The 243793-nt window shown below is 45.6% G+C and overlaps 1 protein-coding gene and 1 pseudogene across 1 annotated transcript; both read right to left on the reverse strand.

The window, feature by feature from the left end:
• Window positions 1–3054: 3054 nt before the first annotated feature.
• Window positions 3055–10835, reverse strand: SOX4 (SRY-box transcription factor 4). Its single transcript, XM_075533348.1, has one exon. It carries the CDS (start codon window positions 10028–10030, stop codon window positions 8660–8662), a length of 1371 nt encoding a protein of 456 aa, XP_075389463.1. The 5' UTR covers window positions 10031–10835; the 3' UTR covers window positions 3055–8659.
• An 80437-nt stretch (window positions 10836–91272) lies between these two features.
• On the reverse strand, window positions 91273–228362 carry LOC142442361 (protein SET-like; annotated as a pseudogene).
• Between the last annotated feature and the right edge of the window lie 15431 nt (window positions 228363–243793).

The raw sequence follows: 243793 nt of genomic DNA on the forward strand, positions 1-243793 counted from the left end.
ATAGATCCTGATTCAAGGGGTTTAGGAATTTTCATGTCATCTTTGCTCCTGGGCTTGTACATGCATGGCCTTTTTATAATAACCCATGAGGGGAGGAACTAGTATTTAATGAGCCTATGCAACAGACCAGGCATTCTGCTAGGTGTTCTGTATCTGCTGCTTCTTCACTCGGCTCTCACAATAGTCCTATACGTCAGAGAATATTCGGTTCCACGGTTTAGAACACAGGGGCTCAAAGAGCCAAGAAAGAGCTGACCTGTATCCTTCAGCTCGTCTGAGAGCCAGTGTTCCAAGCCAGAATTCCCTCCAATTCAGAGCTCCTGTCTGTCCTGGGTGCTCATAGTATCAGCAAAGGACTATGCACATGCACCTGAGAGGGACCTAAGGCCCTCTCGGAAACAATATAAAGTCAACCAATTGGAAACGTGCCTTGTGCAATGAACCATGGAAGGCAAATTCGGGGGTGCCAATAATATTTAAGGCCTAGTTCCTGTCCTCCAAGAATTCCAGTCTAATTGCAGAGCCTGTCTGGGGTATACCACTGGAGTTCTGGGGAACTGGAAAAGACAAGAGTTTTTCACCCCCATGAGGCAGGGCCTTCGTTGAGTGCTAGCGTGTGGATTTGCACTTCAGCCTGGGCCAGGGGAAAAAAGCATGGTGAATTTTTAGCAGAATCTCAAGCACCATGCAGATGCCTGGATGCTTTTCTCTCTCTCTCTCACTTCGGCTCCCTGGTGATAACCAGAAAGAAGCTCTTCAGAAGAGCATAGAATAAATGTTCCTAGCTCAAGCAGGGGGGTGGGGCTACGGTGTCAGAGTTGTGGGACAGATCTCAAAGGGGGGAGTTGGGGGGCAGGGGGCGGAGGAGGGGGCAGCCGGAATGAAGCCAAGGCCATCAGAAAGGAAGACCAGCACACCAACCTTTCACTCGAGAAATCCAAATGGGGATGAAACTGTGGATTTAGCAGAAACCTTAGTTCAAATAGTTCCCTGTCATCCCTGCCATGCGTGCTTTTAAGGTCAAACATTCTGACCATGGCATGCCTCAGACCGTGTCTTCCAATTCATATGCAGCCCTATCAACATGGGAATGTTTGGTGCCCAAATCCCAGTCCTTGGTTTTCTGGCTTTCTTCAGAATCCTTTAGTGCCTGCACCACCCCTGACCCTGACGACATACCCAGGAAGTTCTTTCCATTCACCCAGCCAATCCTATCTGCTTTCTGCACTTACAGAGGTTCAAGCAAGAACTGAGCAGATTTGCTGGAGCACTGACTAAATACTGGGCCGGCAGCCCTACCAAGCCCATGCTGACCTGCGTAACACCACCTAAAGCAGTACCCCTTATGAAGAAGAGTCAGAGGAAAGCTAGAACACAAAAACCGTGTCTGATGGTTTAAGTCTACCCACCTGCTAGAAATGAGACAAGTCCTCTGGGCTCTCATTTTTAAAGCAATGTTGTAAAACCCTTAAAAGAAATTACTGAAAGTGGAGGCAAAATAAGCAGTTCTAGTAGAATCCTACAAAGTAAAAACTTCGAGATACGCACACGTACACATACATATAAATCCCCAAAGCACAAGATATATAGCACTATAATACCAAATAATAATAACAAAATATCTCACATGGGCCTGATATGTCAGTGTGTTGCTTCTTTGGATGTTGAAAAAAAATTGTACTATCATTACAATGAACAAAGATAAATGTGAGCATTCTCGACAGACCATTCTCCTAGACCATTCTGCAAAGGTCTTTTAACAAGAGGACCCCATGCTGTTCTGAAGTCTATTTTTTAAAATAGGCTATTACAATTGTAGGACACAAGTGCAATTATCAGCAGAATGCATGGAAGAAAAAATTGGACACTAGTAGCTATGATGAGTTCAAATCAACAGCAGTGGCTTTTTCTATTTAGGCAGCTATGATGTCTTGGAGAGGAAATTATACCGGACCATTAGCAGTTACATTTTGGGGGTGGGGGGTCGGTTTTGCTGATCACTGTACAAAAATAAATGGCTTGAACTCTAGGCTCCAACAATCTCTCATTTCGGCTGGACATTCCAGGATGAATATTCCCTTACCTACTAGAAATCTGCGGATAAAGGGATTACTTATATTCTGTTTATTAACCCCTCCTGTGCAGTGCTGGTGAAACGAAAAGACATCAACACACATTTTTAATTGGCATACATTTTGTAGGGCAGATGGGTTTCTTAAAGGGAGTTGTTGATCCCCCCCAAGAAACAGGACACCCCTGTCCTTTAGCAAGCTATGTATGTTTCAAACCAAGCATGAATGGACCTCAGGCGATCCAAGGGGTTTTCTCTTGGCCTCCAAATCTCAATATTCCTACTGGGTCAGGTGCTTCAAAAAAGTGCCAGTCACTGGGGTAGCTGAAGGAAGTTGTCTTTCACAGCGTGAGGGGAGGAAGCTGCTTCTGAGCCAGGGGGAACCCACTCCTACAAGATTAGCACTACGGTTGCATTTCTCATCCAGGACCCAAACTGGGCTTGGCAGAAAATGGGGGTTTTCAAGCACCATAGTAGCTTTTTGCTTTGGGGATGGGGGTGGGGTAACGTTCACTCTCCACTTGGTAAAAGCTACACACAGACTGGCAGTTGAACAAGCTTACTTCTTTATCTGTAGAAAACAGTTCTAGTCATTGCTAGGTTAACACTGGACCAGCCAAGGGGAACACAGCTTTAGGGGCATAAACAACCAGAACAACAAAAGAACCCTCAGTTTCATCTGTGAGGGAGTCTGGTCATATGGCTCCTCCCTCCTTAAAAAAAAAAAAATCTCAAGACAAAGGGCATTTATTTAAACGTGGTCAATGTAGCAAATTCCTAGAAAGCACACAGGGTCGCCAGTCAGCTGACTCCAGGGCCAGGACATGCTAAATCTGGGGAGAAGAAATTTAGTAATCCTCAAGAAGATGGTATTGAATAGGCCCATCTCTCAGAGACCTGATAAAGACAGATGGTTGTAGCCTTTATACTGCAGAGTTCTCCCAGTCTTAATCACTGGGCAGAATGATGACAAAAAGTCAAGATTTAGGGTTCAGTTCCAGCTGATTTTATTTCCTTCTCAAAAAAAGTTATTTACAGAAGGTATATATCAACAATCTGACAGGCAGTGAACTTGACGTGACTAGCTGGCATGATTTTTTTTCCTTTTTTATTTTCCCCCCAAAAAACATTTTTTTTGTGGCCTTGAATTTTAAGACAAATATTCTACACGGCATATTGCACAGGATGGATGGCAAAAAAAAAAAAAAAAGAGAGTTTAAGAACAAAAACCCTTAACGGAACTGCCTTAATAAGGCAGACGTCCTAGTGCCTGTCATGTTATATTAAACATACATACACACAATCTTTTTGCTTATTATAATACAGACTTAAATGTACAAAGATGTTTTCCACTTTTTTCAATCTTTAAACACAACAGCTATAAACCTGAACACATATGCTATCTATCGTCATGCCATAAGACTAAAACAATTATACTTAGCGACAAGTAGAAAGGATTAAATAGTCAAATACAAGAATGAAAAACGCAGTACATAGTGTCGCAAACTCAAATCGGCATTTAGATAGATCCAGTGGTTTAAACGGCACGTTTTTGCTTATAAAAAAAGTGCAAAAAAGATGTGGTTTACAAATTAAAGCTACAGGATCCCTTTTTTTGCTGGAAATGCACCAGTTTAAAAAAGCCTCTGGCTAGAACAATATTTCCTGTAAAAACTCGTTTTCTTAAAAGCATAACGTGTGGCTAATTCTCCTCCCTCCTTTGTAAGACATGGGCTGAAGGGTGGACACTGGTGGCAGGTTAAAGGGATACTGTCACTTTAAGAAGCCTGCAGATTGAAGTGTAAACATGGAGAAATTAGGGGCTGATTTTTCAAACTGTGAGATATTAACCAGCCGCCCTATTATAAAATCAGGAAATCCAAACAGCAATTTACACCGATTAACACCCCCTTTATATATTTTTTACAAAAATACACTGAGAAAATAATCAAACGTTTTCATCTCTCTTGTCTTTTTTTGTTTTTTAAAAGTGTCAAAAGTCTACATTTAAATATAAAAAATTAAAAGTTAAAACTCTAGCCCTTCAGTGAAGGAGACGTAAAATGGTGTGGTAACAACAACTACCAAAAAAAAAAAAAAACAAAGGAAATAAAGAGAACAAAGAAGGGAGTAAGAAAGAAATCAAGGAGAAAAGAAACCTTTTTTAAAAAAAGCAACTAAGAATAGAAAAAAGGGACAAAATATAAATACATATAAATCCCCAAAGCACAAGATATATAGCACTATAATACCAAATAATAATAACAAAATATCTCACATGGGCCTGATATGTCAGTGTGTTGCTTCTTTGGATGTTGAAAAAAAATTGTACTATCATTACAATGAACAAAGATAAATGTGAGCATTCTCGACAGACCATTCTCCTAGACCATTCTGCAAAGGTCTTTTAACAAGAGGACCCCATGCTGTTCTGAAGTCTATTTTTTAAAATAGGCTATTACAATTGTAGGACACAAGTGCAATTATCAGCAGAATGCATGGAAGAAAAAATTGGACACTAGTAGCTATGATGAGTTCAAATCAACAGCAGTGGCTTTTTCTATTTAGGCAGCTATGATGTCTTGGAGAGGAAATTATACCGGACCATTAGCAGTTACATTTTGGGGGTGGGGGGTCGGTTTTGCTGATCACTGTACAAAAATAAATGGCTTGAACTCTAGGCTCCAACAATCTCTCATTTCGGCTGGACATTCCAGGATGAATATTCCCTTACCTACTAGAAATCTGCGGATAAAGGGATTACTTATATTCTGTTTATTAACCCCTCCTGTGCAGTGCTGGTGAAACGAAAAGACATCAACACACATTTTTAATTGGCATACATTTTGTAGGGCAGATGGGTTTCTTAAAGGGAGTTGTTGATCCCCCCCAAGAAACAGGACACCCCTGTCCTTTAGCAAGCTATGTATGTTTCAAACCAAGCATGAATGGACCTCAGGCGATCCAAGGGGTTTTCTCTTGGCCTCCAAATCTCAATATTCCTACTGGGTCAGGTGCTTCAAAAAAGTGCCAGTCACTGGGGTAGCTGAAGGAAGTTGTCTTTCACAGCGTGAGGGGAGGAAGCTGCTTCTGAGCCAGGGGGAACCCACTCCTACAAGATTAGCACTACGGTTGCATTTCTCATCCAGGACCCAAACTGGGCTTGGCAGAAAATGGGGGTTTTCAAGCACCATAGTAGCTTTTTGCTTTGGGGATGGGGGTGGGGTAACGTTCACTCTCCACTTGGTAAAAGCTACACACAGACTGGCAGTTGAACAAGCTTACTTCTTTATCTGTAGAAAACAGTTCTAGTCATTGCTAGGTTAACACTGGACCAGCCAAGGGGAACACAGCTTTAGGGGCATAAACAACCAGAACAACAAAAGAACCCTCAGTTTCATCTGTGAGGGAGTCTGGTCATATGGCTCCTCCCTCCTTAAAAAAAAAAAAATCTCAAGACAAAGGGCATTTATTTAAACGTGGTCAATGTAGCAAATTCCTAGAAAGCACACAGGGTCGCCAGTCAGCTGACTCCAGGGCCAGGACATGCTAAATCTGGGGAGAAGAAATTTAGTAATCCTCAAGAAGATGGTATTGAATAGGCCCATCTCTCAGAGACCTGATAAAGACAGATGGTTGTAGCCTTTATACTGCAGAGTTCTCCCAGTCTTAATCACTGGGCAGAATGATGACAAAAAGTCAAGATTTAGGGTTCAGTTCCAGCTGATTTTATTTCCTTCTCAAAAAAAGTTATTTACAGAAGGTATATATCAACAATCTGACAGGCAGTGAACTTGACGTGACTAGCTGGCATGATTTTTTTTCCTTTTTTATTTTCCCCCCAAAAAACATTTTTTTTGTGGCCTTGAATTTTAAGACAAATATTCTACACGGCATATTGCACAGGATGGATGGCAAAAAAAAAAAAAAAAGAGAGTTTAAGAACAAAAACCCTTAACGGAACTGCCTTAATAAGGCAGACGTCCTAGTGCCTGTCATGTTATATTAAACATACATACACACAATCTTTTTGCTTATTATAATACAGACTTAAATGTACAAAGATGTTTTCCACTTTTTTCAATCTTTAAACACAACAGCTATAAACCTGAACACATATGCTATCTATCGTCATGCCATAAGACTAAAACAATTATACTTAGCGACAAGTAGAAAGGATTAAATAGTCAAATACAAGAATGAAAAACGCAGTACATAGTGTCGCAAACTCAAATCGGCATTTAGATAGATCCAGTGGTTTAAACGGCACGTTTTTGCTTATAAAAAAAGTGCAAAAAAGATGTGGTTTACAAATTAAAGCTACAGGATCCCTTTTTTTGCTGGAAATGCACCAGTTTAAAAAAGCCTCTGGCTAGAACAATATTTCCTGTAAAAACTCGTTTTCTTAAAAGCATAACGTGTGGCTAATTCTCCTCCCTCCTTTGTAAGACATGGGCTGAAGGGTGGACACTGGTGGCAGGTTAAAGGGATACTGTCACTTTAAGAAGCCTGCAGATTGAAGTGTAAACATGGAGAAATTAGGGGCTGATTTTTCAAACTGTGAGATATTAACCAGCCGCCCTATTATAAAATCAGGAAATCCAAACAGCAATTTACACCGATTAACACCCCCTTTATATATTTTTTACAAAAATACACTGAGAAAATAATCAAACGTTTTCATCTCTCTTGTCTTTTTTTGTTTTTTAAAAGTGTCAAAAGTCTACATTTAAATATAAAAAATTAAAAGTTAAAACTCTAGCCCTTCAGTGAAGGAGACGTAAAATGGTGTGGTAACAACAACTACCAAAAAAAAAAAAAAACAAAGGAAATAAAGAGAACAAAGAAGGGAGTAAGAAAGAAATCAAGGAGAAAAGAAACCTTTTTTAAAAAAAGCAACTAAGAATAGAAAAAAGGGACAAAATAAGAAAAAAAATGTTTGGCCAGTATAAATATGTCCACATATAAAATGGCATCTGATTACATTTACCAGGCAAAGAAACACACACACACACGAAAAAACGAGGATGGAGCATCGGTGAGGGAAAAAAACACGTCTTCTCATTTACACCTATAAGGAATACACATACATACTGAGAAAAAATTTGGTCCTGAATTGTTTTTTTTCAAAAGTCCAGCACAGATTTGAGTTGCGTTTGAATCCTTTAAAGAGTTAGAATGAAAAAAAGCTGGTGATAATTCTGTTGTAGGAATCAAACATAGCGCCATCTATCTGCTTTTTATATTATCCCTACACTATTTTTAAAAACTGCTCAACAGTCTTATACAGAAATCTTTAAAAGATAGACAGGATAACATGCTATATTAAACCCCACCAGTGAAATAATCCAACACCATCACGATTCCGATGAAGAAAAAACCTTTTTTTTTTTTCCGTTTTTTATTCCTCCCCCCCACCCCCAGTCCAAACCGCTGGCCCCCGCTGCCCGGTACCCCATCAAACAGTCTCGTCGGGGGTCTCCCCTCCCTGATTCCGCATATCGATGGCGGGGAGGGGGGGAGCCCGTTCTCCCGGACGGACAGACGACCGTGCAAATCCATTTCAGTTTGATTTCTCCTCCTGCCAGCTCGGTCCTTCCCAGCCCCCGCCCTGCAGGCGCGGCCTCCAGCGAGATTCTCTGTCCATTTCCTGGCGCGGGTCCCTCTGCTCCTCCAACGTCTCCCCCTCAGGCTGCGGTGGCAAGGGAAAGGGGGGAGGGGGACGAAGGAAAGAAAAGAGGGGTGGGTGGAAAAATGGAGGGGGGGGTGGGGGGCGCCAACCAGGAATTCGACAGCTTGGAATCCCTCAGTCCCAGCGCCACAGCTCAGGCGACCCCCCAAAACATCTGCCAAAGAATGCGCCTCCCCAAGCCCACACTCCCTACTTCAGGAACCAAAAAAAAAGGGGGGGGGAAGGTGGAGGGGGCGGGGTGGATTTCTCTTCTCTCTCTCTCCTCCGTAGACCAAGAAAAATAAAAACAAAAGCAAAACACCCCTACCGAGGGGGCGGGGGTGGGTGAGAGAGGGGCGAGATGCCTTCAGTCCTTTCCAAACAGCTCGGCTACGTCCTGGGGGTGCAGACCGGTCCGGAAGCGCCCAGGAGGGAGGCGTGTGGGTGAAAGGCGGGGGTTGGGGGGGTGGGGTGGGGGGGGGGTTCTCTCCAAGCAAAGGGGGAGGAATCTCGCAGTCGCTCCTTTTTTTTTTTTTTGCCATCAACAACATCAAGAACAACAATAAAAGGTCGCCCCTGTCTACCCTCCGCCGCCTCCGCATCCCCCCAGCTGGGCCAAGGCTGGCATCCTGAGCCCCAGGGGTGGGGGATGGGAGCGCGCGGGTCCAACATTTTTTAAACAGGAAAAAAGCAAAACGTGAAAAAAAAAACCGCCTCCACGCTCCCCTTCGACGGGGTGAGGGGGGGGGTGTCGAACTCAGCTGCAGCCAGCCTCTACCCCCTTCTCCGCGCTCTTAAAAAAAATTATTTTTTCTTTCTTTTTTTTTCCTTTTTCTTTTTCTTGCCCCCTTTCAGCTCCCTCTTCATCTCTTCCTTGGGCGTCTTCCTCGCCGGCCCCCGGGCCCCGCTTCCAGGCGTCAGTAGGTGAAGACCAGGTTGGAGATGCTGGACTCCAGCCAGTCCCCCGAGATCATCTCGCTCACCTCGGGCGTGCAGTAGTCCGGGAACTCGAAGTGCGAGCCGGAGCCCGGCTCCAAGTTGAAGTCCAGGTCCCGGTCCAGCGCCGACGACGAGCTGAAGCTGCCCAGGGACATGCTCTCAAAGTTTGAGCTGGGGTTCAGGTCGAGCAGGTCGTCTTCGAACTCGTCATCGGAGGACGAGGAGCCCGAGGAGGAGGACGAGGACGAGGACGACGACGAGCCCGAGGACGACGCGTGCGAGGGCGCGCTGGACGGGGCGGGCGAGGCGGCGCGCAGGCTGGCGTAGCTGCGGTGGTCGGCGGGCGAGCGGCCGGCGGCCGGCGAGGACGCGGCGCTACTGTGGCCGCTCGGGCCCGGCCCGTCGGGCGAGCAGCCCGCGCCCCCGTCCTCGTACAGCCCCAGGGGGTCGCTGGGGTCGCCGCCCGGGGGCGAGGACGACGCGCCCAGGCCGCCGAACAGGTAGACGCGCTTCACCTTCTTCTCGGCCAGGTGCTTGCCGGGGGCGCCCAGGGCGGCGGCCGCGGCCTGGGGGCCGGGAGTCCGCGCCTTGTACAGCGAGTGGTGGTCAGCGGCGGCGCCCAGGGGCAGCAGGGCCGGGGTGCCCGTCTGGTCGGCCGCGAAGGCGGCGGAGGCTGCGGCCGCCGCTTTGCCGCCGCCGGCGGTGAGGATCAGCTTCGCGTGGGGTTTGCTCGCGCCGCCGCCGCCCGCGCCGCCCGCCGCCTTGGAGCCGCAGCTCTTTTTCAGCGCCGGTTTGGAGTTGGCGCCGCCGCCGCCCGCGCCGCCTCCCCCCGCGTTGCTGCCGCCGCCGCCACCGCCCCCGGCGCTGCCCCCGACCTTGTCTCCCTTGTCCCCGGGCTTGGCGGCGGCGGCGGCGGCCGAGGAGCCGGCGTTGGCGTTGCCCGATTTCACCTTCTTCCTGGGCCGGTACTTGTAGTCGGGATAGTCGGCCATGTGCTTGAGGCGCAGCCGCTCCGCCTCCCGGATGAAAGGGATCTTGTCGCTGTCCTTGAGCAGCTTCCAGCGCTTGCCCAGCCGCTTGGAGATCTCGGCGTTGTGCATGTCCGGCGACTGCTCCATGATCTTGCGCCGCTCGATCTGCGACCACACCATGAAGGCGTTCATGGGCCGCTTGATGTGCCCGCTCGGCGTCTTGCACCAGCTCGGGTCGTCCGCCTTGCCGCCCGTGGAGGCGGTGGAGCCGGGCGTGGGGGACGAGGCGATGCCCAGCTCGAGGCCGGCGCCCGAGTCGGAGCTCTCGCCGGCCAGCAGCGCCTCCGTGTTCTCGGCGTTGTTGGTCTGCTGCACCATGGTCCCCGCTCGCCGGGCGCCCACGCGCGCTCACAGCCTCGCGGCGGCCGCGGCGCGATCGCCGGGCCCTGCCGGCTCCCCGGGCCCAGCGAGAGCCGAGCGGGAGGACGCGCGGGGCAGGCGGGCGGGCCGCTCAGCTCCTGGCCGGCTCAAGCGTCCCAAAGCTGCGGGGCAGGAGTCCGCCTCTTGCCGCGGAGTTGTAGTTCCCAGGCGGGAGCGTCTCGCCCTCCTCGGCTCGTGCTCGCTCGCTCGCTCGCTCTCTGGCCGCGGGGCGGTGGGCTCGGTCTCTCGCCCGAGTCTGGAGAGCGTGCTAAAGTGGAAAGGAGTTTCTGGAACGCTGGCTGCTGAAGCTTCCAGGGTAAGTTTCTCGCCGCCTCCCAGGTAAGTCTTTTTTTTTCCTTCTTCTTCTTCTTCCCTTTCTCTCTCCTATCCCTTTCCCGAAGCAGTTGATTCCAGTTCAGGAGAGCTCTCCGGAGCTCAGGAAAGCGACATCGTCTCTATCACTTAATCCCTTTCCTACAATGCAAAGCAGAAATGGCTCCAGGACTCTCTGTGGGCGGAATCGGCACTAAGGAGTTTGTGCAATTATTTTGTTGCAAGGTATAAAGCCAAAAAGCCTTCATGCAACAGACTGGCATGAATAAATGTATGTTTCCCTCTTCCCTTCCTGCTGAAGGGAGCCAGTAATGGCAGAGCTCCTCCTATGCAGACTCCTAAAGAGCGTGCAAGAACTAGAGACCTGGGAGAGAAACGGGCCTTGGCCCCTCACACAGTTTCTCTTGCTGCAGCTTAGAGCAGACCCCAATTCCGCCTCGCGCCTCTTTATCCTTTCACAGTCTTGGCCGCAGCCAATCAGCCGCTGTAACCAACGCTTCCTCGTGCCAAGCCCCTCCCCCAGGCTTCCCATTGGCTTGGAACCCGATGCAATAATAATCTCCGCGTGCAATGAGAAGCTCCAAATCTGACCTCATTCCAATTTACAGAGCAAACTTTTTAAAAGGGCTAGAAGTACAGCTGAGATTTCTGCTGCCTCTTTTTTCCTTTTGCTGTGTGTGTGTGTGTGAGTGTGTGTGTGTGCGTGTGCGTGTGACTGGTGTGTGAAGAGGATGTTAATGCATGAAATTATTAAGGGGGAAAGACGGAAATGTATTCTAACCATTATGTTAGATAACAAGGGGCTTGGAGGGGGGAGGGTGAAATACTGTAAATGGAGGCTTTCTGCGTAAAAGCCAAGTGATTATTTTTATTAGTTCTTTTCAGCCTTGGCATAAAGAACAGCCTTTAGTGCAAAATCTGTGCCTCAGCTCCTTCAAAAAGCCAAGGATGTGAGGGGTTGTGTGCGTGTGTGTATGTGTAAAGCCACAACAATAAATCAACGGACATTGCAAACCATTAAGAAAGTGGTACCTAGACACCTGCCATCATAATTAATTTTAACAGCTCTAGCTACAGCGCGGATGTTGATGTATTGTCCAAATCTCCTCAGAGAAATTTTTTGGTGTGCTTTTTGTGAAAAGGAAGAAAAAAATGATTTTAAAAAATAACCGCTTGCTCTCTTAACTAAACAAGGGTTAAGTGTGGCTATTTAATGGTTTAAACTCCTCCATAAATCCTGAATAGCCAAACACGGGAGCGCGCTATTGGAACACATTAGGCACTGTTCCATAATAACTCCATGGGAGAATTTCCATAGAGTTCTGTATAGAATTTGAATTGGAGAGTAAAGGATGGATCTCGGTTTTGCTTTCTAAATGTTTGTTTTCTGCCCATTTTCAAAATGAAAGCTTGCTTTCCTCTTGACTATTATTTCCAGCCCCTCACCCACCCAGCCCCTCCTTTCTTTCAGATGAATTCATCACTAGATTCAAATGGGAAAGGCCAAGGCCAAGATAAGCTGTAGAAAGAAGCAGGAGAGAGGAGCTCTCTGCGTTGTTCACAGACCTGGCTACCTAATCCCTCTGATTGGCTTTGTAACTAGTGAGGAGGGGGTGTGTGTGTGACCTGGTCAGGTCTCAGTGTTCCTCATGTGTGAAATGGGAATACTAGAAGAGCTACTTTGAATAGGATCCTTATGAGCCCCCAATGAATGCTAGGATTTCTTCCCTGGTAACATAAATGCCACAGACATCCCTCCGGTTGTTCAAGACACTAAAACCGAGAGTGGTCACTAAGGTGAAGAAGTCATCCCAGATCATACATAAGAAGCCATCCAAGGACAATGGTGACAGGTGGAGTGGTCACACAGTGGGCTCCAAACAGAAAAGCCAGCAGTTCCCAAGCACCACAGGCTCTGCTGGTGTGTGGAGTTACAGATCCCCCCCCCAGTGCCCCCCAGGGGTACTTCTGCCTGGCCCTGTAGGGTCACTATGAGTTAGAATCAACTTGATGGCAGTAAGAAATTACTTCTATCCCATGGCCCGATAACTAGAATTGCAGTAAATACGGACTTTCTTTAAAACTCAAGTAGTAAAGTGTTTTTTTACTATGTTCAAGCCCATGACAAGTACGAAATTAGAGCGAAGCCGATGTAATTCAGATTAAACTAGTGTTTGGTAACCACTTTCTATTTATTTTGTCAAATTTTGAAAGTGGCAAAAGGGCCCAGATTTAGAATTTTCCGGGGAAGAACACCTTTTGTGGACACCTGACTAGATCTCTGAGGATCACCTACAAGCAAGCCTTTTTTTGGGGGGTGGGGTGGGGGATACATGCAAGTAATTTTCTACTGTTACCTACCTAATTTATATTTGTTAGAAGGAAAAAATAAATTTCAAAAACACCAAACCACAAAATATTTCTGGCACCTCTACAAAACAAAGCGGGGACGATTTTACACATTTAATTTTCACCAGTACACACAGACGCACCCACTGAAATACTACCAGTCTAACCTCAAAAGACTTCTGAGAAGCCTATAAAATAACAATTTTCACTAGAACAAAAGGCGAATAAATGTTATATTTGTTTTGTGGATTTTTACCGACTAATGATTTGAAGGTGTAGCTATGATGAGATAATTCAGAGTATCAATATAATTGATTATAATGCTAACATCATTTATGCTTCCACTTTTGAACATGATGGGGACAAAGTGAAAGTTAATCAAAGCAGTCATAGTAATTTACGTTTATGCTTAAAAGTATACAGAACTTAAAAATCTATGCTAAACAAATAGGCATTGTGGCAACCCTAAAGCACCCTGATAGTGCGGGGATTATGTGCTTGACTTGGGGGGTCACACCCACTACTGCTCCTCAATAGATAGACATGGAGGTGGGCTTTCATCCAAACAATAGCTCCTTGGAAAAGTTAGGGGGTCTTCTGCTCTGTCCTGGGTGATCACTATGAGTCAGAACTGATGTGATGGCAATGAGGTTTATGGTGTGATTCTATTATTTTACTATTTTCTGTATTTGATTTATTATTTGTATTTGATTTGTTTTGATTCTATTACTTACTATATTTCTGTATATTAAAAGGCTACAGGTTTTAAGGCGCATCATTAAATGCCCCTAAAGAAAGAAAAATGGGGGGGGGGGATGCCAATGACACTGTGATTTGCCACTGATTATAAGATAGTCCCCAGTTTTTTAAAAGGAAAAAATAATCCTGCCTAAAATTGATTAAATAAGATTCTTGTGCATCCCATCGACTTTATGGGATGGTTGTGATACATATGCATGCATAGACTCATAGGGAGTACTCTGTCCTACCTCTTAAAACGTAAGAAAGCCTATGAAAAATGCCCTTTGAGAAGTGTGTGCATGCAGGAATGCATTGGGCCTCTCCATACCAAACTATGAGAAAGGATTTCTGTGTTCTCATCACCGAACGTCGTGTGCTTTGTAACCAATTTTCCATTACTGACATTTTCCCTCCAAATATAAGTCTTTTGGTGGCCCCTAGTAAACCAGTACTCAGCGTTCCCTCTGCTGGCTCTGCAGTACATGAAGTATTTCTTAATGCTATATTCTTAAGCCATATTAACAGGCGACCAAGATAAATTTTTTTTGCTGCACATACACAGTCCTGTTTTAGAATAACAAATACATTGTCTTTAATTGAGTGATGTAAACATTTCAAATGTCAAACGCAGGTAAATACTCTCATCTCATTTATTTTCTCCCATGAAATACCAGGACTCCCTTTTGAGATGCAAGCATACTATCCCTGAATGCATTTCTTTCTCCTGCTTTCCCACACCTGCACGACACAAAAGCTCATGCCCATAAAATGGGATGAGGTGCAAATGGGAACAGAATTCCATCCTGCTGCTTAATACAGCCCTATAGCATATAAAGTGAGGGAAACCTTGATGGGAATTAGTTTAACAAATATTCTGGATTTGCACGGATTTTAAAGCTTTTTAAAGCCAGATTCTAGCTGCTGGTCTTCTCTGACCAAATAGTCATTTCAAATAATATTACCAGAGCTCTGTGCCACTTGAACTTCAAGGTAATGCATATTTGATTGTATTGGCCTTTTCAAAGGAAGTGGGTCCCAGTCTTTTCCCTCTGTACTCTCTTGGACAGACTTTCTCTCCCAGGGCTGAGTTTGCTTCCGGGTTCAGTAAACAACGTGCGGGGCATCCTTTGGGGTTGGTGAGTTACACTGGAATGGGACTTCCTATTCAGCTGAATTTGAAAAAGAATCTATGGAAGTAATGATTATTTGAAGGTTTTTAGAGCAATTCTGGGTGAAATGAAACATGATTTCCTTTTGCTCATAGGGAAACAACAGAAACAAAAGACAAGCGATGGTTAGAAACTCACATACCACACATTGTCACCCCTATTCCCCCACCCACTCACAACGGGGGCAAGTCCTAGGAGGCTGTGCATGCCAGCGGATTGGGCTCTTCCTCTCAGTTTTCTCAAGGGAACAAGCAGGGGGGTGGGGGGCCTGTTTGCTTGGGCCGCTGGAGATCTGAAGCGTGAACAAGGGCTTCTATTCCGTTTCTCAAGGCAGAATCAAGGCGCACCCAAGGTGGAGCCCGAGTTGGCTCTGCAGCCCGCTGGCTGTCGAGCTGGGACGCAGCCGCCGCCAGGTGGCAGCGCTGAGCCTCCCTGAGCCCTGAAGAAGAAGTGGGGAAACGTGGGATGGTCAGAATTCTTTCTTCTCTCTCACCTGGCTCAAGTCTCTATCACCCACCATCCCTAACCCTCCTCTACTTGGCCGTTTAAACGGTCGCCAGGTGTTAAGGTGAGTTCTGGTTATTTTTTCATAAATCCAAGTTCATGGTTTATAACCAGAAAGGACTTCTCAGATGTTCCCAGAGGCGGCGGAGGCCAGGGCTATTTCCCTGGTTGGATTCGATAACTCAACTCGGGAGACCAACAGTGACTGTGCCCAGAATCGTGTTGCCGGAGCGAGGACAAGTCCGAGTGCATTTTCTCCACCAGCTGCGGAGTAACGGCGCTCACTTCTTCAAAGACTAGGAAAGGCCACCCCTCCTAAAATTAATAATAGTAATAATAATAATTAAAGGTGGTTTCCCTGGGCCCGCAGCTCCGGCCCGAAACTCCTGGAGGAGGAAGGGCGCGCCCGCACGGTCCGCCGCGGCGGCTCGGCCTCGCTTTTCGATCCCGGTTACGGGGAAGGAATAAATTGGAATCGACTCCGGCTGTGCTTTCTGGAGAAAAGGCTTTCCTACTGTAAACATGTTTCAGGCGATGCTGTCAGCAGCATTTTAACACCCGTCTCCCGTGTAGGTTTTACGACCGGGAAAGAGCAGGAGACACACGCGCGCGCTCGCACGCGCTCGCACGCACGCACGCGCGCGCCCTGCGCGGCCGCCCTCGCCCCCGGCGAGCTTACAGCCGTCCTTTGAAGTCGCCACAGGCCGCTGCAAGCTGGGGGGAGGGGGGCAGAGGTGGGAGGGGCAGCTCCCTTTCCCGGACTCCTTCAGGCCCCACCCCCACCCGCGCCCGGGGAGGCAGCGCAGCGCTCGGTGCCCAGCTCCATCACTGACCGGCACCGATGGCCCCCCTTTCTCACTCGGGGCGCCGGAATGCTCCCTGGGAGCCTGGCCTGTGCCTCCCTGCCGGGACTGAGCCTTAGCGCCCCGCGTCCCGGGATGGCTCACGACAATTATTCGTCCACGGGCAGGGCGCCCCCTCCTCGGTCCCCTGCGGGCCGAGCCCCCGTCCTCGGCTGAGAGCTAGCAGCTGCCCGCGCCCCCCTCCCCCCGCGCCCCAGAGCGCGGGCTGCGCGCGCACGCGGCGGACAAAGGCTGGAGCGCCCCAGCGGGGGAGGGGGGAGACGGGCGGCCCCTCGGGGGAGGGGCGACCCGCAGCGCCCTCCTTCGCCCCTTGCTGGTGGGGGAAGGGAGATTCGCGGAGCCCACGAGGGCTGCGGGGGGCGGGGAGCCCCAGGGTGCCGGGCGCCCTTGCCTAGAGGTGCTCAGGGCACGCCCAGTAATTCGGCCTAGCGCACCTGTAGGAGAGAGTTTCTGGTCCGCGGGGAGGGAGCAGAAGGCAAGTAGGGAGCAGCGGGAGGCTGCACCCCGGGGCGCAGTTACTCAGAAGCCAAGCCCTGCAGGAGCTCTTGGCTCTCTTCGACCCCCGCGGACCCTCTGGTCTCCGCCTTCCCACCAAGGCAGCCAGGCCCCAGCGCAGTCGCCCTCCTGGGGCTGTCTTCTTCGTCCCGAGTCCCCCGCGTGACTCCAGCACGCGGTGCGGATGGCAGCACGCCCCGAAGATCCCCCACCCCCTAACCCGACTGCCAAGTAGGAGCAGTGACAGTGGGAGCGTCCTTCTTAAGGAAAGCGGCTGAGTTTTCACTTTGGGCATAGCTCTCCAACCAGGGCAACCCCAAGCCCAGGTTAACAAGCCAGTAGCCCGGGCATCGGAGGGGGTGCGCGGGGGAGCGAGGGCCAGCGAGCCCGACAAAGAGCGACCCCCGATGCGCTGAGAAGCGAAAGCTACGGTGGCAGAAGAGGAAGAAACGCGACGGGTGGAAGAAACGGGTGGTGGGAAGGCGCAGAGACAGCACTGTCCGAGTGACGCCGCAGGGAGGAGGGGAGAGGGGGCGCGTGGCGGGCAGCGCACTGGACGCGCGGGCTGGGCCAAGCACGTGATCCGCCTTTTCCGAGCCCTCGGGTCCCTGGCTCCTGCCGCAGCCCTACCTCGCAGGGCGCCGGAGACCGCGGAGGAGGCCCCTAGCTCCAGGGATGGGAGGGGTAGGGTGGGGCAGGGACCAAAGAACCCAGTGCACCCGGGCTGCGCCTGCCACGCTGCACACCTGGCACCCGGGACTCGCCATCTGCTCGGAGCTCACTGTCTCTTGGGCCAGGGTGGGGGCCAGGAGGGAGATAAGGGGGGTGGCGGGAGCGGAGGGCGGGGCGCATGGCTTCCCACCAACTGCCACAACGACGCAGGCAGACAACATTTAGGGTGCCCCTACTGTGTGCCCAGCGAGGTCTTGGTCTCTCCAGCTGCCGAGCTCAGGAACGACACCATCTGTTCTGTTATCCCACAAGCTAGAAAAGAATCCTGTGTCTGGTGTTGTAAATTTACATTGAAATTTGAACAGTGATGTATAAGCTGCTGGTGAATGAGACAGTTGGTGGGAGCGGCGGGGGGGGGGGGGGGAATGGGAGGAGGGGGGCTTGGAGGAGGAGTATTTGGTCTGGCAGTGTCACATGTAGGCTTTGAGAGTTTTCCAGAGCTTCCAATCAATCAAACCCATAGCCAAGGAAAAGAAAAATTTTTAAATGTGTGTGACCTGAAACAATAACTGGAAAAAATTAAGGAGCGGAAACAAAGGCAGTGTGCACTTCGAATAGCAACCTGAGCGTCTTTTCCCACCCGCCCCAGAGATGGCTAATGATCACTGCCAATTTGAATGTGTCTGTCTACCACCCCCAAACCAACCAACCTTGTCGTCATCAAATCAATTCCAACTCTTAGCGACGGCATGGGACACAGTGGCACTGCCCCCTTTGGGTTTCTGAGGCTGTCACAATTTACTGGAACAGATCCGAAGGAGAGAATGGGATCCCACCTTACACTGTGAACACCTGGTTTGCAGGAGGTGATGGTAACAGTGGAAGCCCCAAATCAATTTGCAGGGTCCACGCCTGGATTAGGCTATCTCCTCTGACCATAGCCAAGGGCTGTGAATAGACTTGTTATCAGAGAGAGCATTGTAAAGTCGATTATAACAGATATAGGTTAATATGTACTACCTTATCCTTTGATCTCCCTTGAGACCCATTTTAAAGCTGTTTCAGAATTTTGAAACGTGAAGGGGAAATATTCATGTATTGAGCCTCTGGAGCATCCGCTTGGACCATAGACCAGGGATGTGCATAATCTTGCTATCATGCAAAATGCATTGTGGAGTAGATTACTGCCTCTTCTTTTTCCTAAGGACACCCTGGTGGATTCAAACTGCTGACCTTGTGGTTAACAGCCCAAAGTGTAACCTACTTATGTATCTAGGGCTTAGCTCACAGTCCTGGCACTACCCCACTCTCATGTATCAGGCTCCTGAAAGGGCTCATTACACTTTTTTTGCTGTCTCCCATTTCATTTTTCTATCTGGACCACTCAAATTTTAACAGTTTGGGTCTGTACCAGTTTCACGCCCTGGGCCTTGTCTGGATCTATCTGAACAGATTCAAAGGCCCGAGTCTCTCAGTTTCCTGAAGGGTTGCACTCCCGAGAGAACTGGGAATGCAGTACTCCCAGTTGTGGGAGGGAGGGAGGGACTTCCGGGATGGAAGAGATGTAAAAGTAGAGTTCGAGTCATTGCAAAAAGCAAAGGCAATTGTTAAACCAAATCTCATGCAGAGCCCATCATTACTCACCGGGCGCCACCTCACACTCTCATGACACACGAACCAAATCGAAGAAACAAACCAAAAAAATAAGTTTCAAAAATTCAGTGACATTTCTTCTAGTTAGCACAACCTTGCCCGCTACAAGCTGGCCCTTCAAATACACGGATTGATGTAGTTCTAGAAATCTCAGATCCAAACCACTGCCTTGTTGTAACAAGTATTTTATTATGTAATATTACTAGCCACCCCTCCCCAAAGTATATTATATAACCGGCTTGCTCCCTCCCCCCCACTCCCCACATTGAGTCCATTTCGACCCTGTAGGGCAGAGTAGAACTGCCTTGTGGGTTTCTGAAACTGTAACTTTATGGGAATAGAAAGCCTCATCTTTCTCCTCTGGAGCGACTGGAGGTTTTGAATTATTGACCTTATGGTAGTATCCCAACTCAACACCCGTGGTATCATGAGATCTCCTAGATCATCTGCTATATGCAACATTAAAAAATATAAATATCATGCCCAAACAGCAACCTAAGTACAAAATACATAACAATATGCATTTCAAGTTTGCACATATTTCGCTGGGAGACCCCAAATGCTGTCCAACATTCATGAAATTCTCCCTGGGAAGTACTGCCCAGTTGTGAATGATGTCCTATGGATGTAAGAAAAGTACCAGGTCATGGGGATGCACAAAAGATTGATAATCTTCGCTAGTGCAGTCATAGGGGATCAGAGTCATAGTGGAGGTAAGAGTCTCTGGCTGGGGCAAATGGTTGAGACCTTGGTTCTCTGAAAGGTTGGGGTCGAAATCCTAGGGTGCACAGTTGTACTTTCAAATGCACTTGGTAGATTCTTAAAGCAGCCTCCTGGTATATAGAGCCTCTTCCCCGTTAGCTGCAGACTGGGCCACATGACTTCCGTTAGTCAACGCGACATAAGCAGAAGGACACTAGCAGAAGCATTGCTAAGGACCTGCACTTTGGGAGTTGTCCACTTAGAACTGTGAGACCACCCTATTGCAGAGAAGCCTAAACTTCACCTGCTGGAGGTGAGAGGATCATTTGAGAGGATGGAGGTGCTTCTGCCACCAGCAGTACCGTGGGATCTCTCATATCATTTAACTGTCAGAGGAGAGTGACTTCATGAGTGATCCCATACAAGACCAGCAGCAGAATAATTTAGATGGACAATCCATCGAATTATGACAACGAATAAATTGCTTTTTAAAATCACTACACCCTGAGTACTTTGTTTAGTGGTTGAAGGGAGATGTCGGACAGTGTAAAACATGACACAATAATTTATAAATTATTAAGGGTTCGTGAGGGAGCGGGATGTGGAGGGAGGGTGGAAAATGGGGAGCTGATATCAAGGGCACACGTGGAAAGAAAATGTTTTCAGAGTGATGGTGGGAGCAAATGTACAAATGGCCTTGACACAATGGATGCATGTATGGATTGTGATAAGAGTTGGACGAACCCCCAATAGAATGATTTAAAAAAAGAATAAGTATTGGGTACTTCTTAGGGTATTAATGGCCAACTTACAGACAACTATTACTTGCCCTTTGATGTTATATAATGTTGCCCTCACTTTGGACTGTTGGAACCAAACCCTACTCGAAACAAATGTCTTCCTCACCTTGCCTTCATTTGCCACACGTTCCGCTTTTAAATGGTTGAAAAGACATTCAGGTAGATAGTTTATTGTGCCAAAGTGGCCGATAAACACATGTGGGGTTAATTGAAAGGCAGAGGGATAAATGGCTCAGTGAGCCTCGCCTTTCAAGTTCTCAGGTCTCTTGCTTTCTGATGTTCAGCCCAGGGCGCAGCTGCCTTAGCCAGTTCTCTGCTTTAGGTGGCAGGCTCACTTCCTGCAAGACATTCCTGAGGAGAAGCCACATGGACCTACCCCGATGTAGTCCTGGGTGCTGGAGCACTCCTGTGGAGACCCCTGCCAGCACTGAGATGCTTACACGTTCACTGACTCTGCTTTCCTCCAGCAGTTGGCATCATTGCGCGTGTTTTGTGAGATGGAGGAGGACTTTGTGGATCGGTGTTGGACAGATGGCTGAATGAGTTAATGTTGGACTTGTGGACCTGGGCAGCACTGGCTTGAAGTGTTTTCTTGATGCACATTTAACCTTTATATAAAACTCTCTCTCTCTTTTTTTTTTTTTGCATGATGCCTTATACCTGGTCCCTTGGGCACCTCGTGATCGCACTGGCCGGTGTGCTTCTTCCATGTGGGCTTATTTGCTTCTGAGCTAGATGGCCGCTTGTTCACCTTCAAGCCTTTAAGACCCCAGACACTATCTCTTTTGATAGCCGGGCACCATCAGCTTTCTTCACCACATTTGCTTATGCACCCATTTGTCTTCAGCGATCCTATCATGGAGGTGTGCAGTCAATGATATGATTTTTTGTTCTTTGATGCCTGGTAACTGATCCCTTTGGGACCACTCGATCACACAGTCTGGTGTGTTCTTCCATGTGGACTTTGTTGCTTCTGAGCTACATGGCCGCTTGTTTATCTTCAAGCCTTTAAGACCCCAGTCACTATCTCTTTTGATAGCCGGGCACCATCAGCTTTCTTCACCACATTTACTTGTTCACCCACTTTGACTCAGCCGTTGTGTCGGGAGAGTGAGCATCATAGAGTTCCAATTTAATAAAAGAAGGTATTCATGCATTGAGGGAGTGTTTGGCATCATGCAAAAAAAAAGATATGTGTGTGTATGTATGTGTATACATGTGTATATGTATATATGTATGTGTATATATGTATATATATATCCTATTAAATGAAGGGGGAAGTGCAGCGTGGAGACCCAAGGCCCAAGTGTCGACCAATGGAGATCCCCTCATAGAGGGGTTTAGGAGAGGAGATGGGTTAATTAGGGTGTGAGGTAGTATCGATGAAGAACACAGCTTTCCCCCAGATCCTGGATGCTTCCTCCCCCCAACTACCATGATCCGAATGCTACCTTGCAGGGCTAGATAGGACAGAGGCTGTACACTGGTGCATATGAGGGTTGGAGGTACAGGGAATCCAGGGTGGATGATACCTTCAGGACCAAGGGTGTGAGGGACGATGCTGGGAGAGTGGAGGGTGAGTGGGTTGGAAAGGGGGAACTGATTACAAGGATCCACATGTGACCTCTTCCTTGGGAGAGGGACAGCAGAGAAGGGGGGAAGGGAGACTCCGGATAGGGCAAGATATGACAAAATAACGATGTATAAATTACCAAGGGCATATGAGGGAGGGGGGAATGGGGAGGGAGTGGGGGGGAAAGAGGACCTGATGCAAGGGGCTTAAGTGGAGAGCAAATGCCTTGAGAATGATTGGGGCAGGGAATGTATGGATGTGCTTTATACAATTGATGTATGTATATGTATGGATTGTGGTAAGAGTTGTATAAGTCCCTAATAAAATGTAAAAGAAGAAAAGAGAAAAAAATGATTAGGGCAAAGACTGTACAGATGTGCTTTATACAATTGATGTATGTATATGTATGAACTGTGAAAAGAATTGTATGAGCCCCAATAAATTGTTAAAATAAAAAAAAAACTCTCTTATGCATGAGTTTCTGTGGATTTGTTTCTCTAATATACCCAGACTAACACAGATGTCTAGCCTTTTTTCTTGCACTACAAATCAACTCCTCTGCTATTGAATCAATTCTGATTCATAGAACCCTTTCTGTAGCCTTTCTTTGCTCTTTTTCTCTCCCCCTCCTCCTTTCCTTGTCTCTTTCCTCTCCAGTTTCTATTATTCCTTCAACATCTGTTTACTTATTGTCGGTTAATGCACCATGTTTTTTCATTGGATTTGCTTCTTTAATACATCTTGGCTTTTTTTTTTTTTGGTTCAGTGCTTCTGCTTATGAATTTCCTGCAGCAAACTGTGGGAGATGGTACAGCAACTCTGAAGACGTGGTAGCACACAGGCTTGTCTAAAATCAGGGCACAGTTACTGCCAGCCCCACTTAGACACATGTCTTTATTTGAGGACGGCCTGTAGGCAAAGACTCAATAAGTAGTTACCTAGAGATGATATTGTGATGGGAAGTGAAGGAGATCATCAACCCTCCTTTCGGATTTCGGATATCTTACGCTTTTACATGCCATTTGCATCGTGGACTACAGCTCATCTCATTTGCATAGCAGCATCACATCAGCAGTACTCATGTAATTAGAATTCACCCCTGTAGAATGGTATCCACACACTCCCACGTTATCAAGGAGATCTAGTTTGTATGAAATGAGTTCCTTTCTGGAGCCTTTGCCTTGTTTCTTTGGAAAACCAGCGTAAGGAGCTTTCTCCTCTAAGCTCTGAGGAATTACCTTTGCCCTAATTTTCTATCCCAGAGGGTTTGTTTCATTTCCTTGGTAAACAAGTTGGTTTAATATTTTCTGGGCTGCAGCCTGCCCTGTGATTGGTATGCATCTTGTTGGGACTGATTAATATAATATGCAAATGAAGTGACTGCAGACCATGCAACTTAGGTGAGTTGTAGCCTTCTATGCAAATGAAGGCTCTGTAGCTTATCAACAGGATATTGATCAGTTTGTGCCCTGCTCACCAGGAAGGGCCCGGTCTGAAGTGTTTTGATTTTATTTTTGCTATGTTTTATGACAATTCCATAGATAATATGTAATAGATACATAGCATGAATCCATCTCTCGCTCTCTTTATTGGAGCACAGTAGCCTCTGTGTCAAGAAGAAATCATTCAAAGTTTTTTTAATTTGTTCTAAAGATCATTTTATTGGGGGCTAGCACCTTTGTACATATGTTGCCATCATTTTCTGAACATTTTCTTTCTACTTGAGCCCTTGGAATCAGCGCCTCTTTTATCCCTTCCTTCCCCCACATCCTCTCCTCCTCATAAACCCTTGATAAATTATAGATTATTATTATTTTCAGATCTTACACCGACTACTGTCTCCCTTCACCCAAGTTTCTGTTGTCTGACCCCCTGGTAGTGGGGAAGGGTGTGTGTGTGTTATACATCGATCATTGTGATTGGTTCCCTCCTCCTCCATCCAACCCCTCATTTTAAGTTCTTGAGCCATCACATTTTCCAGAGTGGTCTACATCTCAGCGGAACCTCCTATTTACAAACAAACAAACACACAGTAAGGGATCGCTGAACTAATAGAGGCACTGCATTTCTCTCTTTTCAGTTTTGTTTTGTTTAGCATTCCAGATTCTAATCTAGAAACTGTTGTTCATACTACTAGATGTTGCATGCAGTAATTATCATACTGAAACAGCTTCTAAAAATAAGGTAGTTAACTTATATGGTCTGGAGATTTCTTTGTTTGGTTTCCTCTCTTGATTTCAACCCTGAGAAATCTGCCTGAAAAGGACAATTCTATCTACTCTGAGTTGAGATATATTCTACTTTATGCATTAGGGAGCAGAACTGCCCCATAGGGTTTCCACGGCTAGGCTTTGCCAGCAGTATCCAAATCAAAGGTGTGTTGTCCCATGAGGAGTTTTAAAAACCAGGCCTAATCTGAATACTTCCCTTACTTTGGAAAAAGATCACTATTTTCAAAACTATTAAAAGTGAAGATGTGAGCATGTCCTCTTTGAGGATGATGTGGTACTAGCGCTTGAGCTACACCAACTAGAAAAAAATACATTTGCCAAAAGTCAAAATTTTAAAGAAACTAGAGAGCTGCAAACATAGCAAAAACAAAACACCCCTTGCTGCTACAAGTCTGTTCCAGCTCATAACCCCCACCCCCCCGTGGGCTTCTGAGATGTAACTCTTTACGGGAGTAGACAGCCCAGACTCTTGTAGAAAGCATAGCAGACCATGAGAAAAGTTCTTTTGAGGGGACAGCTATTTTATATAAACAAACGGAGTTTGCACTCCCTTTTCTTGCCTGAGAACATTTGCTGGGTCTAGACACAGACGTTTGTAGACAGCCGAAACAACTATAGGAGGGTAAGAAAAGACTAGAAGATATTATGGCCATCCGTCTGTGTTGGCCTGAACCAATCAGACCTTTCCTAGGATACTCAAGTGGATGTCCAAGAGCCCTTGTGGCATAAGCGTTACACACTAAGTTGTGAACTGCATGGTGAATAGTTTAAAACCAGTAGCCACTATGTGAGAGAAAGACCGGGATTCCTACTCCTGTGAAGAGTTACGGTCTTGGAAACCCATAGGGCAGTCGACCCTCTCTTATAGGGTTGCTAACGGCCAATATCGACTCAATGGTCGTGAGTTGGGTTTTTTTCCTTTTTCCCAAATGGATATAGATAGATAATCTCTTTTTCCAGAATATTTGCTCCATGGTGAACCTGGGTGAGGTGGTAGACTAGAGAGCTAAGCCTCAACCTCTTTGGGAAAGAACTCTAAAGGTGAAGGAGATAGACAGTCACTGTCCAATGTCCCAGTCAAAGTCATGCCCAAGAAAGGGGTTAGGATAGAAAGACAGAATGAAATGTGTTGAGGTCTTCTGGTGCTTAGGAGATAAAGGGACAGCGGAGCTTGGAGTTTGCAACAAAGACATGTTGGCGAACACATTTGAACCCACAACTGGACCGAATAACTGAAGGCACAGCAGAGCCCCAAATGAGCACTACCTGTGATGAGGTGGGAATGACCAGCACTTCATCATTTCTGATTACCTGACACAAGCACCAACTCTACCTGTGAAAAAGCATAGCCATTCTGATCCCTCCAGTCTTTTATGTACAATGGTTATCACACAAAGCAAATTGATGAGATCTGCAACGGAAACAGGAAAATAGAATTGATGGCCCCGAGTGAAGGGAGACAACAAAAGTAGACATAACGATCATCCAAATGTCGGATTAACAGATTTAGACTTTATCAGAAATTCTTTTTTTAAATAAAAAGAAAGCACAAGCAGAATAGATAGTAAGATAGTGAGTTTCAGCAGAGAAACACAATCTCGAAACAATAATGGGCAGTCTAAGTCTAGAACACACCCAATCTTAAACACTCATCAAACCAGTGCTATATAAAACTGGAGAAAGCAAAGATGGGATTAGCCCACTGCCTTTCAGTTGATTCCGACTCCCAGCAAGCCTATAGGACAGAGAAGAACTGCCTGCCTGTGGGCTCTCAAGGCTGTGAATCTTCATGGAAGTAGGTGGCCACACAGTTCCTCTATGGAGCAGATGGTGAGTGCAAACCACTTACCACTTGGTCTGCAGCCAAGAGCTTTAGGCACTGTACCAGCAGGGCAAACTCTAAGTAAATATAAATAGCCAATCATAAGATACAGGGAGGCGGAGGAAGAACACTAAAGGCTTGAAGGCAAACAAGCGGCCATATAGCTCAAAAGCAACAAATCCCACAGAGAAGAAGCACACCAGCCTGTGCGATCACGAGGTGTCAAAGGGATCAGGTATAAGGCATCATCAGAACAAAAAAATCTTACCATAGTGAATGAGGGGGAGAGTGCAGAGTGGAGACCCAAAGCCCATTTGTCGGCCACTGGAGATCCCCTTGCAGAGGGGTCTAGAGGAGGAGATGAGTCAGTTAGGGTGCAATGTAGCACCAATGAAGAATACAGCTTTCCCCCAGATCCTGGAGGCTTCCTCCCCCACCCCCATCCCCACTATCATGATTCGAATTCTACCTTGCAAGTCTGGCTAGACAAGAGGTTGGACACTGGTACAGATAGGAGCTGGAGGCACAGGGAATCCAGGGTGGATGATACCTTCAGGACCAGGGGTGTGAGTGGTGATGCTGGGAGAGTGGAGGGAGAGTGGGTTGGAAAGAGGGAACCAATTACAAGGATCTACATGTGACCTCCTCCCTGGGGGATGGACAACAGAGAGGGGGGTGAAGGGAGACTTTGGACAGGGCAAGATATGACAACATAATAATTTATAAATTATCAAGGGCTCATAAGGGAGGGGGGTATGGGGGGGGAGGATAAAAAAAGAGGACCTGATGCCAAGGGCTTAAGTGGAGAGCAAATGCTTTGAAAATGATGAAGGCAATGAATGTACAGATGTGCTTTACACAATTTATGTATGTATGGATTGTGATAAGAGTTGCATGAGCCCCTAATAAAACGTTTTTTTTTTAAAGAAAAGAATTAAAAAAAACTACAAGAGATGTGTGTGTGATATCGACAAATGCTTTTAACCTTCCTGTTTAAAGACTGACGAGTTTTGGTTATGATTTTCCATGGATTTTTTGCAGCCTCCTCATAGACATAAAATATCTGGAAAAAATAACACAAAGGGTAGGAAGGATGTACAATCGAGTTAAGCTGCTACAACGTTCTTGCATTGTTTGCAAAGTGGGTTGTAATAAGTCAAGGATATATATATTCAGATATTTATGGTAACCACTATGAAGTTAAAACAAAATGCTAACTAAGGAGATTAACTAGTGTATATATTTTTTATTAATTTCAAGGGGAATCAGAGAAGAAATAATAACACAGTCATTTTTAAGTAAATAGATAAAAAATTTATGGTACAAATACCAAAAAGGAGCTGGGGTGACTATGTTACTATCATAGAGACGTTAAAGCAAGAAATATGACTATAGCTAAAGAGACTCAGAATCATAAATAAGTGGCATCGGGAGGAAGGTGAATGCACCCTAAATTTGCATAATCTAATAACCCAGCACTAAAAATATGTATTTTTTAAATTACAGAACTGAAAAGAGAAGTAAACTAATTCAAAATCGAAGTTGGAAATTTTAACATCACCAAGTAACTAATAGATCAAAATAATAATAAGGATATAGACGATTTTTAATAATACTCAACCACTTTGCCCTAAGTAACAGCAAAGAACAATATACCCAGCAACGGAAGATACACACTACTTATTAAAGGAGATTATAATATATGTCATAAATCAAATCTCAGTAGATTTCAAAAGGAATTATGTTGCTCTTTAAAAGTCCTGCTATTGTCCTTCCTGAAAGTTTCAGGAGTCTGATGTGGACAACTGGATTCTTGGCAAGACTCTGGGGGTGGGGGGGCAACACATATTCACTTGACAGCCATCTTTGATCAGATGCAGCTATTCATTTCCAAACCCCAAAACCAAACCAAACTCACTGCGGTTGTGTCGTCGATTCGCATCAGGGTCCAAATATCAAAGGCAACTGAACTGGTTGTTATGCAATGGCTGTAGGGCCCTTAGCTTAGGAGCCCTGCTGGAGGCGTGGTTACTTTTGGACTGCTAACTGCAAGGCCAGCAGTTTGAAACTGCCGACCACTCCATGGGAGAAAGAATGGGCTATCTACCCCCATGAAGAGCAGCAGTCTTTGACACGCTCAGGGCAGTTCTACCCTGTCCTATAGGGCCACGAAGTGTTGGCATTGGCTTGATGGTAGTGAGGGTGAGCGGGGGCCCTTGTTCAAGACGGTAGTTACTAAACCATTTAGAAAGGCTTTGAACCCAGACTTTTAAATAATCAACACTTCAGGGGAGAACTAACAATAGAAATCAGAATTGATTAAAAATAAAAATATGACATTAGCTTTTATGTACTTCTGGGAAATTTTAAACTTTAATGCATAGGCAAGAAAAGAAAAATCCTTTGGATTTCAACAAAAAGCTTAGAATATAAATTAAATCAGAAGAAAATAAAAGGATGATTATAACTCAATATTTTAAAGATACTGGTACTTAAAAAAATCGATCTATTGATTAACTATAAACCCAAAGAAAATGGAAACTTTTTTAAAACGTTGAAAAGACCCATGCTGAGTCTTAAATTTAAATGAAAATGCAAAGAAGCTAAAATAATCAAAAATAATTCTGAATAATAATGATAAAAATGTTGGAAATGTTACCGTTATTGGATTTTAAGAGTTACAATAATTAAGACAAGGATACACATATGTCTATAGAACGATAGGGAGTAACAGGTAGTCCTTGATTTACAATGAATTTAGAGCTGGAAACTTAATAAGAAGTTGGTTCTGACATAAATCAACTACCTCTTCTTTCTTGTTTGTGTGTTCATTATGATTGCCATTTACTTTATTTGCCCTGGAGGGTTGGAAGCATTACATATAAATTTACAGATATATTTTAATACCTACATACCAAAAAATAAAATGTTCACCTATCATAACAATGCACTCCAAGGATGGAGAAGAGTTGAAAGACATTGTCATTTTGTCAGTTGCAGTCATACCTCCACTTTTGAGAGATTCTGATTTATCTGGATCATTTCTAGTCATCATATAAGTGAAATTTGTCTCTGTGGAATTTTTTTCCTTCTTCATATATGAGGGGTATTCCCCCCCTAAAAAAATTGGAAAGTGGAGCTTTCGTAGTATGAATTTTCCCCACAAGGCGAGCTTCGAGCATCCAGCAACTTGCTCTGAGCTAGTGTACCCAGCAGCAACTCCTCAGAAGGTTCTCTCTGGTCACAGTAAATTTTTTCGTAAAACCACTCTCGCTCTGACCTTGATTTTTGGGGTGGCCCATCTAAGATAACAGTGTGGGGCTGTGAAATTTTGTTTCCTGATTAGGGAAAAATGCCGCAGACACTGTTGTGATGTTGAACACAGCTTACAAGGGCAGCGCTATGGGAAAAACTCAAGTGCATGTGTGGTTGTCTCATTTCATAAAAGGTGAACTGTCGATTGATGACAAACCTCATTCTGGATGTTCTTCAACTTCCCCAATGGACAAAAATGTCAACCTGTAGTGCATTTGGAGTTTCTTTCACCGGGTCAGACTGTTAATCAAGCTTTCTGTCTGGAGATACTGAAAATAATTGCATAAGATTGTGGTACAGAAGAAGGCCTGACTTGTGGCAGATGGGGACTGGTTTTGACACCATGACAATGCACCTGCTCACACAGTCATCTTGGTGCGTCGGTTTTTGACAAACAACAGCTTGCTTCTCTTGTCCACGCACGTTACTCACCTGACCTTGCTCTCTGCAACTTCGTTTCGTTCCCACGAATGCAGAGGGACATGAAAGGACAGCGATTTGAAGATGTAGGGAGGTGAGGAAAAAAATGAGGGAGGTGCTGTCAGCCATCTAAACAAATGAGCTTTAAAAATGTTTCCAAGAGTGAAATCACAGATTTGGCAAAGGTATTCAGTGTGATGGCGAGTATTGTGAAGGTGATAAAGTTATTTGTAAATAAAAAAATTAAGGCATGGTTTTGAAAATAAAATTTGGGGTTTTTTTTGGGGGGGGGATAGCCCCTCATACCACAAGATAAAATCTCACTGCTCCCTGAATGTTTATCAAGTAGCATGTGACTGACATTTGTGTCCATGTTTTCATGCAACAAAGATCCTGATTTAGTTTTAGAAAATAATTCTAGCTAACCCATTCATGGTAAAGTTTTTGGACAAATCTTCTCTTTCCTCTCCCTCATTATTTTATTGGCAAAATTTATTTCTTCTTCAAAACCCAGTAAGTCATGATCATTCAATCCCCCTGCTTTGTGATCTGTGATCTATTCCATATCAGCTGCCATATCGAGTTCTAAGTTCTACATACTTGCTAGATGGATGCTTTTCCAACTGATATCTTTCATCGTATTATCCCGATCAAATGCTCGGAGGAGTTCACATAAATCAGCCATGTTTTTCCATAACCCCTGCTAGTATTTCTCCCACAAGTTCCTGCCAGATCAGGATGGTTGTAAACGTGGTTGGTTTTGTTTGAACACATTGGCTGTGGCGGACTACTGACTTAGGACAGAGTATGCCTGCCCCGAGCACTTCCTAGCTGTACTCTGTACACGGAAGCTATCAGTTGGCTTCAACTCCATGGCCGTGACTCTGGGGTTTTGCTGTTGTTGTTTGTTTTGAATCTTTATAGGAGCTAATTAGCATGAGTAGGAAAAATACTGGCAGGAATGGAAAGGAGTGGTGGGCAGGGGCCAGAGCTTGAGAAGATACCTGATCATAATAAATTTAGAGTTGGTTCTAAATAAGCCAATGAATCATAAGACCTGATTACTGTCTTAAAACCATCATTCTAGACACTGAGGAGAATTTGTAGAACGGTTAGTGAGAATCCTTAGAGGACTATTATGGCAGCCCAGCCAGATATGATAGTATAATGGAAGTGGACAAAAGTGAATGGCGTTATGAAGATAAAAGTGATAGAATTTAGTAGTGAATAATTTGGGGGTGATGGATTAGCTTGCAGCAGCTACTGTAACAAATTATCAGAAATTTAGTAGGTTAAATCAACAAAAATTTATTCTCTCACTGTTCGGCAGACTGGAAGTACAAATCAATTTCACCAGATTAAAATCAAGCTGTCACCAAGGTCACCTGCTCTTTGCAAATTCTAGAGAATCTCATACTTCCCTTTTTCAATTTCTGCTAACTGCCAACATTCCTTGGTTCGTGGCCACATCTTACAAGTCTCAGACTTCGAAGTCCCATGCCACTTCTTTTATGAGGATGCTTGTAATTGATGTTGGCTCCCCTGTTCCCCAGTAAGGATCTATGGTGGTATAGTGGTTATGAGTTGTGCTGCTAACTGCAAAGTCAACAGAACAAAACCACCAGCCGCTCCTTGGGAGAAAGACAGAGTTTTCGATGCCCACAAAGGGGTATAGTCTCAGAAACCCACAGGGGTCACACTAAGGTCACCATGAATCGGCGTCCACTGGATGGCAGTGAGTTTGGAGTGTCTGGGATCCCCCCAAAAATCCAAAATAATCTATCCTATCTCAAAATCCTTGACGTAGTCATATTTGCCAAGACCCTTTTGCCATATAAAGGAAGATCTGCGGACTCCAAGGGCAAGGATTCTCGATGCCCCTGTGGATGATTATTCAATGGGTGAGCATTACCCTCCTGTGGAAGTAAAGGAGATAACAATTTGAGATGGGTACAATGGCAAGGTAAAAAGTATTGCTACCAAATGATAGAAATCGTTATTAAATAAAAATAGAAATTTGTGATTTTTTTCTCAACATAACCGCCATTTAGGTCTAGACCCTTCTGAAGATGGTATTTCCACCTCTCTGATCCTCCCCCAAGTAATTCTGTATTCTTCCGTTTATACCATGCCAGCATGGCAGTTTTGGCATTTCCAGGGATTCTAATTGTGTTTCTTTCAATGAGCTTTGTGTTTGGAGAGAAAAGGAAGTCTGGAGGATACGATGAGGACTTCAGGGTTGATGGAATACAGTTTCCCAATGAAATTCTTACAGGACAGTCCTTGCACCCTTTGAAGAAGTAGCAGGTGCATTATGGGAGAAAACTCCTCGGTATAAATACCTTGGTCTTTTTTTTTTTTCCCCCACCAAAGTAGGTTTCAATTTTCTCAAAGTCTCTTTTTAATAAGCCCCCATCACGGTCTTGTGAAATTTGAGAGACTCTACCAAAATTATTCTTTTGGCGCCTCAAAAGCCAGTGTCCACACCTTCGGAGCTCATCTCTTTACCTTGACATTAATGGGTCCAGTAGAACCCCTCAGAAGTCATTATTTCAAATGGGTCCTTTTTGAAGACACACCACTAACAAGACAAGTAACTATGAAGGTGTCCAAACATTCTTGGAAAAGTTCCATCATATGTTAATTTTATACTTTCACAAACTTTGTGAGGACTCTATATATGTAGGTAAGGGTATGTGTTTGGATATGTATTACTGGGAGAGCTTGTCTGCAGCCATCCACAAAGCACATGTTGAAACACGTTTTTGTCTGAAATAAGTCCACAAGTGTATGAATTAGAAGCCTAGTAGCAATGCTTTTGAACTTACCCTTGAACAGGGAAGGACAAAATAAGTCACAGAGTGAGCCTACTAGAGATACATAATTAGGTTGACAAGCAGTGTTTAGACTGGAGATGGGGACTTTTCAATGATGTCAGTCAGTTCACTTGACCAGCTGCCTGGGTGCAAGAATGGTGAAGACAGGTGGTGGAGTTCATCTAGGGTTGGAGATGTGCTTGACCGAGGGGAAGGAGCATGGGCATTATCTTAGTCATTTCAAAAGGATTTTCTACCCAGAGGGGCTATAAGTACTAAAAACAAGCAATGAAGTCAAGGCAAAGCAACCCGTGGCCAGAGAAAAAGCCACAGGGACGTGCATTGGAAGTCTTGATGTGATGGAAAAAATGAAGGAAGAAGGGGATGCTTGAGTGATTAAGTAAAATACCAGTGCTCAAGAATGGGCCATTTGATTTTGTGATTTTATGGATTCCTGAGGTGGAGAGTTCAAGGAACTAACAGCTCAGAATTTGGAATGAGTCAGTTAGCACATGTCAATATTGCCTAAATAGACAACAAGCAGACTGGGCGATTTTAAGTCAATCAGTTGAATCCTTCCATGAATGAAGAGTGGCAAGAATAGATGACAGCGGTAAGGAGGAGGGACATGCGACTCCACTGAATGGGAGGAGTGTGTGAGTCTGGGTCCTTTAGAGAAACAAATCCACAGACACTCATGTATAAGAGAGAGTTTCATATAAAGGTTAAGTGTGCATCAAGGAAACATCCCAACCTAGTGCTGCCCAAGCCCACAAGTCCAACATTAGCCCTTTAACCCATATGTCCAACACCAATCCACAAAGTCCTCCTCCACCTCACAAAACAGATGCAATGATGCTGACTGCAGGAGAAAAGCAGAGTCAGTGAATGTGTAAACATCTCAGCCCTGGCAGGGGTCTCTACATGGGTGCTCCAGCACCCAGGGCTGCATTGGGGTAGGTCCATGTGGTTTCTCCTCAGGGATGTCTTGCAGGAAGTGAGCCTTGCCGGTTGAAGCGGGACACTGTCTAAGGCAGCTCCATCCTGGTCGGACCACCAGAAAGCAAGAGCCTTGAGAACTAGAAAGGCAAGGCTCACCGAGGCATTTATCTCTCCACCCTTCAATTAAGCCCCACACGTGTTTATTGGCCAAGTTGGCACAATAAACTAACTACCTCAAGGATTCTCAAAGGAGAGGGAATTTTGACAGAAATCGTTTTAATGCTTGGCAACAGTTGAACATGCACCCAACCCACAAATCCCAGGCCATACAAGCAGCCTCTGCTGAGCAGATCTGCAGGGGAAGTAACGTTTTCAGATAATCTGGTGGAAGGAACCTTTCGAGCAGAGGTGGAGTGCACAGGAAACGTCGTGCACAGACAGAGCAGACATGTTGAAAAGCCTGGATAGTTCTTCCCCAAGGCTTTTAGAAAATGATGGGCCCTTAATATTTTTTTGAAACAAAAAATTAGCATAATTTGGAAGGTATTTTGATTTAAAAGCTGTGATTTCATTTTAAAGGTGATAGTCGAAGTACAATATTTAGCCAAGGTTCTAAAATGGCAGCAGCCCAGTGGCTCAGTCTGTGTATAGGCCTATTTTGTTTGGCCTTAAACCAGTTTGGCTATCTCTGTGCTTAAATCAAATTGACTTTCAAACTTGCAAAAAATCTGGAGATTTTTTTAAATCCTTAAATCAAACAAACAAAACTGTAGGTCATTGTGGACCTACAGCTCTACTTGGTGATGGATTTGCCTGAATCCAAATGTGGCCTGCTCCCCCACCCCTCACCTTGCCCCTTCCCCCAATGGAGCTGCATGCATTCTTCACCATCTTCCATTGTATTGGGGCTAGCACCAAGGCCTCGTGTCTCCTGCCAGTTCTCAGGGTGTTTCTCCAGTACTTCTATTTTAAGAGTCAACAAAAATAAACTAACCGTATAGCCAAGCCTCTTAAAAGGCAATAAAATGAAACGCGGCCATGTTTCAAGAAAAAAAACAACAGGTGAAAACACATTTCTGGGTAGAAGTGCCATTGCCTGATTAATGTGCAAATAAAGTATGTCCCAAGAATACAGTTGTGTCCAGTTTTGGTTATTTTTATTACCTGTGTGGCTCAAGAGAGTGGTTGAATTTGCTCCCTGATTTATATAAACTGTTTATTACATTTAGTTTTAAGTACTTTATGTAAATTTGAAAATATCACAAAAGTTGGGGGCCATTGACAGTGTCTGCCTTTCATCAATTCTTTGTCTGATTAAAGTACCTGGACTCGAGCCCCTCAAGAAGATGTAGAATTATTGATGAATTGATAGATAAATTGGCTAATATATTGTTTTCAAAATCCGCTTCTATAAAAAGACACGATGTGTTTGGTCTCCCCGGGCAGGTGCGTTTGTGTGCAAAAGGAATCACGTAGATGTGTCCCGCTCATTGCCACCGAAACACCTTGTTTGTGCCAAACCAATCAGCAGAGATGGGAACATGAAATGATCGTGTGCTGACATGGCTCAGACAGAAAGGTTCTGGTACCCAGAAGGGGCACAGCCTGTCAGCAGAAAAAGTGCACTGACAGTTTTTGAAAATAAAAATAGAATAACCATCAGTTTTCTGACAGTCTAGTTGACTAAACCACCCCACACTTCTGAATTTACATGCAAGACATTTTGCCTTCTTGGGTTCTCCTTCCGTTGAATGAATTTACCTGTGGACAACGCGGATCACTAAGGATGGGAATTGGCATATCCCTGGAAGTATGTGAGAAACACCACCCGAGAAGATGAGAATGTCTAATCTCCACTCAGAAATGGAGGATGGCCTCTGTCTGCTGACCATAGTCTGAATCCACTAGCACCCTGTGGTCTTAGCACTATACCCATGACCCAGGTCAAGCCATATGTACACAGAGCAGATGGAGCAAAGTCACAGTGGATAGACCTTGATCCCTGAACTAGCTCTAGCCAGACGCTGCCCCAAGTACACTTCATCGTAGTTATATTGACCCTAGGCCCTTTCCTCACTTTGGTTTCTTATTGTCTGACGCCTTGTTCTTTTGACATGACAAACACACCTTCCATCAGTCTGTAATGTCCTGTGACTGGAGCTGGCCTACCTTCAGAATGCTTTCTTCCCACTCCAAACTCTGGAAGCAAGACTCCCTTGACTGGAACCTAGAATGCCATGTCTGTGGATCCTTCTTATTGGTCTCTATCTCCTTTGGCCTTTATTTCTTCCGTGTTCATCTCAGGCTTTCTGTTATCCATCACTTCAGTCACATCCTTACAACCCTCTTGCCCGATCAACCCTCTCCTTTAGCTCCGTGTTGTAATCCAAGTAATCATTAAAGACTGGCTTGTTGCTGAATTAGATCAATATTTTCTTGTCTCTTATTTTTCTTGCCATCTAAGAAGCATGTGACCCTTTAACTTTCTGCTTAACGAAACCCTCTCTTCTTATCTTCTTGACATACAGAATTCCTAATTTCCCCTTGAACTTCTGATGTGCCTTTCCATTTTCATCTGCAAACGTCTCTGTCCCTTAACTATCAATGTTCCTTGGATTCTCTCCTTGGCCATCTTCTTTCCTCATTCTATAAAACCTACCATGGGATTTCGTACATTCCCACGAATTAAACACACAAACAAACAAAACACGTCATTCTTAAGTTGATTCCAACCCATAGTGACCCGATAGGCCAAAGTAGAACTGCTCCATCAGGGTTCCAGACTGCCCTATCTTTCTCTCTGGAGCAGATGGGGGCCAGTAGTTAGTTGGCAGTTTCGCACTTAGCCACGGTGTCACCAGGCCTCCTCCCATGAAAGAGGAGGCGCTCCTCCTCCCAGCTCCTTAGGTGGGATAACTCTCAGGCATGTGCTTTAGACTCTTCTGGGGACTATGGTCCAGCTATCCACAGCATGCGTGGTCGGTTTGATTATATACTCTTTATTGGGTAGTAAAGGGATTATATACCTTTTATTATATGCCCTTTATAGGATACCTCAAATTATCCTCTCAAGCAGACGGGATGATAAAACAAGCACTATAGAAGAGAGAGTTTGAGAAACAAAAACAAAATTCAGGAATGACTAATGGATAAATTCTGTCTACTTTCTAGTACTCCCCAGAGCCAAACAAAACAAGAAAGAGTTCAACAATCCACTTTCTTTTGGGGCTCTCTGCAATAACACTTTAGATGTTCTAGCACAAATTACCATGGCTATCTAAGCTTCTTTAAAGAACAAAAAAATGCCAGTCTCAGGGATGACTATAGATTTTACATAGTTTTGTCCAAACACAGCAAAACCTTTGCTCCTCGGAAATATACCTGGAACGCCCCTGGAAAATGTTACCCTTCTCTTTGCTCTATAATATTGATATACCTGTCACATTCCAGCAGGGCCCATGATTAATCTTAATGTGCAGGTGTTCCTAACTGAGGCTGGATGTTTGAATTTGCTTCATTCTATGCAGTCTGCTTTAATTTTGATTAATTGCCATCAGGAATAATAACTCCTCCAGCAGATCATTAGGAAGCTACAGAATCGATTCTGCTTAGCCACAGAATATGTAAAACTACTCATGGCTGCTGAAATGATCACCGGTGCCTTTTGTATTGTGTGTGTGCACGCGCACACACACGCGTGTGTACACATACACACACAATACTGCCGCCATTCCAAGTGGATTTTAGAAATACATTAAAATGGAATTGGAAATTACTTTTCATAAACAAGCAAGCTATTGGCTTTGCTCTTTGTTTTCTTCAATAATTTTTTTTTTCAAATTCTGCCATGAAAACCCTTGGTCAAAGTCAGTAGCCCTGGATTTGGCAACAACATGCGTTAAATGTGTCCTGGGGTATGTATGTCAGATCATACAGTAATCAACTGAGCATAAGAATGGACGCAGGCTTACGTACCGTCCCCTCATCCCTAGTCATTGTCTTAGCTGAGGTAAGGTGTACTTCACTTTGGACCTAGTGTCCCAAATCATCCTTCTAACTACTTCCTGTGAGTAGCTCCGGAGGTAGAGTGGTTATGCCATGGACTTCAATCCCCAAGGTCAGCAGTTTGAAACCACCAGTCGCTCTGACAGAGAAAGACAGGGTTTTCTACTTCCATAAAGAGTTATAGTCTTGGAAACTCACAGGGGCAGTTCTACCCTGTCCTATAGAGTCACTGTGAGCCGGCATGGACTCGATGAAAGTGAGGGTTTTCTTTTTAGAGTAACTGCTTCCTGCTTCAAAGGCAGCAAGCGAAGAGGGAAGAAATACACAGAGTCAACGTACCAAAAAGAGCCAGACACCATTCAGCTCTTTCAGGAGGTAGCTAGCATCTGAGCAAGAAGCAATGGCGCTGAAGGACAACATCCAAGCTGCGCCAAGAGCATTGGCCAAAAGCAAGCCTCCGGGAATGGATGGAACACCAATTGAAACGTCTCAACAAGTTGATGTGGCACTGGAAGCACCCACTCCTCTATGTCAATACATTTAAAGACACCTACCTGGCCAACAGACTGGAAGAGAACGCTGTTTGTGCTCATTTCTGAGAAAGAGGACTCAATATAATGTGCACATTGTCGAACAATATCATTAACATCACACGCAAATAACACTTTGCTGAAGACAATTAAACAATGATTGCAGCAGCGCATCCACAGGAGCTGCCAGAAATTCAAACTGAATGCAGAAGAGGACATGGAACCAGGTACATCATTGCTTACGTCACACAGATCTCAACTGAAAGCAGAGAATGATAGCAAGGTGGTTTCTTGTATGTCATTGATTATGCAAAGGCTATGTGGATCATAACAGACCGCAGCTAACATTGAGAAAAATAAGAAGTCTAGATCATGTTATTGTGCTCTTGTGGAACCTGTCCTTGCACCAAGAAGCAGTGATTTGAACAGAACAAGGGACTACTGTACCGTTTAAGTTCAGGAAAGATGAGTGTCGTAGTCACGTCATTTCAACGTGCTTAGTCGATCCATTTTCTGAGCAAATACTCCAAGAGGCTGCAGTGGATGGAAAGGGACAGAGCAGTAGGATTGGAGGAATGCTCAGTAGCAACTTCCAAAATGCAGATAACGCACATGACCTTGCTGGCAGAATCCAAGAAGAACTTGAGGCATTTGAAGATAAAAATTAAAGACTGCAGCCTTCCATATGGATTACAACTCAATGCAATGAAAACAAAACATCCTTCCAACTGGACCAATAGATAACGCCATCACATGGAGACCAGATCTGAGAATCGCTCCATGTGCATTGCTGTCAGTGAAGAGTGGAGGGAGCACAGCCAGAAGGTTTCTTGCGAGTGAGGGTGGCGAGACGTCTGCGCGTGTTCTTTGGACATGTCAGCAGGAGAGATCACTCCCTGGAGAAGGAGACCTTTTTTGTTTGTTTGTTTTAATCATTTTATTAGGGGCTCATACACCTCGTATCACAATCCATCCATACATCAATTGTGTAAAGCATATCTGTACATTCATTGCCCTCATCATTCTCAAATCATTTGCTCTCCACTTAAGCCCTTGGCATCAGGTCCTCATTTTTCCCTTCCCCGCTCTCCCTCCCTCATGAGCCCTTGGTAATTTATAAATTATTACTTTGCCATCTAAGGTAGAAGGTCAGTGGAAAAGAAGACCGCAATGAGATGGAGTAGCCCAGTAACGACAACAGTGGGCTCAAGTCTAGTGGTCATTGTAAGGATGGTGCCGGACGGCAGGTCCCAGCAGTGATTTGTGTGGTTGTTCATAGAAAGGGGAGCCATGAGTCAGAACTGACTCTCTGGCACACCATAGAAACAGCAGGAACATGATTATCCCCATTTTGCAGATGCGAAAACTGAGGAACATCATTTAGGTAACTTGCTATCCTGCCTCCTCATCTCAGTATGTATGCTACTGTTCAGAGTACTCCACCTGAAAGTCACTTATACAGCAAGCCCTTCAGAAATGTCTGCCGTAGAAGCGATGGAATGAGTGCAAGCAGCAATGTTATATGCCAAGAACTGCCAAAAAATGTTAAGATCCTGCTTGGAATAAAGACGCTTAATGATCAAATGGTGCGTTACTGCTATGAGGTTTCGTGATGGATGAGGTAGCTTAGAATCTAAGCTACATCTCACTTCCCACTAACTTTAAGGATAAGGCATGAAAAGGGAAGTAACTTTTTATTGAATACTTAGGACGCATCCAACACTTAGTCCAGTACTTCCTAAACAAATCACATCGTACAGTAGGGTGATGGATCTGGGGATAAAAGTGAATTTTGAGTCTCATCTTGACTCTTGGAAGGGATGGATTGGAAAATGGGATGTTCCGTGAGGCGGGCATGGCTAAGTCATTCTTTTTGTGAGCTTACCTGTTGCCTCACAGTGAATGAAGGAAAGAGAGTTAAGGAGGTAGGGGTGGGGTAAGTTCTCTCTTTTATAAAAGTAAACCTTCTAAGTATTTTGTGATAAAAACTTTCACAGCCATTGTTAGGTGCGATTAGGACTTCCAAAGAAGCTAACACACATACACATTTCTGGTTTGGTATTAGACAAGTTGAACAGAAAAATAGGAAAGGGAGAGGAAGGGAGACCAATAAATGCTCCCTCACTTATTGACAAGGTTAGGTTTCAAAAACCAAGCCATTCTGTGAAAATTAGCTCTATGCCAAACTGGAGGATGGCTACATCAAATCACAACATGAAGAATGACTACATCATTACAGAACGTCCAAACCGCTGAGACTGATGGTCCACTCAAGTGTACACGTAACCTTAACCTTCACAGCCCCCATCACCCTGGCCTAACACCTCCGCATTCGTTACTGCCAGATGTACATTGTCAATGTGAAGAATAGCCGGCTAGTAGAATTTTGGCTATTGTCATAAAAGCGAAATGTCAAATAATGGGTTGGTCAACAAGTGAAGGAGGGTTATATGATTATCACATACCAATAATGACATTGAATGTTTTCAAACAGCTCTTTTGGCTAATCTGGTCTATAGTCAATGGTTCCAAAGTCAACTACCAGGCATCAGATTAGGCGAGGTGCCTTGGAGGCATAAAGAAGCAGGAGAGAGTGTTCCTGTGCTAAAAGCTATAAAGTCTACTTGAAGAAACAACACAGAATCACAAGGAAATAAGCAATTCTAGTCACTGAAATGAGAAAACACAGTCACTTTCTTTTATCTCCTAGGGTTTCCAAGGCCAACCTCCCTGTGTCCAACAAATCTGATGCCTCTCCAGATAAACTTTAAACCATGCCCAGAATGTGCACGGAGGTGGCTCAGGTGGGTGCAGGGCCGGTGCAGGACCAGAAAGAACTTGAGCCCGTACGCCTACATGCCTGCGTTACTCCAGATGAATCTCAGAGATCAAAGGGATGTGTCATTGGTCAGTGTCCAAGTTGTGTCCCCACTGTAGACGTCCTGAATAGTCCAAGTACTTGGAACCCCACCTCCCAAATTGCTGGTGATACTTCTTCTTGCAGTATTGTTAATTACACCCATCCCTAGCCACGTGCCTGATTCTCAACACCTTGGTTCTCAGTGTCAATATATTGGGATATGCTCTTAGGTGCTGTTGGGCCTCTCCAACCCACAGTGACCCTTACAGACGGCAGAAGATAACACTGCCAGGTCCTGTGCCCTCTTTACAGTCACGGCTGTGACCATTCATCTTGTTGAGGGCCTTTCCCCTTTGCCCAGACCCTCCGCTTTACCAAGCAGGTTGTCCTAGTCGGATTAAGGAGAATGATGTAAAGAAAAGAGCAACAGGAATATTTCAAAGGAATATATTCGGAACTAAATTTGGGAACAATCTCAGGTTTCATTTCAGAACTTAAAAATCAGCTGAAAATCTACCATCACGTTATTTTGACAATATTGAATTGGAACATACTCTCTAAGTTTCCTTTCCAATATTGCTTTAAATATTCTTTATTGTGAGATATCTTAAATTACCAGTCTATGAAACTTGTAACTTTGAAATGTGATTATTTCCTCTAAGACATCATCCAAGGGGCTTATATCTAGCCAGCTACCCACTGAGTTACAGTAATGGAGACAATAATTACCCAGTCTGCATCTCAAGTTGTCTTGTAATTCGTTGCAATTCTGCTTCTCCCCCACCCCCAGTCCATTTGGATGCATTTTAGCATTCTAAATACTGGTCTCTTCCTGTTTCAAAAATGTAGAGAGTTAATAGAGTGTGGTTGTGTCTCATTTGTTGATTAATTTTATTTTGTAATGGTCTCTCTGTCCCATTTCTCTAATCAATGGCCATGCCTATAACACCAGTCAACACACATATTTTCTTAGGGGCTGGCTCCTGTCGTCCCACCGCCAAAGAGCTTTCATATCAAAAGATGGTTTGTATTTTCATGAAGTATTTCCACCACACTTACAGACTGGCACCTCGATGCGAGTTCTGGGAGAGGGAGCTCCGGTGGCAATGTTGGACGATCGTTGGACTGCTGTCCTCAAGGTCGGTGGTTCCAATCCACTGGTCTGTCCAAGAGAGGAAGATGGGGCTCTCTACTCCCATACAGATTTGGAAACCCTGCATAGAGCCACCGTCAGTCAGAACAGACTCAATGTCAGTGAGTTTGTGTTTGGGAGGCTTGAAGGTGGACTCTGGGGAGAGAGAAGTGGAATCTTTGGGGTGGAGAAAGAGGTTAAAGTATGTGCAGAATGACACCTATTGCTACAGAACAGAACTGAGAGAAGCCTTTGATTTCTGCCTTTTTAGAAAGTCCGTGTAGGTGTGTGGCCATTACATGTTGGCTGACCCACTGCATTGTAGTAGGGTAGTTAGATTTATGTCAGCAAGCAGCCCTTTGGCTCTGCAGGCGTTTTCTGGAAGTTATCAGGTTATCAGACTGGGAGAGGTTATCGGGTCCCTGGACTCTTTGGTGGTGGTGGGGGGGGGGGGAGGGTCACTATTTGATTTGTATGAACTCTTCATGGGAATGGGTGATGTTCCTCCCCACAGACCATGTCACTTTTGTAACTAGGCACCCAGAGAAGCCAGAAAGCTTTCCTCCAAGGGATGGCAGCCTCGGAACTGCCCATGTGGTCATCTCTGCTTGTTCTGATGTGTGCTTTCTGGAGAGGAACATCCAGGAACTAGCTCAGCTTAGGGGTGGGGCGGACCCTTCGCCTTTCTTCTCACGCAGTGAAAACATTGGTCTTCGGATTACCAATCAAATGTAATTCCAACACAAAGCGCAGGCTCCAAGGAGAAACTGCGAACAGTTTGGGGATTACTGAAAAATCAAATGCAATGTGTTTTTCCCCTTAAAGCTTTTAGAGAGGAAAGGATTTTCCTTTGTGTTTTACGATGTGAGTTGGAGAATGTTTTAGGAGTCAAAACCTCCCCTAAATCTAAAGGTAAATTGGTCCAGGAATGATTTTAATATGTATTCAATTTATTGTGTATTAACCTTATTTATAAAATAGTTTTTAATACAAAATATTTTTAAGTATATATTATGAATGAAGGGTACCCTGGTGACATGGTGGGTTGGGTGTTGCCCTGCAAACTACAAGGTCAGCATTCGAAACCACCAGCCACTTTGTGGGAGAAAGATGACATTTTCTATTCCCATAAACAACTATAATCTTAGAAACCCACAGAGGCAATTCTAGTCTGTCTTATAGGATCACTATGAGTCAGAATTGACCTGATGTGAGTGAGTTTGATTTATTATGTATTAGATTATTTCTAGAGTAGTTAGATGACATTATTAAAAACTAAAATACTGAATTGTCATAACTCAGTCTTGCTTAATAATCTCAGACAATAATTAAATCACATTGCTCAGCTTTCACACAGATTATAATAAATTTTAAAAAATCAGGTCGTTCATTGGTACTCTATATTCTGCTTAATGTGGTTTTACTCTGTAAGGATTTTCAAGAACAATTTGGTATTGCTAATCCAGTGACTAGCCTATTTAGGGTTGGGAAAGAAGATAAGAAAATATGAGCTGATTAGTACTGTTAGGAACTTAGCACCTACTCCAAACTTATTGACTATTTTGTTTTCTTATATTTTGCATTGATGACAAGAGCAGAAAATCTACTGCCTTTTTCTTTTTGCGTGAACGATGCATGTCTGGCAGGAACCAACAGCAAGGCCCTAGGCAAGAGTAGCAGCGGCTGTCACGGTCAATGCTATGTCTACTCGTTTGGGCCATGGTTCTCAGAAGTTTGGCAGTTATTTAATTGTGTCATTGGCAGACCGTTATGGAATGATGCAGTACATTTCATAATGTGATGTGGTCACCCTTCATTTTCGTATAACACCTAAAAAGATCTGGTCTTTGGAACCTAATCATGATGGTGATCAAGGAGTCGGCAAGTACACATTGGTCCATTCCAAAGCTGCATAGGCAGAGGTCTGTCAAAGAGCAGAGGGGTAACACCTAGGTTAATGGCTGGAAATGCAAAACCCATCTTCCTAGATGCCTCTTTCTTCGTTCCACAGGTTATGTGCACCAAACAAATTCAGTAATGCTCTCTGAGATGATTGCACCCACCCTCCCGTTAAGTCCCTTCTGCAGGAATCTTGGAAAAGGTGATTATATTGCTACTTTGTCCTCTTTGGGAGTTTTGAAGTTCAAGGTTACAAAATTTTCATTTTCAAAGACAGAATACGTAATGCCATACACAATACACCCTATTGTTTTCTACTATTATTTGGTGGTGGTCATTACCAGTTAGTGTAAAACCATGCTGCTTTCTCAGTCCTCCTTTGTATTCCTAATCAACAGATAGGAAAAGAGAATTACTATTATGAGGCTAACAAAGTAAAAAAAGCTCCCCTACTTGAGAAGTCAGAGCCTCTCGGGAAGTAGGGATGGAAATCGTCACTAAAACGTTGAGGTTCCACTTGACCCAAAGTCCCGCGTGTGCTTCTGAACTTCACGTGCTCAAAGTAGTCTTAGTCAAGTCACTGAATGAGGCTGGGGCATTCCTCCTGGGTTATGGGGGAAATGAGTACCTGCCAACAGGACGTATTTATGGGTTTTTTTGGCGGGGAGGGTCATTGTTGGTGTTTGGTGCTCTCAAATTACATCACTGCTTTCAAGCAGCTGGCAGCTGGCTGCCGTGGTCCAGGAATCATGACTAAGAAGAGGAATCAATGCAGCGCCCCTGACTCGGCAGTTTCCTGGACAGGGCTACGCTTCTTTCACCTCATCATCCATGCAGGGCCAGACAAACTAGTAGCGCACAAAGAAGCCAGTCATCTGGAGGGACAAGTGCCATAGAGTACCTGGGAAAAGTTACCCAGAGGGAGAGGGGGAGAGACAACAACAACAACAAGCCAGTTGCTGTTAAATCCACACTGGCTCATGGTGACCCATGTGTGTCGGGTTAGACACACATGCGCTACATGTGCTTTACAACGTCTGATGTTTTGGAGACTAGATTGCCAGACTTTTCTTCCAAGGAAATGCCCGGTTGGCCTTGAAGCTCCAACTTGGTTCACATCTGGGCATGTTAACCATCTGCACCTTCAGGAACTCAGGAAGGGGCTTGGTTTTTCAAGGTCACAAGTCCTAGCATTGTGATGGAGTACAGACAACAAGACAAGGCCACGCGCATCACTGTGATTCAAGCGAAGCCTCGGGTCTCCCCTTGCAAGAGGAAGAACGAGGAGGAAGAGAAGGTATTTCTAACCACTGCCCCAACTTTGTCAGCAACTAAGAAAGCGTCTTCCGGTCTGAGAAGGCAAATAAATCCCTTCCCTCTACAGCCTTTTTATTGTTTAGAAACAATCACGCTCCTGTTTTATGTTTGAACATTCTGGGTTTAGGAAGAGAAGGGAATTGAGCCTGTTAACCTTCGTGCTCAGCTAAGAAGCACTTTATGGCCGGCCAGGTGCAAATGCCGTATCTAATCTTTTCTCGGTGCCTGTCGCGTAGCAGCTGCAGCGGTTGGAGGGAGTTGGGGACTTATTAAATATCAAGGAAGTGCTTGTGTCAATGGAGCCTCATTTCAGGGTGCTAGGAGAGAATGACAATGTTTCTCATTGAGAAAGAATGACAGTCCTTAATGGGCCAACCATGGGGAAAAGGCAGAGTGACCTCCTTGAAGTCCAAAGGCAAATGTGGGAGCCGATAATAGTCTATGAAGAGCCTGGGGGTGCATTGAGATGCTAACCACAGAGTCGGTGGCTCAAACCCACCAATTGCTCCAGGGAAGAAAGAAGAGGTTATCTATTCTGATCATTGTTTACAGTCTTGGAGATCCTATGTGTGGGAACTGACTCGATTTTCTTTCGGGTACAATGGCCTCTACTTTGCACATATGTTGACATGTCTTTTGTTCTGACCCTGGTGCTCTGTGACTATGGACAGGACACTCAGGTACTCAGAGCTAAACAACAAACCAACCTATAAACAGCTGGCTTTCTTGAATCCATGGCATTGAACAAGTTCATTCTAATTCAAGCTCTTATTGAGGATGTATCTTTCCACCCCGATACATTGAATCAGAACTCATACCTTAGCAAGATAGCCAAGTGATTCCTACTCTTCTTATGAAAATGTATATTCTGATTCTGTATGGAGGGTGGAAGGCAAATTCTCTGCAGGGGCGTCAAAGAACTTATTCTTGCCCAATGAGATCATAAAGCCTAGCCTTCTGATGCCGGATAAAGTGGAGAAGCCTAAATCAAAAGGGAAGTCTTTATTTGTTTTTCAAATGGGGTGGTGCAGTGCAGTGAGCCCTTGCTTGGGACATCAGAGGATTCGGGTGTGACTGACACCAGAGTGGTTATGATTTACTGGATTTCTGAGTTGGGACAAGGCACCTGGGCCCCAGTTTCCTTTCTCTGGGAAATGAAAAGTTGATTACACGACTGCTTTCAGTTCTACACACCTATGAAGTATATCTTGAATGTGCTTCATGTACCCACAACAGAGTACCTTGAATGCAACCCATGTGCCCAATCTGGGTACATCAAATAGAAGGGAAGTAAGATACAAGCTAGCGGATCTAGTAATATGGATAAGATGGGTAAGAGCAAATACACATTGTTGTGACACTGTATACCAAGAATGTGATAGAAAAGCAATTGACCTGTAAGATGGTCTTTAATGATGTAGCACAGGGTCCCATCCTTAGCTCCTTTCTACTCAAGGTTGTGGTTTGTTTGTTTTAACAATTCAGCTCTGTAGGTATCTGTAGCACGTAGGGATTTCATTTACTCAACGTGGAGGCTTAACCGATTGGCTTGATTTGCCATATAAGAAGAAGTCTGGATATGCAAAATTAAGGGGCACCACGGTCGGGCCACATTGACATCATTCCCACGTTAGCTTTCTTTCCTCACCACCATTTCTAGAGCATGACTTTTATTCTCATGGCTTGGACCCCGTGAAAAACTTGCCGGTAAGCTCACACTGTGACTTCTGCTTTCATCTCATTGATCAGAACTGTGCCCATGCCCATCCTAGCTGCAAGGGACATTGAGAGATACAGTGCTCTCATGGACCCATTGCTACAGCGGAACCCATCAAGGACTTGTCCGTAAGAAAGTAGTAACAATGGATAATACCAGTGGCTCTCCAGGACTCCCAGGAGGTTAGAAGGTTACACAAGCTAGAGAGGACAGCGAATATATCGAGTGGTACTGTCAGAATTCAAAAGGATTTCAGGAGGACAGAATTACAAAATGAAACTAACACGCAGAATTCAATAGGGTTACGTAAAAGGTTTGCCCCCCAGCCTACGAAATCGATTGCAGGCAGCTAGAACAAGGGCAAAGATTTCATCCCAGTGCCCTGTACACATATTTAATACTTTTAATTTACCACGAGAGTAAAACCAGCAGACTAAATACTACCTTACGAGTCTTGGATATTTACTGTAAGCTATTGAATTCTCACATCATTTCCCTGTGGTAGATCTATCTGATAGTTATATCATCCCCTTCATTTCCATTTCTGAGAGAACTGAGAATCACAAGGAACTTGACCAAGTCCCATAGATAGTGTTTCAGTTGCTTCAGGTTTGAACCTAATGCCAAAGCCCTGACTGTTTACCTTGTGCTCTTGAGGGGCATTAGCGTGCTGTCTCAAAACAAAACAACAACAACAACCCAATTCAACTTTGGGATTCATTAACAGGAAGATTATTTAAAGACACCCCTTCCCTTCAAAACAGAAAGGATGTTGGAGTAATACTACGCTCCTTGGGGTTTTTAATTGCTGGTGTTTTAGAACTAGAGCACCAGGCCTTTCTTCCAAAGCACTTCTGGGTGTGGTGAAGCAGCCAATCTTTTGGTTACTAGTTGAAGACTTTCCATTGTAGCCATCCAAGTGCTCCTGGGAAAGGGAGTCTTGGTCTTTTCTGAAGAGAACGCATGTCCAACAAGGTTTTAATTCAAAGACCCACACTGGACAGGCAGGAAATATTAATCCTGTCCTCTTTTGCTTCATTCTCATGATGAGACCGATATTCAAGGTCAAATCTTCCACTCACTCTCACCATCCGCCCATGACTTTTTTGAGCGCATCCTTCAACCATTGACTCTCTCTTATTTCTTTAACTTAAATTTCTACTGTTTTCCCCCTCAGCCAACCTATTTATTAAAAACTCCCCCCAATACACAAATAAATACAGAAACAAACAAACATCCTCCCCAACCAAACGTGTAGAAATGTAAACCTTTCTGACTACTGCTTAGAACCAGTCTTCTTGCTAACTCCATGTCCTACAGGATTATTCAGCACATGCTGTCTCTGCTTTTTTCCTCCCATCTTCACCTGCTCCAATCTCCAAGAGTGGGATCCCGTCACAAAAGAAAAGTCCCTCCCCAGTGCAGCCATTGTCATAAGTCAAGGAAGATTGCCAACTGGAAGTGCATCATGTGAGCTTCTCATGTGCTTCAAGAGAACATTCATACATCAGTGAAGAAGTCTCGTTTTCACAAATATTTTCTCCCACTACATCAGTCTGACTCTCAATTCACTGTGAAATTCAGTGAACATCAACTCTGCTGTTTTTCTTGACTCTTGTGTGTTAGCCTGGGTTGACTAGAGAAACAAATCCATAGACACTCAGAAGTGTACAAGAAAAACCTTTGTATAAAAGAGCAATTGAATATTGAGAAAACATCCCAACCCAGGCCAGATCAGGTACATAAGTCCGATATTAACCCATATGTCCAATACCAATCTGTAAAGCCCTCTTCAGACTCACAAAACCCATGCAATGATGCTCAATGCAGGAAGATCACAGGCCAGTGGGTGGGAAATCTTGTGGATCCAGTGGTGTTGTAAGTATCACAGCACTGGCAGGGGTCTCCATGTGGCTTCTCTGGCTCCAGAAGTCTGGATCCATCAGCCTTTCTCCATCCGTCTTCTCCCCAGGGATGTATTGCAGGGCGTGAACCTAGAGAGAGGGTGTGTCTCCCATCTCCAAGGAGGAAATACAGGAGTTCCCAGAATCCTCAGGAGAAGACCATGTCCACACAAAGGCCTCATTGGCTATTGCCTGATTGACAGGCTAGACTCCACCCCTACACTCTTAAGCCTCAACGTGGCACCAGATTATGTAACTATCAAACTCTACTGGTTTTCTCATGAAACCATTCTTTTTACCAGCAGTTCTCAACCTGTCATTCGAGACCCCATTGGGGGTTGAATGACCCTTTCACAGGGACTGGCTGGTTTATAACAGTAGCAGAATTACAGATATGAAGTAGCAACGAAAATAATTTTATGGTTTAGGGGTCACGACAACATGAGGAGCTGTATTAAAAGGTCAGGGTCGTGGGAAGGTTGAAAAGTAGCCTGACTACATCGGCTCTTTTACAGTTAGAAAATAAGTTTGCAATACAGCATCAGGATGACTAGATGAAGATTCATTAGCAACCTGCAATGTGCAGATGACACCACCTTGCTTGCTGAAAATGAAGAGGATTTGAAGCACCTACTGATAGAGAGCAAAGACTACAGTGTGGGCTATACCACAGTGTGAAAAAACGAAAAATTCTCACTGTGATAGTTAGGAGTTTTTTGTGTGTGTGCCAACATGGAACATGCAAGAAGATACGTGGGAAGTTTAGCCTGTCAATCGTGTCACAGCTTGATGACCTCATTTGAAGGTGTCACCAAGAAAGATGGCTCTTTGGAGGCGGACCACTCTCCCTCTCTGACTTCCTCCTCCTGTTGACAAGCCACGCTGAGACCTGCAAGAGCCCTGGAGATGTGTCCATCGCCTTTATATCTACAAGACTCTGCACCCACCAACTGGCAATATTCCTGTACTTGATATCATTGCTTGTGACTCTACTGGGATGGGATGTTTTCCTGATATACAATTACTTCTTGATATAAAGCTTCCTCTGATACATAAATGAGTGTCTCTGGATATTTTTCTCTCTAGTCAACCCGGCCAAACACACTCACGTATGGACCAATAAACAACATTATGATGAACAGAGAAAAGATAGAAGTTGGCAGTTTTTCAAGGGACCGATGAACACCCACTCCTCACTTATCAACGCAGTTAGGTTCCAAAGACCAAGTCATTGTATGAAAATTGGCATTACATGAAAATGGAGGGTGACAGCATCCACAACCAACGGAGCAGCAAGCAGCCCAAATCTGCTGCAAAGGATCTCCTTAATGTGTTCACAAACACAGCTAGCACTCTGAGGACTAAGGTGAGTCTGACCCAAGCCTGGTATTTTCCATCGCTTCACATGCATGTGAGAGCTGGTCGGTGCGTACGGGTGACTGCAGAAGATATCACTGATGCTCATGCATTATGGTGCGGGTGAGGAACACGGAATATAAAATACATTGCCAGAAGAATGAACAAACCTGTCTTGGAAGATCTACAGCCAGAACACTCTTTAGAAGTGCGGTGGTTACACAACTTGGTGTCAACTTGATAAATAAGAATGAAGGGGCGGAATCTAGCCTGTCAATCAGGTCACAGCCTGGAGATCCCTCCTTGGGGGCACGGCCTTTTCATGAGGATTCTGGGACTTCCTCTCTTCCTCCCTGGAGGCAGGACACACTCTCTCACTGGAAACCATTCTTGTTTGACAAGAAAAATGGAGTCACACTGATGTTAGCCAGAGGTCTGGATAGGCTTCTCCTGTCACTGGACTCACAGGACTTACCACCCACAGGCCTGTAATCTTCCTGCCTTCGGCATCATTGCATGGGTTTTGTGAGTCCAGAGAAATACATGGGTTAATATCAGACTTATGGGCTAATATTGAACTTATGGACTTGATCTGGACTGGGCTGGGCTGTTTTCTCAATATACAATTGCTCTTTGATATAAAGTTCTCTCTTACACACATATGAGTGTTCTCTGGATCTGTTTCTCTAGCCAACCCAGACTAACACAAGGAGAAAGAATGGTTAGAAATCATCTCACACATACTATCAGAAGGGATATGTCCCTGGAGAAAGACATCATGCTTGGTAAAGTAGCGTGTCCGTGAAAAAGAGAAAGACCCACAACGAGATGGATAGACACAGTGACTAGAGCAATGGGCTCAAACATGGGAATGCTCATGAGCCTTGCGTAGGACTGGGCAGGGTTTCATTCTGTTGTGCGTGGGGCCGCTATGAGTCAGGGCTGACTCAGTGGCACCAAACAACCGAGCAGTAGCAAAGACAGTATTTAGCTTATCATGGAAACAGTGTTCGACTGAGAGAGAAAGTAAATGAAAAAAGCTGGCTTTATTTGGGGTTATGAGTAGACAAGCAATCGTGACATGAAGGATTTGAGGAAAGAGAATCTGTCGTCAGTCTGTCCTGGGCTGTCACCGCATGCCCTAAGAATGGAAGAGACCTGAATCCCTTTGGCAAAACACTTGGAGAGTCAGCTGACTTCACAAAGCCATGGAAAAACCATAAATTCCAGCAGCAAGTGTAGCCATATTTCTAAGCTTCACCATAGAAAGTATGTTCAGAACCCTGTGGTGTCTGAAAGCTCTAATTGTTCCCAATTTTAACACACAAACCACTTCCACATGCAGTGGATTGTAGGAAGCAGGATTTTCCACAAAGCCCTGAAAGTTTCTGAAGGTGGACGTGAGACAATCACCAATTTGGCCTCCTGTTAGCATACAGAGAGTAACTTTCTACTGGAGCTCAGCTCGCTGTCTTTTAGTGTCTGGTTCTTGACCATTTGGAGAGTGCATTGACAGCAAATATTTGCCAAAGCGAGGGTAGAACCAGGAGCAAGTCCTGGGTGTGGGAGAAGTGGAGTACCCATCCATCCACTCCCAGTAAGTAGATTTAGATCCACAGCGACTCTACAGGGCAGACTAGAACTATGTCCTTGCATCTCTGAGACTGTAAATCTCTGTGGGAGCAGGCGGCATTGTCTCCTTCCTGCCGAACCACTGGGGAGTTGAACAAGCAACCTGAAGGCTGGCAGTCCGATGTTTACCTCTTGATGCCACCAGAGCTCCTTGGAAAGGGAGTACTGGCAGAGAATTCGATTGTTTTCAATGAGTAGAATTACTCCAAATGTCTAACTACTGCTATTACATTACTGCCATCAAGTCCACCCCGGAGGGTTTCTGAGGCTGTAAACTTTCAAGGCAAATCTGTACATGAGATAACCTCATTCTCTGCCGAGCAGCTGGTGGGTTTGAACTCACAACTTTGCAGTTATTGTTGTTCAGTGCTGTCGAGTCAGTTCCAACTCATCGCCACCCTATGCACAACAGACGGACACACCGCCAGGTCCTGGGTCATCCTCACAAGCATGCCAAGCCCATCAAACCCACTGTGTCAATCCATCTTGTCAGAAGTCTTCACTGTTTTTGATGCCCCTCTATGTTACCAAGCTTGATGTCGCTCTGCGACTGGTCCTTCCTGACAACATGTCCAAAGTGTGCAAGGAGCATTCTGGCCAGACTTCCTCCAATATAGATGTACATGACAGTGCCCCAGGACTCCTTGCTCCGATATTCATCCTTGCATTTTAAAACATCCCGTCAAGCTTTTTAATGCACATGGACATGCTTTTAACATCTGCGTGCCTTGCATAAGATGCTTCCATGGCAGTTCAAAGCGAGTAAGCCTGAGGTAGAGAAGTCAGTGATTGGCTCAGTGCCTACTGTCTCCTACTTCTAACATGTCTCCCCCGCCACGTAAGTCTCCTATTGATCCTTGTCTCTGACCCCTGTTCATTTCCATTCTTGAAATAAGTGAAGAAGAGGAGGGAGGCAACAAAGGAGGAAGGGAATGAGGGAGGGGAGGAGGGTTAGAGAGAGACTGAAATAGGATGACGGAGGGGGAGAGAACTAGGCAGCCAGGCCTTTGCTGTAGAATGCAAAGAAATGCAAAGTGAGTTCACACTTGGGAAGGGCTTGCAAGCTCAGGAAGATGCCAGAAAGGGCCCTACATTCATCAAAACAACAACACACCCCACTGCCATGAGCGGATGGCATCTTGTGGCAACCCTAGAGGACAATGTAAAACTGTCCTGGAGGGCTACCAAAACTGTCATCCTCTGTAAGAGTCCTGGTGGTGTGGTGGTTTAGGGGTTGGGCTGCTAGCCACAAAGTCGGAAGTTCAAACTCACCAGGTGTTGCCCCTGAGAAGAGGTGGCTCTCTACTTCCGTGAAGATTCATAGTCTTAGAAATCCATCAGGCCGGTGGATTTCTTGCTATAGGGTCACTCCTTGCTCATACTCCTTGCTATAGAGTCATTATGAGTGGGAATCTACTCGCTGGCACTCGATTTAGTAATCTTTACTGTGTTTTTCTGGGTTACTAGAGAAACAGATAAATAAACACTCATATGTGTATAAGAGAGAGCTTGATATCAAAGAATAATTTGATATTAAGAAATCATCACAGCCCAGTCTGATATTAGTGAACACCCACTCCGTCCGTCCAAGCCTGTGAACCAAAGGAAGCAGGCCTTTGCTGGGTTCCTGCTGAGACCCCAGGCCCAGCACCGTGGGAGGTCCTCTCACACCTACATGGGGCTGCACCCTTCTGACCCTGCTGCAAAGAATGGGAGGGTCTCGGGGAGGAGACGAGCCAATCAGGGTGCAATGTAGCAACGATGAAACATGCAACCTTTCTCTAGTTCCTAAATGCTTCCTCCTCCCCCACTATCATGATCCCAATTCTACCTTACAAATCTGGCTAGACCGGAGGATTTACACTGGTACAGATAGGAACTAGAAATACAAGGAAGCCAGGACGGATGATCCCTTCAGGACCAGTGGTGTGAGTGGCAATACTGGAAGGGTGGAGAGAATGTGGGGTAGAAAGGGGGAACTGATTACAAGGATCTATATGTGACCTCCTCCCTGGGGGATGGACAACGGAAAAGTGGGTGAAGGGAGACGTCGGACAGGGCAAGATAAAACAAAATAGCAATTTATAAATTATCAAGGGTTCGTGAGGGAGGGAGAATGGGGAGGGAGGGGAAAATGAGGAGCTGATGTCAGGGGCTTAAGTAGAGAGCAAATGTTTTGAGAATGATGAGGGCAAATGATGAATGTACAAATGTGCTTTACACAGTTGATGTATGTATGGATTGCGATATGAGTTATATGAGCCCCTAATACAATGATTTAAAAAAATCAAGGAGAAGCTGCATGCCTCATTTTTGAGTCTTTGTCTTGACCTGGGGACGCCCAGTGTACTTTCCTGGTTCTGACCGAGAGATATTTGCATGATACCCTTTTGCTTATATATCAAAAAACAGGGATTACAAATGAACTGAGGGAAAAATATACTTAAAAATCAATAAAGGGTTTGAAGCAAACAGAAACGAATCAAACCAACAAACAAAAGCATAACCGTCAAGTGAACCACGGGTAGCAGGAACAGTTGGGCAGGACTATTGTGTTAAACATGTTTTCATGGAGTGATCAAATGGCATGCCATTATTTCATAACTACCCGTCAGTCCCCTCGCTATATAATGACTCCTCTGATTTTCTGTGCTTTACAAATGAGTGCCCCCTAAGATCTTAATTTTTTTATACAAAACATGTTGGATAGCCATGGTTTCTTAAAGGGTGTATGGTAGGCCAGGTTGACCAGAGAAACAAATCCAGTGACACAGACATGTGCAAGAGAGAGCTTTATATCAATAAGCAGTTATATGTCAAGCAAAGATCCCAGACCATTTCAGATCAAGCCCATAAGTCTGATACTAGTCCCTAAATACGATACTAGTCCCTAAGTCTGATATTAGCCCATAGGCCAATACTAGTCCATAAGTCTGATACTAGTCCATAAGTCCAATACTAATCCCTAAATCTGATACTAGTCCATAAGGCCAATACTAGTCCATAAGACTGATACTAGTCCCTAAGTCCAATATAGTCCAGAAGTCTGATACTAGTCCATAAGTCTGATACTAGTCCGTAAATCCCTCTTCAGGCTCATGGGACCCCAGGCAATGATGCAGAATGCAGGAAGATCACGGGCCACAGGCCAGTGGGTGCAAAGTTATGTGGATCCAAAGGCAGTGGCCCCATCACAGGGCTAGCTGAAACCAGCATCAGCCAACAGAAAGGTGAAGGCAAAAAGAGAGGTGTGTGTGTGGTGGTGGGGGGGAGGCTCACATGGTGTGAACGCGTGTGTACTGGTAGAGTGCATGCAGAAACACACACACACCTACATGTACCTTAGGCTTCCCCAAAGCTGGCCAGCTTCGCTGTAGTGAAGAACTTTCCCCCCAATCTATCTGGGACTTTGATCGAATGTGTCAGATATATTCGACCGTGAGCAACAAGAAACGTAATAAAACTCTCAAGTTCAGTTATCTTTTCAATTAAGATTTTCAGTGTTTTATTGTGTTATTGTCGAGTTTGGGGGTGTTCGTTTTCTTTCCCATTTTCTTTTTGTATGTTTTCCTTCGTAGGAAATCTAGGGTGGGTAAATCTACAAACAAAAAGGGTTAATCATTTCTTGGGGCAATGGCAGGGAAGTTGGTGGGATATGGATTGTGATGATGCCCATACAGCTCATTTCAATACAATTAAACCATTGAATTGTATGATATGTGTGACTTATATGTCACTAAGGCTGTTACAACCATTTTAATGAAATAAAAACCCCAACCTAAAACCCTTGAGCCAACCCAGACCCATAAAGACTTCATGGAACAGAAGAGAATAGCTCCCTAGTCTTTCCAAGGCTGTCAGTCTTCATGGGAGCAAACAGCTTCATGTTTCTTCTGTGGAGCGGCTGGTTGCTTCCAACAGCCATCATTCCAGTTAGCAGCTGGGCACTGTCACCACTGGGCCACCCAGGTGCCTTTCAAAATTAAATGCAGGACGTAAAAGTACGCTGTTTTGGAGGGACCACCATCTGAGGTCTTTAATGACAGAGGTACACCATCTGAGGTCTTTAACGACAAGTGAACAACATTGAATGAGCCATTGGGTCTATTCCAACCCATAGCAACCTCGTGCCTCACAGCCTGGTCCTGTGCCATCCGTGTGCTCACTGGAGTGTTAGAGTCTGCTGTTATGAATTTATGGGCTTTATAAACTACTGTGGCTTCTGGAAGGGGCAGAGTAGTCCGCTGGTCGGGCCAGAGAGTGGTGTTCTGGAGCCAGCTCCTATTGGCTTCTGAAAGCCAATTGTTAAATAGCCAGGGATAGTGCAAGCAGATCGTTAAGCCATTGGAATCTGAAAACGGGCCACTTTAGGAATATTTACACCACAGAAATTGGCAAACATGACAAGCCAGGGCTTTGTCCTCCCAGAGCGCACATTAATCAGCACGTAAGGAAGTCCAACTCTCATTTAAAAACCACCTGATGAAAAAGTCCAGGGTTTCAGCCACTCTTGGTGGGCAGTCGCCTTCCTCAACCACTCTTTGATTTAAATTCTTCCCCCGAGTTATTCCAAGCCTGGCTTCTCCTTCCCCCTTCTTTCACTAGGCGCTTCCAACCCCCCATTCTGTCATAACCGAGCATGAATTTATAGGATGTTGACAGCTTGAACATGAGCTTGGAGTCTGGACACAGGCTAGGTACATGTGACTTTGAACCTGCACATCTAGACATGCCCTTTGGGCCACACTCGCCTTTCGATGCGTTCACTGTCTCCATTAATGAAAGGGCATCATGCCTGTAGAATGAAGTGGTTGGAGCCTGTGGGGTAGTGGCTCATGGGTTGGGCTGCTAACCTCAAGGTCAGCAGTTCGAACCCACCAGTCTGGCGCCACCCTTTAAATGTCATAGTCTCAAGAACTTAAAGATTCCCGTCGGTCCTACAGGATGCTATAAGTCCAAATGGACTTGAGGGCAGTGGGTTTTGCTTCCTTCTAATGAAATTGCTGCATAAATAGTAGCAACATCTGGCTTATAGGGTTGCTGGAGGGATGACATGAGTTATTATATCTAAAGAATTCAGAACTCTGTCAGGTACGTGCCCCCTAGTACTATCCATGAATTTATTTATTTGGGGGCGGAGCTTATCATGCATATTGTTTCTCTTCTGGGTATAGTTCTATTAATATACAAGCATCACCAGAGAGGCAGAACTGGAATTTAACTTTTTTTGTTTACTGCAGGTATTGGACACCTGATGTCTTTGGGGCCTCGATCTAGACACCTAAGGAATTTCCGTTGTTACACTTGATGCCATCTTCCCAGAGCGAACTGTAAGCCCTGAAAAGGAGCAACTCCAAAGTGGGTGGGGCCAGGAGAGGCACACTATCTGGGAGTCAGGGCCAGGAGAACCAGTGACCTTTCCTTTGGCTGAACTGATACAACTTACCACTGATAGTCAAGCCCACTGCCATTGAATCCTTTCCAACCCATAGCGACCCTATAGGACAGAGAGCAACTGTTCCTTAGGCTTTTCGAGACTATAAATCGTTATGGGAGTAGGAAGCCTCATCTTGTTCCTATGGAGTGGAGGGTGGGTTTGAACAGCTGACCTTGCAGAAAGCAGCCCAAAGCTTTAACCCACTGTGTCACCAGAGCTTCTTCCAACTATAACACTCTGTCTATGCGGTAGCCTGTCATTCAGGTCACAGCCCGATGATGCCTCCACGTGGGCATGGCCATCTCATGAGGATTCTGGGAACTTTCTCTCTATCTCTGCCTTGGTCTTCCTGTTGACAAGCCATATGGAGACTTGCTGAGCCCTGCAAGAACCTCTCTCTCTTTCTCTCTGCTTCACCTTCCTGCTGAAGAGCCACACTTGGACACCTGGTGGAGCCACATGGATATCCATGCCAGCATTGTTTTATTTCCACCGCTATTGGATCCACAAGGTTTTGCACCCACTGGTCTCTGATCTTCCTGCATTTTACATCATTGCATGTGCTGCATGAGTCTGACGAGGAATGTACGGACAAGTATGGGACTTATAGGCTAATATCGGATTTATGGACTTGATATGGAGTAGGTGGGGATGTTGTCTTAATACATGATTGCTCTTTGATATAAAGCTTTCTTATCAATATATATACGTGTACCTGGATTGGTTTCTCTAGTCAACCTGGCATAACACAGTCAATAGTAAAGTGCATAAGACTTTGACTTATTCTCTAGTGCAATTGTATGCATATTTAACTGATACGATGTCCTCTGCTACCTCCCACTGGGTTAAAATCGTAAAGGAAGAGGTTTTGTCTGTATTACTTTGTGTCCAGATTCAGTGCTGCCTACTGAGTAGGCAGAGTTCAGTGAATATTTTTTGGTCTCTTTGGGTTTTCTATAAGCCTAGAGAATCTTCTGGAAAGATTACTGTTGCTGTTAGGTGCCGTCGAGTCAGTTCTGACCCAGCGTGACCCCATATACGACAGAACAAAACACTGTCCAGTCCCGCACCAGCCTCACAATTGTCCTGTTTGAGCTCTGTTGTTGCAGCCACTGTGTTGACCCAGCTTGTCAAGGATCTTTTTCACTGCCCCTCTACTCTGTAAAGATTATAGCCGAGAAACCCCAAAGGGGCAGTTCCACGCTGTTACACAGGGTCACTGGGACGCAGAGTGATTTGGTGGCACCCACAGTAACACCAGGACACCACACGGGTTGCTGTCGAGACAGTTGACTCAGGGTACACCCCCCCACCCCCCGTGTGTCAGAGCAAAACTGTGCTCCAATGAGCTTTCTTGCTCTGTAAACTTTCTTGTGATTTAGGCGAAAGTTTACAGAGGAGCTCGTGAAGTTTACATTCAACCATTGATGAGCATTTTGCTTCAACTCATCCGTTTCGATTCCTTCCATGTCCCTTTGCTTACCCCACTTCCTGCCAGTGTTTCCTGTTTCCATTTCGTCTTCTTTCCTAACCCTCCGTCCTTGATGTTATATGGGTTATCACTCTAACAAGGGTGACTGAGGACCATAATCTGAGAGACCCTTACCCACCCGTCTCTATCTGACCAATAAGCCTGGTCTCGTTTATGACTTTGAGGTCTTTTCTGGTGAGTTTGAACTTCCACATTTCCTCCCACTCTATCCTTTCCAGGTGGTGCTTTTCATAGTAATTGGTCGGTGTAGCTGGGCACCATCTATTTCTTCTGGTCTCAGGGTTGTAGAGACTGAAGTTTGTGTGTTCCATTATTCATGGGGCTACTTGTTTCCTTGTGCCTTTCAGTTCTCATCACCATTTGCAGATAGAGACCAAGGGCTGTATTGTAAGCGGCTGCTCAGGAGCTCTTAAGGCCGCAGGCACTGCTCACTGAAGCAGGATACAGCACATTGTCTTTGTGAACTCTGTTATGTTAATTGACCTGAGTGTCTCTGAGATTGTGGTGCTAGGCCCTGGGCCCAGAGGCTCCTTCCTTCAGGATGTCTGAGAAGTTTGTATAACTTTGCCCCACTCCCTACGTGAGTACATTTGCAGCACAAATAAATATATAAAAACAAAGATCCTCTGTCGTGGGTATCAGTGGCTGCTGCTGTGGAAGTAGATTGAGCTCCTGGTGCATTTGAACCTCCAACCTTTCCGTTAGGAGTCGAATGTCTATCCAAGGCTCTCCAGGGGCCTCTAAAACATAGTGTGTATGCATTTCCAGCCAAAATTTCGCATTTGCAAGGAGAAATACTTTGCATAATTGCATCAGTTGTTTTCAATTCTAAGTACACAGTAGACTCAATTTCCTGAGGGAGCTTTTAAAAAGTGCCAATACTTGGACTACTTCTTTTTGGTGGTCAAAGACCTGAGAGAAGTCACGAATACAGATGTGATACCCTTGAGGAGGGTGAAGGACACATCCCAGTTCCTTCTGGCTCAGTGACCTGTGCTGGGGCCCATGTTGGCTTTCTGGATGTTCAGGCTCGCCTTACCTATCGCCGTGAAAGGCCAGCACTCTGTGCTCAGAGCTTGCTATATGTTGAAGCAGGAAAAAAGTATTCCCCCTAGAAGGAGGCCTCTTCATGCTTCTCAATGATTTTCCATCATAAGAATCGGTGCTGAAACTCCACAACTTGGTGGCAGTCCTTTGCTGGAAGCTCGATTGTCTTCAAAAATATGCCAATCTTTGGGAATCTGCCTGAAAATTGATCGGTTATTTGTACCAATCGGTGACGGAGTTTCTGGGCTTATTTCCTGACGGCAGGTTCGGAAAGACAGCAGCAGGGTGAACTGACGAGCCTACAGCTCACTACTATAATCCTGCCAGCTCAAAGGAAGGGTGGGCCCTTATTGAAATGTCACTTAACAGCTCCCCCTCCCCCAACCAAACCCATTGCCATCAAGTAGAACCTGACTTGTAGTGGCCTACAAAGGGCTTCTGGGACTGTGAGTCTTCTCTGTATGCCCTTTGCCTCCCACTCCTTTCCTCTATTTCCTTACACTCCCCTACTGTCCCACTACCATGTTCAGCCTTCATTCTGGTTTCAGTAATTCCTCTCAGTTACCTTGCCCTTGGTCACTCCCTACCAGTCCTCCCATCCCCTCCCTCCACTGGTTTTGAACCACTCCTCATTCCCTTGTCCCTGGGTTGACCAACACCTCCTCCCTTTCCCTACCTCCCACACTCTCCTGTCCCTCAGGTCCCATTGGTCCCGTTATTTTCTTCTCACATTGTTTGTCAGCCTATCTTATCTAGGTGGACCTGCAGATATAGTAATATGTGCATACAAATGCAGATGGCTTTGACAGCACCTAAGTGGCACATAAGAACATGATGTTGATAGCAGCTACACTGACATGCTGACAAACAATAAAGCCACTGACATACAAAATTTAAAAGAGAAAAAAACAAAACAAAAAGTTAGCAAAAAAAAACATAAAACAATAAAACACCAAAACCTGTTAGTAGTTCGAGGTCTGTTTGTTGACCTTTAGGAGTGTTTTCCGGATGAGTCTGATGGGGTGCCACATCCTGGCCCCAAAGTCCATCCTTTATACTCCCTCGGGACCTCCTTGCTCTGCTTCCCCCGCTGCTCCATTGCATGCCCCCAGTGTTTGCCTCAGTGTGGTGGGGTCAGCTCAGTCGCACATCCCCCACTGAGTCTCAGGTGCTGTCCCGTGTAGGGCCATGGGTCAGTGCAGGATGTCACATCTCGCTATGGGACCGACTATATGGTCCTCTCTGTACAATGGGCCCTTTGAACTGGGCTATCGTCCTTTGAGCTTGGTGGGCCTAGGTGTACTCCACTCCATTCTTCTCTCTGTGGTACTCCCTTCGATGGTGGGGTCGGGCTAATTTTGGTTAGGGCCGGTGTATGGTCCGGTCTCTTGGTGTATTCCTCCGCACTTTACGTTGCCCTCCTGGTTAGACGTGTCATGGTGGGGTCCGTATGCATGTTCCAGTTCTGTGGGGACACAACCAATACTCTGCCCCGGGTGGGTTAGTGCCCTGTGCCCCCCATACCATCCACTCGGTTTCTCCCCACCCCTGGGGCTGTAAGTCTTTAAAGAAGTAGATGGCTTCCTCTTTCTCCTGTGGAGCAGCTGGTGGATTTGAGTCGTCTTTCCACACGGCTGCTTGAGCTTCCTGATAGCATGGCAGCTGGATCACAAGAAGGCGAGTTCTCCAAAATAAGGTGGCGTGAGCTATGGGACTTAAGGTCTGGTTCTTCCTTGGGCCACAGTTTATTGGTCTAAACAAGTCACAGAGCCAGCTGACTTTGAGGGGGAGGGAGCAGCAAAGAACTCCGGGTGCCATGCATCGGCCTTTGCTGCAAAACCAGAGAAGAGACTTCTACTTCACTTGCTTTTCATCAGAAAGAAATGTCTTTGGTCAAAGTGGATTTTCTCTGATTCGTCAGGTCTGTGGCGCACATGGGGACCAGATCGAATGCCACCAGTTGCTCTTCCCCTTCGGCTGCTCCAGGCAGTCCTGGCTGAAGAGAAGTACTGGGTGAAGAAACAGCAACGTTAAGCAGAGGTAGCCCTCTGCCTACCTCACAACTCCTTAAGCCAGCGCTCCTGAAGCAGTCACAGTACTCCTCTAAAGATAGGGAGGGGGTGCTTCCATTTAGTTTGTGGAATTTCCTTTACAAACGGAATTAAAACGACCATGGGATTTTCCTGAAAATTTGCCGAAGTCCCTCATGGATGTAAAACAAAATATTGATCATTTCTTTTTAATTTTATTTTTGAACCAGGATAGGCAAATCTCGAGAGACAGTAACTGGTTTAATGGTTTCTTGAGGGTCTGGCAGGAGAGGTTGGAGGGGGGGGGGGGGATAGAGAGCTAATAACAAAGAGAACAAGAAGAAAGAAAATTGTTCTCAAACCGAATGTGGTGATGACTGTACAACTCTTAGATAATTGGCCTGTCGAATTGTATTATTTGTTAATCATGTGCCAAGAAAACTGTCAATTATTTGGATTCGCAGATTTTTGTTTCCTTGTTTTCTAGTAGTAAGAATACGTCGACTAAGGCATTTTCCAGGGCAGCTTCCAAATTTACAATACAATGACATCAACTACATTTTTTACGTTGTGTGACCATTATCACAGCCTTTCCCCACAAGTCCATGACCATTAGCATCTACTCAAAGCCCCCGAACCCCCAACAACAATCCTTCTTCCCCCTTCCCTCCCACCTCTAGTAACCACTATAATCTTTGGGTTTTACATATACAGAAGCTTCAAAACTCTGTGGAAAATTCCATTATCTTTTAAACACCCTTTGCCCACCAACTTCTGAAGACCTCTTAAGGAAGACTGGAGACATACTTGGCTACCTATGGTCTCCTAACTTCAAGGTTAGCAGTTCAAAATCACCAGCTGCTCTATGGGGGGAAAGATGAGGCATTCTGCTTTGGTAAATACTTACAGCCATGAAAACTCATCCGCTGGGGCAGTTCTATAGCGTCTCTACAGAAAGATAGTTCTACAGAGTCCCAAAGAATCACTATGAATCAGAACGGGCTTGATGGCAGTGAACTTGATTTTCTGTTTGTTTGTTTTGTACTTGGCTATTTTATATACATGAGAACACAGAGTGCTTGTCCTCTTGTAGCTGACTTCTTTTGCTCGGCATCATGTTTTCAAGTTCATCCATATTGTGGCATGCCTCAGAAAGGCATCGCTCTCACAGTGAAGTCATATTCCCTTGCACATGTCTACTATTTTAATGAACACTTCATAGATTGGTGGGCATTTATATTGCTACCATCTTTTGGATCCTGTGAGTAGCACCACAGTGGCCATGGGTGCACACTATCCCTGTGTGCTTCTGTTTTCAGTCCTTTGGAGCCTGTACCCAGGAGTGGAATGGATGAATGGAATTTCAGCCCTTCCATGCATACGTTCTCTAGGAACCTCCAACCTCTTTCTCTGGTAGCTGTGCCGTTTTTCATTCCCACCAGCAGTTCGTGCATCAAGTGTCCACCTCTCTACTGGCTCCCTAGAAACTTCTCCTTCCAAGGGGAGCTCACGCTAGTGCCGAAGGAGAAGCAAACAGGAAAATGAAATGAAGCATCAGGGAGATGGGACAAGAACTCCGCAAGCCATTCAAAAATGGCCCGCAGGAATCAAGGCCACGGTCTTCGGGACGGCGTTCGTGCAATCGGCGTGCCATTCTGCCTTAGCATCCTCAGTGCCTGTCCTCCAAGCGGCCTGCCGTGGATTGTTCTGGAGAGCACTTAGCAGGTCCTGAGTGCTCCATCACATCGAGGACATGAGGTTATCTTCAGAAGAGGTCTCTGCAGACCAAGGGGCTATGCAAATACCACTATTGTTATTCCTTGAGCACAAATTTATAATTGACTTTCTGTAAAACATTGCAGCAAGTTAAATTAATTCAGGATGATTACAGTCATTAAACAAACGCCTGGTAATGACTGCTTTCTTATTTTAGCATTCCTCAAACCACTGGGGCAATCCCCTATAAAGCATTTTTCTCCATTGTCAGATTAATCAGGATGCGACGTCTGTTTTTCACAGTAAACCCTGCTACCCGGCTTTGTGGACACAGGACCGTGCGTTAGGGCTACTTCTGGACTCATTCCTCCCCTGAGTTCTTCCACCCCACTCCCCCCCTCCAGGATTGTGATGGCCTTTCTATTAGGTCCAATTGACTAGTTCATTACAGCGTACAAGGAGCTGCCAGCAAATCCTACCTGTCAAATCAGAGGTGTGCTCCTAACGGCATAGCCTGGGCAGATATTGTCCGACAGCCAGACTTCCAAGGTCCAACGGACCCCAAGCGAGAGGCCCGGCAATGGTCTCCACCTGTTTTCTCTTTGGAGCGGTCTCCTTGAGAATTACGTTCCAGCTTTGCCCGCAGGACAGAAACAGTTAAGTCTGGAAGGCTGGCCATTCCAACCTCTGCCTGCGAGCAACGCAATGCGAGATGCCCGCTGCCTGCTGTGGCCCGGGGAAGGCTGCGCTCCGCCAGTCCCTCTCTAGAGAAGAGGTCATCTGTCTGGTGCCACCTTAGGAGCTGGCCATATTCTGCAGAGGACATTGAATGATAACACCCTGCAAGTCAGCTGACTGCTGTGTCATAGCTGTTGCCTTCTGCAGTATTGCAACTGCCAGAGCTCCGGGCTCCTGCAGCTTCCGTCCTAGTCGCAGTGCGGCAAGGCAGAGGCAGGCACCTAGCGCCAAGCCACCGCGTTCTAGAGTCATATCCTCCTGCTGCGACTGGGAGCGCTTGCCTTTGCTCAGCCAGGAGCCGAGATGCAGGCTGAACGTTCCGGTGGCTTCCACTCTTGCAGCGTGAGTTTGCTTTTTAGCCGAGCAGCCACTGCTCGGGCGTGTTGGAGCCCAAACGGCTTCCGATGGGGCACTCCGGTCGTTTGTAGGAATAGTTTGGAGGCGTCTTGTGCCACGCGGCTAGACCAGCAGCAGTCAAGTCTAGGACGACGGAGACGATGCTTGCCTGCCCTGCCATGTCGGACTGGGGCCTCTGCAGGCAACTTTGCCTCCCTGAAGGCTGTGATGCTCCCAACTCACCCCCCAGGCTCGTCACAGCCACCCACATCTCTGTTAGAATCTGGGTGTCAAGGAGAAACCTGACTCACTGACCTAAATCCAGCCCTCTCCTCTCTCTGGATGCGGGGCAGCTGTTCCCTGGCAGGGACACCGCCAGCCATCGAGCGGAGAATCGCGGGGACTGCAGCCTGTGCCAGGTGGAGCCTGGGAGAATGGCACAACCTAACTCCGGTGACCGGATGGCGCCTACTGCTTTTCCTGAACGACTGTGCTCGCTAAGGACACAGCTGTGGGATTAGTCTGCCTCCTGTGCTGTCCTCATCGGCTCAGGCTGGGAATCAGGGTACCAGCCTGCTCGCGCTCCGGCTCTTCTCTGCTTGTGATGCCGTGCAGCCAGGACGGGCCACAGAAAAAGCAAAGCAAGATGCAGAAAGCATCACTGGGTCCCTTCCTGTGATGTTAGCGGAGGAAGCCTGCCTTGTCTCCACCACCACGCTCTCTGTGTGTGTGTGCGCGCGTGTGTGTGTGCCCACATTTGAGCACGTGTGTTCTAGTTCATCCACTCGGAGAGCCTAACAGATATCATCCTGGATATGGTTTTTAATGATTTGGGGAAAAGAAAAATCAAAATAAAACAAGGCAGCCTGTGGAAACAGCGATTTGAGACCAGCCGTCCGTTTAGGTCCCTGCCAATTTGAAATCCGTGGCTTGTGAAGCTGAGCCCTGCGGGATGAGCCCAGCTACCGAGGACGAGATGGTACATAAAGAAATAAAAATGACAAGCAGAATGGAGCCCGGGCGAGACCACTGCCAGAGCATTAGCGCTCTCCCTCCCAGGTGGCAGCCTCTCTAGGCCCGGGTTGAATAATTCATAGATTGCAATGAGCTGCTTTCACCTTTCCAGGGAAGCCGGCATGGTGGGAATCTGTAATACATTTTCAAGATAAAGTAAAAAAAAAAATCAAAACCCATTTGAATGTGAAGAGCCTTTTAAAAGCAGATGCCGCCGCCTCCCGGAGTGAGTCCGTGGGCATCTTTCACAATCACCCGGTAAGAACTGCACTTCATCTGCCAGCGCCGCTGCCTGCCGGAGGAAGGTGACTGTGATTATCATCGCCACCGTGAGATGCCAGCAGACCCGGCTCCTGGCCACCTCCTTGCTGAGGCTGACTGCGGGCTGGGTAGACTCAGTGTGTCCTGGGTCTGGTCTCCGTGGATCTGCCTCGCACCGGGACAAGAGGAGGCAGCCCGTGTGCGTCCCACTTTAACTCTTGACGGTCTGGCAGAACACACACTCTCAAGCTTTGGCATTTGGTTTGCAGTCTGCTGCTTTGTTCCTCCCCGTGCGCCGGGGAGGGCAAATCTGATAGGGATGGCGGCGTGTGCTCTGGTGGAGGCAAGCCCTGGCTTACCGGTGCACTTGACAGCTCCTTCCCTGACCGTGTACAGGCGGGACAGCGGGCGTGCCTTCTGGGAGCAGAGTGTTCAACATGTAGCCCAGCAGAGGGGCATGTCTGTCTGTCTTCATTGAAGTCCCATCTGCTTCGCGGCCGGGGGAAACGAACCCTGGTCCGGCATGTCTCAAAACCTCTCCGATTGAGGGTCAGCTTCGGGAGACGCCAGCAGGAAGCACTGCAGTGGTATTGGTTCCACGCATGGCTGTTTGGTTCACCGAGGAAATGAATTTTGGTGTGATTCCGGTCATGTTTGTGTATCCTTGCCATCTAGTTGAAGTCTGTACTTAGCTAACACCTCCCACCCCCCTCAACCACAGACCACACAATTCATTTTAGGGTCCTTATGCGATCCTCCGCAGGAGACACGTTTTACAAACCTTCGTGTTGACAAGGGACAGGCAACATTGAACAGGCTGTAAACAAGGACTTGGGAATGTTACTTTGAGGTGCTGTGAGGATGGTCTGTGGGTTCCGGTTCCTGAAGCAGTCTCTCTGTTTGATGGGCTCAGGTGGGGTACGGAGGTCTGACCACTACACATTGGCAGGTTTGAGGCTTGTGTGTCTAGCTTTCTGTTGTATTCATAGAAGGCTCTGGTATGTTCCATCATCTGTTAATACAACTGTCTCACCCCAGGACCATTCCGAGAAAGAGGTAAGCCATGTTCCTCATTCATGGTGTCTAATTTCAGTGCTTACTTACTGCTTACTGTTATTCTTACTTCCTGCAAGATCACCAGCAGCTCCCCTCCCGGCCCTGCGTTTCCCCAAGCAGAGACATAAAGGTGGTGTTTTTAAACGTGATGTAAGTATAGCGTTTATTCCCTGTATATGCTTAGTCCCATATGGATGCATTCAAGATTTTAATCCTCTGCCCGGAAAAGGGCAAAGAATTTCTATTTTTTTAAATGATTTTCCACCAAACTATAAAGCACTTGGCCAGGATATCACCGTGCTGTTTTCATGGAGCTCACCTTGCTAACAGTTAACCTATTATTTTATCTTTTCAAATGGGGCTCGCCACTGAGGGACAAAGGGTTATTTTAAAGTGCACATTGTCTGGGGCCAGTGTGTGTTCACGCTGTTATTCCCAAGCTTTTAAATAGTTCAAATTTGAGCAGAATAATTCCTGATGGAGCTAACTGCTCTAAAGGTCTGATATCCAAGTAGTGCACGCACCCTAAAACAATCTTGAGAACATTTGGGAATCAGATGTCTGCTGCTTTGGGGGGCCTCAGAAACAACTGATATTCCCTTGATAAAGTGAACACATTCCAACCTTAAGATTCAGATATTTGCACTGTATTATTACTTGGCAAATGGGAAGCGTGAGTCTTTCCTGGAGGCTACTGTGCCAGAATATTAATCTTTTTAAAAGGTAACGTGTAATAAGACTTTAGTATCCCAGGTTGGTGCTTGAGGATCTGGAAATTCACTTGTTTGGGCACCCAAAAGGTCAGGAGTGTTCTATGGACAGATGCTGGCAGACAGAACAATCTGGAACCCCAGTACTTCTCTGAACTTAAATGTCCTTTTCCAACTCTCAAGCGTATTTGAATGCAAATCAATTTTTTAGGGGCAATCAGGATTCTAATAAACAGAACCCATCCCAAAGCCATGGCTACCACAGTTGTCCATGACTACCACAGTTGTTCCTGCACCAAAACAGCATAGAAAACCAGGGGGCGGGCTCAAAGCAGGGTGGAGGGGGCCCAGAGGTGGGAGGGCCGGGTGTTGATCTGCAGGGAGAGCATTGTGCTTTAGCCCGGGGAGGGGGAACTATGCACAGGTTCCCCCCCTTTTTCCTGCTGCCCTCAGCACCCAGGGGACACAGGCATCGGAGCAGATCTGCCCTTTCTTGCAAATCAATACCTTTTCAAATGCATTCATTAGCTCTTTGTTCGTCCATTCTGGACAATGGTTTCACTCCTCATGGCTGTATCTCACTGAGGATGCTCTAGCGGTGTCTAGGTTAGGATAAAAGAAACCCTTAGGATAATTGTGTAGGAGTGATTGCAATGGGCTTGAGAATGAGCGAATCAACTGTGGAAGAGTGCAAAAAGGGTTAATGCAAGCAAAATCTCTGCCAATCCTCGCCTGCCACTATTTGGTAGCTTGTCTTTCTTTTTAATGGGAAGGAGGATGAGCCGTTAAAGCGGCCCCCCTCCTTCCTGGTTCCTAACTCCCAATCACTACGGAACCTTGTCTTCCATTGCAAGCAGTGATCGGAAATTTAAACACACAGCAACACACTCTGAGAAGCCATCAGAGTGCCTCCTGCGTAAAGGCAGGCTATGTAGAAATAACCACGTAATCCTGTCAGTAGTTCTGGACATGAGTGTATTTTAAATTCCATCTCATTTCTAAAGTCCAGTGTGGGGTAAGTCTCTACCCAACCATTGTTTTAACAACTACCATGATGAACAGATGCATGTCACGGCGAGTCAAATAGAATATTCATCGTTTACAAAAGAAGTCTCTAATTAACATCCTTTACAAGAGCAGCCGCATTATCCAGCTCCACCTCCCCCCGCCCCCCGGAAATTGTAAATGTGTCCTTAGGAAAGGTGCATTTACCAAGTCCCAGTGCTGGCCTGTCAAAGAGAAAAAGGCAGGTGGAACAAAAGAAACAGGTCAAGATAAATGAGACCTCTCTCATTGTTCAGTGAACCATTTTATAAAACGACGCTATCAGAAATAGTTGATGTGTGTGTGTATGTGTACGTTTGTCTACTTTTTTAAAAGAGCCACCTCATTAGCTGATACCAAGGGCTCAAGTAGAAAGCAAATGTTTTGAGAACGACGATGGCAACAAATACACAAATGCGCTCGACACAATGGATGGATGGATGAATTGTGATAAGAGTTGTACGAGCCCCCAATAAAATGATTAATAAAAAAATGAAAGAGCCACCTCTTTGATCGGGTAGATTTTTGTCCCAGCCATCTTCCACGAACATTTTCAAGCATCCACAAAATCTGGGGGTGTGGGGGATGTGGACACCTGTATGTCCACTATCTAAATTCTATAGATAGCATTTTACTATCTTTGCTTTATCCATATCTCCCCAGCCAACTACTTATCAAGTCTTAGTTAGCATTACTATCATTTTATTTTTCATGTATCCAAAAGTACGTAGCAGGGTCCTTCCCTCTATGATCACGGCTGCGGAAGGGCTTGATTAGAGTTCAACATTTGTTCCCAGTGGTTTCTTTAAGCAACATTTGCATGAAATGGCCTCAAGAAAAAAGTTCATGCAACAGTTCCGTTAGCTTTTTAAAAAAACAGTTTTTGTTGACACATAATTCATGTACCATACAATTCAATAGTTGGGATATATTTGAAAAGCCTTGTGTAATCATCACCACAATCAATTTTAGAATATTCTCTTCAGTTTTGTATTCAATGTTATTAGCGTTCTATTTCCCCCCAACCAACCCTGTCATAACCCTAAGAAACAAAACTGTGCTCTTTTAATTCTATCGTTGCACACACTTTTTGAAGCTGCCTCATGTATAATGAAATAATTTGAGACTGGCGTGCAATATATCATTACTGTATTATTTTAAGTGTGGCATAAACTATCACTTAGACGTGGTGGGTGTCTGGCTGCAAATACTTAGAGCCCTAGGTTTTAACTTGGAAAGGACAAAGCCCTCATGCTCCGAATAAACCTTCACCCACTGAGCCTGGGAAGCACTGGTAACTTACATCAGTATTGGGATGCAGGACATTGGACTGCCAATCACAATGTCAGTGGTTCAAACCCACCAGCCACTCTGAGGAAGAAAGATGAGGTTGTCTGTTCCTGTAAAGATCTGTAGGCTTGGAAACCTTCTGTAAGGTTACGATGTGTCAGATTGACTCCATGTTTGTGGGTTTTGGGCTTTCCCCTAACGGGCACCCCTGGGTGGCAAAAACACTTCATGTGCTCTGCTGGTCACCTGGAAGGGGAGACGTGTGAGCCCACCCAGGGACACGTTAGAAGAAAGGTCTGGTGATTTATTTTTAAATCAGCCAATGGAAATGGTTTGCATCACAGTCTGCTCTGACAGACATGGGGGTGCCGTGAATTGGATTCGACTAAGTGGCTATTGGCCAACTGGCAATCCCCATTCTTGGACAGCTATTCCCTCCACTCTCTTGCAGGCTCATGAAAAGCAACCCAACTATCTCCTCGACCAGCAGCATTATTCCATGTGGTTTATTCTGTGTCTCTTCCTGTTTCTCCGCTTCTTTCCCCATCCAGCTTTCTCTTTCCCACTTCCCCCTGCACCTATGTTTTCTTTTTTCCCCTCTTTTCTCAGAAACAAGGGGACACATCTTTGTTTTATTTATCAGGGCATTCTACTGCATGGACTTGGAGGGAAAGGATTGTTGGGTACAGAGGAGTTGGAGAATCAGAAGAACCCTTCAAGGGTTTAATTTGCCTCAATCTTAATGAAAACAAAGCATTGAGGATGGCCCGCGCTGTCCTTCTTATTGATTCAAACTCGTCAATCCAATCTTGGGGATGAGTGTGCACCCTGGCCCCAGTAACTGACTCCTAGATCAATCTCCTTTATTAAAGAAAATAGAAATCCTCACAACTGGACCTATACGCAATATCATGATAAATGGAAAAAAGATGGAAGTTGTCAAGGATTTCATTTAGCTTGAATCTGCGATCCATGTCTGAGGAAGCGGCAGTCAAGAAATCAAAAGCAAAGGTGTCCTTAGAAGACTAAGATGCACTTGACCCAAAGTATTGTCAATCACCTTGTCTGCGTATGAAAGTTGGACAATGACTATGAAAGCCTCTAAAATAATTAATGCATTTGACTCATGGCTTTGTCAAAGAATATGAACTATATCATGGATTTCCAGAAGAATAAATAATTTTTTTTCTTGGAAGAAATGCAGTCAGTATGTTCCTTACACAGGGGAGGGGTGAGACTTACGTCTCACATACTTTGATATTTTATGAGGAGGGACCAGCTCCGGGAGAAGGGCATCTTGCTTAACAGGGTCAGAGAAAAGAAGATGGGTTGCCACACTGTCTGCAGCAATGGGACTTCCTGTGACCATGGTCATGAGGGTGGCATGGGGCTTGGCACTACAAGTTGGGGCTGACTCCACAACACCTCACAGCAGCAACAGCAATCTGTGGGACGGTGGCACTTCAAACGATAGGGAACATTCTCGGCGCTTCGAAAAATTGGCAACTTTTGAGATGACAACTTGCAGCCCCTAGCCTTTGTCTATCGAGCACTTCATTCAATGGTAGCAAGACATGTCGTTTTCAAGTTATGCCATGCTGCCAGCCCCCTGGGTGAGGAAGCTCCCAGCGCTTCCTTCTTCAAGGCATTGAATGGGCTACACGTGGCGCCACTTCCGAGCTGTCCTTCCCCAAGCCATCATTCTTCAATTCTGGGCACCTCAGGCTCTCAGGTGACTGTTACTGTTGGATGTCCTTGAGTCAATTTCTGCCTCATGACCCAGAGGGTTTTCGTGATTGTAATCTTTACAGAGCAGATCATTAAGTCTTTCTCTCCCCCCCCCCCCGCCACCCCAACAGTTTTACTGGCATGTAATCCACATACCATACAATTTTATAGTTCATTCAAATCAAGAAGGGTTGTACAATGGTCACTATAATTAGTTTTTGACTATTTTTTGTCATTCTTTACAATAGGTCTTTCTTCTGTTGACCTTCTGGGTGGGTTTGAACCAGCCTTTTGAACCAGCTGCATGTCTAACCATTGCACCACCAGACAAGTTGATCATGCTTCATCTAAACCTTGGTGGGATGGTGCCAATTTGTCTCTTTCTATGTGCTACATTTCGGATAGAACAGACCGGTCAAGAGTTTAAACTCTAAGTGACCGGAGTCTTAAACGTTTTTGAAGGGACGTCCAAGATGCAACTACTGGTCTATTCCTGGCCACTGCAAATAAGAATGATGAAAATCCGAGGTGATAAGAAGCAATTTGTCCTAAGGACCAATGGACCACATGAAGCTCGGCATCCATGATCCTGAGATGCTAAGTACTAGATGGTGGCTGCTCTGAAGGAATCCCAATAGGAGGCCTTGGGCAGAGTAGGAGAATATATGGACTGGAACTCAAAAACATTGAAAAACAAACAAACAAATCAGATTTACTGGTCCGAATGAGACTGGTGGAACTCTGGAGACTATGGCCTTTTTATGTCTGAAACTGAACTCATTTCTGAGACTCAACTTTCAGCCAAAGATAAAGCAAACCAAACTCACTGCTATCCTATCAATGCTGACCTGAGTTTCCAAGACTTTGTAACTCTTTACAGGAGTAGAAAACCCCGCCTTTCTCTCACTGAGTAGCTGGTGGTTTTGAACTGTGGACCTTGTAGATCATAGTTCAATGCATAACGACTACACCACTAAGGCTCCCAAGGCAAATAGAACTATATGTGAACAATAACACCAAGATGGTATGTACTCCTTAGAATGATCAACAATACAAGATCAGAAGAATAAAAGTTCCCAGTAATAAAACTCAGAAGGCAGGAAGGGTTAGGAAGGCAGGACAAATGGACCTGGTCAACCAGATCCAGGGAGGAAGTGGGAAGAGTGCTGTTCCATTGTGGGGACCACTATCCATGTCATGAATCACAATGCGAATGAACTGTTGAATGGGAAACCAACTGGCTCAGTCAGTATCCATCCAAAACACAATAAAAAGTATAAAAATAATAACATATCCAAATGAAAATAATAAAAGATGTCTTAAAATGAGGAGCCCTGGTGGTGGTGGTATTGCTCATTGGGTTGTGGTCAGCAAGATCAGTAGTTCAAAACCACCAGCCGCTCCTCAGGAGAAAGATGAGACTTTCTACTCCCGTAGACCATTACTGTCTTGGAAACCCACAGGGGTAGTTTTACCCTTTCCTGTAGCATGGCTGTGAGTTGGCATTGACTCGGTGCCCATGAGTTGAGTTAGGAAAAACAAAATAAAAAAGAACTTAAACTCTATTGCGAGGCAAACTTAGATTGTCACCATGGCTTGGCCCATGACTGAGAGTATTATTCTAGAGAAGTTATTCCATTTCCGTGCTTTGTAGAGCTGCTGGAAGTTTTAGATGGCATAATAACATAATGAATGTAGACCGGTGAGTGGAATTCATGCCCTTTGAGCATCTAGTTGCTCTCTAGACAACGCAAACTCATGGAAAGGTCATGTTGCTCAAAGTAGAACTAAATGCCATAGGAATTTTTTAATGCTTGGTTGTTTGGAGTTAGGTCTCCAAGTCTTCCTTTTGAGATGTCGCTGGGTGAACCCCATCCTCCAAACATTTTATTAGCATACTGAGTGCATCAGCCATTAGTACACACACCAATGACTCTCTTTCCATATGATAGTGTCATTACACCCACCACCATCAGAGCAACAGAAGATGCCATTGTAATGCCACCCACTGACCCTCCATCAGCAGAATCATCCAATAAATCATAGCAGACAGCTGCCCTCTTTTCCAGAGTCCAGATGTGCTTAGTCTGCTGGCCCTCTGATCTAAATCCCCTTTTCAAGGTCTAAAACTACCCCCAGTTTTCAGCCCATGGAGGAGCAGAAACAAACGCCAAATGATTAAGCTCCTCTTACATGAGGGCTCCAGGCTTTCCCCAGGTGGCCTCTAGCAGGGAGGTCTTTCTATCTTGAAAAATCTAATTATGGATAACATACAAGCAAAACGAAAACTTAATTTTAACAAAAGGGGAAGGTAGAAGGTCTTTCCCTATAGGAGGCTCAAAGAGTTGCATCAAGGAAAATGGATTTACTACTAAGTTGTTCCCAACCCATGAGACACAACAGATCAGTGAGATTTATTCACCAGAAACACCTCCTCCCTTTGGTACAGCAAGAGGGTGGCTGCCCTTGGCCTTGCCCTTGATACACCTTAGAGCAGTGGTTTTCATCCTTCCTAATTCCATGGCCCTTTAAGACAGTTCCTCATGTTGTGGTGACCCCCCAACCATAAAATTAATTTCATTGCTTCTACAGAACTGTCATTTTGCTACTGTTATCAATTGGATGACCCCTATGAAAAGGTCGTTTGACCCCCAAAAGATGTCGCGACCCACAGGTTGAGAACCGCTGCCTTAGCGAGGCCTGCTCGACTGTCCACTTGCTCAGTCACAGGCCTCCTCACAAGGTAAGGAGTCAGTGGGTCAGGGGTCATGTCTACCCAGAGCCTGTGCTTCCCCTCTTTCCTGTAGCCTGCTCCAGGTATCCACACCTAGTGCCCTGAAGTTCCTACACAGATAGCGCCGCACTGAGTCCTTCTTGGGGCCATCCTGTCTGGGATGAACTTGTTGCCAGGCTGTTGGGAAAGAGCTTCCAGTGTGTTGGAATATCCACATGTGTGAGAGAACTTTCCTAATGCAAAAGAGAATCTAGCAAGCGGGCATTGGAGGGGTCCAGACCAGAGAACAGGGGGTGCTCCTTGCCATGCTGCTGTCAGCGTCTCGTGTGGCACACCAGAGCTGCGGAGAATCCTAAACTCCATGTTGGTAGTGGCCAATTCTAGTTGGCCGACTCATGGCAACCCCATGCACCATGGCTATGTTCATTATTCATCGCAGTGTTTTGATCCATTGTGTTTTCATTGGATGGTTTGGGGAAATAGATCACCAAATCTTGCTTCCAGGTTCATTTTAGTCTAGAAGCGCTACTGAAACCTGTCCAGCATCATAGCAACATACAAAACCTCCGGTGACACGCAGGTGATGGCGTCCGAGGTACATTAGTTTGAAGATGAACTTGGGTCTCCTGCGTGGAAGGCAAGGATTGCACAACAGAACCACCAGTCTTCCCGATTTGGGGTCTATGCAGACATATTTGTGAAGAAGAGTGTAGAGCTTCGTTTAGTGAACAATGCATGACTTGATCTATCCATTTAAATATTTAGACATATGCACGAGGGCTTCTGTCTTTACTCTTGCCTGGGCTCTGAAAATGTCTCAGCTCACCAAGAAGCTAACGTGTTGGTCACAGACACCTCACTGTCATCAAGTTGATTTTGACTCATAGTGAGTCACAGTAGGACAGGGTAGAGCCACCTCTGTGAATTTCTGAGACTATCGCTCTATACAGGAGTAGAAAGCCTCGTTTATCTCCCACAGGGCAGCTGGCAGGTTTAAACCTTGTAGTTAGCAGCCCAACCTGTAACTTCTACACCGCCGGGGCTCCTTGAGTGGTTGCTAATTGCTGTATTATTTATTAGTGGGCCAGTAGCTCTTCCCTGTCCATACGCAGGGAAGAAAAACGATTACACTGTAAAATCTAGGATGCCCATTCTCCAGTTGAGGTTTTTAGTACAGAAATTTTGGAACGTAGTAACTTCTAAAAATATAGACATTCCACTTTATATGTATGTAGGTGCCGACAAATGAGCAGAGTGCCCCCCTCTCTTTCTGGTGGACGAATCGGTGTCCACTGTTGCAACACTTGTGACAGTTCCTTGAACTGAGGGTTTTTCTTGTCTTCACTTGCCTGCACCCGTGCCCAACAGGATGCCCTTTCCTAGTACCTGGTTTTCCAAGGCAAGAGAGTCAAAGTCTTGCCATTGTTGCTTCCGAGGACAATTCTGGTGGTGTTAGTATTTAGACTCAGGCTGATTTGTTTGTCCTTTTATCATTCCACAGTCTATTCCATATTCCAAACCAACACCACAATATGAACTTTCCTGAATTCTTGTGCTATTTCATTGAGAGAAAAGGAGAGTTCAAAAAGAAAAGAAAAGAAAAATCATGGTAGACTCCTCACCAACCCTGCTCCCTCAATGCTATTGAGTTTCTGTAGACTCATAGCAACCCCATCGGACAGAGCAGAACTGCCCCCATGAGTTTCTGAGATTGTAACTCTTTATGGCAGCAGAAAGACCTATCTTTCTCCCAAGCATCTGTTGGTGGTTTCGAACTGCCAACCTAACAGATCACAGTCTGACTCATAACTAGGCCACAATCCTGGCTAATTTTAGAAAGACTTAATTTTGGAAAGATTATGGTACATAAGCATTAGGAGATATTTGTACCAGTTACCTACGTAGCATAGTCTTTATATGAATAACCTAAAGTATTTGGTTATTTAGTTAGAACAAGTTTCTATAAATGAGATAGTAAGAGATGATCCAAATAATTTAAGACTTTTACTTTCTATGGGGTATCAAGTCTTATTTATAAGATTTTTGGGGTTTTTTTTGGTGTCTTTTAAGTCTGTTGATTCTTCTATTTATCTTTCAAGGAACGTTGCTACAGAAAAGAAGGAAAGTAAAATTAGCCAAGCTAATTGAGCATCAAGTATAATTGACCAGTAAGTATAACTTTCCCTTTATAATCCAACTTGTCCCAGAAGACTTAAATTACTGGATTGCTTTATTGATGAACCCAAGAGATAATTCATCACTAAGTATTTAAGCCAATAATATAAAGTCCCATACAACAAAGACTTTATTAGTTTTGCAGACTCTCCAGAAACTAAGCCAAAAGACTGGACACAGATCGGCATATCTAATCGAACATATAGGCACATTAAATCAGACCCCCAGAGCCTATAATGGGGGAGCTATTGTTTAGATAGCATTGAGTTTTTATTTACTAAAAAAAGCCCAACCAAACCCACTGCCATCAAGTCAATTCCAGCTCATAGGGACCTAATAGGAAGGGGTAGACTGCCTCTGTGGACATCTGAAACTGTAACTCTTTATGAGAGTAGAAAGTCTCATCTTTTGCCCACAGAATGGCTGGTGGTTTCAAACTGCTGACCTTGCAATTGGCAACCTACAAGTCTGGTGGCAGCTTCTTGACAGTCTTAAGGCAAAACTCAACACTGACCATCTTTCTAGTTGCATCGCCTTGGGCAAGTTCATTAACTGCCTCTGTAAAGGCAGGTTCTAATAGTGCTCACTTCGTGGGGCGAATTAATGGAGGTCATACACACCATGCTTTAGAAAAAACACCTGGCAGCCAGGGAGTCAACAGTGTAGCACAGCATAATACAGCGCAGCCCCTGCCTGCCTCTGCAGTCTCCCTGTTCTCTGTTCCCCTCACTGTAGCCAGTAAAAGCCATTACCATGAAGACAACGCCAACTCATGGCCACCTCACCTGTGCCAGTGAGGCCTGGGCTCCGTGGAGTTTTCAATGGCTGGGTTTTCACAGGTAGGTTGCCAGGCCTGTGTCTCCAAAGTATCTCAGGGTGAATTTGAACCTCCACCCTTTTGGTCCATGGCCAAACTTGCTAACCGTCTACACCACTATCTACACCACTCAGGGACTCCAGTTTGGCTTTAGGAGAGCAAAAATCACGCTGGCTCTCTTTCCTCCATGTCTCCATCTTTAAATCTACGGCCACTTAAGCTGTTCAGAGTTCACCAGACAAATGGGAAGTAGCTGTCTGCTCTCCACTTACAGTTGAGACATTATGAGCCTTTCATTCAGTAATTAGAATAGAAAGCCCACTAAGCCATCTTGTCCCAAATTCTCAATTATCAACTGTCTGGATATTCAACATTTTGCATTGACTGACCAAACAAACTCACTGTCATCAAGGCAATGCTGACCGATAGCACCCCACCCCGTGAGTTTCCAAGACGGTAACAGTTTACAGGAGTAGAAAACCCAGTCTTTCTCCCGCCTGGCTGCTGGTGGTTTCACACTGCCGACCACGTCGATCGCAACTCAGCGCATAACCACTGCACCACCAGGGCTCCTCATTGGCAGCAATAGTGACAAACGAGAACAAACCAAAGAACTACTATCTGATTCCTTTGTGCACTCATGGTACATGTCTGTCCGCAGCACCCTGGCATGCGAGAGTGAGGGTTCAGGTGTCCAGAGTTGACCAGACTTGCGTTCTCGGTGGTTTGGCAGTTAGGTGTGTTGTAATCTGACAGCGATGTACTGGGGTGATAAAGATATTATCATGCTCCCTTTTGTGATTGCGTCTACGCTTTCTCCATTTTCTTGTATCACTGATTTTTGCCTAACAAGCTAGTGTTTGGAACTTAACCATGGAGTGTGTGTGTGTGTGTGTGTGTGTGTGTGTGTGTGTGTGTGTGTGTGTGTGCTGGTGTTTTAGAAGCTCGGTGAGGTAAGAAGGCATCCACCCTTGAGCACAGTTGTGTTTAAGTTCAGCACATAAGTATTCTTCAGAATGTCACGCCCCAGGTGCCAGTAAGCGAGCAATTGTAGGAGAAGATGCTGAATTTCACCATCTCTCCTCAGAGCATTATAATTAAAGGATCGTTTACGCAGAGCTATGTCAAATTCAGCTGACGTACGCTCTCATTCCGCCTTGATTTTCCTTTCCCTTCTGGGTTGCAAGTCAGAATCACGGCCGCTCTTGATATCTGTATGTTGTTTATTATTTCCAAAGCACCCCCACATAACAATCTGATGTGGTTCTAACCACACCTAACTTGGAATATGCAGGATTTAAACAAGCGGTTTAAAGTTATCAGCTGGTGAGTAAGGAGATCAGAAATTCAGGGCCTCCTTCCTGTCTGGTGAGTCAAGACTGAGTCTGTTTCTAGCACAAGCTCCCTAGCTACAGTCCAAGGACACTAAATGGACACGTGGATTGGGCACCTACTCCCACGAAGAGGGACGGTCTCAGAAAACCACTGGGCCAGTGCTCCCCTATCCTAAAGGGTCACTAAGAGTTGGCGTCGACCCCATGGCAGTAACTGAGTAGCAATAAAAGCTTCAGAAGCCAAATTTTGATGATGAGCAAATTAGGCGGGGTTAGTAAAGGTCGACTTCTAGTTCTCAGATGATGCATATAAACTGCTTTGGAAGAATAAATGTAAGTGTTCATGAATTATCATCTTTTAAAAAATCATTTTATTGGGGGCTCATACAACTCTTTCCACAATTCATCCATCCATCCATCCATCCATCCATCCATCCATCCATCCATCCATCCATCCATCCATTGTGTCAGGCACATTTGTACATTTGAATTATCATCATAAGAAGATTTCAAACCAAGCCAAAGGCTGGTCGGCAGGTGAAAGGAGAAGCAAAATGGGATACAGGCACACAGTGGAATATTACTCAGTCATAAACAACCTAATTTCTGATGCATATGGGTATACTTTGAAATCATTATGCGGAGTGCAATGTGAGAGTCACAAAAGGACAAAGAAGATACGATCTCACATGTATAAAACGGGCGCATAGAGACAGACCAGGGTTTATTAGTGGTTATCAGGGATGGGAAGGCAGTTGTTCAAACAGAACCAGGAAATACTGTGTGGCTTACAATCAGGAAAGGCGTGTCTCAGGGTTGTATCCTCTCACCGTATTTATTTAAGTATGTGTGCTGAGCACATATTCCAAGAAGCCGGCCTATGTGAAAAGAATGCACTGTCAAGATTGGAGGAAGTCTGATCACAGCTGGTGAGACGCAGATACCATGACCTTGCTTGTTGAAAGCAAGGGGGAATGGAGACACTTGCTGATGAGCAAAGACTGAAGTGTTCAATGTGGATTGCAACTCAGTATAAGGAAAACAAAATTCTTTACAGCCGGACCAATAAGCAACATCATGATAAACTGAGAAAAGATTGAAGGTATCGAGGATTTCGTATTGCTTGAATCCACAATCAGTATTCATGGAAGTGGAGGTCAAGAAATCAAATGACATATTGCATTAGGAAAGTCTACTGTACATCTTTAAAGCGTTGAAGGGCAAGAATGTTACTTGAGGGCATGCCACCCAAGCCATGCTATTTTCAATTACCTTACATGCATGTGAAAATTGCATCATGAATAAGGAAGACCGAAGAACAATAGATGTATTTAAATTATGATGACAGTGTTCATGGGCTGCTAGGAGAGCAAAAATATCTGTCTGGAAAGAAGTACAATCAGAACATTCCTTGGAATCAGGATGATGAATCTTTAGCCCACATACTTTGGATATGTTATCAGGAGAGACCAGTCCCTGGAAAAAGAAGCCCAAAAGAAGACCCTCAACAAGATGGAGTTTTACCGTGGCTGCGACAAGGAGCTGAAACATGGCAATAGTTGTGAAGACTGCGCTGCACTGGGCAATGTTTTGTTCTTTCATACAGAGTCCCTCTGATTTAGAACTGACTGGATGGCATCCAACAACAACAAACAAGAAGGGATTGGAGAGAGGGGAGAGCAGAAGCTATTGCGTACAGAGCACTGAGGTTCGGTTAGTGGAATCATTTGGAAACAGATGTTGGCTGTATAAAACGACAAATGCAATCAATATCACCGAATGGTACACGTAAACACTGTGGAATTGGGAAATGTGCTATCATCTATGTGTTTACTAGACATACCCCAAAATATTTCTCGTGGCTAAAAATGGTGAAGATTTAGAATAAGATTAGCAGATAGGAGGAAGGCAGCAAGAGATGGAATCAGAAGTATAGACCATGGAGTAGAATAGATTTGGGTTTACAGCTGTTCCACCTGTGTGACTCTGGGAAGTTAAGAATTCTCTCTAGTCTTTAGTGTGTTCATATTTGAAATGTAGGTGATAACCATGACCTGGGACTGGGAGGATTAGCAGTCGCACGGAGGGAGTGTCAACACTCAGAACATCCCCCACTCCTAAGTAGGCGTTCAATAAATAGTTGTCCACGGGGTGAAATAACAAAGATAACGAATTAATAATTCACAGAAAGAGCTGGAAGCCTGGTAAACCACCAGCACCACCAACAGTACCAACAGCAAGGGTGTTCAGCTATCCAACAGTCCAAAGAGATGTCATCACTGCTAACAAGCTTCCCTACCCGGACCTGGTCATGTAACAGAAATACCTGCGTGTGAAAGAGGCGATTTGTTTCATCATTGCAAAATCAGGGACCGGTTCTGTTGCTGGTCAAGGACAAGTCCAGAAGGGGAAGAACTTGTCTTTCACATCATCTTCCAACCGTGGCTAAGAGAAGGGCCTTTGCTGCAGTCTTCCTCGTGCTTCCTGGATGACAAGTACAGGCTGGCCGGAATCTGTGGAGGATTGATGAAGTTCAGGCAGGTCACTGATACAGCAAGATTGCCCCACCCTCGTAAACCTTGTGCAAGTGAGTTCACAATGCAGCATTGTCTTCCCTGCCTCGGGACATGAGTGATGTTCTGGAAAAGGTTCCTCGTTGTCATCAGGGAACCTAGGATAGCCAAGACTGTCACGGAGCACCAAAGTCCAAATAAACCACGGGATTCCCCCCACCCCAACCCCCTTGCCGAAGAGCATGTTGAGGACAGTTCTGGGACAGGACTATCAAGGGCCCTCCCATTTCAAGTCACAGCGTCCTATCTGCCTCCTATGGTCTCAGATCAATGTTGAGCTCGATCTAAATGCATTCAGGTAAACCACACAGACCTTGATTTCCCGATCCTCACCTTAGACCTCATTTGTCTGTTTTTTCCCCCTCCCTCCTCCCTCCTCAGCAAGCCTGAAGCCAGATGTGAATGAGAAACAACACATTGGAATCTCTAAGAGTAAAGCGCATTTGGACATTTTCCAGTGAGGCCGGTGGGGGAGTGGGTTGGAGGAGAGCCGGCAGGCTTTGATCCTTCACCGTGCTCTGAGAGATGGGCAGGGTGCTGCTTTGAAATGATGAATCAAATCACCACTGACCTGATGAAATCACCTGGCCTGGTCTCCAGCCTTCAGAAATAATAATGATTTTTTAAACATTTTTATTTGAAGACCTTCAAGGGGAAAGGCACTGCTGCCTGTCTCCGTAGCCTGACTGGAGGGTTACGGTTCTCGTTTGTTTTGTTTTTTTTCTCCCAGTGACAAACAGAAATGTCTCTGGTTTCATCAACACATGTGGGTTGGTGGGGAGGGGGCTTCAGAAAGAAGGTGGAAAAATGGAATCGAATGATAAGGGAATTTCCCTAAGAGCTTTTAGAAGCACCCTTGAAAGGAACCCTGGTGGGATAGTGGGTTACAAATTGGGCTGCTAACTGCCAAGTCAGTAGTTCTAAACTATCAGACACCCCGTGGGGGAAAGACGAGGCTTTCTACTCCCACTGGGGCAGCTCTTCCCTGTCCTCCAGGGCTGCTCTGAGTGCATCTGGACTCGATGGCAGTGAGTTTGGCTTGGAGTTCATCTGGACCAGAATGCATCCCTCTGCCGGTGTCAACACCCATCCCTCAGCAGGTCCCACTCCCCTGCCTCTGCCACAGGAGCTGAGAAAGGGGGCATACTTTCTCATCCTCCCTCGCAGTGAGAGGTGATGCTTTGAAAACCCAGGCGAATGGTAAGTAAATGAATACATCTGCAGGAGGAAGGGTCCGGGCTCTGTGTCTTTGTTCTGTTTTCCCTGCTAAAGCGCGGCAATGTAGTCTAGCCACGCCCATGTGATTTCTCCTGTCGCCCATGCACCCGCTGGGCCCGGGGAAGGACAGAGATAGAGATTTTTTATATGGTTCCCAGCCGCAGGACTGGGGCTGGCAATCCCTATTCCAAATGTCTAATAAAGACACATCCACTTGTCCTCTGTGACTCCAGATGGATTTTGTATGATTTGTCATTGGTCACAATGCTTTTTTTTCTTAAATCAAGTTATTGGGGGATCTTACAGATACTATAACAACCCATAAATCAATTATATCAAGCAAACTTGTACATATGTTGACATTTTAAAAAATAAATCATTTTATTGGGGGCTCATACAACACAATCCATCCATCCATCCATCCATTGTGTCAAGCACATTTGTACATATATTGCCATCATCATTTTCAAAGCAATTTCTTTCTAATTGAGCCCTTGGAATCAGCTCCTCATTTTTTCCCTTCCCTCCCCCTACCTCCCTTCTTCATGAATCCTTGATAACTATATTATTATTTTTTCATGACTCCCACCGTCCTCCGATGTCTTCTCACGATGCACTCCAAAAACACATCACCCAGAAGAATTTCAGGTGGCGGGAGAATCAGAAATCCATTCACATCCTCCAGGCAGACTCAGTCTTCCCACTGCAATTCCATAAGCTCCTCCCATCCCCAGTCAGGCTCATAGTAGTGCTTGTTCCTTATTTTTTGGCTTTTCTCCGTTTGAGGTGCACTTCCCTCCTTCTCTGTTCCCCTCCCTAAGCCTACCCCTACCTTTGGGATGCACACTTGCCTGCCGCTGTTTCCACACGCTGAGCTCTCGGCCACCATTCTCACGTAAGGCACACTCGCTGGACTGTGCATAGCCTGAGCATCACTCATAGTCCCCTCATTGGAATGGCTTTGTCCCATCACACATTCCCATTTCTGCGCTTTTGTGTTGGGTTTAGGGAAGACACAATAACAAAATGAGTTCGGTTTCTTTTTGTTCAAGACCAGTTTGAAAAATGAGGCCATTGCACATTTCTGGGGGAGCTTCTTCCCAGAACCAATTCTAGAGTGAGCATTGGTCAGCTTCTCTGCATCGAAAGGATGAATAGAGTGGGCTGAGGAAGCTCCATTAGCAACCACTACATGCCTAGGAAAGGCCGTGCACAGCATCCTTCCAAGGAACCACAAGTCTTCTCTACATAAAGAAGAGCTTCCAGAAGGTTCTTTGCAGTCGTACCCTGCCCATGAATGCAAATTTAAAAAATCATTTTATTGGGGGCTCATGCAACTCGTATCATAATCCATCCATCCATCCATCCATCCACTGTGTCAAGCACATTTGTACATTTGTTGCCATCATTATTCTCAAAACATTTGCTTTCTACTTGAGCCCATGGTATCAGCTCTTCATTTTCTCTCTCCCTCACTTCCCCTCCCCTCTCACAAACCCTCGATACTTTATAAATTATTATTATTTGTTCATGTCTTACACTGTCCAATGTCTCCCTTCACCCACTTTTCTGTTGTCCATCCCCCAGGGACAGGGTTATTTGTAGATCATTGTGATTGGTTCCCCCTTTCTCCCCCACCTACCCTTTACCCTCCTAGTATTGCTACTCTCATTATTGATCCTGAAGGGTTTATCTGTCCTGGATTCCGTTTCCAGCTCTTATCTGTTCCAGTTTACATCCTCTGGTCTATCAGGATTTGTAAGGTAGAATTGGGAGGAAATATTAAAGAACTAGAGGAAAGTTGTATGTTTCACCAGTGCTATACTGCACCCTGACTGGCTCATCTCCTTCTTACAACCGTTCTGTAAGGGGATGTCCAGTTGCCTATGGATAGGCTTTGGGTCTGCACTCCATACTCCCCCTCATTCACAATGATAATATATATTTTTTTCTGTTCTTTGATGCCTGATGCCTAATTCTATCGATAACTCATGATCACACAGGCTAGTGTGCTGCTTCCATGTGACTTTGTTGCTTCTCAGCTAGATGGCTGCTTATCTATCTTCAAGCCTTTAAGAGTCCAGATGCTATATCTTTTGACAGCCGGGGCACCATCAGCTTTCTTCACCACATTTACTTATGCACCAGCTTTGTCTTCAGCAATTGTATTGGGAAGGTGAGCATCACGGAATGCCAGTTTAATAGAACTAAGTGTTCTTGCATTGAGCAAGTACTTGAGTGGAGGCCCAATGTCCATCTGCTACCTTAATACTAAGCCTATTAATATATGCACATAGATCTATTTCCCCATACTCATATATAAGTATATTTATATATGTACATGTCTGTATTTAGACCTCTATGAATACCCTTTGCCACCCAGTTCTTTCCTCTATTTTCTTTTACTTTCTTCTTGTCCCATTATCATGTTCAGCCTTCATTTGGGTTTCAGTAATTCCTCTTGGTTACATTGCCCTTGATCAATCCCTACCAGGCCTCCGATAGCCTCTTCGTCATTGATTTTGACTCATTTGTTCCCTTCTCCCTGGGTTTGTTAACACTCACTTCCTTTTCCCTGCCTCCCCCCTCCCACATCCCCCCCAAACTGTCGGTCCTGTTGTTTTCTCCTCGGGTTTTTAAGGATTCATTTCTATTTAAACAACAACAACCATTTCACTGGCACTTCATCCACATAGCATACAGATCAACCGTGCAGCCATGGCAAGACAAGTGGTTCCAGTCACGACCCCAGTCAAGTTTTAGAACAGTTTCTTTCTGCCTTGTACTCATTGTTGTTCCTGCAATTATTTTTTTAATTGTGGCAAACATGTGCACAACAAACCCTTCTCCAACTCAACAACGTCTACGTGCACGCGTCAGTGTCGTTGATCATACTCTTTGTGTTGTGCAGCCAGTATTGATGTCCTTTTTCCAAATTACTCCACCACCATCAACGTAAACTCAATGCCCCCTACACAAAATCTCTTCCTCTTTCGCCCACGGTAACCAGAAGTCAACTTTGGTTTCTTTCTTTCTTTCTTTCTTTCTTTCTTTCTTTCTTTCTTTCTTTCTTTCTTTCTAGTAGTTTTCTTGAGATACATTTCACATATCATACACGTCCATAGTTAAGTCACTTTAAAAAAGATTGCATATACATCGACACAATCCTTTTTGGGGCTCCCCCTCCCCACCCTAATTCTCCAGTAAACCATTTTATTGGTTATTATAATGGCTGAATTCTTGTTTTTAAAAAATTATCCCTAATGGGGGAGGGGATCATTAAAATAATTAAAATAAGATGCACTGGCTATTACGGAGTTCACTTGTATATACGTGATGTATCTGTCACATCTCTATCACATCTGCCATGTCTAGGTTTAAATAAGGAGCTATGGTGGTAAGTAATGGATGACTAGCAACAAAGTTGGACATCCAAGGTCAGAGTGAACCCACCAGCCACTTGGAGGACAGAAGATGGGGCTGTTTCCGTCCAGATTCATAGCCTCAGAAACCACAAGGGACAATAGTTGTACTTTGTCCTGCAGCGTCACAATGGATGAGAATCAGCTCCATGCAGAGCATGGGCTACTAGTTCTATGTCAGAAGCTCTGGTGATGCAGTGGTTAAGTACCTGGCTGCTGACAACAAGGCCAGTGATTTGGACCCACCAGTTTGTGCTTCCGTGAAGATTTACAGTCTGGGAAATCCCGTGGCGTCAGTCTTAACTCTGTGCAGTTGGAAGATAACTATGAGTCAGAATCGAGCCGACAGCAGTGGGTATTGGCATATAAGGTAGAGAAAACCCCTTCGGTGGCTCTCTTTCCCCGTCCCCGTGGAACATGGCGCACATACGAACGTTTCCAAATAAGCACACCTTCCTTTCGTAAAGTCATGGTCAATTTTAAAAAGCCCGATTGCCCGTGACTGGTGTCCAGTCAGGTGGATGGCACCTCAAAGGACAGCATGTGATTCTTCCAACAGCTTCTTCCTGACCCAGAAGCTCACTCAGCTGTGTGTGTTCAATGATCTCCCAGCGAAGCGTTCATTTCCGCTTGGTAAAGCCAAGGGCAGACGCCAGCACCATCCAGACAAAAATGCTCCAACCGTTCCCCATTTAAGTCTGCCCCCTTTGCCAAAGGAATCCCGGTGGAACAGCACCACCATCATCGTTTATATTAAATTCCTGTGCATCAAACAGAAAACATTACGGGGAGCTTCACCTTATGTAGACTGGGGCGCGTCAGGCTCCACTCTTGCATTTGGGCTTCTTCGGGATACTTTCCTAAGTTGACTTTAGGGGACCATCCGTCATGTGATCGGCTTGAGTAAGCTTGCTTTCATTTTGGCAAAAACACACTCTTCGTTCTGTGCTGATTTCCTAATCCATGTCAGTGGTCAATGGGCTCTTTTGTTTCATTCATTTATTTTTTTCATTTTAATAAATACCTCTCAGGGATTTCGGTCCACCGGGCATTAACCAAGGCCTTGAGCTCCTCAAGAAAATCATGGTGGTCTCTGTTCTTGAAGATCTTCATGCTGTCCTCTGAATGATTCCCACTTGGTAGTACAAAATCCGAAGCCAAATATGGAGACACTGGAGGGCTTTTCCCGCAATCAGGGAGGGGACACAGCAAGTCAAAGAGCTGGGTGACAGCGTGAAGACTTTTCTGCGCATCATTAAAGTTAGCACAAGTACATTTGCCCCCAGGTGATTGATAATCCTTTTCTATTACTTCCCCCCTAGAAAAATAGAATGGGAAACCTCTTTAGAACTTCTGAGGTTCTGAGTTTTGCTAGATGGCACATCGACCCCCTGCTGTCAGTTTTGCCGTCTCGTGACACCATGCCTGCTGGATAGCTCCTATACTAGAAAAATGGTGCACCCATGGTGGACAGGTTTCCCGGGAGCTTCCAGACTAAGACAGACTAGGAAAAAAGACTTGGCCCTCTACTTCCAACAATCAGCCAGTGAAGGCCATGGATTGCAATGGTCCAAGTTCTAGCCTATTGTGGAGATGGTACTAAACCAAGCCATTTCCCATCCTATTGTGCCTGGGGCCCACTGGATGGAGGCCACCGGCAACTACAATGCTCCCAGAAAGAGAAGTGAAAATAATGGTCCCCAACATGGATGCCTACCAGGGAAGATGAACCATCACCAAGGGAAAGGTGCTCAAAGCTACTGAAAAGTTACCGGTCTTCTAAAAATGCCAAGCTACCTAGAAACTTTAGGGGTCTCCAGAACAATGTCTTTTATAATAACAAGGTTTCTTTACGACACGCAACAATTAGCATGCTCTGTAGTCTCGGCTTTTAAAACTCTTTTTCACTCACAGAAGTGCTTGTAACTCATTCACTAATTGATGAACACGCCTTGAACCACTTCTGTAGAAGCAACAAAACTGATGTATGGAGTCCTGAGTCCAGAGCCACAGGGCAGGGAAGGAGCCTGAGGGAGACAGTCCTGCTTCTTGCCACAAGAGGATATGTATCACTTCCGTAAGGAGAGTTGGCCTCAGAAGACTTGTTCGGGTGAGTCGGCGGTTACTAAAGCTGATGACCACTTTTAACCTTGGACTATAGTTATGCAGAAGGGGCCCTGGTGGTGCAGCGGTTAAAGCACCCAGCTGGTCATCCCAAGGTCTGCATTTGGAACCCCCCAGCGACTCCAGGTGAGAAACATGTGGCAGTCAGGCTCCAGACAGATGACAGCTTGGGAAACCTTGTCCTGTAGACTTGCTATGCAGTGGAATTGGCTCTGTGGCAGCAATGACCTTGGGTTGGGGTGTTGGTTTCCAGAGACGCCCTGGTGGGCAGTGGGAGTTCCCCAGCCACTACATGGGAGAAAGATGTGGGAGCGTGTTTCCATTAAGCTGTTAACAGAAAGTTAAAGGTTCCAGTTCACCTGGAGGCACCTCCAAAGAAAAGCCTGCCAATCTCCTTTCCTCCAAAGTCATCACTGGAAATTCTCGGGAGCACAGCCCTATACAGACACAGTGGGGATGCAGGAGCCAGAACCAAGCCAATGCTTCTGGTGCGGGGGTCGGATTTACACTGAACCGGGTATCAGTCTCACTCACCGGATGCTGATCTCCCAGCAGAACTGAATCTGGTAATGTTCAGATTCATCACCTCCAGCACTTACGTGGTCAAGGAAGGTCAAAAGCAATTTTGGCAGAATTAAATGGAAGCCCAGCATGCACTTAAAAAACTCTGCGCACCCCCGCCCCCAACTCTAGCGCTTGCCCGGCCTCATGCAGCGATGAACAATTACAAACCAAAGTCCACACGCCAGGGAGGAAGCCAGGGAGGGTGGGCGCTTGTATCCGCTGTCCGTGCCAAGGAGGAAACCTGATTCCATGTTCCAGGCGAGACCTTGGGCCAAATTTCATTTGATCCCCAAGTGGCCACGCTGATGAATTGTCAGCTCGGGCCTCTCTCTGCAGTCACCCCTAATCCCTCATAATTTGCCATGAAATTAGTGGGTGTTGCTGTTTGCTGCATGAATCGTGCACGGGTCGTGTTCAAACCTCCCGGGGCCTTATTTAGGCAAGGTGGGGACGGGTTTGGCGGCTCCGGAGGGGAGCAGGTGGAATGAGGATTGGGTCACGTGGTGGAAAGGGCTGCAGTGGGCAGGCAGCTGGTGAGGTCCCAGGTGTGTGTGAGTTGGCACGGGTACAAAGAGAGGGGAGCTGTGAGCGGCTCAAAGTCCCTGGGCTGTGCAGCTGCTGCCTTGGCACTCGCTGCAGACCCACCTGTAGTGTTGATGGGCCCAACCCACTCCTCTCGCCTCCTCTCTGCAAAGACACCTGGGAGTCCCAGGCTCAGCCGTGAGCCCCACCTCTTCCAGGCAGCTGGCTGGGGCTGCAGGGCTGGAGCTGGAGGGCCCTTGCAGTTTTGTCCTGTGACAGTCCCTCTCTCTCTCTTTTCAATAACCATTCTGTCCCTTACAGTTAGTGTATTGCCCCTCCCCCCGCTTTTTCTTACTGCTGGGAAAACACAGCCCACACAGCATTTGCCAATTCAATTGGACATGGTTGTTTTTTCCCCCACACGGACAATTCAGTGAAGCCCAGTAGAGCAAGGATTTTGTGCATCCAGCCCCAACATCCACTGCCATCATTTTCCACTCCACCCTCCCCGTAAACAGATACCGGATGCAAGCTCAACATAGATTTCCCACCGGCCCCTGGAGGGAACCAGTCTTGAACTTGGAGCTTCATTCATTAGCCTACTCTAAGAGTTTCCGCTTGGTGAGATCAGAGATCATTTTAGCTCTTGGGATGGAGGGTTTCACCCCATGCAATGTTTGCAAGGTTCCTCTCTATTGCAGGGGGTACAAGACCTCATTGCGCCTTGCTGCCCATTCCCTCCCTCTGACACTTGACCTTCCAAGTGCCTTCTCCAGCCCCCACCAGGTCCAGCCTTTCTTTCTTCAAAAGACTGTCCTTGGACTGAGAAGCAAAAGATACTTTCTTTCCACCCAGGGCCCCTTCCCAAGTACATGCAGGGATTAAGTGAACAACTCCCTGGGCCCCAGCAGCAAGTCAACAGGCAGACACACTCAGGGCAAAAACAGGCTCAAGGCCGAGCGGCAAAAATAAATCACGATTCCTGCTCCCGGGCTGCGGGCGCTCATGTAAACAAACTCATCATAACAAGCCCTTCTTAATCTGTTTCTGTCCCACTGCTCATCAGGGCTGTGGTTTCTGCAGGAGGGAATACATTCCCAGCGCCCAGGCTGAAGTTTCAGATTCGGTTACTGGGAATTAGGAAGCTGGTCTTGATCTTTGAGGACAAAGGGGAACTTGCCAGCCAAGGATCTGAGGGGCTGCTGGTCTTGAGAGGTGAAAGGGCCTCTTTTCCCAGCCTGATCTTAGATCCTGTTGGGATCCGTAAGGTTTCTAGTGCCCAGTTTTGGGAAGTAGCTCACCAGGCCTTTCTTCCTAGTCTTAGTCTGGTGGCCCTGCTGGAACCACAGGTGACTCCGCTGATGTTTGCAATACTGGAGGCAAAACTTCCAGCTTCGCAGAAACACAGTGGCCACCACAGTACAACCAATGGCGGCCTTCGAGAACAGAGATTTTCTTTTTTTTTCATTAGGAGAGAATTTTATTTTAAAAGTGTCATCTTAAACTGCAAGGATGTCCGTTAAACATCACAATTAAACATGCCAAAGGAGAAGCCATGTTGTCAAAATGCCCACTTAACCCACCCAAACATCTCAAACCCACCCTTTGCTGCCCTTCTATAACCCCCTTTTTAAAAGTTTTTTTTCTTTTTTTAAACAAGAGAAGTAGACAGATACATGTTGGTAAATGCTAACTGTCCATATTCACATAGAGACACAGTGTAATCTCGGAGCCCAATGTACAGAGGAAGGAGGAAAGAAGCTAGAGTTCTAGGCACTACTACACAGGGGCCTAGCACCCTCCAGCTGCCAGCAGGGCCAAGGGAGCAGAGGGTTTTGTTTTCCCACAGAGCACGGTGGTGTGTGGATTCCATAGTTTTTGTTGAGACAGGAAGGGACAAAAATTAATTTGAACACAAGGGGGTAGAGATTCTTTTCCCCTGTATTCTGCACAAGGCATTATTCCCCCCACCCTCAAATAAGTTGAGAACCATGGTGTAGAGAGAAGAGACCTCAAGAACAGGGTGACTGAGCACAAGAGGAAGAAAACAAAAACCAAAAAGACTGCAACTTGCTCCCAGGGACTGAAGAAAATTAAAAAGGTTGGAATCCATCAGTGTTCTGTTAGTCATCCTCTCCTTCACCCTCCTCTCCTTCCTCTCCCTCGTCATCATCTTCATCTTCTTCCCCTTCGTCTTCATCCCCTTCTTCATCAATATCTTCTAAACCTTCTTCTTCTTCATCGTCGTCATCATCTTCTTCTCCTTCACCTTCCTCATCATCCATATCAGGAACCAAATAGTACTGTAATGGATTTGGCCAAATATCATCTTTGATGACTTCTCCTAATTCATCTGCGCCTGCATCAGAATGGTCAGTAAACCAGGTCAAGAAGCTCTCAGGTCCGTCATGCTGCCCCTTCCTGCTAGCTTTGTTCTGTGTTTGACTGGAACGTTTCGTCAAGTCCTTTCCAGATTTCCATTTGATTTCAGTTGATTTTGAAGATGGATCACCACTCTCCTTCAGGTGAGATTCTTTGGAGAGAACTTTATTTCCAAAGTAAGGATTTTCATCAAAATAAAAATCTATTCTGTAACCTGATTTAATATCTTCAAATTCTGTCACTTCAACTCTGGTCAAATAATGCAGAGCCTCTTCATCCTCTTCCCCAGCAATGCAGACACTTGCGGATGGTTGACAAATGTTGTTACCCAAAATTTGGGATTTTGGCGATCAATTCTGACCTCTTCTGAAAGAATGGTTGGCGGAGTTTGTTATATTTCTGTTCTACTTTCAAAATCTCCTCACTGGCTTGTTCATTAAGTCTGTCTATTTCATTTTGTACCTCAGCAATATGTTCAATTGCTTCCTGCTGTTCTTTTTCTTCCTTCAGGGGGGGGGGGAGCTAGGGTCTCCTGCACCTTAGTTTTCTTCATATGCGGCAGGCTCGAAGGCTGGCGTTCAAGGGCCATGCTGCTGGCTGTCTGCCAGCGGAGCCCGAGGGACGCGCGAAAGAGCCACTGGCCTCCGGTGGGAACCCGAGAACAGAGATTTTCAATGGGTCACAAATTCCTCTCATCATCTAGAGAGCCATTTCCTTCCACTGTCCTTTCTATATGCATTTTTTAAAATTAATTAATTTATTTATTTTAACAATTTATTGGGGCTGATACAATTCTTTTCACAGTTCATACATATACATACATCAATTGTATAAAGCACATCTGTACAGTCTTTGCCCTAATCATTTTTTTCTCTTTTCTTCTTTTACATTTTATTAGGGACTCAAACAACTCTTACCACAATCCATACATATACATACATCAATTGTATAAAGCACATCCATACATTCCCTGCCCCAATCATTCTCAAGGCATTTGCTCTCCACTTAAGCCCCTTGCATCAGGTCCTCTTTTTTTCCCCCCTCCCTCCCCACTCCCCCCTCCCTCATATGCCCTTGGTAATTTATACATCGTTATTTTGTCATATCTTGCCCTATCCGGAGTCTCCCTTCCCCCCTTCTCTGCTGTCCCTCTCCCAGGGAAGAGGTCACATGTGGATCCTTGTAATCAGTTCCCCCTTTCCAACCCACTCACCCTCCACTCTCCCAGCATCGTCCCTCACACCCTTGGTCCTGAAGGTATCATCCACCCTGGATTCCCTGTACCTCCAACCCTCATATGTACCCCAAATGGTAGAGAAGGGGGAGTGGCAGGCCTGGTGGGAAATAATCAAGGGTAAGTTTGCTTAGAGAAGAGGTATACTCTAGCCCAGGTGGCGATGAAGCATGGTAGTAGGGCAGGAGGAAGGTCAAGGGAGATGGAGGAAAGAGCTAGGAGTCAAAGGGCATTCATGGAGGTCTAGACAAAGACATGTACATGCAAATATATATAGGAGGATGGGGAAATAGATCTATATGCATTTTTGTCCCCTACTTTTACCTCCCCTCTCTCTGCTTTAAGTTCAAGTAGCAGAACCTGCTGGGTTAGCCAACATACGCATTATATCCATCACCCCACTTTCCAGCAATAGGATCCCAGCTTGCTGGAAAGGGGCAGTGGTGTGCTCACAGCTAAGACATACGCATGTGTCCAGGGTCCACTGCACCTGGCTGTCGTTGTGACACTTATTGTCAAGGAGATGTAAGCAGGGGGTTTCCTGGCAGAGAGATAGAGAGAACGTCTTCTTGACCTGGGTACCGCCCCCTCCTCCCCCAGGATCCCCCCTTTCTCCTAGATAGGTGGCATCTAGTGCATTGCTCTTATGAGGATGGAAGCTGTATACCAAAGATGTTGGAGCAGGACGATGGAGGAGCGAGGGGACTAGCCCTGAGCTGCCTAGCCCTAGCCTGCTTCATAGAGGGTCTGTCCCTTTGGATCCCCAACCCAGGAGGAAGCTGAACCACCCGACAAGCTCACTGGAATCAATGGGAGTGAGAGTAGCTGAGCACAATCTCACCGCCCTTTAAAAACCCTTAATTGGCTATAAAACCCCCAAACCAATGCTGCGCTGTCAAGTCCATTCTGACTCAGAACAATGCGACAGACAAGTGTACACCTGCCCCATGTGGTCCCCAAGGCCGTACAGGTTTACAGAAGCATCTTTCTCTCAGTGGGCCGCAGGTGGGTTGTAGACACTGACCTTTCTGTTAGCATCTGAGTTCTTAACCACAGGATCACCTGGGCACTTGTCAATCGTTTAAGTCAGTTCTAGAAACAGAGGCCCAAGTAGCCCAGGGGTGTACGACGTATGTAGATTCGGAGAGGTATCATGAGCTCAAAAGAATAGAATTTCTACATTTTGCCTCGGAAGCATCCTGAAAAATGGACGGAGGAGGCATTTAGGAAGGAGACACCTTACTTGGAAGCAACGAAATCACACAAGACACACCAATTATCTTTTCTCCCTCTGTGTGAGTTTCCCCCGAGATCTTTCTCTTCTTTCTAGACACTGTGAGTCTAAGGCACTAGGACCCAGTAGCTGTGGGACCCGGAGCAAATCTGCACCCTCTCTGAACCTCAGTATTCTCTTCTGTCAAATCAACTGTCAATGCCAATGCTGATTTGACAGGCTCATTGTGAAACCTAAGTGGTGTTGATGAACTTGGGCTAACTGGGCGCCTGCCACTGTTAGAGGACACAGGTAAGACTGGAGTGTGCTTATCACAGAGTCAGGAGTACAGAATGGACACAGTTACCCACACGACCTTGAAAACACCGCCCACACTGCACTGCTGGGGAGCTGATTCTAGCTCTCGGCGACCTTGTGGAGCGTTACTGAGACTGGAAATCTCCAGGGGAGCAGAGAGCTGCCTCTTTCTTCCAGGGAGTGGCTGGTTGATAAGAACCACAGTCCTTGCATGAGCAGCTCGACGCTTACCAAACAGTGTTTATTGAATACCAATAGAGGAAGGAGCGTTAGTAAGTCCGTGGGAAGATGCCATGGACTTTCGATCCATTTTTTCCATGAATATTTTGAGACCCCCTTGTAGACTGCAATCATCTCGTGGTTTAAAACATGAAAACCAAAACAAACTAGAAAAAGAGAAGCCCAAACCTCAGACTCACTGCCAGCGAGTCAACGATAACTCCTTGCAATCCTGTAGGACAGGGTAGAACTGCCCCTGTGGGTTTGCAAGACCGTCACTCTGCACAGCAGCAGGAAGCCACGGCTTTCTCCCGAGGAGGAGCAGCTGGTGGTTTTGAACTGCTGATCCGGAGGGTCGCAGCTCAACACGTAACCACTAGGGCATTGGGGCGCGAAAGAACTAAAAATAGAGTACGCCAAATCTTCCCCATGGTGCAAACTGTCAATCCATTAGAACGACTGAAAGGGGGAGGAAATGGGAGCAGGTTATAAACACAACTTAGTCACCTGTGCACTGCTGTAACACAAATATCAGAAATAAATGGTCTCCCAATTCTGGAGGCCAAACATCCAAACAAGGGTCTGTGTGGTGTCTATTCCTTCCTGTCTAGTAGCCTGGCCTTGCCTAGTTTCTTGTTATCCTTGGGGCGTGGGAAATCCTCATCAGGTGTCCATTGTCCCCTGTGGGTGTTTCTGTATCTCTTCTGTCCTTTTTGCCCCTCCCCCATTTTATTGGCACACAATTTACACATCATACAATCAAATATTTCGATCAGAAGCCATTACCCTTAGGACCCACCCTACAGTGGCAAAAGAGTCCTGGTGGCATAGTGGGCTACACATTAATCAGAAAGCTAACTGTTCAAACCCACCAGCAGCTCCTTGGGGTAAAAATAAGACTCTCTGCTCCTGTAAAGACTTACAGTCTTGGAAACACACAAGGACAGTCTGCTCTGCCCTGTGGAGTCCCTATGAGCAGAATCAACCCCATGGAAGTGAGTTTTTCAACAAAAGCATGGCTTTATTAACATAACAAAGAGAAACCTTATGTCTAAGCAGGATCATATCCATAGATATTCAGCACATATCTTTGTAGGACACATAGATTCATAATAGATTGCTTTCTCTAAATCAATGAATGCCTGCAAGTCTGACAAAATAAAGCATGTTCAACAATCCCACAGTATAATGTAAATGGTGTGTGGGGGGGAGCTGTCATCCTTATGAATAGGAGCATGAATTGGTGCAAGTTATGATACAGAATCAGAAGTGATTAGGTTTAGGATCCACCCTACAGTGATAAAAGAGCCCTAGTGTTGTCGTGGGGTACACCTTCATCAGCAAACCACAAGGTCAGTGGTTTGAACCCACCAGTCATCCTTGAGGAGAAAAAAATATTTTATTTGTTCTCAAAATCCATTTCCCCTTCTGCAAAGTTAAACTCTGATTTTTAACTTGGCATGTGGTCACTGAAAATAACTCTCCACTTCCTAACAGCCCCCTTCGGCTCTAGGTATGATCCTGTGAGTCACTTCTACCAGTAACCTGCTTCGACCTTGCAAACTTTGTTAGCAACAAAGCCCCACATGTCAGCCCCACATGTGTCAGAGTGAACGGTGTTTTGTAGGGTTTTCAGTGGCTGGTGTTTGGGAATCAGACCACCCAACTTTTCTCCGGAGGCACCTCTGAATGGACTCTAACCGCCAACATTGTACTAGTACCCTGAATCATTTGGACCGCCCATGGACTCAAAAGAAGTTCAGCTAATGGTATGTGGTCAGAGGTGGCATAAGATACTTCTGAGAGGTATTCAAAGACGGGGCTTTCTACTCCTATAGAGCGCTATAGTCTCAGAAACCCACAGGGCCAGCTCTACCCTCTTCTTTAGGGTCACCATGAGGCGGCATCAACTCGATGGCAAAGAGTTTGGTTTTAGTTTTATTCTTGAACCAAGATGCCTCACTATGTGGGGAGGGGGTTGCAGAGAGAGAGAAATGGAAAGAATTGGTGGGCACTGGTGGCGTACTAAGCTATGTGTTGAGCTCCTAACCTGAAGGTCAGCAGTTCAAACCCACAAACCACTCTGAGGGAGAAAGATGAGGCTTTCTGCTCCTGTGAAGATGGACAGCATTGGAAAGCCAAAGGAGCGGTGTGACCCTGTCCTATAGGGTCACGTGAGTTAGAACAGACTCAGGGCTGTGAGTTTGAGTTTGCCAGTCCAACCCAAATCAGGAAGCAAGTCCTCCCAAGTGTGGTGGTGTCCTTGCGAGAAGAAAACAGCGCTGGGACACACCAGAAAGATCCTGTATTGTGTCTCTTGGCTTTCATACCGGTAGGCCTCTGAGAGGAGTCTGGGGAGGGGGACAAGAAACAAAAGATGCACCCTCACTGCCCTCAAGCCGATGCTGACTCAGTGACTGCATAGGGCAGGGTGGAAACTTGTCCCTGTGAGTTTCTGAGATTGTAACTCCTTACAGGAGTGGAAAGCCTCATCTTTCTCCCATGGAGTGGCTGGGGGGCTTGAACTGCCGACCTTGTAGTTAGCAGTCCCACACGTAACCAGGACACCAGAGCTCGGTAAACAAATTCAAAAGTGCTGCGATCAGAGCCTGAGCACAGCAGTAGGAGACGCTTTGCTAATTACTCTCTCAACCTCTGCTCCGATGGAAAGAACCCGTAACCAGATACAGCGCTACCAGCACAATGGTCCGATCCAGCACACTCCTATGGACGTATTGTAGTTGGTGTTTGGTGATCAGGTGATCCTTTAAGGAAAAACCTAAAAAGGTTACGAATCAATCGTGTTAATGTTTTCTCTTCACGACACAAGGGGCTAGCCTGGGTCTTAGTCAGCGGGCTTGTGTTAATAACAGTGTGTCTCCTGCTACAAACCATAGCCCCACACATCTGTTCCTAATGAAAATCTATAATCCACAATACCCATTGCCTTTCAGAACTTATTTTCTTCATCCCCAAACTATGCACAGACCTGGCCAGAGCTGGTTTCTGTTGTCGCCGAGACAGCATGGCATGGCACTTATTCCAGGATAAACAACTCGGCCAGGATTCCAAGTCAGCATCAGTGTCGGCCACTGAGGCGATTGAAACTCAGACGTTCCTTCCAAACGGACATTGCCATTTATTGAGATGCTGGTGCCTGCGGCTTTAGTGTTGTTTGTGGTGTTGATTTTGAAGTTCCTAAGACTCAAACCTTGTTGCTCAAACCTTGCCGGTATTCGATAAGAAAAACAGCTCCCACTTTCAGCAAAAACAGCTCAAAGGCACCCCTTCGGTAAAACCATTTCTTTCTTAAAAAATAAACAAACGACAAAAACCTTGCCACCTTTGAGCTGCGCCTGAAGACATCAGAGCAGCTCACTCTCTCGTGAACCTCAGCGGGGCTGGCCGGCGGCCTGCAGGTTCTTGGAGAAGGGATTTGGAGATGGTCGGCAGGTCCACGTGGGCAAACCGTCTCCTTGCCCCGTGAGAACCAGCTGGGCTTGTTTAAAAACAGCCTTGAGACAAGCAGAGTATATAATTCTGTGTGAGCACTGAGCGCCACGTTTCCTGGCGGTGACAAACCCTGCGTATTTTCTTTCTGTCTTTCATCTGAGAAGTGTTGATTCTCAGTGTTTTTCCAGCCTGGAGCTATTCTTTTTTTTAAAAAAAGCCCACGTGGGAGAGACAGCAAACTCTGGTTTGGCTGGGAGCTTCCCGAAGGAGAGTAAGGTGTGCAAAGGATGATGTGAAGCCATCGGAGACTGCGCGGGGGCAGCTCAACGACAGCAACAGCAGCAGCAGACTCCCTGCCATCGAGTCCATGCCGACGCCTGACGGCAAAGCGGTTCCCAGACTGTAACTCTCCATGGGACTAGAGAAGTCCTCTGTCCCTCCCAGTGGCTGGTGGTTCCGAACTGCTGACTTTGTGGGTCACAGCCCAAGGAGTAACCCCCAGGCTCCCGGGACTCATGCTGAGAATCAGGGAGGCAGCAGCCCAGCCTCCAGTGGCCATCATTCAGGGATCCACGAAAAAGACGGTCTTTTACGAGGCACGCATAAGGATTGAGCATCTCGCTATCTGCTACTGGGGACACCGCCCTGTAGGAGAGAGTGGAACTTCCCCCATAGGCTTCCCTCATCTGAAATGTTGAAGGGAGCAGAGTGCCCATTCCTGGAAGGTTCAAGCCACAGGCAACTCAGTAAGCAGCTGAACACTTAGCCCTCATGCCACCAGCCGGCTGTGCGTCACAAGTTTGGGAGTTCGAAACCACTAGCAGCTCCGTGGGAGAAAGACTGGGTTTTCTATTCCTGGAAACAGAGTCTCAGAAGCCCACAGGGTCTGATTTGAGGGCAGTGAGGCTGAACCTGAGAGTTGGTGGAAAGATGAAATTAAAAGACAATGGAATTTTGGCAGGATCTTTTTTGAAGCCCCCTTTGCATCTGATATGCATCTTGCAGTTAACAATCTAATCACCGAAAGGTGCTGAAGATGCGTAGACTCCCATTTGAAAAATGTGCAGTATTTCGCAAAAACTCTTTGCAAGCCCAGGGTCATTAGAATGTCCCAAGTTGGCCGATATTGAGTGGACGTGAAGGGAGGAGACCTGAGTAAATGGAAGGAACTTGGAAAGGTCATTATCGTGGGTCAGATTGATTTGCCAGCTCTTGAGTACAGCCGAGAACAGTGGAAGGTCAGAGGGAGAATTCTCACCTCCCACGTGGAAGGGGTGGGTCAGTTCGTGGCCAGAGCACCTCATGCACAGCCAAAGTTTGGGCATTGTTTTGACGTTGAACATCTTTCAGTAGAGTTTCTGGACCGACATAGACTAAGCAGAAAAACTGGAGTTCTACTTGCAAAAACCAGCCAACTGTACAGTAGCTAACACAAAAGAGAAGTCGTCCTGGTGGCATAGTCGGTTATGTGCTACTGTGAGGGTGGCATGTCACCTCAGGCACACTCAGTCTTTTGCCTGGCATGAGCAAGTGTTAAAAAGTTCTTTGGTATGCATTGGCTCCACCTACAAACTTCTGAACTATGGGACCCACCTCTCTCTCCATGGGCCTACCAGCATCTCTCTGTCTTCAGTGTCACAGCTCTCTCTTCTGGGTCTAGCAGTTTCTCAGCGCACAGACTCTCGGTCCAAAGGATGCTTTCTACTTCAGATTCTTCTTCATGGTGGTGAGTTCCCCCTGAATCTCCGCTGGGTTGGTCTTTATTTAAACCTACTGTGTTCGTCAGGGTACATTAGAGAAACAAATCCACAGAAACTCATGGATAAGAGAGAGTTTTATATAAACGTTAAGTGTGCATCAAGAAAACATCCCAACCCAGTGCTGCCCAAGCCCCCAAATCCAACATTAACTCATGTCTGACACCAATCCACAAAGTCCTTCTCCATCTCACAAAACAGACACAATGGTGCTGACTGCAGGAGGAAAGCCAAATCAGGAACATGTCAGCATCTCAGCGCTAGCAGGGGTCTCCGCACCGGTGATCCAGCATCCAGAGCTGCATAGAGATAGGTCCATGTGACTTCTCCTCAGGGATGTTTTGCAGGAATTCAGCCTTGCCAGCTGAAGCAGGGAACAGGCTAAGGCAGCTGCACCCTACTATTAGAAAGCAAGAGACCCGAGAACTAGACAGGCGAGGCTCACCAAGCCATTTATCTCTCTGCCCTTCAATTAACCCCACATGTGTTTATCAGCCAGGTTCGCGCAATAAGCTAACTATCTCACCTACCAGATGACAAAACTGACCAATCTCTCAGATGAGCCACAGGAAGTTCAAGCTTATTGAGTGGAGTTTTCCAGCTATTATTTGCATAACACCCTGGGCGATCTCAACATGTGGGTCTCGACCCCTTTGGGGGCCAAATGACCCTTTCACAGGGGTCTCCCAATTCATAACAGTAGCAAAACACCGTTAGGAAGTAGCAACAAAAATAATTTTATGGTTGGGGGTCACCACAACATGAGGAGCTGTATTAAAGGGCTCACGGCATTAGGAAGGTTGAGAACCACTGCCTGACAAGATTGTGGTTCAGCCAATCATTTAAGACTGTGTCTAGAAGAGCCATATAAAAGCAATTAATTGTTCTGCAATGGCTGGATACTATTCTATTGTCTGTATATACCACATTTTGTTTATGCATTCATCTGTTAGTAGACATTTGGGTTATTTCCACCTTTTGGCTCCTGTAAATAATGCTCTAATGAATATTGATGTAAGAATGAAAAATGGTGGTTTTTTTCAATTTTAATCAAGACTATTATTTTCCTAGGAATGTTTGCAAGGAGAGGATAACATGGAAAAAGCCATAATGATGCGATATCTTTAAAGAATTGGGAAGTTGAAAATGTACAACATCTGACACATATTGATTCAACTTTCTCTCTTAGAAGAAAACCCAAAAGTGAAAGTGCCCAGAAAATAGAGCACATTTCATATTATGCTATATACAATATCATAAAGATAGAGGATATCAAAGTCAGATTCAGAAGAGGACGTAAAACAAGGGGCATCGTTCCTGATGTCAGATGCGTCTTGGCTGGAAGTAGAGAATACCAGGAAGATGTTTGCTTGTGTTTCATCGACTCTGCAAATGCACGCACCTGTGTGGATTCTAACAAATTAGGGGAAACGTTGCAGAGAATGGAAATTCCAGAACATGTCACTGTGTGTTGGTTCAAGGTCTAACCTGGACTTGAAGAAGACACAATCATTTGCACAGAATATGAGGCTACTGTCTGGTTTAAAATCAGAAAACGTATGTGCATCAGGGTTGTATTTTTTCCACCACACTTACTAAATCTGTATGCTGATCAAATCATCCAAGAAGCTGGACTGTCTGAATAAAACCCAGTATCAAGATGGGAGGAAACTCAATAATAATTAATGATGTGCTGGTGGTACAACTTTATTTGCTGAAAGTGCAGAGGTCTTAGGGCATTATTGATGAAGATCAAAGACTACAGCTGTAAGTATGAATTACACCTCAACAGAACAAAATGCTCCCAACTGTACCAATAAGAAGCATCATGATAAATGGAGACAAGATCGAAGTTGTCCAAGGTTTCATTTTGCTTGAATGTGCAATCAATACCCAAAGAAACAGAAGCAAAAAAAATAAGACAATGTATTTCATTGGGCAAATCTGCTGCAAAAAAATCGCTTTCAAGTGTTCAAAAGCCAAGATGTCACCCAGAGGATTCACTTGTGATTCACCCAAGCCATGATGTTTTTAGCTGTCTCACGTACATGGAACCTGGACAATGAACAAAGGAGACAGAAGAATTAATGAATACTTTTGAATGATGGTGCTGGAGAAGAATACTGAATATGCCAGGCACTTCCAGAAGAAAGACCAAGCCTGTCTTGCAAGTTCAGGCAGAATGCTCTTTAGAACCAAGGACTATGAAACTTCAGCTCTCGAACTTTGGACATGTTCTCAGAGAGGTCTCGTGCTGGGAGAAGGACATGATGCTTGGTGAAGGGGCGAGTCAGTGAAAACGAGGAAGACCCACAGGAGGTGGATTGGCACAGTGGTTGCATCAGTGGGTGCCAACATTACATGGTGAGCATGGCACAGGACGGGACAGTGTTTGGGTCTAGTTATCTTATATGCGTCGGAGCTGATTCCGTAGGCCTAACAACAGCAAGAAATACAGACAGGAGTCATGTTGACTCAGTAAACAGTGGGTGGAAACTTAGAACTTCAATACGGAGTGCTGGGCGCCACCTGAATATTTTCCCTTTGAATATCAAACTTGAAGTATGCAGAGAGCATTCCTAACAGGATAAAAGAAATTGTACCTTGCTGTCCAGTGAGCTCCAACTCATAGTGGTCTCATGTATAATGGAGCTAGATGTTGCCCCATCTGTCCTATCTTCATAATTGTTTATATCCATTGTTGTGGCCACCGTGTATTTTGGGTGTATTGTAATTGCCTCATGAAGGTGAGTGTATTGTTGATATCCGTTAGTGTGGCCACCCAGGAGGCTTATCTGCTTGGACTATCGCAGACATGATTCTAATGTGAACAGGCTAACCTGTGGAAGCAAATCACTAAGCCATTCCTCTTCGTTTGTCTTGGTTTGGAATCTCTGCTGAAATCGGTGCACAATGTGTGGGCCGGCTGGTACTTAAAGTCCCAGAGGCATGCCTTCCAGCAGAATAGAAACATGCAGGCCACCTCAGAACGACAGGCTGTTAGATGGCAGTACAGGAAAGGACTCCAACTAAATATGCGACCAATGGCGGAATCCTCCAGAAGGCATCATAGCAGACAAGAGGACACATATGACAAGAAAGGACAACAGGACACTTGAGCAATTGCTGGCACCTTCCCATTGGCTCTGGAGTTGGCGATGGTAGTTTCTCTTGTCCTGGCCTCTTTCATCTTAGGAGGTCAGGGGAACCCTGTGATGAATCCAGGAACTCATTTTGCAGGCTTCAAATGCAGAGCTCGTAGAAGCTTGGTGGCATAACAGTTACGTGTTGGGCTGCAATCCTCAAGGACCACAGTTGGGAGCCACCAGCCACCCCCAGGAAGACAGGCAGGCTTTCTACTCCAGTAAAGAGTTACCGTCTCGGACACTCACAGGGGCAATTCTACCCTGTCCTATAGGGTCACTATGGGTCAGCAGGAACTCCGTGGCAGTGAGAATGCAGAGGTCTGGAACAAACAGACCTTGACCTGGGATGTGCCGCTCTGCTGTGGCAGAAGAGCAGGGAAGGGGGTCTATGGACACAGCCACAGTCGTCCTCCTGTCTTGCTTCTCCTCAGCAGAGACTGGCCCAAGCCCAGCAAACTACAAAGCATCCTCTGTAAGGAATTTTGGATTCTTGCCACAAAAGAAGGGCCCAGTACTGTATAGAATATTTTCTTCTTTGTTTTCTTTTTTTACTTCATCCCTTTTGACTTGAAACGTAAACATATTGCGGAAACGGTATTACAAAGTTTAAACAAACAAACAAACAAACACTTCAAACTTAACGAGTGTCTCCTATCAAGCAGGATGAAACTTGTCCTTATTGGTGGGGGATTTTCAAGGGTAAAAGGTAACATTCTCCTACAGGTTGAGATCTGCGCACAGAATTTCCAGAGCGCTGACTTTCAACTGGGAATGTGGCGGAGAAGTTGGGGCGCATCTCCTGCAGATTTCTCAGGGGCAGGGGGACTTGACGGTGGAGAGTTTGCTAATAAGTGACAAAAACGAGGTGGGGAGCGGTTTGACATTTTTCGTGTTAAAAGTCTCTGCTGATATAGGATGTGTAAATTAATACTCTTAAGAGACCCGCTTAGTGGGAAACAGAATGAGGATGGTGAACTGTATTAACTCCTAAATCTCAAGCCTCTAATGAAGGATTCCCGAGAGGGTGGGGAATGAGCAGGGCGCTTTTCTTGGGTAGAAACTTGGAAATGCTCGTGAGCATGCATCTCACAGTGGAGCCCTGGGCTGAGATTGAGATGAGGTTGGTGTGCCTAACCAAACACCACCCCTCCCGAAAGAGGGCCTTGCTAGCTGTCTTCTGGAGCCACAGGGAGACAGTCTCTCTGACTATCTTGTTTACTCTGCTGCATTATCTAGTTATTTCTGCAAATTCTCCACTCTGCTCCAGGCGAGGCAGGACTCAACATCTCTGGCCCCCATCAAATCCATCTCCTCACTAAGGGAAGAAGGCGGTGGCTACCGTGCTTAGAATTCATTGTTATCTCTTAAGAGACCCGCTCAGGGAGAGCCATGGAGACTCAGGGTCTGGGGACACCGAAGACTGCGAGGAAGTGTAGAGAAGAGATCCACAGACTGATTCGTTTCAAAGAAAACAGCTCCCTCGGACAAGGAATGCCATATAAACAGGCAGATTTGTTTACTCCATTTGCCTATGATGTTGTCGTGGGTGGCACTACCCTGTTCTGCCACAGATATGGAATCAAGGACGATGGGGTCACAGATGGGAAACAAGGGAGTCGAAGTTATCCATCCCCACCGGAGTCTTCTGGATGGAGTCTTTCATGTTCAAAAGCCGCGAAAGGTGGATGGCTATAGAACACCTTCATGGGTGTCGAGCTAGGAATTCCATCAAGCAGGACGAGCACCTGGTAAGAAATGTAACTGGGTGAAAAACAAAACAAAACAATTAAAATAGAAAATAACAACAATAAAGCTTACTGCCATTGAGTCGATTCCGACTCATAGGGACCCTACAGGACAGAGTAGAACTGCCCTGTGGGTTTCCTAGAGCACTGCTAGATGGAGTAGAAAACCCTATCCTTCTCCTGAGGAGTGGCCAGTGGTTTCTATGCGCCCAGTAGCCCGGCGCATAATGCCACCGGGACGCCATAACAACCAGAAAACCAAACTCACCGCCACTGAGTCCATATCAACTCATCACAACCTGGCAGGATGGGGTAGAACTGCCCTGGCAAGTTTCAGAGAGTGTAACTCTTCACGGGAGTAGAAAGCCCCATCTTTCTCCTGCTGAGTGGCTGGCTGGTGGTTCTGAACTTCTGACCTTGCAGCTTAGCAGCCATCACCAGAGCTCCATAAAAGCAAAAGCGAGCTACTCTGCTGGAGAAAGAATTGTAGTCTTGGAAAACCCATCGGGGCAGCTCTAGCCTGTCCTGCAGGGTGGCTCTGAGTCAGCATTGAAGCGATGGTAGGGATAAGGCTGAAGCAATTCTGCAGCAGTGGGTGGTGGTGTATTAAGCCCGTACCACGTGACTCACTGGCCCTCTGTCTCAGCTATGGTGGCCCACGGGATGCTGGAAACTATGGCCCTGGCAGTTCACATACCAGCAGGGCCGATCACTGGTGAACATATTTCAGGAATTTCTCAGCTCAGGCAGACTAGGAAGAACTTACTTCCAAAACATAGTCAATGGATCCCAACAACAATTGTGAATGTGCTCATTTTGGACACCAGAAAGGATCAGTCGCTGAAAGAGAGGGCCATCAAGGGAGGCTGGTGGTAAGATGGATGGGCACTGTCATCACAGCAATGGTCCTGCACATGCTGGTGGTGGGAGGATGACACGGAACCAGGCGAAGTTTTACCTCGTTGCACACACGGTCTCTGGGAGTTGGAATTAACTCATCAGCAGTGACGAGAAGTACCCCAAAGACCAAGCCCAGCGCCGTTGAGTTGATTCTTCACCATAGCGACCCTCTCAGGATTTCTGAGACTGTCCATCTTCATAGAATCAACAGCCTCATCTTCCAACTGCGAGGCTGGTGGTGGGCTTGAACCTCCGGCCTTTGTTTTCACACGCCAACACTTTTCCCACAGCACCAATTCCCAACAACCCTGCAAAGGACTGCTACGGATGAGAAGAATGAAACTGGCAGAAGCTATCCAAGATTAAAAAGCATTTCCCAAGGTCACATAAAGCATTAAACCAGGAGCTTATCCTGAATCTCTCCCACTCTCAAGCCCATGCCCAGTTCTCTCTCCCACACGACAATTAGATAGCTGTTGACAGGAAACGGAAAAACCCTGATTTCTGTAAATAATCTCTTCACGAATCTAAATCCATCCAAACTCACTGCTGTTGAGTCAGCTCTGACTCATGTGACCCTTTAGCACAGAGTAGGACTGCTCCATAGGCTTTCCAAATCAAACAACCCAAACCAAACTCGCTGCCATTGAGCCCATGCCAACTCATAGACACCTTACAAGACAGGGCAGAACTGCCCTGTGGGATTCCAAGACTCACTCTGTACAGGAGTAGACAGCCACGTGTTTCTCCTGCAGAGTGGCTGGTGGTTTCAAACCATGGACCTTGAAGTGCACAGGTGGACGCAAAACCACTACACTGCAAGGGTTCCTCGTAAGGACTCTAAGGCTGTCAATCTTTACAGAAGCACAAGGCAGCCTCTTCCTCCTGCGGAACTGCTGCTGGATTCGAATTGCCAGCCTTTTGAGGCGCACGCAGAAAAACACTTTTACCACTGTGCCCCTAAGTCTCCTTTCTAAATCCACCAGGGGCATAATTCCATCGAAAGCGTTTGTGTATGTGCTACTTGTAATCAACCTCCTTGATTACATGAACATTTAATAGACTTCCTTACCCAAAATGAAAAGAGAATTTTTTGAGGTTGGTGGGGGAGGGGTTTTGACCGGGAGGTAATCTGTGTATTGATCAAGTACCTGCTATGGTCCAGGCCGTATCAGACACCGAGGCTATAAAAACATGCAAATGTCAACCCCTGCCATTAACGTTCATTTAATTACCGCCATTGTGCACGTGATGGCACAATGTCAAACATATTGACTCAAACGAGCCAATAGCCCAACTGTTAAGTCTTATTAGTTAGTTCAACGTACGCCCTCTCCCCCCGCACGACCATTCCCCAGTAACTGCAGGGACCAGCTTTATTCTGCACTCCTCTGGATTTCCTAAATTGCAAATGAAGAGACTGTTGGATGCGAGACCAGCTGTGCTCTGTAGTTTCCCTGTGTTTGGGGCCACTCAGAACATCAGCTTCTTGGTCCCGCAACATGAGGATGGAAATCCTTGTCTTTTGGGCTGTATGTGATCTGTTAGCATGCTATCCAAGGACCTTTTGGATCCACTTTCCATCACACCTACAGTTCTTCCCATCACTCTGTGGTGTCTGAGAGCCCACTTTTGGGATGTTTTGTTGTTGCTCATGGGCCTAGGGAGTTACTAATGGTGAACATGAAGTAGCCCTGGTGGGGCAATGAGTTATGTGTTGGGCTGCCGACTGCATGGTCAGCAGTTTGAAGCCACCAAACTGCTCCTCAGAAGAAATAGGAACCCAAGTGGAAGGCGAATTTTGAGAATGACGGGCAACGAATGTATAAGGGTGCTTTACTCAATTGATGTATGTATGGATTGTGATAAGAGTTGTATGAGCCCCAATAAAAAGATTTATTTAAAAAATAGGAGGTCCTCTGCTTCCCTAAGGGACTGACAGCCTCAAGAAACCCCTGAAGCAGTGTGTTTGCCCGACAGGGTCTGACTCCACTGGTCGGCAGTGCGTGACAGACCAGAACCTTTCCACAGCCCACAGCTCAGTGTCCCCCCTCAGCACTGTCTAACGTAGGATAGGGACATGTGTCACATTCCCCAAGATGTTGGAAACCTTTTTGTTGGCACCCCTAGTCTAAATTGATGTCTCCTTCCTTTGCCCCCACACAGAGCTTCATCCTTAATCCTGTAACAGAGACTCGCTTTCCCTTAAATTATCGGTGATTGTCTAGAACACGTATCAACTGTCTCTGCTTCCTTCATAGACTCAAGCAGCATGCTACGCAGAGAGGCCCCCGGGCAGTACATAGTGAACGAGTGACCGAATCTGTTCTAAGCTGGCATAGAGACAGAGTGCAAGGACGCGCACCTCGTCCTTCAGGGACTCCAGTAATGTGGCAAACCGAGACATCATCAAAGTCATATATAAAAATAAACTTAAAAAAGACGACTTTCCAGTGAAGAGCTGATTCCGTACTCTGTAATTAAATCCCTTACAAGATTTCAGTAAAGGGGTGCCAACCAGTCTTGCCTACTCTTTCAATTGTGTACTCCTATTATTAAAAATAATACTATCTTTATTTGAAAAATAAGATTACTTTTGAAAATTCTAAATATTCTAAAATATTACGTTTTAATTTAAATTCTAAAATACTATTTCTACTAATTTTAAATAATGACATTTTTAAACAATAGGAGTTAAATTATTAAATGACAATTTAAAATATTGATCAAAATTTGGATAGTAGGAGTACATCATTAAAAGGGAGCCATGGTGGCATAGTGGTTCTGTATTGGGCTGCTAACCACAACATCAACAGTTCAAAACCACCAGCAGCTCCTTGGGAGAAAGATGAGGCTTTCTACTCTTGTACAGTTGAAAACCCTATAGGGAATTTTACCCCTCCCTATAGGGTCACCGTGAGCTAAAATTGACCCCATGGCAGTGGATTTGTGTTTTAATTATTGAAATACACCACCTGCCAGTATGTTGGGCCCGGGAGGCCTCGTGGCTCTGCGCTGGGGTGCAATAGGCAAGGTCGGGAGTTTGAAAGCATCAGCCACTTTCAGGGAGAAAGACAGGGCTTTCTACTCCTGTAAAGAGTTACAGTTGCGGAGGACACCCACAGGGGCAGTTTTCCCTGCCCTATAAGGTCACTACGAATTGGCTTCCACGCGATGGCAGCGACTTTGGGTTGGGTTTGGTCTTTAACTTTGTGTCACCGTGCTGGTTTGTGAGTTGCTTGGACGCTGGAAGTGCTGCAATCTATAGAAGAAATGTCAACATGCCACCCACAGAGGCAGTTCCATAGAGCTTCCGCCCAGAGCAGCAAGAACAGCTTCCGCCCAGAACAGCCTCAGGACTTCTTTCCCAAAGTTAACGAATGAAACCCCTCTAGCTGACAACGGGCTCATGGACAATGAGCTCCACCCTAAGAGGGAAGGCACCCCACACACAGCGGCCCAACAACAACAATGAGCTTGAAGGATCAAATAGATGGGGCAGGGGTACTCCTGAAAAAATGGGGGTCAAAGCTTTGTATTTATTTATTTATTTTTACAAAAACAACCTTATCACCTTTAAAGTACGCTCCGTGACACTTAATACATTTGTCAAATCTGCTCTTCCATTCTTGGAAACGCCTTTCAAAGTCATCGGTTTGGCTGACAGCACCTCCCTCGTTCTTTTCTTTGCCTCTTCTACGTTGTTAAATCACTGCCCTTTTTCATGCCCCTCTTAATTTGCAGGGGGAAAAAGATGCCTCACGGAGCAAGGTTGGATGAGTAAGGTACAGGGAGCAAGAGAGGCATGCAGTCTTTTGCCCCAAACTGGCTCACTGAGATGGCTGTGTGAGCAGGTGCATTGCCGTGGTGGCAAAACCAGTGCCCCGTCTGCCACAAATCAGGCCTTTTTTGCCCCACGCGTTTACACAATCTTTTCAGAATCTCTAAATATAAAGCTTGATTAACAGTCTGACCTGGTGGAATGAACTCTAAAGGCGCCATCCCCCTGACATCAACTTCCTAGAAGCCCACCTTTGACATGGAGTCGCCAGAAGTTTCAGCCTGCTCATCCGCAACCACCACCAACAGCATAAAAAAAGATTGGAGTATACACACTTTTATTCATGAGTAGACTCACGCATGGCCATGTACCCCAAGGTACATACTTAATTACTTATAAAATAGGTCCAGCACTTCTGGTCTCAATACAGCGTTTACATTATAAATTACATATAGGAAGCATACTTTGAAAAATGAAGACATAAAAATAAATAGAAAGAGTTCTAATATTCTCTGTATGAACCCCAGTAGATGTTTTTGCACAGGGCTAGTGTTGGCTGAACAGCGTCATTGTCTGGTAGAAGAAAGGACATGAGGTTTATCTTTCCCCAGACTATTCCTGAATGCTTGCTATTTCCACCCCACCCCACCCTCTCTCTCTCAATCTCTCTCTTCTCTTAAAAGACCACCAACCTTCTTCAAACTTAGCGACATAAAGCAGGAGGAGGGGGTTGAGCACTGCACATTCTGTAAATGCCCGATCTAATCACCAGGGTTTGTTGTGAGATTATAAGCATGACAGTGTGAAATTTGACTTATTATCCTTGAATTCCTTCTTTGTTTGCACTGTGTTCTGACTCTTATAAAACTCATTTTGTTTTCTTTTCACTCCCCCCCTCCCAGGATGTGCGGCCATATGATGATGTAAATGAAGGAAACCTTGTGTCAGAACAATATCGGGGAGTTATTACTTTTATATTGCTTTAATAGATGAAAACACCCCTAATAGCTGGATGGCTAATACAGTGGGTTTTAATTTATTTTTCATTTTAAAGAAAAAGTCACTATTAAAACTGTTTTGAAACTGTAGGCAAATACTACTAGGTAGAGGTATTATCTCACACACACACACACAGAGGGAAAGAGAGAGAGAGAGAGAGAGAAATCAGATGAATATCCACTAAAAATGAACAAAGAACATCACCTCGGGGTGGTGAGATTTAAATAAATTTTCCCTGCTTCTTTATTCATTTCTATAATTGTCCAAATCCTCCACTGTGGCAAAATACCATATATCATATAAATAACTCTGTAAGTCTAAATAGATTCCTGTCATGAAAGCTAACAGAAATTTTAAAAAATCTTTTGGAGCCCTTGGTGTTGAGTTAAAAAAAAAAAAACCGTGTATTATTTCTCAGTTTTCTGAAACATTTTAACTTTAATACAATCTTGATGTTATTTGGACTTCCCATTCAAAAAATTAGCATTTTAAAGCAAACACTTCAAAATGGAGTCTTACATACCTAGATTTTTTTAAGAAAAGAAAAATAAAACTCATTGCCATTGAGTCAATTCTGACTCATAGTGACCCTATAGAGCAGGGTAGAACTGTTTCTGTGAGTTTCTGAGACTAAAACTCTTTACAGAAGTAGAAGTAGCCACTATTCCCAAGTAGCCACTGGTAGTTTTGAACTGTTCACCTTACAGTTAGCCGCCCAACATTGTAGCCCCTGGGCTCAGGCGGTAGAGAGAAACACACTACTTCTAGAGAGGACAATTTACAGGAGCACGAGGTGATGATCCACCCCAGACAATCCAAACACGAGCTTTCTGGTCAAGAAACAAAGCTGGCAGAGTCTCTCCATGGACATCACTGGTTTGCCTCAAAAGCATCTACCAAGAGCAAGAAATAAAAAGATGTTTTTGTCAGGTAAAAGCATTTATTTCAAGAATTAAGATGAGTACCTCCCCACACCCTCTCAGATGGCCATTATGAGACAAACAAACAAGGATTAGTGAGGATCTGGAATGTCCACGCAGTGTTGGAGGGAGCATAGAATGGGGCAGCCACAATTCACTGAGAAATCAATCTGCACAAAGCAACAATCCAGGATTGCAGCTCACATAGAAACGGGGAACCTATCACAATGAGCTACATATAACCCCCTCCCAGGAGGACAGACAACAGAAAAGTTCTTGAAGGGAGACATCGGTCAGTATAAGCATGAAAAAATAATTACAATTTATAAATTATCAAGGGTGCATGAGGGAGGAAGGCTGGGGGAGGGAGGGGAAAATGAGGAGCTGATACTAAGGGCTCAAATAGAAAAATGCTTTGAAAATCACCATGACAACAAATGTACAAATGTGCTTGACACCATGGATGGATGGATTGTGATAAGAGTATAGGAGCCCCCCAATAAAATGATATAAATAAAAAAATAAAAATTGTAAAACAAATAAAAATAAGACCACCAAAGTAAACCAGAGTCGTTCATAACCCCAAGACAAGCAGATGGATTCCGGGCTCCCATGCAGTTGTAGCCCCAATCCAAGAACAGTTAGTTCTTATACCACGGCTCTGCTCAATACTCACCTTCATGAAAGGATTGCTGAAGATCAGGGTGCTACAGCCAAGTGTGGTGAAGAAAGCAGACAGTGATCGGCTAAGAAGTGGAATAAGGTCTGGAGTCTTAAAGGCTTGTATTCAAACAAGCAGCCGTCTAAGTGAACCATCATCTAAGCCCACACAAAAGAAGCACACCAGCTTGTGTGATCCACAGATGATGAAGAGGAAAGTGTCAGAGCTGACAGTGTGGGTACCCAATTTAACCAGTAGGAAGAAAATGAGAGCCAAAAACCCATCTGCAGAGCATCTAGTGAGAGTAAACCTCTGAACAGACATTCTTATCAACTTGATTATGGTGTATTGAACCATAACTTGAACTTGCTCTAGACGCAAATATTTCTCTATCGATCCATGACAGAAATTTCTCCTCTTGTTTCTTAAATATTGTTGGTAGATTTTTCTTTCTTACTCTTTATTTTTATCTTTATATTATTATTATTATGGTTGTTGTTTTCCTCTTTTTGTTTCATTTTGTCTTTGCTTTCTGTGGCTTGGATTGGGTCTCCCAGTTTAAGAGACACAGAAGGAGAGGATGCATGGAGACAGTAACTGATGCAATGGTTTATTGGGTACAGGGTGGGGTGGGGGGCAGTGAGGGGAATTGGGGAGCAATCAATGAAGGCAGGAGGGGAAAGCATCAATAGAACTGATGGTGATGATATATATGCATCTCTTTTTAAGAGCAATTTAACTATGGAAATGTTTGATATGTGAATATTATATCAAGAAAACTACTAAAAAATAAATAAAAACAAAAAAAGAAAACGACTTTTAAAAAAAGGAACCCCACTTGGCCACTGGTGACCGTGGTTGAAGGAGGAAGAGTCATTGCTTAGGAGCCATTGGGTCAATGGTGATGGTGATGGAGTCATGTGGAAAAGGCTATCGGTCATGATAGTACCACACGAAGAGCATCTACCATCAATGGCTGAGTCATATGTGTAGAAGTGGTTACATTGGAGAGGGTTTGTTGTGTATATTTTATCCAAACTTGAAAAAAATTACACAAATAACAATGAGTACAAAGAAGAAAATATTCTAAAATTGATTTTGGTGAAATTGTACAACTCTGGTTGATATGATTCAACTATTGTATTGTATGCTATGTGGATGAAGGGCCAAGAAAACTGTTAATAAAATTCATAAGTAAGTAAAATGGTGCAACCAGAGTGGGAAACAATTAGATAATTCCTCAGAAAAGTAAACGCATAATTACCATAAAATCCACCACCATGGAGTCAATTCTGACTCACAATGGCTGGAGGCTGTAAATCTTTACAGAAGTACATAGCCTTATCTTTTTCTCAAGGTGGCTTTGAACCATCAACCTATCGGTGAGCCATCCCGCACTTACCAGACACCACCACCATGCCTCAGCCATTCCATTCCAAGGTGGTTACCCAAGAGACTTAAAAACAACGACTTAAACAGATATGTGTATATAAATCACCCAAAGATGGAAACAATCCAAGGGCCTATACCAGTAGATGAGTAGATAAACAAAAATATGATATATTCACACAATGGATTATTATTCAGCCACAATGAAATTCTGATGCATGCGATGATATGGGTATACATTGAAAATATGCTGTGTGTAGCCTGGCCCACCAGGCCGTGATGATGATGTTCCTGAGTAGAGCAGCCAGTCCACAGAGAGAACAACATGGCTGGCCCTACTATGAGACATGATGCCCCTCAGTGACTAAGGGCGATACAGGGGACAGCACCGGAGACACAGTGTGGGAATTGCACCTGACCTGATCCCACCACACCGAGGCAAATCGCTGGGGGAGTGCAGCGGAACAGCAAGGGAATGGAGTGGCAAGGTCCCCAGGGAATGCTGAAAGTGGACTTTGGGGCCAGGGCGTGGTGCCCCAACAGACTGGACTGGAAAACGCTCCTAAGGGCCAGCAAACGATCCCTGAACTAACTACAAGCTTTTCTCTTGTGAACTGTTTTGTTCTGTTCTTTGTCAGTGGTTTGTTTTTGTTGTTTTGTTATCTGGTTGTATACTGTTGCTTTGTTTTCCTCTGTCTTGTTTTCGTGCATGTTAGTGACTCCACAGGTCTGTCTGAATAGGACAGGCTGGATGAACTATCTGGAGGAAAAACAACGGACCGACAGTTCCGGGGGCACTTGGGGTGGGGGGGTAGGGGGGGGTAAGGAAGTGGTGATAACAAACCCAGGGACAAGGGAAAAACATGGGACCCCAAATGGTAGAGAAGGAGAAGTGGCAGGCCTGGTGGGAAATGATCAAGGGTAAGGTTGCTTAGAGAAGAGGTATACTCTAGCCCAGGTGGTGATGAAGCATGGTAGTAGGGCAGGAGGAAAGTCAAGGGAGATGGAGGAAAGAGCTAGGAGTCAAAGGGCATTCATGGAGGTCTAGACAAAGACATGTACATGCAAATATATATAGGAGGATGGGAAAATAGATCTATGTGTCTATATTTATAGGTCAAGTATTAAGGTGGCGGAAGGACCTTGGGCCTCTACTCAAACACTCCCTCAATGCATGAATACCTTCTTTTATTAAATTGGAACTCTATGATGCTCACTCTCCCGACACAACGGCTGGAGCCAAAGTGGGTGGACAAGTAAATGTGGTGAAGAAAGCTGATGGTGCCCGGCTATCAAAAGAGATAGTGACTGGGGTCTTAAAGGCTTGAAGATAAACAAGCAGCCATCTAGCTCAGAAGCAACAAAGTCCACATGGAAGAACACACCAGCCTGTGTGATCTAGTGGTCCCAAAGGAATCAGTTACCAGGCATCAAAGAACAAAAAATCATATCATTGACTGCACACCTCCATGATAGGATCGCTGAAGACAAATGGGTGCATAAGCAAATGTAGTGAAGAAAGCTGATGGTGCCCGGCTATCAAAAGAGATAGTGTCTGGGGTCTTAAAGGCTTGAAGGTGAACAAGCGGCCATCTAGCTCAGAAGCAAAAAAGCCCACATGGAAGAAGCACACCGGCCAGTGCGATCACGAGGTGCCAAGGGACCAGGTATAAGGCATCATGCAAAAAAAACCAACGATATAAGTGTGTGTATGTATGTGTATATATGTGTATATGTATATGTATATATATACCATATTAAATGAAGGGGGAAGTGCAGAGTGGAGACCCAAGGCCCAAGTGTCGGCCAATGGAGATCCCCTCATAGAGGCGTTTAGGAGAGGAGATGGGTTAATTAGGGTGCGAGGTAGTACCGATGAAGAACACAGCTTTCCCCCAGATCCTGGATGCTTCCTCCCCCCAACTACCATGATCCGAATTCTACCTTGCAGGGCTGGATAGGACAGAGGCTGTACACTGCTACATATGAGGGCTGGAGGTACAGGGAATCCAGGCTGGAGGGACGATGCTGGGAGAGTGGAGGGTGAGTGGGTTGGAAAGGGTGAACTGATTACAAGGATCCACATGTGACCTCTTCCCTGGGAGAGGGACAGCAGAGAAGGGGGGAAGGGAGACTCCGGATAGGGCAAGATATGACAAAATAACGAGGTATAAATTACCAAGGGCACATGAGGGAGGGGGGAAAGGGAAGGGAGGGGAAAAAAAAAAAGAGGACCTGATGCAAGGGGCTTAAGTGGAGAGCAAATGCCTTGAGAATGATTGGGGCAGGGAATGTATGGATGTGCTTTATACAATTGATGTATGTATATGTATGGATGGTGATAAGAGTTGTATGAGTCCCTAATAAAATGTAAAAAAAGAAAAGAGGAGAAAAAATGATTAGGGCAAAGACTGAACAGATGTGCTTTATACAATTGATGTATGTATATGTATGAACTGTGATAAGAATTGTATGAGCCCCTAATAAATTGTTAAAATTAAAAAATAAAACAAAGCATTAAATTAGTGACGCCAAATTCCAGAACTAAAAAAAAAAAAGAAAGAAAGAAAATATGCTGTGTGAAATAAGTCAGGCAAAAGAACAAATATAGAATCCCACTTATATGAAATATTTAGAACAAACAAATGCATAAAGAGAACATGTACTAGTGGCTATCAGAGGCGAATGGGTACAAATAACGATTGTGAGGCTTGCCCAGGACCAGGCAGTGTTTCCTTCTGTTGTGCATCGGGTTGCTATGAATTGGAACCAAGTTGACTGTACCTAACAACAACAGAGGCAAAGGGGGGGTGGTGGAGTCATTACTGAAGGGATCCTGAATTTCTGCTACTGAAAACTCAGTGCTATGAAGTCAATTCCAACTCACAGGGACTGCATAGGACAGGGTAGAACTTTGAGTGGATACTTATAAAGATAGTATAACACAATGATCATAATTTATGATACTGACTTACATGCAAAGTGAGAAAAGTCAAACTCAGGTTCAAAACCAGTGGCAAGGAGGGGATGGGAGGACTGGTAGGGAGTGACCAAGGGCAAGGTAACTGAGAGGAATTACTGAAACCAGAATGAAGGCTGAACATGGTAGTGGGACAGGAAGAAAGCATAGGAAATAGAGGAAAGGAGTAGGAGGCAAAGGGCATACAGAGAAGCCTAAATACAGACATGTACATATGTAAATATATTTATGATTATGGGGGAAACAGACCTATGTGCATATATTTATAAGTTTAGTAGTAGGGTAGCAGGTGAATATTGGGCCTCCTTGCATGAGTTCCCTTAATACAAGAGCACCTTGCTCAGCTAAATGGTCATTTCATGATACCCACCTTCCCGACATGATCGCTGAAGACAGACGTGTGTATAAGCAAACGTGGTGAAGAAAGCTGATGGTGACTGGCTATCAAAAGATATAGCATCTGGGGTCTTAAAGGCTTGAAGGCAAAAATGTGGCTATCTAGCTCAGAAGCAACAAAGCCCACAGAGAAGAAGCACACAAGCCTGTGTGAACACGAGGTGTTGAAGGGATCAGGTAGCAGTTACCAAAGAACAAAAACCATCATTGCTGAAGATGAATGTGTGCATAAGTAAGTGTGGTGAAGAAGGCTGATGGTGTCCAGCTATTGAGAGATATAGCGTCTGGGGTCTTAAAGGCTTGAAAGTAAACAAGTGGCCATCTAGCCCAGAAGCAACAAAGCCCATGTGGAAGCAGCATGCCAACATGTGTGATCAGGAAGGACTGAGGGGACCAGGTTTCAAGCACCAAAGGCGGAGCAGGGGGAGAAATCATATCAGCATGAATGAGGGGAGCACGTGATGGGGACCAAATGCCCATCTGTAGACAACTGGACATTCCTTGCAGAGGGGTTGTGGGGAAGAGATGAGTCACTCAGGGTTCAGTGTAGCAACAATGAAACTCACAACCGTCCTCTAGTTTTTAACGCTTCCTCCCCCCAACTATCATGATCCCAATTCTACCTTACAAACCTGGTTAGATCAGAGGATGCACAGCGGTACAGATGGGATCTGGAAACACAGGGAATCTAGGACAGATGAACCTCTTAGGACCAGCGGTGAGAGTAGTGATACTGGGAGGGAAGGAGAGGTAGAAAGGGGGAACTGATCACAAGGATCTACATATAACCTCCTCTCTGGGGGATGGGCAACAGAAAAGTGGGTGAAGGGAGACGCTGGGCCGTGTAAGGTAAGATAAAACAATAATTTATAAATTATTAAGGGCTCATGAGGGAGGGAGGAGCGAGGAGGGAGGGGGAGGGAAAAAAAGAAAATGAGGAGCTGATTCCAGGAACCCAAGCGGAAAGCGAATTTTGAGAATGATGAGGGCAACGAATGTATAAGTGTGCTTTACACAATTGATGTATGTATGGATTGTGATAAGAGTTGTATGAGCTCCTAATAAAATGATTTTTTTTATAAAAAAGAAAGGTCAAGCTCTGATATATCATTTTCCTAATATTAAAGAAAATGAAAGTAAAATGTTGAAGGAGCAAAAAGTTAAATTGGATAGACAAGGAATTTTATCAAATCACATGAAACATTTTTCCACAAGAGAGCTGGCTATCCGTCTGTAAGAACACATATTTAATGCAGTTCCTTTGTAGCAGGATGCACGTAGCATATGATTAGTAATATGAGGCTCTAGGGTATTTGTAAAGCTCTCTGAAATCATATGTAATTTGTGAGCAGCTGTAATTTTTCTGATAATTTTCACTTCACCATAATTTAAAGTAAATCAAATTCCCAAAGTGGTCAATGACCTCAGAAGTTCGAAAATTAATATAATAGAAAAACATGACTTGTAGATTCAGTGAGAATTGAGTTCAAATTAATAACTTCCTGATTGTGGGAATTTGAGTGAATTATTTAACTCATTTGAAAGTTACTTATTCTGCTATATATAAAACGGGAATAATAGCGCCTTCCTTAGGGGAATGATTCTATATCTTAAAATAATATGCAAATACCTTTCAGAGCGTCAAGCAGCTGCTCAAAGTAAAGAAAACCAAAATCCTCCCACCTGGACCAGTAGATGACATCATGATAAAAAGAGGAAAGATTGAGAGTGTTAAGGATATCATCTTGCTTGGACCCACAACCAATGCTCCTGGAAGCCACAGTCAGGAGAACAAATGGAACACTGGGCAGATCTGCAGGAAACCTTTTTAAAGTGTTGAAAAGCAAGGAGGTTACTTTGAGGATGAAGGGGACCTGAGCCAAGCCATGATATTTTCAAAAGCTGGATAAAAGGAAGAGAGAAGAAAAAATCAATATATTTGAACTATAATTTGGGGGGAGAATATTAAAAGTACCATAGACTGCCAAAGGAACAAACGGCTACACTTAGGGAGATGGACAGTCAAAATGCTTCGTGGATACCAAGAGAGTGAGGCGACGTCTCACGTACTTTGGACGTGTTACCAGGCGAGGCCAGGCCCTGGAGAAGGACATCATGCTTGGTAAACTGGATGAGGGGTGTGTGTGTGTAAAAGAGGACGGCCCTGGTTAAGTTGGATTGACAGCGTGGCTGCCAATAATGGGCTGCAAGGTAAGAACAATTGTGAGGATGCCCCAGGACCCAGTGGCACTTCATTCTGCTGTGCACAGTCACAGCTGGCCCCATGGCACTAACCCCAACAGTAACAGCAATCTCTGAATGCCCAGGGTGAGGTTTCCGAAGAAGACGGGGAAAGCAGCTGCGGAGAGCTAAAGAGCGGTGCAGTGTGTCACGCTGTAGTGGTGAGGGGACAGAGACTGATGTGTGGGACCCACCAAGATGGCGCGGTTGGGATACATCCTTGTCCTTCTATTGTAACCCCGGAGAACTAAACCCTGGGAGTCCAAACCAGCAAGCCAAACTTGCTGCCATTGAGTCGATTCCAACTCATAGCAACCCTACAAGACAGGGTACAACTGCCCCTGTGCATTTTCAAGACTATAACCCTTGGGAGAAGAAAGTCTTGTCTTTCTCCCAATGAGCACCTGGTGGCTTCAAACTGCTGGCATTTGTGGCTGGCACCCCTAAGTACACCCACTACGCCCCCAGGGCTCCTCCACCCTGGAGGGAGACCAAGAAAAAGCAAGCCCATTGATGTCAAGTATATTCAGACTCGTAAACTCACTGCCATGGTGTCAATTCTGCTTTGTAACAACTCGACACGACAGGCTAGCACTGCTCCTTTGGGTTTCTGAGACTGTCCATCACAGGACCTGAAGGCTTCATCTTTCTCTCTTGGAGCTGCCGGTGGTTTTGAACTGCTGACCTGCTTCACCAGGCCAATGTGGAACCACTAAGCCAACACGCCTGACAGTAAATCAGGTCGTAGAGCCAAATGGATGTTGTCATTGTTTATCTCATGTCACTGTTGATAGCACAGGGTCGCTGCTAGTTGGAACCAACTCCAAGGCACCTAAGGACACCAATCTCGGTACCTCAGCTTCCTCATCCGAAGTTGGGGATACATCATGAAGTTTGCCCAAAGAATGAAAAGAATTCATACATGTTGAAAGTGTAGAATCATACACTGAAAAAAGCTAAACAAGCCAAACCTAGTTGCCATCCAGTTGAATGTGATTCATAGAAGCTCTATGTGTATCAGAGTAGAATGTACTCCACAGAGTTTTCAATGGCGGATTTCTCTGACATAGATTACCAGACCTTTCTTCTGAGCCACCTGTGGGTGGACCTGAACCTTTTTACCTTCTGGTTAGCAGACAAAAGTGGTTATCATTTGTACCACCTGTGGACTCCACCTGAGGCGTAGTTAATTCTCAATGTTATTCTTTATTGATATTATTAATAATATTATGCTCTGGATTTTTAAGTGAAGTAATGGGTCCTTTCCTACTGAGGTTTCTATTTGGATCTTCAACTACTTGCCATAATCTGCTTCGTGGATTCCTAGGACAACCCATGCAGGCAGAGCATAAAAGCAATCTAATTTGCCTTAAGGCAGAAGTCCTTTCTAGATGAATACATTCCTGAGCGCTCTCTCTCTCTCTCTCTCTCTCTCTCTCTCTCTCTCTCTCTCTCTCTCTCTCTCTCTCTCTCTCTCTCTCCATTTCTTCCTGCCAAGATTGAACCTGACCCAGGTGAAATGCTGCTAGTGATATGGAGTTCCCCACCTAATCTGCTGCATAGCAGCAATGATTTATGGTCTCTCTTCTACATCTTATTTAAAGCATTGCACCATCATCTAGCACTGTGTCTATCCAAGAAGGATTCCAATTCTACCAGTTGCCGTGGCTCCATTCTGACTCATACCACGCTCATATAGGTTAGAGGATTTCCAGTAGCTGTGCTTTTGGCTCATCCCTGGAAGACTCAGTGTATAATCTTTTGGTTAGCAGAGAAGTGTATTAACCATCTGCACCACCAGGGAGTAAAAAAGTATATCAGCTGACACATAAAACACTAGAAGTCAAGTCCAATACCACTCATCCCTGATGCTCAACCCACCTGGCTTTTGAGTTACTTCCAGTTGTTGTCTATGGCCTTGATTCACATATGTCATAGGTTCCCAAATCAATCTGGCCTACCACCCCCTTTTCAGGAAAAAGGAAATTATCCAGCGCCTCCTGGCAATGAAAAACATTTACTAGCGCCCATGCTCTGAGATAAAGTGTAGGTATCTGCCTTTGCAGCATTCCAGCTCCCTCCCTAGGGGGCAATATTGCCCACTTTGGACACATTGATCTAAGAGGACTATTCACAATGCCCTCTTGGCGGTACCTCATGCTGTTGAGCTGTGCGCGGACTCCATCTAGAGCCTCCGTCTCTCCTTTTTCTCCAATGGAAGCAAATTATGACCATTATTCAAATATATGTATCCACCACTACTACCAAAAATAAGGAAACCAGGTTGTTGTTGTTTGTTTGTTGTTTTTGTTTTTTTACCAAATTCTGCATTTTAAAATTCATCAAACATGCCCAAGAGATTCATTGGTAGTTACTGGTGATTGAAATATGAAAATTAGAAACAAAGAAGAAGGATCTGTCGTTTAACATATGAGCAATCCTGCTGGTAATTTACCGTGTCATTTCTTCATTCCACTTTAGATATTCCATATTCAAGAGCAACTTTCAGAGTGTGTTCCTGACATTCATTTATGGTCTGCTATTTCATTCCCGTCTTTTAGGTATGGCTTGGATGGTAGAAACAACATTAGAGTTTATGTGATAGACTTTTGCAAGACCAAGGATAAATTCTCTGCAAGCATATTTTTCCTTTCCTTTTCTTTTTAGCAACATAGACGGCGACTTCAATTGTACACGTGCACCTCACCGGATGGAATATACAGAAGCAATTCTAATATATCTCTGGAAAGGGAACATGGAGAAGCTTATATCAGCAGTCAGAACCAGGCCAGGGGCCAACGGCAGGACAGATCCCCAATTGCTTATAGGCCAGTTTGAGTTGAAGTCGAGGCAAACTAAAACAAGTCCATGAGCGCTTACGTACAACCTTGAGTCTATGCCACTGGAACTTCGAGACCATTTCAAAATCAGATCTGAAGCTGAACACGGAAGACTGACAACCATACAAGCTGTGGAAGACCAGCAAGGATATCTTACATGAAGAAAGCAAAAGGGCATTAAAAAAGACCAGAAGAAAAGAAAAACCAAGTGTGGGGATAGACAGTGTTTCATTTTGTTGTTCATAGGTCCCTATGAGTTGGAAAAGACCCAGCGAAAATGACTTAACAACCACACCTACATACACACACACACACATATACATGCTCTATATATTAATGTATACTGTGTTTCCCAAAAGTAAGACATCCCCTGAAAATAAAACCTACTTACAGTTTTGTCTCTTGCTGAAATATAAGGCATCCCCTGAAAATAAGACCTCCCCAAAAATAAGACCTCCCCGATAATAAGCCCCCCGAAATTACCTTAGCAGCGGGTGCTGCTACGCAGCTCACTGTTGGCCACAGCATAGCAGGAGCAGACAGGAAGTACGAGGTCTCTTTTAATCAGAGAGCCCGCAAAAAAGAGTTCAGCAATAAATGTGTACCGTATTCTTCTTCATGGAAAAATAAGACGTCCCCTGAAAATAAGACCTGGTGCATCTTTGGGAGCAACAATTAGTATAAGATACTGTCTTATTTTCGGGGAAATGGGGTATGTGTATATAGATCATGTATATGTGTATAGGTGTGTATTCATATATATGGCAGTTGTTGTTGAGTCGATGTCCACTCATGGAGACTCCACGTGTGGCAAAATATAACTGTGTTTGTCCCACAGGGTTATGGGTGGCTGATTTTTTTTTCAAAAGTAGCCAATCTTTTTTTCTAATGTACAGACTTCGACCTCTTTTTGTGTTAAATGAGCAGGCTCTGTTTGTACCACTTTGCTTCTCCAGATGATAAATATGATGGATATACCACTATGTATACATTAGTGATGGAAGAGGGAGCAACCTGAAATTGAATCGAGGTATCCAAAAGCATGTCCCGGATCTCTAATCCCCAGAGATTCCTCCCCGCCCCCTCTCCCTGGGATGTTTGGAAGCCTGCTCGGTCTGTCCAGAAAGCCTTCTTCCCACAGACCTCGCTTTTCCCTATTATAAAGGCGTCCACTCCATGGTTTCTCTCAGCCCTGGGGAAGATCAACATGCTGTAATGTATGACTTTAAAACTTTAGCTCTCTTTGTTGTAATTCTCTCCCTCCAGAGCGCTCAGGAAAGCCAGGTGTTTTTTCTCAGCAAGGCAGCATTCCATTCCTGGCCCAGTGCTCTCTTCTCTGGTTTTCAAAGCCAGTGTAGCAGGCTCTGCCTCTCGCCCTCCTAGTTTTACACAGCCACTCTGTGTCTCCTCCATATTAAACCTGATAGACACTTAAGGATGAAGAGCTTCCAATAGGGAGCCAACGTTTCCCTTTCCTAAGACTTGGCTCTAAATTGTCACCATTTTTTGTTTGTCTTTTTTTTTCCCTATGTAATACCACTTCTGGGAAACCTAAGGAAAAAGTCCAATACACTCCATCAAGAAAACAAAAGCTAGATTCAGGAAGATGTTCACTGCAGAGTCAATTGTCCACTCAGCAAACCGAGGTGACAGATTGAACTGCCTCACAGGGTTTTCTCTGCCTCAGAGTTGACTCGTTGACAATGGGCGATGTGTGAGAGTCTCCAAGGCCAAAGACTGCCAGGCCTTTCCCCTGTGGAGCTGCTGGGTCGGTTCAAACCGACAATCTTTTGGTTAATAGCTGAGCTCTTAAAACTATTGAATCACTCGGGTTTCGTGGAAAATAATCTAAAAGGTCCAATGATAAGAAGATGGCGAGGAAAATGATGACAGAGCTCTCCATGGACTATCTTATGGTCCTTAGGTGAATGGCCAAAACAGAAACAATAACAGGAGCATGGTCATGCGATAGCAAATTCTGGAAACAGGATGGACACTTGTATAGAAAATGGCAGCCCAGATAGGTTAGCAAAAGTTTGTGTAAGGAAGGTATGGAAAGAGATATAGCAACATGCACAGAGTGGAAGGGTTGGGGTAGCAGGGCTGCGATTCATTGTTTTTTTCCCTAGGGTGTACAAAGTTCTCTATAATAAAAATATCTTCATTTTATTGGTAGATTAGCTCAATTTAGTAGCAAAGATCCACCTTGAACATTATTCTCTTTTCAGAACTATATTCTATAGGATCAAACTGACACAGGGAACCTCAAAGACTAGCTAGAAAGCCCAGGGGCGGGGCAGCAGTGAATTTATATTAACGAAAAAGGACAATTCAGAGTAGGGAGGCGGGAACACTTGGAACTAGGAGAACCGTAGCCAATGGCACTAAATGGTACATGTCAACGCTTTTTTTCTCAATGGAGAAAAATTGTGTTCGTTCTGTTAGGGTTAGCCTTATTAAATCCATAAAAAAATAAAATCTTAACATCGTGGATTGCCCTGAAAACATGAAACTAAATGCTAAAGATAGAATGGAGATGAATGGAGTTATGGATAATCTCGGCTTCTCATCTGGATCACACTCGTCAGCTACCCATACATTTTCTGCTACAAATTGCCTTTCGGTCATTTCAACGGCACCCCCATTTATACCACCCGCTAGGATCGTACAAGAAGCAAGTAGAAACAGCGAGTCCAAGCCCACCCCCTTCACTCGCAGGCTGTCCTGGGAGCTGGCTGTGTTCATTCTTGCCACAATCCGGACACAATAGGATTTCTAGGCTGCAGCAGGTTGGAGAAGCAAGTGGATGGGCTTTCCAAAAGTGACATGGACCAGTCTCAGGTCCAGTGGGGAAGAAAACCACCCCCCACCCCACCCGTGCCACAGACCAAAGCATGGCAATGGTGTTCTGTTGGGTGCCAAACAGAACTCGGTTCTGTTTACAATTGGCTTTAATAATGACCTTGGAGCAAGTCCTTAATAGCAACTCACACCAGTTACTTGAGACCTGCAAAGGTCACCGGGGCACATTTCAGAAAAAGGGAAATCTCCCTTTTAGGACTACTTTGCATGTGCACGTATTGCCTCTTTTATCTTAAAAAAAAGAAATACCACACCTACAAGCAATTGCTTAGGTCCGCTATTGCAGGCAAGAAATAAGATGTTTTATTTTTAACTTTTCCAGGGTGTGGGTATGGGGCAGGGAGGAGTGGTAATTTATGGAGGCTTCTTTCCCTGGAGTCCATCCCCTCTGCTCTCTTGCTAATGAAGCACTGCAAGAAGACACGTCGACCTCAAAAGGTGCAGCGTGCCCTGCTGTCTCTCTTTGCCCAGGCCAGCTTTCCCTGCACCCTTGATCCCCCCACCCCCGCACGCTTATCGCCGACTCCAGCAGCACCAGTCTCCATGGAATTCGAACTGAGATACGGCCATGTCAGTGTCTATTACAGCAGGCGAGAAACTCTCCCGCCAGGGTCGCCACTCGCGCTGGAAACCCTGGGAAATGCCTTGCACAGTATCTGGGCCGCCCGCGTATCACTGCCGGCAGGGCCGTTGGGAAAGTTTTAAGCTTGTTTGCTTCGGTGGATTTGTTCCAAGTGAGGCACATGTTTTTCTGAAGACGCATGCCAAAGATAACAATAAATGCAAAGGAGGGGGCGCAGAGAGGCTTATCCAGAATACAGGAGTGAACCAGGATAAGACTGGCTGGGCAACAGGCTCTTGACTCTCCACCACATTTAGAATGACCCAGAAAGACCTGAGACAAGAGGTGCATAACCACTGAGAAAACAATGATTCGAACCCTGGACGTCTGTTTTGCATATTCTGTGTGTCGCTTGGGACAGAGACCACCGAGGCATTCTGAGGTTTAAACGGGCACAGCCACACAGAGTGGTCTTGGCTGGCAACAGTGCTTCTAAGGAATTTTTCTAAAAATCTTACCCTGGCATTTGTTCCCCAGGCTGCTGTCACGGCACTGAGAACACCGAGTGGGTTTGCATGAACATTCAGTATCCCACCCCGTGTGACATTCGGGGGTGCTTCTTGAACCCATATTGAGAGTAGTGATACCAGGAGGGGAAGAGGAAGGTGGAGTAGAAAGGGGGGACAGATTGCAAGGAGCTGCATATGACCCCCTCCCTGAGGGAAGGACGGCAAAAAAGTGGGTGGGGGAGACATTGGACAGTGTAAGCCATCACAAAATAATAATAATTTATAAATTATCAAGGGTTCGTGAGTGAAGGTGGGTGGGGAGGGAGGAGAAAAAAAGAGGAGGTAATGCCAAGGGCTCGAGTGGAAAGAAACTGTTTTGAGAATGATGAGAGGAACAAATGTACAAATGTGCTTGACACAATGGATGGATGGATTGTGATAAGAGTTGTACTAGTCCCCAATAAAATGATTTAAAAAGGGGGGGAAAAGAACATTCCATGTACAACTTTGATGGAGATGAGGGGAGATGGCTACTTGGCTTACTGTAATTCAGCATTTACACAGCACTTCCATGTCCAAAGACTCTGAAATCATTTATTAATTACCCGGCCCGGCCCCCTTTGAGCTCCAAGCTACTCAAATTCCTGTCTGATGTATAGATAAGTAACTGAGGCTGGGGAAGGGGAGTTGGCGGGTTCCTCCCTTCCTGTTGGGACTCCCACCCTTTTTCCAGGCAGCTCCACCCAGCCGGGATTTGCACGGGCTGGCTCTATGACTTTGAAGTGTGTGCACTGTTTGATGTGCTCTGAATGTGTATATAAAATGTATTCCAAACTCACAGATAGATTATTGTCGGATTGGGTGATATTTTGGATTTCCCCGTGATACTGTTCACTTTGTACCCATTTTGCTCTGTACTGAGCACACACTTGTGCATCAGGCAGTGGACCAGGCTCTGGGGAGAGGGAAGCAATCAGCTAGCAATGCAGGCAGTTTAAGACTCAAAGCTATCCTGTGCCATCAAGTCAATGCCAACTCATAGCAACCCTGTGGGACAGGGTGGAACTGCTCCGTGAGGTGCCCAGACTATAAGTCTTTATAGGGGTGGAAAGCCTTATCTCTTTCTCACAAAGCAGCCTCGGGTTTCAAACTGCTGGTCTTGGGGTTAGCAACTCAATGTGCAACCACTACCCACCAGGGCTCTTGGCCAGATCACAACTTTGCACACACTGCCAGGGAGGGCTGGGGGGCCGTGGGGGGAAAAGATGGGAGAAGCAGAGGAACAACCTCTTCCTGTGGGGTGTGTTTTGAGCTGGAAGCTGGCAAGTCCTGTTGTGTGTGTGCCTTGGCTGGGAAGTGGGGGAGAGAGGCAAAATAGGGATTGGCAATGAGCTGTACTCCAGGGAGGTAGAGTCACATGGACAATTGGAATTCAGGGGAGGTGAGTCTTATGTTTCTCCTGACTGGAGGGTTTGATGGGGAAAATAGTGGCAAACGAGGCTGATAAGATTGGTTTGGAGATGGATTCTGGATGGTCTTGAATGATCTGCTAAACCAGGTAAACTTCTCCATGAAAGGATGCTCCCCAGCTGGACCAGGTGTGATTAGAACTGACCAGAAGCATAAAGGAAGCAGGAGGTAGAGTTGCGTCCACCATATGGATATACATTGTTTGGATGAGACAGAATGACCAAAGAATAACCATCAAAAAATTAAAGGAAAGAAGTTTGGCAGGTGAGCAAGGGCTTGATGATATCAACTCTGAAGAGGGCACATGGTTAACACGCTTGGCTACTGGCCAAAAGGTTGGAGGTTGGAGTTTACCCAGAAGTGTCTCAGAGGAAAGGCCTGGTGATCTACTGGAAGAAAAAAAGTCAACCATGGGAAACTCTATGGAGCAGGTTTACTCTGACACACAGGAGGGTCCCATGAGTTGGAAATGACTAAACAGCAACTGTATATTACACACACACACACACACACACACACACACACACACACGTATATAGGTGATTAAAGGATTTCATACACTGTGGTTCTCACCCAGCAGCTGCCCTGCAGGAGAAAGGCCAGGCAGTCTGCTGCTGTCAGGAGCACAGCCTGGGAAACCCTGTGGAGCAGCTCCGCTCTGTCCTGCGGGTCGGCTGTGGGAATCGAGTCTAAGGTGGCGAGTTTGGTTAAGTGGCACAGAGGGTTAAGCACTCGGCTACAGCTGAAAGGCTTGCAGTTCAAATCCACACACACCAACCTTGGAGTAAAGGCCTGGCGTTCTACTTCAGCAAGATCACAGCCGATGGAAGTCCCCCGGGGTGCCGTTGTACTCAGAAACACTTAATTCGTTGAATCAACTTGACCGTCTGGTTGGGGTTTTAGGAGCTGGTGTAAACTGTGCACAAGCAGCCCTGGCAGCTTCGAGAGTAAAGTGCGTGACTGCTAGCCAAAAGATCGGCAGTTCAAACCCATCAGCTGCTTGATGGGAGAAAGATGTGGCAGTCTGCTTTTACAATGCTTCCCAGTCTTGGGAGTTCTGCTCGGTCCTGTAGGATGGATCAGAGTAGGCAGGAGTGGACTTGATGGCAATGTTTTCAAAAATAAAATGTTCGTCGTAATTGTCTCTAACCCAAAGGTTGGAAGTTTAAGTCCTCCCAGGGGCATCTTGGAAGAAAGGCCTGGTAATCTAGTGCTTTTGTTTTTAATCAGCCATTGTATGTACCCTATGTATGTATGTACCCTATGTCTGTAGATATATGTACCCTGTGCATGTATATGTGTGCCATATATATGAATGTACCCTGTGTATGCATGTACCCTATGCATGCATGTACCCTATGTATGTATGTACTCTGTGTATGTCTGCATGTACCCTATCTATGCATGCATGTATTCTATGTATATATATGCACCACATGCATGTATATATGTGCCACGTGTGTGCATGTGCCCTATGCATGCATGTACCCTGTGTATGTATGCATGTACCCTATGTATGTGTATGTATATATGTACCCTATGGCATACAATTCAAGTGGAACACAGTGGTATGGCCATGAGTTGAAGCTGAACGTGACATGGGGGAGGAGGGACGATAAGGGAGGACTGAGCTACTGTGGCGTTTCGTAGCCAGTTTTGAGTGTGACACACCCGGTGGTGGGTGCAGCTCTAAGACAGACGGACTCTCCAGTATGATTCCTGGATCATACCAGGAGGGTCTCACAGAGGGCATAAAACCAGCAGCACAGGCACTTTCTTGCTTAAGACGTGTGTATAAGCTGGCATCCCAGGCAACAGCGCCCTGGTTCTTTCCTCTTCTTCAGGAATGTTCGAGACAAGCGGAAACGTCAATTGCAGATAGTTACTAGAGAGGTTCATTGCTTCAACTGGACCAGGGCCTGCTCCAGGACACTCCTTTGTCACCCTGCCACTACCCTAGTTGACGCTACCATAGGTGCATTAGTTATTTGAGGATAAGTCTCAGGACACACTAAATGCTCTCCTGTCTTTTTAAGATCAGTCGCTTCACAATAGAAAGCAAATCATTCTAAACTTCCTGGACGCTTCTTGTTAAGTAAACAGAAAGTTTCCTGGTAGATTTTCCCCCACAAGCTGCACAAAGTATGGGCCTTACTTTCATTTGAGTAGAACTGACTCTGCATGGAGGTAGTTCAGTGAAATGTGCCCTTTGTCCAAGATCTTTTATTGACTTCTTGCTAAGATCTGAATTTCACAATAAGTCAGTTTGGGATACAAACATTCCCTTTATTTCTGCTTCACAATGCACCACCCCTGGGGCACCCTGGTTCCAACCCAGACCCTGTGCAGTGCATTGGACTGATTCCTCACCCTGGTTTTGTAACTCCCACCAAATGACTAGGTGGGATAATGCCAACAAGGTGCTGGTAGCCCAACAAAGGGATTGAATAGCTTGCTAATAATGCAAATGAGGTGCATGGCAGTATGGGGATAGGGGATGAGGCTATACAAATAAAAAGTTTGCATCTCTAAGAGACAATTGGTCAGTTTTGCCATCCCACTATACTTAAAATGAGCCATTTCAGAGGTGAGTTGGTATACAATAAGCACTCCAAAGAAGTAAAAGGAACAGAATCTGTCTTTCGGATCATAGGTTCTTGTGCTGAGAACCATCTAGAATCAGAAGACAGAACTGTAACACTAGAGAGAGGAAGGGACAGTGAGCAGCAGTGGCAGAGAAATGGTGTTGATAGAGGCATTGGAACCAGGAGACAAGCAAGAGATGTGTGGTGGGCTTTTCAGTCCACAGAGCAAGAGAGATGAGTACCTTTGTTCCGAGGCTTCTGGGTAGATAAAGTGTTGTGCTTCCAAACACTTATTAATGAAGCTAAAGGGCTTTGGCTCATGTGCCTAAGTAGGGCACAGGCCAGCCTGGCCCAAGAGGGCTGAGGGCTGAGGGGTGAAGGGTTAGCCAAGGCTTCATTGAAGAATTGTTTCCTGAGTAATTTCCGATTTGAATTGTGACCTGTTGCTTCTCTATATGCTCTAGCATCATGAGTATTCTCTGTGAGCTTTGTGTGGCCATTGCAATGAACTTCTAAACACAGCAGAAAAGTAGAGTGACATGTGAGGGGTGACAGGTGGCAGCGGTGGTGAATAGTTTGAAGAGCAGATGTGCCTGGTCTCCATTTCCTAGGAATCAGCCTTGGTCAGGGACCTCCATTGGGCCATTTTATCCCCACCCATATGGAGAGCCCTGGTGGTGTAGGGCTTAGCCATTGGGCTGCTACCCACAAGGTCAGCAGTTCGAGCCCACCAACAACGCTGTCAGAGAAGATGAGACTTTCTACTCCTGTGGATAATTGCATTCTTGGAAACCCACAATGGCAGCTTTACCGTGTCCTAAAGGGTCATGAGGAGTCAGAATCGATTGGATGGCAGTGAGTATTTTGGTTATTGGAACAGGCCCACAGAGAGATCATTAGAAAGGGCCTTGGGGGACGAGCCCTTTGAAGGGAGCACTGGAATAATGCAAGTGGAGGACATTAGAGTACAGTGCCCCAGCCTCATGCCCCACCCATAGGCTTGGACGTCAAGTGAAAGCTGGTATTCTTTTTCAGGAACAGGGTTGGGCTTCCAGAGCATCATCCCATTGGGTAGCACATGCCCATGTCAGATGTCAGTTGGACGACCTGGATTAAATTGTCTTGATTAGGTGGACAGGTTGCAGGGCAGTGAATTATTTAGTGGGGCTCTTCTAGCCAAAGTCTCTAACTGCCACCAAGTGACCTTTCCCTGCCTGGGTCTGGGAAGGAGGTGGGGAAGATACTGACAGAATTCACCTGTGAGGGACTGTAATCAGGACTAGTGTGTGAGTGGGGAGACTAGAGAAACAAATTCATAAACATGCATATTTGTATGAGAAAGAGCTTTATACACAAGAGCAATTTAATATTGAGAAAGCATCCCAGCCCAGTCCAGATCAAGCCCCTAAGTCCAATAATAGCCCAAATGTCTGATACCAATCTATAAAGTCCTCTTCAGACTCACGAAACACATGCAATGACACTGAATGCAGGAAGGTCACAGGCCAGTGGGTGGGAAGTCTTGTGGATCCAGTGGCTTTGTAAGCATGTCAGAGCTGGCCAGGGTCTCCATGTGGCTTCTCTGGCTTCAGAGGTCACAGGCTATATCAGAGTAGCGCCATGTATCTTGTCAGTAGAGCATCTCTCAGGGAGTGATCAGAGAGAGAGAGAGTCTCCTGCCTTCCAGGAGGAAAAACAGGAGTTCCCAGAATCCTCTGGAGAAGGCCATGCCTACACAGAAGCCCACCAACAGCGGTCCTGGATCATGAAAATCTGGTAAGTTGGACTGTCAATGAAGCACTGGGGCAAATAACGCAGCCCTGCCATTGGAGACATGCTTACAGGAGATGAGCAGGCAGTTTTAGATGTGAGGATTCCTCATGCAAGCCAGAGGTGAAGGTAGCTATTAATCAACACTTACTCTATGTCAGCTCTCAATATGCACAGCCTCATTTAATTCTCATAAGGGTTCCATGATTTGATCTGTAATGCACACAAAGACTAATGAGGTGGTGGGGGTTCTAGTGAGTGGCTGGTGACACTGACTAATGTAGCGTCTATGTGTGCAGAGCAGAGCTACTCCATAATGTGTTCAAGGCTGTTATCTTTCAGAAACAGAGCTCCATGCCTGTCTTGTGAGGGGTCCCTCGGTGGGTTTGAACTGCCAACCTTTTACCAAGGTGTGTCACCCAGGGACTTGTACTAATGAGGTAGAAACTGCTCTATCCCCCTCTACAGATGAGCTGGGGCAGAAGAAAATTAAAGCACTTCCTTTATAGTAAAGGAGTCCTGGTGGGGCTGTGGGTTAGGCACTGGCCTGCTAACCACCACCAGGTCAGAGGTTCAAACCTACCAGCCACTCCACAGGGAAAAGATGAGGCTGTCTACTCCCATGAACATTTACAGTTTCAACAACCCTACCTAGGGCTAGTGTGAACTAAAGCCATAAGAGTAGCGCTAAACAAGCAGGAGGGTAGGCTCTTTATGTTCTTTGATAGGACAATGCGTTCTTGGAGTTGATATCAAAAGGACAGCTAGCACTAGGGGGAAAATAGCTGAAGTGAGCGTCATACAAATGTAAAACTAACCCATTAAAAGACATTAACAAAAAAGTAAACAGACAAATAGTAGAAGGGGAGATCATTATAGGGAATCTTGTAACTGGTAAGAGTGTTCAATATCTAAAATGTATATGAAGAACCTTTAGCAACAAAGAGACAAACGAATGACCCAATTCAAAGATGGGCAAAGGATTTTAAAAGACATTTTCCCAGAGAAGATATACAAATGGTTAATAATTCACAAAAAGATTCTCAATATTACTGGTTACAAGGGAAATGCAAGTCAAGACCACAAGGAGATGCCACTTCCCGACTACCCAAAGCCAAGCAGAAGCCAAACTCCCTGCCACGGAGTCAATTCCAGCTCATAGCGACCGACAGGACAGCCCCAGTGGGAATCTGAGGCTGTTACTCTTTACAGGAACAGAAAGTTGCTGTTGTTTTTTTTTCTCAGAAGGAGCAGCTGGTGGGTTTGAACTGCTAACCTGTGGTTTTCAGGCCAATGCACAACCCACCACACCATCAGAACTCCTTGAGTGGATGTGTGAGAGTTGCATTAGGGTAATACAATAATAAAGATGGACAATAACCAGTGTGGGCAACGATTACATTATTGGTGGAAATGTAAAACGATGAAGCAATTGCAGAAACAATTTGTCAGTTATTCAAAAAGATAAATATACAGTGACCATATGACCCAGTGACCATATGACCCATCCCACTTCTAAGTACATTTCCAAGAGAAATGAAAATAATCCATGTCAAACTTGTATATAAATGCTTGTGGTAGAATTATTCATAATAGCCAGAAAGTAGAAGCGATCCAACTGTCCATCAACTGATTAAAGGACTGACACATGCTACAACATCGACGAACTTTAAACCATTATTTATGATATGTAAATGAAGCCAGCCACCAAAGGAAGTCACATCGTATTATTTTCTTCACATAAAATACCCATAGAGAGAAAAATTCATTGAGACAGAATAAAGATGAATGGATGTCAAGGGCTGGGGTAGGGCAGATAGAGAAGGAGTATGAATGAGATGGGGCTTTGGGGGCAAAAGTGCTCCAAAAGCAATGGTAATATTTACCCCATGCTGTGAATATTCTCAAAACCACTGAATTTTATACTTCAAATGGGGGGGGGGGGTTGGTAAGTGAATTACACCTCAAGTGAAAAAAAAAAGATAGGTTCTTCAAATAAAATGTAAATAAAACCCAAATGGCTTCGATGTATTTTGCCCAGTTGTTTAATAAAAAGAACTTTTGGAGGAACATGCATTGTTACCTGTTGCCGTTCATGTCCAGGCTCCCAAGCTCATTTGAAAGCTCCAAAGATGATCTTCAGCAAAGCACCAAACGGCTTTCGCATACGCTGATACCAAGACAATGTGCAGATTGTTGGAGAAGGTCTCTAAGGATGCTACGGAAATGGCAGCTTTGCTTTAACTGAAAACTTCCTGAGAGTGACGGAGAGCTAAAATGAACGAAAGCTTGTCATTAGGTTGTTCGGTATCTGGGAGTCGGTTTCCATGCACAGCCCTGGCATGTGACAGAGTAGAATGGTCCCATGCATTAGCCTGGGGACTTTAGAGAAACAAATCCACAGCAACCCATGTATAAGGGAGAGTTTTGTATAAAGGTTAAGTGCACATCAAGAAAACATCCCAACCCAGTTCTGCCCAAGCCCACAGTCCAATATTAACCCATTAACCCATAAGTCCAACACCAATCCACAAAGTCCTCCTCCACCTCACAAAACAGACACAACAATGCTGACTGCAGGAGGAAAGCCGCGTCAGCAAATGTGTGAGCATCTCAGCACTGGCAGGGGTCTCCACACGGCTGCTCCAGCACCCAGGGCTGCATTGGGGTAGGTCTATGTGGCTTCTCTTTGGGGATGTTTTGCAGGAAGTGAGCCTTGCCAACTGAAGCAGGGAACTGCTAAGGCAGCTGCATCCTTGTGCGACCATCACAAAGCAAGAGACCCGAGAACTAGAAAGGCGAGTCTCACTGAGCCATTTATCCCTCCGCCCTTCAATTAACCCCACATGTGTTTATTGGCCAGGTTGCCACAATAAACTAACTCACCCTATAAGGCTCCTGGGCTGTAATCTCTACAGGCACCAAAGTGCAGGCCTTCCTTGCTCCCACCGCTGACTTTTCCTTTAGCAATCGAGTACTTCACATCAGTGCCTCCACAGCTCTTTACCAAGACTGAACAGGGGGGCTCTGGTAGTGCAGGGGTTACACAGTGGGCTGTGAACTGCAAGGTTCGCAGTTCTAAACCACTGGCTACTCCTCAGGAGAAAGACAAGGCTGTCTACTTCCATAAAGAGTTACAGCCGCCGAGCCCCACAGAGGTAGTCCCACCGGTCCTTTTAGGCCCACTATGAGTCGGAATCCATTCGATGACAATGAATGAGAACAGAGTATGTTTTCAATCGGCAAACGTGAATACGGTTAATTAATATTGAAGATGGAGAACATTTGGTTTTAAGCGAAGGGAGATGATTGTGTTGGTTGGACTATTTCAATTGTATAGTTTCTGATCATGTGATTTTAATTTTTATTAACTGAATGATGTGATAAGAATAGGTAATATCCTTTTGGTTTTTATTTCAATTAGGGTAGACTAGTTAATTTAACGACACGGAAAGCCTTATAATTGCCCCCAGAGTTCAGCAATCATATTTTATACAAACATAAATATTAAACATCAACATTGAGGATAACTTTGTGATTAAGCCTTGTCTTTCATCCTGATTGTTCCACTGGTAAATCCTTGGGCAAGTCTTTTAAAAAGGGCAACGTATTTCCTTTGTAAGAGATTCACCGACACTTACCGAAAGGACACGTTTTAAGTTCCTGACACATAGTAGGTATTCATTAAATGAGAACGAGTTTGAAGATGGCAGTGATGATGATCATGGAGGAGGGAAGAATCCCAAGGGGGTTGAGCTCCCACAGACCTTTCCATACCTGCTACTGGGTTAGATGCCATGTCGATCCTAGATAGACAACTTGTCAGTTGATTAGTCCTTTCCGACGGAAAGCTGCAAAAATCAGAAAAGATCTGTCTTTTCACGCGATTCTTGCAGCCAGATTTGTTTTTTGCAAGTCCTCTGCTGACTAGCAAACGGTCTTTCTTGCAGCACTGCCTGCGGACGACGGGGTGGGGCAGGTGAGGGGATGGGAGCATTGTTTTCTTTCCATTATGTTCTCTCTCCATCGAAGTAAACGTGCTATTTCTGGATTAGGCCAGACCACATCACGTGGGGGAGCCCAGCCCCAGCTCCAGCTGGAAAGGCCTAACTGGGTTTCAGCCATTGCTGAGGGAGTGGGAGGCCCCATTGAAAATGATTATTGTAACTGGCCAAGTGCCTTTTGTCCCCAGATTAATAGTCTGTAGGGTGCCTGCCACCTTGATGTTATTTTCACTTTTCTGCTAAATTTCACCAGATGAAAATAACAACACACCCTCCGTTTCAGAAGGACAAACTCCTGCAAGTCTTTCTAACTCCCCACTTCAGAAGCCCCCAGCTTGTGGAAACCAACCTCGCCCCCCACTAGCCTTCTCTCCAGGCCCTCCGTTTAGGCAGCGGCTTTGCAGGCAAAGGGAATCAACAGTTGCCCGTGTCCTTAATCTGTTTGTTTCACAGGAGCTTTATCCTGCCCAGTGCATGTCATACATGTCAACGTTCGTTCAGAAAACCATTCCATGGCCAAATCCGTTTCAGGCGGTTGTCTTGGGCTAGCATGGTAGATCAGATGGAGTAGAGTAGATGCCGGCTGACATAGCCATAGCCCTCCCCACCTCTTCAATGAACTGTAAGCAAGCACAGCGCTAAGGCCAAAAGGCCCAAACGCAAAGGGATGCTTCTGCCGGAAAACATGTCCTCATCAAGTTAGAGAACCAGCTAGCTCATTCTCAAAGGCCACAGACAATGTACTTTCAACTGATCCGCTGCTAACCACAGGCTGTCAGATCAGATCCAGCCAGTGGCTCAGCGGGAGAAAGACCTGGCTATCATTTTCTCAAAGATCACCGTGTAGGAAGCCCTGTGGGGCAGTTCTACCCTGGCCCACAACCCTCTCCACACCACCCGACAACAGCCCTGGTCATGGGGCGGAGTGAGTTATAAAAATTGCAAGGAAACCCACTTTACTCTTGCCTCCTCAAGACAAAATTGTAACTCACTGGTGGTAAGGGGAAAGATAATTTATTGCTCGAGGCCTCTCTGTCCTTCAGGCATCCTTCCACTCACACATTCTGAAGTTGCTCAAAACCAGGGCTATGTTCATTCCCCACCAGAGGGGTACCGAGACAACCAGCCTTTGGATGTCCGAAGTGCAACCCTAGGGAGACTCTTGGAGAAGGGCCAGTGGAGTAAGTCCATTGAGGAGGCTGTCGGTACATGTCCCCATATGCCCCACTCAGGCCCCCTCAGCCCAGTGCCCGGTTCCAACAAGGGGCATTTTGTGCGAGGAGAGCAATAATTGCTCTCAGATGTTAACTCTTCTCCCTCGCTTCCTCTTGACAGCTTGTTATTGATTGATTGTCTGTGTATTTGTCTAAACCCTAAAGCTATTTATCTTTTCACCGGGGTAACACATTCTAGATACATATACAATCCACTATATAAAACAGAACTTTGGGGAAAAAAATTTCCCCTTAAAATAGCTCCTTTTAAGCTTCAAAAAGATTCTGAGATTTGGAGAACAAGTTCTCACACAGACTTCCCTACCTTTCATGATTCTTTATGGATTTGCATGTCTTCCTCAGCTTTGGTTTGTTTGTTTTCTTATTGCCGATGCTTTCATCCCAGGAAGCATCCAGAAAGAGAGGAGATGGTAAACTGTGTGTGTGTGTGTAGGCGTGTGTGTAGGGGTGTGTGGGTGTGTGTGTAGGGGTGTGTGGGTGTGTGTATAGGGGTGTGTGTGTGTAGGTATGTGTGTGTAGGGGTGTGTGGGGGTGTGTGTGTAGAGGTGTGTGTAGAGGTGTGTGTGTAGGGGTGTGTGTGTGTAGGGGTGTGTGTGTAGGTGTGGGTGTGGGTGTGTGTAGGGGTGTGTGTGTAGGTATGTGTGTAGGGGTGTGTGTGTGTGTAGGTATGTGTGTAGGTGTGTGTAGGTGTGTGTGTGTAGGGGTGTGTGTGTAGAGGTGTGTGTAGAGGTGTGTGTGTAGGGGTTTGTGTGTGTAGGCATGTGTGTATGTGTGTGTGTGTGTATGTGTGTGTGTGTAGGGGTGTGTGTGTGTAGGTATGTGTGTGTGGCTGTGTAGGTGTGTGTGTAGGTGTGTGTGTAGGGGTGTGTGGGGTGTGTGTGTGTAGGGGTGTGTGTATAGAGGTGTATGTGTGTAGGGGTGTGTGTGTGTAGGGGTTTGTGTAGGGATGTGTGTGTAGGTGTGTGTGTGTGTGTGTGTGTGTGTGTGTGTGTGTGTGTAGGGGGGCGAGCGGCTAAAATGAGAGGCATTGCAAGCGGGGAGACTTGTAGGGGTGAGAAGATGAAGGCCCCAGGATTGGCTGTTACGAACAAAAAGACTGCTGATAAAATACCAGGCATAACTTGGAAGAAAGTTCTTCACGTTACTATATTTAGCCTTTTCGAGTGATAGGGGCTTGGCAGAAAGAGAAACGGCTTTAATCTATTGCTGCTCTTACAATCGGACTGGCCATAAAAAGGACAGACAAAACTCACTACCATTGAGTCAACTCTGACTCAAAGCGATCCAACGGGACAGGGTAGAACGGTCTCGGAGCACCCACGGGGGCAGGTCCACCCTGTCCTATAGGGTCACTATGAGTTGGAGCCAACTCGGTGGTATTGAGTTTGTTTTTGGTTTGACCTTGTGTTGGCCAATTTGCAACTATCAGGGACCGCTTGATGAACAATGATTGAGTCAGCTAGAATAGTCTTCACGACTTCAACAGAAAGTGCTATGTGGTGTCATAAGCACCGTAACAGAGGGAGGTGTGGAAAGGATAGTTAACCCAAACACAGGCCATAGAATTCAGACGATCCCTCACACACCCAGGTGTGTTACGCTTGAAACACAGTCACAGTCATTGACGTCGGACCTAAGGATCCCATATGGAATAAACCAAAGTCCTTCCACCCAAACCTGAGCATTCCTGTATCAAGAGACAAAGTCTAGGAGTAGAGACTGTGCTATTTACATGAGTATTTGTTACTTCATCTCTAGGTCCTAATAGCCATTGCAATGGTGACACGGAACTCACCGGCAAACTTCATGATTAAAGGGTTTATGAACGAAGTTAACTAGAGAGACATGCTCAGGGTAGAGTTGTTTATCAGGACATGTTACAGCGTTCTTTCAGGTCTTCAAGTAAATGCCCCAAGGGGCCTACTGCTCCCCTGGAAGCCTCAACCTGAAGGCATTCAACTCAAGCTCCATGGTCCAGCGAGCCCAGCTTCTCCAGCTAAATGCCCAGAGGTACCCCACCCCCCAAGCCATCCTCTTGCCCCAAAGCACTCAGTATTGCTTGCTCCATGGGTTGAGAAATCCACGACTCTGATGCATGCTCTGGATACTGGTTTTGCTGCTGCTCCTCTGATGTCACAGCTGTCTTCTGGATCCAGAAGGTTCACTGAGCATGCATCCTGGGTCCACAGGATGAGATCCCCCCTTCTCCTTCTCAGAGGGTGCATTTTATATGCAGCATGGTGGCTATTCCAGGGACTCTTGGTTACAGTTACTCACAGGTGAATTCTATTAGTATCGCCTCCCACCTTCTGACCAGACCCATGTAAGGATAGGTCATGGTGGGAGTTAGAGACTTGGCTAGAAGAGCCACCCTAAACAATTCACTGCCCCTGCAGTTATATCTCAAGGCTGTTGTTATTGTTATTGGGTGCTTCCCAGTTGATTATAACTCATGGTGACCCCATACAGTGGATGTAGTGGGACCATCCCATAAGGTTATCTCGGCTGCAATCTCTATGGGAGCAGATTGCCACATCTTTCTCCCATAGGACTTTGGCTTTACTCTGACATGGGAAGACTTTGGATAAGCTTGAACACAACAGTGGTTTGTTGGACTAACATCTTCTCTTTTTTTGGTAATCATTTTATTGGGAGCTCATACAACCCTTATCACAATCCATAGATACATCAATTGTGTAAATCACATTTGTACATTCATTTCCCTCATCATTCTCAAAACATTTGCCCTCCACTTAAGACCCTGGCATCAGCTCCTCATTTTTCCCCCTCCCTCTCCTCTCCCCACTCTCTCATGAACCTTTGATAATTTATAAATTATTATTTTGTCATATGTTACACTGTCCGTCGTCTCTCTTCACCCACTTTTCTGTTGTCCGTCCCTCAGGGAGGAGGTTATATGTAGATCTTTGTAAGAGGTTCCCCCTTTCTACTCCAACTTCCCTCCACCCTCCTTGTATTCCTACTCTCACCATTAGTCCTGAAGGGATCATCTGTCCTGGATTGCCTTTGTTTCCAGTTCCAATCCGTACCAATGTACATCCTCTGGTCAAGCCAGATTTGTAAAATCGAATTGGGATCATGATAGTGGGGGTGAGAGAGGAAGAATAGAGGAAAGTTGTATGAGTCATCATTGCTACACTGCACCCTGACTGGCTCTTCTCCGCCCCATGACCATTTTGTAATGGCATGTCCAGTTACCTACAGATGGGCTTTGGGTCCCTACTCCACACTCCCCTTCATTCACAATATGATTTTTTATTCTTTGATGCCTGATACTTCATCCCTTTGGCACCTCGTGATCACACAGCTGGTGTGTTTGTTCCATGTGGGCTTTGTTGCTTCTCAGCTAGATAGCTGCTTGTTTACTTTCAAGCCTTTGAGACCTCAGATGCTATATCTTTTGATAGCCGGGCTCCATCAGCTTTCTTCACCACATTTCCTTATGCACCTGCTTTGTCTTCAGTGAGCATACTGAGAAGGTGAGCGTTATAGAATGCCAGTTTAATAGAACAAAGTATTTTTGCATTGAGTAAATACTTGAGTGGAGGCCTAGTGTCCATCTGCTACCTTAATACTAAACCTATAAATATATGCACATAGCTCTATTTCCACATCCTCATATAAAAATATATTTACATATGTACATGCCTTTATTTAGACCTCTATAAATGCCTTCTGTTATTATCTCTGTAGGTCTGTTTAAATAAGATAGGCTGGATGAACCATCTGGAGGAGAAAACAATGGGACTGATGGTTCCGGGAGGGGGGGAGATGGGGAGGTGGGAGGAAAGGAAGTGGTGTTAACAAACCCAGGGACAAGGAAACAACAAGTGATCCAAATCGGTGGTGAGGAGGTTGTAGGAGGCCTGGTAGGGCATGATCAATGGCAATGTAACCGAGAGGAATTACTGAAGCCCAAATGAAGGCTGCGCATGATAGTGGGACAAGAAGAAAGTCAAAGGAAATAGTGGACTAGTTTCTTAAAAGGGCCCTTCTGTCTGCTGTGCTGAGAAGCCATATAAGGAACCAGGAAGACCAGTTAGGAAGTGACTGCATTTATTCCGGCAAGACGAATCCTCTTGCTGCCATCGAGTCAATGCTAACCCATAGAGATCCCCTGTGGCTTTCCAAGACTGTAACTGGTGATGCGAGTAGAAAGTTCAGTCTTTCTCCTGAGGAGCTGCTGGTGGTTTTGAATTGCTGACCATGTGGATTCCAGTCTGATGCTTAATCACTACATCCCCAGGGCTCCAGGCAAAAGGCAAGGGCTATTTTATGTGTCATCTTGGCAAGACTATGATGGCCAGGCATTTGGTCAAACACAAGTCTAGATGGTGTTATGAAGTAGTAACCTGTGATTGAATCAGTTAACCATCGGGAAATTAGATTAACCTCCCTATGTGGGTGTCTCTCATCTAATCAGTTGAAGGCCTTCAGAGCAAAAAGAAAATTTTCCTTACACTATCTTCTGTCTCCAGAGAATAAGGGGACACCTTGTCTGGCATCTTGCGCTTTCCCCTTCATTGGACCTGTAGATTCAGGGACACAAGACTGAAAGAATTTCTAGCCTTTCTTCTAACCTGTACATGTTGGATTTGCTATTGCCAACCATCACATAGGCCAGTTCCTTAAAGCCAAATCAGTTACTATCTATCTTTAAAGGGGATTCGAGAGTTTGTAGAAAAATGGAATAGAGTGGGTTTCCCACCCCATGAGCTTATTTAGAAGCCCATGATATCTATCAGTACCTTCTAGGGGTCTATATAGAACCCTAGGAGAACCCTAGGAGCAAGTGGCTTTGGCCAGCCACTCTGCATGAGAAAGATGAGACTTTCTACTCCCATAAAGAGTTACGGTCTTAGAAATCCATAGGGGCAGTTCACCTCTGTCCGATAGGGTCGCTCTGAGTCAGAATCTACCTGATGGTAGTGCATTTGAGCAGAGAATGGTGGTAGTGAGAAATGGCTTGGTTCTGGATAGACCTTAACCTGATCAAATGAAAGAGTGAAGTTGTTGAGATCAGAAAAACTGTAGAACAGGTTTGCAGTGTGGCAATCAGGAATGAAGGTTTTGAACACATCTTGTTTGAGATGTCTATGGGATATTGAGTCTATCTGTCTGCATCTATGGGATGTTGCGTAAGAGGCAGGCGTTGGGGGGAGAAGTCTGTGCTGGAGATGTAAATTTGAGAGGCATCAGCAAACACATGGCCTTTTAGCCCCCGAAGCGGAATGAGATCATTTCAGAGTGAGTTCCCCAGTGGTTGAAAGTCAGCTGAGAAACAGTCCACCCTAAGTCTTACACTAAGCAGATCGTTTATGTGGGGAGGGCAGATGCCCTAACAGAGCTTGGAAACTCAGCAACATGTATTTGCCAGATCCAGCTTTCAGCAGACTTTGTAAAATGGTTCGAGAAAGAGAGTCAGCGCATATGTCCAGACAGGAAAGGAGGCATGATTCCAGAGGCAGATAGGAGCTGATTCAAAGGGAGGGCTGACAGTCATCTACAACAGCTTGCTCGTTACGTGGCCTCGTCTGCTCTACAGATTTCAGAGAAAGCCGGTACTTAGCATGAACGTATCTCAGAGCAAGGGAGCTACAGGCACGGGATGGAAGACCTAGGATTTGGCCTTTCCAGTTTTAAGTTGTTGCGTTGAATAAGCACTTGTATTTCTGATAAGAGTCTAAAGACAAGTATTCACTCTTTCAACCAATAAAATGGGAAGGAAGGAAGTCCCTGTGCTATTGGAGGGAATGTTGTGATCCAGCCAGGGTCTGGATATCAGATCGGTATGAAAGGTCCAACATGTCTGCTCCCTCTCCAGCTGACAGAAATATTGGACTATGCCCTTAGGACCCTCAGTCATAGATTCTGTGATTAAACAGATATTTGCAATGTGATGCTGATGCAGATAGGAATTTTGCTATTGGCCTATTCTCATAAAGTGACCCCGGGTGATGTAAACAGGGAATGTACTCTCTGCTAACTGAAATGCTGGGGTTCAGGTGCAGCCAGAGTCACCTCAGAAGAAAGGCTTGGCGATGGACTCACGAAAGTCAGCCATTGGAAATCCTGTGGAGCACCATTCTACTCTGACCCACAGGGAGTCGCCATGTATCAGAGGCGACTCCACAGCCCCTGGTGCTGGTGCTGGGGCAGGTGCAGGGCCTGAGGCTGGGCCTGCTACCAGTTAGTATCAGAAGGTTTTTCAGGGAATAGTTCTTGATGGTAGTCTCTTGTTTGATCGTTGGGGTTTTTTTATTTGTTTGTTTCTGGGTGTTTATTTTTAAGGTAATTTTTCTTGGCTCTCACTCATCCAGGTTCCCAATGATTGACCACATGACCAGATGGTGATGCCCACATTACCAGATGACTTTATGAAAACTAGATTCTGTGTTTCATAATCTATGCTGAGAAGACTTTGTTCCGTTTGCTGACACAAAATCACCTGAGCAGCGTGCGTTCTGCCATTTCACCTTCTCCGAGGCAACTCAATTTCCTTGGAGACAAGAACTTTCTCTTTAGAACCAGGTCCATTTCACAGCTACCTAACAACAACAACAACAACACATATGACTCATTTTGCCAGTTACTAATAAATACTAGTAAATCGAAGTCCCCAAGTGGCCTAAGCAGATAAGCACGCATTTGCCAACCGACTCTGTGGCAGTGAGGGTTGCTTTTTTCTTTTCCCTAACTAACCTGAAAGTTGGCAGATCAAATCCAACCAGCACTGCCACGGAAGAAGGGTATGGGAATCTGCTTCAGGAGAGATCAGGCCAGGAAAATCCAACAGAGCAGTCTGACTCTATAACCAGGGTTTCAAACACGTCTGAACTGGTTCTGTCGTGCCTGATAAAGCAAAACTGGAAATAGTTGGATTTTTAAAATTTGGGTGATCTGGAATGCTAATTGTGATGGGGAAATTATGCATCAAAGCCCTGGAGTAGGAGACTTGGAAGAGGCGTCGTGAGCCCTCTCGGGAGCCTGATGTGTGCCACTGGGTGGTTGGCAGGACTGTGGAGATGTGGAGACTCACATTCAAAGCAGTGCATTCAGCCACCTTCTCTGAAGTGGGCACAACTGTTTCCCACATAGCTATTGAAGATATTTGGCTTTTATGCCGTGAGCCTGCAGCCCTAGCTCTCAAAGAAGGAAGGTAGGTTTCAAACAGAACCTCGACCTGTGAATTTTCCCATACCAGTTAGCATTCTGTTTTGTCTACGTTTTGAAAATTTGGGTCCGTTCTTGGGTTGCTTTGTCAGCTGTGAACTGGGATGAACTGGTGCTAAACTCATGTTACACAGCGTTGTCACAAGTCAGAACAAACTTTATGGTACAAGGTTCTGTTCTTTTGGTTTCTCAACTAAAAGCTCGATGGCTCCAGCCCACTCAGAAGAACCTTGGAAGAAAGGCCTGGCAGGCAATCTGCTGTGGAAAGTCAGGCTTGGTGGGGTACTTGTGCGTTGGGCTGCTAACTGCACAGTGAGCAGTTCAAAACCCCCAACTCCCCCACCGGAGAAGGGCGAGGCTTTCTACTTCCATGAAGAATTACAGTCTCGGAGATCGATTGACGGGGGCAGTTCTATATGGTCCCTATGAATTGGAATCGACTCGATGGCAGTAAGTTTGATTTGAGTTTGGGGGAGAGAACCAATATGGAGAGAACCAAACGTCAAAATCACCCCAAGGCTATCTGAGTTCTGCTGCTTGAAACTCAACCATTAATGAGTCCTTTCTTTAGATTAAGCATTGCCTTCTGGAACACACCTTTGCGAAGGGGTATCATCCTATGAAATCACCTGGGTGGTCTCAAGGGCATTTGGTTGGGAGGAGAGCACTAGCCCACACCTCAGTGTAATGGTGGTTTTGTCACCAACTGTGTCATGCTAGTGCAAACGGAGAGGTTGAAATTATAAGGGAGGAGTCCAGTAGACTCATACTCACAAGTACATGCCTAATGTGCCCTTCTTATTTATTTCTATGAGGCCTTAATAAATTGGGTTCAACCTAATTTGTAAGGTTGGGTCTATTCATTTGGTCGGCGAATCTCGGCTGTTGAATATTCATGATCCCTGGTACATTGGGCAATACCTGAAGACATTTTTGGGTGTTAATCCTAGAGGATGGGTGGGAATGCTGGTGGGTGAGGGCAAGGGTTCTGCTAAGCATCTTCCTTGTATCAGACAACATATCCGTGTGGCTCCGACCTGTTTTCCTGTGAGTAGCACAGGTACATTTCTAGTTTCACCTTACACGGTGTGTGTGTGTGTGTGTGTGTGTGTGTGTGTGTGTGTTTGTGTGTGTTGAATGTGAAGAAGCACAGTGGGTCTTGCATGCTGTTCGTCTGCAGAGATTCATTACGGTGCCTTGTCCAGTCTCCTTGGTGGAGATTTGCTCATTGGTCTGACGCCTTTCCTAAGGCAAAGTGCTACAATGTCCTAAGGTCAGAACTGATCCAGACCCGTTTCCTAGCTACCTAAGATAAATTCTGCCTATCACGGCCGATTGTTCCGGGATCCTAGTAACTAGTTCCCAGGGGAGGAGTTAAGCGTTCAACTACCACCGAGCAAAGGCGGTCTATACCTTTGATCTGTTCACTGCCACCTCAGTAGCTTGAAGAGAAAGGTCAGAAATCTTAGTCAATTCATTTCAACATTTTACAGGCACGTGGTAAGGAGCCGTGGTAGCTCAGTGGTTAAGGGCTCAGCTGCTAACTAAAAGATCAGTGGTTTGAAGCTACTGTGGGATACCTCTGTGGCTGTCTGTTTCTGTAAAGATTTATAAAACCATAGGGGACAGTTTTACTCTGTTCTTTGGAGTTGCTATGAGTCAGAAGCAACTCAATGGAAATGGAACTTCTGGATGGAGATGATTGGTGTCCTCCCAGGATGGTACAGATAGTGACGTGCTCAGCAACTGACTATAACGTGGGTGGTTCAATCCATTCCGAGACACCTGGGAAGAAAGGCCTGGCACTCTACTTCCTACAGGGCACAGCTGTGGTAAATTCTAGGGACCATAGTTCCCCACGAGGCAGACCCAGTTCAGTGGCAAGTGGTTTGCTTTCAGAAGCATTCTTTTGAAGGAAATCGCCCATCAATAAATTATCCCATCTATACATCATGATTAGTGGCCAACGTGCCTCAGTACGTAGCTGCTAACTGTGCCAGCCAAGGGGATGGCAGACAGACTTCTCTTTTGCATTTCGTTTCCCTCTGGTGGGTGGCATGTCCCTACTTCTGGCTTCCACCTGCACATGTTCTCTTTAGTCCTCATTTACAAGGGGGAGTCCTCCCCAAACGGATGCTTGCTATTTTTTTCTTAGGGGCTCATACAACTCATCACAATCCATACATATACATACATCAATTGTATAAAGCACATCTGTACATTCTTTGCCCTCATCATTTTCAAAGCATTTGCTCTCCACTTAAACCCTTTGCATCAGGTCCTCTTTTTTTCCCTCCCTCCCCGCTCCCCCCTCCCTCATGAGCCCTTGATAATTTATAAATTATTATTTTGTCATATCTTGCCCTATCCGGCGTCTCCCTTCACCCCCTTTTCTGTTGTCCGTCCCCCAGGGAGGAGGTCACATGTAGATCCTTGTAATCGGTTCCCCCTTTCCAACCTACTCACCCTCTACTCTCCCAGTATCTCCCCTCACACCCCTGGTCCTGAAAGTATCATCCACCCTGGATGCCCTGTGCCCCCAGCTCCTATATGCACCAGTGTACAACCTCTGCTCTATTCAGATTTGCAAGGTAGAATTCGGATCATGGTAGTTCCGGGGGCGGGGGGCGAGGGGGGAGGAAGCATTTAGGAACTGGAGGAAAGCTGTATTCTTCATCAGTGCTACGTTGCACCCTGACTGACTCATCTCCTCCCCTAGACCCCTCTGTGAGGGGATCTCCAGTGGCTGACAAATGGGCTTTGGGTCTCCACTCTGCCCTTCCCTCTTCATTCACTATGGTAAGATTTTTTTTTTTTAATGATGATGCCTTATACCTGGTCCTTTCGGCACCTCCTGATCGCACCAGCTGGTGTGCTTCTTCCATGTGGGCTTTGTTGCTTCTGAGCTAGATGGCCACTTGTTCACCTTCAAGCCTTTAAGACCCCAGACACTATCTCTTTTGATAGCCAGGAACCATCAGCTTTCTTCGCCGCATTTCCTTATATGCCCGTTTGTCCCCGGTGATCATATCATGGAGGTGTGCAGCCAATGATATGATTTTTTGTTCTTTGATGCCTTATAACTGATCCCTTCGGAAACACGCGATAACACAGGCTGGGGGTGTTCTTCCATGTGGCCTTTGTTACTTCTGAGCTAGATGGATGGATGCTTGCTTTTTGATGTGAGGGGAATAGTGCGTTTGGATTTCATTCCACCAGCCAGACTGTTAATCAAGTTTTCTATTTAGAGATTCTGAAAAGATCGTATAACCGTATGCCACCAAAAAGGCCTGATTTGTGGCAGATGGGCAACTGGTTTTGCTACCACGACAATACTCTTGCTCACACAGCCATCTCAGTGCACCCATTTTGGGCAACAAACAGCATGCCTCTCTTGGCCCACACACCTTACTCACCTTACCTTGCTCCATGCAACTTCTTTTGGTTTCTGTGAAGGAAGAGGGACATGAAAGGACAACAATTTGACAACTTAGAAGAGGTGAAGAAAAAACAAGGGAGGTGCTGTCAGCCATCCAAACAGATACGGTTGAAAAATGTTTCCAAGAATGGAATTACAGATCTGACACATGTATTTAAGTGTAATAAAGAGTAGTTTGAGGTGATAAGGTTGTTGTGTAAAAAAAAATTTATATCATATTTTGCCTTATACAGAGCCTCCCTTCACCCCCTTCTCTGCCATCCAATATGACAAAATAACAATCTATAAATTATCAAGGGCTCATGAGGAAGGGGGGAGCAGGGAGGGAGGGGAAAAAAAAGAGGACCTGATGCAAAGGGCTTTAGTGGAGAGCAAATGCTTTGAAAATGATTAGGGCAAAGAATGTACAGATGTTCTTTATACAACTGATGTATGTATACATATGGATTGTGATAAGAGTTGTATGAGCCCCTAAAAAATGTTAAAAAAATATATTTAAATACATAGCTTTGAAAAATAATTCCATTTTGGGGGGTACCCTTCTTCTCCACTCCACTCTCATCTCCCCCACAAGCAAGGACCAGTGAATGAGAGCTGATAGGAAAGAGCTGCCCATCAGCTCTCTGTGTTTATCAAAGACAATGCATTCGGTACAATGGAACTTCACAGGAAGTTGTTGGAATCAAGGAGCTACCCCACCTCACCTGACACCTTGGTAAAACCCCTCCAGGCAATAAAGGCGGGGGTGGGGGTGGGGCGGGGGAGGAGTGGCAGGGAGGACAGACAGTGCCCTGGAAATCTTCTCTATCTTCTTGCTTTGCCTGGTTTGCTCTTGAAACCTCACATGGGGAAAAGGCAAGGGCATTGTACTTGATCTCTGGCCCAAGGGTCAAGACCACCCTCTAATTCAGGTCTCACTGTCATCGATTCAAGTCTGACTCAGAGTGACCTGATGGGACAGGGCAGAACTGCTCCTGTGAGTTTCTTAGATGGTCCCTCTTTACAGTAGAAAGCCCGGTCTTTCTCCCTTGGAGGGGCTGGTGGCTTTGAACTACTGAACTTGCAGATTGCAGCCTACCTTGTAACCACTATGCCAGTGGGGTTTCCTCTAACTCTAAGAGATGCCAATGCAGCTGAGCCCCTGGATCTATATGACGAGGAGTAGAGGAAGCATTTCCATTCTTTCCTGGACCCTAAGCCACGCCTGCAATGTTTCCTCTGGAATCTGACATTCAATTGCTCATCGATCAGTCATTTCTTCCCCTCAGTGCCAAGGCTTCTCCTAAAATATATTTTGTATGTTCTTAAAAACATCTGAAGTCTGTGGATAGTGTGAACAGGTAACATGCTCGGCTGCTAACGGACAGCTTGGAGGTTTGAGCTCACCCAGAAGCATCTCAGAAAAAAAGGCCTGACCTCCTGCCTCTGAACCATCAACCCTTGAAACCCTGGTGAGACAGCTCTACCCTGACACACATGGGGTCTCCAGGAGTTGAACACACTCAACTGCAAGTGTGTGTGTGTGTGTGTGTGTGTGTGTGTGTGTGGCTCCTCCCCAACCCCCAAAGACATCTCCCGGGGCTCGGTGAATAGAGAACGGTGATTTTTCTTTCAGTACCAGCAGTGCTCTGGTACTGACATCACAGAACCTTCCTGCGGTCACCCTGCATTATTTCTGCGTCTGTGAGCCAGGAAGGCTCCCTCTGCACTCACGGATGCGCCACTAGGCTGTAATCTGGGAAGCAAAGTTCTCGCCTGCCTGGAACCTGCCTGGTATGTGCAGGGTGGAGGAAAAGTAAATGTGGCTGAGTGGGAATGCGAATCTGGCCAGACCTCTGGGAAGGGAAGGAGGGTGGGAGGGAGCCTCGCTAATCTCGCTTCTTCAGCAGAGATAAGGACTGGGAATCATCTCACCCCTACCAACCAAATCACCACTCCCTCCCCTCAATCCTCCCTCCGACTGGACAACACGTAGAATAGAAAGCAAAACAAGACCCTCTTTTTCCCTCCGCCTTTATTCTTTCAGACAAGTTGTGACAAGCCACCGATTTCTACCCCCTACATTATTTAAAAGTCCACCTTCACGTCGGGATGGGAAAAATCAATCTTCCTGATTAAAAAGTGACCAGCTTTGCATTTCCAAATGTCTCTGTAGTCCTTTAATTATGTCTGTTACAGAGCACAATTCTCAGTGAAGCCGAGCGCCCCACGCTGGGCTCACTGAACTAAAAAAGGGGGAAGAACAAGAAAATCTAGAAGTCCATCAGCCTCTTAACTTCAACTGTCTGGTGGTGTTACCGTCAGGTTAGACTGCCTTCAGAAATACAGCCGCAGAACTAGCCGTCTTTCATGCACACGCTGCCTTTCAATAAGACATAAAAAAGCGCCTGATATTTCTGCATCTTCCAACATCAAGAATGATTCCAGGTCCCCAACTGGAGGCTCCGCAGAGAGCAAACAAAGACCGGCGCCGTAGGCAGGCTCCTGCTCAGCTTTGAGACCACCAAAATCCACTCGTGGAATCGTGGGTTGAGGGCGGAGTTGCTAACTACAGGTCATCAGTTCGAAGCTACCAGCTGCTCGGCAGGAGATGCTGTCTTTCTGCTCCAGGCAAGACTTACAGTCTCGGAAACCCACAGGGGAAGTTCTACCCTGTCCTTGAGGGTCCCGATGGGTCAGAATCGACTGCACGGCCAGGAGTCCAGTTGAGTTGAAATAAATACAGTGAGGGAGCTCAGCCAGATGCATATGTTTATGCACCGACAGCAGGGGCCAAGCTTTGGGGAAAAAGAATCACAATCACTTATAGCTTGTTTCCTCCCATAATCTGCTCTTCTCTGGTGAGCTGGAAGGAATACCGTCACCACAGGGGGCGCCAGGGGAGTCTCCCAGTGCATTGTCTAAAAGCACAATGAAGCCTACCATCAGGGGGCCTGAAGAACCCATAGCATTTCAAACATCCAAACGCAGACATATAGCCACTGATTCTTAACAACCCAATGATGTGTTTAAAATTTTTTTCCCTTATTTATTTATGATCGTTTTATTAGGGGCTCATACAACTCTTATCACCATCCATACATACATCAATTATGTAAAGCACATTTGTACATTCATTGCCCTCATCATTCTCAAAACACTTGCTCTCTGCCTAAGCCCTGTCACCAGCTCATTTTTTTCTCCTCCCTCCCCACTCCCCCTTCCCTCATGAACCCTTGATAATTTATAGATTATTATTTTGTCATATCTTGCCCTGTCTGATGTCTCCCTTCACCCTCTTTTCTGTTGTCTGTCCCCCAGGGAGGAGGTTACATGTAGATCCTTGTAATCAGTTCTCCCTTTACAACCCACCCTCCCTAGTATCGCCACTCACACCACTGGTCCTGAAGGGACCATCCGCCCTGATTCCCTGTGTTTCCAGCTCCTATCTGCACCAGTGTACATCCTCTGGTCTAGCCAGACTTGCAAGGTAGAATTGGGATCATGATAGTGGGGAGGTGGGGGAAGCATTTGGGAACTAGGGGAAAGTTGTATGTTTCATGGTTGCTACACTGCACCCTGACTAGCTCGTCTCCTCCCTAAGACCCTTCTGCAAGGGGATGTCCAGCGGCCTACAAATGGGCTTTGGTCTTAACCACTGGAAACCAGTGTTTCAAAAACCTTGCCATTTGAATTCCACTGTGAATTTCACAGCCCCCTCTCCCACACGGGAGGAGAGGTTCAGCATCCTCAGGTCCAAGGGAAACAGAGAGCAGGGGACGCCTCATTAGAGGAGGTGTGGATGCGGATCCCCTCTCTTAGGTAAAACGTCATGCAGTGGGCGGCTTGAAGTACCCTGGAAGGGGTCTCTGGGAAGATCCTGCAGGCACGGAAAGGCACTGACGTTCAACCCTTGGTCTGGCATGTTCTGTAGGGTTTCCTCTGCAACCGAGGTGAGGCAGCGATCACACCAACTGGAGAGAATGGGTCCCATGGTTTGGCCGCCAAGTGCGCGGATGAGAACTTGAGTCTTGGCAGCCGCTGCTAGTTGGTGTCTAGCCAGTTCTGGCTCCCGGGGAGCGCGTGCGCACCGGAAGAGAACATTGCGGAGTCCCGCACTGTCTTCAGGAGCACAGGATGCTGAAGTCCACCGTTGCATGGGGGCTTATCTTCCAACACAGGGCTCTCTGGTGACACAGAGGGATTTCATGGGAGAATGGTCCGCTGGATGCAGACCATCTGGCCTTCCTTCCTAATCTGCCTGCATCTGGAGCGGCCCTGAAACGCGTGCACGATGGTGACTTGAAATATTGACTGCCAAACCTTTAGCATCGTTGCAGCAGCCCGATGGGCGTGGTGTACAAGCATCTAGGAGACTCTGGAACCCAATGGACAGCCTCGTCTTTTTTTATCCTGTGTTTGAAGAATCACTCCTGAAATCACTTGGAAATAATGAAAAACGATTCTGAATGACGAAACACCTCACGATACAAGGGATCTGAAAACTAGCAGGTTTGTCAATCACAACAGGACAAATGCTGATGAGTCCACGACTGTCCAATAATTACAGAGATGAAGGCAGGCCCCTGCTGCTAGAGCGTGGAGGAGTCTTCCCGTCCGGTCTCGAGAGCCTGCCTGCTGGGTCGTCATGAAGCATGTGCCACCCCCTCTGTAAGTACAACTTGAAAATCACTTTAACGGAGGAGCCCTCACCTCAGCTGGAGTCAGTTTTTAAAGCTGGGTCGAGAGGGAGAAGCCCACTCACCCACTGCCATACAACATGTGCTAAGGTCACCCCAAACCAACAGACACTCCCACCAGGGTGCTAAGTGAATCTTGCTGGAAAGCCAAGTCAATATGGGGGAAGGGCATGTATGTCTCCGAGAAGGTGATCGCCGTTCTGTTGGTAAGAACATGAGGAGGAGCAAACTCCATTGGGATAAAAATCCCTTAACAATACTGATCCAGCACCCAAGAGGGGAATATGCCTGGTACCAATCTCCTACCGGGACACTTACCTCTAGTTTTGATATAGCCCTTGGTGACCCAGGCCATGTGCTATAGATTACTGGGACTTCCGAATCTGTTCTTTCGAGGCACACAGCACACTTTGTGGGCTACACCAGGAGGGCAACGTATGGAAACTGTACTCAGTACACTAGGCGCTGCCTCAGACTCACCTGTAGCCCTGAAACTCCCCAATGTGAGAAGCAGCAGATGAACGCTAGATCTGACGGACTACGGATTTTGGGATTAATCTCGTGCCTTGAGGGAGCCCAATGGATGGTGACCTAGAACTACTGCATGTTATTCGAATGCCTTCCTTGCTTCATTGTGACATGTGGAAATCTGGTAGGGGTGGCTCTAACATTGTGAATGAATATTATTGAAAGTTGTGCCCTGTCACCAGCCCCCATTGTTCATGTAAATCGTGTCCACTCACTCAAGAGTTTAATCTGTACAAGCCAACGGTTCATGTATTGTGGTTCATAGCTGGCCGATACGCGTATAATCTCCTTTTCTCAATAGTGTCTTCAGTTCTATGCCATTGACAATATCAGTGTTTAGTGATTGTGCAATGGGCTGCTAACCACAAGGTCAGCACTTTGAAACCACCAGCCAACTCCAAGGGAAAAAGATGAGGCTTTCTACTCCTGAAAAGATTCACAGTCCCAGAAACTCACAGGGCCAGTTACACCTGTCTTATAGGGTCACTATGAGTCAGTGTTGACTTGATAGCAGAGGGACTGATGCCCTAGGGGGTGATTGAATGTTCTCTAACATAAAATGACAGTGATATCTCTAAGGTGAATCAGCGACCTATATAGTTCATAGATATATTAATGGATTGGGGGCTTGCACTTAATTCTAGCCCAAGTCGAAGAGCAATTAGTTCTAATAACACGATCCTGCTTAATGCCCCTGCCTCTTAAAGAGATCACTGAAGATGTGGGTGCTGTAGAAAACTGTGGTGAAGAAACCAGATGATGCCTGGCTATTAGAAAGAAGAGCAACTAGGGTCTTAACGGTTGGTCTTCAAACATGCAGCCATCTAAGTGAGGTGTCAACTAAGTCCACATGGAAGAAACACATCAGCCCGTGCGATCCAAGGATTGTAAAGAATAAAATCCAAATCCAAAGGAGAGAATGAGATCATAGCTAAAACTTGTGACCATCTGGTTTGCAGAAGGTTATGGATGGCATCGGAAGCCCCACACCCATTTACGGGGTCCACCCATGGTTTAGTCTCTAGTCACAGTTGAGGGATGTCGGTAGCCTTGTTATCACATAGAGAGCAGTGCAAAGCCCACTCTAGTAGGTGTAGTGAGGTTAAAATATATAATCTTATAATTCGATCTCCCTTTTGATCCATTTTAAAGTTGTTCTAGTTAAAAAGAGAACAAACAGGAAATGCAAGTGGATTAAGCCTCCGGTGACCGTAGACCAAGGGTATGAATAATCTTGCTTTCATGCAGAATGCATTAGAAAGTGAATTATTGTGGATGCAGTTACATTAAAATTCAACACCGTATATTTTGATCTCCCTTTGACCCATTTTAAAATGTGTCTAGTTTTTACTATATTCTTTCTTTTCTATTGAAATTTGTATCTGTTTTATTTTTTATTGTTTGTTTTTAAATATATATTTTTCTGTCTATGAAATTCAGGATAGATAAATCTATAGGGACAGCAACTGGGTCACTGGGTGACTGGTTCCTTGAGGCCATGGCAGGGGAGGTTGCAGGGCAATGGGGAGCAAACACTGACAAGGACAAGAATGAAGAAAATATTCTAAACTGATTGTGGTGATGGTTGTATAAGTCTTCTTGATGTGATTGAAATCCTGAATTGCATATGACAATTATATCCAAAAAGCTGCTTTAAAAAACTATTCTGAAAAAAAACACGACTATTTAACTTTTGCCCCCTATTAGCTTGCACCAAATTTTCCTGATCTAAGCTCTAAATGCCTCCTATATCCAACCTTGAGTGATGTGAGATTCTCCAGGAAAAGCTGCTACGGTGTTTTAATAACCTCAGTATTGTCCTTAGGGAACCAACTTTAAAATGTTGTGCATTCATCTACCTAACCCCTTGTTTAATTTTTTTGGTCTGAAGATGTATATTCTTTAGAGAATACATGGTGCTTATTTCTTCCTGTAGAACACATGGGTCACCAGCTCCAAGCACCGCCCTACTTGCTGAATCGTATTTAAGGAACAGCATAGGCACAAAGAATGAAGCTATGCCATTAAATATTCTATTCTCCAGGCATCCACATGTGTTAAGGAGTGATAAGGAAGTCATAGGCAATAAACAGACATGCACATACTATGCCCCGCCACCAAATACACTCAATGGGTCGATAGGTTCCCCCTCCACCCCCAACCCCTAATTCAATGCCATTGAGCTAATTCTGATTCATAGCAACCCTATAGGATAGAGTAAAACTGCCCCTGTGCATTTCAGAGATTGTAACTCTTTAAGGGAGTAGAAAACCAAATCGGGCCCCTCAGAGTGGCTGGTGGTTTCAAACTGCTGACCTTGAGGGTATCAGCCCAACACATAAACCACTATGCCACCAAGGCTCCTTGGTAGGTAGGTATGTTTTATTTAAAAAAGGATAGATAGATGGTATGTAGATAGATAGTAGGTGTGTAGTCACGCGTGCATGCATGCACACACGTGCATTTAAAATGAAGAAAAAGAAATATACTGAGATCACTAAATAAACACAAGGGATCAGGAAACAAACAAAAAATCCAAAGGAGAGGCACATGGATGTGTGCTAGAATATAATAGGTTTGCGTTTAGGACTACTGATTATAAAGTTCTTAGGACATGGAAGTGAGCAGATAGATTAACTCTCATTAGCATGGAGGTCACAGTTTGGGCCCTGGGAGTAGATGAGGGGCCCCAGAGAAATGAAATGATGGACAATAATATTGGCGGATGAGGCAGAGAATGAAGTAAAGGGCAAAGTAGTCCCTGTTTTAATCAAACGAGGTATCTCCAAGCGTCGGCTGTTGCAGGGGCTCGGTGCGGGGTTCCGTGGAAGGGTGCGTCTGATGCTGAACACGGCAGCTGGAGAGCTCCATGACACTCTGGCGTGTTGGCTGCCAAGGGGACAGGGGGCAGAGGCCGAGGCCGGGGCAGATACTGTCCACGTCGCTGCACTAAGGACTGCACTGAGACTGGCTCCATGCTTTAGCACCAGCCCCGAAGTAGCGGGCTACTCACGCTAGGAACAAAGAATAAAGGCAGATTAAACCCATCTTTGCTCTTTCATTCACAGCTTTATTAGTGTGTGCAAGCTCTGACTGGAATTCACCAGCCCAGCTCTGTGACAGAAAGCAACACAGACAGGAGCTTGTCCCCTTGCCTTCTCCTCTGCCTCGTTTCTGTCCTTGCAGGACCTCGCAGCGAAAGACATTCTTGGGATCTGGTGGGCTGTCAAGGGAGAAGCTTGTCAAATGGTCTTTTAGATTAAGGACGGAGACAACCTGGTGCTTCAAGCACCTCTTTTGAAGGGGGGGGGGCATTTAAAAATATTTCAGTTACAGTCAGTCGCCTCCGCCTCATCATGACCCCCTGGTGTCTTAGTGGAACTGCGTAGGGTTCTCAATGGCTGACGATTCAGAAGTAGAGTGATAGGCTGTGTTAGTCTGGGTACTTTAGAGAAACAAATCCCCAGAAACTCATGTATAAGAGAGAGTTTTATATACAGGGTATGTACACATCAAGAAAACATCCCAACCCAGTGCTGCCCAAGCCCACAAGTCCAACATTAACCCATATGTCTGACACCAATCCACAAAGTCCTGTTCCATCTCATATAATACACACTATAATGTCAACTGCAGGAGGAAAGCAGAATCAGTGAATGTGTAAGCATCTCAGCGCTGGCAGGGGTCTCCACATGGCTGCTCCAGCACCTGGGACTGCATCGGGGTAGGTCCATGTGGCTTCTCCTTGGGGATGTCTTGCAGGAATTCAGCCTTGCCTGCTGAAGGAAGGAACTGGCTAAAGCAGCTGCACTCTGATCCGACCATTACAAAGCAAGAAACCCCAGAATTAGAAAGGCAAGGCTCACTGAGCCATTTATCTCTCCGCCCTTCAGTTAACCCCACATGTGTTTATTGGCCAGGTTGGCACAATACTCTTGAATTATATCACAGGCCTTCCTTCTGACACCTCCCCCCACCCCCACCCCAGGGCAGTCAGACCCTTTGATCCTCCAACCTTTCATAAACTGTCTGGCCACGTTGGGACTTGCCATGACAGGGTGAACAACGTATATACTCATGCTTGGATTGAAAGTGCCACTTGGATCTTTTTAAAAAAACAAAACTTGGGTCCCTGTGCTCTGTTTATAAGGCCACAAAACAAGGACTCCAGGAGCTCGGAAGTGATTTGTGGTTTATTAGTTTTACTGGATAATTCAGGGTGCATAGTCTAAAAGCAAAATGGGTCAAACAATGAATCATGGAGTAGGAAAAAGACTTCAGCTGGTGCTGGAATTCAAACATTCTTTTATTTATTCATTCACTCAATAAATATCCATGAAGTGCCAACTGCATGCCCGGCATCGTGCCATGGGTGAGGTTATCCTTAGAAGAACAGCATACGGTCTTTTCCCTTGAGATGCTCACTGCCAGGGAGCAACGTAGGGGAAAAGAACATTTATTATTCACTCTGCACCCACTTCCAACCAAAAATGGTCCTTGGCGCTTGTCTTTTTTTTTGCCTTTACCAACAGGAATTTATTTTCTCACAGTCTTAATTCAAGGCAGTAGGTCAGACTTTAGCTCTTTACCTACATTTGTTCTTGCCAGAACATTACATCTGTGAATTGGGTCTGTCTTCATTGTATATCCCAGGTTCAGAATCTGAGACATGGCTAGGTCAAGTCACTTGACAAAAGTTACATAGCTGATACTGTGCATTCAGGCCTAACTCTCCTGATTCCAAAGACCATGTCTCTTTCTCTGGCGCAAAGAGGCCTCCCTGAAATAAATGAGACCCTCAACCTCCACTTAAGGTCAGTACAGACAGGTTTACCAATGACAGCAGCCATCTGTTGGCCATACTATATCATCACTTGCAAAGCTTAGCCAGGCCTCTGCTTCCAGCACAGAAGAGTCATTTTGAAGCACCACACACCACTGGACCAATCCTGAAGGGCAAAGATTGAGGTGTGTCCTAGGAAGAACTCACTCTGAGCCCTGGAAGGTACAGGGCCCTGCCATGATGCTATAGTCACACGGTTTCCAGTAGTCACAACCTTGGCTTCCACTGATTCCCACCTGACCACTATGAAGAAGAGGAAGAAAAAGAAGAAAAGACCATGACTTGCTATTGGCTTGGTGGCATAGTGGTAATACATCAGGCTGCTTACTGCAGGGTTGACCATTCAAAACCACCAACTGCCCCCAAGGAGAAAAAGAAGGCTTTCTACTCCCATTATTGAAAACCCACAGGGGCAGTTCTATGCTGCCCTATAGTGTCCCTGTGAGTCGATATCAGCTTGATGGCAGTGCATTGTGTTTTGCTCTTGGTTCATGGGTGACTATTTCAAATCACGTTGCCCAAATTCCTACCTGTTTTCTTATCATTCTACCTCACTAGACTATGAAGCGCACCCCCACGCCCGCCAGGCCAGGGGCCCTGCTCCATTCACCATTAACTCTCTAGCTCCCACAGCAGCAGTGCATTGCATATAGTAAGCGATCATTAGATGTTTGTGGCGGAAAAGAAGAAAACCACAACTTATTTGTTTTTCCTTTTGATGAAAATAGGCAACACTCATAATTGAATAAATTTTCCACATGTGACTCAATGGCAGTAATTACACACTTCACATGGCGTCACCATTCTCACTCACTCTCTCCGTAGTGTGAAATCACGACTATTCACTTACACATCTTCTGGATCTGCCTGTGATGGTTAAGGCCACATGCCAACGTGGGTGGGTGGAGATTCTCTGGCTTGGTTGTTATGATGTAGTCATTTTCCAGGATGAGGTCTGAAATACAACCGGGTGGGTTCCCCAGGGGCGTGGCCTGCATCTAATATATATGGGTATCCTGACAATGGCTTTTGCTTACGTTGGGCTCCGCATTTGGCTCTCATCCTCTGACCTCCAGTTCTTGGGACTGGAGCCAGTGGCCTAGATTACAGTTTGTTGAAATTGGGATGTGTTGTTACACTCTGTCGTCTGTGAGCCAACAGTAGGTCATCTTGTCTGATGATCTTGGATGCACCAGGTTCTGCAAGCAATGTGTGAGCTAGCCAGTGTGGGTGAGCTTGCTACACTACCTGCTGATTTTGTGTCTGTCAGTCCTTGCAGCTACATGAGTCAGGAAAGCCTCTACACTGCATAAAGGAGCCCTAGTGGTATAATGGGTTACCTGATGGGCTGCTAACCACAAGAGCAGCAGTTTGAATCCACCAGTTGCTCCACAGGAGAAAGATGAGGCTTTCTATTCCTGTAAAAAGAACTCTACTCTCGAACACCCACAGGGGTTGTTCTACTCTGTCCTATTGGGTCACTACGAGTCAGAATCAACTCAATGGCAGTGTGACACTGGATGAGCCACTTCCTTGATATGTAGAGATAGAGATAGATAGAGATAGATCTGGCTTTGCCTATCTATCTATCTATCTCTATGGCTTTGCTTCTCTAGATAACTCAGCTTAAGACACTGACCCTTAAAGTTCTAAACTGGGCTCTAGAGTTATTGGTGTGTATTTGGATCTTTCACAGATAATTCTTTAAAAGAGTACAGTTCTCACAGCAAATATTCTTTATTAAGCGAGCCAAATTCTTGTGTAGTTTAAGTATGACTTCATGGGATAGTTTTGATTAAAGTTTAATACTTGCTTCTAGGCAATAGATTTAGGGGGTTTCCCAGTCTAAATGGATCCAGTAAGTCTGGTTTCCTCTGTACTTAAAAAAAAAAAAGGTTTATTTGCAAAGTTCTGTGCTGTGTGCTAAGTCAACACAAAACTGAGCAAAACAAACACCACCTTTGATTTTAACCTACACAACACTCCCAACTTTCACTCATTACTGGTTTAACTTATAAGGGAAGTCCCAGTTTTAGCAGAAATCAACACAGAAAGAAACGCTATGATGATGCATAAACTCCTGTGTTGGTGTCATTTATCAATATGTTCAGGTCCAACACCCTGAAGCAGTCATTCATCAAACTAAAGGATTTAGACTCCTAAATGTAGGGCAGTGAATATACATGTTTATGTCCACTCCTTCCTGCAACTCCACTACAGTGTCATTAACAGAATGCACAATGTATATGCAAAGTAGATAAGAAGGCCAACAAATAGCTAATAGATGGGCAGTTAAGAGAGGAGTGACAACAGCTTAGGACGAACAGAAACAGCTCAGTTCTAGGTACCATTCAATGAAGAATGATCGCCATCCCTCAGGACTTTGGAATTCCCCAGCAACTGAAGGCACAGGGACAGGTATGAAGTACGAGGGGGGTTGGACATCAACACAAAGCACAAATTAGCTCCTTCAGTCCATTCATCATCCTCATTATCTCATGTCCCCAGAGCAAGGTGGCTTATTCTGTCTATGAAGGGAACCAAACAAGGCTTGGGATCAGGTACCAAAGGCACAGAAGATAGAGGAAGAGAGGCCATCACCAAAGGCCTAAATCTTGCCCTTCTTATACCCCCTTCTTTCATCTGCTACCCAGACCATCACAGTCAGGCTTATCATCACTGGGAGGATACTGAGATCTTTCTGTAGAAAAATGAAAGGGCCTGAAGACACAGACCAGGAACTCTGGTGGCACAGTGGTTAAGTGCTTGGCTGCTGACTGCAAGAGTGGCAGTTCAAACCCACCAACTGCCCCGCAGGGCTTTGAGAAGGGTTGGTGATCTGCTGCAAGCAAGGCTGTAGCCTAGGAAACACCATCATGTGGCACGTCTACTTTGCCCGTGACATCTACATGAGACATAATGAGATAGTAAAAAAAGGCTGTGAGATAAGATAGAGGAAATTTTCTAGAAAGTAGAAGAAAAAAGACAAAGAAGGAATTAGGAGAGACAAGTTTAAGAAAATATGGTTCATCCAGTGACCCTAAAAGATAGAGCAGAATTATCCATTTGAGTTTCTGAGACCGTGCATCTGTACGGGAGCAGAAAGCCTCATCTCTCACACTTGGTCAACAGTCAAATACATACCCTGTTATGCTACTGGGCCTTTCAGAATTCAGACTTATTTTAGTAAAAATGTTGACAAACTGTCCCACCATCCTACTGTGAATCTTCCAGTCAGAACTTCACACACATATTCAGTTGGTTTTTCATTCTCTCACAGCCGATAATCACCATATATCGGAGAGAGTCTCTAACTTGAAAGAGAAAAGAAAACAAGCAAATCGGTCATCAGCGGAAAGGAAGACAGCTTCGAGCAGAGCCTGGTAATTTCCACAAAGAGATTGGGAAACATACTGCCAATATCAGACAAGAGTAAGTGCTATGCATATAAATTTTTTAAGTAGAAGAAAAATTCAAAGAAGGAATTAGGAAAGAGAAGTTTAAGAAAACGTGAGATTCACCCAAAAGAGTCAGTCAATAGCTGACCAATAAGTGTTCTACGTGAGAAACTGGGCTAACGGGGGAGAGGAGGGGGAGAGCGGAAGATAGGAAACCATCAAAACCAGAAGAAGAAAATTTCATAGATGTGAAGGATATGAATCTTTAGATTAAAAGGACTACCAAGTGGCCTAAGTAAGGATAAACCTAACCAAGGCACAGTGCTTGGGACTGTGAGGACTGGTGGCGTAGTGGTGACGAGTTGGGCTGCTTCCCAGAAGGCCAGCAGTTCAAAACCACCAGCTGGTTCCTCGAGAGAAAGAAGAGGCTTTGTACTCCTGGGGGAGAGTTAAAGGCTCACAGGGGCACTTCTACCCTGTAGGGTCCTACAGCGTGGCTGTGGGTCAGGATGAACTTGATGGCAGGGAGTCTGGCTTTTGGAGTTTGAGAGCAAAAACAAAGCTCACATCTAAAACAGAAGCCAAGACCCACGAGGAAGCAGGCTGATCTTGAACTTCTGAACAGAAACATGGAAAGCTTGGAGGCAGTGGATCCACGCCTTCACCTTCAGGGTGAGAATTATTTTTAACCTGGCGTTCTGTTCTCGGCCAAACCATCCAACAAAGGCGAAGGAAGACGCGAAGTATTTTCAGAAAGGAAAAGTTCTCAGAACTGTTACCTCACATGCACCCTTTCTCAGGAAGGGTGTGCCACCCAAATGAGGGAGTCCACGAAGACAGAGGAAAACATGGGAACCAGGAAGCAGCAGATTCAACAGGAGAAGGAAGTGGAGAGAAACAGCAGGACAATAGCAAAGGGAAGTCATGGAACAAGAGCAGCCCAAACAAAAACCAGTCAAGGCAGAACGAAAGGAGAAGACGGGCCCAGCAAAGAGGTTCTGGAGAACCTGATATCGAACAATTATGTATCACTCTGAGGAAAGTTCTTATGAGACCGCTGAAGTTGTGGCAGGACTTAGGGATCATTATAAGCCAAGCCAGGCGAGGGGGTTGGGAGAGAGGATGATGATGAACTCCCAGAAAAACCAAAAGTTCACAAAAGGAAGCGTTAATTATAGTGTGGTGCTGGCTCAGCGGAGAGCGTTCTTTACCGGGTTATAATAATAAAAACAAATATTGACATAACCAAAAAGGAGAGAGAGCGGAAGAGGTGTTGAGGGGGAGGAGACTTCAATCCTGCCCTTACAGGAAGACTGGGTCACTAAATAATGAGCTTGGAGGATGGTAGGTGACACCAGACCTCTGGCGTGGCAGACAGGAATTCCACGCCCAGTCTGCAGCATCTTTAAAGCGAAGTGAAGACGTTCCAGGACCAACCTTTCCCCAGTGTGTTTAAGGGGTTGTGTTTAAAAGCTTTACCAGAATTCGAGTGAGTATTTCTTTATACAGAGTGCTTATTTGAGCCAAGTGCTCAACAAGAGCGATGGGCACGGTCACAGGCATAGGGACCGTGGGAGGGTGGCGGCCCAGAGCAGTGTTTCGTTCCGGTGCGCACAGGGCTGCTGCGGGTTGGAACTGAGTCGGCGGAGTCTGATGAAGCATCCACAACAACGATGTTTGTACACAGCCACACTTGCCAACTGAAGGAGGCAAAACAAATGGTGTCGCGAGAGTTCCCAAGCTGAGGAGACCTGGTGAACAGAGGATCGCAGAGCCCAATTTTCAAGAAAAATGGATGTGTAATGTGGGGGTCAGGCAGACAGTTTTCATTAACGGTAGCGAGTAGTTTGGAACGGAGGAGACGGTGTAGGCCAAATCGAGAGACAGCCTGAGTGTCCCTGGGGTGGGGATGGAGGGTGGGGGCTCTCACAAACATGCCAGCTTTGGGGAGACCAGACACTGAAGAATCCCAAGAATGTAACCTGCTAATTCTTCCCCAACTCTAACTTCTTCATCACCTGCAGAAATCCCTGTGAGACTAACAAAGCCTTTTGCCTAGAGGGGCGATACCAATAACAATAATAACGTGTTAATGACTTTGATAAGGGAAGATACATATCATTATCACCCCTTAATTACCTTTTGGGCAGTGGGAAAGCAGCTGTAGGATCCACAAATCAAGGAGCCCGAGAGGAAGTTTCCCTCAACGTGGTCCCTGGGATTGTTAATTGTGTATTCTTCTGTCTACATCAATTATCGTATGTATACAAACACACACACACACACACGCACACACACGACACGTGCCATCCGCTAAGAAGCAAAGTACGAGTCTGTGGCTTACCCAATTCCACATGCAAACACGGCGTTCCTTCAGACTTCAGGAGCAGAGCTTACACCCTTGGCTAGTTCACCTCCCCGGGCCTGTGTGCTGGGGCAGAGTGCCGCACATGTACTTTGGCAAACCCAGACCAGGAGGCAGGTTGTAGGACGGTGACTTCCCCGAGAAGAAGAGAAGCCCCAGCTGGCATTTTGCCACAGCAGCCCGCGCAATGCACCCATTAGGTGGCACTGAGTTCTAGCTGGGGGCACGAGTGGTTCAGTGGCGTGAGTTGCACCCACGCAGGAGGTGCAACTGCAATTTGTGGTCAATGCAGCTCATGTCCAGCCAGCTGTCAGTGATGCTCGTGTGTTACTATGATGCTGTGCCTGGTGAGTTTGCTATAGGAATCAGCAGTGTGTCTATGCTTGTCTGCTCCCAGGAAGGAGTCTGGGTGGCATATGGGCTACCCATGGAGTTATTAACATCCAGGTGAGTGGTTCAAACCCACCTGTGGTTCTGAGGGAGAAAAATGAGACTGTACACTCCCACAAAGATTTTCAAGGCTCAGGAACTCACAAGGGGGCAGTCTAGTCTATCGGGTAGGGTGCTTATGAGTCAGCATGGACTTGGTGGTAGAGAGTGCCAGGAGGCCTTACTGGACTTAGCAAAGCTAAACTAAATCAGACTAGAAAGAAAGGTCTGCAGATCTCCTTCCAAATTTCAGTCGGGGACAACCCTACGATTCACAACTGTCCAACCGCACACCTGATCAGAGGACAGTGCAGAATCCCACGCTGTTGTGCACAGGGTCTCCATAAATCGAGGGCCCGCCCCACCACAACTGACAACAGGCTAAGCACAAAAGAGTAGCGGATAAAGGAGCGCTGGAGGCACAGTGGTTCTGGGTTGGGCTCCTCACCACAAGGTCAGAAATGTGAACCCGGCAGCCGCCCCATGGAGAGAGATGAGGTTTTCTCCTCCCGCAAGGGGTTAGTCTCGCAGCTCCTCAAAGCCAGTCGCTGCCCTGGAGCGTGGCTATGAGTCCGCCTCAACTCGATGGTAGTGAGTATGTTAGAGATTAGAGGTGTTTTGCTATTTGGACTTGGACACAACTGTGGGGATCCCTACTCTGCTTTTTGTGTGTACACACTGATGTAGCCAGTCCCTTGTGGTCCCATGCTGCAGTTTCAAGAGGCCTCAATGTAGGAATACCACGCTGTTTGGCCTCTCTCTAAGCGAGGGAAAGACTGGCTTTGATTTTACCTCACCAAGCGACCTCTCTCTCAGACAATCTTTTACAGACATGGAGTGTGAGCGCTTCAAATCTGCAGTTAGGGGTTACTTTGTCCCCTAACCAGGAACGGGGTCATTTAGTACAATACATCAGTATCATTTCCCCCTTTCTCGCCACAGAAAAGACGCACGACAAACTCTGGGGGTTCAAGGTCACAATTCCCATGATCACTTCAGGATTCTTCTGTCCTAATATGCACTAACTCTCAATGGACTGCTCTTTCAGCTCTAGGAAATTTTGGCACCATATTCCCTGTCCATCTTTCACTGCCATGGACTACACTACTGAATGCTCCCAAACACTTGGCCACAGCCCCCCACCCCAAATCAGAACAATAACAACAGGCTCGGAGTGGTTGTTTCAATGGGAAAAATGAAAATACTGGTTCTTAAAACATGCCTGCCTTCCCATTTCCCCTTTCACTTATTTCTGTCTCCTCTCTGTTTCTGGCCTGGACCAGAAATGAAAGAGTTACTGAACCTGTTTATATTCATGAGCCCGGGTGATCTAAGTCCAAGATCATCCCTCAAATCTGAAGTTAGCATAAAACCACAAATGATGAGTAGGCAGCTGAGGCGACCACAGATCCCATTATTTGGGTGGAATAAAAATAGTTTAGGAAAAGTGTTACCTAGATTTACAGTCATCCTGATTTTTTACAGTGAATATGTTCTATGGGTCGAATTTTTGTTTTTTTAAGTTCAAGGGATCATTTGAGTTTTCTGGAAACAAAAAAATCAGAGAGGGTGAGTGCAATTCATTAGGCCAGTTGACATGCCTTCCTTACATAATCACAGCACCAGGAGCAGCTGCCCTGGGCCCTTGTGCTCACCTCTGTCAGGGACTAACTCACCTCACCTTGACCAGGCAAGGGGCAGCAGCAGAGAGAAGTCAGCCCCATCCACAGTGCTCTTTCTCCTCAGCATAGCCCTGTGCCCATTCCACAGCCCCACTTTCTAGAAGTGAATGGTGCTTTGTCTCCTCCATTCTGGTGACCAGTTATCAGTGGTGCCCCAAAGCTAGATTTTCTACTTCAAAAAAAAAGTAAATTTTTTTTTTTGCTTCAGTTACTGGAGCTTGGGAAGAACCCACTGCTAGCTTTTCTAAGCACCCCTCAACCCCTTTCAACCCTACCCGCCATCCTTGTCTGTTATGCTGCCACATCGTGAAGGGATTCATGTCATGAGGGGGTTGGAGGAACCCTGGTGGTATAGTGGATTACAAGTTGGGCTGCTAGCCGAAAGGTCAGTTGTTCAAACCCACCAGAAGCTCCACAGGAGACAGATGAGGTTTTCTGCTCCCATGAAGATTTCCAGCTTGTAAATCCAAAGGAGCGGTTATATGGTCATTTTAAGTCTGAATTGGCTTGATAGCAGGGAGTTTTTTGGTTTGTTTGTGGTTGGATTTTTTTTGGTGCTCAAAGCGGCACCACACCGGTTTCTCAGGGTGGACAGGTTTACGTGTGGTTACCTTTCTCTGCATCTCCCATTTCCTTCTCTGTGTCCTTGACCTTTTGGCCTCCATATGTAAATCCTATGAGAGAGAAGAGAGAGGCAAAGTTACTCCTTATTCCAATGCCGTTCAGATGGGGGCAGGGGAGGGGTGCTACTGGGGAAGGGCTGGAAGATGCCCCTCCCGCTGTTAATTGTGGGTGGGAGCGCAGGGAGCAACTGGAGGGTCAAAGAAGCATCGTCCCCAATGCAAAGTTGGAGGTCTTTCCTGGGGCACCACTAGATTTGGTGTTACCAAGACAGGAGGGTAACTCAGGCTGGGTCTTGCCCAACACCCCTCATGCACGTGGTGGAGGGGGGCAGCCCCCCTCTACATCCTGCCCTCCCAGCATCTCCCCTCTCATATGTGCAAGGCAGGGGCCCTCCTCAGCACTCATGGTTGCTCGCCAGCACCCTGCCCACCTCCGCCCAGACCAGCGACAAGGAACCACACTGGGTGACATGTGACATCAACTTCAGTGATGCCACTGCCTGGCTGTCCTTTCCCCTGCAGCATGGGCCCACCCACGGCCTCCATCCCCACATCTGCAATCCCTTGGGCCATGTTAGCACCAGGGGGTGGAGGCTGCCTCCCTCCCCACAGTGGACCACTGGTTTCTTCACTTTCAGAAATGAGCGACTTCCCGTGGTGACATCCCCTACTCTGATCAATGTTCCAGCATGCTAAACTTTAGATACAGAGGGGCTATAAGAGGCCTTTAGGCATGAACCCAAGAGCTTCATTGCTGTGCTAAATTTTGAATTAGAAAAAGGTATTAAGAATCATAATGTTACTAATTAATTTTATTAACAATCAATTAATAATATTTAATCAATAGCATTAATAATAACACTACCTCAGGCAATTAAAGAATCACCTGAACCGAGACCAAATAAGGACACAGTTGGCAGACTTCCTGTAGGACATCGTGTCCATCTTAGTCACTTCCCTCCTTAGACTTGATAGCAAATTGATGGTAAGGCTGCAGAAATCTTCATGAAGCCTTAGCAAGGATCTGCTTGGCCCTGAACAGGTCTGCAAGGCTGGGGCCATTTGAGGCACGCAGGTGCCTCTGGGCAGTTTCAAACCTGCTTCAGCCTCCTTCTTTCTTTTTTCAATCATTTTATTGGGGGCTCATACAACTCTTATCACAATCCATACATACATCATTGTGTAAAGCACATCTGTACATTCGTTGCCTTCATCATTCTCAAAACATTTGCTCTTCAGTTAAGCCCTTGGGATCAGCTCCTCATTTTTCCCTCCCTCCCCTCTCCCCTCTTCCTTATGAACCCTTGATAATTTATAAATTATTATTTTGGCATATCTTACACTGTCTGACATCTCCCTTCACCCACTTTTCTGTTGTCTGTCCCCCAGGTAAGAGGTTATATGTCAATCCTTGTAATTGGTTCCCCCTTTACATCCAACCCTCCCTCCACCCTCTTGGTATCGCCACTCTCACCACTGGTCCTGAAGGAATTATCTGTCCTGGATTCCCTGTGTTTCCAGTTCCTATCTGTACCAGTGAACATCCTCTGGTCTAGCCAGATTTGTAAGGTAGAATTGGGATCATGATTGTAGAGGGGTGGGGAAAGGAAGCATTTAGGAACTAGAGGACAGTTGTATGTTTCATTGTTGCTACACTGCACCCTGACTGGCTTGTCTCCTCCCCGCGACCCTTCCTTAAGGGGATGTCCAGTTGCCTACAGATAGGCTTTGGGTCCCCAATCTGCACTCACCCTCATTCACAATGATATGACTTTTTGTTCTTTGATACCTAATACCTGATCTCCTCGATACCTCGTGATCACACTGACTGGTGTGATTCTTCCATGGGGGCTTTGTTGCTTCTGAGCTAGATGGCCGCTTGTTTGTCTTCAATCCTTTAAGACCCCAGATGCTATATCTTTTGATAGCCGGGCACCATCAGCTTTCTTCACCACATTTGCTTATGCACCCATTTGTCTCCAGCGACTGTTATCGGGGAGGTGAGCACACGATGAAATGATTTTTTGTTCTTGCATCATTCTTTCCACAGTAAGATTGTCTTTGCTTGCTTGTCTTTCCAAGAGACTGAACTAGGTTGTAGTCACCCTGACACCCCCAGAAACTAGCTGGGTAAATCGTCCAGTAAATGCTCTAGGATACCTGTTGAGTCAAGAAAACAATGTAAGTATAGATGGGTGTTTCTCCAAGTGGGTGCTAGTGCCCCCTGGGCTGACTGGATGGATCCGTGTGAGGTGATAAAAGCAGAAACCTACCCTTGATCCTGGCTTGTGGGCTACAGTAAAAAAGTCTCAATCGCCAAGTAGGTGTTGAGTAGTTTGAGAGCTTATTTTTCTGGAAAGGGGATGGTAACCCAAATAAACTTGGGAACCGATGGTCTAGATGGAAAGCGTTCTGTTGAACTCGAGATGCACACAGAAAGAAATCAAGATAGGAGGAGAAAGGAAAGACGTGTGGCAGACACGCTGTGATGTAAGTGGTTGCTTCTAATGTACGTGGTTGCCTCTTTACAATAAAGAGACCAAATCTGTTGCTGTCGGCTGATTCTGACTCGTAGCAATGCTACAGGACAGAGCAGAAGAGCTCCACAGAATGTCCTAGGCTGTCATCTCTGCAGAAGGATTCCTGGTAGTGCTGTGGGTGAAACTGTGGCTTTTAACCACAAGGTCAGTGGTTTAAACTTCTGCGGGAAGAAATTGAAGCTGTTTGCTGCATCAAGATTAACGCAAAAGCCCTATCCTTACAGGGGTGCTAGGTCAGAACCAACTTACAGGCAGTGGGTTAGAATCTTTACAAAGACAGATTGACTGGTTTATCCCCAAGAAATAGCGGGTGTGTTTGAACCAGATCTTTCTGTTAGTTCCTGAGTGCTAAAACACCGGGACTCCACTCCCCTTTAATATAGCAGAGTTCATTTGCCCATCCATCCAATTAACTGGACTGAAAAGTCCCACCTCGAGTATTCAATGAATTACTGAGCACCGACGATCGGCTTAATGGGAGAAATGGCAGTTCAGTAACAGAATGTTTGCCTTCCATATGGGAGCTCAAGACTCAATTCCCAGCCAACGCCCCTCATGTGCAGGCACCTTACATCTGCTAGTGGAAGCCATTGCATTGCTACGATGCTGAACAGGTTTCACGGGAGCTTCCAGACTGAGATGGACTGAACAGAGAGGCCTAAAAGTCAGTTAATGAAAACTCTAGGCCTGTCTCCGAGATATGGGTCCCTGATCACTGCCACAAAGCTAGTCTCACAAACTGTTGGGTTTCCTTATGCATATAAAAGTTATTTTTAATCCATGTAGAAGAAACACAGCAGCCTGTGTGATCATGAGGAGTTGATGAGACCAGGTATCAGGCATCAAAAACCCAAAACAAAAACATAAAAACATATCTATGTGAATGAGGAGGAGTGCAGAGTAGAGACCCAAAGCCCATCTGTAGACAATTGGACATCCCCTCACAAAAGGGTCACAAGGAAGAGACCAGTGAGTCAGGGTGCTGTACAGCACGATTGAAACATACAATTTTCCTCTAGTTCTTTAATGCTTTCTCCCTCACCCCCAACTATCATGACTCCAATTCTACTTTACAAATCTGGCTAGACCAGAGCATGTACATTGATACAGATAAGAGCCAGAAATACAGGGAATTCAGGACAGATAAACTCCTCAGGACCAATAATGAGAGTAGTGATACCAGGAGGGGAAGAGAAAGATGAGGGAGAAAGGTGGAATCAATCACAATGATCTACATAAAACACCCTCCCAGGGGAACAGACAATAGAAAAGTGGGTGAAGGGAGACCACTGTCGGTGTAAGAAAAAATTATAGATTATCAAGGTTTCATGAGGGAGGGAGGGTGGGGGAGTCTGGTAATGAGCTGATACCAAGGACTCAAGAAGAAAAAAGAAAAAGTTACATTTACACGATTCGCAGTTCAAAGCCACCAGCTGCTCCGTGGGAGAAAGACCAAGCTTTTTACTCCCTGAGAGAGCACAATCTCCAAGACTCACAGGGGCAGGTCTACCTGGGTGAGGGGGTCATTTGGAGTCAGATCTACTCAATGGCATTGCATTGTTTATGTTTACCCCATACGTGAGCAATAGCATTATGGAAAGTCTTTGAAATACTGTGGGAATTCCCAAAATGTGATCCAGAAACACAAAGTACACACACTGTTGGGAAAATGGTACCAGTCACCGTACTTGACCAAGGATTGTCACACACTTTCAAAAGGTGTGTTAAAAAAGCAGTATACTTGTATGCTTGTGTGTGTGACAACTGATCTGTGAACAATGAAGGAATGGTGGAGGACCAGGCAGCGTTTTGTTCTTTAGTAGAGGGTGCCGCCACTGGGGCTAACTTAATGACTGAACAATGAACACACTACAGGGAGAGCGTTTTGATGCCTACCAAAGGGAATGCAGGGAGAGTCGAGCAAAAAGACAAGGATCACAAACATTCTCCTTACAGAATGAGTTGCTGCTCCAGAAGCTCAGGACCATACCCTCAGTGAACTGGCAAAACACTGTTCACCAATACCATGTTCCACCCTCTACTTTGGTGAATGCCAACTGCGGCCTTAAAAGCTTGTGAGTGGGCATTGAAGGTGCAACTATTCATCTCCCTGTCTGGAAGGAAGAAGAGTGATGCAAATGGAATGACACCTGGAAACAAGTAGTCCAATGGACTAATCAGCCACACAAATGTCTGGCTCAACCATCCAAAGATCAGAAGAACTAGATGGTGCCCGGCTCCCACTACCAACAGAAAAGGGTTGTGTTAGAAGGATCTGGGTAGAAAGGGAGGCAAAAATGTGGAACAAAACCCAAATCATAAGACACCAGATTTCAGGGTCAGAGAGAACCCCCAGACTATGGCCCTTAGTCACCCTTTAGGCCTAGGACTGAACTCACCCTTGTGTTAGACTAACCAGTCGAGATCAAAAGGCAGCATTGACTCAAGGACAACGTTCCAAAGGTCAGGAGAGGAGGAGTGGAACAGAAAACACAGGGGGAAGCTGGATCCGTGATGCTACATTGAGGGGGTTGCAACCCGTGATGTGCAACAAACATGTCTGGATCATTGATTGTGAAATTAATGATCTTCTCTGTAAACCTTCACTGAATTCACAATAAAAAGGAAAAATCAAATAACCCTCACAGAGCTCATACTTTAACTAGGGACCTAAAGTTATCACATGAACCAAAGAGTAATACATACAAGCACATAATTAGGTTCACACTGGCTTGTTCCAGATGGATTATTAAGTCCGAGGTGAGCGATACCAATGTGAAGCTAGAAGGATCTTCGACGAGGACTTGTGGTGGGGCTACTTTGAGGAGTAGCTGGGAAGAAGGATGATTTCAGCAGGGACAGAGACAGAGGACAGAGATAGAGGCGAAGCTATGCCTGGCCCAGCAGAGAAGTTGGCAGTGCCATGCCAAGTCACAAGTCACCCTGGAAGCCAGTCCAAGACCCTTATGTGGAATGAGACTGGGAACATAAGAAGTCTGGGGAGTTTCAAGCAAGATACATCCCTCCTGAGTTCTCTTCCTCCAGAGTGGATGAGGCGACTTGCACGGGCTGGCAAATGTCTGGCAGATGAAAGTGGTGGTGGCAGTGCCAGGCAACGCATTCTGGTTCCCATTCTGGTTCCCAGATGGTGACTGTGACCTCCAGAGGTTGCAGGAAACCCAGTGAGGATGAGAATAAAGAGGTGTTCTCCACCTCCTTGGTGGGTGGTCTTTTACCAGAGGCACAGGGAGCCGGCTTAATAGGAGATGGTGCCCATGTGTGATCTTTTCTCCTCGGTGCCAAGCCCTCAAGGTTGGGTGGTCACCATCCCTCTCTGCACATCCGCGAGATTCAATATAGACAGGTAAGCATGTGGCCCGGTGCCCTCTGAAGACCAACCCTAAACGCACTTGATGGGTTAGGTCATAAGGGTTTTCCATGACAATCAATTCAACCTCAACATCTGAACTGTCAAGTTAGCATCCTCATTATCTTAGACTAACAACTTTTGTGAGTACCCACCCCCTAAACCCTCACTACCGTCGCGTCAATTCTGGCTCCTAGCTACCCTGTAGGACAGGGTAACGGGAGCCCTGTTGGCAGTAGTGGTTATGCATTGGGCTGTGATACTCAGAATGGGCAGTGTGAAACCGCCAGCCACTCCATGGGAGAAAGAAGGGCTTTCTACGCTCATAAGGAGTGACAGTCTAGGGCAGTCCGCAGGTGCAGTTCTACCCTGCTCTGGCGTGTCTCTGTGAGTCGGCATCCGTTCGATGGCAGTGAGGACAGGATAGAACTGCAAAACCCCACGGGGATCCTGTCACGCTTTGTGGGAGTCAAAAGCCTCCTCTTTCTTGGGAGGAGAAGGTGGTGGTTTTGATCTGCTGCCCTAATGGTTTTCCGCCTAATGTGTAACCCACAGAGTCACCAGGTCTCCTTGTTGTGAGTACCTGAGCGGTGCAAATGATTGATATGTTCAACAACGAACCGGGAAGTTGGTGAGTCAGCCTCATCACAGGTATCTCGGAAGAAAGGCCTGGTGATTTGTTTCTGAAAAGTCAACCTTTGAAAACCCTGTGGTGCACAGTTCTACTCTGACACCCATGGAGTGGCCAAGAGTCAGAGTCCACGCAAGAGCAACTGTAAAGAAATAAAGGAACACCCATTGGAAGCCACTGTGATATTCATAAGGGGTTGGAGCATCAACCAAGCAAAAACACACACTGTAAAATAAACACCCCTCAAATGTTATGCACATTGCCTGATTTGAATAAAATAAATGTTAATTGAGTTTGCATATGCAGATTAATTCTAACTAGCCATGTTTTCCTACTTAGTTATTAGCCACAGTTCTCTTTTATGTTCACTGAAATTGGCCCCTCATTTAGAAGAGATTAACAACGAGATGCTTTAAATGCTTTTATGTCTATGCATTAAATATGAAATATAATCACTGAAATAAGAAAAGAGCATATATTCGAAAATATTCCCGTGAAAGAATTAGACATAATTTTATGGAACTAATTTCATGTTAATTTGAGTGTTTACTTGACAATGGAGAAATATGCATTTGTGCCCGTCTCTTTGTCATTCTACTACTGTGTGTGTCTGTACACCATCAGACTGTCTCTTCAAACCAGGACGAACTCAGTGGCAGCGAACAGTAACAGCCAACAGATAAGGCAACAAGGAAATGTTTAAGGGAAAATACTGAGAAGCAAAACTGAACTTTTGTTTTACCAAATCATAAATAATCCTAAGAACCCCAATGTATGTATCCTCTACAGACTAAATGCATTTCAAAGCACATTTGTTTGCAGCAAACACAAAGGAAAAAAATCATTGCTAATATAATATGTTTTGTCAGGAAGAAAAAGGATTGCAAGGGTAAATGACTTGCTTAAAGACAGCTTGTCAATAACATAAAATCACATCTAGCTCTCCTGACTGTGGACTTTTCATTAACCCTCACATACGCCCAGGGTGGTACCCGCTACAGAAAGAGACATTGTTTAAAGAGACATTCGTTAATCCAAAGCAGAGCTCACAGAGGCAAACAAAGCCTTCTCGAACACTTTGCTCTATCACTAACCCCCCCTCTGTTAACAAGCAGAGGGAAGAAATCAGTACTTCACATTTAACTGGAAACCAGTTGGACGGCAGTGAGTTTGGAGTTTGGGTCATATATGTAGTTGATCATCAGAATCACCCGTGAATCTTAAAAATATGCAACAACCCGTTCCCACGCGAGAGCTCGTGACATATGTCTAGGAGTCAAGGTGTTTCCAGGCGGATGGTTCTATTTGGCCTTTCTATTTTCTGCTTAGAAGTGTCCTAATCCTCATCCTCCATTAAAAACCACTGGTGTTGTGTCAGTCCCAGCTCAGAGCAACCTTGCAGGACTGAATAGAACTGCCCCCATGGGCGAGGGGGTGGGCCGTTTCAAGGTTGTAAATCAATATGGAAGCAGATAGCCTCATCTCCTCCCCCAGGGCTGCTGCTGGGGTGGGTCCCCACCTTTCAGTAGCCAGCCAGGCGTTGGGCCACGGCATCACCTACTTGGGCCCAAGGCTGTTCTTTGACTGTGTGTATGCAGTGTGCTTTCAACAGCACCCCGATAACACCGAAGACCTGCATCAATAACCGCAGGGCCGGCGGCTTCTTTCCTTCATTATCCCAGGCCTGACGAAATGCCTCTTCTTCAAGCCCTGCCCGACCCTGCCTGCCATGCGGTCTCATTCTGAAAACGCTACACCTTTGAACTGCCGGCCCTGCTGCCCTCCTCCAAGAACTACTCCTGCGTTCAGAGTTAGCAGAAGAGCGTTACCTACAGAAGGGCAGATACATACAGATCAGGGGGGAAGAGCGATGTCCAGTGGCAGGTAGGGGTAGGGGAGGGGAGCGGGAGACTCCTTGCTGAGGGGACCCTGAGCTCTTGGGATGATGGGTCAGGGGGTGTTTGATGATGGTGGCTGTGGCCCAACATGAGAAATGCGTAGACTACTGCTGAGTTGTACATGTGAGGACCGCTGACGGGGCAGATGCTATGGTACACGTATCTGTTTGGCACAATTTAGCAAAGGGGCCTGAACGGAATAGGGAGAGACAGCTGTGTTGTTGGTGCGTGTTGTATCCCAGGGCCCCTCAGGTTAGCTCCGCACCGGGCAGCTAGTGAGGATGTTCCTTAAACGCAAGCTCGAGGATGGGAAAAGAAAAGGATCAGTGGTTGGGTCAAAGAAAACCATCTTGTTCTGGAAGCCTCTTCGGGAAGGCCAGGCTCAGGCTGCACACATGTAATGCAGCCTCGTTCACAGGTGGGGGGCGGGGGAGCAGATGAGGATGGGAGGAAAGTGCCTGGCTCGATGGAACTTCAGCGCCTCACTAACCTCCCAGGTGCTCCTTGGTCTTCAGTCGGATTTGTCAGCTCGCTCGAAACCACAACCCTTTCCTGGAGTCCCGTAAACGGAGGGAAATCCCTGCATTTCAATAGAAATAAAATGCCATCCCAAAGCAAAGCTGTGACTGTCGAGGAGCTTCTGACTCGATGGGAACACCAAGCGTGACAACACAGGGATTTCTTGATGGTCATCTTTACAAGAGGAGATCACCAGGCCTTGCTTCTGCAGCGCCTCTGGCTGTGTTGAAGAGCCGAGGACACACCAGACTGAGTTGGAAGATGTCACAAAGGTCCCAGTTCCGGTTCTCCTCCCGCGTCCACGGTAAGGTAGCTTCTCCTTCTCCTACCGCCCTTGGAATTGTGAGTGGCATTGGCTGAGACAGGCGGGAAGTCACACGTGTCACTTCCTGTCCGAAGCCGTGAGAGGAAGTGACCCTAGAAAGCCAGTGTCAGACTGGATCCTTGAGTGATTCTGGCGACCAGTGTCCTTCTGAAGACTCACTGGGGAGATATAGTCAGTAGGACAGTCACAGCCTCTGGGCATTACTTAACTGATGTAGACCCTCGATTATTCCTGAGGAAAAAATTCATCACTCAGTAGCCACCATCTGACTTGCTTTCCCATGTCTTTTCCCAAATATAATTTATTTTCCCCTAACTTAATTTAAGGAAATTCGATATTAGAACTAACCTGAAAGAGAGATAAATAAATAGGTAGGTTAGATAGGTAGGTAGGTAGACAGGCACACAGACAGACAGACAGACAGATAAAATTCCCTGACCTCAAGTTGATTCCAAGTCACAGTGACTCTATAGAGCTTCTTCCCCTTTGGGTTTCTGAAACAGCAAATACATTTCTTAAGCCTTATGATTTTTTTTTCTCACTTCATTTTGGTATTTTATTTTTATTTTTTAATTAATCATTTTATTGGGGGCTCTTACACATCTTATAACAACCTATCATCAATTGTATCAATCATATAACAACCCATTAATTAATCGTATTAAGCATACTTGTATACATGTTGAAATCAACATTTCCAAAACAATTTCCTTCTACTTGAACCCTTGGTATCAGCTCCTCTTCTTTTCCTTCGTGAATTCTTGATCAATTTATATTATTGTTATTTTGTGTCATACCTTGTCCATTGTCTCCCTTCACTTACCTTTCTTTTATTTGCCCCCCCACCCCCAGGGAGGGGTTATATGTCCAACCTTGTGGTATCGGTTATCAAAAGATACAAAGCAAACAATTATATCGATGTGAAAGTGGGGGTTGGAGGGGAGACCCAAAGCCCATCTGTAGACAATTGGATATCCCCCCCACAGAGGGGTTAGAATAAAGGGATGATTCAACCAGGGTGCAGTAGAGCACCACAAAACACACATCATCCCTCTCGTTCCTGAATATACACACACACACACACACACACACACACACAACCAACACCAGTTCTACCTTACAAATCCAGCTAGACCAGAATACATACATTGGTACAGATAAGAGCTCTTGACCACATGGGATTCAGGACGGATAAACCGCTCAGGACCAGTAGTGGGAGTGGAAGTCTTTATGAGAGCAGCTTGTCTTTGTTCCTCAGAGAGGCGGCTGGTCTCAAACTGCTGACCTTTTGGGTTAGCAGCCCAACTCACAACCAACGATGTAATTGGAGCTCCTAACCTGGCATGAAAGAATTTAATATGCACTACTGTAAGGAGGACGTACAGCCAGAATGCTCCTTACAAGGGCTGACATGAAGGAGTTTAAGAAGAAAGAAAATATTCTGAAACTGATGGTGGCAGCAACTGTCCAATTATGCCTGATCTAATTGAGTTATGAATTGTTACAACATCTGCAAGAGTTCCCAATAAAATGATTTTTTTTAAGTGAGGATGGTGAGATTTCGCCTCGTTGTGTACTTTGGACATGTGGTCAAGGAGAGCAGCCCCTGGAAAAGGCCGTCATGCTGAGTAAGGTAGAGGGCAGTGAAAAAGCAAATGCCCCTCACGGAGTCTGATTGACACAGTGGCTGCAAGCCTGAGCTCAAGTACAACATTTTGGAGGATGGTGTAGGAAAGTGTTTCCTGCTGTTAGACACAGGGATGCAATCCATTGGAATTGGCTCGAGTGCCTAGCAACGCTAACCCCTTGAAGGTAAAGGTTACAAACAAAAAAATCACCTTCCTTCAAAGATACACAGCAGTATCAGAAATGAAGAAAGAGAACATATCACAGCCGTGATGAGATTTGCTATGAGCAGCCCCTCAATGGAAAGGGAGTTTCCTCAGGGATATTGCCTGCTTCCGATATAGCTGGACAATCTGACAAAGCTCTCTTGGTTTTTGCTCAGCCTGGATCCTGCATCTGGCGTGTCATCATCTGACCTGTTTCCTGGACTTGAGCCAGCAACCTGCCATGTTGCCTGCCAATGCTGGGACGCCTTAGCCTCTGCAGTCTGAGAACCAGTAGTCTTCCATCTCACCCACCACACTTGAATCTGTCAGTCTCTGCAGCCCTTTCGCCAACTGCTTGCTTTCCGACCTGCTGATCTCGGAATCACCGTGGCTAAATCATCACATGTGAACCAGGGGAAGCCTCCAGCGTGAGGTCTGAGCTATGGAATTGGAATTGTCCAGTCTCTGTAGCTATGCATGCGAGCCCTAGTGGTGCAGTGGTTCCGCGTTGGGCTATAATCCACAAGGTTAGCAGTTCGGAACCACCAGCAGCTCGGTGGGAGAAAGACTGGGTGTTTTTCTCCCATCAATAGTTAGTCTTGGAAACCCACAGGGGGTCGCGTTGAGTGAGTATTGACTTGATGACAGGAAGTTGGGTCTCAGAGATATATGTAAACCATTGCTTTGAGATAAATCGATTTCTCTCTTTTCTGTACATACATATGTGTATACACATGTGTGTATACATGTGAGTACATGTCTATCTACTCTCTGTTGCTTTTACTTCTCCAATGGACTCAGCCTAAGCCAGATGGACTGACACAGCAGCCCTATCAATGGACCCAAAGATAGCAGCAATGTGAAGATGGCATGAGTTTGGGCAATGTTTTACTCTGTTAGGGATAAAGTTCTGTGATACATGAGTTCAAGCTGTCTTAATAGCAACCAGCAACAAAACCCAGCCACAGCCGTTTCACCCACCATTGCGTGTGTGTGGTTTTGTTTGTTTCTTGGCCTGTTGGCTGTGCCGCTTCACCATGCTGGGTATATTTACATGCTTCCCTTCGTACCCATGCCAACACAAAAATATCATCGCAGAACCACTCTTGAAAGTGACCACTTTTTCCATGTCCCGATTTTGGTTGCAGCTAGTTTTCTCTTCGTCCTGATGTTCGTGGTCCCACCAACTTGGAGTACACCTGCAGTGTCCCTGAGACTCTGTGCCCCATGTTCCCTGCACTTCCTTTCCATCCCCCCCTTCCCCCCACCCCCCGTGTATTGACCACGAGCATGCAAGCACGAAGATTGAAGACTCAGCAGGAGGGAAAATTGGGTCGACTGCGGCTATGTCTGAATAGGAAATCCTTCCAGCCACCAGGGCGTGTGCTGAACATATGACTCTTGCTGGTGGCAGATGCTGTGCACTGGCTGGCATCAACAACGCAAAATTTTAGTTGTTTCTGTTCAGTTTCCACTTAGCTTGCAAGTTTAATCCAAGTGAAATGTGTACTTAGTCATCATAGTAAAGAAACAAAATGAAACACACCCTTCTTTTACAGAGTCTGTAATGAAAAAGTACCGTCCTCTGTTCTAGTCTTCCTGATCCCTGGTTTACGGCCCTCAGATGATCTTTCAGATCTGGTGCCCTTGAGCCGATTCTGACTTGGTGCAGTGCTGGGTGACACGGTGAACTTGCTGTGGTCTTTACAGAGGGGCTTGCTAAGGCTTTTGCTCACACAGGCCCTGGATGCTTTCAAAGAGACAATTTGGTGGTCTGCTTTAATAGCTAGTCACTATTTTATCTCCATGTTTATAAATAATATGCTTCTCCTGTGCTACTGCGGTCGAACGACAAGACTTTCTGCTCCTGTAAAGAGTTACAGTCTAGGCCACGCACAAGGGGAGTTCTATCCTGTCCTGTAGGGGTGTTACAAGTCAGGATTGACATGATGGCGGTGAGTTTGGATTTTAGTGTTTCAGGGGGGACTGTGTTACTTTATTCATTTTTAGATTAGATAGATGCATTAATTCCCCATTTTAGAACACAAACACTTAATTTTCTTACAGTAATAAGTTCCTCTACACACACATACACACACACACACACACACGGTACCAATTAATTTTTACTGTGTAGCAAACCATCCCCAAACCCATTGGCTTAAAGCAATCGTTTGTTTACTTATAACTCTGTGGTCAGCAATCTGAGTCTGGCATGGTGGGCTAGCTCCTCTGGTCTCCATCTGCTAGCAGGCTGGGCTGGGCTCGTTCACACAGAGGACAGGCAGAGGTCCAGTAGAGAAAGTGGTAGCCTGGGAACCTCTGGAGGCCTAAGTCCAAGCTGACTCACGGTTGCTTCCCCCCTCAGTCTATTGGCCCAAATAAGTCACAGGCCAGTCTGATTTGGAGGGTAGGAGACATCGATGTCAACTTTGGATGTAAGATGTTATAAAGTCCCATTCCAAAGGGCACAGGGAGAAGAGAGCAAGTGTGGCCATTTTTTCCCATATGCCACTTACCTATATAACATAGACATGTACTCATACTTCCTCTGGCCACCATGCTTTTAAGATAATCTTGCTGTGTAGCATAAAATGGCATATCTCCCATCAGTTTGTCTTATCGAGTATTCAGAACTTAACCTATTATGAAGATAACACATTTATTTCTAACTAGGCCTCGTAGTAAGTAAGCTGTGATTAGATGCCCTTCCTTCTATAAAGAGAGGAGGCTTGGTAGCACTGTGGGCTAAGAATTGAGCTGTTAACCATAAGGTCAGTGGTTCAAACCCACCACCACTCCACAAGAGAAAGCTGAGGGTGTCTACAGTCTTGGAAACCCTATGGAGCCTTTGGACTCTGTCCTACATAAGGTTGCTATGAGTCAGAATCATCTCCATGGGAAGGGGCTGGCTTAGGGGTTTAGTTTATATGAAGATTTTTTCTCTCATTGCCTTGTTTCTCAGTTGGCGTGGTTGCTTAGCTTTTACTATGCACTCACTGCTAATTCATCTCCAAACGGCAATAACTATGAACCCATATGCCAAACTCAGAGCTGCCAAGTCAATTCTGACTTCATGGTGACCTTCTCTGCTTCTCCAGCAAGGGAACAGAAGTCATAATATGACACTCTTATGGAAGTACTAAGGAGCCGTGGTGGCATGATCAGGTAAGCATTGGACTGCTAATCACAAGCTCGGGAGTTCAAACCCTCTAGCTACTCCATGGGAGAGTGATGAGGCTAGCTGTTTCTTTCTGTCATCTTTGGACACCCGAAGTAGGGTCATGATGAGTCAGAACTGACTTGATAGCAGCAGGTTTGCTTTGGGGTGATTACTTTGGGCCCACCTAGCTGATCCAGAATAATCACCCTCGTTTAGGGCAATTGGTTATCAACCCTAATTCCATCTATAATGTTCATAAATTCATAGGTTCCCAAGAATAGGTCATGGGTGTCTTTGCAGGGCTACTATTCTGTCTGCACTGTGTCTACTGATGTTTTCTCTTGGGGTGGTCAGCTTATCTAGAGAGGAGCCCCACTTCTCCTCGTAGTTCAGGTGCAATCCTGGCTACCGGCATTTGGGGAGCCCAACAAAAATGCTGCTGGCGCCATCACCTGCTTTTCAGATGCCCTCTGAGTCTCCTTGATTTCCATGGCGTCAGTGCTTCAGCTGTCCCCGGCACTCCTTAGCCCAGAACCATCTTATTCCACCTCTCCTGAGCATCCTCCCCCAGTCTTGTACACACTGGGGAAGAGGACATGCAGAGAAGCTAAGGCTGAGCTGCTCTTATTCAGGCTTCTAACTGCAAGGTTAGCAGTTTGAAACCATCAGCTGCTCCTTGGGGAAAAAGTGGGGCTTTCTACATTCGGGCCATGAATGTTGAAATATCTGCACTGGCCCTGAGAAAGACACTCATGTGAATTCTGTGGTGCCTGAAATGAACTCTGAGAATTGTGTCAGTTCACATTTTTGTCCTTGTATCTGGAACCACAAGTCTATGCATATTGGGCTGGCATTCAATACATACTTGAGGGCTTCATTCCCTCTTGGTTGTTTTTTTTTCGGTGGGGTGGGTTGAAGGCAAGAAGTCAAGCTGACACATCTCATGTTCAATATCCTAAATGAAAAGCATAAAGCTCCAACAACATCAGCATCCATTTAAGGGAAGTTCAAATATTGAATGTCCTGGAACGCCTTAACGAGCTTTGATATCATAGATCCGAATGACCCCTCATGTCATCAGCAGATCAGATGGATTGTGTGTAGAAGATACGTAGCTTATCTCTATCCAATTGTCTTGTGGGAACCCGTGGTGGCTAGCATACTCGGCTGCTCATGAAAGGATACTCCAGTCCACCCAGGCGTGCTGCAGAAGATAGGCCTGGAGAGCCCCTTCCAAAGAATCAGCCACCCCAAACTTGACAGAGCATAGGTCTACTCTGACCACGAGTCAGAAACGACTCAAAGCAAACTGGCATTTTAAAATGACCTTTTGTTCATCTACATTGGGCTGCTAACCTACAGGGTTGCCGTTTCGACCAGTTGGAGGGAGAACAAGGAGGTTTTCTGCTCTTTCAAAGATTACAAGCTCAGAAACCCCCAAGGGGCGGTTCCACCCTGTCCCATGGGGGCGCTGTGGCCAGAGCTGACGAGGGGATGGTGAGTTTGTTTGCTTGTTGAAGGAAGGCTGGCCCAAGAAAAGCAAGCTGTTTCAGTCTTGATTTGACTTTTCCCGAGAGCTCCCAGACTGAGGACTGAAAGCTTGGCCAAAGATTATTTTAACGAGTCAAGCCATGCGTTCCCCATTTAGAGACATCCCCGAGGCTACGGTTTCCATTTCGTCTCCTCAGCTCTTTCCCGAAGTTATTTACTGTCCGTTTTGGGTGTCAGCAGTTTGTCCCACGTGCAAATTCCACGTTTGAGATGTGGGGAGTGAGTGGTGTGTTCACCAGAGCTGTTTGCTTAGACTAATAGCCATCACAGCTACTTGGCAGGCTCCAAACGAGGATGCATACGGCTCCAGCAGCCGCTCAGAGCCAGGGCCCACTTGTGTCTCCACTTGTGTCAGGCTTCTTTGACACCCAGGAGCAGCAGCCGTGTTCCAAAGCCGCGGTGACACCGAAGCTGGCTGCTGCTAGCAAGGCCTTCTTCGGCTCTGAAATGCTCCTAATTAGCTGTTAACACATGACATGTTCACACACACCTCGGTGTAACGAACAGCCTTAGAACGACCCGTTCACCACATGCCTGAAAAGCTGACGACGAAAGTGAGAAAGAGGGAATGGTTAGGGTACCTTCTGTTCCTGCACAGTTGAAACAGAGAGGGAGAAAGACCAATGTTATTCGATACATTGTAGATAGTTGCTCTTTGCTGTGCCATGTTTGACATGTCACACATAAGTTCTCATCCAGCATGTTGGGTGGGTAAGAGAATGGGATATATATATATATATACACACACGCACACATACATACATATATATACACACACATATATATAAAATTTCTTTTCATGTGTTTTGCCAAGACGTAGAAGAGAATTAATCTATACTGATTATAACCCCAACTATTTCTGTGCGCCTGGGCACACACAGGCTTGCTTCTCTGGGAACGCTGATTTTTCTCACTTGTGAAATGAGGAGGCTGGAGGGTGTGGACAGCGACTGGGAGCTTTCTGTACCTGTTGAGCACTTGAGGTCCCTGCCCAACCCGGTTCCCTGGGTCGCTGTTCAGAGGGCACAAAGGGACAGTCCTGTCTACAGTCTACCGTGTAGAAATACATCATCTCATCACAAAAACAAAAGGAAATCCACAGCCAGCGAGTCGATTCTGACTTTTACCCGCTCTATGGGGAGGGTGACCCAGTGGTTACAGGGTGGGCTACCAACTGCTAGGTCAGCAGTTCAAAACCACCAAAGGTTCCACAGGAGAAAGACGGGACTTTCTACTCCCATGAAGAGTCACAGTCTTGAAAACGCACAGGGGCAGTTCTACCCTGTCCTATAAGTTCATTATAAGTCAGCATTGGCTAGAGGGCAATGAGTTTGAGGTTGTTGTTTTTTTTTTAATCTTTACATGAGGAAGTCTAGCTTTCTCCCACTGAACAGCTGGTGGATTTGAACTGCCAAACGATAGTCAACATGCAACTCTCGCCTGACCAGCCCTGGAGGGTTCTTGAATAATCATTATGACATGTTCATCTTCACAACAGCCGAAAGATGGAAGCAGCCCAAGTGCTCTGATAAAACGTAGTGCACACACAACGGGATCGTATTCTGCCACCTAAAGGAAGGGAACTTCGATATACGCTGTAGACCTTGAGGACTGGCAAAATGCTCTTTTTGGGCAGAAGGCATTTTCAGTGGGAGGTCCCCAGTCATCACTTAGCAGTAGCCCTCATGCCATTCCTCTCTCTCTGCTGTTTCTTAGAATGTCTGGTGGCGCAGTGGTTACACGCTGGGCTTCTAAGTGCAAGATCAGCAGTTCGAAGCAACCAGCCGCTCCTCCAGAGAAAGGTGGACTTTCTACTGCTCAGAAACCCACAGGGGCAGTTCTACCCTGTCCTACAGAGTTGCTATGAGTTGGAACCAGCTCAATGGCAATGGGTTTTTGCTTTGAATTCTGCTCACCCAACTAGGAGGTAGAACACTATCTTTATGAACTGTCTTTTGCCAGTGGACCTTATGTCCCTAAGGTGATGGTCCTTAGCTGTCAAGTCCTATAGGTCAGTCCTGTGTCCAAGTGGTTTCTATAACCGTGCCCCTTATGTGTGCCACTAAATGTGTACGACTATACAAGGAGTGACCAATTAGACTGTAAAAATATGTACAATCATATTTAGAGGGAGCCCTGGTGGTGCAGCGAGTTACATCTGCGAGCTGCAAGGTCAGCTGTTCAAATGCACCAGCCACTACATGGGAGGAAGATGAGGCTTTCTGTTCCTGTAGAGAGTTACAACTTCAGAAACCCAAAGGGGCAACTCCACTGCCCTCTAGGGTCACTAGGATCTGGAATGCACTTGATGGCAGTGAGGTTTGTTTTGGTTTTTTGGGGATATATATATTATATCATATATATGATATATATAATTTCCTGTATATGTTTTTCCTCACCCATTTAGCATGAATATGCATCTATCAATCTACTCATCAGTTGTTTGTAATTACTGTTGTGAAAGGACTGTGTATGAGAGGTGTTCAAAAAGTGGATGGACAAACGGAATGAAAGGATAGTAGGTTTTTTCCCATGAACCTTTTGAGGTCTCATCGTCTATTATAACTTTGCCCCAGCTCTCCGATATTCCATGTACCTCTCAGCGTCTCGCTCTGCCTTGGCCACATTGTACCGTCTTACTCCATAGCGCATGTTGCTTTCCCCTTCATCATACTTAATGAGTGTATGCCCTAATGGGATCCCTGATGGCGCAGCGGTTTTGGCATTGGGCTGCTAAGCACAAGGTCGGAGGTTCAAGCCAACCTCTGCTCTGTAGGAGAAAGTTATGGCTGTCTGCTTCCATCAAGAGTTACTGTCTCAGAAACCCGCAGGGTCAGCTCTGCCCTGCCCTCCATGGTCAATGGAGTAGGAATCGGCTTGACTGCAGAGTGTGGGTACAACCCAGTTAGTGGTTGTCTTTCTCTTTCCCTCTCTTCCCTCAAAACCAAACCAAGCGCCTCACTGCCATCACGTTAATTCAGACTCGCAGCGACCCTGCAGGGCAGAGCACACCCGCCCCTGTGGGGTTCTGAGATTAACTCTTTTTAAAAATCATTTTATTGGGGGCCTCGAACAATTCTTATCACTATCCATATATACATCCATTGTGTCAAGAACATATGTACATTTGTTGCCATCATCATTCTCAAAACATTTGCCTCCCACTTGAGCCCTTAATATCAGCTGTTCGTTTTCCCTCTCCCTCCCCACTTTCCCCTACCTCATGAACCCTTCGTCATTCATATATTATTATTTTGTCATATGTTACACTGTCCAATGTCTCCCCCTGCCCTATTCTCTGCTGTCCACCCCCCAGGGAGGGGGCCATATGTAGATTCTTGTAATCGGTTCCCCCTTTCCACCCCACATTCCCTCCAAACTCCAGGCATCGCCACTGTCACCACTGGTCCTGAAGGAGTCATCTGCCCTGGATTCCCTGTGTTTCCAGTTGCTATCTGTACCAATGTACATCCTCTAGTCTAGCCAGATTTGTAAGGTAGAATTGGGATCATGATAGTGGTGGTGGTGGTGGGGGGGTATTTAAGAACTAGAGGAAAGTTGAGATTAACTCTTGATAGGAGTAGAGGCCTCGTCTTTCTCCTGCAGAGGGCTCCCAACTGCTGACCTTGCCATTAGCAGCCCAATGAGCAACCCACGACCCACCAGAGCTCCTTCCTCCCCTCCCTAGGAGCCACAAGAGACTGGTTCTTTCTGTGTGGGGAATGTCTTGGCTTTTTGTAATTGTAGTCTTATCAGATATGTGTCCTTTTGTGATTCAAAGAAGCCCTGGTAGTGCCATGGGTGGGTGAGGCACTGGATTGCTAAGCACAAGGCCAGGGGTTCAACCCTATGAGATGAGAGTTTCTGCACCTACACAGATTTACCACTTCAGAAACCCAAATTGGCAGTTCTTAGAGGATGCTATGAGTCAGGATCAACGTGGCAGCAGTGGGTTGGTTGCTGAGTGTGTGATGGACTTACTTCATTCGGCCTGGTGTCCTCCAGATTTATCGACATTGGGAGATGTTTCGTGGAGTCATCCTGGTCTTTATTGTTGCATAGTACTCCGTTGCGTGCTTGCATGACAAAGCTGGTCTAGCCAGTCCCTTGTTGATGGGCATGAGATTGTTTCCATCTTTCTTCTACTGTGAATAATTCTGTGGTGAACATGGGTGTGCGCAAGTCTGTTGGTGTCAAAGCCATCATTTCTCTAGGATCTATACCTAGGAGTAGGATTGTGGGGAGTCCTGGTGGCAGATTGGTTAGGCGTTGGGCTGCTAACTGCAATGTCAGCAGTTCAAAACCACCCTAACCAGTCTCAAACCTAAAGGGGCAGTTCTTCCCGGTCCTTAGGGTTGTGATGAGTCAGAATGGACCCCATGGCAGTGAGCTTGAGTTAGGGTTGCTGAGCCCTAAAGTATTTCTCCTTTTAGCTTTGTAAGGCAAAATCATGTGTGCTTGTGGCATTTTGCTCTTTTCCCAGCAATACAAAAGAGTGCCAATGTCCCCACAGCCTTACCGGCATTTGCTCGTCTCTGTGTTTGGGATCGCTCCCCTTATTGCTGGAGAGAGATAGTCTCTTGATTGACTACTGGCAAAAACCAAGTCCCCAGGAGTTGATGGAAAACTAATCGAGATGTTTCAGCCAACAGATGCAATGCTAGAGGTCCCCATTCATCAATGCCCAGAAATTTGGAAGACAGCTGACTGGAAGAGATCCATGGTTATGCCCATTGTAATGGAAGATGAGCCCATAGATTGCAGAAATTATTGAATAATATCATTCATATCACATGCAAGTAAAATGTTCGTAAAGGTCATTTTTAAATAGTTGCAGAAGTACGTTGACAGAGCTGGCAGAAATTCAAGCCAAATTCAGAAGAAGACATGCATTGAGAGATATCATGGTTGGTGACAGATGGAGCTTAGCCAAAAGTGAATGTTTGCTTGTGTCTTATTGATGCGGATCATAACAGACTATGGATAATATTGAGCATAATTCACAATTCTAGAACACTGTCTTCAGAATTCCCGGACACTTCACTGTGCTCCTGCAGAACCTGTGCATGGATAGACCAAGAGGCATCATTCAAACAGAACAGGAAGATGTGACTACTGTAAAATCAGGAGAAGTGTGTCCTTTCATCGTGGATCATGGCATCATGCAGAGTCAGTCTGTAGGTTGAGCATATAATTGGAGAGGCCGGACGATATGAGGAAGCCTCATGAACAACCTGTGGTGCCCAGGTGCACTGCAGCTGAGGAGGGCTTGAAGCACTCCTGATGGAGTGGAAAGATGGTCGTCTTCCGTATGGATGATGGCTCGGGGAAAAGAAAAGACAAATCCTCACAAGCAGACTGATAAGCCACATTATGAAAGGCAAAGACGGAGTTTGTCACAGATTTCATTTTACTCAGATCCACCTTCCATACTCATGGAAGCAGCAGTCAAGAAATCCAATAAGATGTCATGACCGGGAGGGAGGGGAGAAAATGAGGAGCTGATGCCAGGGGCTTAGGTGGAGAGCAAGTGCTTTGAGAATGATGAGTGCAATGAATGTACAGATGTGCTTTACACAATTGATGTGTGTATGGATGGTGATATGAGTCATATGAATCCCTAATAAAATGATTTTTAAAAAGAAAGAAAAGAATGATGGCAATGTATGTACAAATATGTCTGATACAATTAATGTGTGGATTGTAACAAGAGTTGTAAGCGCCCCCAACAAAATTATCTTAAAAAAAAAAGATCATGACCGTGGGCAGATCTGCTACAAAAGAAAATAAAACGTATTTAAAGTGTGAAGGAGCAAAGCTGGACTCTGACGACTCAGACGAGCCTGACCGAAGCCATGGCATTTCAGCCATCTCACGTGCCTGTGAGAGCCAGACAAGGAATAAGGAAGAGGGAGGAAGCACCGATGCGCTGGCGTGAAGGTGCCGGTGGAGAACATGGACTGCAGCATGAGCTGCTAACAGAGAGAACAAATCTGTCCTGGAAGAAGAAGCGTGCAGCCGGAAGACTCCTGCGAAGCGAGGATGGTGAGGGTTCATTCCATGCACTTCAGGCGTGTTACCGGGTCGGACCGTGGAGAAGGATCTCAGAGATGATAAAGGGAAGGACGGGCAGTGAAAAAAGAGAAAGGCCTTCGCGGAGATGGATCGACTCAGTGGCTGCAAATTAGGCTTAAACACAGCAAGGAACCAACTCATTGGCACCTAACCACAGCAGTGATCGTGTACAGAGTAGACGTGTCCTTCCGAGTGTCCAAGACTGTGCATCTTTACAGAGGCAGATGGACCTATCTTACACCCACAGAATGGCCGGTGCGTGTGGACTGCAGGCCATTCGATTTAGAACAAAGTCTTTCACCACCGTGCCTCCAGGGCTTCATGAATACCTTTGCCCTAGTGGGGTTGGAGGGGCCCTGATGGTGTAGTGGTTTATGTGTTGAGATGCTAACAGAAAGGTCAGCAGTTTGAAACCATCAACCTCTCTGTAAGAGAAAGAGGAGGCTTTCTACTCCTGGACATTTTTACAGTCTTGGAAATCCATAAGGGCAGTTCTACTCTGTCCTATTGCTTTATTATGAGTTGGAATCAACTCAATGGCAAAGGGTCAGAGATTAGGGAAAGCATGCTGGAGGGAAGTGGCCCTGGAAGTGTGATTTGAAGAATAGTTAGTTAGGCGTTAGTCCCATGGGAGAGCCTTAATTCAGGGAGGAAAACCTATGGAGTCCTGTGGTGCAAAGAAAAATGATGCGCATGCAGAACTGAAGAAGGCACCATAGCAAAGCATACCATGAAGCAAAACTGCCAAAATAAGGAACAGCTAGACCAGCCATTCTCAACCTGTGGGTGGTGACCCCTTTGGGGGGTGGAACGACCCTTCACAGGGGGTCACCCGATTCATCACAGTAGCACAATGACAGTGATGAAGTAGCAATGAAAATAATTTTATGGTTGGGGGCTCCCCACAACATGAGGAACTGTATGAAAGGGCCGCGGCATTGGGAAGGTGGAGTACCACTGGGCTAGACCTTCAGAGACTCTGGGTCATGCTCGTAAACTTTCTGCTGCTGTTTCTACATCCTCAGAGCAAAGAGAATCTGTTGATGGATTTAAGGCAGAAAGACCAGGGTGGAGATACAGGGGTGGGGAGGTGGAGATACAGTGGTGGGGAGGTATTAGACTTTATTTGGGGGACATTTCTAGTGTCTGAAAACTGTAGGGGGAAGATTGGGCACTACTTCTAGAAAAAAATCCTCGAATTCCACTGGCCACCCCCAACCCCCCAGCAACACTGCATGTATCGCCACTAGCAGCATTCCGCTTATTTCAATTATGATCCATCAGTGACTATTTGCTAAAAACATTACCCAAATTGCACGAAGGATTAAGTTGTTATAGTCTCATTTACATGGGAGCTTAGCTTTGTTTCTAGGCAACCTCGCTGCACTGGATAATGATGGTGGCGTCCCCCCACCTCTCACAAGCTGCTAAGGGAAATGAAGGAGGGGACCAATTTCTGCCGTGTGCAGCCCAGTATCACAGACTACCACACACAGCCCGGGAATAAACCCCATTTTTAATGCACCGTTTGAGAAGAACAATTAACCCTCGGTATGTGTTGTAATCAGAGAGATCATTAGAACTTTGCTAGAACCTCTTAAGACTAGAAATTTAGAAATTTACCTGGAATGAAAATGGCATTATCGGCAACCAACCCGCAGTACTTCTTCCTTCTCACTTTACCTTGCCCCTTTCTCCCACCCAAATGCCTTCGCAGTCTGATGCATGTGGAAAGACAGGCATTTTATAGGCAGCGCATAGCACAGAAGGCTAATGGGTTTAACTGGAAATTGCTCGATTGCAGAGTTATTTGAAAATGGGGGAAGGAAAAACCAAGAAAATTTTTTAAAATTTTAAAAACACACCTTAATTTTGAAAATCAGCTCCAGAGGCCAAGTACGAAAACGACTAAGTGGGAGTCATGCATGCAGGGAATAAAAAGCCACTCTTGCGTGAATCCACTCATAAAATGTTAATATATGCATAAGAAAATTGTATTCCTTAATCTCTCCAGAAACACTTATCACTAAGAACACTTTAATTCTTTTCCTGTGCTTGATTTATTAGCTTATGAAATTATGTTAATAGCCTTCATGTTAATGGTTTGAGGCTCCAATGACATGATTTTAATAATGAAGTAATTTATGCAATAAATGCAATCAGCATCTATGAATCTCACTTAACAGAACATATTGGTGATTAGCTAGTGCTAAAACAAGTGCTTGTCAGCATGGGGCAATGGATGTGTTTCTGTAGAGGAAATGGATCTGGCTGATGGGGGCTACTCAAGGCCCGAAGTAAGGGCAGCAGCTCTTGGCTGCAGAAAGCTATGCCACCAAGGTAGAGGCTGAATTTAAAATTAATATGCAAATTATTAAATGAGACTGGTTCTTCAGAACCGTCGAGGAAATGTCGGCATGGCAATGGACACTCGCATCTTTGTTGGACTGGAGTGACTTCCAGGAAGGAAACGGGGGCATACACAAGACCAACCAACTGGTAGCCATCCCGCGGATTCCATCTCCTGGCCACCCCATCTGTTTCAGCATAGAACTGCGCTCCCCTGGATTTTCTGGGGCTGATTTTGCAGAAGGAGACCACCAGGCCTCTCTTCCAAGGTGCCCCCAAGTGGACTTGTATCGCCAGCCTTTCAGTTAGCAGCTGCACACAGGAACTGGTAGTGCCCTGTGAGACTCCCATAGAGAAGACACTGTGTTTCAAAGGTAGAGTCAGGACGGTTTTGCTGCAGAGATCAGAGCATCCGCAGGGAGCAGGCTTCAGAGCGAGTGGTGTGGATAGAGCGGGCATTCAAGGAGAGACTGGCACTTTCCCATCTTTTGACTGCTGTATCCATAGTCTAGAATAACGTAAGAAAAGGTATTTATTTGGCTCTGGTTCTTGAGCGTGGTAGGCTGAATGTTGAATTACTAATATACTTTTCTTTTGTCTATTCTTTACAGATCTAACACTTAAAAATAATCAATTTTGACTGTTATAGAATGGCTGATGTTCCCCCACCCAAAAAGAAAGGGACAAGATAAATTGAAGTCCTAATCTCTGGTACCTGTGAATGTGACCTTGTTTGGAAAGAAGGCAATTGATGAAATTATCTGCTCAATGCTCAATGAACTACTCACAAAGGGTTGGCGGTTTGAATTCAGCCAGGGGCACTGCAGAAGAAAGGCCTGCCCAGTACCTTTGAAACTTTTGTGGAGTGCAGTCCTGCTGGGACACAAAACCGGGATCGCCATGAATTTGAATGGACTCAAGGGCAATGTGTCTGCACAAGAATTGGGTGTGGTGGTGGTTGGGTGGGGGAGAGGTGCTGGTCCTGCTTCAGTCTGAATTCTACAAAAGAAACAGCGAGAGACAGATGGAGGAAGCTCGGTTCTGTAAACATGCAACCACAGGCCAAGGAAGGTCTTCTAGAAATTCAGGACATGAACTTGGATGTCCAGGCTCCAGGACTGTAAGCCAATGAACTTCTGTTTCTGTGAGACACGCGGGCTGTAGTACATTGTTAGACTGAGGTATCCCTCGGAAAGGAATACATCCTCACACACACCCACACTGGTGCCAAGACATTGGTCAGTACTTGAATCTTTGGGATATTCGATTATTTTTATTTTTCTAAATTCTAAAGAATGACTATTGGTTTTATGCTAAAAACAGGAAGTACATTGTGGCAGCTACATAACTGGTTGTCAATTGGAGACTTAATAGTGAAGGGGTAGGGTTTAGCCTGTCAATCGGGTCACAACTTGATGACCTCATTTGGAGGCACTAAGGAGATAAATAGCTTGCTGGAGGGGGACACACACTCAACCTTTGAGAGACATTGCTGTGGAGAAGACACATGGAGCTAGGCTAGAGCCCTGGAGCTGAAGGATCCATATGGATACCCCTGTCAGCGCTGAGATCCCTCTACTACCACTGGATCCACAAGACTTCCCACCCACTGGCCTGTGATCTTCCTGCATTTGGCATCAGTGCATGTGTTTCGTGAGTCTGAAGAGGAATGTATAGATTGGTATCAGACATATGGGCTAATATCAGACTTATGGACGTAATGTGGACTGGGCTGGGAAGTTTTCTTCATGTTTCTTCAATATTCAATTGCTCTTGTATATAAAGCTCTTTCTTATACACATGAGTGTCTCTATGAATTTGTTTCTCTAGTCTAGCCAGACTAACACACACACATACATTTGCAAAATATGCCCAGAATATAACCTGAAAGAACATATACCTTTAGTAGAACTTTTTCATCTCAGTTGTAACTTGGCACTGTATCGATTCAGAGACATGGGATCATCCAGAAATCTCAGATCTCGCCGAAACCAAAAATCGCCTCTTTCTTTGGGTTGATATAAATTGGCCTTGGTTTCCCCATCAAGCGTGGAGGAGAAAGCCTCTAAAGAGGCTTCAGGGCAATCTGCGATCAAAGCTGCTATTCATAATTCCGGAGTTAAAAAAGGTGCACCTTGTACGTGCAGCACCTGAGGATCTCACATTTTCACTCACAGAGTGTCACGTCCGAGGATGTGGAGGTGCTGACAGAACGTGAGACATCACCCTCTTAGCCACCCCATGACTGAAGAGCCCCCAGAAGCACTCGCCCCCCTTTCAAAAAGAGAAGGATTTGCCTATGTCTCCACACACGTCACCTAGACACTGCAATCAGTGCTGTCAAGACTTGTTTTCATCCAAGATTCTCATCAAATATGGATTTGGCCCATTGAATAAATCAGCTAGGCTTTTGAGAGAAACAACTTAATAGGATTTATATTATATCTTTAGTATGATATATATTCCACCGGTTCTATTGCTCCAGATGTATGCATGTATGCTTTGTATTCATATTTTATATAATATACATTTATATATTCATATGTATTTTAAAATAATTTTATTAGGGGCTCATACAACTCATCACAATCCTTATGTACATCCATTGTATGTCAAGCACATTTGTACATTTGTTGCCCTTATCATTCTCACATTTGCTTTCTACTTAAGCCCTTGGTATCAGCTCATCATTTTTGCTCTCCCTCCCCATTCCCACCTCTCTCGTGAACCCTTGATAATTTATAAATTATTATAATTTTGTTATATCTCACACGGTCTGATGTCTGCCTTCACCCACTCTTCTGTTGTCCATCCCCCAGGGAGGAGATTATATGTAGATCCTTATAATCAGTTCCCCCTTTCTACCCCATTTTCCCTCCACCCTCTGGTATCTCCACTCTCACCACTGCTCCTGAAGGGATCATCCATCCTGGATTCCCTGTATTTCTGATTCCTATCTGTACCAGTGCATATCCTCCGGTCCAGCCAGATTTATATTCATATGTATTAAATACACTCATATACAAAGAAGCTTCAAAAAGTTCATAAAACAATGGAAATGAAAGACAATGAAAATTTACCATAAACTCTTTAAAGCCCCCGTGTATGTGTGTGTGTGTGTGTGTGCGCGCACACACACGCGCGTGTGCAGAGAGGTTTTATTTTATGTAACTAGCTCACACAATTGTGGAGCTGTTGAGGTTGAAATGTGTAGGGTAGGCCAGCAGACTGGAAACTGTTCCTGCGGTATAGACATGAGGTCAAATTCCTCCTGGAAACCTCAATTTTTGCTCTTAAGGCCTTCCGCTGATTGGAATGAGGCCAACCCACCTCATCCAAGGAAAACTCCTCTGCCTAAAGTCAATGGATTGTGACTTGCTAATCATATCTGTTCCAGAGCAACAATGAGTGTTTTACCAATTGGGCATCATAGCCTGGCCCAATTGACATAAAAAATAGCCATCCCACCTATGATCTAACAAAATAATTAACTTGCAAGGGCACTGACTCCATGCCCAAGAGAGAACATCTACAGATGTTTGAGTCATTGTTTTTGGAGAGCCAACATTATGAAAGTGTTTAACTATACAATAAGAAAACGCTGTTAAAAGAAAGCGATCATGCTTTCCCCTAACATGAATATGGGATGTAGAAATCCACACAGGCTTCCTTTGACGCTAGCTATGACCTCCAACAGATACGGTTACTGCTGTTGAGCGTCTAGGAGTGCCCTGGCTCATCACATGTTGTCTACCTTCTTAACCCTGCTACCTCCCGCCCCCACACTTTGCTCCCTCCAGCTCACAAGGGTCCTTTCTTCTGTGGCTGTGGCAGACACCAGAACGTGCCAAGCAAAACGAAGAGAAGTCTTGAGTTAGTCCAACCGTTGTTGGGTAGGAGGTGGCCATCTTCGTGCCTCTTTCTTTCTTTTTCAGAGATTTTGGTCCTCCATTCAGAGAACTTCCTCTTCCACTTTGCATCCCACTTCCTCTCTATTCCACTTGCTTCCCTTCAAGGTACGTGGATCAGTTTACGGTCACTCCAACCACCCTTGTTGTTGAAAACTGCTGTGACTCAACCCGTGGGAGACCTCGTGCACGATTAATTAACATGGAGATTCTGCCCATCCTATATCGGCCCCATGATCAGTTACCATTGGACCATTGAGATCCACAGGGCATTCAGTGACTGAGTTTTGGAGGTAGACCAACTAGCCCTTCTTTTCCTGGTGCACCCATGTCGGGAAGCTCTCCTGAAACCTGTTCAGCATCATGGCAACACACTGATGGACCGTAGGGGTGGAGGTGAGGGGCGACTCTGAGGAGCTTCAGTCAGGCCCCAAACCTAGATCTCCCACATGGAAAACTGCCTCTACCTCCGTGGTGTTGAGCTAGCCATCACTAGCCATCGCATCCGGTGCCGTTGCTGTAAGGAGCATACCAACCAGCATGCTCTGTTCTTCGACGAGTGTCTCTGCTTTGGGCATCTCAAGAACTTCTCAGACCTTCTGCCTAACATGATTCAAAAGATGCCCTTCCGCCTGGGCTGTCAATGAAAACATTTGTTTTATCACTCGCTGCTGCTAGGTCATTTCAATCAGTCATCAGGTCAAAGCAAATAAATCAAATGTGTAACAAAAATCAATTTCTTAAACGTGATTGCTAGATTTTTTTTTCCCCCCTGGAGATGAATGTGGAACAAGCCTGCTGCCGCTCAGACCAGGGAGGTCACCACGACGTCTTTCCTGGACGGTGCTTCTCTTTTCCTCTCCAAGTCTTGCTGTATTCTTTTTGGCAGTACAAAGACTTTGGCCTGTTTTACATTTAAACTCATTTTATGAAATGAATGGGTAACAGAAAGGAGACTTCCTATTGCTAAAATAACTATTTCTGGGTCAAATGAATACGCTCTCCCACAAATGGGCAGAATTAGATGCTTTTTAAAACCATAGTGCCTTTATGTAACGCAGAACCACAGTGATGTGGTTGAAAAGTATGGCTTCTAGACCTGTAAAAACTTGGATGGAAACCCCGACTTTACCTTGTAATATTTGTGTGACCTTGGCAATGGTTTGACTTCTCTGTGCCTCTTTCTTCTCATCTGCAAACGGGGAATGCAGATAAGTCTCCCCTCTTTGAAAGAAGAGCCCTGGTGGAGGAGTGGTGGAATTCTTGTCTCCGGTGCAGGAAACCTGCTTAGATTCCTGACCAACCCACCTCATTCGGGATCACCTGTCCATGGAGGCCATCTGTTGGTGTGTGGTGCTCTGAGGAGAATAGATTTCAGGGGAGCTTCTAGACCAAGACCCACTAGGAAGAAAGGCCTCACAACCTACTTCCAAATACCAGGCAACGAAAGCCCTATGGGCCACAGCCATTTGATCACGAATGGGATCGTGAGTGGGACAGGGCTGTTCTGTATTGCCTGGAGCCCCATGAGTCAGCTAACAACAGAGACGACTGGATTGTAACGAAAACCAAATTACTCTATACACAAACAACAAGGCTTGGCAGGTACGAACCACGCAATTACTGTTATCTCCCATTATTTATCTGATAATTATGTATTACATTCAACCCCATTCACATAACTCTACTTAATATGACTACAAAACAGATGCTGGAAGTCTCTAGGTAAGATCAGGAAGAAAGTTGTACATCTCTCTTTCTCCCGAACATCATTCTCTCTTCCCTACTTGAGATGTTTTTGATTCAGCATGAACTTGAAAAGATACTTATCAAGATACTCGTTTAAGGAGTATGTGTTTAAACATGACCGTTGGAGTCAGCCAGACAAGCACGTGACTCATGTCTTTCACCTTTGCTAGCACCTCTGGGTTAAGCCCCCTGGACTCGCCAGCAAACCCCGTGGGGGCTCTTGTCAGCTTCTCCACGGACCACAGAAACAACGCATGCCTTTGGAGGCCAGGAGGGAAAAAAAAAGACATGAAGTTATTTGTCTTTATGCTGCAAGAGATTTTCATCCCACTTCTGAACGGCGCATTACTGTCACCGCACCAAGCTTGCGGGAAATGAAGAGAGGGCTTGTGGAAGGAATTAAAAGGTATTCATCCAAAGCAGTTTTGCAATATTCTGTGTGTGGGGCGGGGGGCAAGGTCAGTGTGCCTCTCGCAGCCACCCCATCAAGATTATCCTCCAACCTGACATTTCTTAATCGGAGTTTATTTTCCAGGTCATTAATTTGATTTCTCAATGTTCTGCAGCGCTTAACAGTCTCAGTTAAGACAGCATCGTGAGCATCAATCATCATTTCCGCCTCTTCCTTGGCTTTTTTTTCTTTCCTCTTGCCATCTTCTTCTTATTATTATTTATCTTTTTCCATCACGATTTTCGAATAGTCCCTGACCCTTCTTTGCATCCACCTAAGCCAGTCCGACTTAATAAACCCATTTGGACTTTCTCAAGGGAGACGAATGGAAAAGCAGAGAGGCCTATTTCCGGGATTGTGGAAGCCCAAAGCGTAGGAACGTTCAAACAACGTCGGAGCACTTCTCCTGGAAAACGACAAACCAGGCTGCCACCCAAACACTGAGCATTCCAAATGAAGAGCAGAAGAATGCCCGCCGTGTATCGTGCTGCCAGTCGGCAGCTGCCTGCCAGCCCAGCCTCTCCTGCAGCTGTCTTGCGTTTTAAAGCTCAGCCATGGAAATCGTTCTCCCGCCCTGGAACAAACAAGTCATGCTCGAGTTATAAATACAGAGAACGTCTCTCGGCCTCTGTGTTCGGCAGGTCAGAGCTTCCAGAATACAGAGACCCCCAGGTGAACTAGGATTTAAATCTGGAGCAAAGAGAAACAATCAGAGGAAAGTGCCAGGGATGTCAGCGACCCATTGATCTGAAACATAAGTTAAGCGAGTCCAAGCCCTGTGCTGAAGTCTTAAGGGTACAAAACACAATCGTTTTATGGCCCTGGGCCGCACATTGAGGGCATGTGTGCACATTTGTTGAATTAATACGTCTGGCTCCGTATACCACTTTGGTCATTTAGCTGAGGATAAGCCAACTTGGATTTCCTGGGGACACTCGCAGCTCTGAAAGTCTCTACGTCTTCTTTCTGTGCTTGATGTGGTTCCAGGGCAGCTCAGAAGACAAGGCACTGAACACCTGGGGCTGCTCCCGGGAGACTGCTCCTCCGTTCCCAGGGAGCATAGCTGCTTTCCTCGGAGCTGGTGGTCCTGAGGTGCCATCAAATCCCTTCCAACTCATAGCAACCCTGTTAACAACAGAAGGAAACACTGCCTGGGGCCGTGCCCTCTCACAATGGCTGGGTTTTCTCCCCTTGTTACAGCCCTGGTGTCCACTCAACTCCCTGAGGGGAGGTCTTCCTCATTTCTAATGCCCTCTAGCGCCACTGAATGGGTCACCATTCTTAATTAACCAGAAGTCCCCTTTCCACCTAGAATCTTTTGTCAGGATTAACGTCATATTTCTTCCTGGAAGTGAGCTGATGAGAGAGATTTAAAAGATCTAGATAGACATAAAAGGTGGATTGTGTTACAAAGTGTCTTCTGTTAAATCTGTTTATATATATATATATATATATATATATATATATTTCTGTTTTGATACAGAATGCCTCATTTCCCACCTATTCAGAATTAGCTCATTAAGTAGGCTTCCAGGCTATTCCTGAAAATTCATCTAACCTTTCAAGTACCTAGATTGAAATGTTAACAGTAATACAATTCCCCTTTGTTGCTTTGGGAGAATCAATGAAAGAGTCCTAACAGGGGCTGGGAAGTTCCAGTCTCCAGCATATCTTTTTCCTTTGCATTTCTCACACTGCCCTGGTGGTGCAGTGGTTACGCATGGGACCACAGAGAGCAAGGTCTGCCCTTTGAAACTAGCAGCCACTCTATGGGAGAAGGGAGAGGCTGTCTACTCCCATGAGCAGTCATGACCTCAGAAACCCACAGGGGCAGTTTGATCCTGTGCTAGAGGGTCGCTGTTTAGTCAGCATGGACTGGGTGGCAGTGAGTTTTGAGTTTTTGCATTTCTCTCTCCTATTTCTTAATCTTAAAATACATGGGGTCAAGCAATGGAGGATGTGTTCCTTCTTTATTTGCTACTTAGGAGCAAAAGATTTCCCTCTTCCTCCTCCACCCGACCCTGTCTTTCTGGCCAGTAAAAGATAACGTCTTCCCCTTGAAATGTCCTCGGATCAAGACAAGAACTCAAGAGGGACTTTCCAGCAGCAAAAGAGTGGACAGCAGTGGTGGTCACTGACAACAAGGGCCAAGAGAAAATCATACAATCAATGTCACTGAACTGCCTATCTAGATATTTTTCAATGATGCATCTTTGGTTGGGTGTATTTTCATGCCCACACAACTGATTTTTAAAGAGAGAGCAATTTTTTCCCCAATCCATTACTAAACAGGGAAGGTTGCACGTCCACTGTGAAATCCTTGGGAACCACTGGTATTAAGCAGTAGCCACTAACATTGTAGAGTGACTTACCATTCACAAAATTTGCTCATACCCATGGTTGCTGATGCTCACACTGACCTTACAAGGTAGGCATGATGTGCCCTTCCTTTTTACAAAAACGTTAACTGGAACTCAGAGACTAAGAGACATAACTAAGGTCATATAGTTCATAAGGGGCAGAGCTGGGCTTTGCAATTCTCTTCACATCACAATATCAACTCAGTGTTTAATAGATAATGGGTAGAACAATGCCACATAGCCTTCTTTCTGCTATTTTAATCAACTGACTAGGCTTAATAGCAAACTGGATGCTACAGAAGAAAGTGGTACTGGCATGACCAGATAACTCAATAGATATTGGAGTTTGCTAAAGGGAGCCAGGCAGGGGAGGAAGGGTAAAGCAATAGACTAGCTAGCTGATGGGTGTTAATTTGAGTGAAATGGAAGACGGTGGTCCATGAGAGGGAGAAGAGAAATCAAGGGGTGGGCGAAGGGAAAACAAATTGGGGATTTGATTAGTAACTTAAATTATTGGATACTAAGTTGATCATCTGAAGTGTAAGCCCCTACATAATTTACTATTTTTAAAAAACTGTGGAAATTTTTAACAAGTTAGCACAATAGAAAAATTGTCTAACTCATAATTAGATAGGAAAACATGAATAAAATAAAAATGAACCAGCCTCCATGGCTTGCAGGATGATATAATGCGGTCTAACATATCATAATTGGCATGAAAGAAAGGAAGAAATAAGTAAAGGAAGGAAGGAAGGAAGAAAGAAAGAAAGAAAGAAAGAAAGAAAGAAAGAAACTGGCAGAAATGGAAGAGCTAGTAGCTGAGAGTTTTCAAAAACTGAGGAAGGACATCGATCTGAAAGCATAAAGCACAAGATGGCCACACAAGGTAGACCAATCATCATGCATGACGAAAATTCCTGCAGCCAATTAAGTGCTCTACCCTAGAATTCATAACAGAAAGGAATTGACCACCTTTAGTTTTTAAAAAAGAAAGATAAGCTTGTAAAAGCATTAGTGGGGTTTGGGAAGTTTTGTGGGATAAGAAGACATGTTATGTTATTTTTGCCAGGTACTCCTGAGGCAGTTCTAGTTCGTGGAGACCACGTGGACAGCAATAAGAGACACTGCCTAACCCCGCTCCTTACTCGCAATTGCCATTTTTGAGCCCATTGTGGTAGTCACTGTGTCATCCCATCTCCTTGAGGGTCTGATTCTTTTTTCCCGAACTCCTTCAAGGCCTGGGCTTCCTGATAACACAACCAAAGTACATGAGAGAAAGTCTCACCGGCATTACCCTGATTTACCTGTCTCAGTTCTCTCTGGTCTTCCTATTCGGCTTTCCTCTACACAAGGTGACTGAAAATACCACGGCTGGGTCAGGGCATCTCCGTCCTGCAAGTGACGTCTCTGCCCTTTATCGCTTGAAAGCAGTCTTGAGCGGAAAACCTGCCCACTGCAATACATCAATATCATCTCACCTGCTGCTTCCATGGACATTGATTATGGATCCAAGTATTATGAACCTCTTGAGAAGTTCAATCTTTTTTTCCATTTGCTATGATGTTTCCTACTGATCTAGTTGTGCGAACTTTTTTCTTTCTTTATGTTGAGGCGTAATTCATACTGATCTTCATCAGTCGGTGCTTCAGGCCCTCTTCACGGCGAACAGGTTGTGCTACGTATGTATCACAGATTGTGAGGGAGTCTTCCTCTTGTCTTCATGGATCACTTCCTTAGAACACAGGTGAAATAAGTGTGATCAAAGGTTGCAACCCTGAAACACATACCATTCCAGAATTTCCCATTCTTCACAATGGCAACCATAGTTCAGTGATTGAACCAGTCTAGTCAATAAAACACAGGCAAACACCTTTCTGCTATTCTCTGCTTTTAGCCAAGATCCATCTGATACCAACAAAAATCTCTCTCACTCTGTGTAATCTTCTGAATCTGGCTTAAATTTCTAATTGTTCTTGATGTATTGGTGCAAATGCTTTTGAATAATCTTCGGCCAAATTTTACGTGCGCATGACATTAATAATGTTTTTGGACAATGCCTGCATTTTATTGTACCACTTTTTAAATAGACCTCTTCCAGACAATTAGCCAGGCAGTGATATTTCAAATTTATTGAAATTGATGAGTAAGTCCTTCCAGCATTGCATCTGTTTATTACTTCTTGGTTTGTGTACTGGTTTTTTCGTGAGCACAATGAGATATTCTGGAATCTCCATTCTTCACAATGTTATCCATAATTTGTTATGATTTACATATACTATATAGCAAGGAACAAAAATAAAGGTGATGAATGGGTACTCAGAAGGAATAGTGAACTTCAGAAAACAATGAAAGTTTCTCTCTCATACACAGAGAAGACTATAATGTTAGATTTCTAAAGCAGCGAAAATATCTTCTTTAAGTAAATTCACAAATAAATGGAAGCAGAGAGATTCATAACCAGCAGACACGCATTTCAAGCAATGCTAAAGGAAGCTCTCCAGGCGGAAGGGAAATGGTACCAGATGGAAAGTCAGTTACGCAGGAAGAAATGAATACCCCCAGTCATGGTGAATATGGGTAAATAGAAAAGATTGCCTTCTTTTCTCTCTAAAATTTTGCTGAAGGAAAATTGGCTACTTAGATACACTATAAAACCATTGTATATTGGAGTTTATAAAATGCGGGAAAGTAAAATATGCAACAATTCATAAAGGATGGAATTGGTTGCATGTGTAATTATATTATTGCAAGATTACCATATTTTATACACAGCGGTACAATACTAATTCCAAGAGAGCTGTGGTAAGCTATGAATGCATAGTGCAATACCTAATGAACTACCTCTTAGAAAAGACAAAGAGGAACACTGTGTTAGTCGGGGTTGACTAGAGAAACAAATCCAGTGACACCCAAATATGTGTACTTCTTTATATCAAGAAGCATTCGCATATCAAGAAAACATTCCAGCCCAGTCCAATGCAAGTCCCTAAGTCCTACATCGTTCCTAAGTCCCTCTTCAGACACATGCAGCCACATGCAACAAGGCAGAACGCAGGAAGATCACAGGCCAGTGGGTACAAAATCCTATGTATCCAAAGGCAGTGACGCATCCCAGGGCTCACAGAAACCAGGGTCAAGAAGCAGGAAGGTACAGGCAGAGAGAGAAAGGGAGGTCCCCAGAGTCCCCAGAGAAGGCTACACTCTCAAGGAGGCGCCATCAGGCTGTGTGACCTGATTGACAGGTTGAATACCACGCCTACACTTTCATGTATCTTCAATTTGTGATTAAGTTATGTGACGACCACAAATAACTATAGAGTCAAACGACATAAGGTTAATCAATGGTGCTATAACAAGAAGATATCTAAATACAATAAAAGGAACTTCACATCTCAAATTATATACAAAAACAACCCCAAGTGGATGGTAGACCTGAAGGTAAAGTTTAAACTCTAACAACTTCTAGAAAGAAATGTTGGAGAAAATCTTCATCATCTTGAATGTGGCAAAGATCTCCAAGACAAGACGCAGAAGCATGGTCCATAAGAGTACCAATTATTCAATTTAACTTAATCAAAATTAAAAACTGTTTCCTTTAAGAGAAGACCATGATTAGCTACAAAGTGGGAGAAAAGATTCGCAAATTATATACCTAATGAAAGACTTTCATCCAAAATCTATAATGAGTTCCCAGAATTCAAAATAAGAAAACAACCCAATTTTTAAATGTCCAAAAAGTTGAACTAAAACTTCCTTAAAGATGCTATTTATAGAGAAGTATGAATAGAAGAAGATGCTCAAGATCTCGCTGTTGTTGGGTACCGGTACCATGCAGTGGGTTCTGATTCTTAACAACCCTACTACATGCGGCCAAATGAAGCACTGCCTGGGCTTGCCCGTTCTCACAATGGACATGTTTGAGCCCATTGTTGTGGTCTCCATGCCAACCCATCTTATCAAAGTGTTTGCTCTCTTCCAATGCCATTCTATTTACCGAGCATGCTGTCCTTTTCCAAGGACTGATTACGTAGCCAAACATGTACAAAGTCAATGAGCTGAAGTCTCACCACCCTTGCCTCTAAGGAGCATTACAACTCTATCTCCTTCCAGATGGATTAGTTGGTTCTTTTGGCAGTCCTTGGTACTTTCAATATTCTTTGCCAACATCATCATTCAAATGCATACGTTGTTAAGTTTTCCTTATTCAACGTCCAACTTTCATATGCCTATGAGGCCATTGAAAGTGCCATGGCTTGGATCAGGCACTCCTTAGTCCTCAAAATAATATCTTTCCCCTTCACACTCTCAAAAAGGGCTCATGAAGCTGGTTTGCCTGGTGTATTCTGTTGCCCGATCCCTTGACGACTGCTGGGCACGGACTATGGTTCGAAGCAAGATGAACTGCGTGACTTCACTCATCCCCCTTTGCCATCATATTTCCTCTTGCTTCAGCGGTGAGGAGTTTGGATTACATTGAGTTGTAATCCATCTTTATGGCTGCAAACCTTGATCTTCATCAGCAAGTGTTTCAAGTCCTCCTCACTTTCAGCAAGCAAGGTGGTGTCATCTGCATGTTGAAGGTTGTTAATCAGCCTTCTTCCAATCCTGATGCTGTGTTCTTCTTCATACAGTACAGCTCCTCTGATTATTTATTTGCTGAGCATAGAGACTGAAGAAGTATGGTGAGAGAACACAGTCCTGACACGCAACTTTCCTCATTTTAAATCACACAGTATTCCTTTGTTCTGTTTAAACTGCTGCTTCTTGATCCATAGCTAGATTTTATGAGTATAATAAAATATTGCAATTCCATTCTTCTCAGTGATATCTCTAGCTTGTTATGATATACACAGTAAAATGCCTTTGCAGAGTCAATAAAACACACGTAAGCAATCTGTTTTGTAATGTCTGTTTTAAGCCAAGTTTCATGTGACATCGGTAATGTCCTTTGTGCTTTAACCTTATATGAAACCAGCTTGAATCTCTGACAACTTCTCATAGATGTAGTACTGCAACCTTTATTCAATAATCTTCGGCAAAAGTTTACTTGACATCGTTAGTTAATTTCCTCATTATTATTTGGTCACCTTTTTTCTTGGAATGGGTGCACATATGGATCTCTTAAAGATCTCCTTGTGAGATAAGTGAGTGCGTCCAGGCTTCATCAGTTGGTTGAGACATATCAATTGGTACTCTGTCAATTCCTGGAGCCTTGTTTTTTGCTAATGCATTCAGAGAGCTTGGATTTCTTCCTTCAATATCACCAACTTGATCATGCTACCTCTGGTAATGGATGCATGTCAACTAGTCCTTTACGGTACAATGACAATATCTTAATATGGCAAATTTAAAAACAAATTATATATATGTATATACACACACATGGAATCAGAATGATTCGATGACAAAGATCACATTAGTGTTGTTGAAGATACGAACCAATTAGAAGTTTCATGCACTGCCCATGCCATTGTAAAGTGATACAACGACTTGGCAAAACAATTGAACAGTTCCTAAAATGCCAAACCTATGACTTGACCCTATGGTCAAGTCAATCTACTACCAGATAGTTATCTCAGAGGAAAGGAATCTTACGTTCATGCAAAAGCTTGCACCCAAATGTTCCTAGAAGTTTTGTTTGTTTGCAAAAGCCAGGCCCTACCACAAGGGTGAGAGGGTAGGAGATGGAGGGGAAAAAGATGAGCTGCTATCAAGGGCTCAAGAAGAAAGAAAGTTTTGAAAATGATAATGGCAACATATGGACAATGTGCTTGATAAGATTGATGTATGGGTTGCTATAAGAGCTGTAAGAACCCCCAATAAAATGATTTATTTTTCAAAAAGCCAACCCCAAGATACAGTGCAAATGTGCACCTTGGGCGAATAGGTAAACAAATGGAATAGTCAGAAATCGAAAGAAATGAACTATTGCTTCATGTAACAACATCGTTGAATCTCAAGACCCACTGTGCTGCGTGAAAGACGCCAGACAAAACAAGAGTATATACGTTATGCTTCCATTTGGATACAGTTCTTGAAAACAGAACCTGGCGGTGGCGGAAAGCAGATGGGTGTGGCACGGGAATATAGAGGAGAGAGAAGGAAGCGCGGGGGCAGAGATTCCAAAGGAATATCGGTGTAATGATGATATCTATTGTTTTGACTATGGTGATGGTTTTACGTGTGTATAACATATGACAAAACTCTTTGAGTTGTCATTATCTATGCATGGTCTATGTTATTTCAACTACACTTTAATAACAAGGTTTGTTGGTGTTTTAAAGTCAATCGAGAATATGAATTAGAATCCTACAGAGTATTTTATGAACCCCAAAGCAAGCAGGAAAAAAGGAGCAAAGGGAATTCAAGGCATGAGGGGGAGGAACATTTTCACTGCATACATATGGCCATGGGGCTTGAAAAATCGCTTATAATAAGCCGGTTCCAAAAATTAATAAGTAAAGACAAGCCGATTTTAAAATGGGCCAAATACTTAAATATAGCTTCACCAAAGAATACAAAACTTGGCCAGAAAGCACATGAACAAATCCCTACTCAACGACGAAATACAAAATTAAAACCACAATGGGCTGGCACCTTGTTCTCACTAAAATGGTTACGATTAAAGAGACTAAACCGCGGACCGCTGACCAGGAACCAAGGCCCTCTCCAACATCGCAGCAAACAAAGTAAAAGGGCACAGCTACTTTGCAAAAAGATGTGCCAGCTTCTCAAGATGTTAAAAAATCATCTCCCCTAAGCTTCAGCAATTCTGTTGGTATTTACTCGCGAAAACAAAGACATATGTGCAACCAAAAAAGTAAAAAACAAACCACCTTTTATGAGCATGCTCTGAGGCGCGTTAATCCTAATAGCACAGGACACACTCCTAACGTGCATCCACAGGAGAATGGATTAATAATTGCGGTTTATCCACACCATTGAATATTACTGAGCCCAAGCAAAAGAACTACTCAAACATCGGGCAACGTGGCTAAGTCTCAAAACTAGTAGGTTGTGCTAACTCAGACACAAAAGGGCGCCTACTAGAGGGGGTTTCATTTAAGTGATACTGAAGAATAGTGGGGGGGACGATTATGAAAAACCAGAGTTTGCCTCTTGAAGGGAGGTTCCCTGTATGGGGCACCAGGACCTTTCTGAGAGGGACACAAATGTCCATTTTGATTAAGACCCCCATGTATTAGTGCATGTGCCTGTCGAAGGTCATAAGACTTATCCTTTCTAATCCATATATTTCACTATTTATAAAATTTTCCTAATTTAAAAAAAAACCTTAAGAAAAGTCTAAGAAACACAACTGAGGCATAAATCCAAAGTCTAAGTAGAAATGTATTCTAAGCATAATATGAATGATACACACCAAAAACCAAAACCCCAAACCTTACTGCTATTGAGTTGATGCTAATGTACAGCGACCCTTTAGGACAGGGTAGAATGGTCCCTGTGAGTTTCCGACACGGTGACTCCTTATGGTAGTAGAAAGCCCCACCTTTCTGCTGAAGAGCAGCTGCTGGTGTAGAACTGCTAACCCCACACTTAGCAGCCCCCAGACCTCCAGGGCTCCTGTTAGGAACAATTAAGGATCGTCAAATACACAATACATATGGAGGTAGACAAGAAACCCCAAAAGTATCATATTCCTTTTAATGGGGTTTCTAACTGGATTAAATAAAGAGATGAAAGAAGAGATGATATTTCAGAAAATGGTTAAACGGAGACAGCAGATAGTGTAAGATAAGAAAATAATAATAATTTATCAAGGGGCTACAGGGTGGAAGAGGGAGGAAAAAAGAGGAGCTGATACCAAGGGCTCAAGTAGAAACTGTTTTGAAAATGATGATGGAAACATATGTACAAATATGCTTGACACAATGGATGTATGGATTGTTGTGAGATGTAAGAGCCCCCAATAAAATGATCTATGAAAAGAAGAAAAGTGCACAGCTTTGGGAATCTTGCCGGCCAGTTCTACTCTACCCTCTAGGGCTCCTGTGAGTCTGAATTGACTGGATGACAAAGAACGCAATTGATTTTTAAAGTCAATTGTATAATGGGTACTCTTTCATTACACCAATTAGTACTTATTGAGCTCTCGCAGGGTGTGTAGTAAATATCCGAGTGTTCTAACAAACTGTGAGGAGGCTGTGCTAAACACACGGGCAGGGGGTCTATCCTAGTGGGGTGGGAGTCATGGCATCAATATAAAACATATAACATAGCCCCTAGTCTACAGGACCTTGTGTTTAGAAAAAGACAGCGGCACCAGCCTGTGTGACCACGAGCTGTCGAGGGGATCAGGTATCAAGCATCAAAGAACAAAAACTCGTATCATTGTGAATGCGGGGGGAGTGCAGAGTGGAGACTCAAAGCCCATCCGTAGGCAACTGGACACCCCTTACTTCAGGGTTGTGGGGAGGAGATGAGCCAGTCAGCTTGCAGAGTAGCAATGATGAAACATATAACTTTCCTCTAGTTCTTAAATGCTTCCTCCCCCCACTATCATGATCCCAATTCTACCTTACAAATCTGGCTAGACCAGAGCATGTACACTGGCACAGATAGCAACTGGAAACACAGGGAATCCAGGACAGATGACTCCTCCAGGACTAGTGGTGAGAGTGAAGAAGCCTGGAGGGTGGAGGGAATGTGGGGTGGAAAGGAGGAACTGATTACCAGAAGCAACATATAACCTCCTCCCTGGGGGGTGGGCACAGAGAAGTGAGTGAAGGGAGACATCAGACAGTGTAACATATGACAAATAATAATGATTTATAAATTGTGAAGGGTTCATGAGGAAGGGTGAGTGGGGAGGGAGGGGAAAAATGAGGAGCCGATATTAAGGGCTCAAATAGAAGGCAAATGTTTTGAGGAGGATGATGGAAACAAATGCACAAATATGCTTGACATAATGTATGTATGTATGGATTGTGATAAGAATTGTACGAGCCCCAATAAAATGATTTTTAAAAAGAAAAGAAAAAGGCAGTGGCATTCATATATGCAACTAAGGTACCAGCTAGACTATGAAAACCGCCTAAAACATAGACAAATGAAAGACGTGAGGAATTCAAAGAAGAGAAATTATTCAGGTACTTCAGAGTGGTGTGTGCATGTTCAGGAAATGCTTCTTTGTGGTTGTGCTATTTCATGACGGCTTGACACGGGATTACCTGGTGGTAGGGAGAGTTATGAGGTGGGCTGCTAATCACAAGATTCGCAGTGTGAAACCACCAGTCACTCCTTGAGAGAAAGACGAGACTTTCTATTCTCAGAAAGACTTACAGCCTTGGAAACCCAAGCTCCCATCTCCAGAAGAATGGATAAACGAAAGGGTATCGACAGGCAATATACTGTGATTTGTGGAAGGAAGGGAGCATGATTTTGGGGGGCGGGGGTTGGTGTGTGTTTTAGGATCAAGGAAGGAATGAAAGAGAAGGGCGGTTAGATGGACAACTCGGCCACTCCAGAAATCAGCATCCTTCTAGGACGAGGATGGGTTTGTACAGCCAAAAATGCGATTTGATGAAAACCAGCCTCTAGATGTGTGGCTGTAGATTATTAGGAGCCTGTTCAAGAGCCGGCTGGGATGTCTGGTACTTGGTTCCCTAGAAATGAAGAGCTGTGTGCTTTTGAACAGGGAAACGATATCATTTTCATGATAAACCAGCCTTTTCGTGACTTAGAAGTCAAAGTTCATGACAACGGAGAGTGTGTATACATGTTCCTGAAAGTAGGGTGATTATTTGTCAGAAACTTAAGTGTGAATTCCAACATTTCTCTGGTCCCTTTACAACGTGCTTCCAGTAACTTGTTGTCCCTCCATCCCTATGCCTGGCATGTGCCTAGTTCAGTGTAGCGCCTAACCTTTACCACCATGAGAGTGAATGTCAGGTGTAAAAGCAGAGCAGAGGCCTCTGGTGCATAGATTGGCACTGTTTCAACCAGGTGAAGAACCCTTGGGGTGCCTCTGGAATTGAGCCCTGAACTGTACACATTAAAATGGCTCATTTTCCACTATGTACCTACTGCCAGGAGTTGGCTTTAATGAACAGAGATTGGTTTTCTCACCGATTACGAGGCTGGGAGGCGGAGTTCTAGGCACTGGCTAGCATGGGATTGGAATAGGTCTTGTCTTCTGTGATTCTACTTTTAAGCACATCACGGTTTACTTAACCAGGTTCCCTCCAGTTGACTGGATCTATGATGACCTCAGGTGTGCCAGAGTAGAAGGTCTGCAATTGCTGATTTAAAAAAAAAAGTGCCCAGGCCTTTGTTCCAAGGTACCTCCAAGTGACTGAACCTCCAACCTTCTGAGTTAGCAGACAAGCACGTTACCCGTTTCCACCACCCAGGGTCTCCCATGATTCTTGAGTTCTCCTGAATTGAGCTTCTCGCTCTCCTTGACACTCTCTGAGGCCAGCTGCACTAGGTCTGTCCATCCTAGTTCTCCTACGTTGGCTGGTATGACTTTCCGGTGGCTATCAGGTGGCCATTCCATGTAGTGTATGATATCCCTCTCTTCCCTCGTTTTCTTCATGTTTGCAATTGGTCCACCTTGTCTCATCATCCAGAAATACCATCCCCTTGCTTCTTTGCTCCAAAGAAAACAGGTTACATAAATTTATTTGTATTTATCAAACAAATTCCTGAATGGATTTTTCATAATCTGTACACTCTTACAGTTTTCCACCAAGTTAATATCACAGGATTAAATGTAAAGCTCGCTCTCTCGCTCACTGACATCAACTCAATTCTGACTCCTAGCGACTCTATTGAACAGGGTGGAACTGTCCCCGGTGAGTTCCTGAGACTGTGTAATTCTTCACAGGAGGAGAAAGCCTCATCTTTCTCCTAAGAAGTAGCTGGTCGTTTTGAACTGCTGAACTTGCAGTTAGCAGCCCCACGCATAACTACTATGCCCCCCATGCGTGAGGCTCACTAAAGATGCCCACAGAGCAAAGGGGCAGAGTGCCTCCTGTAGGAAACTTGCTTCTGCAGTTCCAAGTAACTGTCACAGTAACATGATGAGTGAGCTGACTTTCCTAGTGAGAAGGTAACCCACCTAAGGTTACCTTCTCTCTCTTCTTCTCCAGCGGCTTCTGCCCTGGGCCAGACTGGAACTCAATCAGGATAGGGATCAAGGGAGGAAGTTTTCTCTTAGTCAGAAATGATAGCTAGCTAGCTAGATAAATAGAAAGAAATAGAAAAAATGTGGGGAAAAAAGATTTACTTCCAGGAACTGATTCACACAATTGTGAGGTGTCTGACAACTCCCAAGTCCAAAGCTCAGGTGCTCAGGTGGCACATGAGAGACTTCTGCTGCCTTGTGTCTCAAAGTCGATAGGTAAGACAACTGGAAGAGTGCACAGGGAAAGAAAGAGCAAAGCCTACTAGAATGTCGATGCACAGTCTAGAAGCACATCACACCCAAAGAAAACTCCGGTTCAACTGCTTCTACCTCATTCCAGTGTGGAAACTGATGACCTTGAATTACAGTTGAGTGCACGAAACTATAAATAGAACTAACCATGCAGGCACAGCATATTACTTAATGCAGTTCTTCTCGTCAAAGTCTCTAACTCCCACCAAACGACTCTTTCCTGCCCGGGTTACGGAGGAAGGTTGGGGAAGATACTGATAGGATTCACCTGTGAGTAATTGTGAACAAGCGTCCCTGGAATAGCCATCTTACTGCTTATAAAATGAGCCCTCAGAGAAGCAAGAAAGGGATCTCATGAGGAGCAAGAGCCCGGAGTGGAGGAAGTCCTCTGGACCCAAGATCCTACTAAGTGAACCTCCTCGATCCAGAAGACAGCTAGACGGCCAGAAGAGGAGCAACACAAGTGGGAACAAGAGCATAGGAGATGCATTTCCCAACTCATGTAACAAGTACAACTGAGTGCTTCTGTACCAAAGGCTGGCTTTCAGAGTGAAGTACCTCTGGGCGATTAACTGGTGAACTTGGACTTACTGATCTATTGAAATGGAGCCAAGTGCCCTTACCTCTGAGCACTTAATACATGGAGCTGGGTTTTCCGACAGAACTTGAGCTGAATGAATGCCTTTTGCTTGAGGTTTTCAGCAGAATGTATGGCCCTATGGGCGTTCATTGGCAGACCTGCCACTTTGTAACGTGTCTTAATGAACAACTTAACCCTGACCAGTTCTCACGGGGGTGACAACGTGTTACCATTCTTAATAAACCCTTTAATCATGAATTGTATCTGTGAGTTCTATGTAGGCATTGCAATGGATATTAGAACGCAGGGAAATAAATTCAGAACAATAATTAAGACAACACAAACCATTCCAAGACTGAAGGTCCATTCCAGGCTTTCCAGGAAGCCTCTTTCCTCCTTTCCATTTCCCCTAGGAGAGTCCCAAGTCCTGGATGCTTTGTTGGCCAGGAAAGCCAGAATGAGGCTCATGGTGTTCCCAAGGTGACAAATTCTGATAACATGGAACCAGGTGGTGGCTGTGGAAAGCGAAGCAGGCAGCCAAACCCTGAGGCAATGAAGCATGAGCTTAGCTGGGGAATTGGGGGATGATTGTCCTCAGGATGTGCATATCTAGGGTGATCCCAGCATGCATCTTCTCTCAAGCTCCTCCAGGCAGTGCCCAGAGCCCAGCAGCAGCAGCAGGAGCAGGAAAGTTGCCTTCTTACTCGGCCCAGCTGGTGGCAGGGAGGGTAGGAGGATGGTCCCAACCAGAGCCACTGACAGGTGGGCAACATATGCCTAACACCCCACGGTGGAATTCCACACACCTTTCCCCCCAGAGAATGGCATTTCCTACAAAGGCCGGGTTTCCTGTGCTTATGAGACTGGTATTTAATCTAGAAAAAGAAGCCCAGAGAGGCTGATCCACTGTCCCAAGCCACGGGAACTGTTACCTGCTGATCCAGGACCGCAGCCCAAACACCTAACTTCTCAACTCGTGTTCCTTCGGGACTGCCACAAGACAAGCAAATGGAGCTTTTCCGGAGCCCTGCTTGGGGCAATGGTTAAAGCATCTGACTGCTAATGAAAGGTTTGAAGATTGGAGTCCATCCAGAGGCCTCAGCAGAAAGGTGTGGTGAACTGCTTCTAAAGAACACACTGTTGGAAACCTCACAGAGCACCGATCTCCTTGGACTCACACAGGACAAATCTCCTCGGACTCACACAGGGTCCTCTGGATGGCAGGCCACAGGGGGCCTGTGAGAGCGGGTCTGGGCCCCTGAACACCTCGGATTACAGAATGTATAGGGAAGGGAAAGCAGGTGGACTTTCAGAAGGTCCCCTCTGATTGACATGAGGACCGCCAATCCTAGATGGACAGTTTCCTTCATCAATCTTTCCCCCGAAATGCCTCCAGCATGACTTCTCCGTATTGAACCAACATCAGTCCTGCCTGTGTCGTGGATTTTGTCGATGCGCACCGAACGCGTGCCAGTTTCTGCCTCATTCCTCACAGCTCTCTCTTTTTTTAATTAATAAATCTTTTTATTGGGGCTCATAGCTCTCTTAATTAGCCTCCTGACTGAGTCCACCTCACCACTCACGGTTTGCTCTCCAGCCACAGCAGCAGCAGGATGCTCCTTGGGAAGGACTGAGCACTTGCCCCAGGCTGATTTGTCTTCCAGAGAGGAATATAAATAAAAACATTTAAAAAGTTGTTTTTAAATCACAACCACAGTGCATTTAACTATATTGCTAAATGACATCAACCACTGGGTTTTTAAAAATTTATTTATTTTTTAATCATTTTATTAGGGGTTCATACAACTCTTATCACAATCCATACACACATACATCAATTAAGGCACATTTGTACATTCATTGCCCTCATCATTCTCAAAACATTTGCTCTCCACTTAAGCTCCTGGCATCAGCTCCTCATTTTCCCCTCCCTCCCTCTACCCCCTCCCTCATGAACCCTTGATAATTTATAAATTATTATTTTGTCATATCCTGCCCTGTCCGACATCTCCCTTCACCTGCTTTTCTGTTCCATCCCCCAGGGCGGAGGTCACATGTAGATCCTTGTAATCGGTCCCCCCATTCCAACCCACCCTCCCTCTATGCTCCCAGTATCGTCAGTCTCACCCCTGGTCCTGAAAGGATCATCCATGCTGGATTCCCTGTATTTCTAGTTCCTATCTGTACCAGCGTACATCCTCTAGTCTAGCCAGACTTGCAAGGCAGAATTGGGATGATAGTGTCTGGGAGGGGGAGAGGGAGGAAGCATTTAGTAACAAGGGGAAATTTGTATGTTTCATTGTTGCTACATTACACCCTGACTGGCTCAGTTCCTCCCCGAGACCCTTCTGTAAGGGGATGTCCAGTGGCCTACAGATGGGCTTTGGGTCTCCACTCCGTACTACCCACCTCATTCACTATGATAAAATTTTTTGTTCTGATAATGCCTGATACCTGATCCCTTTGGCACCTCATGATCACACAGGCTGGTTTGCTTCTTCCATGTGGGCTTTGTTGCTTCTGAACTAGATGACCACTTGTTTACCTTCAAGCCTTTAAGACCCCCAGACGCTATATGTTTTGATAGCCGGGCACCATCCACTTTCTTCACCATATTTGCTTATGCACCCGCTTTGTCTTCAGGCTTGGGCTTAATTTTCAAAAGCAAATGGCCAAGTCTTTCTTCCTAGTGTGTCTTCGTCTAGAAGCTCTGCAGAAAACTTCTCACCAGAGATGATCTTGCTGGAATTTGAAATACTGGTGAGCTAAATTCCAGCCTCACAGCAATGCACAAGCCACGGCAGTACGACACAGTGACATGGGGGCGGTGGGGAGGGCATGCAGGTCCCTGGAACTGAACGTTCTGCCTATCATGCTCTTTAATCTCAGTCTATGTGGCTGAAGTCATAACTTGTCTGTATAATTCACCTAACATACAGGATGAAAGAAACCAAAACAGGATCCAAGTTCTCAGAGACCTCGTCATTAGGAACAAAGTCAAGGACATTGTGTTCTCTCTTTAAGATAAAATTCAGATTCCTCCATAAAACTCAAATCCTTCATTTCAAAATGTTGGCCGGGATAATGCCGTCACTGTGTAGGTGGGAGAAGGGGTGGGGGGACACCCCAACATGCAGCTGCAATCCCGTACAACAAGCCTCTTTCTCTGGCTCGAGGCCCATAGCGTTTCATCTGATTAGTAAGAAAATGAAATTTCCCTGCACTTCAGGCTATTGGGTCAGTATTTTGTCCTGGGCTGGTTATGGTTATTAGGTTAAAGGTCACACTGGACCCCACAATACTGAGAAACCACTTAACCCATTCATGGCCAGATTATTTTCTGCTCTGAGCTGTTGTTGTTGTTGTTGTTGTTTTCCATAAGAGAAGGCAAGTGAAAGCCGGAGGGGTGGGTAGAGCTCAGTGTGGGGGTTGGAGGAAATGTGGGTATTGATACAGTTGTGTGCGACACATATGTTCCAAGCTGACCCTGGTGGGAGGCCTGGTGAGGGGAGGCACCATTTCCAGAACCCCAGGAGTCCTGGTGGAATAATAATCACACCTTGGGATGCTAGTCACGAGGTCAGCAGTTCGAAACCACCAGCTGCTCCCCAGGAGAAAGATGAGGCTTTCTACTCCCATAAAGCGTTCCAGTCTGAGAAACCCACTGGGGCAGTTCTACCCTGCTCTATAGGGTCACTATGAGTCAATTCTATGCCAATGAGAGTAGAATTTCTATGGGACAGCACCAGACAGCAGCATGTAGACAGATTCCCCAGAAGTCCAAGAGGCTGAAGATGTCAGTGAGTGATCTATGTCCCACAGCCCATGAAAGGACGATGTGGCAGATTCACTCTGTGCCTTGCCAGGTAAGGGTTGGATCCTTGTGTAAAGAATGGTGGCATTGTTCTGGATTGTTTTGCCTTCTTATTCATTTGACTAGCTGATTTTCCCCCCACGGCCTCCCAAAGCTCCCTGTTCTCTTAAAAAGCACTCTGAGGCCTCCAGGGACCTCCCTCCACTTGCCCACCCTGTTCCACTCCTCTGGATGCTGTGCGGGGAGGTGGGGTATTCTCAGCCCCAGCGCTCTGGGAAGTGGTTGGCAAGAACGCAGAAGGGCAGTTCACAGCATGTGACAGCCACATGGGAAGGGATGGTGGCTGGGTGGGTGGCGCTGACCACCACCGGTCCTTTCTGGCACAGTGATGGACACTCCCAACCTGCTGACCTCAAGACTCCCCTTTGAAAAGCTTGCTTCTGACAGCTACTTCCCAAGCAGGGGCTGCATCTGGTCAGTGAAGGGTTGACTGATGAAAGGTACCCTTCCTCAGCCCAAGATCCAGCCTCTTCCTCCTGTTGTCTTCCTCCTCTGTCAGGTAGCATTTGTTAGAGACACGTACGGTCAAATGGGAGTCATGTCACTCACAAGTCTTAATCAAATAACCGAAGGGTTTGTGTTATAGTTTAATACGGAACCTCAAACTCGCTGTCAATGTCGACTCACCATGATCCCAAACACAGCACATAAACTCCGCTGTTTGAGCCAATCTTAGAGGAACCCTGTAGTGACTGTGAACACTGACGGTGCTGTACCACTGTCAGCATCATCCATTTCCCAGAACAGTAACCCCCCCTCCCCACAAAGAACCCCCTGCCCTTATGCAATGACACCCCCTTCCCTAGCCCACGGGTCCCTGGCAACCACCAATAGACTTTGGTCTGTCTGCATTTGCCTGCTCTAGAAATTACATGTACATGGGATCATCTGAGATTTGTCCTTTGAGTTCAGACTAACCTCACTCAGCATAATGGTTTCAAGGTGCATCTGTACCACGCATCTATCAGATCCTCCTTTCTTTTGATGGCGGAGGAATAGTCCGTTGTCCAGACGCACACATAGCACATTCTATTTATCCATTCATCTCTTGATGGGCGCATGGGCTGTTTCTGCATTGGGCCATAATGCTACGATGAACATTGGTGTGCAAGTATCAATATGAGTCTTATTTTCATATGAGAAACAACAACAAACCCGGTACCATTGAGTTGATTCTGACTCATAAATCTTCTATAGGATTTCAAGATGGCAGTTCTACTACGATAAATAGAAGGTACTTCTACTCTCGTCTATAGAGTTGCTTTGAGTCAAAATCGACTCGATGGCAGTGAGGTTCCATTTTTTGAGAAATCTTTATGGGAGCAAACAGCCTTGTCTTTCTCAGCAACCAATAGGTTTGAACTGCTGACCCTGTGGTCTGTAGTCCAACTCTTAACTCACTGTGCCACCAGCGTTCTTATGAGGGAAGTATCCATTTAAAATTCTTTAGCTCTGTCTCTATCCTACAAACCCAGTAAGTCATCTTGGACATTCCCTGCTGTAGGAGGAATCACTGCAGTGCAAACGTAAGCACACCCACAAGCGATTCCCTGGCTGATTGGAATGGACTGACTGGGGTCTGGTGGCAGGAAATGACAACAAGCATCCCCAAAGGGAATTCACTCCCAAAGGGAACTCACCATGATGGAAATGGAGGATCTGGAAATGATACTCTAGCTCCCCAGCCCCAGGGAGATGGAAGAGGGGTTCCCATGTGGGATGGGGTGGACCATGCAAAGCCCTCCAGACTCAGCAGTTGGACAAGATGGTTGTGCTGGAGGAAGAACAGTCAAGCATACCACCAAGTTACAGCCCTCATTTGGTGTAAGGATCTTAACTGGAAAGAGGTGGGTGCGCACCCACTATGGTTGCATTGGTCTAATTTTTAACACGGTGCAGAAATGAGGGCCACCTTCTGTACTGGTCGTATACATCTGTTCTCTCTCCGAAAGGTGTTTCTTTTTTTTTTACATTTTATTAGGGGCTCATACAACTCTTATCACAATCCATACATATACATACATCAATTGTATAAAGCACATCCGTACATTCTTTGTGAAAGGTGTTTCTTACCAAAAGAGATGCCTTTGGTCTGAGTTATCTGCATAATTTGGACAGAGAGAGGGATTATATAGGGGCCCTTACAACATGACCTAGCCAGAACCAGAGGCTTGAACCAGATTAGTTTGACAAACTAAAGGATGTGGTTTAGTTTGTATCAAAGATGGGACTCAGCCATCAAGCTCAAGGAGACTCCAAAGAGACCACAGAGACCCAGACTCAGTCATTGTCAGCACAAAGCACAGAACAAGAGGAGTGGGTCTAGAAGTACCCAGAACTCTACAAATCAGAGTCCTTGCCATTGTCCAAACCACAACTCCTCCTAAAAGTTAGCCAACCAACAAAAAGACCCTCTTACTCATCTGAGGTTCAGAAACAATCACAACAACACATTGATTCTGACTGAGAGTGGCCCTGTAGGACAGGGTAGCACTGCCCATGTGGGTATCCGAGACAGTCACTCGACAGGAACAGAGAGCCTCATCTTTCCCCCACGGAGCAGCTAATGGTTTCAAACTGCTGTAGACCTCAGCACCTACGTTGGCATGTAGAGATTTCACCTGACATTGCCAACTCCACCCTTGGGGACCTATGCAATCTCATTTTCTCTAGTCACTAAGAGGAGGAGCTGTGGACTAAGGGTGGGACTGCTCGCTCGACGGCAAGGTCAGCAGTTCAAACCCACCAGCAGTACCAAAAGAGAAAGGTGAGGTTTTCTGCTCCTATAAAGATGTATAGTCTCAAAAACCTTGTGCGGCAGTTCTACGTCTTCTGTCCTGGTGGGTTTACCTGAGTAGGCATTGACTCAGTGGCACTGGGTTTGGTTGGGGTGGTTGTAGTCACTGGAAGAGGGTAGGTCAGGGGTAGAATTTTTGCCTTCCTTAAGGGGGACCTGGGAGGTTGGGCCGGCAGACAGACCTTTCAGACACACACCACATGGCCCATCTTCCAAGACCTCTGAGTTGAGTTCAAAACATAGAATTTTTGGTTAACAGAGCAGCGCTTCTCTGTTGCCCTACCCAGGGATTCCAGGAACTCCTTGGCGACCGGTCAATCGTTCTGACATTTCGTGATCCGTGTCTACCAGTCTGCAAGATTTATAGGAGTCTGGCTGATAAAATATCTGACCCATGGTGAGTCAGCAGTTGGTTCATTCCATGATTGGAGGTATTTTTCTAGGCAGATTATTTCCCTCAAATCCTCACTAGAACAGGTTTTCTAGCCCTGAATCAGTCCAGTGCCTGGCAGATAACAAGCCAGATAAAAACTCTCTGACTACCCCATGCATGGCTCTGGGAAGTCCAGAACATCCTTCCCTGATTTACTCTGCCCCATGGAGCCCTGGGAATGAGTGTAGGGGTTAGACATTGGGCTGTGACCTGTCTGGTCGGCAGTTCAGGTTACCTACAAGGTTATCTCTTCCCATAACCAGTTACAGTCTTGGAAAGCCACCTGCGGTGGGGGTGAGGGTTGGGGGTCACTGTGAATCAGAAGTGACTCGATAGCAGTGACTGAGTTGACTTATTGCTGAGATAAAGCTCTGCAGGCAGACCAGGAAGTTACACATCAGTCTCGGAAGAAATCTCTTCAGACCACTGAGCCTGCCAACGAGTAACACTTGTAGAATTTCTAGTAACCAGTTCAAGTTAACTGGTGGTTAGTGATCCTTCCCTTTAGGTCAGTGGTTCTCAACCTTCCTGATGTCAAGACCCTTTAATACAGTTCCTCATGATGGAGTGACCCCTCCCCCCAATCATAAAATTATTTTTGTTGCTATTTCGTAACTGCAATTTTGCTACTCTTATGAATCAGGTGACCCCTGTGAAAAGGTCACTTGACCTCCTAAAGGGGTCGGGACCCACAGGTTGAGAACTCATGTTCTAGGTATTCGCACTCAGGTTAAAACTCCTTTGAGGGTAGCCTGTGGCCCTGTGATAAAGTTTGAATGTCGCTGAGCCTGAGTTTCCTCAACAGTAAAATAAGCTTGATCATCTTCCCTCAAAGAGGGTTATTACCAGAAATCAAAATGCTATCACAGTGCCCACTTGGGTTTTTTAAAAATTGTTTTATTGGCATACACTTCACATATCGCACAATATACTCATTCGATCATATTAAGATTCGTTCAATTCAGCACCACAGTTCATTTCAGAACCTATTGTTTTTGTACTCATTGTTATGCGCTTCCCATTTCCCCCCATCCTCCCCTGCCCTGCCCCCAGTCACTATCTCCATACATTTACCTCTCCTCGGTTTCATAAACAGAAAATCATTCAAAACACAAACAGGAAGCAAACGAGAGAAACAAAAACAAAACAGCAATAATGGCTAGACAAAACATAGAACACCCTCTTTGGGAAAAAAAGATTAAAATACTAATATTTTTAATTAATTTAAAACGGAAATATTAAAAACAAAACAACTTTCAAAATGGCATAAAGGGGAGTTCAAATGACAAGGTATTACATTTTAACCTGACTACTTCTTTTAAGCTACATCAATATCTCATATTAATATCATATGCAACATTAACATTAATGTATACTTAATGTCTATTATAGATATGAAATCTCAGCAGCCCAGGTGTCATGGTGGTTACACATTGGGATGGTAACCACAAGGTCAATAGTTCGAAACCACCAGCCGCCCTGCTGGAAAAAGACAAGGCTTTCCACTTCTGGACAGTTACAGTTTTGGAAACTCGCCTGGGCAGGTGTCCCCTGTTCTACAGAGTCCCGGTATGTCAGATTGGCTCAGTGGAGTGAGTTTGGAAGTGAGTGAGTCTGTGCCTTCTTGATGTCCAGTGGCTACCACTCTGAGCATTGTTCAACTCAGCAACAAGTGCGCCTTCTCTGCTCCAGGTGCTAAGTTACCAGGAAGACAAAGATGAACAAGGTGTGTTCCTGCTGGTACCATTGAGGAGCCGGATGGGCTTAGGGATCCAGAAACATAATGAATGCAGTGAGGGAGGCCAACATGCGTACACTGCCAAGAAGGACAAGGGAAGAAGAGTAGAGGGATAGGAGGGAGTGGGGAGGGGCTTCTAGAGGAGGCATCCTTGTGAGAAGTCTCCAAGGAGAAAAGTCTGAGGAAGAAAAGAGGAACACAGGCCTTGAGGATGATGATCCCAATTAGAGCAGCCAGTCCACAGAGAGGACCACATCAGCCCCTGTGTGACCATGAGGTGCCAAAGGGATCAGTTATCAGGTATCAAAGAAAGAAAAGCCATATCATTGTGTGCTCACCTCCATGATGTGATCGCTGAAGACAAATGGGTGCATAAGCAAATGTGGCCAAGAAAGCAGATGGTGCCCGGCTATCAAAAGAGATAGTGTCTGGGGTCTTAAAGGCTTGAAGGTAAACAAGCGGCCATCTAGCTCAGAAGCAACAAAGCCCACATGGAAGAAGCACACCAGCCTGTGCGATCACGAGGTGTCAAAGAGATCAGGTATCAGGCATCATCAGAACAAAAAAATTTACCATAGTGAATGAGGCGGCGAGTGCAGAGTGGAGACCCAAAGCCCATTTGTAGGCCACTGGACATCCCCTTACAGAAGGGTCTCGGGGAGGAGACAAGCCAGTCAGGGTGCAGTGTAGCAACGATGAAAAATACAACTTTCCTCTTTCCTCCCCAACCACTATCATGATCCCAATTCTACCTTACAAATCTGGCTAGACCAGAGGATGTACACTGGTACAGATAGGAATCAGAAACACAGGGAATCCAGGGCAGATGAACCCCCTCAGCACCAGTGGTGTGAGTGGCGATACTGGGAACGTAGAGGGAGGGTGAATTGGAAAGGGGGAACCGATTACAAGGATCTACACGTGGCCTCCTCCCTGGGAGGACGGACAACAGAAAAGTGGGTGAAGGGAGATGTCGGACAGGGCAAGATATGACAAAATAATAATTTATAAATTATCAAGGGTTCATGAGGGAGTGGGGAGCGGGGAAGGAGGGGAAAAAATGAGGAGCTGATGCCAGGGGCTTAAATGGAGAGCAAGTGTTTTGAGAATGATGAGGGCAATGAATGTACAAATGTGCTTTTCCTAATTGATGTATTATGGATTGTGATAAGAGTTGTATGAGCCCGTAATAAAATGATTTAAAAATTTTTTTAATTTATAAATTATCAAAGGTTCTTAAGGGAGGAGGGGCATGGAGGGAGGGGAAAAATGAAGAACTGATACCAAGGGCTCAAGTAGAAAGAACATGTTTTGAGAATGATGATGGCAACAAATGTACCAATGTGGTTGTCACAATGGATGGATGTATGGATGGTGATAAGAGTTGTATGATCCCCCAATAAAATGACTTAAAAAACGAAAAGAAAAGAGGAATGAGCTGCTAAGGACAATGCGCTGCAGGAGCAAAGCCAACGTGGACAACACTATTTTGGTATTTCTGGGAGGCATAGCTTAAGACTAACTTTTCTTTTTCCTCACCAGTTTTATTGGCACATAATGTCCGTATCATACAATTGAATTGTTCAATCGTTCAATCACATCAAGGGGAGTTGTACAATCACCACCACCTCTATCTTAGAGCCCCACCACCTCCCCGATGGTTAAATCACCTTTAAACTGAACTGTGCAATCACCATTGACTCTAGTGCGCTCTCCCCCTCCCGCCTTCATTCTTTGCCCCCCAAAGTCCCCCCTTCCCTCCCTATAGCCTCCGCAGCATTCCCGATAACAGTTATTATCATTATGCATCACGCCTCCTGGCTTCACCCCTGGGAAACCCAACTGAAAACAATGAAAACCAAATCGCACTAAGGTGGTAAGGACCAGATCATTTTAGCATAAAGACAAAAATACAAACAATGCCTAAGGCAGGAGACCCTCATCAACATTCAAAAAGCCAGGGAAGAACTTTCTGTCAGTGAACAGCTGAGAGATACTTGCACCCAGGACAAACCCAGGTCATGCCTCTTTATGGGAGTAGAAAGCCTTGCTTTTCTCTAGTGGAGCTGGCTGGTGGTTTCAATCTGCTGACTTTGCAGTTACAGCCCAATGAGTCACTACCCTGTCCTGTGGGGTCCCCATGAGTCAGAATTGACTTGATGGCAGTGAGGTTTGTTTTAATAGTTCAAGGTCAGAGGGGCACAGGTTATATATGCTTGAGGAGCAGGATGGAGCTCCAGGCACAGGGAGCTCTTCTAAAGATGTAGGGGGATAGAATTCTTGCCTTCCATGCTGGAGGTCCATGTATGATTCCCAGCTAATGTACTTTACATGCAGTCACTGCCAGTGGGGACTTGGGGTTGCTCTGATGCTGAACAGACTAAGAGATGATGCAGAACAGCCTGGAGATCGCCTTTCAGAACTCAGCCTGTGAAAACCCTGTGTATCCTGGGCCAGCTGCAAGACCAGGCAGCATTTCATTCTATGGTGGGTGGGGCCACCACGCATTGGGCTTCCTTGGTGACAGCTGACAACCACCTAGGTGTGCGCTCAAACCTCAGCCCAGAGGTGGTATGTGGTCACGGTTGGGTGCCGTCAGCCCATCATCCAGCTCCTAGTGACAGAACCAAACACTTCCCAGTCCTCGCTGTTGTTACATTTGAGCCCCTAGGACACAGCCCCTGTGTCGATCATCTTGTGGAGGGTCTTCCTCTGCTGGGCTGCCCCTCTCCTGTATCAAGCAGGAGGTCCCTTTCCAGGGACACATCCAACAAGCATGAGACAAAGGCTTGCCATCTTGGGCTCTAAGGAGTAATCTGGTCGGTATGTTTTTCCCAAGACAGATCCATTGGTTCTTCTGTGGGTCCACAGTACGTCCCATATTCTTCTCCAGCACCATAATTGAAGTGCACCAATTCTTATTTTGTCTTTGTTATGCAATGCCCAACTTTCACATGCACATGGGGCCATTGAAAATGCCATGGCTTGGGTCAGGTGCACCATCATCTTCAAAATGACATCCGTGCTCTTCAATGGCCGGAACAAAAGCCTTGTGCAGCAGGTTTGGTCAATGCACGATGCCGTCTGATTTCTTGACTGCTGCTTCCAGGAGGCCTGGTCTTGGATCCAAGCAAGAAGAACTCCTGGACAACTTCATCCATCTGTGGTAAGGAGAAAGGCTAGTGGAAGGTGACAGTCTGGCCGTCAGAGGGCCCTCAGGCAAAGGATCCTGTGGGCTCAGCGTTGGGAAACTTTGGTCAAGATGGAGAGGAGGGAATGAAGGGATAGGTAGAAGAAATAAAGCACATTAGAAGAAGCCTGGCTGATCTGCTTAGGCTGATCACCTTTGCTCCACTTCCTGAATAGCATCACAGAGTGCAAGGGGGTTAACTGTTGACGATACACGGTCCCTTGGCACCCATGATCCCCAGGAGACACTGCCTGGCACTAAATTGTGACAGTGTGTTCCCAACAACATTTTAACTATAGTCACTGGTCACACATGTCATAAGGACACCTCTGGTATTTACCACATTATCTTTTTTTAAAAAACATTTTATTAGGGGCTCATACAACTCTTATCACAATCCATACATATACATACATTAATTGTATAAAGCACATCTGCACATTCCCTGCCCCGATCATTCTCAAAGCATTTGCTCTCCACTTAAGCCCTTTGCATCAGGTCCTCTTTTTTTTTCCCTCCCTCCCCGCTCCCCCCTCCCTCATGAGCCCTTGATAATTTATAGATTGTTATTTTGTCATATCTTGCCCTATCCGGAGTCTCCCTTCCCCCCCTTCTCTGCTGTCCCTCTCCCAGGGAGGAGGTCACATGTGGATCCTTGTAATCAGTTCCCTCTTTCCAACCTGCTCACCCTCCACTCTCCCAGCATTGCCCCTCACACCCCTGGTCCTGCAGGTATCATCCACTCTGGATTGGCACATATGCTTCATCTTCCTGGAGTCCCAGAATTTTTCCCATTTTCCAGACCATCTTATTCAGAAGTTGAAAGGAATGTGTAGCTCAGGTTCCTTGTCTGATTTTTACCAGGCAGACTATATCCCTTCAAGTTAAATAGGGAACGAGGGGGAAAGAAACAGACCAACAAACAAAAAACCCTAATGGTATCAAAAAGAATTTGAAGGTAAATGCCTTGTGGCCTCAATGCCGGGAAAGCTGCCCTGTCCCGTCAAAGCAAGATCAGATGACAATTTCTATTCCCAGGATAAGATTTCTATTCCCAGCCCCGGAACAAGTCTAACCTCATCCCAGTGCTCGCAGGGAGAGTGTCCGAACAGGGGTCAGGAGATGTTGACATGCAGACTCTGTTCCTAGGGGGCGCAGTACCGATAAAAGTCAATAGATGAATCGCTGGGCATTAGGAAACCCACACGCCAAGTCTTGCGCATTAAGGAAACAAAATCTGAGGATCACAAGACGATGTATCTCACACACCTGATAGGGAGTAGGTGTCATAAGTGTGACACTTCTGCAGAATCGGGCCCTTTATGCTCGAACCTTTAGGGGACTTGTACAAGTTTGTGGGAAAATCCTCAGAAGACACTGAGACTGCTCAAAGAGAGGGCTGTCAAGAGTCAGAGGCTGTTCGCTGCCACTGCATTGGGCCCGGACGCATTGTAACCCTGGGCACCATGAGGTCAGACCTTTCCACCGGCTCATTCTCAGGAGTGCATCACCAGGCCTTTGTTCCTAGCAGCAGCACAGCAATGCACCAGCCTCCGTGCACAGACAGGGGGTGGCTGTGCATGAGGTGGGTCTCCTGCCTGGGAGGCAAGAAGTCTGCCACTAAGCTCCCACTCCCTCCCTGAAATCAGGTGGTAGATCAGCAGCTTTTCGGGGGGCAAGAAGGAGACAGGGGCGGGGGGCTCCAAGTGCAACTCTAATCTTGCTATTGAGGAAATAAAAGCCAATGAAATCAGAAGGGGTATGATTTGCCTTGAGGTACGGCCATCTTTGGCAGAACTCCCCCAGGTGCATGCCCCTCCCCGACTTTCTCCCTTCCACCCCTGCTGCCCAAAGGCATTAGGAAAATCCAGGCCACCTAAAGTTAATCTCAGCCAAGAGGTATCTTGCCTATTTGTATCAAAGGAAATGTCTTGAAACTACAGTGTGATTAGTATCAACCCACACTGTAGACAAGCATTTGCAGGCTTAAATGGGGAGGGGGGGTTTCACAGTCACCTTTTTTTCTTCAGGGTAATGCCTTTAGAAAGGGGGTTTTCCTCCAGGAGAAAAGATGGTTTATTCCTCTTGGGGCCATTCAGGCTTTCCCAGAACCAAACGGGGCAGTTTCTAGGGCAAGCATTGGTCTGGCACTCCCAGGTGTGTACAAAGACAAGTACTGAGAGGGAAGGAGTGGCCAAGAGCCCCAACTCAAAGACCTAATTGCAACTTGACAAGCATCAGGCGATCAAAGGCATCTCCCCCACCTTCTTTGATCTCTAGATAACCGCATTTAGCACTCTCCCCTGGCGGGGCCTGGGGTGGGTGGGGGGTGCACAGCCCTCCCTTCTCACTCCCTGTCTCTTCCTAGTTTAAGTTATTCAACTGCTAAGCATTTTCAAAGGGGTTGGAATAAGCCAAGGCTTTGAGGTGCAACTCACACGCTGGATTTAGTAAAAGACCGTTATCATACTAATACCAGCTTGCAAAATAAAAATGAAAAAAAAAAATGATCCAGTAACACCCATGGACTCCGACTTGTGGTGGCCGAGTGTGTGGCAGGGTAGAATTGTACTCTGCAGGATGGATTCTCGGTGGCAGGGTGCTCTTCTGAGGTACCCTGAAAAGCTGCGCTCTAACAGCTTAATGGAGGGAGGCAGCGGCCACGCAGTGGTTCCGTTCCTTGCCAGGGCACTTCATGCACAGCTACCACCTGTCTGGTCATGGAGGCGTGTGTGTTACTGAGATGCTGAACGGGTTTCAGCAGAGCTTGCAGACTAAGACAGACTAGGAAGAAAGGCCTGGGGATCAACTTCTGAAAGCGAACCAGTAGAAACTCGACAGAGCGCCTCCGACCTCCAACCTCCAACCTTTACAACCCAGTCCAGTGCATTAACCATCTGCCTCATTCTCACTCAAAAAATGCCCTGTCATTGAGTCAATGCCAATTCATAGTGACCCTATAGGACAGGGTAGAACTGTCCCTGTGGGTTTCTGAGACTGTCACTCTTTACAACTGTAGAAAGCCATGTCATTTCCTACAAGTGGATTTGAACCCAGGGACCCTAAACTGAAGAGTCAGGGTTCTAGTCCAGATGTCTCTAACTTGTACACTCAGGATCTGTCCACTATTTGGTGTTGCCTCCTCCCCAGTGTAGCAGAACCAACCCTGAGGCTAGTGAAATGGTCCCAGTACAAACAGGGTTTTGTTTTTTGATTTTTTTCGTTCCAGAGGACTCTTTTCCTGTGCAGCCAGTCTAAGAAAGGAGGGTAGATCTGAATTAGATCTTAGGTCCGTAATGTTACTGGTGGTTTACCTTACACGGGGGATCTTGTGCAAGTCCATTGGACAGCACTGAGTTCAAGCTAGGACACCAGCTAATTATGAAATCCCATCTTCTGGACTCCCTAGGGGGCATGGCGGTCAAACTCCAGCAGGTAGCTGAGTCCCCTGAAGGGCTTGTTAAAAGTCCATAGTTTGCTGGCCCGCCCCCAGAGTTTCTGACTCAGTGGCTCTGGGGTGGGGCCCAACAATTTGCATATCTAATAAGTTCCCAGGAGCTACCGGTGTTGCTGGTCTGGGGAACTGCACTCTGAGAACCAGTGCTTTAGGATCTGAAAGAGGGCTTCCCTCGAAAACAAACAGGCAAACTGCAAACAAATCAGTATTGGGGATTTACACCCACCCACATACACTGTGGCATTCAAGACCATTCCGCACCTCCCATCTCCATCACTGGAAAATCCCTGCCTCTTCAACAAATAGTGCCTTCATTATTCATTCACTCTCATAGCTGTGCATTAGACCCCCACTGTGTGCAGGAAGGAGCTCTGGTGGCCCTGCAGACTAGGCGTTGGACTACTGACTGCAAGGTCGGATGTTCAAACTCACCAGCTGCTCTGACGGAGTACCACGAGGCTATCCACTCCTGTAAAGATTTGCAGCCTCCGAAACCTTGCTGACAGTCCCTAGGAGCTGGAATTGACTGAATGACAAGGCTTTTTGATAGGGAGCCTCAGGGGGAACTCTGGGTGGTGCAATGAAGCATCTTGGCGGCTAACCCAGAGGCTGGAGGTTTGAGTTCATACTGGGTTGCCTCAAAAACAAAGAGTGGGGGTGAGGGGGGATCCTGTCAATCTACTGCCAAACCCAGCAGTGGAGAAGGGTGCACAGCTCTATTGTGACACACATGAGCATCTCCCCAAGTCAGAATCACTCAATGACATCTGGCCTGGTTTGGCATCATCGGGACACACAGATGGACGAGCCCAGTCCCTGCCGGCACACGGGAGGCAATCAAGTAAACAAAACCATGCCACTGGAAGAAAGAGGTTGTAATAGAGGAAGGGAAGTTGGATCAGAAAGGAAGGGGGACCCAGGAAGGGCAGGTTCTCAAGGGACTACTTGGCCCTTGAGCTGAGCTAGAGAAGACTGAGGGTGGGTTAGTGCGGAGGGGAAAGCAGGGAGGACCGGCCTGCTCGAGGAAGCAGCGTGTGTAAATGCTCAGAGACGTGAAGTAGCACACCGTGCTGAAGGCTGCAGAGTTTAAGGGGTATGAGGCGAGCCCAGCAGGCAAGTCATCGTTGGCTTGCTTTCTATCTTTCTTTTTAAGATGATGATGATGCCTTAAGCGGTTCGGAGCGGAAGAGTGAGCTCATTTGTTTGAATATTGGTAACTCATGCTGACGTCACTTAAAACCTGACATCGTTTAGAAAACCCATCTCCGTGGGGGGAGCGGGCATCACACTAGAAGCCATTGCTGCAGAGATCTGCTGGAGATGGTGAAGAAGCAGACGGATGAGGAGGGACATGCTGGAACTGAAGGAAAGCGTAAGTGAACCCCACTGAACTCCGACACCAAGAGACTCCTCAGGGTGGGGGATGGAATGTAAATATGCCCTTGTGTGTTTATATCGCTCTCCTCACCAGTCGGTGCCTTGTCTGTGCACTTCTTCCTCAGACGATTCCCGTCTTCTCTGGGATTGGGATAGCTCATTAGCATTGGCTTAATTTTCCTCTCCTTCCCACTCCCAAGCAAACTCAAAATCCAAGCCCACAGCCACTGAGCCCATTCTGGCTCATCATGACCCTCGCTGGGATTTTCAAACCTGGGAAGGTTTCTAGGTTCATCATCCTCCTGTTCCAACATGCTAAGGTTACCAGTTCAAGACCCACCACTCAGCTCCACTGAGGGCTTCCATTGCCAGTCCTCATGGATCCATCCAACAGCGTGTGGTAGGTCTGTCGGGGGAGACAAGCAAACACACAGATAATCATGCGAATTCAAGCGTCTTGTAATATAACAAGGACCCTGCTGGCGGAGCAGTTAAGGGCTTGTCCACGAACTGAAAGGCCAGTAGTTTGCGTTCATTAGCTCAGGGTTCTCAAACTTTTTAAACAGGGGGCCAGTTCGCTGTCCCTCAGACCTGTTTGGAGGGCCGGATTAGAGTTTGTTTTTTTAAAAAGAAACTATGAACAAATTCCTATGCACACTGCACATATCTTATTTTGAAGTAAAAAAACAAAACGGAGCAAAGACACTCAGCGGGCCGGATAAATGTCCTCGGCGGGCTGCATGTGGCCCGCGGGCCGTAGTTTGAGGATGCCTGCAAGCTCCTCTTGCGCAGAAAGATGTAGTGGACTGCTTCCGTGAAGACGACAGTCTTGAGACGCATGGTTTCCTCTGGTGAAGGTTGACAGTCTGGGAAACCCACAGGGGTGTTCTACTCAGTCCTACAGGGTGGTTCTGATGGGGATCCATTTGGTGGCAGGGAATGTGTGAGCTTTGGCGCCACCCCACCCCGAGGGAACTCTGACCTCGAAGGAGGGCTCCACTGTTTCCTTTCAGCAGGCGTCTGTGCAGTTAAGGTGGGGTGACGCAAAAGGCACCAGAGAAGATCTTCAGCGACCGTGCAACATTTGAAATTAAATCCGGTCCATTATTGCTGTCCTCAGTCCAGCGTCTGTCCCCGAGCCCCTCGGTGCATGCCTGTTTTCTGTCTGCACACCCATGTTCACTTTGGATCCTTCACGAACCCTGTTTTCTTACAGCACAACGTGCTGGGAAACTACCCTTTCCTTGCTGCTTTTTGGATCCATCTCTTCCTCTGTGTTCAACTTTCATATTTTGTGGTGTAGCTGATATCAGCCACAGCAGGGGTTCTCAACCTTCCCCATGCTGCGACCCGGTCCGACAGTTCCTCATGTTGTGGTGAACCCGCCCCCCCCAGCCATAACATTATTTTCGCTGCTACTTCATAACTGTCATTTTACTACTGTTATAAATTGGGCAACTCCTGTGAAAGGGTCGTTGGACCCCCAAAGGGGTCACAACCCACAAGTTGGCAACCACTGAGCCAAAAGGACAATGTACTATGGTCTGCAAGATGTTAGCCCGATAATTACAAGACCCAGCAATTCAAACGCGTGCATCAATGTGCATTGCTGCACTTGCGACAGTAGCCAACAATTGCAAGCAAGCCCAAGGTCCATCAATAAATGAATGGAGAACCAAAATGTGGTACGGACACCCAATGGTGCATTACCCAGCCATCTGAATGACCAGTCACAAAATGGAATGGCATTCCGATCAAAGCTACAACGTGGATGGATCTTGAAAACATTATGCTGAGCGAGAGGAACTGGACACCAAAAGACAAATAGTGCTTGATTCCATTTAGAGGAATTCCCCCAGGCCTGGTGGCAGCGGGGCAGGATGGAGTGAGGACTCACTGAGTATGTGCTTTCTCTTGGGGCGACGAGACGCCTTGGAAGAACGCAGAGGTGGTGATGTGAGTCATCCATGCGCCATAGAACTGCTTACTTCAAGATGGCTAACGTGCGACCTGAACTTGGGACTAAGAGCAGCCGGAGCAGTTGCTGTTGGTTGCTTGTTCATTTTTCACCTCTTCCTCCCAACTATAAACCCAACTGAATGGCTTGCTTTCCCAGCCTCCCTTGGTGGCCACGGGTCACAGGTCTGACCAGTGGTACAGAAACCCAAATCCTACTGGGTAAGAGAGGCAGACACACCTGGCATCCCCCTGCAGCCTTCCATCCACATTTGAAGTGGGACATCACAGCTGGGGGTGTAGACGCCACCCTGCAATCCGGGGGCCACCAGCAAGAGGGAAAAGCCAAGACAATCTTCAGATGAACTACTGGCCTCTCTTCCTTACAGACCAGGGAAACTTTTCAGATGGAAGAGCCAATCCTGTCCCTCCCAACAATTTAATGATTATTCGAGAGCCATAAACATAATTTTTTAACAAATGAAATCTCCATTATCTGAATAATATCCTTTAAAAATTTATAAACAAAACTATGATAGTAATATTTCGATTTTCCATTTTACTTCAGAGCCACATATGGCTCTTGAGACTCAGTTTGCCAATCCCTGTTATAGACACACATCTGTGAAGCCCTAGCTCTCGCCAGCCAACGCTCTCCCCAGCACCCTGCCTCCCCCTGTGTCCTCCTCTGGTACTCTGCTTCAGTCATCCATCCTCATCTTCTTCTGATCCTTGGCTTTCTCCACAGCTGTCTCCCCTCTAGCCCCTGCCCTAATATTGGAAAACAAGCATCCCCTTCTTTATTGACTCTACTTCACATAGGGACTTGAGGTTTTAACCCCAGCCCTAACCTTTTCCCAAGCTTCATGTGTACTCCGGTCCCCAGGCACCCTTCCCCATGGCTAGGAAAAAGAATGGAATCATATTCTAGAACCGAAAGATTTTCCCTGGCATTTCCAGCTCCTGAATCTGGAGTCACTTTTGAGTTGCTCTGCATTGAAGATCACTCTGCCTGTCTGTCTGACTGCTTCTTCCCCCTTGTTATTATTTTGTATGGAGTAATGATTCATGCTGGCTGCGAGAAAGACCAGAGTCCTACACTAGCTATTCCAGGAGAATGGAGAAAAGGTGACCAAGTCATGCAATTTCTTTAGCCTTCAAATGCCTCTTGTAAAAGGGAACCGCTGTACATTTCATTACGGGTCATTATAAGGTAGGGTCGTTGTAAGTCCTTCCTAAGGACTTATTTCAGGCACTAACAGAGATAAGACATGAGTTTGAAAAGAGCCCCTATTCTAACGACATGAATCCTGAGAAAATTGAAGCAATTATATTACTTATAATTTCTAACAGGAAGTTTCCTGAGGGCGAGGCTCAGGGAATGTCGACGCTTGCTTCAATGCGTACTGGAGAGCGGTGACAAAGACAGACCTGTGCATCAACTGGGACAACACCTGGAAGCCACTGCCACAAGATGGACAATGAGGGTAGCAACGTGGGCAAGCTGAAATCCAAGAGCCCCCCCAAGAGTCACGGCGCCTGAGCACCCAACGCTGCATCCAGTCAGTGGAGCACGCCTGTGAGTGCCCCAGTGCCAGCTGCTCACTGCCGTCCTGCCAGAAGATGAAGCGGGTGGTGCAGCACACCAAGGGCTGCAAGTGCAAGACCAACGGCGGCTGCCCCGTCTGCAAGCAGCTCTCCGCCCTCTGCTGCTACAATGCCAAACACTGCCAAGAGATCAAATGCCCTGTGCCCTCCTGCCCCAACATCAAACACAAGCTCCACCAGCAGGTCCTGCTCATGCACCAAACAGCATCCCAGCACACCCCAGATACCAGAGCCCATCTCCCAGAAACCACCCTTACCCCTTAGCAGCAGCAGCAGCACCTCTACCGCATCAGAACCAACAGTGGCATGTCTGGGAGGCATAGGCCTGATGACCATATTGAGCCAGACAGTCCCCATGGCTAAGCTCCCTCCCTAGCAGAGCAATGGACTCATCATGCCCAACATGTAGCAGCTGCCCAGTGTGCCCAGCTGTGCCCGAGCATCTTGTCCAGTGCCCTGCACTACCTGCTGTAGACCCTACAGTCACCGAGCTCCCCACAACAGCAGCAGCTGTTCAGCAGCTGGTACTGAACATCCTCAAGCCAAACCTGCAGCTCGTGGCCGCCTTCATCAAGCAACCCATCCCAGCCTGCAGCCCAGCAGGCACTCCCAGGCAGGCCTGCAGAACCTGAATGCACGCAAGCTGGAGGCCTGAACCCACAGGGCCAGACACCGGACATCATGAACATGGGCACTACCCTGATGGCAAGCATGAGTCCATAGAGAGAGGCTGAGGAGGCAGCTGCTACCGCAGCAGTAGCAGCAAGGTAGCTCCGGCATGCCTGGACACAGTCAGTTCCAACCACCTCAGCTACCCCCTGGCCATGCCATCGCAGCAAATGCCACAACATCTCCCCATGCAGGGAAGCGCCATGGACCAAATGGTGGTCCAGATTGGCCAACTGGGGCAGCCTGGGCTGGGTGCAGACAGCACACCCAACATCCAGCAGTTCCCTGGCCAGCCAAGCTCCATGAGACTTCAGCAGCTTATGCTTTCAGGACAGCCACATGCCTCTCACCTCCCTAGCCAGCAGATGGCCACACCCGCTGGCAACTGGGTATGCTTTCAAGCCCCGTGGCCCAGCCATCACATTTTAGTCCCTAGCTTCGCTTCGCCAGAGATCATCTGCAGCAGAATGATTTATGTAACTCAGGCAACAATGACAGCACAAATCAAGAAGGTTGCATCACTGTAAAAAATAAATTTCTAACAGAATTCTCACAGTTCAGTGGTAGAATACTTGCCTTCCATATGAGAGACCCAGGTTCTATTCCCAGCCAGTCTTCTCATGCAGTCACCACCTGTCTGCCAGTAAAGGCTTATGTGTTGCTATGATGCTGAGCAGGTTTCAGCAGCACTTACAGACTAAAATGGACTAGAAAGGTCTGGTGATCTTCAAAAATTCAGCCAATGAAAACCCATTGGCTCCTGAGCAACCCTATGGCTTTCCATGTAAATCTGTAAGAAAAGATGCGTGGAGTTCCACCTGTCAATCAGATCACAGCTTGATAACCTCCTTTAGAGGGGGGGCCGAGCTGAATGACTTGCTGAAAGTGGGTCCCACTCTCTCCTGGCGGCTGGACCAGCACACTGCCTGACGTAGCTGCCCTGCCTCAACATGTGTGCTGTGCTACTTGGGGGCCAAGCCATCCCACGGGCCAGGTGGAATGTCATTGTGCTGTGCTGTTGTATGCCACCACCCCACCGTGACATGTCTGCTGCCTGCAGGCCAACTCATCTAATCTTGCCACCACTCCACACCCCAGCAACCTACACCATGAGGCTCCACCGTGCCCTGCTTTGCCATGCTGCCCTACTGGCCTCTGCTACACCTCACCACTTCGTCTTCCTGTTGTCTGCTTCTTTGGTCTATATTAACTTTGGTCTCTATTAACTGTCCCATGAAAGTGAGTTGGACTGAGCTCTCTGTATTGTTGTGCAGACTAATTGCCTGCTATGTTCCTTTTCGCTATATAAATCTATCCTTTTACACGCATGTAACCATAAGTGTCCTGGTCTTGCTTCTCTCGAGGACACTGCCTAACACAGGTCCCAGGGATCCCTTCTGAAGCTGACCATGTGCTTGGCCTGGGACTGGGTCCTGTTTTGTTCTGCTCCTTCTGGGGTCAAGAGCTATCTTGATGACAGCTGACGCCAATAGTAACAGTAACAACAGTAACAGTAACAACAGTAACAGTAACAATAGTAACAGTAACAACAGTAACAGCAGCAGCAGCATTAATGGCAGCGTCCACAGCAATAGGCAATAGGCAAAGCCTCACCATTGCCATCTGACCCAACATCCTCAGCAACTCACTTCCCGGGTTAAGTAAGACCTCATCTCTCAAGTCCCCTTTGTTCTAGACAAGGAGTGATACATTGCTGTAAGAAAAAGATTGGCTACATTTGCTTATTCGGTTTCACCATCTTTGTGGGAGAAGCTGGGACAGATTCCCCAGGGGAGAGGAGTTGGAGGATGGTGCCGGGTGGAGTGTGGGGCCCCGGAAAATAGAAGGAGCTCTAGGAAAATGTATATTTGCCCCAGAGACGGTCCTCATTCGAAACTCTTCTCTGATGCTGTGTCCATTCCCTTTAGTGGTTTACAAAGAGCGTGTCCAGTTGGCTCCCATTATGCCTTTTATTTTCATATTCATAAGATTAAAATTACATAGCCCACCCACGACAAATTGCGATCTAGGTCACTGAACGTGTGTTAAATAAAGAAGGGAAGGGGAGGGAAAGTCGCCAGACCAGTCCCAGGAGGCAAAAAAATGCTTATGTGCTATAAGAATCTTGTTGACTTAAGTTCCGGGTTGTTCTTCCAGGCCAGGAAAACCATCTTTTAAAACAAACAAATGTGTAGTTCCCAGAAAAGACGCAGGTATGGTTAGCACGATGGGATTTGGTTTTATTTTCCAGGCTTGGGCCCCGTGGTAAAAGGTCAGGGCTGTGTTGTAATCCACTCGGTGCCCTTCTCCCGTAATTCCACCCACAGCACTCGGAGAGCTAGGCAGTGTGTAATTAGTACAATGACATTTTGTTTTCTAAACATCTTCCCAATACCTTAAGTGACAGCTGGGTTTCAGCATGACTCGGACAAACCCTGGTGGTCAGGATTTCAGGATGATTTCCTTAGGTAACCAGTGGCTGCCAAGTCATTCCAAGTCATAGATCCTCCCTTGTGTCCCAGGAGAACTGTGCCCATGGGGTTTTCAACTGGCTGATTCTATTGGAAGTAAACCACTGGGCTTTTCTTCCAAAGCTTCTGTGCATGGACTCAAATCTCTTTTTTAAATCATTTTTGGGGAGGGCTCGTACAGCTCTTATAACATTCCATACATCAATTTTATCGAGTATATTTGTACATTTATATGCATTTTCCAAACATTTTCTACTTGAGCCCTTGGTATAAGCTTTTCTTTTTTAACCCCTCCCTCCCCTACCCTCTTACCCTCGTGAATCCTTGATCAAGTATATGTTGATATTATTTCGTATCTTGCACTGTCCGTTGTTTCTCTTCACCCACATTTCTGTTATCCATCCCTTCGGAAGAGGGGTGCTATATATGCAACCATGTGATGGGTTCCCTTCCCCTTCCCCAATCATCCCTGTATCCTCCTGATATCGCTACTCCCCCTACTGTTCCTAAGGGGTTTATCTGTCTTGAATTCTGTGTGTTGAGAGCTCTTCTCTGTACCAATATGTGTTCTCCGGTCTAGCCAGATTTGTAAGGTAGAAGCGGGTCATGGTAGTGGGGGAGGAAGCATTGAGGAACTAGAGGAAGGATGTGTGATTCGTCCGAGCTATGCCATACCTTCATTGAAACATCCTTTCCTTGTAACCCTCTGTGGGGGCAGATGTCCAATTGTCTACAGATGGGATTTGGGTCTCCACTCTAACCTCCCTGGTTTGCATCAATTGGACTCAAATCTTTAACCTGATCATTAGCAAGCAAATGAGCCCAATTAATCATTTGTACCCCTCAGGGACTTCAGTTTGCCTAGAAGGAAATTGTGAAAATCTGTTTACCTTAAAATAAACTAATGCAATAGCAAGACGAGGCAAGCTATACATGGCTACCATGATCAAGGTCTTGAAAATTGATTGTAAGGGAAAAGGATGTGGCAGTATGTGGCAAAGGAGATTGTGAACCATCTTCTATCTGATCTTCAAGCAAGTGTGATAGTCCACACAAAGCCCCCCACCCTGCCCCAGTCTGTTTAGTGCATCTCAATTTGTAGGAAGTCTAGACTGGGAGTCAGCGCCATTCTGGGTACCACACCCAGGACACTGGTACTAATCTGTGTAGCCTGGAGGCCCAGGCCAGAATCTACTCTATGTAAACATAAACAAATAGTCTTCCAAAGGGTCATGGGAAAATGGATATCATTAAACAAAAAACTATGCATGGATTAAAATTTTTTTTGCTCTAAAATAAACTTGAACTAATTTGTTATAACAGGTGAGCACATGATCTAGTCTGAGGCACTAACCGAGATAAGACGTCCATTTGAAAAGAGCCCCTAGTCTAACACTATGAACGTTGAGAATATTGAAGCAAGAACAAACATCAAATTTGTGGTGAAGCTCAGGTAGAAGAAGAGTAATGATATTTCTATTACTTATTAATAGTAATGGAAATCATTGATGCTTGAGGAAAAGTTTATAGAGAAAATGACCCCTTGCCACTCAGCAGTTTACAAAAAGCTAGCTAGTTTTAAGAAGGTACTAGGTGATGTTAAAGATGAAGCCCAGAGCCGCAGAACACCGGCATCAGTTTGCCAGGAAAAACTTAATCCCGTTTGTGGCTCAATTGAAGAGGATGAACGATTAAGAGCAGGAACAATAGCCAACACCATTGTCATCTCGATTAGTTCAGTTTACACAATTCTGACTAAAAAATTAAAGTTGAGCAAACTTTCAGTTCAGAGAATGTCTAAACCTTTGCACCCAGATCAGCTGCAGACAAGAGCAGAGCTTTTGATGGAAATGCCAAGCAAATGGGACAAAGATTCTGAAGTGATTCTTCAAAGAGTTTTACAGGGAATGAAACAACATCATCCTGAAGACAAAACACAATCCAAGCAATGACTATCAAGAGGTGGAAGTACTTCAGTCAAAGCAAAGGCAGACCAGCCAAGAGTGGAATTCAAGGTAACCGTCTTTTGGCCGATGCTCAAGGTATTTTGCTCACTGACTTTCTAAAAGGCCAAACGAACGATAGCACATCCTTACTGAGAGTATTTTGAGAAAACTAGCCAAAGATTTAGCCAAAAAAGGCCAGAGAAAGGGCATTGTCTTCTCTTCAAACAAGAACAATGTTGTGACTCCTCCTGACTTCTCTTTGCTTTATAATAATAAATAAATAAAAATCTGAAAGGGCATCCATTTTTTTTCAGTAAATAATGCCAACAAGACTGCACTGACATGGTTAAATTACCAGGACCCTCAGTTCTTTATGGGTGGATTAAACAGCTGTGACTCTGACCTTGATAACACTTATGCTTTATGTTTTTTTGTTCTTTTTTTAAAAACAATTTATTAGGGGCTCATACAACTCTTATCACAGTCCATACATATACACACATCAATTGTATAAAGCACATCTGTACATTCTTTGCCCTAATCATTTTCTTTGTTTTCTCCTCTTTTCTTTTTTTACATTTTATTAGGGACTCATACAACTCTTATCACAATCCATACATATACATACATCAATTGTATAAAGCACATCCATACATTCCCTGCCCCAATCATTCTCAAAGCATTTGCTCTCCACTTAAGCCCTTTGCATCAGGTCCTCTTTTTTTTCCCCTCCCTCCCCGCTCCCCCCTCCCTTGGTAATTTATACATCGTTATTTTGTCATATCTTGCCCTATCCGGAGTCTCCCTTTCCCCCCCCTTCTCTGCCGTCCATCTCCCAGGGAGGAGGTCACCTGTGGATCCTTGTAATCAGTTCCCCCTTTCCAACCCACTCACCCTCCACTCTCCCAGCATCGCCCCTCACACCCTTGGTCCTGAAGGTATCATCCTCCCTGGATTCCCTGTGCCTCTAGCCCCCATATGTACAAGTGTGCAACCTCTGCCCTATCCAGCCCTGCAAAGTAGGATTCGGATCATGGTAGTTGGGGGGAGGAAGCATTCAGGATCTGGGGGAAAGCTGTGTCCTTCATCGGTACTACCTCGCTTTATGTTTTTTATCTTGGTAGTTTAACTTCACTCCCTGCCCACACACACTTTTTGAAGACCCTCTCATATATTCTCTTGATAAAGGTGCCAAAATAACAGATAACACAGCAGTGACCATTGTTACAAGAGGGTATTTAATATTTAATAAAAATATTTTAATACTGTGGGTCCTAACTTCCAACTGGATTACACTCCTTACTGCACCATTGTTATTTTTTTATTGTCTGCCATTTTGTATTTAATCCAAGCACCACATGATCTCCCTTGGTGATGGACATTTCCTATACTCACCATTAACTTAAAGTCTCCTTTCACCGTCCTCCTGTGACCAAAGCTTGATCCACCCAAGTAGAAACCATTTGCTTGAACTTCATTTTCTTCCTTTTATTGACCTTGATCTTTAGAAAATTGAGCAGCAAAAAGGTGCAGAAAGAATTCAAGAAGAAAGAAGAATTCAAGAACCTCTAAAATGTATGGTGTTCCTGTTGTTAGTTGACATGGCTTTGGTTCTGACCCATAATGACCGAAAAACTGCCTGCTCCTGCACCATTCTCACAATTGTTCCTATGTTTGAGTCCATTGTTGCAGCCACTGTGTCAATTCCTCTTGTTGAGGGCCTTCCTTTGAACACGATTGTCTTCTCCAGGGAATGGTCTCCCCTGACAGCATGTCTTGCATCTGTAAGACAACCTCTCACCCTCCTCTCTTCGAAGGCGCGTTCTGGCCACATGTCTTCCAAGACAGACTGGTTTGTCCTTTTGGCGGCCCATGGTGCTTTCAGTATCCGTCGCCAGCACCACAATGCAAATGCACCTGCTCTTCTGCTGTCTTCCTTCTTCAAAGGCTGACTTTAATAGGAGGTGATTGATGATACCATGGCTTGGGTCAGGTGCACCTTGGTCCTCCAAGTGACACCCTTGAATTTTAATACTCTGGAGAGGTCTTGTGCAGATTTACCTAATGGGATGAGTTGCTTGATCTCTTGACAATATATACACTAGGCAATCAGCTCCCGATGAAGCCCTTAGGCCAATTCATTGTATTTAAAACTCAGAAAATGTACTTAAAAATCAGATAGAAAATGTCATGGTGGTCTACTTAGATGTGGGTGGTGGTGGTGATGGTGGTGGTGGTGGTGGTGGTGGTGGTGGTGATGGTGGTAGGTACCCCCAATTGGCTCCCATTCATGGAGACCCATGTACAGCAGAGCACAACATTGTTGGTCCTGTACCATCATCCCAGCCAGTGGTGCACTTGAACCCATTACTGTGGACACTGGGTGCTCCTGAGTACCTCCCAGTCTGTGGAACTCAGCCTCCAGCACTATCTGGGAACGATATTCCCTTGTGACCCACAGGGCTTTCACTGGGTGCTTCTCAGGAGTAGACTGTTCGTTCAGCCTTCCTACTCGGTCTTAGTCTGCAAGCTCCTCAGAAACTTGTTCACCATGGAGACCCAGCGGATATTTGAAGTACGGGTGATACAGCTTCCAGCATCACAGCAACACCCTAGCAGGCCACCATAGTAGGACCAGTTGACCCACGGGTCATGGGACTTAAAAACAACTCCATCAGCTTCACAATCCAAGTACATGTGAGCTCCACTTCGCGGTGAATAGAGAGCTGTGTTGTTTATCTTTAAAGTGAAAAGCGTGGGTTTTTGACTAATCACCTCTAGCTACATCTTGTTCACCTCTGAGCACTAACATGTTAACTTACGTCCTACCCAGCTGCGACCTGATAGAGATGTGACCAATACCTGAAACGGTATCAAGCCCGTGTGTCCTAAAACTGAAATCCAACTGTTTCCCTAATATGACTTTCATCTGTCAAGTGCCGCGCAAATGTCACTGAAAATCATGATAAGTAATGTATGGAAGATGAATGCCAACATTATACGCAACTGCAGATCTGCATCAACCTAGAAGTGAGTTACCAGCTGTGTGACCCATAAGATCCTTTACTGTGGGGCCTACGCCAGGGTCAGGAAGGATGGCAAAACTGTTCAAGCGCCAATTGATTTCTTTGGGACTTGTTATTGCCAACATTGAAAAACATTCCAGTTGATCCCGAAGGGAATGATCTCTGCGTGGCCCAGATGAGGCTGGCTTTGGAATGATCTCTTTCCAGAGAGCTCCCTGAATGTGGCTCAGGAAAACTGCTTTGTCCTGGAAAACATTAAATCAACAAAGAAGCTGAGCAGGTCAGATGAATAAGATCAGGTAGATAGATATTCTGGACTCGCTTGTGCCAACGTTGTCCACGGGACGTCTGTTGACGTGTGAGCCGGTGATGAAAACCCACTTCTCCCTGGAAAGTCGCTCAGATGGACTTGCATGGAATCAGCCTCTGCAGGGCGTTTCCCCCTCTGTCCCCACCTGCCCCCCACCAACCCTAATATTGACATTTCCTCACATTGCTCCACTTTGATCTTACTTTTTCCTTCCAAGCGTCCAAGCCAAAATTTAAACAAAGCTCCACCCAAAAGCTGCTCCCTGTACTACTGGCCCCAATAATTTTTATAAACAGAAAACGAGCATTGGGTGTAGCACTAAGCAGAGCAGAAAATTGTGACTCTCACTGGCTGCCGCTAAATGCAACACCTTAGGTCCCCGCTGCAGAGTGCCAGAGACAACATAAGGGGTCCAGAGAGAATGACCGCGCGTGGGGCTCAATCTATGGGGCCTTCCCAAACAAGCCGCCACGGAATGTTCTATATTTCTAGGCATTTTCAAAAGGTTTGATAAAACAGTTTCCATGTTAACCCTTTTTAAGTGACAATTCAGTGACATTAATTAGCACTGACCCCGGGGTGCAACCACCACCACAATCCATTGCCAAAATGTTTTGATCACACTGTACAGAAACTCAATATCCCTTAAGCAATTCACCCAGTCCTCAGACCCTTCCTCTGCCTCCCCGACCCTTCTGCCCAGTCCCTGGTAACCGCTAATATATTTTAATCTCTATGCATTCCCCTGCTCAAGACATCACCTACAGCCAGTCCCATCATCTGCTGAATACAACTTGAATTTCTGAGTCCCTTGCTGATGCACGGGCATATCTGTTTTTAATGATCTTTGACAATTTTACTTGCACGTGCTAGGAATGGCATTGTTCAATCATTTCTGTATTCTGCAATCAACTCTTTCTGATTGGACACACAATGGATCTCTTCCCATCCGTGGGTCTTCCAAATATCTCTGCATAGACAAATAAGTATTTCCAACATTGTATCCATTTGTTGAAACATCTCAATTAGCAGTCTGTGGATTCCTGGAGTCCTGGGTTCCTGTTTTGTGTTTCGTCGATGTCTTCAGGGAAGCTTGGACTTCTTTCTCCAGCACATTTGCAGGGCAGTTTTAATCAGACGCGGACCCCTGCAATGGTTGACCGCTGACCATGTCTTTCGGTCCATGAACTTCCACGCATCCCTTCCATGTTCTTTTGGGTGCTTCCTGCACCATTCAGTATGTTACCCAAACAATTCCCTAATATCATACCTCAAGGCTTGGATGTGTTTCTTCCGCTCGTTCAGCTCGAGGAATGCTAAGAATGCTCTTCCATTTGGGCTTTCTGACTGCAGGTCTTTGCACATTTTATTATCATAACTTACTTTGTCCTCTTGAGCTGCCTGTTGAAAGTTCTTGTTGAGCCATTCAAGTCATCATTTCTTCCATTTGTTTTCAATACCACAAATTTAAGAGCATACTTCTGAGTCTCTTCTGCCATCCATTTGAATCTTGTATTGCTTTCCTGTCTTTTAAATGACCTTCCCCTTTCTCCATGTATGATGGTGTCCTTGATGTCATCCCTTAGCTAGTCTGGACTGTAGTCATTGATAGTCATGTATCGAGGATACAAACATTCTTCAATTAGTCTCTAAAGTCAATTGGAATATACTCAAGAACATACTTCAGCTCTTAGGGACCTGTTTTCATTTCTTCAACTTCAAATTGAAATGCATATGAGCAATTGATGGCCTGTTCCTCAGTAGACTGCTGGCAGTGTTCTGATTGATGATATTGAGCGACTCCATGTCTCTTTCCACAGATGGACTTGACTTGACGTCTGTGTGCTCCATAAGGTCCAACAGCACCGTCGTATATGTCGTTGAGAAAGGAGCTTTGCCATGCGTAAGTCATTGGTCTTACACAATTATATCATACCACAGCTGTGTTTTCCAACTACTGATCATTCTTTGAGAAGCTGGGTGGCATTGTGAGTTATGTGTTGGGCAACTAGCCCCAAGTTCAGCAGTTTGAAACCACCCGTCAATCTTTGGGAGAAAGATGAGGATTTCTGCTTCTTTAAAGATTTACAGCCACAGAAACCCATTGGAGTATTTTGACCTTGCTGTATAGTGTCGCTATGGGTCAGCAGCCTCCTGGTGGAAGAGAGTTTGGTTTTATTTCTACAGTTATAGAATCAGTTATAGTTACAGTTATAGTTAGACAATTGACTCAATGGCAGAGAGTTTGGTTTTGAGTTTGATACTTCTTTGTTTCTGACCCTTGTATTCCAATCACCAGTAATTATCAGTGCATCTTGGTTGCATGTTTCATCAATTTCAGAGTGCACAAGTTGGTAACCATCTTACTTTTTTTTTATCTTTGGTGTTGGTGGTTTATTGGTAAATGTGATTAACAGCAGTCATCTTTCTTGTAGGTATATGGGCAACTGACTGCCTTGTGCCTTTGGATAGAATTGAAATGTTCTTGATGATGAATGTGACACCATTCCACTGTGATTGTCATTCCTGGTATCAGACCATATGTCTGATTCAAAGTGTCCAATTCTCACTCATTTCTGTTCATGATTGCCTAGGAGCTGGATCTTCATGTGTTCGATTTCATTTTTGTGACTTCCAATTTTCCTAGAATCATACTTTTACATTCCAGTTCCCATTATGAATGGTTGTTTGCAGCTGTTTCTTGTCGTTTTGAGTCATGCTGCATCAGAAAATGAAAGCCCCCCACAGCTTTGTCCCATGCACATTGTTGTGGCTTTACTTTATTTTACTTTACTTTGAAAAGGCAGCTCTTCTCCAATCGTATTTTGAATGCTTCACCTTCCAGCACTGTATCAGACAATATTCCCCCACTGGATGTAAACTCTGCTGAAATCTGTCCATCACAGGTGACCATACTGGTATTTGAAATACCATAGACATAGCTTTCAGTATCTCACACACATACCACCGTATGAAAAATGGATAGTTGCATGGTGTTTTGAACCAACATTTTGAAAAAGAAAAGAGTTTAGTCCCAAGTTCAAATAATTAGGTGATTCAATATGACGTGCTAGACTGACTCTTTGTCTCACCAAAAATACAAACTCCCTGCCATCAAGTCGATTCTGAGTCATAGCAACCCTGTAGGACAGGGTAGAATTGTCTTTGTGGATTTTGGAGACTGTAACTCTTGATGAAAGTAGAAAACCTCATCTTTTCTGCTGGGAACAGCTGGTGGTTTCCAACTGCTGACCTTGCAGGTAGCAGGCAGCCCAATGCATAACCCCTACACCATCAGGGCATCGGGTTTTATCTCACATAAGCATATATTTGAATATGCCTTCTGTAAATCTTCTAAAGGTTTTACCTTTCTTTTCAATCCTTTCTGCAGTTGCTTTGGGGCCTGTGGCCTTAACAGGCCTGGCCATGGACACACTTAGACTGATAGCACAGAGGGGGAAGAGAAGCTGGGTTTAACCAGGGGCTCTGTCACTTGCTGACAGTCGGCTTTTTAGAAAATGGCAACAGACACTTGCTGGGAGAGTTACAGAGCCTAACGTGTAAACGACAGAGAGCAGATCCCCAGCAAGAACTCTAGAGTAACTTGATTACCGTTTGCATCTTGGACCGGATTGTTTGCTCAGCAAATAAGGGCTAAGAATTTCATCGGTCCTTTGGCCAACCACCCTGAAATTACTATCACCTGGTACCCGCTGGAGACAAACACAGAGACTGCATCTCTCCTTGTATGGGTAATTTCACCTCCATCGGTCTCACTGAGGTTTGAGTGAGTTCATCTTCCTATCACTTGAATCCTGGAGGTTCCCCCCTCTGCCACGCCTGTGTTCGTGACCTCCGGGATTCTGCGTAGAAGGCATAGACTGCTCTAAATGGGAACTCAAGGAACGATGGCCAGTTTGTATGCATATTGGAGGCAGCTAGGAGTGGGTGGCATTGTGGAATCCAAGGGTTTTATATTTACCACATGGAAGTCACACCACCTTTAGGTCACGTCACCTAGATCAGGAACATATTCCATCTTTAATTAGCTAGCACCCCACATCCATGCCAGGTTACCAACTCTGAAAGCAGGACCACTGCCAAGCCTTTGAAAGGAGCTGTCAGTGCACGGAGGTGGCACCCACTCTTTCACTCTTGTGACCTCTGCCCGCCTGCAGTTGTAACAATCATGTGCTATGCATGGCTGGAGGAGTAAACGACCAAATTAACGCTAAGCTGGGTGCTCTGCTTTCTGCCCAGATTCCTTACAGAGATGCCATTTATA

Source organism: Tenrec ecaudatus, chromosome 1, assembly GCF_050624435.1.
Source record: "Tenrec ecaudatus isolate mTenEca1 chromosome 1, mTenEca1.hap1, whole genome shotgun sequence".
Classification (NCBI taxonomy): domain Eukaryota; kingdom Metazoa; phylum Chordata; class Mammalia; order Afrosoricida; family Tenrecidae; genus Tenrec; species Tenrec ecaudatus.

What these genes read in the sequence shown, in the direction of transcription:
- SOX4 (XM_075533348.1), bottom strand. Translation starts at nt 10,030, where the DNA reads ATGGTGCAGCAGACCAACAACGCCGAGAACACGGAGGCGCTGCTGGCC.